Source organism: Manis pentadactyla, chromosome 16, assembly GCF_030020395.1.
Source record: "Manis pentadactyla isolate mManPen7 chromosome 16, mManPen7.hap1, whole genome shotgun sequence".
In the NCBI taxonomy this organism is placed as follows: Eukaryota; Metazoa; Chordata; class Mammalia; order Pholidota; family Manidae; genus Manis; species Manis pentadactyla.
In genome coordinates this window covers 36,447,075-36,707,703 of record NC_080034.1, presented here as the reverse complement: position 1 = coordinate 36,707,703, position 260,629 = coordinate 36,447,075, and the positions used below count along the sequence as shown (strand labels likewise).

At 38.9% G+C, this 260,629-nt stretch overlaps 3 protein-coding genes, 1 non-coding gene and 2 pseudogenes across 16 annotated transcripts; 3 read left to right on the top strand and 3 right to left on the bottom strand.

The window, feature by feature from the left end:
• The first annotated feature begins 4,114 nt into the window (after positions 1 to 4,114).
• Positions 4,115 to 9,844, top strand: LOC130681247 (BEN domain-containing protein 6-like; annotated as a pseudogene).
• A 20,600-nt stretch (positions 9,845 to 30,444) lies between these two features.
• LOC118928374 (U6 spliceosomal RNA) lies at positions 30,445 to 30,547 on the bottom strand. The gene has a single exon (XR_005031208.1). It is a non-coding gene; the product is annotated as a U6 spliceosomal RNA (small nuclear RNA).
• Positions 30,548 to 45,902: 15,355 nt separating this feature from the next.
• On the bottom strand, positions 45,903 to 138,897 carry LOC118928365 (dystonin-like). Of its 4 annotated transcripts, XM_057494055.1 has the most exons (26): positions 138,802 to 138,897; positions 110,358 to 110,506; positions 90,106 to 90,225; positions 89,810 to 89,917; positions 87,904 to 88,122; positions 84,681 to 84,884; positions 83,190 to 83,421; positions 82,098 to 82,324; positions 80,298 to 80,420; positions 80,073 to 80,174; positions 77,880 to 77,984; positions 76,324 to 76,533; positions 75,834 to 75,989; positions 72,807 to 73,019; positions 71,910 to 72,038; positions 64,952 to 65,122; positions 63,949 to 64,104; positions 63,543 to 63,749; positions 60,364 to 60,483; positions 57,668 to 57,837; positions 56,190 to 56,349; positions 53,610 to 53,804; positions 52,985 to 53,113; positions 49,774 to 49,917; positions 48,896 to 49,084; positions 45,903 to 47,466 (listed from the first exon to the last, which is right to left on the bottom strand). In XM_057494055.1, the coding sequence occupies exons 2-26, from the start codon at positions 110,358 to 110,360 to the stop codon at positions 47,314 to 47,316; spliced, it is 3,945 nt and encodes a 1,314-aa protein (XP_057350038.1). In that variant the 5' UTR covers positions 110,361 to 110,506; positions 138,802 to 138,897; the 3' UTR covers positions 45,903 to 47,313. The 4 variants fall into 4 exon arrangements, with proteins under 4 accessions (XP_057350038.1, XP_057350039.1, XP_057350041.1 ...); XM_057494056.1 differs by lacking the exon at positions 52,985 to 53,113; XM_057494058.1 differs by lacking the exon at positions 63,949 to 64,104 and having other exon boundaries at positions 45,904 to 47,466.
• Positions 129,281 to 131,130, top strand: LOC118928361 (nucleophosmin-like; annotated as a pseudogene).
• A 25,126-nt stretch (positions 138,898 to 164,023) lies between the features above and the next one.
• LOC118928360 (BEN domain-containing protein 6-like) lies at positions 164,024 to 171,622 on the top strand. Its single transcript, XM_036917446.2, has 2 exons — positions 164,024 to 166,050; positions 171,347 to 171,622. Exons 1-2 carry the CDS (start codon positions 165,931 to 165,933, stop codon positions 171,533 to 171,535), a joined length of 309 nt encoding a protein of 102 aa, XP_036773341.2. The 5' UTR covers positions 164,024 to 165,930; the 3' UTR covers positions 171,536 to 171,622.
• Positions 171,484 to 243,931, bottom strand: LOC118928364 (unconventional myosin-VI-like). Of its 10 annotated transcripts, XR_008994394.1 has the most exons (6): positions 215,798 to 216,088; positions 207,787 to 207,925; positions 200,356 to 200,425; positions 184,292 to 184,398; positions 173,079 to 173,195; positions 171,484 to 172,872 (listed from the first exon to the last, which is right to left on the bottom strand). XR_008994394.1 is itself a non-coding variant. In XM_036917451.2 (5 exons), exons 2-5 carry the CDS (start codon positions 207,901 to 207,903, stop codon positions 172,837 to 172,839), a joined length of 330 nt encoding a protein of 109 aa, XP_036773346.2. In that variant the 5' UTR covers positions 207,904 to 207,925; positions 215,798 to 216,085; the 3' UTR covers positions 171,484 to 172,836. The 10 variants fall into 10 exon arrangements, 3 of the variants coding, with proteins under 3 accessions (XP_036773346.2, XP_036773348.2, XP_036773349.2); XM_036917451.2 differs by lacking the exon at positions 173,079 to 173,195 and having other exon boundaries at positions 215,798 to 216,085; XM_036917453.2 differs by lacking the exon at positions 171,484 to 172,872 and having other exon boundaries at positions 172,879 to 173,195; positions 215,798 to 216,084.
• Positions 243,932 to 260,629: the final 16,698 nt, after the last annotated feature.

Genomic DNA, 260,629 nt, shown 5'->3' with positions numbered 1-260,629 from the left:
CACAAAACCTAAGTTCTTCTAATCACTTATACACACCCAAGACTCTGATTTGGAAACCAGGGTGATCTGACCCTACGCTCAGACACAGCCTCATTTGCCTCACTTTAACTAATACTAGTGTTGTAAGATCCTACCTTTTTTCTTTTTTTGGTATCATTTATCTACAGTTACATGAGGAACATTATGTTTACATCCTGCCTTTATTTTAGATATTGATATTTTGTTCATAATGGACTTTTGTATATATCAATTTTTATTTTTAAAAATACTATCTTGATTACTGAGTTTTTGCCACCCTTATAAGTTTTTTTACCATGGCAAGTGTCTTGCTCACCTCACCCTACTCCAAACCCGGGAAAGATCACTCTGAATCCATTCTGGCAAGAGTGGTGGCTGCTCCATAGTTTCTAGAGACCTCCACAGAAATGTCACTGGCCAGAACTGCATCATGTGGCCACCCTTGCAGGGAAAGCATGTATTCAGCTTTTTTATACTCTGTAATGGAGGCAGTCAAGAAAGAAAGGGATTGAGAATGGATATTGGGTTATCCAGCCAGTAATGTCTGTCATGGTAGTATATATTTCTTTGCTGTTCCCTTTTAATCTAATTTACTAATCTAAATGGAGAACTGACATATAGCAGTACCCTTATTAATTGACTTCTGGTTAATGGGAACACTAAACAAAGTCAATCCTTCATATTTTTATTCTATATTATCTCTGCCTTCATACAATTATAATTACAATATAACTCACCTAATCCAAGCTTCTCAGTTTTATAACAGATTTCTCTAAAAACTCTGGTAAAATACACCCTTGTAGTATACTAAGTTATTGTTCATCTCCATGGGACTTCAGTTACTTGGTTTGAATATTAGCATTTTTTTATCTTGTTCTTTTCCCAAGTTTCAGACCATTAGTCTTTTTCCCTTTTCTCTAAATACTGCTTCAAATTGTTTGTACCAAAGGAGTCACTTGCTTCTTCTCCATCAGGCTGATCTGCGATTGCTTCACCAGTTGAGTTCAGCCTTTCAGTAGACAATCCTCTCAAGGACAGACATCTTACCCCCTAGCAGAGAATGTCCCAACTATTGGGAGTAATGACATCAGTAGTCTCTGAATATTACTTCTGTAAGAGGATAGGAGCTGTGCTTGTTACCTACTAGCCCAGTGCTTCTCAAACTTCAGTGGGCATACAAATCTCCTGGGATTCAGTTAAACTAAAGATTCTCATTCAGAAGGTCCTTGCAGGGCTGAGCTTCTGCATTTCAAACAAGCTCCCAGGTGATCCTAATGCTGCTGATACATGTACCACAACCCGGGTAGCAGGAAGCTGAACATGTATCTTCTAAGTGAAAAATAAGAAGAGAAAAGTGCCCATGATCCAACAGTTCTAGGTCCCTACCAAAGCCAGGCTCAGGTGAGGCAAGTGGGGCCTCTAGGGCACAACACTGAAGGAGGCTCTCAAGCTCAGGTGCAGCCTCTGCACTTGCATGACCTGAGCGTGAGCAGCATCTCCTTACATGTGTGTCCAAGGCACCTCAGTAGCCCACCCTAGTCCCAACTCTGATCACTACCAAGTAAGATTTTGGTGAGTAGCCCCTGCACTACTTTCTAATACACATATAAACACATATGGAATCAAACTGTATGAAACTGTACCTGCAATATTACACATACAGTGTTGTACTGTTCTTATTTGTTTGTCAAACTCATCTCCCTTTCCCTACTTAATTTCTGCTCAGACTTCATGTCAGATCTTACTTTTTGACTCTATGTAAATTAGACTCAAAAGATCATATTTCCCAAGAAGATTTAATAAAGTAGGCAAAATAATCAACTTACAGACTTAATTGAAAAAGACCATGAAACAATGCTACATACTTTGTATGGTCCTAATTGTGTTTAAAAAAGAAAAGCGTGAACAGAGGCAGAGATACACAGATAGAAAAAGGATATATTCCAATAGGCTGTAAAACTTCCATTATTAGAGAAAACAGTAAATATTTTTGAAAGACCACTTTACATCAAATTCTCTTTTTCTTTTTTACATTCTAGCTTTGGCTTTTTTGCAGTTCCTCAGATTCAGAACTCATGTTTCCTATTTGTTTGATGACCACCTCATTCCCTCCAGCCATTTAATTCCTGTTCAGTCTTCAGCTTCCTCTAGACTAAATCTGCCTAAGACTTCTTATACCAACTACATGTTCCAGAGTTTTCCAAAGACACCCTCAGATTCAATAATTTGCTAGAGAAATTCACAACTCACTGAAATGTGTTATACTTATGGTTACATTTATTATATGGAAAGAGTACAAATTAGAACCAGCCAAAGTTGGAAGAGACACACAGGACAGAGTCTGGGCAGTTTCCAGACGTGAAGCTTCTATTGCCCTCAGGATGCATTACCATCCTAGCATCTACGTTTTACAATATGCACAGAGTATTGTCCACCAGGGAAGCTCACCTGAGCTCCAGTGTCCGAAGTTTTTATTGAGGTTCATTAATAGGCATAAATGATTGCCTATCTGGTTGAACTATCTCTAAGCCTTTCTGGCTTTGTGGCTGTGGCCAGCTTCTACCCTAAAACTATTGGGGGTGATCATCCCCACCCCGAGAAACTTCTTAAGTAAACTATCAGGTGTGGTGTAAAGGGCTCATCATGAAAAACAAAGACACTTATATCACTCAGGAAATCCAAGAGTTTAGAGGTTACTGCCCAGGAGAGGGGGTTGATGGGGAAGCCAGATCTTTGAACAGGCCATATTCTTCCTACATGGCATGGTTATAAAAATAATGTGCCCCCCACCCCCTCTCAGTTCCAAAGTGTTAGGATCACGTCTGGTTTTGCTCCCCGTCTTATCCCTGGCCCCTACTTAGTGGTTGGCAAATGTTGAGAGTGCATAATAGAGTCGTTTATAGCATGGAAGTGACAGAATCTGAATTTGAATCTTGGTTCTTCTTTTCACTAACTGTGTTGACCCTGGACACATTATTTAACCCTCCCAGTACCTAATTGTCCTCATCTGTAAATTGGGGGTAATAATAATACTTATCTCATAGAGTTGCAATGAGGTTTAAATGAATGAACATCATTAAAGTTCTCAGAACAATGCCTGGCACAGAGTAAAAACTAGGTAATGTTTAATATTAGTGAATGCTCAATAAATAATTGCTGATTGAATAACTCTCTGGCACATGAGAGGTGCTTAGTAAATATTAATTGAAAGAATATCAAACAAGATTTTCCTCTTTAGATTTGCCTATTTTTCTATTAATATAGTACCAGATGTATTGATTAGGACATGTCATCAATATGCCTGATTTTCAGCTCTCAAATCAAATTATTATTCTGAAGATTATAGCTCAATAATATGCTTAAGAAAAGTACAAAAAAAAAGAGTTTTTTCACTTCTCTAGCAGTACCCTCAACCATAGAGTGAGGAGTTGAATTAGATAGGATTCAAGGTGTCTTCCAATGCCAACACAATGTCATTTGTCCTTAGGAAACAAACTAGATATAAGAACTGAGAAGACCATTTTACATGGAAGCATGAAACCTTTGAATGTGTAAGCTCCTATTAAAAAAAGGAAAAAAGAGAACATTCAGTTGAATGCCAAAATTTATCTTTAATATGTGAAAACATACTTTTGAATTGTGGCAACTAGTTTTTATTAATTTGATGGAATTTGACTCCCTGGCAACACAGAAAGGTCATTGAAAATTTATTTTAATCTGTAAGAAATGCTTTACTTTATCTTGTCACTTAAGCTGGCCTAATGTGAGTGACTAGAAGGTGATTGATAATAGAATCAGTAATGTCTCCAAACAAAGAGATTAAACACCTTAAAATAATACTATTAGCAATTAGAATCAATTTTTCAAAATATGCAACTTAGTTACAAAGTAATGCATATACATTAAATATAATAATCACATGTTTTAAAAGTGATTCATTTTTATTAAGCAATTATCATGTTTAATAAGAAAAAGTAAATACATTCCAACCACTCTTCTTACCATGTTTATTTTCCAAAGCCAAATGTTAACAATTGGTTCCACCTATTTTTGATGCATATACACACAGTAAAAAATATAGATATATGCCCCTGGTATGAAAAGTATTTGTAAAGTAGTATTTTTTCTTGCCATTTTAGTGTTACCCCAGGCAGTCACCCAATTTGAGGAATTGGTTGGTATGGCAGAGACCTTGTTTAAGGGTGGAGGGACCATGTCCACATCTGCATCCACCCTTTGGAGAGCAACGAACAACTCCTCACCAGATTCATTTGCCTCAACGTGCAGCAATTCTAATTCTAATTCTAGTCCACCAGTTTCCTTGAAAGCTGAAGAAGAGCATCATACTGAGTAGAAACAGGTCAGTTGGACTACCTGCCCTTCTTTCTCTGGGATACAGTTAAATACGAAAAAGTAAAATAAGAGTACAGAATGAACATTGCTTTCTCAGATGACTCTAGGAAACTTTAGATCACAGCCGTAATGTCCTGATTGCATAAAACAATTTTTTACAATAAATCTAATATTTGTGAAATAAATATCCAGTATGGAAAACTAAAGTCAAATTGTGGACCATAATGAAGCTATTAAACTAGAAAATTCTTAAGCCAGCAACAGAAGGATAACTATGCGTTAAGGGTAATAAAATTATATCATTGAGGGAAGATAAATTTCAGCTTCTTCATACTAATGGAACACAGTTCTTTTTCTACTCTCCCAATTTCTCTCAATCAAGAAACAGAAGCTAAAAAGACAGAGTTTTGTTAGAATCAGGTATCAGCCTCAGAAAATATGCCTTCAATAGCATAATTAAATACTAACAACCTTACATTCAGACATATGAATCTTAGTGTATCAGTTTCCTTTTGCTGTTTCATAGATTACCACAAACTTAATGATGAATAATAACACAAATTTATCATCTCAGTTATGTAGGTTAGAAGTGTGGTTAAATCAAGGTGGTCATCATGTGCAGCCCTTTCTGGAGGCTTCGTAGAAGAAGGTGTCCTGCTCCTTCAGATTGTCATGGAATCCAGTTTCTTGTGTTGTAGAAACTGAGCTCCCCATTTTCTTGCTGACTGCAAACTGCAGACCATCCCCCTTCTAGAAGCAACCACATTCTTAGTGACCCACTTCCACCATCTTTATTTATTTATTTAATTATTGTTTTTTATTAAGGTATTATTGTTATACACTCTTATGAAGATTTCACATGAAAAAACAATGTGGTTACTACATTTACCCATATTATCAAGTCCCCACCCATACCCCAATGCAGTCACTGTCCATCAGTGCAGCAAGTTGCCAGAGATCCACTATGTCCCTTCTCTGTGATACACTGTTCTCCCCATGATACCCCACACCATGTGTACTAAACATAATACCCCTCAGTCCCCTTCTCCCTCCCTCCCCACCCACCCTCCCACACCCCTCCCCTTTGCTAACCACTAGTTCATTCTTGGAGTCTCTGAGTCTGCTGCTATTTTGTTCCTTCAGTTTTGCTTCACTGTTATACTCCACAAATGAGGGAAATCATTTGGCACTTGTCTTTCTCTGTCTGGCTTATTTCACTGAGCATAATGTCCTCCAGCTCCATCCATGTTGTTGTAAATGGTAGGATTTGTTTCTTTCTTATGGCTGAATAGCATTCCATTGTGTATATGTACCACCTCTTCTTTATCCATTCATCTACTGATGGACACTTAGGTTGCTTCCGTATCTTGGCTATTGTAAATAGTGCTGCAATAAACATAGGGGTGCATATGTCTTTTTGAATCTGAGAAGTTGTATTCTTTGGGTAAATTCCAAGGAGTGGGATTCCCAAGTCAAATGGTATTTCTATTTTTAGTTTTTTGAGGAACCTCCATATTGCTTTCCACAATAGTTGAACTAGCTTATATTCCCACCAGCAGTGTAGGAGGGTTCCCCTCTCTCCACAACCTTGCCAACATTTGTTGTTGTTTGTCTTTTGGATGGTAGCGACCCTTACTGGTGTGAGGTGATACCTCATTGTGGTTTTAATTTGCATTTCCCTGATGATTAGTGATGTGGAGCATCTTTTCATGTGTCTGTTGGCCATATGAATTTCTTCTTTGGAGAACTGTCTCTTCATATCCTCTGCCCATTTGTTAACTGGGTTATTTGCTTTTTGGGTGTTGAGGCATGTAAGTTCTTTATATATTTTAGATGTTAACCCCTTGTCGGATATGTCATTCACAAATATATTCTCCCATACTGTAGGATGCCTTTTTGTTCTGTTGATGGTGTCCTTTGCCGTACAGAAACTTTTTAGTTTGATGTATCCCATGAGTCACTTCCACCATCTTTAAAGCCAGCCATGGCAGGCAAAGTCCCTCTTACTTTTTGAATCTCTCCTCCTTCTTGTGTTTTTTTTCTGACCCGCTCTTCTGTCTCCCTCTTCTATGTTTAAGAGCTTGTGTGATTAGATTGGGCCTACCTGGATAATAATGGGATACTATTCTCCCCATCTCAAGGTACTTACCTTTAATCACATATACAAAGCTGTTTTTCCCATATAAGATAACATATTGATAGGTTCCAGGGCTTAGGATGAGGACATCTTCAGTGGGCCATTATTCTGCCTACCGCACTTAGTGGAAAGTGTTGAGGATGGGTTTAATCCTTAAAGTACCAAATCCAGACTACATGACAGGACTTTGCATGTACTATGAAACAAATATCTCATAAATATTGGGAATTATCTCGAAGTAACATTTAACTCTAACCCCTGAAACATAAAATATATGTTAAAAGTATAATATATCACCTTAAAGAACACTGATTTTGTTTTCTAGTATGTCTTAACTCAATTAGTAATATATTTCTCCAGATGTTACTTTCCTTTTCTTTTCCCATTTTCATTTTATTTTTTAATTTTTTAGTTCAAGATTGAAAAATGGCAGATTGCCTGTTGTAACAAGAGCAAGCCTCAGAAGTTTATAAATGATTTAATGCAAGTACTTTACACAAATGAATACATGGCCACACACAGCCTGACAGGGGCAAAATCGTCTACTTCAAGGGACAAAGCTGTAAAACCAGCTATGAATCAGAATGAAGTTCAAGAAATAATAAGTGATAATATGACTGTATTATATTGTCACATGAATTTGAAATTATTTTATCATTCAAACTTAAGTTATTATCTGATGGCTTTTTTTTTTCAAATCTATTTTTCTAAGGAAGAAAAATCTGAGGAGACTTTAAAACTCTTATTAAATATGGGAAACTTTATAGAAAAACTTTATATGAAAAGTGGTTATTAAAATAAAACTAAATTTTATATCCCTAAAAAGTTTGGGTTCATAAAATTTATGACCTTAGAAGAGTAAATTGTTAAAAATCTTTCAAACAAAATTTCAGGACAGTTTTTATCTTAGTTTCTCTTTCTTATCTTTGTTATATCCCTTATCTTTTATTCTAGAAATAGAGGTTAATTTGACTATCTTATTTACAGTTTTTAAGTTAAAGAAGCTGCTTAAATATAATAATGTGGATTATCAAATAATTTGGGGGGCATATATTCCAGCAAATCTGGGGACTCACTGAATCCAAGCTCTCTATATTTTCTAATAAATGCTATTTCTTTGTTGGAAAAGGCTCATTCCAAGTCTAGTTGTTTCAACTGATACTGGGAATGGATAAAAATTAATTCCTAACATTTTGGAGTAAGTGGACCTGGAGTTCAGAGCAAGCAGCCAGGTTAAAGCTGATGGTACCACAGGAAGACAAATATGTGTACTCTCAGTTTATGACATAGACCTTCACTCTCTTTTTTTGTTTTGAAAAATCTGAGTCTCACTCACATGGAACCACAACCCTAAACCTAATTCTAACTCTAACCGTAATTACATCGTAAACCTAAGCCTACACCTGACCCTAACCCTTAACCTCACCATCAGCTTCACCCACACCTAACTGTAAGCCTAACCCTAAACCTAATCCTAACCCTGACTTTGAGCTCTCAACCTAACTCTAATCATAGCCATACCTTCACCCTACACTTTACGCTAATCCTAACTCTAATCCTACCCAACCACTAACCCTTCACCCTAACCCCCACCTTCACCTGCACCTAACCTATCATCTACTTAAATATCTCATTGGTATTTGGGCTGCTTTTGCAAAATGGAGACGAAATTGTAATGCAGATTGCTTGATGGTGTATCTCAGGTCATACATTAAGATACAAAGGTCTCATAAAGTATTTTTGTGTGTTACTGTTCTTTTTCACAGGAGTCACAAAACAGTTGTTTCCCAATACAGATGATGTTTCAATTAGGAGAATGGTAGGACAAAAGCTAAACAACTGTACCAAGAAGCCAAATTTAAGCAAAAACCTGAACTCTCAGGATATTAAGTACATCTTTTTGGTAAGTCTTTTAAATCTTCACAAACCTTTCAATGTGGCAAGAAGATCTGAATAGGCTTTCCTGGGGGTGAAGGCAGGCACTGGGAAGGGCATTTACATCTGGGAACTGCTGAGTTCAGTTACAGATTCTCCTTTCCCAGAACCTCTCAGACATTTTGCTAACCTTTAATACATCCAGAGCATACCAGAAATCTCTAAGAAGAGGATATAATATGCAGTGTTTTCCAACTGTGTTTTACTGAGGAATTTTTTTCCTTCACAGAACATGTGCTTAATTGTGCATAGGGGTAGAAAGGAGGCAAAAGATTGACACGTGACGATTTGGAAAGTGCTTGCCAAAACAGGGGAGATGCAGACCTTTGGGAAATCTCGGAGGTACATCAGAGATTTGAAACTCTAAACAGTGCTTTGATCTGTGTTCAAACAACTGGCCAGGAGTACTGAGAGGTCTCCTCCACCCTCCTCCATTCTGCTTCATGAGAACTTTAAATCAAGTGTTATAGTTTCCATTTGTCTAAAAAGGATTTTTTCCAAGATGCTTGGATTATATAAAGAAAAGTAATTACTTGTTTCAGTGAGTCCTGATTTTTATACACTTTATAGTCAGGCCCTGTCCTAGGCAAAGCCATAAAGTGGAATTTTGTGTTTGCTTTAGCAACCCAATGTCCTGGCAGTTTCATTGTGCTCACCCTTCCTCTCCATTATTTGGATGGAAAATATGTACAAAATAATGCATGATTGTGTTATTTATATTTGGATAAATATGGTATACGGTAAATTTATGAGGGCAGGTTCACCTAACCTTTTCTACCTCTATCTTTGACTTCCCCTCTGCCTGTTCTCCGCCTAACCCTAGCCACTTTTAAGACCATTTTACTTGTCTTTCTTCTGACCGTGTTTTAAATGGGATGCGGAACTGCATGCAATGCAGTGATCCCCCTCCACCCGTTGCTGACCACCCCCATCCTCCCTGTATGTCCCTCACTATTTTTCAGTAGAACTAAGGCTAGCTCTGAGAAAGGTCAACAATATTCTTTCTTCCTTAAAAACAAAAACTAAAAAACTAAAAAACTTATATTAAAAGAAAACATTATAAGGGATTCTTTCCCATGGCACATACATACTGGTAGACTGACTTGAGGATTTATAAAAGATAAGGATATGTGTATTTATTTCTCCCCAAATGATTAAAAATTTCAGTAGCTTGTGAATTTCACACCCAGTTCTAAAATAATTGTTTAGATGAGCCTTCTCACTTTGACATGAGACTACCCAGTTTTCCTGCTATGTACTGTCCAAGTTCCCTTTCTAAATGCCGTGTAACCAGACCTCCAATCATAGGGATATCTTTTGGAGAACATTATTGTATTTCAGAGCTCTGCAAAGCATTTTATTTCTTATGTTTTTTTAATATCTCAGGCTGCCAAAGACTGACACAAAACTCATCTCTGACTATATCAGTCAGCACAGTGTGGAAAAAATTAAAGTTAAAAGGTTTTTCTATCAGTTTTGCTTGTACTTGCCAGGAATAGCACTGTTAGATTACATGGCTGTGTCATTAATTAAAATTGAAAAAGGGAACAAATCTGAGCCTGAGCCTTGCTTTCCTACTGAGTTGTTTGGAAAGGAAATGCATATATTTTTAATCAGAAGTAGAGATTAACACTAAAATGGAAAAAACAATTTTTTAATTGGCATTTATCTTTCACTGAGGTATAACTAAATTCGAATTATTTCAAAAGGACTGAGAAGGTATGTTGGGAACTGCAGGGTCACCTAAAACTCAATTTAGTCATGCTTGATGAATTAGTCAGATATAGCACCATCTGGTGGACCGCTGCTGTATTTTTCTCTTCTTGGTCATTTAACAGCAGTTTAATGACTATACTTACTCAGGTGAACCATACTTCCTCATCGCCCTGCCCCCAAAATGTTCTTTGGGAAAACAACTTTCTTTGCATTATTATTATTAGCATGGCAATATGTAGAAATTTGCCAAGTCTGCAAAACCGTGTAAACTTCTACCAATTCCTATACATCCAAGTCCAGCAACCCTGACCCATGGACCCTGTCGTAGACTATGCGCTCCACCCAGAACTGAGCTCAAGGTTGCCACTGGTGGCTTGGATCTGAAAGGGCAATCCTTTCCTGGTTAAGCCTCATTTCTATAAGGATAAGTGCTAAATTCTATCCATCCCCCTTTTCTGTCTCACTCCTGTGACTGTCCTCAAGTTGCCTGCAGCATGCACTTTGCCAAGTGCTTGATACTACCAATCTTTTTTACCTTTCTCCATTTTTTAGCTTCTTTCTTACAGGAGCTGAAGAAAATTTTTTTATAAGAATTACTGGACATTAGACTATCATCTCTATAATTTCCCACTAACTGGACAAACAACCTTCTGAAATTTCCAAAGCCACTTTAGTATATATTATTTCTACCCTGATATTCAGCAGGGATTCTGAGGCAGACCTTTTGGGGCAGAGGCAGCTGAAAGCCTGCAGGTTAATACAGCAGTGTGCAAAGAGGGTGGGAGGGATTTTGTCCCCCACCCCTCAACCAGGGAATATTTGAAAATACCTCAAGATATTTTTGGTGTCACAACTGGATGCTACTGCTAGCATCTAGTTGATAGAAGCCACCAATGCTGCTAGACATCCTGCAGAGGACGGCTCACCACAACAAAGAATGACCCAGCCCAGAATGTCAATTGTGCCAAGCTTGAGAAATCCCGGTCTAAAATGGTTTTCCTATAAACTAAATCCTTATGAGGTTAAGTGAATTGCCAAGGTTAGTGATCACTATCTATTAGAAAGCCAACACTGGCATATACTTCTTTGTATCTGTCATGGTTCTCCAGAAAAACAACCAACAGGGTGCATATACTAAGAAATTTATTTTAAGGAATTGGTATACACAGTTGTGAGGAACGGCAAGTCTGACATCTGCAGGGCAGGCCTGCAGACTGGAACACAGGGAAGAGTTGGTGATTCAGCCTTGAGTCCAAAGGCAGTCTGGAGGTAAAATTCCTCCTTCCTTAAAGGACCTCAGTCTTCTCTCTTAAGGCCCTCATCTAATTGGGTGAGACCCAGCCTCATTTGGAGGTAACCTGCTTTACTAAAAATCTACTGATTTACATGCTACTTTTATTTTTTAAAAAACCCACCTTCACAGCAACATCAGGCCTGCTGTTTGAACAAATAACAGGGAAACATGCCTAGTCATGTTGATACATAACATTAAATGTTTTAGGGTCAGAAACTCTGGTTTTGAACAGTGAGATATCACCTCATACCAGTTAGAATGGCCACTATTCAAAAGACAAGAAATAACAAGTGTTGACAAGGACGTGGAGAAAAGGGAAACACTCTTACACTGTTGGTGGGAATGTAAACTGGTGCAGCCACTGTGGAAAGCAGTATGGAGGTTCCTCAAAAAACTAAAGATAGAAATATCATTCAACCTAGTAATTCCACATCTAGGAATTTGCCCAAAGAAAACAAGATCCCTGATTCAAAAAGATATATGCACCCCTATGTTTACTGCCACATATTTACAATAGCCAAGATATGGAAGCAACCTAAGTGTCCATCAAAGATGTGTGGATAAAGAAGTGGTATATATATTCCATGGAATATTATTCAGCCATTCAAAAAAAAAAGGAAATCCTCAACAAAGGAGCCATGGGCATACAATGGGGAAATGACAGCCTCTTCAACAGCTGGTGTTGGCAACACTGGACAGCTACATATAAGAGAATGAAACTGCATCACTGTCTAACCCCATACACAAAAGTAAATTTGAAATGGATCAAAGACCTGAATGTAAGTCATGAAGCCATAAAACTCTTAGAAAAAAACATAGGCAAAAATCTCTTGGACATAAACACGAGCAACTTCTTCATGAACATATATTCCCGGGCAAGGAAAACAAAAGCAAAAATGAACAAGTGGGACTATATCAAGCTGAAAAGCTTCTGTACAGCAAAGGACACCATCAATAGAACAAAAAGGTATCCTACAGTATGGGAGAACATATTCATAAATGACAGATCCGATAAAGGGTTGACATCCAAAATATATAAAGAGCTCATGCACTCAACAAACAAAAAGCAAATAATCCAATTAAAAAATGGGCAGAGGAGCTGAAAAGACAGTTCTCCAAGGAAGAAATTCAGATGGCCAACAGATACAAGAAAAGATGCTCCACATCACTAGTCATCAGAGAAATGGAAATTAAAACCACAGTGAGATATCACCTAATACCAGTAAGGATCACCACAATCCAAAAGACAAACAACAACAAATGTTGGTGGGGTTGTGGAGAAAGGGGAACCCTCCTACACTGCTGGTGGGAATGAATGTAAATTAGTTCAACCATTGTGGAAAGCAGTATGGAGGTTCCTCAAAAAGCTCAAAATAGAAATACCATTTGACCCAGGAATCCCACTTCTAGGAATTTACCCTAAGAATACAGCAACTCAGTTTGAAAAGAACAGATGCACCCCTATGTTTGTCGCAGCACTATTTACAATAGCCAAGAAATGGAAGCAATCTAAGTGTCCATCAGTAGATGAATGGATAAAGAAGAGGTGGTACATATACACAATGGAATATTATTCAGGCATAAGAAGAAAACAGATCCTACCATTTGCAACAACATGGATGGAGCTAGAGGGTATTATGCTCAGTGAAATAAGCCAGGTGGAGAAAGACAAGTACCAAATGATTTCACTCATCTGTGGAGTATAAGAACAAAGAAAAAACTGAAGGAACAAAACAGCAGCAGACTCACAGAACCCAAGAATGGACTAACAGTTACCAAAGGGAAAGGGACTGGGAGGGTGGATGGGAAGGGAGGGATAAGGGGGGTGTGAAAGAAAGGGGTATTATGATTAGCATGTGTAATGTGGGGTGCGGGGGCACGGGGAGGGATATGCAACACAGAGAAGACAAGTAGTGACTCTATAGCATCTTACTATGCTGATGGACAGTGACTGTAATGGGGTTTGTCGGGGGGACTTGGTGAAGGGGGGAGTCTAGTAAACATAATGTTCCTCATGTAATTGTAGACTAATGATACCAAAATAAAAAAAATTTTTTAAAAAGGAGATCCTGCCATTTGCAGCATCATGGATGGACCTAAATGGTATTATGGTAAGTAAAATAAGCCAGGTGGAGAAAGAGAAATGCCCTATGACTTCACTTCTCTGTGGAATCTAAAAACAAAACAAAACAAAATGAGCAAAACAGCAGTAGACTCATAGACACTGAGAAGTGACTGGTGGTTACTGTGGGGGAGGCATTGGCGTGGATGGGTCGGAAGGGTGAGGGGGATAAAGGGGCACAAAAATTCTCAATCATAATATAAGTTGCCTACGGGAACAGCAGCACAGCAGGGAGAATATAGTCAGTGATTCTGTAACATCTTCCTATGTTGACAGATAGTAACTGTGCTATGGGGATGGATTTAATAGTATGGTAACTGTTGAACCAAACCACTGTGTTGTATACTTGAAACCAATATAAGATTGCATATCAATGATACTTCAATAAAAAAATATAACAAAAAAAAGGAAGCCTCATGTTGAAGTCTGCTCCACCTCTCAGTAAGTGTGTAGGTTTTGGAAAGTCACTTTACCTCTGTGAACTTTAATTTAAACAGGGGTAATAATACTATCTACCCCAGAGATGGATGAAAGGCTTATGGAATTTGAAGCTTGGTAGAATTTGGAGAACTCTCTTTAAGACAATTAATACAAAATTCTGAGTACACAATCAGTTACAATTTTGTATGGTAATTTAGAATAAATAAATCATGAAAATTACATAATGTTTTAAAGTTAACAAATTTCCCAAATATCACATAATGTAGGGGGAATTACAGAATATTTTTATTAACAGCTCTGTAATACTTTTATCCTACTTTTTTGGGATCCAGACATGATGTTTGCCTCTTCAACAGACAGTTTTGTAATAGCTTTTTTATAGAGAGAATAGAAAAATGACTTAGATTATACTGCACCATAGTTGATGGAAAATTGCTTTTTGAATTGAGTATATTTATAGTATTCCCAGAAGGCACTGCACTCTGGAATGGCCAGCAGAATCATAATATACATAGAAGAGATTACAAGGCACAAAAATATATCCCAGTCAATCCTTAACAAGATCTCAAAAATGCCCACTGCTATTTTATGGTTACAATCGGAGGAGAAAATATGACTGGGGGGCATTTAAACTGGAAAGAGACAGTGGTCTTAACTGATTATGGTTGAAATATCTAATTTTGGTAAGTATCAGGACTAGCTATAAAGAAGCTGCTCCACTTCAAAAAGCTGAAAAATGATCTGTTTTTTTTTTAAAGTACATTTTATTCTTATTTTTTATTTTGGGGGATTTGATGATAAAATTTTACTTTTTCATAATCTTTTTTGAATATAGTTTATATACTATATTATATTGGTTTCAGATGAACAACTTCATGATTCGTCAATTATATACATTATTAAATGCTTACCATAGTAAGTGTAGTTACCATCTGTCACCAAAGTTATTACAATATTATGAACTAAATTCCCTATGCTCTACTTCTATCCCTGTAACTAAATTATTTTGTAATTTGAAGTTTGTGCCTCTTTATCCCCTTTACCTATTTCATCTCATTGTGGTTTTAATTTGCATTTTCCTGATGATTAGCAATGTGGAACATCTTTTCATGTGCCTGCTGGCCATCTGAATTTCTTCTTTGGAGAAGTGTCTGTTCAGATTCTCTTCCCAGGTTATTTGTTTTTTGGGTGTTGAGGTGTGTGAGCTCTTTATATATTTTAGATGTTAAGCCCTTATCAGATAAGTCATTTATGAATCTATTCTCCCATGCTGTGGGATGCCTTTTTGTTTGGCTGATGGTGTCCTTTGCTGTACATAAGCTTGTAGTTTGATGTAGTCCCACTTGTTCATTTATTATTTTGTTTCTCTTGCCTGAGCAGATGTGTTCAGGAAAAAGTTGCTCATGTTTATATTCAAGAGATTTTTGCCTATGTTTTCTTCTATGTGTTATTTGGTTTCATGACTTACACTGAGTTCTTTTATCCATTTTGAGTTTACTTTTGTGTATGGAGTTAGACAATAATCCACTTTCATGCTCTTACATGTAGCTGTCCAGTTTTGCCAACACCAGTTGTTGAAGAGGCTGACTTTTCCCCATTGTATATCCATGGCTCCTTTACATATAATAATTGGCCATATATGTGTGAATTTATATCTGGGCTCTCTTTTATGTTCCTTTGATCTATGTGTCTGTTCTCGGGCCAGTACCAAATTGTTTTGATAACTGTGGCTTTGTAATATAGCTTGAAGTTAGGGAATGTAATCCCCCCAAGCTTTATTCTTCCTTCTCAGGACTGCTTTGGCTGCTCAGGGTCTTTTGTGGTTCTATCTGAATTTTAGAACTATTTGTTTTAGTTTGTTGAAGAATGCCCTTGATATTTTGATAGGAATTGCACTGAATCTGTAGATTGCATTAGGCAGGATGGCCATTTTGACTATATGAATTCTTATCCATGAGCGTGGGATGTATTTCCATTTATTGGTGTCTTCTTTAAATTCTCGCATGCATGTCTTGTAGTTTTCAGGGTATAGGTTTTTCATCTCCTTGGTTAGATTTATTCCTAGGTATATTATTCTTTTTGATGTAATTGTAAATGGAGTTGTTTTCCTGATTTCTCTTTCTGCTAATTCATTGTAAGTGTATAGGAATGCAACAGATTTCTGTGTATTAATTTTATATCCTGCAACTTTGCTGAATTCAGTTATTTGTTTTAACAGTTTTTTGGTGGAGTCTTTTGGGTTTTCTATGTATAATACCATGTCGTCTGCAAACAGTGACAGTTTAACTTCTTACTTACCTATCTGGATGCCTTTTATTTCTTTGTGTTGTATTGCCTTGTCTAGGACCTCCAGTACTATGTTGAATAAAAGTAGGGACAGTGGGCATCCTTGCCTTATTCCCAATATTAGGGGAAAAGCTTTCAGCTTTTCACTGTTAAGTATGATGTTGGCTGTGGGTTTGTTGTATATGGCCTTTATTATGTTGAGGTACTTACGCTCATACACATTTTGTTGAGTGTTTTTATTATGAATGGATGTTCAATTTTATCAAGTGCTTTTTCAGCATCTATTGAGATGAGTATGTGATTTTTGTCCTTCTTTTTGTTGATGTGGTGTATGATGTTGGTGAATTTTCAAATATTGCACCATCCTTCATCCCTGGAATAAATTCCACTTGATCATGATGGATGATCTTTTTATGTATTTTTGAATTTGGTTTGCTAATATACTGTTGAAGATTTTTCTGTCTATGTTCATCAGGGATAACAGTCTGTAATTTTCTTTTTTTGTGGTGCCTTTGCCTGGTTTTGGTATTAGAGTGATGCTGGCCTCATAGACTGAGTTTGGAAGTATTACATCCTCTTCTACTTTTTGGAAAACTTTAAGGAGAATGGGTATAAACTCTTTAAATGTTTGATAAAGTTCAGCACTGAAGCCATCTGGTCGAGGGGTTTTGTTCTTAGGTAGTTTTTTGGTTACCAGTTCAATTTAATTGCTAGTAATTGGTCTGTTCATATTTTCTGTTTCTTCCTGGGTCAGTTTTGGAGGTTTGTATTTTTCTACAAAGTTGTCCATTTCTTCTAGGCAATCCAATTTATTGACATAAAATTTTTCATAGTGTTCTCTAATAATTCTTTGTATTTCTGTGGTGTCTGTAGTGATTTTTCCTTTTCATTTCTGATTCTGTTTATATGTGCACACTCTTTTTCTCTTGATAATTCTGGCTAGGGGTTTATCTATTTTGCTTATTGTCTCAAAGAACAAGCTCCTGGTTTCATTGATTCTTTCTATTGTTTTATTCTTCTCAATTTTATTTATTTATGTTCTCATCTTTATTATGTCCCTCCTTCTATGGACTTTGGGCCTCATTTGTTCTTCTTTTTCTAGTTTCATTAAGGGTTTTCCAGCTCTTAATTATGATCTTAAATAGCTTCCTCTTCAAGAGCAACAGCCAACAAAGACGGGCAGACTCTTACTTCTTTGTAACATCATACTAACTGTGTGTTTCAGGTCTGGAAACCATCCAGACTTAGAATTCCAACTGTCCTTAGGATACTCTTCAGGGTAGAGTTTGGAGCAGCCTATCTCTTAAAACACAAGGAATTCATCGTTCTAAAATCTTTAGTTTCCACAGTGTTTTTTTCTTGGTAAATGTGAGTAAGTACAACAATTCCTTCACAGAAGAATATATATTTTTTCAAGGGGAAGTAGAATCTTCTCATTTCTTTTTGGTTAGGATAACAAAAAGGAAACACAGGCCAAAAGAGTGATATCTATTAAGGTAACGTAACATCTTCTCAAGTACTCACATGATAATAGTATTTAAATGAAAATGTTCTCAGCTTCTACCTTCCTGAGGCTCCTGCTGTCTATCAGGCAAATCCAAGTGCTCTTCCCACCCTTTAAACCTTTCCTCCAGAGCTTGCTGCCCCTCACCCCGCCCTTGTTCTTAGCCCACCTTCTCACTATGCCTTGTAATAAAGTTTGCTAACTCTTTACTTCCTGTCAAACACATTTTTCCCTTTTTGACTCGCACATGAAAAGGAAACACTAATGCCTTTTTTTTTGCCTATCCCTAAGGCTTTTATAATGATAGTTAATTAAATGTGGATTTCACTTGCTCAATCTGTTTCAGGAAATAGAAAAGTCAAGAAGAGCAAAGGATTTAAAGTCTCCCATGATGAGTCTTAATTAACTGGCCCATCAGAAATCATACTATTGTTTAGGCTACTAACTAGGCCATGGGATGATTTTATGCAAAGTGTAAACAGGGCATGTTAAAAACAACTTAGAGAAAAGATATCCATAAGAGATGAATTAGGAGAGGTCAGGTGACTCAAATCTGCAGGGGCTTGAGCCTTCTGCTACCACTGACACTCAGTTACACATGCACCTGCTTGCCCACTAACATCTGTGCACACAAACACAAGTGTACACATACACCCATGTGCTCACACAGACAGAGGTACACATACGCACATCTGCACACATCTGTGTGTAGACACACACACATACTTGCAAAGTCACACATGCACACTCACTCATCACGTACACATATACATACTAATACACACCTGTGCACATCCATGCACATGTACACACATGCTCATGTATGCACTCATATCTTATCTCCTGTGAAATTTTTAGCAATTTATTCCAGCAGCCATAGGAAACTAACACAGGCCCATATGCAAACATGTTCATAAAGCAAAATTTACATGGAATAATGCTCACTGTGTGGATGTTTTCTGATATTTTTAATTTTATTCCAGTTTATTTCATTTTTTTAACAAAGGAAATGCTGGCCATTTGATTGCATGTCCCACTAAGGGTTTCATTGCAATTCTGGTTTGAAAAACACTCCCATAGAGGGTATAGCAGAGGACTGCTCTGGTAGCCTTTAAGTACTGGTAAAGGAAAAAATTAGTTAAAATTTTAGTGAAATCATATGCTGATGGACAGTGTCTGTAATGGGGTATGTGGTGGGGACTTGATAATAGGGGGAATGTAGTAACCACAGTGTTGCTCGTGTGAAACCTGAGCATAGGATTGTATATCAATGATACCTTAACAATAAATAAATAAATGAATGAATGAATGAATAAATAGAATTTTAGTGAAATCATCAAAATGGTTGTTGCAACCAGGCTCAAGAGATGGATGAACTGTAAAATGACTTAGTATTTGCTGCCTTTGAAGACACTCTGCCTGTTGGAGCACCACACTTGCTTGCCAAGGGCCAGCAGAAACAAGAATCAAAAGATCTCAGGGTCTGTTTTGGGGTTCACTGTGATGCCCAAGCCAAGAGCTGAGTAAGCTTGGGGGCAAGCCTTCTGAGAACCGGTTAGCATCCTCCTGATCAGCCACCGCACACTTTCAAACCCTGAGGATGTCTGGAAACAGAATCCTTTGCTAACAGTGCTGGAGATAATGATGTGGTACAGATAAAGAGCATTATCAGTACTCAGTAGCAATCATTTGATAGCTCTGGTGTTTAAATCACAGCACCTGCGCCATTGTAAATTATACAAAATTATGGTTGGGATGAAAATCCTGACTATTCTTAATGGAATACTAGTTTCTGAAGTGACACAACTCTGACTCTTATAAGCTTGTAAAATTGGCAGGTCATGTTTATATTCTGCAAGTCTTGATCCCACCAACTTAAAATGGAGTTCACAAATTATCCCACAAAGGATTAGGAATGGATATATGTGAAGTGTCTGACAAAGTGCCTGGCATATAGTACAGTCCCAGACAGTGCAAATCATTTTTCATTAGTGTGTACTTATTCGTTCTTACTGGCTAACCAGTTTCTCAGTTCCTGAGGATAGGCATTGAGCATCACACTAACAGTTAAAAAGAGGCTCAGAGAATCATCAGCTTTCTCTCCACTTCTGGACTGTCATTCTTGATAGTGACACAGAGTTCCTGCCAACAATACACACTGGGAGCAGCAGCTGCAGGGTCTGGGAGAATCCCTGCAGCTTACACATATGCACTAGCAAGGCTTGTACTGCAGCTAACCTCCAGCACCAAAAATAAGTTAAGTAGGGTACATCTTTACCCAACAAGCACATGGGAAGATCTTCTCCCTCCTAAGGCTGTTTACTAACACCTGGCTCTCGATGTTTCTGTAGTCTCTGCCATCTAGAAAAGCCCATAGTAGATGCTCAATAAGTATATTTGACTAAATAAATGAATGAACAAAAAGATGAAGTGAGTTGATCACATATTCTAGATAGGGTTTCTCAACCTTGGCACTACTGATATTTTGGATGAAATAATCCTTTGTTATAGGGAACTCTCTATGCATTACCGGGTGCTGAGTAGTAGCCACTAGATGCCAGTAGCACCTCCCCAATTATGAGAATGAAAATGTCTCCAGACATTGCGAAATGTCCCCCGTGGGGGGTGGAAATTGTCCCCTAACTAGGAACAGAGGCCTTCAACTCTGGCTGCATATGAGAATAACTTAGGAAGACTTTTAAAAAATTCGATGCTTAGGCCACACCTCAAACCAACTAAATCAGACACTTGGGGTGGCATCTAGTCATTGGCATTTTCCTAAAGGCCCCAGGTAATTCGAATGTGCAGCCAAATGCTGAGAACCACCCCTCTAGCTGCTTGCTACTGAAACTCTGGTCCATGGACTAGCAGCCAGGCCTTAGGCCTGTCAGATAAGAAGAATCTCAGACCCCACCCCACACCTACTTCATTAGTTGGATTCTAGGCAGGAGACAGAAACCACACCAATTATTTCATATAAAGAACTGTCAACTAGGAGGCAGGATCCAGATGGTGGCGCAGGAAGACCTCCCCCCATGGACACACCAGAAGTACAACTGCATATAGAACAACCCTGAGAACAAACTGAAGACTAGCAGAAAAGATTTGACATAACCAAGGATGTAAAGAAAAAGCCACATCAAGATGGATAAGCTGGTGGAGATGCAGTCTAATCAGGATCCACACCCCTAGCACAGTGACCCACAAACAGGAGGAATATCACAACTGGAGCATCCCTCACAAGGCCCGCATCAGGCTTCCCAGCCTGGGGAACCTGCACCAAGAAGGCACGCCTCCACAACACTCGGCTTTGCAAACCAACAGGGCTTATGTCCAGGAGAGCTGGAGGGCAGCAGGAAGGCGAGACTCCGCTCTGAAAGGGCGCACACAGTCTCGCTCACCCAGAGTCCCAGCACAGAGACAGCAATGTGAAAAGCACTGGGCCATACAGGAAAGAAACTCACTGGCAAGTCTTAGGGAATATGCTGGAAAGGCAGAGATCTGTTGGGACATTCTCCAGGAAAAGAAGCACAGTGGGCGCCATTTTTTTTCACTCCCCTCCTACCTAGCTGGCCCCGCACTGGTGGGAACTACTGCTGACACCCTCCATCCTCAGCGCTAGAGCTTCCTGCCCAGCCGGGTGTCCTCCTGCGGGCTCGCCCCACCCAGTACACCTGCCCCCCCATACACACCCAGTGGGAGGGCCTCAGTGGGCACCAGAAAGAAATTAAATAAAGACTAAAAAGACAATGGAAAAGATCAATGGAACTGAGAGTTGAGTCTTTGAAAAGAAAAATAAAATTGATAAACCTTATGACAGACTCATATGGGAAAAAAGAGAAAGGGCCCAAATAAATAAAATAATAAATGAAAGAAGTTAGAATGGATAACTCAGAAATATAAAAAATCATAAGAGATTAGTACAGACAACTATGTGCCAACAAATGAGACAACCTAGAAGTGGATAAATTCCTAGAAATACGCAATCTTTCAAGACTGAATCGAGAAGAAATCCAATGCCTGAATGGACCCATCACTACTAATGAAATTGAATCAGTAATCAAAAAACTCCCAAGAAGCAAAAGCCCAAAACCAGATAAAATAGGCAAGATATAGAAGCAAACTAAGTGTTCATCAGTAGATGAACAGACAAAAAAAGTGTGGTCCATATATACAATAAATATTACTCAGCTACAGAAAAGAATGAAATCTTGTCGTTTGCAACAACATAGCTGATCTAGAGGATATTATGCTAAGTGAAGTAAGTCAAACAGAACAAATCCCATATGATTTCACTTATATGTGGAATCTGGAAAACAAAACAAAGGAAAGAAAACAAGCAAAACAAGCAAACTCATAAATACAGAGAGCCACTGGTGGTTGCTAGAAGTGGGAGGGTGGGGGTGGGCAAAGTAGGTGAAGGGAATTAAAAGGTATAAACTTCTACTTCCAAACTACATAAATTATGGGGATGTAATGTACAGCATAGGGAACAGTTAATAAAATTTTTAAACCTTTGTATGGTTGACAGACAGTAGTAGATTTATCATGGTGATCACTTCATAATGTATATAAATATGGAAGCCCTATGTTCTATACCTGAACCTAATAAGGATATTTAATGTCAACTACACGTTCATAAAAAATTTCTTTTAAATAAAGAATTGTTAAGTATAAAGTTTTAACTAGGTAATTAAAAGAGTAAAAATAAACTCTAATATATTAGGGTGATAGCAACTGCAGAAAGCTGCTACGGCCCATAGGTTTAGGGGAATAAAGGAAAGAGGTTGGAATCTCTGGGAAGGAAGTTGCCTGGCTAGTGCTGGGGTCTCTGAAGGGCATGATGAAGTTCATCCTGAGAGTGTTGGGAAAACTGGAAACTCAAAGTTGCTGCAACAGGAAGATATTGAGGCAGGATGCCCACAGGAGCAGTAGGCAGACAGAGCCCTTCTCCCTCCTCCGCTTTGCAGTCTCCCTCTAGCGCCTCCTACTGGGAATGCCTGGCATAGAGCCACCTGGCCAAGCACAAACGTGGCTTGGAGAGGCCAGCCCCAGCAACACAAAGCTGAGCTTGGAAGGGTGGGTTTGGAATTGACAGACATTAGCTTAATAATGGGCACATCTACTGGGTCAGAATCTGCATTTCAGCAAGAGCCCCAAAGGACTGCCACGCACATTATAGTGTGAGAAGTGAGTGCATCTTTAGAGGCTGTCACTTCTTTTATCAATCCTGACTTCTAAACAAGTTATCTCAAGTAAGTCAGTAGCCTGGCAGCAAACCCAGGCTTACAATAATCACAGTTCACTCCCTAACACCAGTGATACAAATCACTACTTTATTGTGGTTTATCATCTTACGTGTAAAGAGTATTTTCAATGGGAGGAAGAAATGAATTCAGTCTCTGTGTTCTCTTAAAAGCTAAGTATGTCCTGGTCTGTTTTTCCTCTTCTATTTCGAAATACTACAAACAAAAGCAAACTGCCATCCTTTTGTTTTTTCGTCCCTCCTTAAAGGGCTGAGCAAATTCAAAAACTTCCATTGTGCAGTTCACAGTAACAAAACAGGGACCCCTCAAGGAGCCTCTGGATCCTTTAACTCACCCAGGGACAGTGAGTCTGGGAATTCACTATTTCTTTCCCACACAGACACCGCAGCTCCTCTGAGAGAAAACTTTGCTAGGAAGAGTTTGCAGTGACCTCACTTTTCCAGGCATCTGGCAAATGTGCCCCATTCACCACAAGGGATACCTGGTGGGAGAGCATGGCAGCTAGGTGCCCACACATGCACACAGCGGAAGAAAGTACGTGGTCAGCAAACGTCCTTCAAAGCACCAATCAGCATGTTCCCAAAAGCATCACCTTGGCGCAGCCAGCACATTCCCAGGGCCGAGGTCTGTTTGCCAACGTGCCTGGTAAGCTTCTGCCACCCAGTGGATGTTCCTGACTCTTAAGCTGAGATGTAAAGCCTAGTATTTGGAATTTATTCAGAGCTTAAGTATAATCGTTCCTGAACACTTCCAATCCTTTTAACAAATGCATTAAAAATTCACATAAAATGGAATATATTCACACTTGCGGGTTGGTGTAAGCTATGTATGCATACATATTCAATTTTATATGAATGGAAATTTATTGTATGCTTTCATAAAGAGAACACAATTCATATGAAAGTGGGAATGAAAATGACCTTTTTCCAGTGTGAGGAGATTCTTCATAGTTTAAAGATACACTAAGCAGGTCACAGTTCCATACATGTGTACATTTTTAGTACCAAACATTACAAATTCTCTTTTAACTTTTTACATGAAGTCAAAAAAAAAATAAGTATTGTAAGAAGTGTCAACGATTTTGATTCAAAGGCTTACATTTGTGTTAAAGGCTTGCCAAAACAATATGAGTTTATAAGACTGTCTTGCTAATGTATAGGGTGATTTTCCTCACAAGTTTTACTGGTCATGGATTCTGAGATTTAAATTCTTTAAAACTATCCATGGCATATGACATATAGGAACTTGTTATTTGAGTGTGGATGAGTAATCTAATGGGTAAATATGCTGGTAAAAATATTATACAACATTATTCAGAGAAGAACCAAAGAAGTGTAACTCACAATAATCATACATTTACTGTGTAGACACTAGAAGACCAGGTGTCCTATATTTAAAGGAAAAAAGTCTCAGTGTTAAAAACCATCTTATAAATTCTTAACTTCTTAATAATATATATATTACTTTTTGATATTTAATGAAAAAAGCATGAGATTGTAGATAAAAACTCTTCTGAAATTTTCATTTCCTTAGGCAGCTCTGACTCACTTGCTAACAAACATGTTATAGAAATCCAGCTCTTGATTTAAAAAGAAATATCAGAGAAATCTAAGACTCATTATGAAAGTAAATAAGACACATGAAAGCCGATTATTTGGATTTTAAAATTTCATTAAAACAAGTGAAAAATTACATGACAATTTCCAAACAATTGGTTAATTATACAAAACGCATTCGGGCATGAGAAACTTTGATGGAAAGTGGAAAGGTTATTATTGTGCTAAGTTTCAACTGAACGTGAGCTGTGACAGCTGATGGGCACTGGCGCCTTTTGAAATTTATCCTGGTTCATTGCAGGGCATATGGTGAAAACTGTGTGTGGTGAGTCAAGCCCAATTAAAATAAAACCAGGAAATTAATTTGAAATGGCAATTTAGTTGAACCAGAACTGGACCCAAATTGTTTTGTTACTCTACCAATCATAATCACTCCAAACTCCTCTCTTGGCTTCACTAAACTGAATAAAGCTATCATTACAATTATATTTTGATATTGAATCACACAAGAAGGCAAGACTGAACTAAATAGCAATTCTCTGCTACCTTTGTGAGTTTACTGCAATGTGTGAGGGCTTAACTTTTTTTTGCCCTTTTAGCCAAAATTTAAAATCAATCAATAAAATATTGCATAGAACAAGACTTTTAAAGGGTCAAGAAACAAAACATTTCAGATACATGGTTTGCAGATATTTTCTCCCATTCCCTAGGCTGCCTTTTCAGGTTATTTGTTCTTTTTTGCTATAGAGTTGCAGGAGTTAGGCCTATGTTTTTGGATATTAAAAGAGTTGTTCAGTGATATAAAGGTTCAGCTAATGCTAGATGAATAAGTTCTAAGAGATCTGCTGTACAACATAGTGCCTACAATAGTTAATATAAAATATTGTACACTTCAAAAAGTTAAGAGGGGATCTTCTGTTAAGTATTCTTACTACCAAGAGAAAAATGGGACACAAGGAGACTCTGGAAGGTGTTGCATGTGTCTATCACCATAACCTTGGTGACGGTATAACGGGTGTTTGCTTATGTCCAAACTCATCAAATCGCCCACATTAAATATGTGCAGTTCTTTGTATATCAATTATGTCTTGATAAAGTTGTTTTATAAGAAAAGAAATAATACATACTATCCAAAGATCACATAAAGCATCTTCAAATGAAAAGTAATTTCCCATTCTTCCTTTTTTTGAGTTTACAGAAAATTGAGCAGGAATTAGTTTCCCATATTAACATCTTGCATTAGTGAGCTACATTTGTTACAGTTGATGAATTATTGACCTATCATTACTAATATAGTCCAAAATTTACTTTAGGGTTCATTTTTTGTGTTGTATATTCTATAAGTTTGGGAAAATGTATAATGAGTAACATGTATCCACTATTACAGTATCATACAGATGAGTTTCACTGCCCTAAAAATCCACTGTACTCTACCGGTTCATCCCTCCCTCTACCCTTTGAGTCCCTAGAAACTACAGATCTTTTTCTGTCTCCATATATTTTCCCTTTCTAGAATGTCATGTAGTTGTAATCATACATATGCGGCCTTTTAAGATGGGCTTCTTTTTATGTTATGCATTTAAGGTCCCTCTATGTCTTTTTGTAGTTTGATAGCTCATTTCTTTTTATCATTGAATAATATTCTATTGCCTGAATGTACCACAGTTCATTTATACCTTCACCTACTGAAGGGTATCTTCGTTGCTTCCAGGTTTGGGCAATTATGAAAAAAGCTACTCTAAATATCCATGTGCGGGTTTTAGTAGACATACATTTTCAGGTCCTTTGGGTAAATACCAAGGAACATGGTATCATGACAAAATGATCCCTTTTGAGTTAATTTTTGTGAAACTCTATCTTCTAGAATCTTCTTTTTTCACAGGATATCTGTTTATTCTGGGACCATTTGTTGAAAAGACTATCCTTTCTCCATTGAATTGTCTTTGTTCCTTTGTCAAAGATCAAAACTGTAGTTGCATGTGTCTCTCTATCTGGACTCTCTATTATACTCTATTTACCTATTTTTCCACCAATAGCACACTGTTTTGATTACTGTAGCTTTATTGTAAGTTTGGAAGTTCAGTCATGGCAGTCCTCCAACTTGGCTTTTCTCCTTCATATTTTACTGGCTATTCCAGGCCTTTGACCTTTTTATATAAACTTTAGAATCACGTTGTCAATATCTACCAAACAGCTTGCTGGGGTTTTGATTGGGCTTGCATTGGATCAACTTGGCAAAAACGGACAACTTAATACTGAATTTTCCTATCCATGTACATGGAATATCTCCCCATTTATTTAAACCTTCTTGATTTCATTCATCACAGTGTTGTAGTTTTCCTCAAATAGATCTTAGACATATCTTGCTTTACTATTTTTCTCTTCTTTCGTCCTTTTTTTTTTTTGTTGCTAATATAAACGGCATGTTTTCAGTTTCAAATTTCAATTGTTCATTGCTGGTATACAGGAAAGCAATTGCCTTTTGTATATTTACCTTGTGTCCTATAACCTTACTATAATTGCCTATTTGTTCCAGGAATTTTTATGTTGACTTTTGGGGAATATCTACATAGCCAATCATGTCATCTATGAATAAAGACAGTTTTATTTCTTCATTCCTAATTGGCATAACTTAGATTTCTCTTTCTTGTCTTATTGGATGAACAAGAACTTATACTTTGATGTTGAGTAAAAGTAGTGAGAGGAACATTTTTATCTTTTTTCCTGATCTTAGTGGGAAAGCATTTGTTTTTCACCATTAAGTATGAGGTTGAGAATGTTCTCTTCTTTTCCAAGTTTGCTGAGATCTTGTTTTGTTTTAATATAAACATTAGTATGTTTCCACATTAAACTAAATAAAATCTCTCTTGAAACACAGCTGGCAATAAGTTATCTTTTCTTGTCTAACCTAAAACTTCTAAAGTAACAATATATCCAACATATGTTATATTTTTAAATGAAGATAAGAAATGATCAACCCAAATAACTTCCAATGGGTGCAGTTAAGTAGTAATAGCACTTTCCAGTCTTCAGTGAAAACTATATTTAAGCAAAACAACCTTCCAATCCTCTTATTCAAAATCACATCTTTAACCCATTGTGCATATGAATGATTTTAAAATTTTGTTCATGAGCTTAGCCATGCCTGTAATTACTTCAATGCATCTAATAATATTTTTAAACTATTATTATGTTCCCTCTAATTTTCTTGATTCACTCATAGGTGCCATATGTAATAAAGAACCAAAGGAAATTTCATTATCTCTTTTACTGGCTCCAGACTGTTGACAGAGACACTGTACTCTGTGTGTCTCCTTGACACAGCATTTTGATTGTTTCTACATTATGGTAAACCAACATTTGGGAAGGAGTATACTGCACATGGATGGCCAGATTGGAAAACTTAATGCAAAATTCCCATAGTACTAACCACCAAGAAGAGTTTCTCTGGAACAAGAAACTACTTTACATTTTGCCCTCAGAAGAGTGTTCATAAGTGTCCACAGAATACTTGAAAAATGCTTTACCTCAGGCACTAAACATATAAAACAGATTACAGGAATGAAAATATGGCACATCTTATTATAGTAAAGATGGGTATCAAAAACAATCTGCTATCCTTAGGCCCTTGGTCACTGACAGCCATAGGAAGGCTCAACCTAGGTTATTACCATCTATGAGGTATCTGAGGCCCCCTTGACTATGTACCCACTTCTTGAATTTTCACAGTCAGCAGAACTCTTACTGTATACAGCCCATTGTTACATTAAACTGCCAATCTCCCACAGAGGTCCACTATGGAGCCCAGATATTTTTCTAATTCTTAAAGGGGGGAGGACATTAAAAACAGTCCAAAATGACAACATAGAAAATGACTGAACACAAGTCAACTTACAATGAACTTGACTTATGTAGAATGGATAAAACTGTGGACAAGTGAAACTACTTTCTGTCACTCTCTGCCCTTCAATGCCATCTTAGTAAATCTCTCTCAAAACCTGCAAATCTCAGAATTTTCTTCTATTTATTTCATTGTTTTGTTTATTCTTCTCATCTTTAATCAGCTGAAACTTGAGATTACTTTTCACTGACTTTAAAATTCGGTTATTAGCCAACTGGCCTTGTAAAGATGGGCAGGTCCCTGTTGGTGGACCAACATATGTATTTTTACTTTGCTTAAAATGCTCTGTCATATTGTGAAATAATTTCAAGCTGGGAAAAGAATAATCAAGAATAGTTAATATATTTACCCCGATTTGATTGTAATTTCTTTCTATTTGACTCCATAGGCAACAATTGTTATAACCCTAACCAAAGTATAACTTATTTTTTTATTTATGGCAATCTGAGAATTAAAGTTCTTAAAAAAATATGCTTGATTTATAACGATTATAAAATGAGATATTGGAAAGCAGAAATAAGTTATACACAGTGAAGTTATGGTTCTCAAAAGGTTGTAACATTGTAGACTGATGGCCTCTAAATACCATTTGTATGACTCAGAATTTGTCTTTTGAACAACTGAACATTATGTTACAGTTAGGGTTTAAAAGCTGAGAGCCTTCTGTCGTTTTATCCTGTGGTTAGGCCTCAATTCTTCACTGCTTATTCTTCAGGGGTGTGCATCTCCAGACCTGCAGAAGGGGCATCTAGAAGTTAGTGTAACCCTAAGAAGGAGTCAGAATATCTGGCTGTAACACTTAAGAGCGTGGGCAAATTTTTCAGTTATCCTGAGATTCATTTTCTATTATGGAAACTATATGGATACTAAAAGAAAAGAAATCTCTTGCACATGATAGTCACCAAGCAGATAAACAGACTGGAGTGATCCTCACTAAGTCTAAAGGCAAGGAAGGCTATAGCCACAGTTCAAAGAGGAGCCAGTGGTAAGTAGAACTAATGTAAGCCAACAGGCTTGGACAGCAGCACACAGCTTAGAGATATATTTGACTACTAGACTTAACAGAATTTGACTTTGACTGAATCAAGTGAAGTAGGGAGGAGCCAGGTATATTTCCAGGTTTCTGTCTTGGGCAACTGCAAACTTAGGGCATCTTTTAGCGGGAGAATGAGCATAGGACAAGGAGTGGATTTGACAGTGGCATGGCGAAAGCCTGGGAGTTAAGGGCAGCTGAGTTTGCTATGCCTTTAGGAAACCTATGTGTGCAATTAGAAGCTGGATATATGGTCTGAAGATGAAGGAGAAATTATCTGAAAACAATTATGGGGAGTGAAGACACACCATACCTTTAGCCCTGAATCTAGGAGGTAGGTGGGTGGGTGGTATAATTCAAGGCAGAACCAAGTTTTAATTAAGGAAAGGAAGGGAAGCAAATCTTTAGAGAAAAAGTTGAGGATTTGGGGCGAATGCTGTTAGTCAAACTCTTTTGCTCAGATCAGCTATAGATAAAGTTATTGCCTTCATTAATATCAACAAGAGACCAGAAGCCAACTCCTAACCCTCTCTTATTTTTTCTATTTATATTTGTTCTTTTGGAAATATCTGACATAGTTTTATAGTATTAGTTTATGCAAAAATATGGTATTCAATTTTTAAAGTGCAAACTATAACCTCTTTTTATAAATTAATAATTTCAAAGCTTGAAGGGACCTTAAAAATCATGTAACTCCTTGAAACAACTCCTATTTCAAAGTCATAATATTAATAAATAGATTTCTATACCATCATAGTTAACACGATCCAATGAATTCTTCATTTGTCACTTAAGGTAAAACCTCATTTTTTATATCTAGGAGGGGGGCACCAGCCTGGAAGGCAAAAACGTTGGCTTCTTGTGTCTAAACTGTCACTTTGTTTTTCATGCAATGCTTCAGCAATTTGCGTGTCATGCTTGTGCAGGGGCCAGGCCAATCTTCTCTGTATTCAAATTTAGTATATATACCACTGAAGCCAGAACTGAACTGGCACTTTTTAGTTTTATGACCTTTAGCAATTCATTTAATCCAGAGACTTCAGCGCTCAAACGTGAAGCTGAATAAAATCATGTCTATATTTTATTCAGCTAAAAATCTTTATGAGTCTATGAATGGAACAGACACAGAAACTTTCTGCTTTGAAACAGTGGCATACTGGTCATTTCAGCTTGATGAATTTTAGAATGCTAAATTTGGATTTGAAAAATTAGGAATTGATTTTACTTATTCCTCCAGATATTTAACTTGTATTTATGGATAAAGTACTGTGAGCTAGGCCCACTGAATGGAAAACTTAGCTCTGGTTCTTGGTGGTTAAAGGCAAAAGACAGAAAGTATTGGCAGAAAGACAGAGGCAAACATAGATTTTATATGATTTAAAAATAATAAAATCATCCCCCTCCTCCAGCCTAGCCAAGTCTAATAACGTACACTTTTGTTGTGATATTTTATATATATTGGAAGCTCATTTATAATCATTGTATACAGGCATATATGAAAATATGGTATTTTACTGCCCAAAAGAAATAGTTCTATTTTCATATTTTGTGAAACCACAGTTTATATGGCTTCTTATTTTCTGATCAGATTTTCATCTTCAACAATTTCTTACTTCTCAGTTCTAGTTTTGGCTTCACTTATTATTCTGATGAGAAATTTTCCCTCAGAATGCCCCCTAATCCTTTAAGTCTCTATGCTCCTTCTCAAACTGGATTATATAGTTCTTCTTTTAACATTATTTAGTATGTTCCTAAAATAAAAGGGAGTAGAGCCTAGGGTTGTTTTACTCATAGTTCTCCCGCAGTTAAGATTTCTCTTTCTTTCCCTAAAAAAAAAAAAAAAATGCACATATTGTTTTAACTCTACTTGCAATCTCATACATTTCCACTTTGTAAGCTATTTACTAATGTATGAATTGAAGCAATAGGAAAATTAAACAAGGCTCGCCAGCTTAGCATTTTCTATATTTAGTTGTTAGGTTTTTTTCCTTCAGTAGAAAAGTCCACATAAGGTACCAAAAAAAAGACAGTAAATGTCAGGAAGATTATGAAGCCGCCAAAATGTGCAGGAAGCCAACATGAATATGAGGAAATTCATTAACAAATCTGCCCAAATGTGTTTATAAATGATTAAATTTATTGATAAAATGATGTGATTCCGGAACTTGCTTGAAAATAATCAGGGCTGGGGTGGAGGTGGGCAGGGATGGCGAGTAGCTTACAGATTGAAACAAGGTAGGTCATGGGCTGATAGTTGTTCAAGCTGGGTGATGCGTACATGCGGTCTGTTATAAGATCCTTTCTACTGTTGTGTATATTTAAACTTTGTACAGTAAGATGTTACTGAATGCTTAATTTTTTAAATAACTAAACTGGACATTTTCTATCCTGGAATATCTTTTTTTTTTTAATTACTAGAGTAAACTACTCTACTCACTTAATTTAGCATTCAGATTCTCAGTCGCACTAGGCACGTGTCAAGTGCTCAGTAGCCACACACCGTTAGTGGGTGTGTATTGGACAGGGTAGAGACAGAACATTTCCTTCATTACAGAACATTCTATTGGGCATCCTGGCTTTAGATCCTGATGAGTGGCACTCATTTCTGTCATTCTCCTGGGATATGATATATTTTTGAATCGCTCGCTTGGCCAGGGTGGAGGCAGAGGGACGGGCAGATGCAGCAGCTTCCATCTGACCAATCGGCGATTAGTCGTGCTCAGCCTTGTGTTACCAACCCAGGACGTACATTAGAATGGACCGGGGAGTTTTAAAAAATACTGATACCAAGCCCCATCCAACTCAACTGAATTAGACTCTCTAGAAGAAGAGTTTGAGTATCAGTATTTTTAATGCCCTCCACATAACTCTTTAATAGGACCACTACTGATCAAAATTTTTATTTAAGTGTAAATATTCTGGTATTGTAAAGCTCTTTCTTTTTAATCTTATAAAAGTTACTTGGAGCCCATTTATAAATACATAACTGCAGGCAGAATAACGTGTGTGACTAGTTAGGGAACTCTTATGGCAAAAACCTTACCATCTAATGCCAAGTGGTGTGTCCAGAACAAATGAAGAAATACATATTCATTAATTTATGTATTTAATATTACTATTGTTTATGTTGTTAAAGAATACTTAGAATACACTATATAAACATGTATTTATAGTTATATATATGTTAAATTTCTTTCCTTTAACCAGAAATGTTTGACTATTTGGTCCATGAGCACACGTTAGGAGTAGATATTTAAAGTATGGGTTTTAGTCCCTGGCACAGATGGAGCAAATTAACAGAGACTTAACTCACAAAAGCCAAGAATTATAAACATCTATTAGTTTTACAATGACGTGACATGGGTTTAGCAATGAAATGCCAATGTGATTTTTTTAATATATTGAGGTATAATTGACATACTGTATCAGTTTCATATGTACCACATAATGATTTGACATTTATGTACATTGTGAAATGATGAGCCCAGTAAGTCTAGTTATTATCTGTTACCTTATAATGTTGATACAATATTATTGACTGTATTCCCAAGCAACGTATTTTAAAAACACCTTTTCCATAAGGAGAAAACTTCCCCAAATCCTAATGCTAGCCCATCAAACAGATAGTTTACAGAATACAATGACTCTTTTCCTAGCCAAGATGAACGCTCTAAGTTCATGAGTAAAAAGAATAAACCAAAGATTTTAATTCTTGGACTATCAAGTAGAAACTAGTTCCAGGATATGAGTTGTTATATTAGAACATTTATTTGAAAACAAGTGTTCTTGTTACAATGATGGGAGCGTCCAGAGCTGAGCCCCTTGGCAGGGAGTCCCTTGCGACCTGCAGTGCCACCCAACTTATTTTAATTCTTTCTCTAGTTCCTTAGCAGATAAACAATGAAAAGGGGAAAGAACACTGAGAGGCATGCCACTGATAACCTTTATAATGGAGGCTACAGATAAATTACGATCCATATTCTCATGAGTGGGTTAGACATTTTTGGCCAAGTAATTTTCCTTCAAATATTCTGTAGTATAGCTCTAGAAAGCTATAACGGAGTTTTTGTATAAGAGAGTTTTAGTCTATTTTTGAAAACAGCAGTTATTTAATGTGGTTATAGCTGTGAAAATATGTTTTATACAGATATATGAACATATTATATATGCATACATGTATATGTATTAATTATAAAGTATAATTAACAATTATAATTAAAATATACATATATGTCTGTGAAAACAAACAGTGGACCACAAGATACTGAAACTGAGGGCTTAGGTTTTTTAAAAAACTTGCCCTTGAAAAACTTTAGCTTAACAAGCACTTATTAGGACCCCTTATTAAGCATTGTGCTGAACCTTGACTCTATTTTGAGGAGCAAATAAGGAAGATAGACATATAACTACAAAGTAGTGGGTCCAACAGCAGAGGAACGTTCAGTGTTCTATGTTACCACAATGGAAGGGCACCTAGCCTAGTGTCATATCAGGAAGGCTTCTTGGAAGGGATGATGTCCTAACTATGCCTTTAAAGACTGAGTAATTATAAGCATTATTTTTATTGAATGAGAGTGAGGGCTGGAGTTTGGAGGAATGGTGAGTAGTGGACAGAGAAAAGAGCATAATGAACCGACAAGAGATTTTATGTGAACAGGGACTATAAAAAACCCAGCAAACCTGGAATATGACATATGCTGTAAAGATGACTGCAGATGAGGCTGGAAGGAAAGGCACAGTCTAGATTGCAAGGAGCATATGCACCTCGTTTCAGAGACTGAACTTCCCCCTTCACAACTGGTCACATTTGCACTAGATTATTCAGTCTAGCTGTAGTAGAGGGATTTAAGTGGGCAAATAATGAAAGCAGAGAGATGAGTTAAAAAGTTAATGCTAGCAAGCAACGAAGAGATTGTGAACTAGAGTAATAATAACAATAGGGAAGGAGAGAAAGGATGGAGTCCTTCTCTGGGGATTATTTTGGTAATAAAATAAGACAGAAATTGATGATTGATTCAATAAGGGAGAAGGGGGAGAAGAAAGTAAGACTGACTCCCAACTTTCTTGTTTGGGTCACTGGAAAGATGTTGGTATTTCTGAGTTAGGGAATGATGAGTTTGAGTAAGAACACCGAATGGATGAAAACTTCTAAGGAAGGAATAGTCCACAATGGCAAAACCATCAGAAAAGTCAGTAAGGAGGTTGAAGTCACAGCCTCCCGTACTAGCAAGACTGGCCACATGGCACATGTCTGTAACTTTTGTGACTACTAAAGGTGCTTGGTAGATCTCCACTTATTTCTTAGGGTTATTCCAGGTGGGGTGGTGAAGAAGGATGCAGCTTAGAGGCTGGTGGTAGAGAACTAACACGACCAAGGCACAGGGAGGAAGGATTTTGGGTCTCAGAATACACAGACCTTAGTTTGAGTTGTCATTCTGTCAACTCTAAGGGTGAGTAGCCCTTTGAGCCTTAGTTTCCAAAATTTGCAAAATTACATGAAATAATGATAGTAGGGTGCCAGCATGATCAGGTACTCACCGTGTCTTCACATGACAGAGAGAGAGCTCTCTCCCTCTTCCTCTTCGTATAAGGGGCAAGTCCCACCCTATGACCTCCCTTAACCTTAACTCTGTCTTTATAGGCTCATCTCCACACTGGGAATTAGGGCTTCAATATATGAATTGGGGGAGGACAAAATCAGTCCATAGCACAGCCATTCCAGTCTCTGATCAAAGGAAATGGATATGCCCCAACCAAAGCACCCTCATAACCTAGTCTTTGAGTAAGAAAGATCATCTGAAGTTAGAGACATGGATGGAGTCATTGCCTTATTCAGACCATTTTCTCCTCTCTTCTGCTTTGCCCAGAAATAATGTTCTGGAATCAGTAAAGAAGATGTTTTTTAATTGTATTATTTTCCTAAAAAAGAAGAGCATATGTTCTCCCTCTCCTTCAAACAACTGATGGATTAATTTTCCTTTTGGGTATCTCACCTTTTTTCTAGCTCACATCCTGGACCTTGGCCCTCTCCCACTGTGAACTATCTGCAGAATCTTGGCCAAGGTATTTTTATCATGGAGCTTGTTTTCTCAACTGTAAAAAGACTGGGTTGAATTTAATGTCTTAAACTTCACTCTATTCCCAATTATATAATTCTAACAATATTGAAAAGCTTTAAGGTTCTAAACCCTTGGCTTCCATAGTCTTCAACTCAGGATCTTCTATTAGAGTATGATGGGCCTAGTTTGTAACATTCCCGTGCTAAGAAATAGACAGATATTGTGATATTATGACTTTTACTCCATGCACTCTCTAAATTGAACAGAAGCAAAGTTTCCCTTACAACTTTGAATTCGTGCACAATGTCGCATTCTATACGAGGCAGTAGAGTAACTGTAAAGCCAAGAGGGAACCACAAGAGGGCAGTACAATAACATATTCGTAAACGTGAGGTAAATACTTGAAACTGAGAGCTAGCGGTTTATGGGGTGTTTCTGCAAACACAAACTATAGACATCAGGTTTATCTGGGGATGGAGTCTGGGATTCCAGACCCAGGATTCTCTGGCAGTTTTGGCCAAACGGAGCCCAAGTAGCAACCAGGCCTTTCTGAGTTTAACTGTTCCCTTTATGGATAGTTTCTGAAGGAATGTGGTTAGGAATGATAACTTTATTGTGTTTAGATCATCTCACCATTGTCATTCAATGTCATTCCCTTCATTTTGAGTAACGAATTTCTGCTTATGTTGTACAAGGATAAAACGTAATTGAAATCAATGCCAGCTAAAGTTGATGATCAGTGAGCACCAAGGGTTCAAGCTACTCACGTTCGCCCATTGTGGGCAAAATGTGGCCTTTATCTTCACTTTTTCCTTTTCAATGAATTTTTTTTAAATGGGAGTTGATGTTTGAAGTGTTCACTTTTTTCAACATTTCTACTGATTCTTTGATGCTAGTTCTCCAATATTGATATATTAATGGGAGTAATGGAAGTAAAGATCCCCCAGACCCCCCCAAAAAAGAGTAAGTTAAAAATATTAGTTCTGAAGGTATACTACTTCAAAACAAAAAATCAGGTTTCTCATTAACACTGTACCTTTACCATTGAATAGCTATATATGAATGGTCAAATGTGGTATGTTTTGTTTTTAAGGAATATTTTTATCATTTACCTTTAGAAATTCTATTAATGTTATATTCGAGTTCTTATGTACATTCTTACCAAAAGGTAGTATTCTGTGATTTTAGCACATTACAGAGTTCATTTTGATATTTGTTAAATTAATTATACTAGAAAAAAATGTTTTAAAACAGCTACTTATAAATTACCACTATAACTAAGCCATGTAATGTGCGAATAAAATTATTATGAGCAGAAGTTAACATTTAATAATGTTTATGGAGATGGGAGACCCTATATTTTTTATATCACTTTTAGTCTTTCTGCCTAGTTTTTCTGTGCCTAGTTTTTTGCTAATATTTTATGTATTATTTTACCAAGATATTACTAAAATCTATCTATAAAAATGTACTCTAGAAACACTTGTTTTACATAATAATCATATCTACCAAACTAATTTTTTACTCAGTAAAACACTATCATTAAGATATTTTCAGAAATTCTGAGGGGCAATGATTTCCAACCTGGAGTTCTATAAGCCAAACGATAATCAGTTGTGAGGGTAGGATTAAGACATTTTCAAACATGCAAACTCTCAAAACATTTATTTTCCATGCAAACTTTCTTGGGAAGTTATCAAAGAACATAAACGTTTTACTAAAACAAGAGCAGACTAAGATAAAGGAAAGCATAAATCTATCAAGCAGGTGATTGAATCAGAAGAGAAATGGAAGCAAATCCAAGAGTAAAGACCCAGAAATAGCCACAAGGACAGAAGATTCCAGGCACTATTCTCCAAGAAATGATAATAGTGACAGACAGCCTGATAAGTAAAGACATGGAGGAGGAGACAAGATGGTGGCGTGAGTAGAGCAGCAGAAATCTCCTCCCAAAAACATATATATTTTTGAAAATATAACAAATACAACTATTTCTAAAAGAGAGACCAGAAGATACAGGACAACAGCCAGGCTACATCTACACCTGCGAGAACCCAGTGCCTTTCGAAGAGGGTAAAATACAAGCCATGGCGCAGTGGGACCCAAGTGACGGGGAGGGAGAGGGAGCCCAGGACTGCTAAATACCCAGCCCTAGTCATCTGCACCGGGACCGCAGACACACAGTGCGTGGTGTGCTGGATACCAGGGAAACGGGACAGTAAAACCTGCGAGTGGGTCCCCACAGCCGGTGCCCCTGGGATAAAAGAAAAGCATGCTTTTCGAAAGTCTTAAAGGGACAGGGGCCTCACAGCTGGACAGAAGCGTCCTGGTGCACTCAGCCCAGCAGCTGGGAATCCTGGGGAACTCTGAGTGCCCTAATCCCATAGGCGGCAGCGCCACTTGGAGGCCCGTCATGGTGATAAACAGCCTCCCACCCATTCCTGCTCCAGTACAGTCCCGCCATAGCATAGCAGCAGCCTGAGGCCGGCCACGCCCACAGCAACCATGGAGCTTACTTCACAGTGGCCAGACAAGAATCAGAGACCCCCGCATGCATGCAACTTCCCAGCACAAGCTGCTAGGAGTCACCGTTCTCCCAGAAAAGGAAGGCCAGGAGCAAGGGAAAGGGTCTTGGTTCTTCCAGCTGACACACGTGCCAACTGCACATGACTACCTCTATCGCCATGAAAAGGCAGAAGAATTTGATACAGACCAGACTAACCCAGACATCCTCCCCTGAGAGCAAATCTGAGGAGATAGGACAAACCAGTCTTCCTGAAAAAGAATTCAAAATAAAGGCCATAACCATGCTGATGGACTTGCAGAGAAATATGCAAGAGCTAAAGGAGGGAGAATACAGAAATGAAACAATCTCTGGAAGGACTTAAAAGCAGAATGGACGAGATGCAAGAGGCGATTAATGGAATAGAAATCAGAGAACAGGAACGCAGAGAAGCTGATGTAGAGAGAGATAAAAGGATCTCCAGGAATGAAAGAATATTAAGAGAACTGTGTGACCAAATGAAACAGAACAATATCCACATTACAGGGGTACCAGAACAAGAAGTGAGAGAAAAAGGGATAGAAAGTGTATTTGAAGAAATAGTTGCTGAAAACTTCCCCAAACTGGGGGAGGAAATAGCCTCTCAGACAATGGAAGCACACAGAACTCCCAACACTAGGGACCCAAAGAGGACAACACCAAGACACATAATAATTAAAATGGCAAAGATCAAAGACAAGGACAGAGTATTAAAGGCAGCCAGAGAGAAAAAAAAGGTCACCTACAAAGGAAAACCCATCAGACTTCTCAACAGAAACCTTACAGGCCAGAAAAGAATGGCATGATATATTTAATGCAATGAAACAGAAGGGCCTTGAACCAAAGAGACTGCATCCAGCACGATTATCATTTAAATATGAAGGAGGGATTAAACAATTCCCAGACAAGCAAAAGTTGAGGGAATTTGCCTCCCACAAACCGCCTCTACAGGGCATCTTACAGGGACTGCTCTAGATGGGAGCACCCCTAAAAAAGAGCACAGAACAAAACACCCAACATATGAAGAAGGGAGGAGGAGTAATAAGAAGGGAGAGAAATAAAGAATCATCAGACCATGCTTATAATAGATCAAAAAGCGAGTTAAGTTAGGCAGTAAGATAGTAAAGAACCTAACCTTGAACCTTTGGTAACCACTAATCTAAAGCCTGCAATGGCAATAAGTACATACCTTTCAATAATCACCCTAAATGTAAATGGACTGAATGCACCAATCAAAAGACACAGAGTAATAGAATGGATAAAAAAGCAAGATCCATCCATATGCTGCTTACAAGAGACTCACCTCAAACCCAAAGACATGCACAGACTAAAAGTCAAGGGATGGAAAAAGATACTTCATGCAAACAGCAGGGAGAAAAAAACAGGTGTTACAGTACTAGTATCAGACAAAATAGACTTCAAAACAAAGAAAGTCACAAGAGATAAAGAAGGACATTACATAATGATTAAGGGCTCAGTCCAACAAGAGGATATAACCATTATAAACATACATGCACCCAATACAGGAGCACCAATATATGTGAAACAAATACTAACAGAATTAAAGGAGGAAATAGAATGCATTGCATTTATTTTAGGAGACTTCAACACATGACTCACTCCAAAGGACAGACCCGCCAGACAGAAAATAAGTACGGACACAGAGGCACTGAACAACACACTAGAACAGATGGACCTAATAGACATCTATAGAACTCTACACCCAAAAGCAACAGGATACACATTCTTCTCAAGTGCACATGGAACATTCTCCAGAATAGACCACATACTAGGACACAAAAAGAGCCTCAGTAAATTCCAAAAGATTGAAATTCTACCAACCAACTTTTCAGACCACAAAGGTATAAAACAAGAAATAAATTGTAAACAGAAAGCAAAGAGGCTCACAAACACATGGAGGCTTAACAACACACTCCTAAATAATCAATGGATCAACGACCAAATTAAAATAGAGATCAAGAACTATATGGAAACAACAACACAAAGCCCCAACTTCTGTGGGATGCAGCGAAAGCAGTTTTAAGAGGAAAGTATATAGCAATCCAGGCATATTTAAAGAAGGAAGAACAATCCCAAATGAATAGTCTAAAGACACAATTATTGAAATTGGAAAAATAAGAACAAATGAGGCCTAAAGTCAGCAGAAGGAGGGACATAATAAAGATCAGAGAAGAAATAAATAAAATTGAGAAGAATAAAACAATAGAAAAAAACCAATGAAACCAAGAGCTGGTTCTTTGAGAAAATAAACAAAATAGAAAAGCCCCTAGCCAGACTTATAAAAAGAAAAAGAGAATCTACACACATCAACAGAATCAGAAATGAGAAAGGCAAAATCACGATGGACCCCACAGAAATACAAAGAATTATTAGAGAATACTACAAAAAACTGTTTGCTAACAAGCTGGAAAACCTAGAAAAATGGACAACTTCCTAGAAAAATACAACCTTCCAAGACTGACCAAGGAAGAAACAGAAAATCTAAACAGACCAATTACCAGCAAAGAAACTGAATCGGTAATCAAAAAACTACCCAAGAGCAAAACTCCCGGGCCAGATGGATTTACCGTGGAACTTTATCAGACATACAGAGAAGACATAATACCCATTCTCCTTAAAGTTTTCCAAAAAACAGAAGAAGAGGGAATACTTCCAGACTCTTTCTATGAAGCCAGCATCACCCTAATACCAAAACCAGGCAAAGACCCCACCAAAAAAGAAAACTACAGACGGATATCCCTGATGAACACAGATGCAAAAATACTCAACAAAATATTATCAAACCGAATTCAAAAATACATCCAAAGGATCATACACCATGACCAAGTGGGATTCATCCCAGGGATGCAAGGATGGTACAACATTCGAAAATCCATCAACAACATCCACCACATCAACAAAAAGGACAAAAACCACATGATCATCTCCATAGATGCTGAAAAAGCATTTGACAAAATTCAACATCCATTCATGATAAAAACTCTCAGCAAAATGGGTAGAGAGGGCAAGTACCTCAACATAATAGAGGTCATATATGAAAAACCCACAGCCAACATCTTACTGAACAGTGAGAAGTTGAAAGCATATCCTCTAAGATCGGGAACAAGACAGGGATGCCCACTCTCCCCACTGTTATTCAACATAGTATGGGAGGTTCTAGCCATGGCAATTAGACAAAACAAAGAAACACAAGGAATCCAGATCGGTAAAGAAGAATTCAAACTGTCACTATTTGCAGATGATATGATACTTCACATAAAATACCCTAAAGACTCCACTCCAAAACTCCTAGAACTGATATCGGAATACAGTAAAGTTTCAGGATACAAAATTAATACACAGAAATCTGAGGCTTTCTTATACACTAACAATGAACTAATAGAAAGAGAAACCTGGAAAATAATTCCATTCACAATTGCATCAAAAAAAATAAGATACCTAAGAATAAACCTAACCAAGAAAGTGAAAGACCTATACCCCGAAAACTACAAGACATTCTTAAGAGAAATTATAGAGGACACTAACAAATGGAAATTCATCCCATGCTCTTGGCTAGGAAGAATTAATATTGTCAAAATGGCCATCCTGCCAAAAGCAATATACAGATTTAATGCAATCCTTATCAAATTACCAACAGCATTCTTCAATGAACTGGAACAAATAGTTCAAAAATTCATATGGAACCACCAAAGACCCCGAATAGCCAAAGCAATCCTGAGAAGGAAGAATAAAGTTGGGGGATCTTGCTCCCCAACTTCAAGCTCTACTACAAAGCCACAGTAATCAAGACAATTTTGTACCAGCACAAGAACAGAGTCACAAACCAGTGTAACAGAATAGAGTCTCCAGACATTAATCCAAACATATATGGTCAAATAAGAAATGATAAAGGAGCCATGGACATACAATGGGGAAATGACAGCCTCTTCAACAACTGGTGTTGGCAAAACTGGACAGCTACATGTAAGAGAATGAAACTGGATCATTGTTTAAGCCCATATACAAAAGTAAATTTGAAATGGATCAAAGACCTGAATGTAAGCCATGACACCATAAAACTCTTAGAAAAAAACATAGGCAAAAATCTCTTGGACATAAAGATGAGTGACTTCTTCATGAACATATCTCCCCGGGGAAGGGAAACAAAAGCAAAAATGAACAAGTGGGACTATATCAAGCTGAAAAGCTTCTGTACAGCAAAGGACACCATCAATAGAACAAAAAGGTACCCTACAGTATCAGAGAATATATTCATAAATGACAGATCCAATAAAGAGTTGACATCCAAAATATATAAAGAGCTCATGCACCTCAACAAACAAAAAGCAAACAATCCAATTAAAAAACGGGCAGAGGAACTGAACAGATAGTTCTCCAAAGAAGAAATTCAGATGGCCAACAGACACATGAAAAGATGCTCCACATCACTTGTCATCAGAGAAATGCAAATTAAAACCATAAAACCACAATGAGATATCACCTCACACCAGTAAGAATTGCCACCATCCAAAAGACAAACAACAACAAATGTTGGTGAGGTTGCAGAGAAAGGGGAACCCTCTTACACTGCTGGTGGGAATGCAAATTAGTTCAACCATTGTGGAAAGCAGTATGGAGGTTCCTCAAAAAACTAAAAATAGAAATAGCATTTGACCCAGGAATTCCACTTCTAGGAGTTTACCCTAAGAATGCAGCAGCCCAGTTTGAAAAAGACAGATGCACCCCTATGTTTATCTCAGCACTATTTACAATAGCCAAGAAATGGAAGCAACCTAAGTGTCCATCAGTAGATGAATGGATAAAGAAGAGGTGGTACATGTACACAATGGACTATTATTCAGCCATAATAAGAAAACAGATCCTACCATTTGCAACAACATGGATGGAGCTAGAGGGTATTATGCTCAGTGAAATAAGCCAGGTGGAGAGAGACAAGTACCAAATGATTTCACTCATATGTGGAGTATAAGAACAAAGAAAAACTGAATTAACAAAACAGCAGCAGAATCACAGGACCCAAGAATGGACTAATGGTTACCAAAGGGAATGGGACTGGGCAGGATGGGTGGGAAGGGAGGGATAAGGGCAGGGAAAAAGAAAGGGGGCATTACAATTAGCATGTATAATGTGGGTGCAGCATAGGAGGGATGTGCAACACAGAGAAGACAAGTAGTGAGTCTATAGCATCTTACTACACTGATGGACAGTGACTGTAATGGGTTTTTTGGGGAGGGACTTGATGAGGGGGGAGTCTAGTCACCATAACATTCTTCATGTAATTGTAGATTAATGATAATAAAATGAATAAATGAAAAAAGAACCACAATGAGATATCACCTCACACCAGTAAGGATCACCACCATCCCAAAGAAAAACAACAACAAATGTTGGCGAGGTTGTGGAGAAAGGGGAACCTTCCTACACTGCTGGTGGGTATGTAAATTAGTTCAACCATTGTGAAAAGCAGTATGGAGGTTCCTCAAAAAGCTCAAAATAGAAATACCATCTGACCGAGGAATTCCACTTCTAGGAATTTACCCTAAGAATGCAGCAGCCCAGTTTGAAAAAGACATATGCACCCCTATGTTTATTGCAGCACTATTTCCAATTGCCAAGAAACGGAAGCAATCTAAGTGTCCATCAGTAGATGAATGGATAAAGAAGAGGTGGTACATGTACACAATGGACTATTATTCAGCCATAAGAAGAAAACAGATCTGACCATTTGCAACAACATGGATGGAGCTAGAGGGTATTATGCTCAGTGAAATAAGCCAGGCGGAGAAAGACAAGTACCAAATGATTTCACTCATATGTGGAGTATAAGAACAAAAGGAAACTGAAGGAACAAAACAGCAGCAGAAGCACAGAACCCAAGAATGGACTAATAGTTACCAAAGGGAAAGGGACTGGGGAGGATGGGTCGGAAGGGAGGGAGAAGTGGGGGGGGAAGAAGAAAGGGGGCATTATGATTAGCATGTATAATGTGGGGGGGGGCACAGGGAGGGCTGTGCAACACAGGGAAGACAAGTAGTGATTTTACAACATCTTACTACGGTGATGAACTGTGACTAATGGAGTATGTGGGGGGGACTTGGTGAAGGAGGGAGTCTAGCAAACATAATGTTCCTCATGTAATTGTAGATTAATGATGCAAAAAAAAAGAATAAATACAGAAATGCTTTTATAACTGTATCATAACAATTTAACAATGAATTTTAATAGGTATTTTCCAGAATTAATATAGTTTGATAAGTTTAAATATCCTACAAAATATAAACAGACTCATAAACACAGGGAACAGACTGGTGGTTACCAATGAGAGGGAACAAAACATAGGTGTACAGGATAGAGTTACAAATTTCAATTTATTAAATAATTTAGTCACAGGGATGCAAGTACAGCACAGGCCATAGAGCTAATAATATTGCAATATATTTATAGTGACATAATAACTACACTTATGGTGAGGCTTTGGTACCATAAGCAATTGATGGATCATTTTGTTGCTCATCTGAAACCAGCATTATGTTTTTAATCATCTATGTTTCAACAAAAACATTTTAAGAAATAAAGGAAGAATAAAATGGCCGATAGTGTCTAAAGGTGAAGAAACTAGAAAAATAGATTCACATCAGTTCAGTGCTCATTCTCCTTAAAACAAACATTCCAACATGTGTCTAATTATTCAAGGAACTATGAGGTCATGAAACTTACAGAAAATTGAAGCTCTTGTTCATAGCCAACCTGTCCCCCACCAGCACAGACCCATAGGGTTACGCCACAACTCCTCCGATAGGCCGCAAGGTTTCACGCCTGGAGTGCCTCTGGCCAAACATCTCCCCAACCAGCACAGACCCTTAGGGGTCAGCCAGAGGCTCCTCCCATAGTCCCTCAAGGCTGCAGCCCTGCAGTGCCGCTGAGCTGATCCCTCCCCCACCAGCACAGACCCATAGGGGTCCACCAGGACCCCTCTCCCATAGTCCCCCAAGGCTTCAGCCCTGGAGTGCCACTGGCCCGACCCCTCCCCCGCCAGCTCAGACCATAGGGTCTGCCAGGCCCCCTCCCATCATCAAGGCTGCACCCTTGGAGTGCTGCGGTCCTGGAGCATCCCGTGCAGCACACACCCATAGGTGTACGCCACGACCCCTCTCCGATAGGCCCCAAGGCAGCACCCTTCTAGTGCCGCTATCCCTGGCCCTCCCCCGCCAGCACAGAAACAGAGTGGCCCTCCAGGAACCCTCCAATAGGCCCCAAGGCTGCACCCTTGGAGTGCCTCTGGCCGACCCCTTCCCTTCCAGCCCAGACCTTAGGGTCTGCCAGGACTCTCTCCGATATACCCACAAGGGACTGCAAGGCTACACCCCAGGAGTGCCGCTGGCCCAACTCCTCCTCTGCCAGCACAGACCTTAGGGTCTACCAGGACCCCCTCCTAGTCCCACAAGGCTGCAGCCCCATAGTGCCGGGATCTCAGCCCCTCCCCCACCAGTACACCTCCATGGGGGTAAGTCAGGGCACCTTCCATAGGCCCCAAGGCTGCACCCCTGGAGTGCCTTTATTGTTCCTAGCTGAGACTGAATCAACTTAATTACTGGGTTTTATAAGTAGAAAGATCCTATTTAGATGATGCATAATGTCAAGGTCAAAATCTGTTTCACTTATTAAGGATCACATACTCTTCATATATATTAGAGAAATATATCTTGACAGGGGTATTTAACTGGAAAGGATTCTCAAAAAATTTATGCTTAAAACATCTTCCAGCTTAAAATCTGTGCCATGTCAGTGACAATGAAGTGCCTTGTGATCCTCCTCTTTGTTAAGGCATGACAGAAGGAATCGCCCAGGACGGTGACACATATCTTAGAATCAGTTACACAAACCCAGCTGCTCCTCTTAGACAAACAGGCTGCAAGGAGGGCAGGCGAAAGCAGGAGACACGGACATTCACTGGAGTCCAGGCACCTTACAAAGTCCGAGCAAATACTGAAGGCTGTGCAGAATCCCAGCTTTCACCCAAGTCCGTTTTCCTCTGAGGTTGTGTATCGGGTATATAGTCCCACACCCAGATGTACTGCCTTCCTACAGTTTTTTCCCTCTTCTTTCTGACTGCTTTTCCACAATTTTCTGTAGCTTCACAGAACAATTCTCTCAATGCATTTTCCTCATTTAACCAAATGGTTAAGTGTGGTCAAGAAAAATTACTGGCTTAACATCACATAGGAAGTTAGTGTCCAAGCTGGGATTTGCCTAGAATTCTTACCTTTCATGGGGCTATAGAAAAGTATCAATAGCTAACATTTATTGAACATTTAAGTATATGCCAGGAAGGATGCTAAGTAGTTCATCCACATAAACACATTTAATCCTCACCACAGTCTTATGAAATTATTATTATTCCCTTTTACATATGACAAAACTGAGGCTCAGAGGGAGTTTAAGTAACTTGTCAGGGTTACTGTTCCCCTCTTGTAAGTGGTGGGGACAGCCAGGAGTCTGTCCCCGGAGCTGTTAACCCCTATGAAGGTTCCCGGTGCAATGGCATCACTACAACAGATATAAAAAATTTTTTTTTAAATTAAGGCACTATTCAGAAATACACAAAATTTTATGACCTAAATTGTGCTTTTTTTAAATCCCCAAGCTAGCTGTTATTGTTTTTCATGTCATTTTGTTGGGTCAAGGTAGCCTGAGAATTATGTAAATAAAAGCCTGAAGTCACACGAACATGGGCAAAATCCATCAGATAGCTGGTCACTAATGAACAGTTAGGTCATGGACTTCATCCAGGTCATGGTTATTTCTGTTACATTCCACTTTACAGTTATTTATATCACAGAAGCAAAATGAGACAACTCAAAGGGGATAATGATTCCTGTTCTTACTGCAAGTTTATCCAATTTACTCTAGCTAATCTAAAAGACATACTTCAAGCAAATACAGTTACATATAGAAACCTGGATATATCTGCTTCTTTATTTTTAAATAAGTTGCTACCATACTTGAGGCCATGCATTCTTTCAAGAAAACCTTTTATGATAGAGAGCTCATGTAGAATCACCAATTGCTCTAAAATTTCAAACGGTAATTCAAAATAAAACTGACTTTCTTGCTTAACCATATTTATTTTAAAGAAATTGACCACTGCCTTTTTCCTGCTTGTTCTTATCCAAGGCCAGAACATAGGACTGTAATGAAGAGGGATCGGCTGCTTTCCGCTTATAGGTCTTGGTAACTTTATCCACATCGGGTTGTTTTCTGGTCATTTCTTCCACGAAGGTCTGAAACGTCAATGCCAGTTAAACGTCAATTAATGCAAGTATACCAGAGAAAATCATCTTTAGAGATGAACTAAAAACAAAAGGATAAAAGGAGCATGCAATTATTTCCGAAAAAAGAATAAACCATTGGGTTTCATCTTTAGGGGAAAAAAATCTAAACCATCGTAACATAGAATTTACTCATTTCTGAAGAATAAAAAATGTTATACTTGATAACGACAGCATTACAAAAATTATTTTCTTTAGTCTGAAAACCATGCATGGGAGCAGCTGTATGAGTAACACAACTGGTCTCCACAGCAGCTTGGCTCAAGCTTCCAAGCTCTTGCCGAAGCAGCTTAAAGTGAGCATTTGCCTGTAAAGAAAGGAGTTAACTGGAGCGGTCCCTAGGACTTTTCTGCGGTGCCTTTCATCTACGTATTTAAGATACTTAATTATTGGCTTTGATATACAATGTCATAAAGCATCCACACTAAATGAAGATATATTCTAAACATTCTTTTCTTGTCAATAAATATGCTATGCCAGGAGGGTAAAAGTTATTCAGGATGAAGTTCATAGTTAAAAGGTTTGACTATCTTCCCATTTCTTCACTCATCTCCTAGGCTCATTGTTATTGCTGACAAGCCATCCCCATATCTGGACTATGCAGCAAAGGCATACACTCTGGGGAAAAGCGATGGGGAAAGGAGGGGTTAGATATCAGGGAAAGTGGAGTGACACATTTCTGGAATATTTGTCACACTGGAGACCACTGATCACACATGGCTTGAGACACTTCAGGGCCATTATAGACATTGATATTGTATACTTTTATTAAAATAAAATATCAAAGTTAACTGCTTATCCAACAAAGCTTTGTAAATGTATAACAAACAAACAAAGAAGCAGACAAACAAAATCACTGTTGGTGTGACACCTACCATCTCAGAGTTTAAAACAGGCAGGATACACAGGAGAAGTATCTTTTTTGAGGAAGAGGATGTGTTCCCTTGCAGATATGATTATTTGAGGTACTGTTGGTTATTTTGGGAGATGTTTAGCAGCACACAGTAAGAAATGCAAGCACGGAGCAATCAACAAAGGTGGGTAAGCAGAATGAAAGCAGCAGAGGGCTGAGGATGAAATGCAAGGAGGGCTGGTGTTCAGAAAGCAAGAGGTAGGGCAGGAGCCACCCTGAGATAGGACCACAGGAGGGTGACTTCACAGAGGCTAATAAGGGGAGAGCCGTGGGAGAGCTGAGACCATCAACGTTAAGTGATGGAGAAGTAGGACGTTTTAGGGAAGCGGTAGACTTAGAGACCCAGTTGGAAGACTTGATGAGTGTGCAAAAGGGGGTGCGGTTTACAAGCAGGAAGCACTTTCGAGAAGCATGGCAATGAAAGAAAGAAAATACCTGGGAGGACAGGGGTTAGGTTATTTCTTTTACCTGGTGCTCTGCAACGAAGGCTTTCACCTCTTCAGTTTCCTGCGGGATGACTTCCTTATCCTTATCACTCAGTGTGGTTTGGGCCCATTGCAGCTGTACCAGCAGAGCTTCCAACAGTTCCTGCGTAGTGAGGAGCCCAGCCAGGGCGCCAACTAACCTCTGCTGATACTGCTGGGTGCACACCACCACCTGTTGAGGAGACAGATATCGCGCTGCAGCCCCTCCATCAGAGTCAACAATTTCATTGATGGAAAAGAGACAAAATGTAAGAGTGAATTAGCCTCATCCTGGGCTGCATGCCTGCTACATGTGGTCTTCCTAGACCCCACCGAGACCCAGCCTGGGTTCTGTGCTTTCCCTCCATGATGTGTGCCCCCTTCAGAAGTTTAGAGATGCCCATCAATCACCTGGGCTGCCTTTTGCTGCCTCATTTAAGTTCAAACGGCATTCTATGAATGATCAAGTGTGCTTCCTCCATGTAGCAGAGTAAAAATAAAAACAGCTAAGATCTTACATACAGCATTAAACCACATCAGGTATGCAAGTCACTCCACAAGCATATACTACTCTGAAATACTGCTATTTAAGTACTGCATTATTCAACAGGTACAGTGCGGACATGGGACAAAAAGGGATTCGGTGAACCAAATGATCGCCTTGTTATTATTCAAGGACGTAGCTGTAAAATTCCTTTAACTTTGGAATGAAAAGTGGACTGGAGGGGCAGCCAATAGGCACAGGAAGGGTGCTTTACAGAACATGTGTCTGCGCAGAGGCTCATGTTCCCACAGCGGGAAGTGCTTCTTAATTTTGAAGTCTTCGTAACTCCCTATTCTCGAAGCTACTGCTGCTCTAAAGATGATCTGAGATACACGGACCTCCTCAAACCTGGCCCAGATGAGTGCTATCCAGTGCTTAAAGGTGGTGCTGCAGTCAGGGGGGCAGAGGGCCAGCAGAGCATTTCCCATGCTGGTAGCTTTATTTAGTTCTGCTTGTTTTTCTTCCAGTTTCTTCATGAATTCCTACAGCAGAAACAAAGACTTCAGTTAGCTGCTGGCCCTGGCTGAAAACACAACTCCAGTGACGTTCATTTGACTGTCAGAGTTAAACAAATAAACAAGAACTTCAACTGGTTTATTCCCAGCTGGAAAGAATCCACTAATTGGGACATTAAGAGAGGAGATGGGACAAACCTACGAAATAACTTACTTTCTAACATGGATTTCAAAATACAAATCAAGGATGATACCTCATGCTTCACAAAATACATTAGATAAAAACGCACTCTCTTAAACTTGGACATATTATGATCATATTAAAGGAGAATAGCATTGGGAGAAAGAGTAATACCAGAGATAGAAATAATATTTATTGCAAAAAAATTTCTAAGAAATAAGACAAGGAAGTTAGTATTTAAAATAGCATTAACTGTGTCAGGAATGATAGCAGTATGTACTAAACCAAAGTGCCAAGGAAGAGAGAAGGTTGGGCAAGGAACTTATACATGTTTGGGAGTGTTGGAGAAAGGGTCCAAATGTCCAGGCAGGGAAGAGCCAGGGAGAGGCTGGAGGCAGGGGGCCAGCCTGCGTGAGATATGTCCCTTTCAGAGGCCAGTAAGAGCCATATTCTGCCTCAGCAGGATGAATAAGATTCGAGAGGCTTCTTTCAAATCAACCTGTTTTACCCATGTCTCACATATATAACTGTACTTTCTACCATCAGAACTGTATCGACGGATGCATGGATTGCAGAACTCCGAACATGGGATAAAAAATGAAGACCTTTGCCCTAAAAATGGTGACCTAAAAGAAGGTTAAAAAAAACAAGCTCACACTGAATTTCAAGCATCCTGCCCGGACCCCCAGTGGGCTAAGAGGGACCCTGACTCACGAGGGTTACCAGATGCTGCACACAGCTGTCACTCGTGTGATGGGGGGCAGGGAATCACTGAAAATACAGGTGTTTACTATAGTGTCAGTGACCTTCAGTCTTTAACTTCTGTGAAGCAGCTCTGTCATGTAGCTCCTCCCGTGGTATTTTGCTATGTTAAATAATTTGTTTACATACATACCTACTATACATTAAGGTCCCCAAGATCACAGGTCTGTGTCTTATTCTTATTTCATATCTTAGTGATTGAATAAATACTTCTTTCACCTTTTAATTAGCATTTTTTGCTGCTGTGGAGTCAAGGTTCAATTAACAACAGGCTCCACTAACATGATCTACTTTTAAAAATATTTTTATTTTCCCCAATATGGGCCCCTTAAATAAAAGAAAAACAGCTTTATAAGGAAGAGAAAACCAGAAGTTAATAACAGCTGTGCTTTTCCAGAGGCCAGCGGATCAAATCACATACTCTTCACCATTCCTGCCCGGGGAGGGCCAGGGCAGTGCCGGGAAGGCTGCAGACGGGACCATCGCCTGCCCACCACGCGCTGGCTCTGCTCATCGGCTGAGCGCTGCTCCCGAGGTGTGTACTCATGGGGGAGAGCTTGCCATTTTTAAAAGATGGATTATACCGAGAAGCCTCTAGTCCTGGGGCTCAAAAAACTAAACATTCTGCATTGCTTCTAATGGTGAATGTGTAAACGAAAGCAAAGGAAATGAGAAAGAATAAATAACGTTAAATGTTACTACTAAGAATTTTAACTAAGAATTAGAATATCATTACTAAGAAGTATTACTATGGATAATGCAACATGTTATCACTAAGAAGCCCTTTATAAAATTACATGTTACTTTATGCTATTTAAAAATATTTAAAGATGATTTGTTGAAAACCACTACCCCTGCTCTGGATACCTGCCTCCTGATGTTTCTGGGGAGCTCCTGGTCCTGCTGTGAGGGTGGTGACCCCACGAGCAGGCTCCCTTCTGGGGTTGTCAGACCTGGAGCCTGGGCTTCAAGGGGCTATGCTGGGACCCAACCCAGGTATATTAGTAGAATTCAGTGCTGGCTAATGGTCAGCCTAGGGTAAAATAACATAAACTAGTTTTTCAAAATATTGAACTGAATCAAAAATTTATAATCAATTTGATGTAATTTCCCCACTTCTGCATTTAAACTTCAACTTTAAATGTCATTCTTTCAGATATTATATAAGCTCGCATTGCTTTTATTAATGACAAAGCAATATTTTATTGCTAAATGTGAGGTACCCCATCACTGAGAGAGCATAATAATTAAAGAAGTTTCCACAGATGATGTAACTTACACTATACTAAAATCAATGATGTATTTCCAATCTGACCTTGAAAGATGAGGTTATTCAGCAGTGATAAACAGATCTTTTAAAGTTAATAGGAAATGCTGACATCAGTACTAACACTAAGTGTTAGCATTGCAATTCCTGACTTTCAGAGTCAAAGTTTAAAAAAACATCTGTTGAGAGCTATCTGGACCATTCTCTTAAGGGTTTTTTTGCTAGTTCTATGCATTGCCGCAGGGAAGAGCATGACCTGAAAATTCAATGGCCAGATTTTCACTTGGTTAATTATTCAGTGGTATATCTACTTATATTCCTTAATTTGTAATTTATACTATGAGCTACTTGTCAGAAGAATTTAAGACGGCTCTTGATTAAAAACAGAATAAGCAGAGGCTTAAAAATAAAATTTGAAGACAGTTGTTAAATTACCTGCTTGTCTTGCTTACAAAGGTCAAAATTATTAACTCACAGTTCTAATGGTGTAATTTTATAAATGCCAAACTGCTCATTAAAGAAGCTTCATCTTTGAAATGCACATAAAAATGCAACAAAACTGACCAATTATGTCAGAAGTCAAATAACCCCCTATAAAAATCAATGTGCTTTCTTAGAGGAAATAGATTTTAGGATAGATTTTTAGAATAACGACCTTCTTTATAAAGAAAACAAAAAGACAGTTACACATACGTGTCTGGGCACATGGAGACTCATTTCTCAAAGCAAGGAGGACACTGATGAATTCTAATATGTACTGAATTTTAATTTATTTCTCAGGAAGGAAAATATTCAGGCAGTTGCTATTTGAAGTCATGAGTCTATTTTGCCTATTTTGTTTGATTTTTCTCATTGAGTTTTACTTAACATTCAACGTAACTCACTTTATGCTTATCAGTGAGAGTCCGAAGACCATCCTTATCCTCTGGGAGAACGTCATGCAAAAGGAGGGTCTCCTCTGCGTCTGACAGCCACTCCAGCAGGGGGTACACCACGTAGTTGAACTCCTCTGCCTAATGGTGGGCACACACACACACACACCCCAAACAAGAGCCCCAGATATGCTTGTTAATATAGCAGATGCTTCCTCTCAATGGGAAAAAAGTCTTACATTTAAACTGATTAAATTAATTGCACATTATTTCCATTAAAAAGATAAAGCTATACCGTGCTGCATTTTACAAACATAAGAAAAACATCTAATATAGCAAAAAGGCCTCTATGAAGAATAATTCCATTTTAACCATCTGATTTCAGATGAATGGCAGCCTGCTACACATCCCAGCTGAAAAATGGCCCAAGGTGACTCAAGCAGCGCTTTTACGTGAGGGTGAGAAAACTTCCCTCTCTGAGTAGTTTAGCGGGGTTGGGAGGAGGACCGAGGCAAGGATGCTGAGAACTTCCTTCTCCACCGCTGTCCGGCTTAAGAAGGGAGGCGCTTCACGGTTCTTCGGAGAGCCGCTCCGCCCCTTTCTCCCTACGCCCGGCTCTGTCCGACGTGACTTGTACCTGACGCAGAGCCGCCTCCAGCCGTGTTTGCTTTAATACAGAAAGCGCGCACACGGTGTCCCAGCGTGTGCCTAACTCCTGCATCTGGACCTTGACCCAGGAGGAGTCGTCTCGGCTGCCTTCTGTGACCTCTCCGGCCGAGCGCTCCAGGGCCTGCATGCTGCTGGCCCTCTTCTCCAGCTCTTTTTGGAAGACCTAAGAACATATTTTTATAAAAATTGATTTTTTAAATTAACCAAACCGCAGCAGTAAAACATGCTGTTTGAAATACACATGTGCCTAACAACATCACTTATAGATCTCCAAGACCCACACTTTAATGACCCATATTTTTCACAGAGGACAGGACCACTGCTCCCACTGGATAGAACACTGTAAAGAACAACTCCTGGGTGAGGCTATTCGATCTTGTGACACTCTCCTGAATAGCCTTATTGTTTTAAATGACACATTGGATTTGAACAGTGGTGGCCAACCTTCTTTACTTCAAGTCCACCAAAACAAAGGCATCGAATCCTTTTTCCTCATTCTTTAATAATGGTGTCCCAATTTCCTCTCAAACGTTAGTGTGCGTGCCAACTCTGTGCTGACTACAGCACTACTCATAATCAGTAAAGTATCTAAGAGACTAACAAATAACTCAGCAATCCTGGGGCATTTCACGGGGTCTTAGAGATAATCGTTTTAGAGGAATCCCACAGGGAGTTGGCAGATAGCCCGTTTTTCCTATAAGATGCCTTTGTCTTTCACAGCATCCTGAATACCAGCCCATAGCGCCAAATTTTAGAGACCTAAATTTTTATCTGTCACCTTGAAAGAAAAGCTTTTTTTCCTTCCCACTTAATTTTGATGAATTTCGATGTGCTATGAATTAAACTGACTTCTTTTGGCCACAGACTTAATCCAAGAAATGAATCCAGGGTACTTCATTTCTGATCCAAGAGTCTGTATATGCAACTAGATCTTCCAAATAACCAATCTTATAGGTAGACTAAAATTAACTCACTACTTCTCTAAAAAAAATCATCAAATGGATATCACCAAGCATATTGTATAATTTTGGCTATCTCCATGATTTTCTATTCTGATCATCAGACCATTCATAAAAGTGACCCCATCAAGAACAATCCAAACATAATGTGATGAATTCTTTGCTGATTTCACTCTAATGGTGTTAAACGAGATGTGCCTGTAGGTAACAGATACACATACACATATACGCAGACACACATGCACAGGAGATACGTTATCTATTCATTTCGTGATAGGACTAATTCAACAGCTCTGGTTTGACCTTCCAATGTACTTTGTATACTTAAAACTTCTTCTTTAGCCTTCCAATTGTATTACTATTGCTGAATGATTAGTACATTCTTGATGACTTTCAATATATTAAAAACCTGGCAAGTGCCTAGCGGGGTAAATATTTAGACAGTGAGATTATACAAATGGCATCTATGTAACAAGTAACATGACACTACTCTTTACTCACTGAATGAATGCCAGGGAATGGAAAAGTTTGTATTAATCATGCACAAAACATTTGTCTCAATATAAGCAAAGCTACATTATTTTTAAACTGTTTTATTTCTGTGGGACTGATCAATGTTCTTCACCTATTCTTTTATTTTCTGTTAATATGAAAATATAACACACTCTCTTTTATGGATATAATGAGAGAATAGAACCAGAAAAGGGGAAATAAATCTGCAAAAGGACCAAATACTTAAAAAGAACAGTAAGATAAAAACGGGAAAACCAGGGAAGTATAAAGAGAACATTTTTAAATGAAATACATTTTCTGAACTCAAAAAATGACAGGGAGAAATATAACATGAACTCAAGGACAGTGCTGTAAGATATTTGTAAATAAAGTCAACCCTGATACAACCATTTTATATTAGTGCCATGCCTCATATTCTTTTTAGGGTTCTTTAAGCTGTAATACAGCATTTCATCATCATATAGGATGTTACACTCAGTGTCACCCGGACATCTTGAATATTACCTTGGCTTGAACAACAGTTTAACATAACATACCTATCAGCAAATAGCAAGGAAACTAATTTTCTTTAAGTAATAATCAAATCCCTCTTAATGTATGTCATTGTCTCATAAATTGCTGTAGTTCAGTGGGCAAGGTTCACACAGTTTTTAAAAAAAGGAAAGTCATAGATCAAGTTACAAATTCATACACTTATGCAATGACCAAGTTCCAGGCCACTGAATGAACAATTTTAAATCATATCACATCATTATTTACGTGAATAATGAAAGATAATAAAACAGTCTTGGAACATGTTTTAATGTTAAAAGACAATGAACTCACTTTCTAAGTTCTAAAAGATTTTAAATGTGGTAATTATAAACAAAAGTATTTCACTGATCCTAAAGTAATTTTCCTGTATCACTTTTAAAATTGGTTTCCCAATTCTGCTCAAATGTACACATATTTCAATATGAAAGACTGTTGCATAGTATGATACATTGCCTCTAGACTTTAAAAGGCTAAGTGGTTACAGTTTCCTCTATACTCAGAATTATCAAACGAGATCAATAAAATGTCCCAGATAACAATACCTTGTGATTTTTGATCATATAAATCACTAAACTAACGTCCCCATGGACAGGCTGGTCTTCTGCCAGTTGGGGTTCAACTCTATACAACCAGTCACTGAGGGCCTGCAGGGCATCTGTGAATTGTCCAGAGGATAAGAGGGCTTCTTCCAACTTGTTTTGCCTGAAGAAAAAGGTAGATAAATCAATCTGGGCAACAAAAGCCACACTGTATATCCGAACACATAAAACTCATTCGTGAAGGCTGAGCAGGACTCAAGAGGAAAAACAACATCCTGGTATTCATGGCTGTTTCTTTGCTTTCCTTAGAAAATAACAAAACTTCTTTTCAAACTTTCTCTCTTATTCTTTAAATACATGGCACCTGTTCCAGGAAAATTCCCCCATCACAACTCTGGAAATCACTGACCCTTCAGTTTCTTCAAAAAATTGGACTTTTTAATTAAAATTTATTTTCAAATTTGTGTATTAAACTATCACACATTTCTGGGGTGTACAGTTCTATGAACTGTAGCATATGGACAGGTTCACACAGCCATCATCACAACCAAGACATAGAATAGTTGCATCATTTCCCAAATCTCCCTCCTGCTGTTTGTTTATAGGCACTGCCCGCCCCCATCTCTAAGCCCTGGCTTTCAGGGATCTGTTTGCCATCACCAGTTTTATCTTTTCAAGAATGCAGTGTAAATGAAAAACATTTATATGACATTGTTAAAAGACCAGAACCTTCTGAGAGTGTAAATTTTAAAGATTCTTAAAAACTAACAACTAAAAGAAACTCATTATGAAGTTCCCTACAACTGAGTATAATATTCTATTTAATCTTAATACTGACAAAAGTAATTAGACTAGGGATCAATGAGAAATGTGAAAACATTTCTAAGATATCTGAACTCTTCCACTACTATAGTAATTTCTTAAATACTTAACAATTTGGCAGTAAGTTTAGGGCCTTCACAGATGAAGTGTAATGAGAAAGGAGATTGGAAAAGGGGGGATAGAATGTGGAAGGGAACAGCGGGGTCAGAGCAGTAGGACGTCACATGCCACATTAAGCAGCCTGTGTTTTAGTTCACACCCAGTATTAAATGCTTAAAGGGTAATAAAGCAGGGGAATGACAAGATCCTACTTATAATTTTAAAAGACCACCCTGGCAGTTAATGTGTTAAGTGGATTAAGAAGGACAAAGCAGACCTGAGGAGACCAGTCAGAAGGCAGTTGCTCGAGTCAGGTGTGAGAAGACTGAGGCTTGGAGAAGGATATCAGTTCTGAGTGAACTGAGAAGTCAAAAATAAACAATAATGAACAGCAAAGCCTTCTCAGTGCAGGAACCGTGTAAGTGAGTTTATTACTGATGAGCAGAAGGTCCCAGGCAAAGGACATATTTAAGGTTCCAAAAATGTTCCCCCCAAGCACCACTATTGTGTGTTTGAAAGAGGTCTACAAAGTAACCAAACTGTCTTAAGGAGCATTGTACCTTTCCCCAGATTTCCCACAGATCGTATCCCATTTCTCTTTGAGATCACTCAGCATGTCATCCAGTTTCAGGTTGTCATCAGCCAGGGAGGTTTTCTCCTTCAGAGAACACCCAGTTCTGGTGGTGGTGTCATAGACAGAATGCTTGGCTCCCAGTGATTTCTGAAACTCCTACATATTTAACAAGAAAACAATGTGCGTTTCTACTTGGGACTAATAAATAAACAGGTAAGTGACATTAAAAGCAGCATTCTTTAATAAATGGACTCTAAACCTTACTGGAAGACACCAGCAAATAATCAAGTCAGAGTGTACTGCTATACTCCAGAACACAACAGGGGAGAAAAGAAACTTCAGATTGCAAAACAAAGGATTTATTTTTCTCAGAAGCCAGGTGTCTCTAAGAGCACCTACTTTTGTCAGAAAATATTTCCAAGTAAAACAAATCCTGCATCTTTTGTGGTTACAAACCAGAAACAGCATACTAGTTATGATAAAATGTAATTGCTAATAAACTACTGAACAACCCAAGGGTTTGGAGAGGAAAATGTAGTTAATACTCTGTGAGTCACTATAGGTCCAGTATGGACAGAGAGTGACTCAATAGTGCATACTTACTACAGGGCTTTTTTTGGCCAGATTTATTTTCACACATTTTGGATATTCACAACAATGTTACATGTAATTGTATCTGTGAGCCAGGAGGAGGGACACATAAGAACCATATCTGTGGATTCCTGTGTTTGGACCTATTGCTCTTTCTATTCACACCATTTGGGGAGCTGATACCCCTCTTCCTCATGGCTTTAATGCCCAACCAGAGCCTCAAAAAGATCCACAGATCATTTTTCCAGGATTGAACAGCTACGTTGTTAACATGGCATCTACACTTTGCTGCTTCTTAACATTGTTAACTATGTTTGTGTCTGTATGTACGTGCGTGGGGGGTGAATTCTCTTCCTTCTACCTAACTCAATTACAGGTTTTTCTGGAGCAGAGAGCTATTATCTCTGTAAGCCTCTCATTACCATGTTGTATATTGGGTGTGTTCATAAGTACGTAATAGAAAGAATGAGACAACCACTATTGAATATTTAATCTCAGGGAAGAGAAGAAGGAAAGGTCAACCTAACGGGCACTTTATGAGCTCATAAAATATCATGGAAACATGAATACAATGATTCTCAACTCTGGCAGCATCTACGAGTCATCCCAGAGAGTGAAATGTTATGTAAATGGGTAATTTTCCACAGTAACTTTGGTTATACTTACCTAATTAAGTTTTTATTGCCTTTAAAATTTAGACATTTTATGACTAAAATATTTTGTCTTGTAATAGGTGGCAGCTACATCTGCGAAACTTTAGCAATAAATACCGTTATAATATCACACTATTTCTGCAGTTTATCTTCTATAATTATTATGTTTTCATGTTATTTTAAAGAGAATGTTAGTTTCAGAATCATGGTATTGACAGATTTTCTTCACACATCAGACAGCTCATAACTGTAATAGCTGAATACAGGATAGATTAAAACTTTTTAAGGTCAGAAAGTACCCAAATGATGACTAGAAAAGACTTCTTTTAAAATTGGCTGTGTGTGTCTTGCACATTTCAGAGAAATGGTTGACTTGAGTAACAGGTCACACTAGATGGGGCTCTTCACATATTCTTATTTCTAGGATTCTCCAACTTAAATATGCAATATACATTCATAAGAATACATGACACCACCTCTTCAAGTTCAAGTTCAAATCTGGCATTTTATTTTGAGAAAGAGGCTCTCAGCTCTCCATCAGAGAGGAAGGAAGGTGCTGCTCGCTATCATTGTGCTGCCAGTATTGTGTGGGACAGCTCCAAGGCAGAGGGCACCAGCAGAACAAGCCATTCATGAGCCCTCATCTAGCCAAAGAATGGGCCCTCAAATGCTTCCTTCCATCCTCCTAGGATCATGACCCCTTGAGGTCAATTAGAACCAAAGATGGGAGCAACCGACCTTCATGAAGGTGATGGCCAGACTTTCCCAATGATGATGAACCTTACAACGCCCCAAGATTTTCCAGCCTTTGAAATATTATGTTTCAAGCGATGACTTACATGCAGAAGCCTAAAACTGTAAAAGCGTTTGCGGGAGCTACTCTCCCTTTGCATGCCATGTAATAGAAAGTATAAAATACAACATTTCCACATCTAGTCTGCACAAGGAAGCTACTGACCATGTGTCTTTGAGGGTCAGAGTGGAATTTCATATACTCGCATATACATACACACAACAAAATACCAATTTTCCCCACTGCATTGTTTGAAAGAATCTACATGGCAAAATATATATTAAATTTTACTATAGAATTATTTTCTACATGGCATTTGGTCTATGAAAGAAATTACTGGACAAGATAGTGGTGAAAACTTGGGATGCCCTACAAATCCTTTATATGCTTTGTATTGCGGAAGCTTCCAGTTTTACTGCTGAATGTTCTCTCTTACCAGTTGTTCACCCTGGAATCATAATGGAACAGCCAGAGCAAAGATACTGCTGCCACCTAGCCAGCGTGAAGGGCCACTGGATTACATGTAATGTCCACACGGACAGCCTTTTTTCTCCAGGGCCGAATAAATACACAGTTGTGTGACAATTTAAAAGTGATCTTGAGATATATAATGACACAAGAGGCTTTTCTTAATTGTAGACCCACCTTGAGCTGTGCGAGTTGTGTTTTTATTTCATCTGGATCGTTGGCGATTTCCAGTTCAGAATCCAAAGAGTTTTCTGACTCTTCCAGCCACTCCATAAGTTTACTCCAAGCTTCGTGGAACTGCAAAAGAGATTCATGTCTCTGTCCAGGAAACTTTCTGGTATACTTACTATGTTTAAAATCGAGTGTTTTTCAAATCGAAAATGAATATTTGTGGAAACGTTAAGTTAAGTCAAAACTTCCTCTGAAGAAGAAAATAATAATAGTTTCATCAGCAGATTATGCAATGTCTAGTTAATGCTTGGCTTTTGTGGCCATGCCCCAGGGTCACTTTGCTGTAATGCATTCAAACACATAAACTCCAACAAAAATAGGAATGAGCCCAGAAACAGTTAGGGAGCACTAGGGAGAACTTGCCCTCCTTTCCTTTTGCTTAATAATTAATGTAAACTCTCAGAGAATTTTATTTGTCCAGAGATGTCTCTTGAGCTTACTCCTAAGGTGTTTAATTCCTATGTTAAGAAAAAGGAACAAAAGGAAGAGAGGGAAGGATAAAGTTTATTAATTGGTTTTGAAAAGTAACAGGAATAAAAAGAGGCCATTTACAACTCTATTTAATACAAAGGTAGTCTGACATCTTTATTGCTGCCATCAAAATCCTCAAATGAATGCCTGTGCCTCACATATATATAGGTTTTATGATATGTAAGAGCACCCACAACCCTTGAATTCTAACCATATAATTCTTTTTGGTATCTTGAAATATTCTGGTGCTATGCATATTGGATTTCAACCAGTCTCTTTCTTGTTTATCACAGAGAACTAGTGTTCTCTGTGTACTCTTTTTGGATGCCAAATTGTGAAACTGGCTATAAATTTTTTCTCATGATAAACGTAAGTGAATGTACACATAACAAATCTATGTAATCAAAACCTGTTTTATATCAAAGCACATTAATGATGAAATAACAAAGGGCATTTAACAATAAGAACAATAAGAGCACACAACCACACAGCTGCAAAGGCCCACTAGAGATATCTCATCAAATCTGCTCTCCTTGTGCATCCCTCTCACAGCTCTAATCAATTTGATCATGAAAACCAAAGGCTGTAACAGGCACATAAACTACCAAAGTTGGAGAACAAGATCAACATCTGAGCCCAACACTGAGATATTAGGATAATAAGAAATAAATTAAAGAAACAGCTAGTCATGGTGTTTGGTCATCTTTCTGCAAATATATAGGCTATAACAATGGTAAGTTTAGTGATATAAATGCACAGGTTTTAAGGCTGGCCCTGCTTTCAAAACTACTTTTAAGCCAGGTAAAGCAGAAGAAATGCTACCCTTTGGCATCAAAAAATGTAGAAAATCCTTATAAAGTTAATTAGACAAAATGAGAAAATAAAATTGACTAACTGGAGAAAGAAGCAAGAGGGTGGGCCACTGACTACTGGCATCCAAGAGACTTTCATAAATTAGACATTCATAATTCAAGAAATGCCTACACTACAATAACACTGCTACATATGTGGACAGAAAATATCAGGTTCATCATTAATACTGTTTAAAAAATATTAGAGACTGACTTTATTCTAGAGACTCACTTATAACAAGGAACATATCACACATTCCACTCAGAAAAAGGATCTATGGCATGTAACCCTGTAAAAATGTGATTTGACATTTCTAAAGCCTTTAACAAATTTATGCTGATAGTTTTAAACAATGAAACATTTAACTCCTGTATATTCTGCATCACCCAACTGAGCTCCCCCAAAATAATGGGGTCCAAATCCAGTGATAGAAAATGCAACTGAATGGGGCAAGACAAGTCACTGCAAAATACAGCTGCAATATTATAATAAAGTTTCTAGTAGAAATCAAACAATATAAGCCAAGCAAGGTGGGTAGATCTGTCTCCTTCCTGGAGTACAGAGACACATAATTTTACCTCTTCTCTGTGTTAGTCTAGAAGGGAATATGAGTGACAGTGGAAGAGAGCAAGGAAAGTTCATGAGATCCGTGAGATTCTCTAGATTAAAAAAGATAAATAAAAAGGAAAAACACATCCCCAAAAGATTCCGACAATTAATTTAAAAGCGGGATGAAGCTGTATCAAAATATCACAGAAGAAATTAAGGCTTTCCAATAAGTGTACGGACTCAGAGAGGTGAGAAATAACAACCAACACAGACACAGAATAGGCCCTGTCACAAAACTGGCTCTCTCAGCTGATTGTGAAGAAAGTTTGGCTGAGGAACTAAATGAAAGATAGCAATATAATAATTATAAAGAATGATGTCTTATTCTGGCTACAGAGTGGAGGGAAAGGAGACAGAGAAAACCAACCAACCCAGTAACAAAAACGCTGGGCCTCTCTTGGGGCCTTAATGATAACAGTCCATCGAGGAAGTCAAGTAATAATCAATCAGTCCTTTAAAGATTAGTCCCTAGGGCCTGAAGTGGCTGCCAGATCAAAAAGCAATGTCTGTTGTAAATAGTGCAGCTAACACCCTCTAGCTCCATCCATGTTGTTGCAAATGGTAGGATCTGTTTTTTTCTTATGGCTGAGTAATATTCAGATGGAGCTAGAGGGTATTATGCTCAGTGAAATGAGCCTGGTGGAGAAATACAAGTCCCAAATGATTTCACTCATATGTGGAGTATAAGAGCAAAGGAAAACTGAAGGAACGAAACAGCAGCAAAATCACAGAACCCAAGAATGGACTAATAGTTACCAAAGGGAAAGGGACTGGGGAGGATGGGTGGGAAGGGGGGAACAAGGGCGGCAAAAAAGTAAGGGGGCATTACGATTAGCATGTATAATATGTGGGGGGGCACGGGGTGGGCTGTGCAACACAGACAAGTAGTGATTTTACAGCATCTAACTACGCTGATGGACAGTGACTGTGAAGGGGTATGTTAGGGGTACTTGGTGAAGGGGGGAGCCTAGTAATCATAATGTTCTTCATGTAATTGTAGATTAATGGTACCAAAAAAAAAAAAGCAATGTCATCACCCAAACAAGTCTTTTTAGGAAATAAACACCTTGGCTTTGCACATGCATGTTACACCTAATACAGTCTGCAGTAAAAGTACTTTAGTAACACAATATATATTTCAACAGCTAGAACTGATTTACTGCCAAGCTCAAGAAATTTTTACAAAGGTCTACCTGCTTGGCCATCTTCTTTGCATCATCCAAGGATCTTCCTCTTTCTACCAACCGTTGAACCATTTTTTCCCATCGACTTTGTACACTGATCAGTAGATTTTTAATTAGGACAACATCTTGTTTCTGACTGAAATACTTCAGGTGGGTTCCAGTTCTGTCCAGCTCTATTATCTGATCACGGTGAGAATTTACTTCACTGGCAAAGACCTTTCCCAAAAAAAGGGGTATAATTAGAAACAAAGGAAAGCTGATTTATCTTAAAAATGCTTCTGGTGTCATAAGCTCAAACTGTTTCAAAGGACAAAATAAAGTTTTCAAACTACCAAATTCATGCTTCTGACATTAACACAGTCTGTTGTCTAAAAAGTCTGAAATGAGAATGTTACTCATCTGAGTTACAACACACCTTGTGTTCGTCCATTTCAAATAAGACTGTGTCCAAGATAAGACTTGGCCGAGAAGCTACATTTAGGGTCTGTTCAGCCTGGGTCAGCCAGTTGATAAAGTCTTGGAGAGAACTGTGGAACTCCAATGCCAAGTTGAGGGCCTCTTCCAGTTTAGTCTGCAGAGACAGATTATTATGGTACTTGATGATATTCAAGGCTCTTTCCCTGCTCCCACCAGTTTAAGCACTCTCTGGCAGATGCGCTTCCCATCCACATCTTATTTATGCATGAATGCATGATCTGTATTATCCAAACAGTTCATGAATGTAGTGCACCTTCACTAAAATACTGGCAAACCAAGACCCTTTAATACAGCGAGAAGCATCTCACTGCAGCTAAAAAAACAATTTAATATACACTGAAATTAATTATGGTTTGGGGGCAATTAACTACAGAACACAACTATTAAACAGAATGTGTAGAAATAAAACTTGACATTCATATGATTAATTTTTGGTGCCAAAATACTATGAAGTATGTATTATGCTCTGTCAGTAAGGGCATATAATCTAGTACTTCTAGCCTATCCTTTTTCTTAGGGTATTAAACAGTAATATTTTTAATCTTACTTGTGGACTTATGTTAAGTGCTTGTCATATGAACAGTCATCTCCCTCTCTCCTACATACAGTCCTTTGCTTTATTAGTGTGATTAGATAGAATTACTGAACAGTCCAGAATTTCAATGGTTCATAAATTTAAAAATGTTACCTATTAAACTTGATCTGTGATATACCTTTATCTGTGTTTGAATAGATTCCTTTAACTCTGTTCTTCTATGTTAAGACAGAATACAATTTTCAACTGACCCCATGTAACCTCTACAAGTACAAAGAAAATCTAAGCATGGATCATTAAAACATGGATCAACAGACTGTTCACTAATGATGCTACTCAGAGATAAGGTAAAACCCATGAAATAAAACAACCAAAACATTAATTCTATTATATTAATTCCACATACTTTTCTTTCACCGAGTTTGGTTTCCACAGATTCCCATTTTTCTTTCAAGTTATTTATGTCTTGGTCAATATTTGTCTCTGCAGATTTGGGGCATCTTGCAAGCATCTGCTGATGTTTCTGCATCAGGTTACTATATGTCTCTTCCATAACATCAAAGGCAGCACAGATTTCCTAAACAGAGATATCCCCCCAAGTTATATCATTTTTAAGGGAATAAAATCTAAGAATCCTTTATCCAGTACATCAATCCCAAGCCTCTTATTATGTAGTCATCACCATCCAGCACAAAGAATAACCCTGATACATTCAAACTTTTCATTATTATTGAAACAACACCTAAACCTAGAGCTACATCCTGTCCACCAAGCAATCTCAGAAATGGCGCTATCAATGGCAATCCACTCCAGCACGCTAAGGTTTGTGAGAAGTATTTTTAATGTTACCAAGAAAGGTTTCACTGTACAGTAACCAGTCACTTCTGTCACCCTAGGCAAGAAATTTAACCTCCCCGAGCTTCAGTTTCTCTTCTGTGAAATGGTTTCTCTCCTGAGACTATGACATAATGACTGTAATATTTTTTGGTATAATTTAATTCCATACTCTGAAGATATACAGGGGATTGAAAGCAAAGACCCAATACAGTGAGACATTTAAGTTGATCATTCAGAATTTGGAATCACAAAAGCCAAAATGTGACACCATGAGTATTATTTTCCTTTATAACATTTTCAAAGCTTTTAACTGGGAGTTAAAAGCAGTACTTTTTCTACAAAGAATATTTTTAAAATTGCTATCAAATTCAGAATTGAAGATCAGTAAAATAACAGCTACATTTGTGTAAAAAATTAAGACCAGTTCTATTCTACTGATTCAATTATAACTGAGTTATAATTATTTTTAAATATTAAATATTTAAAAAACTCTGGTGGGTCAAATTATAGCTACCACAGAAAAACTGTTTATTCTATGCTTTATAATTTTTAAAATTAAGATATATTCATAAAATTCTTCATTTTCAAGTGCACATCAGTATTTTTTAGTATATTCATAAGAATGTGCAACCAAGAGGAGAACCAAGATGGCGGCATGAGTAGAACAGCAGAAATCTCCTCCCAAAACCATATATATTTTTGAAAATACAACAAATACAACTATTCCTAAAAGCGAGATCAGAAGACACAGGACAACAGCCAGACTACATCCACACCTGCGAGAACCCAGCGCCTCGTGAAGCAGGTAAGGTACAAGCCGTGGCCCGGTGGGACCTGAGCGCCCCTCACCCCAGCTCCCAGCAGGGGGAGAGGAGTCAGAGTGGAGACGGAGAGGGAGCCCGGGACTCTGGAATAGCCAGGCCTAGCCATCCACACCGGAGGGCAGACACAGTGTGTGAGGTGGTGGATACTAGGGAAACAGGACAGTAAGAGTGGGTCCCTGCAGCCGGCGCACCCAGGACAAAGATAAGTGAGTGCTTTTTGAAAGTTTTAAAGGGACTGAGAGTCCACAGCTGGATGGAACCATCCCGGGACGCTTAGCCCAGCAGCTGGGAATCCAAGGGAACTCCGGGTGCCCTAACCCCCCGAGTGGCAGTGCAGCTCGAAGGTCCCTCACAGCGATAAACAGCCTCCCGCCTGTTCCCCCACCAACGCGGCTCCACCATATTGGAGAAGCAGCCTGAGTGTGGCCATGCCCACAGCAACTGTGGAGCTCCACAGCAGCCGGGCAAGAATTAGAAACCCTGCCTGTATGCAGCTACCCAGCACAAGCTGCTAGGGGTTGCTGTTTTTCCAGGAGAGGAAGGCCACAAACCAGCAAGAAGGGACTTTCTCTTACCCAACACATGCACCAGCTCCCCACAAATACCTCTATTGCCATGAAAAGGCAGAAGAATTTGATACAGACCAAGATTACAGTGGCAAACCCTGAGAAAGAGATAGACCTAACCAATCTCCCTGAAAAAGAATTAAAAATAAAGCTCATAACCATGCTGATGGACCTGCAGAGAAAAATGCAAGAGCTAAGGGATGATGTCTGGAAGGAGATTACAGAAATGAAACAATCTCTGGAAGGATTTATAAGCAGAATGGATAAGATGCAAGAGGCTATTGCTGGAATAGAAACCAGACAACAGGAACGCATAGAAGCTGATGCAGAGAGAGATAAAAGGATCTTCAGGAATGAAACAATATTAAGAGAACTGTGTGACCAATCCAAAAGGAACAATATCCGCATTATAAGGGTACCAGAACAAGAAGAGAGAGAAAAAGGGATAGAAAGTGTCTTTGAAGAAATAATGGTTGAAAACTTCCCCAAATGGGGGGAAGAAATAATCAATCAGACCACGGAAGTGCACAGAACCCCCAACAGAAGGGACCCAAGGAGAACAACACCAAGACACATAATAATTAAAATGACAAAGATCAAGGACAAGGACAGAGTTTTAAAGGCAGCTAGAGAGAGGAAAAAGGTCACCTACAAAGGAAAACCCATCAGGCTATCATCAGACTTCTCAACAGAAACCTTACAGGCCAGAAGAGAATGGCATGACATATTTAATGCAATGAAACAGAAGGGTCTTGAACCAAGAATACTGTATCCAGCACGATTATCATTTAAATCTGAAGGACGGATTAAACAATTCCCAGACAAGCAAAAGTTGAGGGAATTTGCCTCCCACAAACCACCTCTACAGGGTATTTTAGAGGGACTTCTCTGGATGGGAACACTCCTAAGACTAAATAGATGGCACCAGAGAAAATAAAATCATAGCAAAGAAAGCAGACCAACCAAATACTAACTAAAGGCAAAAAATAAAATCAACTAACCACAAAAGCACTTAAAGGAAACACAAAAGAGCACAGAATAAAACAACCAACATATAAAGAAAAGAGGAGGAAGAATAAGAAGGGAGAAAAATAAAGAATCACCAGACAATGTTTAAAATAGCTCAATAAGCGAGTTAAGTTAGACAGCAAGATACTAAAGAAGCTAACCTTGAACCTTTGGTAACCACAAATCTAAAGCCTGCAATGGCAATAAGTACATATCTTTCAATAATCACCCTAAATGTAAATGGACTGAATGCACCAATCAAAAGACACAGAGTAATAGAATGGATAAAAAAGCAAGACCCATCTCTATGTTGCTTACAAGAGACTCACCTCAAACCCAAAGACATGCACAGACTAAAAGCCAAGGGATGGAAAAAGATATTTCATGCAAACAACAAAGAGAAAAAAACAGGTGTTGCAGTACTAGTATCAGACAAAATAGACTTCAAAATAAAGAAAGTAACAAAAGAAAAAGAAGGACATTACCTAATGATAAAGGGCTCAGTCCAATAAGAGGATATAACCATTATAAATATATATGCACCCAACACAGGGGCACCAACATATGTGAAACAAATACTAACAGAACTAAAGGAGGAAAGATAATGCAATGCATTCATTTTAGGAGACTTCAACTCACCACTCACTCCACAGGATAGATCCACTGGACAGAAAATAAGTAAGGACACAGAGGCACTGAACAACACACTAGAACAGATGGACCTAATAGACATCTACAGAACTCTACATCCAAAAGCCACTATTTACAATAGCCAAGAAATAGAAGCAACCTAAGTGTCTATCAGTAGATGAATGGATAAAGAAGATGTGGTACATATACACAATGGAATATTATTCAGCCATAAGAAGAAAACAAATCCTACCATTTGCAACAACATGGATGGAGCTAGAGGGTATAAATAAGCCAGGCAGAGAAAGACAAACACCAAATGATTTCACTCATCTATGGAGTGTAGGAACAAAGAAAGACTGAAGGAACAAAACAGCAGCAGAATCACAGAACCTAAGAATGGACTAACAGTTACCAAAGGGAAAGGGACTGGGGAGAATGGGAGGGAAGGGAGGGATAAGGGAGGGGAAAATGAAAGGGGGTATTATCATTAGCATCTATAATGTGGGGGTGGGGCATGGGGAGGGCTGTGCAACACAGAGAAGACAAATAGTGATTCTATAGCATCTTACCACACTGATGGACAGTACTGTAATGGGGTTTGTGGGGGGGACTTGGTGAAGGGGGGACCCTAGTAAACATAATGTTCTTCAAGTAAGTGTAGATTAATGACAAAAAAAAAATGAATGCACAACCATCATCACTTTTAATTCCAAATTTTTGTTGCCTCAAAACTTTGTGATTTCTTAAGACTTAAAAAAAAAACTTTCTCAACATACCTACAATACCACCTACAAAAAGCTTTTAATCCTAAAGCAAAACTTTTAAATATATCTCTTGAAACTGTAATATTCCAGTTTTTCTAGTTTCCTTCATTTCTTACACAACCAAAAAAAAATTACTAAAACAGTATTACAAAATATCAATAAAACTTTAGAATTCCTTGTATCATGACATTTCTATAATCTGGCATATTATGTCAGGTTCTAACAAACTTATTTTATATATCCTATTCAACCCAAATAAGCTGATATGCAATATTTTTCTAAAAGTAAAATATTCTAAAGATAAGCTCTTTGCATTCCAACTTTTTACATGAGATCTTCTAAGTTAACATTTTTTTTTTCACGTGTTTTAACTATCTCTTTATTTCCTTTAATATTTCTCACCTTTTCAGGCACTTAAGTAGTATCTATTGAGTACCTACTACAGGGTCCTATGGAAGGAGGTACAAAGACAGAGCTTACAGTTTTGCTGGAGGTTCATGATATATATACATGAATAGCCAGTGAGCAAAATGGTATCATTTACCTCTGTGTGTGTTTGTTTCCAAGTATCTAAACATATATAAATATAAGCAATACATAGGTAACTATTTGTGTATACTAAGTTGTATGGCACAGATAATTACAAAACAGGCAGATGCATATGGAAATTAAGTGAAGGGATAATAAGTCAAAGTGGTTGAAAGATGATTTAAATCTGGTTGTCAGGAAAGACTATATTGCTGAAAGATCTGGAGCTGAGTTTTTCTTCTTCTTTTGAAATAATTATAGACTCACAGGAAGTAGCAAAAATATTCAAAGAGATGCCAGGTACTCTTCCCCCAGCTTCCTCCAGGGGGAACATCGTATATAACTATAGTTCAGTATCAACACCAGCATATCGACATTGGGGCAATTTATAGAACTTTTCCAGATTTCACCAGTTTTTTTTTTTTTTTTTTTTTATTGAAGGGTAGTTGACAACAGTATTGCATTACATTAGTTTCAGGTGTACAACACAGTGATTCAACATTTATATACATGATAATTCTAAATACATGATAATTCTAGGTACCAGCTATCACCATACCAAGTTGTTACAATATTTTGACTATATTCCTTATGCTATACATTACATCCCGGTTACTTATTTATTTTACAATTGGAAGTGTGTTTATATATATATACATATATATATATTTTGTGAGGGCATCTCTCATATTTATTGATCAAATAGTTGTTAACCACAATAAATTTCTGTATAGGGGAGTCAATGCTCAATGCACAATCATTAATCCACCCCAAGCCTAATTTTCGTCAGTCTCCAATCTTCTGATAAGTTAACATTTTAAAAGTGTTTGTTATAAGATACTAATTCCAAGTATATTTGGTCGAGAAGTTATTAAACTTATATTTGATGAACTCTTAATAGCTATGCAGGTACTTCCACGAAAGTAAGCAAGTATCTGGGAGTCAGTCAGGTTTTATGGAAAAGAAAGAAAAGCACTGCTATTATTTTGTCGATTATTTTTTCAGCCAAAATGGGTCTTTTGTGTCACCAAAAAAACAACAGTTAACAAAAACAAAATCATACAAACAGTCCTTTTTCTAAAACAATGAATATCTATTAAAGGTTCCTAGAAAATTACACACTGGATAATAGGATTTACGAACTGCTTATGGCATTGTGAAATGAGTAAGATGGTATCTTTGTTATATTTCTTCACAACACCCATAAGATAGTTACTTTCTTTCCAAGTCACCAAATCCAAAATTGTTTCCAAATATGTACAGTTTTAATATGTACACTTCCACTAAAGAGTATAACTTTAATGAACAATGACCCATTTCTTTTGCCAAATCCCCAAGTACTTCCGTTTTTATTTCCTAAAATACTAATCATCAGCATTTGAATATTTAAAAAACTCTGGTGCAAATTCAAATTTAATGTAAAAGAGGATTCATTTTCAAAATTTGAAATGGACTGATTTCTATTAGAACTTTGAGCTGAATTACAATGGGAAATTAATAGGAAATGTCAATAAATCAAAGGTAGTCTAAATTTAATTTGTCAGTCCATACTTCCATGCAAAAAAACCACAGTCTCAAGTTCTATTAATTCTTTTTCCTTCTCCTCAAGAGTTGACAGTGGCACAGAATCTGGGTGGGAAGGGCCCACAGACACAGTGCTCCAGACTGATGGTTCAGACAGAAGCCTCCTCTCATCCCTTCCTAGTATAGCTATGAAGTTGGAGATATAGCCCTATCAACATTAAAACAAATAAACAAGTAACTTTGTTTTAACAGAACAAAGAACATATTTTCCAGCCTTCCATGAAACAAGGTAGGTATATCATGCTTATGACAATAATTTTTAAGTCAATTCTGATTACTTGTAGGATTTTTACTTTCACTCAAGGCACAACAGTTTATAATTTACACAATGTCATATTACTATTCATACAAGTTTATCATTTTATGGGGGAAAGTTTGCTTTTAGAAAAGGTTTGGACTTTTAAGCCCCCTTTTCATATATCGACGCAGTAACCTTTGAACTAAAGGTACCAGCTTGAAAAATTAATCAAAAAATGGTGTGTCTAGATAGAGATTTCTGCTGTAAAACTGTGTATATATTCTTTAAACCTTCTCCCAGGATTTCTTTTGATCACTAGGGCCCACACAAAACGGTCAGTTTCTTAGTCTGAGGCTAGAGCTGTAGGAACTAATATACTCACCATGTGGGCGTCAAGCTGCTCCCTGGCTGTTTCTGGCAAACCTCCCAGAGGCCTGGATGCTAACAGATGACGCTCTGTGTCATTCAGCCACTGTTGCAAACCCTCAATTTCACCGTGGAAGCTTTTGGCCTGGAGCGATTAAGAAATTCAAGTTTGGGCAACAAACACTGCCACTGCCAAGCATAAACAAGGTCTAACCAACACCAGCCTAAGCCCCTCTCCGCTCTCTTACGGGCAGCGGGAACCTCAGGGTCTGCCGTGCCTTTCTGCATCAGGACAGCTCGGCAGATAAGACTATTACACTAAGAGCTAGAGAGCTGAGGTCTCATCTGCTCCGCTTTTTATTTCACTTTCTTTTACTCCTCTCCTTGAAGTATAAAAATTAAACAAGTGTATGTAAATCAGTGAAAGAATTCCACACTGTTTTAGTCTTGAAGACTAAAGAGAGTTCCAGAATATACAGTAGGTCCCCCTGACCCACAGTTTCACCTCTGGAGGTTTCATTTACCCCCAGTCAACTGAGCAACCTGAAGCAGATGGGCCCCCTTCCAATGAATCACCAGAAGGTCAGTAGTATCCGAACACTGTCACAAAGCCTACATCATTCACCTCACTTCATCATGCGTTTTATCATCTCACATCATCACAACAAGAAGGGTGAATATTTTGAGAGAGAGAGACCACACTGACATAACTTTTATTATATATAGTATATGCTATGATTGTTCTATTTTCTGATAATACTTGTTAACCTCTTACAGTACCTAATATAAATTAAACTTTATCATTGGTATGTATGCATAGGGGGAAAAAAAGTATATATAGAGGTCAGTACTATCGGCGGCTTCAGGCATCCACAGGAACACATCCCCACTGTGGATAAGGGGGGCTACTTACTGTATTCTCATGCACCTGGCACAAGGCACCATCCAGCTGCTGCTTCCTTTGCTCTGTTTTTTCCCAAACATTTTGCCAGTGTTGATTCAAAACCTCCAGTTTGTTCTGAAGGTTGTTTGCTTCTTCACCTGCACTTGATTCAATAAGATCATTTACTGCTTTGTTAACAGCTTCCACAGTGGACTGATGGGCTAATACATCATTTTGAAGCACCTGAAAATATTAAGACAACACTCTGTTTGCTAGCTCTTGTTGAGTTAACATTGCTTTTAACACATTTGTTGTGTTTTCTGGTTATGAGACATTCTGAACCACAAACATCATACACACAGAATTTTAATACTAAAGCAGAATTTTGAAAAAACCTACTTCTTCCCCTTAACTTTGCAGCTTTCCTGGATATGGATTCCATCTACCAACATCCCCTGAAATGATTATGTAGAAACATTTGCTAGTTCTTATTAAAATTACCTTGCAGTTGAGGACATACATAAAATATATAAAGTATCCAGAGGTTGTAATGAAAAAGTTCTAAAAGCTGATTCAAGATCATTTTAAGTGGACTTACTTTTCATATCTTAAGTGAACAATTTAAAGGATATTTTTATTTCTGTATACCCATTTCCAAATGTAAAATCATTATATTTCTAAGACATAAAATGTCATATCTTATAATTAGCACTCTAAGAGGGAAAAGATATCATAGAATATTCTTTTATATTCTCTCCTTGGAAGCGTGTTAGAAGAAACTGCAAAGTTGACAGGAATCTTGGGAGTCCCTTAACACTTTATAAAGGGAAGGAGATTTACTGCCATCAATGATACTCAAGCCCAGCATTCCAAAGTTTAGCTGTTCTTTGCTAGAAAATACAAAATACTTACTACAGATCCCAATAAATAGTGCTTTCCTTTTCATACAGTGGAAATATAAGAATAGATTAATAATGCTTAAATGCACGAACATGGGGGCCAGAATGGTTAAGTGCAGAAAGCAATCCCAAAGGTAAAAAGAAAAAAATAAATTTCAAATACTGAAAAAGAATTACACTTTAGAGAACAAATATAGCTTAGTAGTAGTTCCCTTTCAAGAAGACTGTGGTTACATTTTTGGAAAACAGAGGAAACCTTCCTTCTAATATTAGTGAGAGCTGATGGTAATCCTTCCCTACACTCACTGACTCAGGGCTGGCCAGAGGAAAGAAAAAGCCCAGCATCCCTCGTCCTATGCAAGACGTCCCACATCTGCAGGGAAACGCAGACCAGGTGGGATTTTCAGGGAAGGGCGCTAACCACCTGTGATCCCCGTTTCTCTGTATTCACTCATTCTCTGCGGTCTCTGGGGAGGGAGTGTTTTCCAAAAGCTACACAAGGAACTGAGTAAGGAGTGATCATTATAAAAAGCATGTACTTTGATTTGTTAACAGTAGGAATCACCTTCAAAGGTAAGAATTAAATATTTGTGTGATCAAAATATAAAGTTATATAAAATTCCATTTTTTAAATGGTCAAATCTGGCCACATAAGACAGAGCCTAGGAGAAGCAAGCAAGAGAGCGATGGAAACATTCCCTCCCTTCCTCCAGCAATTGTACAGGCAATTTTAAGTCCTTTGAGTTTTCCTTAGAGAGACAGAAAGAGAAGAGAGGAGAGAGAGAAGGAGCCATTTCTAACTGCTCAAAGAGAGATGAACAAAAATGAAAAATTGCTATTCATCCCCTCCCCAAAATAACTGGGTCAGGGAACCTCATTTTTCCACTTCACTGAAGTCTACAAAGTCCCTGTCACTGTTCTATGTTACTTTTGAGACAACTGCCGTTTATGAAAACATAAATGCTATAAATGCACAATATGAGAATAAACCATTTTGTTTTTATGTAGTCTGACTAGTCATTAATTTTCTAGCAAAGGTATAATATAGACATTAAATAATGAAAAATACTCATGATGCAAAATAAGTTCTAATTGCTTAATCACATGTGGTTGGGCAAAGACAAAGGATATAGATGGAACAAGGTAAAAGAAAAAGAAAATTTAAATTAGGGTACAAGTGCTGTGGAATAAAAATATGAAAAATGGAAGACTAAAGCAGAAATAGCCAAAAACTGGCTATCATGATAATAAAGTGCCCCAAACCTACCTTTTCTCTTAAAATGTTAATTAATATATAAAATAATCAAAGATTGTCTATTTGATAAGCAAGGAAAACTTAAGGTTAGAATTTAGGCACTAACCTCAAATCAGATACCAATATTCATGTGAATGCTAACACTCTATGAAAGACTAACCTTTGATTCATTAAGCCTAGTGACTTAAAATATAGGGAATTTTCTATGAAAAATTATCAACCAAGTGTCACAAAGATGACAACGTCATAAAATTGTTTTATGTGCATCTTAAGATAAACATTTCAATTTATAAATTAGCCTTAAATCAACTGCAGGATATACAAAAACTTTTAATACAATGAATATTTTTTAAAACTAATTAAGAAAGAAAAGGACTAAGACACAAAAAGCCAATGAAAAGAGAGACAAAAGGACAAAGCCCAACAGAATGAGAGATGTACACAGAGAGAATTGTTGGACATGCCAAATCAGTCAGCAAGTGAGAGGACATAGAGACAAGGGGCACCAAAGCGAAAACACACACACACACAACCTGCACCGGGACATCAGAGCCTATGGCTTTAGGCTATAACTGCAATTTCTAAATTGAGTCTATGTTAATCCAGTAACAGGGAAAATCAGGGACTGGAACATTCAGTGTCTGTCATGCAGCCTTAAGAATTTAGCCAGAAATTTCCCCTCCTTTCTGTTTTTGATAATAGCCTTGAAGAGTAAGAAAAATAGTTTGATGACAGTCTCTTAAAAAGCATGTTTTAAGTAGCTTAACATTCAGTAACAAATGTCGAATATGAACTTGTGCTAAAATAATAAACTTGAAAAATGCATGAGAAACAGACATACAGGAAATTCTGAGGCTGCTAGAAAGACACAAAGAAGTGTAGCATGCAATTACAGCTACATACGTGGTGCTTGGCAAGTTCAATTTCGATGGCTTTAGGGTCTCCTTCAACAGGTTTCTGCTCACTTAGCAAGCCCTCAGTGTGAGTCAGCCAGGCCAACAGTTCGTCGAGAGCATGCTGCAACTGCCCCAGTGCTAACGGAGCACCCCCCAGCTTATGCTACAAAGAGAGTAGTAAGGAAGACATCCATTTATGAATGACATACACTTATAAAACAGGGCAAAAAAAATCAACTTTTTTTGGTCAGTGATGCATAATTCCATAAGCATGTCCAATGGAGTGTGATCATTGTATCCTCACATTGGGTGTTTAAATTCTTGGTGGTTAAAAACAGTTTGTGAGAAGTAGCAAGAGTGCCAGTAAAACAAGAGAATTTAGGGGCTTCAAAAGTTGATGCACAAAATCATTCATTTCATTTTTTAATAATCATTTTACGTGAACATGTAAAATTGCACTTTGATAATTTCTTAAAATAAAAAGTCTTGGTACTTACCTGTTGGTTGATAATTCTCTCATTCAGACTATCCCATATTGATTTCAGTTCCATTAATGGGTCTTGAACAGTATGTTTGTCACTCTCTTCTGCTTTCTTCAGCAGAAGCTCTGCTTGGTGGTTCAGTCTTTCCATTTCTTTCTGTTGTTGGTAGGCCTCTGACTTAAATTGCTCTTTTTTAAAAAGAGGGATATATAAGGACACTTTGTTCTAAATCAAAACGTTAAACAAAAGAAATTCTACAGGTTAGACCTTTATTCCTATTCATGCTTCCTGTGTGGGGGAGGGGAGGTTAACAGGAATAAGAATCTATCAATGTAGTAATTAAAAAATAACAACTCAGGTAAAGTGAACACTTGCTATCATCAGGTTATGCTTAATAAAGTTAAAAAGAACATGCTTTTGTCCTCAATTTAACCAAAGGACACAAAAATGAGATCAGTTACGTAACTTCCCTGAGGTTATTTGGCTTGGGAGTGGATAAACTGGAATATAATCTCAGACAACCTGATTTCAGAGACAGAGCTCTCCAAACCAGCTTGCTCTAGGAAAGCCACTGAGACACATGCAAATGTCCAAAATCAATTCTCCTGCATACCAACAATTATACATAAAGTATACCATGTATTTACTATATGACCAGATATGGTGAAAAAAAAAATCTCAATCTAATGATGGTAACAGCAAAATTCTCAAAAGAGAAAAAAAAATTTTTCTAGAATATTCTATATCACACTTAGGGATGAAAATGATACAACTTTAAAGCCCAATAATAACTCTGTATAAAATCGAGTAGCGTTTATTGAAAATGGTGTGATGTCTCCGTGGATAGGGACTTAAAATTAGGAAGGAAATAGCTGCTCCCACTTTGATAAATGATCATCAGCACAGAGGGATTCAAAGAGGAAGCCGTCCAGCCATTTTTGCAGCTGGAGATCAAGAACCACAAAAGCAAAAACTACAGAGGAGAGCAGATGGAAAACAACAAGCATTTATAAAACAAACATTATGGGAAATGAGATTACACCATGGATGCTTCTTTAGCCTGTTAGACTAAATGAATTACTCTGAACATAACGAAGAAAGGAAAAGTGTTGCTGTATGTGTACTGATGACAATGACACTACTGAATAGTTATAAAACGTCTTTACAGGATGATCAAATGGGAATAAATACACCCCCTCCCACAAAACTCAACCTGCTGTGAACATAAGGATATCAGAAAGTCTGTAATCAAGTCTTAGGAGTGTTGCCTCTGGGAACATAACATTTGGGGTGGCTTTTTAAAAAGTCACCTTTCTTCTTATTTGTATTTTTTTATTTTAATGAACAGCTATCAATTTAATAAGAAGAAACGAAAACCACTAGTATTTTATGCCCTTTATTTAATGAGCATATATACACTGCTTATTATATGCAGGCACTATATTAAACCAGTTTCATTATCAAGATATTTACACTTCAATTACACAAAATAAGTTTGTGTAAAAGAATCCTACGAAGCAAGAACTTAAAAATGCAGTCTTTGCTAAATTAGTTAGCTCCCCATCCCATACCTTTAGCTCTTCAATCTGCTCCTTGACAACGAAGTCAAGTTCTGTTCCAATTGGAGACATTGAAGCTAATTTAGCACCTGCAATATCCACCCAGTCGAATATTGCCTGAAAAACACATTAGTCCATCTGTTATTATAATAGTATGTCTGAAATTGCTACACCTCTAGTGTTACAGAAAAGTACACTTGTAAATCAACAAAAATATTATGGAATGGGACTATTTAATATAAGGTTAAGATGGTTCAACTGAAAAGGTAAAAGCAACAATATAACAGTTGAAATAGAACTATATATGAAATATATGGAATAGATGTAAGCCAATTCTGCATCCAAGTTTGCAAAGAATATTCTGTCTCTATAGAATCTTATAATATTAAGAACTTTCAAAACAAGTCCATTTGAATGAGTTTTATAAATGGAATCACATGGAATCGAATTCTCCATGCTCTTTCATGTCTGCCTAAAAGGAAGATTAGATTGTATAAATATACAGAGAAACCCATCCCATCTGTTTATTCAAGTAAGCAAGTATATTGTCTAGCACTTGAGCAAAATATACAGCCCAACAAAACCCAATGCATTATCTATATTAGCATTAAAATCCTGCACATATAACAATTAACATTATGGCCATTAGTCTGAATTACAACACAGATGACAGCATCTCCTGTTTTCCCTGTTCTTCTTAGGTAATATAATATTCTAAAAAGGAACAACTCATATTTCTTCCAGGAACTGAATGCACAAAAGTATTCTGCTCTTTAATGAAGCTGCCGCATCAGAACAGCAGGAGGAAATAACCTTGGAAAATATCTGAATTTCAAAGTTGTCATTAATAAAACCAAAAAACTTAAGCAGCAACCTGGGAAATTAAATTTACTTTACTTTACAATCAAATTTTGAAATCTCTTGAGCTTCTCACTACAGCTAGTCCTAACAGCTCTTTACTAAATCAGGGTAACAGTCATTCCCCCAGTTGATGCTACTACCCCGTGATGGACCTTGTTTTCCAGCAGTGGTAATGAAACTGTGTAAGTCATGGTGTCTATCCTGGGGCCTCCTCCGGTTACTGGCTCCTGAGGACAAATGGCTGTAAGTGTGGCTATACTATCTCCAGCCATGGCAGCGGCACAACTCAATGACTTACCAAAAGTATGTGAACATCATGATCTGGCCTCACAGAGTGACGGCTGGAACCTGACTAGTTTTGGCCACTGATACTTAACCAATAAATTATCACTTTGGTTTAAAAAAAGATGGGGGACACAGAAAGGGAAAGTTATAATCAGGTATTATTTGTAGTGACTTTTTCATACATTTCCAAAGTTCAAAACACTTCTCAGCTGACAGAGCCGTACTTGTGATATTTATTGAAATGGAGAGGCATAATAAAAAGGAAAAGGTGTTCTCATTTGAGCTTTAAAAATAATACTCGCTTGGTGTTATGGAAATACTTAGAAGGGCTTTTTCCATATGGTAGGAGGGATGAAAGATTAAAACTCTTTCCAGCCTGTTAGGAAATAAAATAAAAGTTTAGGAAGGTATGGAGATAAATATACCTGAGTTGATCTCAACTGACAAGAAAATTTTTAATTAAAAAAATAAAAACACCTAAAAAAATTGTTAATGAACTGAACAAAAACCCTTAAGGTAGATGAAAAACAAATATTAAAAGAAATTTTATATATATGGAAAAGAAAACACATTTTACATACCAGATTATGACCTAATAAAAGAGAAATCTATTTAAGTTCATTGAGAACACTAGCTTTGAATCAAATTTCTTTACTCCTGACTTTAGTTAAACTTGGTGGTATTTTTAGATAGTGTTTACTCCTTTCATCTAATTCCACTCAACTTTAGAACAGAACTCAGATTCAGTTCCATTTCACTGTCTGGTGCTGAGGCTTCATGAAAAATGCTGTGTGGGAACACTTACTTTTACTGAAATAAAAATTTCAAAGTAGATTTCACTCGATGTATGTCTAAAAACATGTTTAGATGTGTACAGAAATCTATACTGATCTCAAGTGTCAGAAATATCTCCCAAAAGACAAAACATGAACTGAAGTAGGCGAGCCAGTTGAATCCCCACTTGCAGCCCTGGGGTGGCATCAGCGGGCCCAGCGTGCGTCAGTCTGTGGAAATCCCTGAGGATCCCTCCTTCCAGCAGACACACAGCAAACCCCTCACCTGCAGGCCATCCTGGTACTGAACGGCAGCCTGCATCGCCTCCTCCAGTTTGTCCACCCGGTCTTTCCAAGCTTTATTGAGAGAATCCCACGCTGAATGTAACTGAAATTTAAATGTTAGAACTCTGTTAGGGTCATATGTTTTCAACTACTTCTATCAAATATGCTTTAGTTCACAACATTAAAAAAAATATTCTGTTAAGAGTAGAAAATATGCTAGTTGTACCTCATCTACACACTTCTTGACAACGGGTTTATCTGGTTCCCCACATGCAGCGATGAGTTCAGAACCCAGGTTGATGACTATATCCAGCTCTTCTTGCAGCCCATCTATTTCTTCCCTCTTGGACTAGAATGAGAAATGACAGCCTTAGAGCCTTAAGTAAAATCACAGTGTAACTGAAAAGATGCATGCAATGACATTAATGGTAGTTATTTCTAGGAAGAGGGATTATGATCAGTTTTTATTCTCATCTTGCTATTTTCTAGGTTTCTGCAGTATTTTCATCATGCAAAGACAACAGAAGAAATATTGTATAGAAAAAACCAGCATCCTTTGTAACAAATGTTAAATGTTAAATAATGTTTAAGAAATAATTCTATGTAACAAATGCTGGAATAAGTTCTTTTAAGTATAATAACAATGAAAAGCATAGAACCACATTTTGTTTTTCAAACCCAACAGTTTGGCAATCTATATTTAAATTGATATGATAATCTAAAAAAAGAAGAAAACAGAAAATACTAGTCCCCTCCCCCCCAGAAAACTCAAACACTTGGATACACAGAATAGATTGGTGGTTGCCAAAGGTGGGGGATTGGGAGATGGGAGGAATGAGTGAAGGGGTCAAAACATACAAGCTCCCAGTTATAACGTAAGTATGTCATAGGGATGTAATGTAAGCATGGTGACTGTAGTCAGTAATACTGTATTGCACATTTTTAAGTTGCTATCGGAGAGGGGATCTTAAAAAATAATACAACAAAATATGAGTAAAATATGGGTTCAAAGACTTCATGCAAATTAATGTATTTGTTAATAGAATTTGGGTAATCTAGGTCTGGAGTTACATTTTAGGTCATTTTCCCAGGGTTTGTAAACTATAAAAAAGTGATGACATCAATGCAAGAGTCCACCTTGCCTTCATCTTTTTGGTTAAATATATTTGTTCATTCAGGAAACATTTAGTAAGCATACACCAAGCCCTAAACTACACAATGGGGATACAATAAAAAATAGATAGGGCTATTCTGCTCTAGGGGCACAGAGCCCTTTAGGAAAGACAGAGGGATAGTCAGTGATGTCTCACTATGTGTGGCGTCCTTTGAGGAAGTGTTGTGGGAGCACAGAGAGACTAACTCTTCTAAGTATATAAAAAAAGATTTTATGTGAGGGTAATAATCCAACTGAACCTTGAAGCTGGAGTGAAATTTGCCAGAGGACTGGCATGAAGAGCATATCAGGGTGAGGAAATACATATGCTAGAAAGAGCACAGCAGATTTCGGGAAAGCCATTTTCTAATATAGAAGCAGTAAAAAAAAAAATGGCTTTGGAAACACAGGCCTAGGCTAGGCTGGGCTGTAAAAGGTGAGTACACAGTTCTAGGGAGTCAGTATTTCATTCAGGAGGCAGTGGATGCCTCCGAAGGGTTTTGAGCAGCAAGACAGAACAGACTTAGAGAATCCAATGGCAGCGAGGCTGCAGGCCTGACAAGGAAGGGGCTCTGCAGGGAGGGACTGCTTTTGGTCACTTCAGCAGCCACAAAAAGAGAGCGAGGGAGGGAGAGAGAGAGAACAAGGCCCTGGAATAAGGCAGAAGCAGTGGAGATGAAGAGAAACTTTAAAAATACACACTCTCTAAAGGGAAATTAGTGGGCATTACTTATCTCCTACGGTATCACTATGCATTCCCCTTTTGGAACAAATGTAAATCTTAATAGAGTACTTCTGAATATTTACCAATGGAATCCAGGTTTCATTATACTGTAACTTATTTTTTTACTTTAAATGGGACATTCTGCTTACCTCTGCTGCTTCTTGCTGTTGTTTTATCACTAGGGGATCAATGCCAGGATCCTCCAGATCCCGGATGAAAGCTTGTGCGTCTTTAGTGGTAACCACCAGCGACATGTGATCACACCAGAACTTCTCTGCTAAGTCCATTACATCCAGTAGTTTGGCTTCCCTTACCTCCACTAGCATGTGTATGTTCTCCCAAAAGAAAACCATTCTCTCAACCTTACACTGAACAGCTGTGGTACAAAACAATATCCAAAAGGCAATGTGTTAGCCCCATTTAAGCAATAAAGTAGAATATTTTAGTTCACACAGATTCAATTTGTTAAGTATCTAAAACTAGACCAAAGTTTGGTTGACGCCAGTCTAGTGGGCATGTGTGGGCCCAATGGCCTATTCCTCAGACAAATTCAAGTTCTGAGGGTGTCTGGCTCCTCTGAACTAAGGCGCTTCCTGACAAAAGTGGATGCTCAAAGACACGTGAGCTGAGTAGACCTCAGTTTACCATGTTTCCTAAGAAAGTGAAATAACCACTTAAGTATATTCTTTATGCTCTCCAAGAACAAAGATGTCCATTCAGTCCCAGGAATATAACAACATAGGATATGTATTTTGTACCTGTTTCTAGAGCTTTCTTTTCATGAATTCCCACTAATTCACATGGATGTTCTTTCTTTTGATCCCCAGCTCCTATTTTTAATATGGCTGGCTGTAGCCATGGTGGCCATTTCTGTGGCTACGGGATAGAGTACCCACAATGTAAGATAGTTTGTAGTCAGCAATGAGAGAAAAAAAGAAATAATAATCCCTAGGTTTGTTCTTAGCATTGTGCTTTAACCAACTGGCTTAAAAGTCCCAGAGAACACATGGCTTTTTTTGTGCCATTGCACTTTGCATTAAACTGATGGATTTCACTAACACAGGAAGACATTAACAATGGATTTATGTACATGTACCCTTCAATCCCCAAAACACCATATTTGTAATACTGTCTCAAAAATCTAGTATTTTGGCATGCAACTGGACTGCCGGTGAACAGCATGGGCATTTAGAGTTGCTTTAAAAATAAAGTTCAACTCTTCCTTATTCTGAAACCATTACCTTTGGCAGATACATCTTTGTCGGTGCCCCCAGAGCGAGCAATCATTTCCTCTCCCCTCTGTTTAAGAGTTTCATACAATGGTTGTAGGTTCTCCATGTCTACTGACACGTTCTTATTGTCACTGATCTGCTCCTTAATCTTCTCCACCTCAGCAGAGATAGAAGGCGGCTGCCTCAAAAGCTCCACCAGGCGTTCGAGGCTCTCCAGGACCTGGTCGATCTTGTCATGGAACTAGAAGTAAAATAAAGGAATCATTTATTGGGAAAAGATCTGTGATACCAAGTGTGAACATTTATATAGAAAAAAGCATCTATTTAACATCACAGTCAAGAACTAAATCTTAGCCCCTGTGTTAACACATTCATCCAGTTATATGCAGATGGTGTATGACATTTGAAAAAATCCTACCTCACATGCACCTCTCTTCATCCCATTCCTTTTATAGGCCAGACTATTTCTTGCAAACAATTGAATGTATTCATTAAAAAATGGTATATGCTAATATATAAAAGACCACCTGAGGGCAGTCTCTTACCTACTGCTTTTATCATAATTCAAATTAATTCGAATAATTAAGTTTAATAAGCTGGGTGTTTGGTTGGTCTATCAAAACTGATTGTTTTATTCACCTTTACTCCTTATTTTGGCATCCTGAGGACATTATATTATTAAATGTAAGATTCATGCAGTTTTGATTATCTTAAAGGATTATTAATTTAAATTTCCTGAACTGCAAAATGTTAAAAATTAAACAAAACTAAAACCTTCCCAACATTGCAACAGAAGTCTGTATTTAATTCATGTCCAAACATGTAGTCAGATTCATGAAATAATTTTAAAATTTTGTTTGCAAAAGTACTCTTGACAATGAGACAAAGTTATGAAAAGTGGTTCATTCAGACTCAACACTATCCTCAACATTAAAGGAATCATCACTCTGGAGTTATAGGAAATAGACCACATTAATGGTAGTGGATCTAATGATAAAAACCAAACTTTGAAAGTGGAAAATCTGTAGATAATTTCAAATTTAACTTCTTGAAAAAAGATGTTTTCAAAAAAGGAAAAAGTATCAATTTCTGACTGTATATGAATCTTTTCCTTCGTATTCAGCCTATCATTCAGTCTTTCTTCTTACTGGGACTATTTTACTAATAATGATAATAAAGTAACACTCTGTTTCATGTCTCCCTATGGCAAATACCGCATTCTACTCGAGATACACGCTTACTTAAGTATTTGGACAATGATGAAACTGTATGTTTCTTAAGTCATTGAAAATTACTTTTTATTGTACCTACAAGCAGGCAGCGAAATGTAAGGACTGGACTCAAGCAAATACCACCTCTGAGAGAGACAAAGACATCAATACTCAAAGTTAATGTAATGAAATAATCTTAGTTGAAATTTAATCAGGAGATCCAGGAAAGTTTTTTTCCATGCTCTGCTGTTCAGAAGAGCCCAGTCACATGTCTGGTGTAAACAATTACCTGAGTAGATTGAGAAATGGCTTCATCCAGGGCCACAGCTCGCTTTTTGACATCTTCTTTAATTTGACTGTAAAGGGTGTCAGCTGCCACATACTTCTCTTGGATGGAAAAGCCTTCCCTTGGGCTCAATTCCAGCAACTGTGGCCCAGTTTTGTTCATCTTATCTATATGAGGTTTGAGTTCGACTAACAGCTCTCGCAGTTGCTACAACAAACCAAACAGCTCCTCAGGATCACAGGGTCACACCTCCAGGTCACAGCTGTCTACATCCCCAATGCGTGCAGCTGGAAAGAAGCTCCAAACAAACACCCTCCCCATCACAAGGCATTTAGCACACGGCTCATATGAGTCTTTGCCGGTAAGCGATGCCCCTGACACAAAGATTAAACTACAGTCTGGTCATGTCAAAATCCCCAGAAGGGTATATATAAAAATGCTCATGGAGCAAAATCCCAGTTCATTATCCATTTCATGCCAAGATGGCACATTTTGATACAAGTTTTAGCCAAGGGTCATATTACATCAAAGGATTCTGAATTCTATAGGTTGTCCCCAACCTATAGAAACCAAGCTATAACTCTTGGTATCCCTTTCTGCACACTCACGACATACACAGAAATTACTTAAAAGAAAGGGAGGAGGAAGGAAGGAAGGGAGGAAGAAAAAGGAAAGCAGCTCAGTAGAAGATAGACACAATGCTGAAAGGACAAGAACTACAGATAATGCCTAAGTTAGGGGGATGTAAGCCCACCAAGGCATTGCATTATATATGTAAAGAAAAACAAAATGTGTACATATATTCATAATATATACATGAAGTTATTCTATGTACATACAGACATGAATGAATCGATTTGTATTTATTTTCAAAAGTTAAAGGCTGCAAGGTCATCAGTCTATCAAACGCATAACTATATACTGAGCATTATTTACAAGGTGCATTTAAGGAAAAATGTGACATATGAAAATTTTACATAATGCCTAATCAAAAGGTTCAATGAAATTTATAGTAATGAGTGGGTGTGGAATCCAAGTGGAGCCCCACTCTGTCTGGGGAGATGAATAAATCTGGAATATCCAGACTCCATGGAACCCAAAGCCTCCCATGGAGCAGTTTTTCAGGGTCAAATCCAAAACCGCTCCCAGGGGGAATATCCACTTCGCCTGCAGGTTTCTCTGAGGCCAGCCTCCAGACACCCCTGAGGAGCCTTCCATATGCACCACATTATTGCCTAGGCTCCGTCATCAGCAATTCCTTGTCCTCACTAGGAAGTACATCTCCAAGCTGTTTGCTATCCAGCCCCTACCAAACATTTCTCTGCGAGAAATTATATTCAGGAAAGACAGTCTAGGAAAAAAGCTATCAATCTTTTCCTGCAAGTGTTTTGATTTCTATCATTCTTCAAGAAGACTCGTGAGGACAGCCACTTACGTAGATGTGTCCAGTGAAATCAGCCACGAGAATTATTTTGAAAATTGTTAAGGTACTTGGTCTATTACTTCATTAACAATACCCAACATAATACACTATTCTTGAAATTTTTCTGAAGATGGTCTCAAAAGTCTTTTGGTAAAAGCTAAATAAACACAAATTCAATTAAAAAAGAGAAAAAAAGAAGGGGGAGGTCTAACCTAACATGCTGTACAGAAGAATCTGGGAGGGTCATGTCTGCGACCGAGCTCCTAGGCGGTCCAAGCTAAGATATTCTTAGTTTGTTTCATGTTATTAGGTCCTATCTTCACGATGCTTTAGAGAATGGAGGTGCTGAGATTAATTTCAGCTAATAAACAGTCCCTTGGAAAAGGAATGTGTTACACATGGTCTGGTTTCAATGTTCTATAAGACATGTTTGTCAAACAAGTTTACACTCAGAGCATTCACAAGACTCTCAAGTTGGATGAGAGATCTCTGCTGAGACTTGAGCTGCCTAGAGTTTAGGTGGCTCTCATCTGCATGGCACCACCAGGAGACACCTTAGCTTGGGAAGTAGTAAGGTAAGCCTTCTTTAGACCATGTCATGACAGACAGGAGAATATTTACTAGATGCCTGCGTGGTGTGTATGTGCAGGGATAAAGGGCCAGATGGACACCTTTTGCTTCATGTGTAACAAATGACTCTTGGCAACATACTGTCGTACAAGCCCAGTCACGCTGGAAATACTTAGTGTGACTTCAAGATATTTACTACTTGGTAACATCGCTACTGGAGCCATTTTTCATTCTTAGCTGGAATGAACTAGAAGATTGTCCCAAAAATAACTGAAGAGGATGCTGTGGAGCTGCAGAAGAAATGACATTCTAGAAGACTGCAAACATTCTGAACAATTTAGTTTGAACAATTTTTCTAATTCCGTTATACATAAAACCATAAATTTGTTTTGAGAGTTGAAAGATTATAAAAAAAAGGGAAAAACGGATCCAACTTCAACATTTTCAATAATGGTCTTTTCCATACTATTTATTATGCCAAAAGCAGAGCCACCCAAGCTCTGTTAAGCTTTGTTAACATTTAAGTAACGGCTGCAATGAAGGCTTCATACTGGTTCTGAATTTTATATATGTTTAAAACATGACATATTTGTAGATGTAAATATACTCTTAGGTTTACACATACACATTTATAGAAGCAGAGAACTTCAAAAGAGCTCCATGTATATAAGGTTAAAAAAAAAAGGGAAACAATTTGTCTTCATACTTCGGCATTATTCATTTTCATAGAGCAACACTTCACCACATTGAAATTTGGAGGTTATTAGTTATATTGTACAGTTTCTCACAAGCTCAATAGCCTTGTCTGTAGTGTGTCATTTCCATTTATTTCTACTCTGCACTTACATTCCAGTTATAAAACTTAGTCAATAGGTGTAAATTGAAAGCAATTCAACATGCATAAATTCAAAATACTTCAAAAGCTTATTTTTCTAACATTTTAAAATGGGAATTTTGGTTTTTGCACCCAATTTATACTGCATACTATTCTATAAAATCTGTGGTGTAATGAATAACATGCACAATGTGGTCCACCAGCCTGAGTCTTCTCACTGTAACCCTAGACAACAGGTAAGCAACTGTGAGGTAAGTACATGTTTGCAGACCAGAACACAATATTGCTGAAATGTCCTGACAATGTAAGGTGTCTGTCTAACTGCATTGAAAAGCACCATAAAAATCATGATTCTCCTTTAAAGGGGAATACAGCATTCTCTCTGACACTGAGCTTACCCTTTGTTCTTCCTGCTGCTGTCTTAGAGTTTCATATTCAAGAGCTGGGGCAGGAAGCTGATAGATGATTCTTTCTGTTTCTGTCAGCCATGACCAAAGTTCTTCATATGTTTCCCAGAACTGGTTAACCAGGGACTGTGCCCTTTCTAGCTGTAGGGACCTCTCTGAGTTCATCTGGCAGATGGTATCATAATTCTTCAATATCTTGTCCAGTTTTTTCTAGAAAATAAGATAGTGAAATGTGTTTAAGAGGCCAGGCTGACCAAGAAGCACATCAACTCCAGAATGTTTTATTCAGCACTATACACCAGGTGCAGAGGAGGCACTTAACAAATATACGTTAAATGAGCAAAGAAACAAAACCCATTTAGATTTAACCATTTCCATGTATGAAAGTTCATGTTGAAGTAAAGAAAGGCCCTTCAGGGTCATCTAATGTTACATATGGCAGGAGTTCCTTTCCTGTTAAGGCTGAATAATATTCCACTACATGCTGATGTTGTGTTCTTACTACAAAAAAACGTTTCTATTATATATATGTAAAAACCAGCTAAAATGTGAGAAACATCTTAAAAGTACAACTGGAGATCAGACTAGTAAATTATGATATATTCATACAAATAGATTTCTATGAAGTCATCAAAAATAATGGGATTTATGACACACAGAACTTCTCAAAAAATTAGTGAGTAAATCCAAACATAAACAGCCTCAGGTTTTCATGAATAAGACTTTGAGCTCTCCAAACACAGTAAATAAAATTCTCCAGCCATTCTTCCATCTTAGAAAACAAGTTTCACATGAGTCTAGAAACATTTACATTACTCTCTGGGAAAAAAAAAAGGACTACCTTTTGCAAATGAAACTGTAAAAGGAACTCCTACTCCGCAAAACTAATTAGCTCTATTAGAATCAAAGTAGAACATTATGCGACACACTTGTGCAGTGGTCACAGTGATCCAGATTATGGTACAAATTTGTATCATAAACTAACAGCAGACAGTAAATCACAACAGTAGCCCAAAAACCCTCAGAATGATGCAGAAATTATTTCATGATAATCTGCATTTTTCATGTCAGAACCTTTGCAGTAATAATAAAGTTAAAGATTAAATTATAAACAAGCACACTGCCATTGCAGAGTACAAATAAAAGAGAAACTATCATTATACAATGACATTCTATTATTTTATCTACGATACATATTAAAAGCAATGCATAATCTTTAAAATGGGATCTGAGGCACAGATATTTGTACAATTGTTTTGTCATGGGACATTTTCCTACCAGATGCATTAATACATATTAATTTCTTTAGTCTGCTCGGATATCTGAATATGAAGTGAATTAAACATTTATTACTTATGGCTGGGTTCTCATCCATTTAAAGGATCATTAAAACTACATAAGCTGGATGGTCCCTCTAATTATTCAGCTCATTTTTCCCCCTATAAAGCTTACTGTAACTTTACAGAGAATGGATTTCAGCATTAGAGGGTACCACACATGTTGGGTTTTGTTTCAGCTCAAGTGGCCCCAGTGTTGCTGAAGCATATAAACAGTTGATATATATAATATATCATTTGATATATTATCAAATATATTTATTTGATAATAATGGCAATAATACAGCTAACATTAACTGAATGCTTAATGTGCACCAACTATTCAAGGACTCAAACCTCTACAGTTTTTCTGTCCACTAAAAAAAGATTGTCCCTAGGGTGACTGCTGGAATATTCCTTGCACTCTTATTCTGTAAGCTTGAAAAATGCCTTTTTTTAAACCAAAGATTTAACGGTTTAAATGGCAGCTGTAGATAAAGGAAAGTGCTTTTCTAGGACTGAAAGCTCAATGCATGCTGTTTGTTCAAGATTCTCACTACCAGTCACAGAAAATATTTTACCTTCATTGATTGCTTTTCCTCTTCCCTGCATGTGGTCATGATTTTATGTCCAGATTTAACAAGTTCATCAATAATATCTTTGTGTCTCAAAATCTCCATGGTGAATGTCTGTGATTTAGCAAAATAAAGATGAAGAGAGAGTGTGAATGACTAAAATGAAAACAACTAGGCAAAGTAGCTATAAATACCCAATTACACCAGCAGGGTCTTGCAAAGTAAATCATGCCAACACATTTTTCTAGACTTGGAGCACACTAACAAATAATTTAGAAGCAATTGGAAATGCACTTTCTCACCTTTTGAACCTGCAGCTGAGCAGAGGTCTGGTCTTGCTCAAGCCTGATGTCACCCAAAGACATCAATTTCTCCTCTGTTTCTGTAATCCAGGATAACTCAGCATCAGCTGCTTGGTCAAACTAAACAAAAGATAAATAATTAGGTGAGCAACCTCCTGTAACTGCTACCAGAAAAAATACCTACGTATATTTCTTTTAAATATCTCCATTACACATGTGAGGAATCTGAGCTTCTCTCTTCATGGTTTCCTAAAATAATGCATAGTAATGACGGACGTTATACAGAAAGGAGGACTTTCCACAGAGAAACTAAACACAAGCTCTTAAAATGTGTGGGATGCATAACACAGCATTAATGATTTTTAGGACAGCTAACACTGTTGTCTTCTTTTTGGTCATTGTTAAGAATTTTCTCCTTAGGAGCACTATTCAAATGGAAGAACTATGAAAGTCAATAGTTGGGTACCACTTTTCAGTCATTTCATCCATCACTTTAACCCATGTGATATGGAGTAGCATTCTGCTGTCTAAGTACATGATTCCTAGCAAAAAGAAGGAAATATTACCATTTATTTATTATATTATGTGTATGTAAATGCATGTGTAAAATATATCTCTGCTTCTGTATCACTTTTTACATTTAATTTAATAACTGTAGAGAATATTTTCAAAGAGCATTCTTAAATATTTTGAGAAATTTGATTTTCCTGATCCTAGCAGTAATTCATAGCAGAAATTCATCAAGTAAAGAAAAACATACAGAAGCAAATTAAAGCCCAGAGTTAATACTGTTGGTATTTTAGTGAATTTTAGCATTTGAGAAAAGTCTGGGATAATACTGCAATAAACAGTTTCATATCCTTTTTCACTTATTATGAACATCCCATGTCATATTCTTTTAAATGTGATTTTTAAACAACACCATTGTGTTCTAGCATATCTGGGTATTTTCATTTAAGCTCCCTGCATTTTTTTGCTGTATAAACAACCTGAAATGAGTATCTCTGTATATAAATCTGTTGGCATCTCTAATTAGTTTCTCAGGCTGGATTCCCAGAAGGTGACTCCTAAGTCAGAGAGTATGAACGTTTTCAGCGCCTTGCATCAGATACACCCCAAAGCCTTCCTGTGCTAAGCAGTTACCATAAATGAATAAAGTGGGCACGTAACAATAGAAGCACCAATGGTACATGGTAATTAACAATGGCCTCAGAGGGAAGATTTAATGGGGAACAGATATTGTGAGGAGTCAAGTCCAGAGCTTCTAACTTTTCAAGAGAACCTTGAAATCTCAATGGAGGCAAGGGGGTTAACTATGTGAGGGGAGGACAGGTAGAGATAAGAAATGAGATTGAGAAACTATTCATACTTTTAAGACACTATGAAACATCACGCAGACTCATGGGAAGATAAAGTGAACATACTTTCTTCCCTGTTCCTCATAAGTACACCTAAAGGCGTTGGGCATTATATATAAAACGTAGGTAAGAGCTCTGGATGGGGAGAGAGCAGAGCAGAACTGCTGTGGACCTGGGCACCGGGGCAACAAACCGCACGGTGGTGAGGTCTCTGGGTTGTCTTCTCGCCCCACACACCACAGACTGCCCCCTGGACAGACAGGAAATCCAGAAACACCAAGCAGCACAGACAGAGCCCAGTTAAAGCTGCTGTCTGAGCCGAGAGACCAGGAGAAGGGCAGCCTGGCCAGACGGGAAACTTTGAGACAGTAACCAAACCCCACAGAAAATAGCTCTGGTCTCACCTGCATGGGCCAAGAGATGCTGAATGGGGAGCCTAGAATTCCACCCCCATGAGCCTCTAACGGGGTCACCCCTAAGGGTTGTGTCAGAGGCGGCCAAGTAGCAAGTTGGAACTTTCATTCCCACTGGCCAATGATAAGACCCCTGCACACAGTGTCAATCACACCATAATAAAAATTAAAAAATAAATAAATAACTAAATAAAATAAAAATGAAAACATGGGTAACTGTTCAACCACTGTGTTGCATATTTGAAATCAACATAAGATTGTATATCATGATACTTTCATAAAAATTAAAAAAAAATAGTGTTATAGGCCATTCTCTTCAAAACTATGAAAATAAAAAAGAGCTTCTAGGAAGCAAATCCATCAATACAAAAAATTGGAGTAACAGCAAAAATACTGAGCAGTATATACATCAGAAACAGGCAGCAAGAGGATACAGAAGCACCAGTCACCTGGGAAGTCCACTGGGGAGTAGAGAGGTCTAGAGTGAAGCTGAAGCTCCACTCAAAGCTAAGGAGGAAAGTGAGGAAGGCTGCCTGGGAAGCAGGAGCAGCAGTCTGGGATCGGCGTTTGGGGCAGCAGAGCTCAGCGCCTCTCGGCATGAGGTCCCAGCCACAGGCTCAGGCAGTCATGCGCAATGACACGCTCTATAAATAGAGCAACCAGCAAATCATAACCCAGGCTTCCTAACTACACACTGAAGGGCCCTATAGATGATTCTTTAAACGCTAACACAATCTAACACCCACCCTTCCCAGAGCCAGTGCTGGTCAGGAAAAGGGGAAGTACTTGCCTCACTTAGGGCCAACTCAGGAGGGCCTCTCTCCTCCAGAGTGTCCATAGGGCCACCAGCGGGGCCTCCGTTCCATGCGGATGCTTCACACTTACTCCTGCTCCCCTCACTCCCTTCCAGTGGAGCCTCAAGGGTGTGCTCCAATCCATCTGAACAACAGAATCTTAACATGGCCCTCAGTAGCCTAAGACCCATCTTCAACAGTCAATGACAGAGAAGAGCCAGTAGTAAAGAACTTCTACGAACAATGAGAAGGGAGGGGCGTTTATCAAGGGGGGTGGGGCTAAAGAAGGGGGCGGGGTTGGGGGGGGGAAGCAGTTAAAGGGGCACAAGAATCCTCAATCACTATATTAGTTGGTCACCGGGACAGTAGCACAGCACGGAGAACACAAAGATTCTATAACATCTTACTACATTAGTGATCATCACAGCACTATTTATAATAGCCAAGATACGGAAGCATCCTAAGTGTCCATCTGTAGATGAATGGATCAAAAAGATGTGGTACATATACACAATGGAATACTATTCGGCCATAAGAAAGAAACATATTCTACCATTTGCAACAACATGGATGGAGCTGGAGGACATAATGCTCAGTGAATTAAGCCAAGTGGAGAAAGACAAATGTCAAATGATTTCCCTCATTTGTGGAGTATAACAATGAGGAAGAACTGAAGGAACAAAATGGCAGCAGACTCAGAGACTCCATTAATGAACTAGTGGTTACCAAAGGGGAGGGGTGTGGGAGGGAGGGTGAGAAGGGAGGGAAGAGGGGATTGACAAGTATTACGTTCAGTACACATGGTGTGGGCTATCACTGGGAGAACAGTGTAGCAGAGATAAGGCACATGGGGAATCTGAGGCATCTTACTACACTGATGGACAGTGACTGCATTGGGGTATGGGTGGGGACTTGATAATATGGGTAAATGTAGTAACCACATTGTTTTTTCATGTGAAACATTCATAAGAGTGTATATCAATCATACCTCAATAAAAAAAAAAAACAAAGCAAGCAAACAAAAAAAGAATGCATGGCTGAATATGAGAACTAGAAACAGTAAACTTTAATTGAAATGATGGGAGAAAACTAAAACATCTGGAGAATCATAGCTAGATATTTTAAGGAAACTAGAATTCTGGATCTAGTCTACGTCTCTATGACTAGTATTAGGATTTAGTATAGATAAGGCTGCATTCTTGAAACAATAGTTTTCTCTAAATTCACCCTCATTTTTATTAGAAGTAACTAGATTAAGAAAATAATTAACACTTGGCTTCATTATTTGTATAAGTGCAGCAAGAAGAGCAATTGATTACATGAGATCCTTTAAATGTGCTTTGAAGGAACTTTTTATAAGAAGTTTCAGATTGGACTTTTAAAGGCCTCTCTAGGCCAGAAAGCCAAGCCAGACTCGCCTTCAGGTTTTGCCTGCAGTACCTGTAGATTTGGGTGAATTCTTCTCTTCCTGAGGTCCCCAAGCCATCTTGAGGTTCCTGCCCCTGCCAGGAAGTGACTTTCCTTACTCACCTGGTAAGGCTGCTGGGAACCCTGTAAGCAAGGTCAGTTCTTCCAAGGGGCTTTGTTGGCTCTATAAAGTCAACCTTAGTTCCTTAAAGCTGTTCATATCTGAGTTTATGCACGTGTCTCTCAGGTATGTCATTCCAGTCAAAGCCTTGGTAATATAACCTGTGTTTTTAATTGGTCCTCTTACAAGGAAAGCAGATTCTTATTGAACTTATGCAAATAAACATACTGCCATGAACTATGAAAATAGTCACTGAGAGTTTTTAAATTCTGGAGGAATTAGGTAGAGAGAAAGATAAATGTTTCAATTCTGTCTATAAAGATATTTTCATTTACTAAACTGTTGTCAGTTTAAGAGAAAAAGCTTAAAACATGTTATCAGCAACATTTGAAACATAAAACCACAAAATCATTTTCCTTAGTTTATTTAATCCTATGTAACCAATACCTGTTCTTCTGAAATCTAGCTCTTTACTAGTTTAGGAGTAATAAAACAGTTACTATAAGTGACAAAAGACTTACAAATGACAATGGTGAAAGATCTGATGGGAGCTTACTATAAGACAGCTGACATAAGAAATTTGGATATTTCTGTAACACAAAACATTCAGTAACAAAGTTTAGCATCATTCCCTTTGACAGTGCTTTCCAGGTACATATATACCAGATAAGTAAGCCAAATTAGCCAAACATTTTTCCCGATGAGGAGAAAAAATTCCTCTGACATGTTCCAGGGGCCCTCTAGAAAATATCAGAGTGAACTAGAGGTAAGAGCACCTTTTTGAATTTGATTTTGGGAAGTTGTCAGAAGAAAGTTTCTTTGGCACTTGCTTAAATAAAATTATAGGTTACCATGAAGCAATACTTATCCATTTAACTAGAATGACAACAAAATACTTCAAAGGCAGATACAGAAGGTTACACAGTTGTTAGCAAAGTTTACCTTTTAGTCCTTTTAATATAGAGATCTCATTTTCGTATATACTCAGACAATTCACTGAGACTTTAAGCATGAGAAACTGCTTTGATAAAACAATTAGAAACCTTTTGGCAAATTTTCAACATTAAGAGCACACTAGCAGTTTAAGAAAACTTTTCCTTTTCACCGAAAACAAAATTCTAATTGGCTGTTAATGTTGAAAAATTGCAAAAAGTTTTCTAATACTTCCACAGAGTTTCCATAATTTTTTTTTTTACATTTAGAGTTCTTCTTCTTTAAATAAACAGCTGTACTTTGGAACAATTACTTTCTTTTACCCTCAACAAAACAAATTTCCATTCCTTATACTTTCTCTTATTAAAACACACATCTTCATTTTTTTTCTCAAGATGGCGGCATGAGTAGGGCGGCAGAAATCTCCAGAAACCATATATATTTTGAAAATACAGCAAATACAACAGTGGGGGAATGACAGCCTCTTCAACAGCTGGAGTTAGCAAAACTGGACAGCTACATGTAAGAGAATGAAACTGGATCATTGTCTAACCCCACACACAAAAGTACACTCAAAGTGGATCAAAAACCTGAATGGAGGTCATGAAACCATAAAACTCTTAGAAAAAAACATAGGCAAAAATCTCTTGGACATAAACATGAGCAACTTCTTCATGAACATATCTCCCTGGGAAAGGGGAAAAAAAACAAAAATGAACAAGTGGGACTATATCAGCTGAAAAGCTTCTGTCCTGCCCTTGAACCTTTGGTAACCACAAATCCAAAGCCTGCAATGGCAGTAAGTCCATATCTGTCAATGATCACCCTAAATGTAAATGAACTGAATGCACCAACCAAAAGACACAGAGTTACAGAGTGGATAAAAAAGCAAGACCCATCTATATGCTGCTTACAAGAGGCTCACTTCAAACCCAAAGACATACACAGACCAAAAGTGAAGGGATGGAAAAAGATATTCCATGCAAACAGTAGGGAGAAAAAAATCAGGTGTTGCAGTACCTGTATCAGACAAAATACACTTTAAAACAAAGAAAGTAACAAGAGACAAAGAAGGACATGACATAATGATAAAGGAGTCAGTCCAACAAGAGGATATAACCATTATAAATATCTATTCCCTTATATTCATTGATGAAATTAATTATCCCCAAAATAAATGTTATTTTTCTCTAAGAATAGCTGGGACCCAGGAAAACTACTGTATTAAGTATTAATAATTTGATATTCCCTGATGCCTATGAATACCTAACTAATATAAGTAATCAATCGATTATGACACATATTTCTGAGTGTTCATTTCTATTGGATTTATACCCTAGACTGGAATATATTTAGAAGTTTCCCACCAAAAATTATTTTACTGGTGGACATAAAGACATACTGACATAAGCCTACCCATAACTACCTATACACTGCACTGCCAACTCGAAGTCTAAGAAAATATATCAATAATCTTACCTTTCCTTGTGGACTATTCATTTGTGAATTTATCTAAAACTCCCTTAAATCATCTGTACAATCTCCACAATGGAAGATTTTAGGTTAAAAGACTACCACCTGGAATAAGAGAAAAGTCTCTAAAATAGGAAAACATTCTCTAGTCTAATTCAGCATAAAGACCTTTATTCCTGCCCTACCATGTGCCAGGTAGCATCAGCTCATACACACTCACACTCTCCTGGGAATCACTCTTACATTCATTTTATTGATGCCATGGATAAAATAGGAAGTATTTTGTCAGAGCCAAGATTTGAATCTAATTTTCCCAATTATTTCTTTTTAGAATTTATATTTCCAGAATAGAGCTAACCTATTTATTTAGCCTTCTTATTTAAATTAAGCATCAAAACTTTACATTCTAAGTTATCCATATCAAGAACTACAGAAAATTTCTTTATAGTATACTTAAGCATTCATTATATTGGAATTTAATTTGATAGTTGGATACCTCTGAAATCTGTTTTTCTTGATTTAGCTATAAAACTTAGTGAAACTTTGAAACCTCTGACTTCAAAATCTGAATTTTTACATTGATATACTTGAAAATTATGCCACAAGTTCATTTGAAGAAAAATGGATATTAGAGTCTTATTTAAAAAGGAGCCTTATACTGTTTCTTGGACATTAAACAATACTCTGACTAAACAACATTTTGATTACTTGAATACAAATGAATCAGAAACATACGGATTGAATATTCCTTGACATATAAGTGGGTTTGAATAGAAAGGGAAAAAAAGTCATTGGCAAAATTCATCCAGACGATTGCCAAACCTAAAATGTCTGAAAACATAGGATTTTTTTTTTTTTTTAAGGTTGTAACATCTTCTGACATCAAGCGGCAGGATTTTTATTTTTATATCTTTTTAAGGTTTACATAATGTTACACATTTTCTTTGACCATGGATGGTACAAAGTTTTTTCCTTTCAGTTTTTGTATAATTCTGGCTCATTACAGACGTTATCGTTTTTTTGAACAGCTTTCTTGTAACATTTATTTTTTTATTTTTTATTTTTTTTAAATAATTATTTTTTATTAAAGGGTAGTTGACGCACAGTATTACATTACATTAGTTTCAAGTGTACAACACAGTGGTAGAACATTTATATACATAATTCTAGGTTCCAGCTATCACCCTACCAAGCTGTTACAATATATGTCCTTTTTTTTTTTTTTTTTTTTTTTTTGTGAGGGCATCTCTCATATTTATTGATCAAATGGTTGTTAACTACAATAAAATTCTGTATAGGGGAGTCAATGCTCAATGCACAATCATTAATCCACCCCAAGCCTAATTTTCGTCAGTCTCCAATCTTCTGAGGCATAACAAACAAGTTCTTACATGGAGAACAAATTCTTACATAATGAATAAGTTACATGGTGAACAGTACAAGGGCAGTCATCACAGAAACTTTCGGTTTTGCTCATGCATTATGAACTCTAAACAGTCAGTTCAAATATGAATACTCATTTGGTTTTTATACTTGATTTATATGTGGATACCACATTTCTCTCTTTATTATTATTATTTTTAATAAAATGCTGAAGTGGTAGGTAGATACAAGATAAAGGTAGAAAACATAGTTTAGTGTTGTAAGAGAGCAAATGTAGATGATCAGGTGTGTGCCTGTAGACTATGTGTTAATCCAAGCTAGACCAGGGCAATAAAACATCCACGTATGCAGAAGATTTCTCTCAGAACAGGGGGGGTGAGGTTCTAAGCCTCACCTCTGTTGATCCCCAATTTCTCACCTGATGGCCCCCCTGCGACTGTGCCTGTCTTAGGTTGTTCCTCCCTTGAGGAATCTTACCCGTCTCTGGCTAACCAGTCATCTTCCGGGGACATACAGGGAAATGTGAAGTTGGTAAGTGAGAGGGAAGCCTTATTGTTTGAAAAGGTTAGCTTTTTACTTCTTTGCATATTTATGCCCTGTGGCTTCTATGCCCAGCATTTGTCTTGAGGATTCTTTACCACTTGGAAGAATTATGATACTCAGTAAATTTGATATGAGGCACGAATTCTATTTAAGGGTTGTAATTAGAAAGGAAGAAGAAAAGCTATAGAAGTAGCAGGTGGAAGAAAACATGGGAAGATTGATTATTTCTTTGACATATCTTCTTGTAGAGTAACTTCAGCATGTATAGGTTTTAAGCTACTACTTAAATTGCGCACACACATTAACATAATAGGAGTATAGTTACATAACCAAAGCATATCTGTAATTACCAGCCATCTCCAGTGAAACCAAGAAAACCAGTTAGGCACCTTAGGCATTTGTGAAAACTTATCTATGATATGGTGGATATTGTCCAACGGAACTTGAACAGTCTGAGAGAAATCAGACAAATTAAAACAACCCATTCCTGGGGACTGTTCACATCCCATATGTTCTTTTAACAGTAAATAGTCTGTAGTTGTAAGACTTTGGAGCACTACAATTTGCACTTCTCCAAATTCTTGGTTGAGTTCCAACAGTATAGATCCAGTCAAATTTGTTGTTTTACTGTATGCACAGGCCAGCTTAGATATCTCCTTCCTCATTCCCATGGCAAGTCCAGGAACTGGTGGGATGAGTGCATCTACAGCTGTAGCAGTGCATGGATCTTTGTTGGGGTTTTTTGATGATCATCTTCTGGCATGAGTCTTCCAGAGAGTGCTGATGTTGGAAGTTCTTTTTCATATCGTATCTTAGTTCATTTTCGGGGTAGCCCAATTAGGCTTTGATCCTCTGTATAAACACAAATAGACCCTTTGCCTACACTTTTATAAGCCCTTTATACCCTTGTGTAGAACTCGTTGGAGGTTACCACACAGGAACTGCCCTTTTTTTTTCTTTTTTTGCTTTGTTTTTGGTATCACTAATCTACACTTACATGACAAATATTATGTTTACTAGGCTCTCCCTTATACCAGGTCTCCCCTATAAACCCCTTTACAGTCACTGTCCATCAGCATAGCAAAATGTTGTAGAATCACTACTTGCCTTCTCTGTGTTGTGCAGCCCTCCCTTTTCTCCTACCCCCCCATGCATGCTAATCTTAATACCCCTCTGCTTCTCCCCCCACTTTATCCCTCCCTACTCACCCATCCTCCCCACTCCCTCTCCCTTTGGTACCTGTTAGTCCATTCTTGAGTTCTGTGATTCTGCTGCTGTTTTGTTCCTTCAGTTTTTCCTTTGTTCTTATACTCCACAGATGAGTGAAATCATTTGGTATTTCTCTTTCTCCGCTTGGCTTGTTTCACTGAGCATAATACCCTCCAGCTCCATCCATGTTGCTGCAAATGATTGGATTTGCCCTTTTCTTATGGCTGAGTAGTATTCCATTGTGTATATGTACCACTTCTTCTTTATCCATTCATCTATCGATGGACATTTAGGTTGCGTCCAATTCTTGGCTATTGTAAATAGTGCTGCAATAAACATAGGGGTGCATCTGTCTTTCTCAAACTTGATTGCTGTGTTCTTAGGGTAAATTCCTAGGAGTGGAATTCCTGGGTCAAATGGTAAGTCTGTTTTGAGCATTTTGATGTACCTCCATACTGCTTTCCACAATGGTTGAACTAACTTACATTCCCACCAGCAGTGTAGGAGGGTTCCCCTTTCTCCACAGCCTCGCCAACATTTGTTGTTGTTTGTCTTTTGGATGGCAGCCATCCTTACTGGTGTGAGGTGATACCTCATTGTAGTTTTAATTTGCATTTCTCTGATAATTAGCGATGTGGAGCATCTTTTCATGTGTCTGTTGGCCATCTGTATTTCTTTTTTGGAGAACTGTCTGTTCAGTTCCTCTGCCCATTTTTTAATTGGGTTATTTGTTTTTTGTTTGTTGAGGCGTGTGAGCTCCTTATATATTCTGGACGTCAAGCCTTTATCGGATGTGTCATTTTCAAATATATTCTCCCATACTGTAGGGATCCTTCTTGTTCTATTGATGGTGTCTTTTGCTGTACAGAAGCTTTTCAGCTTAATATAGTCCCACTTGTTCATTTTTGCTGTTGGTTTCCTTGCCCGGGGAGATATGTTCAAGAAGAGGTCACTCATGTTTATGTCTAAGAGGTTTTTGCCTATGTTTTCTTCCAAGAGTTTAATGGTTTCATGGCTTACATTCAGGTCTTTGATCCATTTTGAGTTTACTTTTGTATATGGGGTTAGACAATGGTCCAGTTTCATTCTCCTACATGTAGCTGTCCAGTTTTGCCAGCACCACCTGTTGAAGAGACTGTCATTTCGCCATTGTATGTCCATGGCTCCTTTATCAAATATTAATTGACCATATATGTCTGGGTTAATGTCTGGATTCTCTAGTCTGTTCCATTGGTCTGTGGCTCTGCTCTTGTGCCAGTACCAAATTGTCTTGATTACTATGGCTTTATAGTAGAGCTTGAAGTTGGGGAGTGAGATCCCCCCTACTTTATTCTTCTTTCTCAGGATTGCTTTGGCTATTCGGGGTCTTTGGTGTTTCCATATGAATTTTAGAATTATTTGTTCCAGTTCATTGAAGAATGTTGCTGGTAGTTTCATAGGGACTGCATCAAATCTGTATATTGCTTTGGGCAGGATGGCCATTTTAACGATATTAATTCTTCCTAGCCACGAGCATGGGATGTGTTTCCATCTGTTAGTGTCCCGTTTAATTTCTCTTAAGAGTGACTTGTAGTTTTCAGAGTATAAGTCTTTCACTTCTTTGGTTAGGTTTATTCCTAGGTATTTTATTTTTTTGGATGCAATTGTGAATGGAGTTGTTTTCCTGATTTCTCTTTCTGTTGGTTCATTGTTAGTGTATAGGAAAGCCACAGATTTCTGTGTGTTGATTTTGTATCCTGCAACTTTGCTGTATTCCGATATCAGTTCTAATAGTTTTGGGGTGGAGTCTTTAGGGTTTTTTATGTACAGTATCATGTCATCTGCAAATAGTGACAGTTTAACTTCTTCTTTACCAATCTGGATTCCTTGTATTTCTTTGTTTTGTCTGATTGCCGTGGCTAGGACCTCCAGTACTATGTTAAATAACAGTGGGGAGAGTGGGCATCCCTGTCTAGTTCCCGATCTCAGCGGAAATGCTTTCAGCTTCTCGCTGTTCAATATAATGTTGGCTGTGGGTTTATCATAGATGGCCTTTATTATGTTGAGGTACTTGCCCTCTATTCCCATTTTGCTGAGAGTTTTTAACATGAATGGATGTTGAACTTTGTCAAATGCTTTTTCAGCATCTATGGAGATGATCATGTGGTTTTTGTCTTTCTTTTTGTTGATGTGGTGGATGATGTTGATGGACTTTCGAATGTTGTACCATCCTTGCATCCCTGGGATGAATCCCACTTGGTCATGGTGTATGATTCTTTTGATGTATTTTTGAATTCGGTTTGCTAATATTTTGTTGAGTATTTTTGCATCTACGTTCATCAGGGGTATTGGTCTGTAGCTTTCTTTTTTGGTGGGGTCTTTGCCTGGTTTTGGTATTAGGGTGATGTTAGCTTCATAGAATGAGTTTGGGAGTATCCCCTCCTCCTCTTTTTTTTGGAAAACTCTAAGGAGAATGGGTATTATGTCTTCCCTGTAGGTCTGATAAAATTCCGAGGTAAATCCATCTGGCCCGGGGGTTTTGTTCTTTGGTAGTTTTTTGATTACCGCTTCAATTTCGTTGCTGGTAATTGGTCTGTTTAGATTTTCTGTTTCTTCCTGGGTCAATCTTGGAAGGTTATATTTTTCTAGGAAGTTGTCCATTTCTCCTAGGTTTCCCAGCTTGTTAGCATATAGGTTTTCATAGTATTCTCCAATAATTCTTTGCATTTCCGTGGGGTCCGTCGTGATTTTTCCTTTCTCGTTTCTGATACTGTTGATTTGTGTTGACTCTCTTTTCTTCTTAATAAGTCTGGCTAGAGGCTTATCTATTTTGTTTTTTTCTCGAAGAACCAGCTCTTGGTTTCATTGATTTTTGCTATTGTTTTATACTTCTCGATTTTATTTATTTCTTCTCTGATCTTTATTATGTCCCTCCTTCTGCTGACCTTAGGCCTCATCTGTTCTTCTTTTTCCAATTTCGATAATTGTGACATTAGACCATTCATTTGGGATTGCTCTTCCTTTTTTAAATATGCTTGGATTGCTATATACTTTCCTCTTAAGACTGCTTTTGCTGTGTCCCACAGAAGTTGGGGCTTAGTGTTGTTGTTGTCATTTGTTTCCATATATTGCTGGATCTCCATTTTGATTTGGTCATTGATCCATTGATTATTTAGCAGCGTGTTGTTAAGCCTCCATGTGTTTGTGAGCCTCTTTGCTTTCTTTGTACAGTTTATTTCAAGTTTTATGCCTTTGTGGTCTGAAAAGTTGGTTGGTAGGATTTCAATCTTTTGGAATTTTCTGAGGCTCTTTTTGTGGCCTAGTATGTGGTCTATTCTGGAGAATGTTCCATGTGCACTTGAGAAGAATGTATATCCCGCTGCTTTTGGATGTGGAGTTCTATAGATGTCTATTAGGTCCATCTGCTCTACTGTGTTGTTCAGTGCTTCCGTGTCCTTACTTGTTTTCTGCCCAGTGGATCTATCCTTTGGGGTGAGTGGTGTGTTGAAGTCTCCTAGAATGAATGCATTGCAGTCTATATCCCCCTTTAGTTCTGTTAGTATTTTTTTCACATATGCTGGTGTTCCTGTGTTGGGTGCATATATATTTAGAATGGTTATATCCTCTTGTTTGACTGAGCCCTTTATCATTATGTAGTGTCCTTCTTTATCTCTTGTTACTTTCTTTGTTTTGAAGTCTATTTTGTCTGATATTAGTACTGCAACCCCTGCTTTCTTCTCACTGTTGTTTGCTTGAAATATGTTTTTCCATCCCTTGACTTTTAGTCTGTACATGTCTTTGGGTTTGAGGTGAGTTTCTTGTAAGCAGCATATAGATGGGTCTTGCTTTTTTATCCATTCTGTTACTCTGTGTCTTTTGATTGGTGCATTCAACCCATTAACATTTAGGGTGACTATTGAAAGATATGTACTTATTGCCATTGCAGGCTTTAAATTCGTGGTTACCAAAGGTTCAAGGTTAGCCTCTTTAGTATCTTACTGCCTAACTTAGCTCACTTATTGAGCTTTTATATACACTGTCTGGAGATTCTTTTCTTCTCTCCCTTCTTGATCCTCCTCCTCGATTCTTCATATGTTGGGTGTTTTGTGCTGTGCTCCTTCTAGGAGTGCTCCCATCTAGAGCAGTCCCTGTAAGATGTTCTGTAGAGGTGGTTTGTGGAAAGCAAATTCCCTCAGCTTTTGTTTGTCTGGGAATTGTTTAATCCCACCGTCATATTTGAATGACAGTCGTGCTGGATACAGTATCCTTGGTTCAAGGCCCTTCTGTTTCATTGTATTAAATATATCATGCCATTCTCTTCTGGCCTGTAGGGTTTCTGTTGAGAAATCTGACGTTAGCCTGATGGGTTTCCCTTTATAGGTGACCTTTTTCTCTCTAGCTGCCTTTAACACTCTTTCCTTGTCCTTGATCTTTGCCATTTTAATTATTATGTGTCTTGTTGTTGCCCTTCTTGGATCCTTTCTGTTGGGGGTTCTGTGTATTTCCGTGGTCTGTTCGATTATTTCCTCCCCCAGTGTGGGGAAGTTTTCAGCAATTATTTCTTCTAAGATACTTTCCATCCCTTTTCCTCTCTCTTCTTCTTCTGGGACCCCTATAATATGGATATTGTTCCTTTTGGATTGGTCACACAGTTCTCTTAATATTGTTTCATTCCTGGAGATCCTTTTGTCTCTCTCTATGTCAGCTTCTATGCGTTCCTGTTCTCTGATTTCAATTCCATCAATGGCCTCTTGCATTCTATCCATTCTGATTATAAATCCTTCCAGAGTTTGTTTCATTTCTGCGATCTCCTTTCTGGCATCTGTGATCTCCTTCCGGACTTCATCCCATTTCTCTTGCGTATTTCTCTGCATCTCTGTCAGCATGTTTATGATTCTTATTTTGAATTCTTTTTCAGGGAGACTGGTTAGGTCTGTCTCCTTCTCTGGTGTTGTCTCTGTGATCTTTGTCGGCCTGTAGCTTTGCCTTTTCATGGTGATAGGAATAGTCTGCAGAACTGGGACGAGTGACGGCTGGAAGGACTTCCTTTCTTGTTGGTTTGTGGCTCTCCTCTCCTGGGGGAACAGCGACCTCTAGTGGGTTGTGCTGCGCAGCTGCGCGCAGACAGGGTTTCTGCTTCCTGCCCGGCTGCTATGGAGTTAATCTCCGCTGTTGCTGTGGGCGTGGCCTGGCTCGGGCAGCTACTCCAAAATGGTGGAGTCGCGTTGGAGCAGGAGCTGCTGGGAGGCTATTTATCTCCGTAAGGGGCCTCCTTGCTCCCTGCAGCCCAGGGGTTAGGGTGCCCAGAGATCCCGGATTCCCTACCTCTGGATTAAGTGACCCGCCCTGCCCCTTTAAGACTTCCAAAAAGTACCTGCCAAAACAAAACAACGCCCACCAAAAAAAAAAAAAGAAAAAAATTTTTTAATTAAAAAAAAAAAAAAGTTTTTAATTAAAAAAAAAAATATTAATAAGGTGGTCGTTCGTTTTTCTTTATTCTCCGGTGCCAGCCTCAGGCCTCTGCTCACTGGTCTTTCTGCCCTGTTTCCCTACTATTTGGGGCACTATCCCTTTAAGACTTCCAAAAAGCGCTCGCCGAAACAAAACAGCAAAAAAGCAAAAAAAAAAATGGTCGCGCGCTTTTCTTATGTCCTCTGTCGCCCAGCCTCCAGTCCCTGCTCACTGTTCTTGCTGCCCTGTTTTCCTAGTATCGAGCGCCCTGCACTCTGGCCCGGATGGCTGGGGCTGGGTGTTCGGCAGTCCTGGGCTCCGTCTCCCTCCCGCTCTGCCTGCTCTTCTCCCGCCGGGAGCTGGGGGGAGGGGCGCTCGGCTCCCGCGGGGCCGGGGCTTGTATCTTACCCCCTTCGCAAGGCGCTGGGTTCTCTCAGGTGCGGATGTGGTCTGGATATTGTCCTGTGTCCTCTGGTCTTTATTCTAGGAAGGGTTGTCTTTGTTATATTTTCATAGATATATGTTGTTTTGGGAGGAGATTTCCGCTGCTCTACTCACGCCGCCATCTTCCGCCCCTCTCTCAAACATAGGATTTTTAAAGACATATTCTAATGAACCCAAAAAGACTCTGTGTTTTTCCATCTCTAAGTTATTCTATAAACCCAAATTTGAAGAAAGAATGAATTTACTTGGAAATTTTAAACTATATAAAGCATCAAACAGTGGAAAATTATAGTGTTTGATGAGGAAACCCCAAATCTCAAAAGCTAGATTAAATTGCTATCTGTAGAATAAACTCTGTGTGCACATGTGTATAAAGAATTATGATGACCATAGATTTGCTAACATTCTTAATTAAGACCTAATCAGTCAGATAATAAATGTATCTTTATAATTTAGGAACTGAAAATCTTATAATAAATTGAAAGTTGAACTAAGCCTACCCATTTGCTTTTACAAAAAGAGCACCCACCTTGTCACAGAGGTTTATTAACCACCCAGAGAAAGTGCCTGGGAACTTTGAAACTGGTTTTGCACAACGGGATACTACCACTTGTCTGGAATCTCTAGATTTGGCCACGAAGAAGCAGTAAGGTTTTTGTTTTATATTCTTACTTCTATGTTTGCTTTATTTTGCTGAAAACAAACACATGGAGCTCAGAGAAGTATCTATTCTGCATGAAAAAAGTCAACACAATATCCTTAAACTCTCCTGCCAAATCCATGGCAGTGTATTTGTCAAATTTCTAAAAAGGACATTTCATAAGCTGACATATTTTCCACAGGTCTTCTGAGAAATGCTACTTTTAATTTCCAAAATATATTTAGGCCTCTGTGCTATTTTTTCCTTGCAGAAGCAGGATAAACAAAATTAAATAATGTACATCCCTGACTTTCTCCTCACCTTAGGCCTGAAACGATTTTAACTACCATTCTGTGGTTTGTGGTACAAAAATCTGCTCCTGTGTTACACCAAAGTGGTTTGGTTAATAATCACCCAAAATTTATGGTTTGGAATGTCTTCATAAGAGTGACATGCTCCGTGACAGGTAGTCTGTAAGAGCTGTTTAAATCACAAACTCATTCAATGATCTCAAGACATAATTTTAATACCTACAATCTGCTTTATACCAAGCACCAAGGGTACAACTTCGTGAGTAAGAAATATGCATCCCATGACCTCATGAAGCTGATATTCGCTTAAACAGGAAATCACAGTGGTGTTACTGTGATTGACTCAAGTAGCAAGTCTAGTTCTTTTATGAGGTGTGGTCAAGCTACAAGAATACATTATACACAAATGAGATTTCATGTCCTGTCCATGATTTGTTTCAAACCACTTTCCTACTAACATTTTATACATGAATATTGTCCTAGCCAACTCTGGACTACTGACTTTCTCCAGAACATACCATGCCATGTTGCCATTCTGCGCATTGTTTCCTCACCCGGGAATGAGCTCTCTCCTGCTGTTCTCACCACTACTCCATATGCCCCCACAACTACCTCCCTCTTCATCTCTGTTTATTGGAATCTTACTCAGCCAACTTAGCTTAAAAGCTCTATGGCCCTGTTGGCTCTGTCCCATTTGGATTTAACCATCTCTCTTCTTGTCTTGATTATATGACTCATTTTAGCATTCAGGACACTTTATTTTTTCTAAAATTAGCTACATATGTCTGTCTCCCAGGCTATAGTCCCCTTTAACATGATGTCTTACATGTATAGTTACTCAATAATTTTATGTCAAATGAATAAATGGGTAATCAACAAATGAACTTGAAAGCAGACGTTCCTAAGTATAATCCTTTCATGACTTCCAATTCCTTTTGCTGATAAGTAAACATACTCAGAATCTATTACTGCAAAGAAAAGATGGCCTGACTGTTCTGTTTGAAGCAATATTACGCTATCATGAGAACATCAGTAGTAGTAATGAATGAAGCAACAATAAGCTGAAGCATCTGGTTATCCATAGTTATAGAGAAATGCCACATGTACATTCTCTGTAAGGTTGCAATTAATGAATCTAAGGTACTGGGAGGGTCACAGGTTTTCTCAAGGCCATATACGCTCTACCTCTGGTTAGAATGTGTTTTAAGTGTTTAAAACCCAAACCCCAGCTTACCTACCGCAATCATTTTAATATTTTCACATTGGACAATATTAAAAATATAAAGGAAAGCACCAAAAGTCTGTGTACCTCAACCTAACACTTAAATAAAGAATTTAGAAACCTCACCAAAAAAATGAAATGTTAGTTTCTTTTAGGCTCAAAAAGAAAATCCTGTAACTAACAATAATTTAAATTACCTACTTCTAAAATATAACAGAAATAAATCAACGAGAGAAGAAAAACTCAAAATATAGAGTAGTTCTTAGAACAGGATACCTTGAAAGCAAGATAGATGCTAAATTATATAAATAATACAGGAAACAGAACTAATACAAGTGAAGAATCAATAAAACAAGACAGAAATTTATGAATTTTCACACGGGATGGTGGAGGTTGGGGGCGATTAAAAGAAAACAGGCTGATCGTATTTCAAAGATCTCTTGAGCTGTTTAGTTAGACATTTCAAGCATTTCCCCAAGAAGACTGGGGAAAAGCACATACCACTAATTTAATTTTTCTTGTTTGGGCCACATACCAAGGAAGGAACAATTGGCTCACCCCCACAGCGCTGATTTCCCACTCACATTTCTGACCATAAATGTACAGTAGTTTAACATTGTAAGAATTCTTAGGAGATTATTTAAGTATGTGCTTTTCTAGGTTTACATTTACAGTGCTTGAACTCTGAAAATCCTTAATGATAATCTCAAAGCCATAATTGGAAAACAACCTATAATTCAAAATATTCGAATTGTGTATAGAAAAATGCAAAAGTCACCATTGTAATTAAAACCTATGGAAAAGTCTGGCTTGGGTTGGGCAATTTCTGAGACTTGTCTATGACACATTCACTTAAAACTTTCTTTTTCTAGATCAAGGTCTGAGGCACATGAAAACTTCACTAGACTAACACTGGAATATATTTCATTTGTGTCTGTCAGCCTCATTCCATATATATAATCATTGGGGTAACAACATTGGTTATGCTATCATTCTCAGGCTGTGAATCTGGTTGTAGGTAAAACAATGCCACCACAAAATCCTGTTGCTTACAGTAATGAACCCCGTGAAAGAGACCCAAGAGAGACCCAGTTTTTTTTTTAACTCTATAGTTTATTAAGCAAAGCTTTAATGTAATACGGCAAGGAGGGATGATGGGACAGACTCTAGGACTAATGCATCTGTTGCCTGATCCTGAAGAGCACTAACGGTGGTAAAATTTAAATATGGCACATTCTCTAATTAATCATTCCTTTAAAAACCACCATCAGTAGGCCTGGCCCTGGCATTTGCAGTGTATGGGACAAGAACACAGTGTAGGTCCTCTTGGTATACTTCTAAATATTTAAAAAGCACAAATCTAGCTAACAAATCATTGAATACATTGTATTCTATCCTCCTATCATGACAAATATAATTTAGATGACCTGGAAGCCCAGATTTGAATTTAAAAATTTTAGACTCCTCAAGTGACCCAAAAGACAACAAGGCTCTGAATAAAATGGCCTTGGCTTCCCCAGCCTCCTGACTGAATGTGCGAGGACCCCCCTCACCATGGTGTTTGTATATTCTGTTCCATTTGTCTGAAATGCCTGCCCCCAACTTCTTCCCCTAATCACATTTGCCTGATCTTTAAGACTCTAGCTCAAAGTCACTCACCGGTCCATACTCGTAAGTCCATTGGACACTTCTCAGTGCATAGTCACATGTGTGCAATAGTATTATTGCAATGACTACCCTGTGCCTTGCTCAGCTGCAACCCTCATGAAGCCATCCCTGTGTATGCCCCCTATTTATGCCCCCCCCCATTTTATCTCTAGTATATAGCCAAGTGCACAGCACAGAACTGCTCAACAACTATTTGTGACCATAAGAATAACTTCTGGAGCTTCTTATGAAAAAAAAGGAAGATTTCCTAAAGATCCCTCCCACAGGTTAGACCTATTGTCTCTGATCAAATACTACAATATATTAAGACCTATCTTGATATTATTTTCTGTGTTTTTTATGTCTCTTTTGTTCCATCCGTGCCCTCCTCCATTCCCTCTGTATATGAGGAACTTCTTTGTCTCCCTAACATGATTTTTTATGTCTACTTTTTTGTTATTTTTTAGTCTGGTGTTAAGGTATACCTTACATACATACAGTAATATCCATTTATTCAATGTAGAGTTCTAGAAGTTTTTACAAATTATGTAGTTGTGTAACCACCACACAATCAAGAATAGACCCACAGCACTCTTTATATAGCTTCCTTTTATTGTTGTCATAAAACAGTAGCTTTATTTGTTTGCATAGAGGTCTTCAATACTAGACTAAAAACTCCTTGAGAGTAGGAACATACCTACTTCTTTACTCTTCCATCCCCACAGTAGAGCCTGACAATCAATGTGTGTTGTATAGATTTGTTCATAAATCAATTAACTAGTTAATATGTTACAGTATATTATGGAGCATGCTACATCGCACATTGTAAGTATAAAACATGTATTGGCTTAATTGCACAAAAAGCTGTAACTGTCCATGTATCAAAACCAGGACCACAAAAAATATATGAAATGCAATGCTTACCATCTCCTGTTTCTGCACAGAGCTGTAAGCCCAAATTGTTCTGTGGATTAATTACCCAGTGATTGCTGGTCACAGTAACATCAAACACAAGCCAACCCACATCTAAAGCTTGGGCCTTTCTTGTGTCTAACAGGAACAGATCTGCATCTCTAAGGAGAAAAAGAAAACAAAAAAAAGTTAAAGATTTGAATGAAGATTATCGTTTCCTATTCTTCAGTGAAACCATTCCAAAAGCGCTCTTTAAAGTAACAGGAGTTAATTAAAGAGCAAGGGGAACAAGTGACTCAAGTGATGAGTACTAAGATACAGAACCTTTTATTGCTAGGCTCCCAATGCAAACCTGGTGCAGATTAGTAATATCTGAAAGTAATTTCCATATACTTTCAGTATATACTACATATGGTGAGCATATACTACAATGCAATGAAAACATTCATTTAGTTCCCATTTGGTTTTTAAGAACCCCTTATATTCAGTGTGATGGAAAGTCAATAAAATTATCCCTCTTTTTTCCAAACTTGGAAAACTCACCACACAAACAAAATCCAAGAAAATATAGAGTATCCTTAAAATTTTTAGATACTTGAGCTGGACAGCTACATGTAAGAGAATGAAACTGGATCATTGTCTAACCCCATACACAAAAGTAAATTCAAAATGGATCAAAGACTTGAATGTAAGTCATGAAACCTTAAAACTCTTAGAAAGAAACATAGGCAAAAATCTCTTAGACATAAACATGAGTGACCTCTTCTTGAACATATCTCCCCGGGCAAGGAAATCAAACGCAAAAATGAACAAATGGGACTATATCAAGCTGAAAAGCTTCTGTACAGAAAAGGACACCAGCAATAGAACAAAAAGGTATCCAATAATATGGGAGAATATATTCGTAAATGACAGATCCAATAAAGGGTTGACATCCAAAATATATAAAGAGCTCATGCATCTCAACAAACAAAAAGCAAATAGTCCAATTAAAAAATGGGCAGAGGAGCTGAATAGACAGTTCTCCAAAGAAGAAATTCAGATGGCCAACAGACACATGAAAAGATGCTCCACATCGCTTGTCATCAGAGAAATGCAAATTAAAACCACAATGAGATATCACCTCATACCAGAAAGGATCGCCATCATCAAAAAGACAATCAACAACAAATGTTGGCGAGGTTGTGGAGAAAGGGGAACCCTCCTACACTGCTGGTAGGAATGTAAATTAGTTCAACCACTGTGGAAAGCAGTATGGAGGTTCCTCAAAAAACTAAAAATAGAAATGCCATTTGACCCAGGAATTCCACTTCTAGGAATTTGCCCTAAGAATGCAGCACTCCAGTTTGAAAAAGACAGATGCACCCCTATGTTTATCGCTGCACTATTTACAATAGCCAAGATATGGAAGCAACCTAAGTGTCCATCGGTAGATGAAGGGATAAAGAAGAAGTGGTACATATACACAATGGAATATTACTCAGCCGTAAGAAAAAAACAGATCCTACCATTCGCAACAACATGGATGGAGCTAGAGGGTATTATGCTCAGTGAAATAAGCCAGGCAGAGAAAGACAAGTACCAAATGATTTCACTCATATGTGGATTATAAGAACAAAAGAAAACTGAAGGAACAAAACAGAAGCAGAAGCACAAAACCGAAGAATGGACTAATAGTTACCAAAGGGAAAGGGACTGGGGAGGATGGGTGGGAAGGGAGGGATAAGGGCGGGAAAAAAAGAAAGGGGGCCTTACAATTAGCATGTATAGTGTGGGGGGGGGCATGGGGAGGGCTGTGCAACACAAAGACAAGTGGTGATTTTACAGCATCTTACTATGTTGATGGACAGTGACTGTGAATGGGGATATTGGGGGGACTTGGTGAAGGGGGAGCCTAGTAAACATAATGTCCTTCATGTAATTGTAGATTAATGATACCAAAATAAAATTAAAATAATAATAATAATAATACATTTTTTAGATACTTGGTTAACATTTTTGTGACTGTGATCCCGGAATTATCTTAATCATATTATTAGCTTCTTATATAGAAGGAGGCAACCCTGTAGCTTGGGAAATACATGCTACCCTGCTTTCAAGCCTGCTTCCATTTGAAATAGGCTAAAATGTCCTAATGCACTCTGTTTATAATGCCATCCCTTGGCATAATACAAATAAACACTTGGAAAACAAGAAAGAACAAAGAAGTAAATTTTGAGAACATTTCAACTAGTTAAGTATTTTTAGGTAGCTTTTTAAAGTATATTTTCTATTATTTTTTAATTGTTCTATTTTTCCAGAATTTCCACCAAACTATCCATGTTCAACAACCCCCACCAAACTTCCAAGCATGTCTTGAAGAAAATGTTCTGATTTTAATGGATATATTTAGAAAAAGAACCAGCCAAAGGATTCAAGCAAGCCCTAAATATCTGATTTTCAGTGATGCAAACCATAGTTCATTGGAAGGTAAATATAGGCGAATAGCATGGTTTGAAAAATCCATACATTTGTAGTTCACCTCTGAAAAGTTATGAATGCTGTATAATTTTTTATAATTTCCTAAGCTCCACAATTTCCTTCTTGAGCAAAGGTATATTATTTCTGACTGATAACCACTCTTCTCTATTTTCTCCTCTCTCCTTTTATATAGGAAGCTCTTCAGCATTACCTACAGACAAAAGAATATGCTTTGGGAGAATTAAGCCAATTACTAATAAGCACAATGATAACAGTTCTGTAATTTTCACTAATACAGCAACTTTCATAACAGTATCTTAAAGATAAATCCCCATCCATTCCGCAGAAACTTAGATGTAATTTCTTTTGAAATTATAAAATTACTCTGTTAAAAAATGACACTTACACAAGGGAAATAGCAGAAATACTAAATATTTCTTATGAACAGAATAAAATAAAGCCATTAAAGTTGACCGCTCTTAACATTTTTAGCTGATTTTTTCACAGATACTCTTACAGCAGTATCTAATAGAAGATTCCAAATATTAAAGCATTTAAAAAGAGTGGAATTCCCACAGAAATACAAAGAATTATTAGCGAATACTATGAAAACCTATATGCGAACAAGCTGGGAAACCTAGGAGAAATGGAAAACTTCCTTGAAAAATACAACCTTCCAAGACTGACCCAGAAAGAAACAGAAAATCTAAACAGACCAATTACCACCAACGAAATTGAAGCGGTAATCAAAAAACTACCCAAGAACAAAACCCCCGGGCCAGATGAATTTACCTCGGAATTTTATCAGAAATACAGAGAAGATATAATACCCATTCTCCTTAAAGTTTCCCAAAAAATAGAGGAGGAGGGGATACTCCCAAACTCATTCTATGAAGCTAACATCACCCTAATACCAAAACCAGGCAAAGACCCCACCAAAAAAGAAAACTACAGACCAATATCCCTGATGAACGTAGATGCAAAAATACTCAACAAAATATTAGCAAACCGAATTCAAAAATACATCAAAAGGATCATACACCATGACCAAGTGGGATTCATCCCAGGGATGCAAGGATGGTACAACATTCGAAAATCCATCAACATCATCCATCACATCAACAAAAAGAAGGACAAAAATCACATGATCACCTCCATAGATGCTGAAAAAGCATTCGACATAATTCAAGATCCATTCATGGTAAAAACTCTCAACAAAATGAGCATAGAGGGCAAGTACCTCAACATAATAAAGGCCATATATGATAAACCCACAGCTAACATCATACTGAACAGCGGGAGGCTAAAAGCTTTTCCTCTGAGATGGGGAACAAGACAGGGATGCCCACCCTCTCCACTGTTATTCAACATAGTACTGGAGTTCCTAGCCATGGCAATTAGACAAAACAAAGAAATACAAGGAATCCAGATTGGTAAAGAAGAAGTCAAACTGTGACTATTTGCAGATGACATGATATTGCATATAAAAAACTCTAAAGACTCCACTGCAAAACTACTAGAACTAATATCGGAATTCAGCAAAGTTGCAAGATACAAAATTAACGCACAGAAATCTGTGGCTTTCCTATACACCAACAATGAACTAATAGAAAGAGAAATCAGGAAAACAATTCCATTCAGAATAGCATCAAAAAGAAAAAAATACCTAGGAACAAACCTAACCAAGGAAGTGAAAGACCTATACCCTGAAAACTATAAGACACTCTTAAGAGAAATTAAAGAGGACACTAATAAATGGAAACTCATCCCATGCTCCTGGCTAGGAAGAATTAATATCGTCAAAATGCCCATCCTGCCCAAAGCAATATACAGATTCGATGCAATCCCTATCAAATTACCAACAGCATTCTTCAATGAACTGGAACAAATAGTTCAAAAATTCATATGGAACCACCAAAGACCCCGAATAGCCAAAGCAATCCTGAGAAGGAAGAATAAAGTGGGGGGGATCTTGCTCCCCAACTTCAAGCTCTACTACAAAGCCACAGTAATCAAGACAATTTGGTACTGGCACAAGAACACAGCCACAGACCAGTGGAACAGAATAGAGACTCCAGACATTAACCCAAACATATATGGTCAATTAATATACAATAAAGGAGCCATGGACATACAATGGGGAAATGACAGCCTCTTCAATAGATGGTGCTGGCAAAACTGGACAGCTACATGTAAGAGAATGAAACTGGATTATTGTTTAACCCCATACACAAAAGTAAACTCCAAATGGATCAAAGACCTGAATGTAAGTCATGAAACCATAAAACTCTTAGAAAAAAACATAGGCAAAAATCTCATGGACATAAACATGAGTGACTTCTTCATGAACATATCTCCCCGGGCAAGGGAAACAAAAGCAAAAATGAACAAGTGGGACTATATCAAGCTAAAAATCTTCTGTACAGCAAAGGACACCATCAATAGAACAAAAAGGTATCCTACAGTATGGGATAATATATTCATAAATGACAGATCTGATAAAGGGCTGACATCCAAAATATATAAAGAGCTCATGCATCTCAACAAACAAAAAGCAAATAGTCCAATTAAAAAATGGGCAGAGGAGCTGAATAGACAGTTCTCCAAAGAAGAAATTCAGATGGCCAACAGACACATGAAAAGATGCTCCACATCGCTTGTCATCAGAGAAATGCAAATTAAAACCACAATGAGATATCACCTCATACCAGAAAGGATCGCCATCATCAAAAAGACAATCAACAACAAATGTTGGCGAGGTTGTGGAGAAAGGGGAACCCTCCTACACTGCTGGTAGGAATGTAAATTAGTTCAACCATTGTGGAAAGCAGTATGGAGGTTCCTCAGAATGCTCAAAATAGAAATACCATTTGACCCAGGAATTCCACTTCTAGGAATTTGCCCTAAGAATGCAGCACTCCAGGTTGAAAAAGACAGATGCACCCCTATGTTTATTGCTGCACTGTTTATAATAGCCAAGATATGGAAGCAACCTAAATGTCCCTCAGTAGATGAAGGGATAAAGAAGATGTGGTACATATACACAATGGAATATTATTCAGCCATAAGAAAAAAACAGATCCTACCATTCGCAACAACATGGATGGAGCTAGAGGGTATTATGCTCAGTGAAATAAGCCAGGCAGAGAAAGACAAGTACCAAATGATTTCACTCATATGTGGAGTATAAGAACAAAGGAAAACTGAAGGGACTAAACAGCAGCAGAATCACAGAACCCAAGAATGGACTAATAGTTACCAAAGGGAAAGGGACTGGGGAGGATGGGTGGGAAGGGAGGGACAAGGGCGGGGAAAAAGAAAGGGAAAAAAAATCATAGGGATAAAGGAAAATAGTACCAGCTGTGCTAAAGGATGTATTAATTTTCTTATCTCTGGTCATTATTTCACAATCTTTGTGTAAGTATATATATAATTCATATGTAGAACTCTATATAAGTTGTACACATTAAGAAAAAAAGAATGGACTATTGAGAAAATATGTAGAAAAATATGTTTGTAGCAGAAAGAAATCCATAATATAACTGCTATACATTTTGTACAGTTATAATAATGAAACTGAAATAAAATCTGCATTCTAGCAAAGGAAATAAAGTCCTTTTCCATAGGTGTACATAAGCTAACATTCCAAAATGGTCCTGTGTTACTTTCCTAAGGCTGCTGTAACAAAGGGCCACAGACTGGGTGGCTTAAACAACAGAAATTTATTGGCTCACAGTTCTGGAGATTGGAAGTCCAAGATCAAGGTGCTGGCAGGGTTGATCTTTGAAGGCTGTGAAAGAAGGATCTGTTCGAGGTCTCCTCCTTGGCTTGTAGATGGCCATCCTCTCCTTGTGTCTTCCTATCATCTTCCCTCTAAATCTGTGTCTGTGTCCAAATTTCTCCTTTTTATAAGGACACTAGTCATAATGACTTAAAGCTAATCCTAATGACCTCATTTCAATTTAATGATCCTTTTAAAGGCCCTATCTCCAAATAAGGTCTAGGTTTCAACATAGGAAATGGGGAAGAGAAGGGAATCACATCAACCCGTAATACTATTTAAAAATTTTTTTGAAAAGGCAGGAATGTTCTGTGTTCATTGAGATTATATTAACTGTCAACATTGAAATGTTTTCCAAAGCAAATTTATATTGATGAAAAGAATTCATAATTACTAAAATTTTTTTTCTCTTTCAGATAGAATTTGAACATTTGTCTTGACTATGACAGAGATCATCAGCATAGTATTTTCTTATACCACTAACTGAAATCATCATATAGTTGTTAAATCCAGAGCCATATTTAACAGATAAAGGATTTACAGCACACAGAATAACTGGATATGGAATACCTAGATATATTAAATATAGTTACTCAAAGGTGAGAAATAATGTGTGTAAACATGTACATTAATAATTCAGCACAAATACATTTGAGCTGATCTTTCATCATGATCAGGTTTGATCATGTCTAGTCATGGGAAATTGGTGGGCTTGAAGTTACTGATTTGGTTTTTATTTTACTGACAAAGGAAAAAGTTTTGCATATGTAATCTCGGAGTCCCAAAATACCAGAAGGATATGTACATCACTAAAAATCAAGCATCCACTGCCAAAACACCACAAAATTTAGTTATCATCAGTCTCACAATTCATCTGAGAATACAGTTTGGTGGAATGGAAAATTTGAGGTTATATATCTAAGTATATGACACTGGAAAAGCTAAAGCAACTTTTGTCATCTTTATATAAATACCAGTATATTTCAATGAAATAAACAAGAATCAGAGATCAGACAGAGCTTGAATGAGTTAGGAATTCCTCAGCCTCAGTTTCCCCATGTGTATAAAACATATCTTGTTAGTCACTCTCTTTATTTAAGCCTAGTCAGAGGTGGCACTGTGGAAGTAACATTTATCCATCTAGAACAGCCTAAAAACAGACAACAGCAAGACACATGTGGGTCCTGGTGCTTTTGATAACCATATTTCAAATGACAGCATCATACACAGATTTTAAAAATGCTAATTTTCAAACAACATAGATGGAAGATGATGTAACTTATAATATGGTTATCTGTGATTCGAAAAATGGCTATAGTGATAGACACGTTGTTAACCATACATGTGAAAAGTCTGAAGAAATTTTTCTTTCAAATTTTGAGAGTGAAAAAAGGATATGACTATATTAATGAATATTTTATATAACATTATTAAAATATGTATACATAATTATATCAGTAAGTTATTTTTTTGCTACTTAACTGCATTAAATATATATCTATGTCTATAAACAGATCCATTAAATAAATATTCCATTTTCCCCACTAATTTTTTTTTTATTCTTTATTTGGGTAAAGCAGATACCATTTCTATATGATCATATTATAATGACATGTTTTTCTTATAATCAGGCACACTATGCATGTAGGTTTGGATGTTTGAAACTTTAACTTTCTCTACTGTCTATATAGCTGAATAAGTGAAGTATTCTCACTATAAGGCTAAAATAAAAATTATGAACAAGAATTATGACAATCAGCTAGTCAGGGATTCTACTTCTGAAAGTGACCGAAATAAATCACAGAATACTAGAAGTAAGTGGGACACAAATTACTTAGCCAAATTATTGTTTTATTGAAGAGAAAATCTAAAAATAAATCAAATGATTTCCCATGGTTACCCAGCCAATTGGAGCACCAGAACCCAGGCTTCCATAGTCCATTTTTAGCACACTTTATCTGATCATGGAAACACCCTTTAATCTCAAAGCTTATGTTAACTGCTCTCCCTGTGCTCAAGTCACTGGGTTTTGTGTTGGAATACTAAAAGGTTGAACTGAACCAGCAGCCTTAAACAAGAGGGGAAGAAATGGAGCCAAGGAGTGACCTGAGACATTTCATAAGTCCATCCATCCATCCATCCATCCATCCATTCATTTATTCACTCTTTCAATTTTGGATTTATTGACTCCCTGTGATGGTTTTTCACTATATCAGCTTAATTAAACTGCAACTACCCTATAAGTCCAGGTAAGGGTTGGCTACAAAAAGAAATTTGGGTGGCCTTTGAAAAGCGGGAGTGAAGAAGTAGCCATATTTGTGTTTGGAAGACTTCTGTATGATCAAGTGTCATCGCAGCTTAGGCATACTGCTGGGATCTGCTGATTCACCTTGTTGGTGTGGGGCAGCAGCTGGGCCTGCAGCTCCTTCAGATCCCACTGAATTTCATTCAGTTCCTCTGAATCTAGGGCCAGGCATGTGGACACATCTGAGAGAAAGGATCTGGTAGCTGAGAAATCACCTGCATCCTTGAGGCTGGAGGCTTGAAGGTAGCTTCCAGTTTGTCCTTATGGGTCCAGATCATCCTTTAAGGTTCGACTTTATCCTTTCTCACCAGCTCACATCCACCTTTCCTGCCTGTCTGCCCAGAGGACCTTAGCTCAGTATCAGATGCAGAGCAACAGCCTTACACAAACTGTTCAACTACCTTCCATAATTGCATAAGGTCAAATCCCTACACTGAATCCTTACAGAGGGACTAGACAGCTATCTTATGTTTGGTTGACTACATTGGAGCACTTATATCTGGAAGGGCAGTACTTTTTTCTTAGTGGAACAGGCACTTTAGATATGAATTTTCCCTCTCTGCCCATGGGGTTTCTGCCAAAATCACTATCCAGGGAATTACAGAATGCCTTATTGACTGTCATGGCATTCCACCCGGCATTGCTTCTGATCAAAAAACTTGATGAACAGCAAGTGAAGTGCAGAATGGGCTCATTCTCATGGACTTCAACAATTTTACCATGTTTCCCATCACCTTGAAGCTGCTGGCTTGATAGGACAATGGAATAGCCTTTGAAGACTCAGTTATGCCACCAATTGGTTGTGAGTATCTTGTACAAATGGACTAATATCCTGGGGGAGCTTTATAGAATCTAAATAAGCAATCCATATAGGACTATTCTTTCATAGCCATCTCTCGCATGAGTCTAGAAATCAAGGCATGGAAAGAGGAGTAGCTTCTCTCCTCAATCTACTTGATCCAACTAGCAAAATTTTCGCTGCTGGGCCCAAGATATCAGGCTCTGTTTGGTTCCCAGTAATGAAATGCAGCCACTAGTAGCTATAGCAATGGTTCCATTAAATTAGAAGCTGAGATATCCATGCGGTCACACTGGGCTCTTCATACCAGGGAATCAACAAGCCAATAAAGTACTACTTTATTATGTGGTATGAATGATCTTAAATATCAAGAGGAAACCAGGTTGATACTACCACAATATGAGAAAGGAGGAGTATGTCTGAAATACGATCACACGGAACACCTCTTAGTGCTCCCATGTCATACGATAAAAGCCAATGGAAAACTACAGCTCAAATGCTGGCATCACTGCTAATGGCCCAGACACTTCAAGGATGAATGTTCGTTTTACCTCACCAGGAAAGGAACAATAACCACTGCGGTGCTTGCTGTAAACCAAGAGGATATGGATTACATAGCGGGGGAAGGGAGTTATAAATACCAATTACAACCATGTGACTGGTTGCAGAAATGAGGATTGTAATAGTTTTGAATATTACTTCCTTATTTTGATATTAATGTATTTGTATACATATTAATCAATTCTTTTTTCTTCCCCATCTACCTACCATCTAGGATAAGTAGTTTTGATAGTAGCTAAACTCGTATGTCAGTGTTGAAATTACAGGATCTCGAAGGGAGAATATGACTCAGCTAGAAATGGAATGAACAACATCCAAAGAGGGATAAAAAGGCAGAAGAATTACTTTACTATTTTACTTTTCGGAACATATGAACAGTTATAAAAAGTATGTGTTGGTGCCAAGTTGACAAGGGTGGACTATTGCAGCTTTATACTTTATGAAATTAGGTAAACTGGAACTAAAAATCCCAGAATTCTCTCCCCTGTTCAGTTCTCTGTTAAGATTAGCCATAGAAGAAATTTGTGCAGGAGCGGAAGTAAAGCAGTAAATAAATAAAAAAAGAGAAGAGCAATGGGCTTAAGGAAGAGAGAGGAATAGACAAATTAAAAATAGATCATGGTTCTGGTTACAATAAAGTAGAAGAATAAGCATGTCTCCCACTAAATACAACTATATAACTGAACAAAATGCACCAAGCAGCTATTTGAAGATTCTGGAGATCAGTACAGCTGACCCTTGAGAAACATGGGTTTGAATTGCATGGGTTCACTTATACCTGGATATTTTTCAAAACATATGTTGGGAAAATGTTTGGAGATTTGCAACAAATTGAAGAAATTCACAGAAAAACCATGCAGTCTGGAAATATTTTTCTTTTTTTTGCATTTTTTTAAATTTAATTTTATTTTTTTGTAGATAATTATTTTTTATTGAAGGGTAGTTGACACACAGTATTACATTAGTTTCAGGTGTACAACATAGTGATTCAACATTTATATACATGACAATTCTAGGTACCAGCTATCACCATACCAAGCTCTTAAAATATCTTGACTATATTCATTACATCCCGGTTACTTATTATTTTACCATTGGAAGTGTGTCCTTTTTTTTTTTTTTTTTTTTTTGTGAGGGCATCTCTCATATTGATTGATCAAATGGTTGTTAACAACAATAAAATTCTGTATAGGGGAGTCAATGCTCAATGCACAATCATTAATCTACCCCAAGCCTAATTTTTGTCAGTCTCCAATCTTCTGAGGCATAACAAACAAGTTCTTACATGGAGAACAAATTCTTACATAGTGAATAAGTTACATAGTGAACAGTACAAGGGCAGTCATCACAGAAACTTTTGGTTTGACTCATGCATTATGAACTATAAACAGTCAGTTCAAATATGAATACTCATTTGGTTTTTATACTTGATTTATATGTGGATACCACATTTCTCTCTTTATTATTATTATTTTTAATAAAATGCTGAAGTGGTAGGTAGATACAAGATAAAGGTAGAAAACATAGTTTAGTGTTGTAAGAGAGCAAATGAAGATGATCAGGTGTGTGCCTGTAGACTATGTGTTAATCCAAGCTAGACAAGGGCAATAAAACATCCACTTATGCAGAAGATTTCTCTCAGAACAGGGGGGTGAGGTTCTAAGCCTCACCTCTGTTGATCCCCAATTTCTCACCTGATGGCCCCCCTGTGACTGTGCCTGTCTTAGGTTGTTCCTCCCTTGAGGAATCTTACCCGTCTCTGGCTAACCAGTCATCTTCCAGGGCCATACAGGGAAATGTGAAGTTGGTAAGTGAGAGGGAAGCCTTATTGTTTGAAAAGGTTAGCTTTTTATTTCTTTGCATATTTATGCCCTGTGGCTTCTATGCCCAGCATTTGTCTTGAGGTATCTTTACCACTTGGAAGAATTATGATACTCAGTAAATTTGATATGGGGCACGAATTCTATTTAAGGGTTGTAATTAGGAAGGAAGAAGAAAAGCTATAGAAGTAGCAGGCGGAAGAAAACATGGGAAGATTGATTATTTCTTTGACATATCTTCTTGTAGAGTAACTTCAGCATGTATAGGTTTTAAGCTACTACTTAAATTGCGCACACACATTAACATAATAGGAGTATAGTTACATAACCAAAGCATACCTGTAATTACCAGCCATCTCCACTGAAACCAAGAAAACCAGTTAGGCACCTTAGGCATTTGTGAAAACTTATCTATGATATGGTGGATATTGTCCAACGGAACTTGAACAGTCTGAGAGAAATCAGACAAATTAAAACAACCCATTCCTGGGGAATGTTCACATCCCTTATGTTCTTTTAACAGTAAATAGTCTGTAGTTGTAAGATTTTGGAGCACTACAATTTGCACTTCTCCTAATTCTTGGTTGAGTTCCAACAGTATAGATCCAGTCAAATTTGTTGTTTTACTGTATGCACAGGCCAGCTTAGATATCTCCTTCCTCATTCCCATGGCAAGTCCAGGAGCTGGTGGGATGAGTGCATCTACAGCTGTAGCAGCGCGTGGATCTTTGTTGGGGTTTTTTGATGATCATCTTCTGGCATGAGTCTTCCAGAGAGTGCTGATGTTGGAAGTTCTTTTTCATATCGTATTTTGGTTCATTTTTGGGGTAGCACAATTAGGCTTTGATCCTCTGTATAAACACAAACAGACCCTTTGCCTACACTTTTATATGCCCTTTATACCCTTGTGTAGAACTCATTGGAGGTTACCACACAGGAACTGCCTTTTTTTTTTTTTTTGGTATCACTAATCCACACTTACATGACAAATATTATGTTTACTAGGCTCTCCCTTATACCAGGTCTCCTCTATAAACCCCTTTACAGTCACTGTCCATCAGCATAGCAAAATGTTGTAGAATCACTACTTGCCTTCTCTGTGTTGTGCAGCCCTCCCTTTTCTCCTACCCCCCCATGCATGCTAATCTTAATACCCCCCTGCTTCTCCCCCCACTTTATCCCTCCCTACCCACCCATCCTCCCCACTCCCTTTCCCTTTGGTACCTGTTAGTCCATTCTTGAGTTCTGTGATTCTGCTGCTGTTTTGTTCCTTCAGTTTTTCCTTTGTTCTTATATTCTACAGATAAGTGAAATCATTTGGTATTTCTCTTTCTCCGCTTGGCTTGTTTCACTGAGCATAATACCCTCCAGCTCCATCCATGTTGCTGCAAATGGTTGGATTTGCCCTTTTCTTATGGCTGAGTAGTATTCCATTGTGTATATGTACCACTTCTTCTTTATCCATTCATCTATCGATGGACATTTAGGTTGCTTCCAATTCTTGGCTATTGTAAATAGTGCTGCGATAAACATAGGGGTGCACTGATCTTTCTCATACTTGATTGCTGCATTCTTAGGGTAAATTCCAAGGAGTGGAATTCCTGGGTCAAATGGTAAGTCTGTTTTGAGCATTTTGATGTACCTCCATACTGCTTTCCACAATGGTTGAACTAACTTACATTCCCACCAGCAGTGTAGGAGGGTTCCCATTTCTCCACAGCCTCGCCAACATTTGTTGTTGTTTGTCTTTTGGATGGCAGCCATCCTTACTGGTGTGAGGTGATACCTCATTGTAGTTTTAATTTGCATTTCTCTGATAATTAGCGATGTGGAGCATCTTTTCATGTGTCTGTTGGCCATCTGTATTTCTATTTTGGAGAACTGTCTGTTCAGTTCCTCTGCCCATTTTTTAATTGGGTTATTTGTTTTTTGTTTGTTGAGGCGTGTGAGCTCTTTATATATTCTGGACGTCAAGCCTTTATTGGATGTGTCATTTTCAAATATATTCTCCCATACTGTAGGGTTCCTTTTTGTTCTATTGATGGTGTCTTTTGCTGTATAGAAGCTTTTCAGCTTAATATTGTCCCACTTATTCATTTTTGCTGTTGTTTTCCTTGCCTGGGGAGATATGTTCAAGAAGAGGTCACTCATGTTTATGTCTAAGAGGTTTTTGCCTATGTTTTCTTCCAAGAGTTTAATGGTTTCATGACTTACATTCAGGTCTTTGATCCATTTTGAGTTTACTTTTGTATATGGGGTTAGACAATGGTCCAGTTTCATTCTCCTACATGTAGCTGTCCAGTTTTGCCAGCACCATCTGTTGAAGAGACTGTCATTTCGCCATTGTATGTCCATGGCTCCTTTATCAAATATTAATTGACCATATATGTCTGGGTTAATGTCTGGATTCTCTAGTCTGTTCCATTGGTCTGTGGCTCTGCTCTTGTGCCAGTACCAAATTGTCTTGATTACTATGGCTTTATAGTAGAGCTTGAAGTTGGGGAGTGAGATCCCCCCTACTTTATTCTTCTTTCTCAGGATTGCTTTGGCTATTCGGGGTCTTTGGTGGTTCCATGTGAATTTTTGAATTATTTGTTCCAGTTCATTGAAGAATGTTGCTGGTAGTTTCATAGGGATTGCATCAAATCTGTATATTGCTTTGGGCAGAATGGCCATTTTGACGATATTAATTCTTCCGAGCCACGAGCATGGGATGAGTTTCGATCTGTTAGTGTCCCGTTTAATTTCTCTTAAGAGTGACTTGTAGTTTTCAGATTATAAGTCTTTCACTTCTTTGGTTAGGTTTATTCCTAGGTATTTTATTTTTTTTGATGCAATTGTGAATGGAGTTGTTTTCCTGATTTCTCTTTCTGTTGGTTCATTGTTAGTGTATAGGAAAGCCACAGATTTCTGTGTGTTGATTTTGTATCCTGCAACTTTGCTGTATTCCGATATCAGTTCTAGTAGTTTTGGGGTGGAGTCTTTAGGGTTTTTTATGTACAGTATCATGTCATCTGCAAATAGTGACAGTTTAACTTCTTCTTTACCAATCTGGATTCCTTGTATTTCCTTCTTTTGTCTGATTGCCGTGGCTAGGACCTCCAGTACTATGTTAAATAACAGTGGAGAGAGTGGGCATCCCTGTCTAGTTCCCGATCTCAGAGGAAATGCTTTCAGCTTCTCGCTGTTCAATATAATGTTGGCTGTGGGTTTATCATAGATGGCCTTTATTATGTTGAGGTACTTGCCCTCTATTCCCATTTTGCTGAGAGTTTTTTATCATGAATGAATGTTGAACTTTGTCAAATGCTTTTTCAGCATCTATGGAGATGATCATGTGGTTTTTGTCTTTCTTTTTGTTGATGTGGTGGATGATGTTGATGGACTTTCGAATGTTGTACCATCCTTGCATCCCTGGGATGAATCCCACTTGGTCATGGTTTATGATCCTTTTGATGTATTTTTGAATTCGGTTTGCTAATATTTTGTTGAGTATTTTTGCATCTACATTCATCAGGGATATTGGTCTGTAGTTTTCTTTTTTGGTGGTGTCTTTGCCTGGTTTTGGTATTAGGGTGATGTTGGCTTCATAGAATGAGTTTGGGAGTATCCCCTCCTCCTCTATTTTTTGGAAAACTCTAAGGAGAATGGGTATTATGTCTTCCCTGTAGGTCTGATAAAATTCCGAGGTAAATCCATCTGGCCCGGGGGTTTTGTTCTTTGGTAGTTTTTTGATTACCGCTTCAATTTCGTTGCTGGTAATTGGTCTGTTTAGATTTTCTGTTTCTTCCTGGGTCAATCTTGGAAGGTTGTATTTTTCTAGGAAGTTGTCCATTTCTCCTAGGTTTTCCAGCTTGTTAGCATATAGGTTTTCATAGTATTCTCTAATAATTCTTTGTATTTCTGTTGGGGTCCGTCGTGATTTTTCCTTTCTCGTTTCTGATACTGTTGATTTGTGTCGACTCTCTTTTCTTCTTAATAAGTCTGGCTAGAGGCTTATCTATTTTGTTTATTTTCTCGAAGAACCAGCTCTTGGTTTCATTTATTTTTTGCTGTTGTTTTATTCTTCTCAATTTTATTTATTTCTTCTCTGATCTTTATTATGTCCCTCCTTCTGCTGACCTTAGGCCTCATTTGTTCTTCGTTTTCCAATTTCGATAATTGTGACATTAGACCATTCATTTGGGATTGAACTTCCTTTCTTAAATATGCTTGGATTGCTATATACTTTCCTCTTAAGACTGCTTTTGCTGTGTCCCACAGAAGTTGGGGCTTAGTGTTGTTGTTGTCATTTGTTTCCATATATTGCTGGATCTCCATTTTGATTTGGTCATTGATCCATTGATTATTTAGGAGCATGTTGTTAAGCCTCCATGTGTTTGTGAGCCTCTTTGCTTTCTTTGTACAGTTTATTTCTAGTTTTATGCCTTTGTTGTCTGAAAAGTTGGTTGGTAGGATTTCAATCTTTTGGAATTTTCTGAGGCTCTTTTTGTGGCCTAGTATGTGGTCTATTCTGGAGAATGTTCCACGTGCACTTGAGAAGAATGTATATCCTGTTGCTTTTGGATGTAGAGTTCTATAGATGTCTATGGATATCCTGTTGCTTTTGGATGTAGAGTTCTATAGATGTCTATTAGGTCCATCTGCTCTACTGTGTTGTTCAGTGCTTCCGTGTCCTTACTTATTTTCTGCCCAGTGGATCTATCCTTTGGGGTGAGTGGTGTGTTGAAGTCTCCTAGAATGAATGCATTGCAGTCTATTTCCCCCTTCAGTTCTGTTAGTATTTGTTTCACATATGCTGGTGTTCCTGTGTTGGGTGCATATATATTTAGAATGGTTATATCCTCTTGTTGGACTGAGCCCTTTATCATTATGTAGTGTCCTTCTTTATCTCTTGTTACTTTCTTTGTTTTGAAGTCTATTTTGTCTGATATTAGTACTGCAACCCCTGCTTTCTTCTCGCTGTTGTTTGCTTGCAATATGTTTTTCCATCCCTTGACTTTTAGTCTGTGCATGTCTTTGGGTTTGAGGTGAGTTTCTTGTAAGCAGCATATAGATGGGTCTTGCTTTTTTATCCATTCTATTACTCTGTGTCTTTTGATTGGTGCATTCAGCCCATTAACATTTAGGGTGAGTATTGAAAGATATGTACTTATTGCCATTGCAGGCTTTAAATTCGTGGTTACCAAAGGTTCAAGGTTAGCCTCTTTAGTATCTTACTGCCTAACTTAGCTCACTTATTGAGCTGTTATATACACTGTCTGGAGATTCTTTTCTTCTCTCCCTTCTTGTTTCTCCTCCTCGATTCTTCATATGTTGGATGTTTTGTGCTGTGCTCTTTCTAGGAGTGCTCCCATCTAGAGCAGTCCCTGTAAGATGTTCTGTAGAGGTGGTTTGTGGGAAGCAAATTCCCTCAGCTTTTGTTTGTCTGGGAATTGTTTAATCCCACCATCATATTTGAATGATAGTCGTGCTGGATACAGTATCCTTGGTTCAAGGCCCTTCTGTTTCATTGTATTAAATATATCATGCCATTCTCTTCTGGCCTGTAGGGTTTCTGTCGAGAAGTCTGATGTTAGCCTGATGGGTTTTCCTTTATAGGTGACCTTTTTCTCTCTAGCTGCCTTTAAAACTCTTTCCTTGTCCTTGATCTTTGCCATTTTAATTATTATGTGTCTTGGTGTTGTCCTTCTTGGATCTTTTCTGTTGGGGGTTCTGTGTATTTCCGTGGTCTGTTCAATTATTTCCTCCCCCAGTTTGGGGAAGTTTTCAGCAATTATTTCTTCTAAGATACTTTCCATCTCTTTTCCTCTCTCTTCTTCTTCTGGAACCCCTATAATACGGATATTGTTCCTTTTGGATTGGTCACACAGTTCTCTTAATATTGTTTCATTCCTGGAGATCCTTTTATCTCTCTCTATGTCAGCTTCTATGCATTCCTGTTCTCTGGTTTCAATTCCATCAATGGCGTCTTACATCCTATCCATTCTGCTTATAAACCCTTCCAGAGTTTGTTTCATTTCTGTAATCTCCTTTCTGGCATCTGTGATCTCCCTCCGGACTTCGTCCCATTTCTCTTGAGTATTTCTCTGCATCTCTGTCAGCATGTTTATGATTCTTATTTTGAATTCTTTTTCAGGAAGACTGGTTAGGTCTGTCTCCTTCTCTGGTGTTGTCTCTGTGATCTTTGTCTGCCTGTAGCTTTGCCTTTTCATGGTGATAGGAATAGTCTGCAGAGCTGGGACGAGTGACGACTGGAAGAACTTCCCTTCTTGTTGGTTTATGGCCCTCCTCTCCTGGGAGAACAGCGACCTCTAGTGGCTTGTGCTGGGCAGCTGCACGCAGACAGGGTTTCTGCTTCCTGCCCGGCTGCTATGGAGTTAATCTCCGCTGTTGCTGTGGGCGTGGCCTGGTTCTGGCCTCTGCTCCAAAGTGGTGGAGTCGCGTTGGAGGGGGAGCGGCTGGGAGGCTATTTATCTCCATAAGGGGCCTCCCTGCTCCCTGCAGCCCAGGGGTTAGGGTGCCCAGAGATCCCCAGATTCCCTACCTCTGGATTAAGTGTCCCGCCCTGCCCCTTTAAGACTTCCAAAAAGCACCCGCCAAAACAAAACAATGACCACAAAAAAAAAATTTTTTTTTAATTAATAAAAAAAGAAAAAAAAAAGGTGGCTGCTCGTTTTTCTTTATTCTCCAGCGCCAGCCTCAGGCATCTGCTCACCCGTCTTGCTGCCCTGTTTCCCTAGTATTGGGGTCCCTATCCCTTTAAGACTTCCAAAAAGCGCTCGCCAAAACAAAACAGCAAAAAAAAAATATTGGTCGCTCGCTTTTCTTATGTCTTCTGGCGCCTGGCCTCCGGTGCCCGCTCACTGTTCTTGCTGCCCTGTTTTCCTAGTATCCAGGGCCCCCTGCGCACGCACTGTGTCTGCACTCTCGGCCGGATGGCTGGGGCTGGGTGTTCGGCAGTCCTGGGCTCCGTCTCCCTCCCGCTCTGCCTATTCTTCTCCTGCTGGGAGTTGGGGAATGGGCGCTCAGCTCCTGCCTGGCTGGGGCTTGTATCTTAACCCCTTCACAAGGCGCTGGGTTCTCTCAGGTGCAGATGTGGTCTGGATATTGTCCTGTGTCCTCTGGTCTTTATTCTAGGAAGGGTTGTCTTTGTTATATTTTCATAGATATATGTGGTTTTGGGAGGAGATTTCCGCTGCTCTACTCATGCCGCCATCAGAAAGGGAATTCTTAAGGCTCAGACAGAGTACAGAAATCCCCCATTACTTTCTCTGAGTCCCCTTAAGCCCCAGCCTTCCAGTAATCTCACAGGCAATGACATTAGGAGCCCCACTAGAACGGAAACTAAAATTCTTAGGAAGGAAACCTTCCTCTCTGATCCCAAGAGACTGGGTTAAATTCCCACGGCTTTATATTATCTTTCTCTCTTCCTGTCACTGCCTCTGGATGCAAGCATAGTCTCAGACCTATGCAACAGAACAAGATAATGAAAGGCCCTACTTTCTGCTAAACAAACAGAAACGGTATCTGAAAGTACGACCAACCATAGAGAAACTAAAGAGAGTAAAAGGGACTATTAGGCCAACAAATTAGACAATTTAGATGAACAAATTCCTAGAAAGACCCAAGTTACTAAACTACTCAATAAGAAATAGAAAATCTGAAGAGGCATAAAAAGTAAAGAAATTGATCATTTAAGTTTTATGTTGATAACTTCAAATATTTCCACAAAGAAAACACCACCTCAAATGGCTTCACTGATGAACTCTATCAACTATTTAATAGAATTAATAACAATAATTCACAAACCCAGAAAATAGAGAAAAATTCAAAATGGAACATAGACTACATGTAAGAGTCAGAACTGTAAAATTTTTAGAAATAACACAGCAGAAAAATTTCATGATACTGGCTGAGGCAAGGAGTTCTAAGATATTACACCAAAAGCATGATTTATAAAATAAAATAATTGATAAACTGGACTTAAAAATGTTAAGCTTTGGCACTTAAAAATATGCCATTATGTAAATGAAAAGACAAACCACAGACTGTAAGAAAACATTTGCAAATCCTATATCTGTTAAAGGATTTGTATCCAAAATACATAAAGAATTCTGATAACTCAGTAAGACGCAGAACTCAACTTGAATATGAGCAAAGATTATCCCTGGTATGATTCCATCCTGCATGCCTGTTCTCTGGAACCATAGTTATTCACATCCATCCACCATCTCTCCCACCTGTATGTCCCACACCCTACAGAGGACTCAATGGACATGGACATGAGGACCCTGAGGCCCCAGAGCTATCTTTCCGTTGTGAACTTAAAATTATCATTTTAAGGTATATAATGATGAAAATGAGCACCAGTTATCTTTAGGAATGATCAATTTAGGGGGCGGGTGCAAAGAGTGAACTGCACATTGTTGAAGCAGAGGCAGCGAATTATGAAGGCAGTTCAATCAAAGTAACACTGCAACTTTGAAAATATCTGTACCATCAGTGATTTCCCTTGAAGACTGCCACCTATGCTCAGGGCTTATTCCTATCAGGGGACAGCATTTAGTAGCTGTAGAGGAAGATGCAGAGTCAGAAGGGGAGGAGGAGTAGGGTGCGAAACTCCTAAGTATACCTGGAAAGAAAGCAATCTGCCCCTGGAAATAGTAGCAACATTCCACAGAAGAAAGTAAAACTTGCTGCTGATGAAGATGATGATGATGATGACAATGACTTTGATGAGGCGGAAGCTAAAGAAAAAGTTCCAGTAAAAAAATCGACACAAGATACTCCAGCCAGAAATGCACAAAAAATCAAACCAGAATAGAAAGACCCACACCAAGATAAAAAGGTCAAGAATCCCTCAAAAACAGGAAGACTCCTAAAACACAGAAAGGACCTTGTCTGTAGAAGACATTAGGGCAAAAATGAAAGCAAGTGCAGAAAAAAGTGTTTATCTTCTCAAGTGGAAGCCAACATCAACAATTATATGAAGAACTACTCCAGATGACTGATCAGAAGGTTACTCAAGATCTTCGCAGTGGAGGAAGTCTCTTTAAGAAAACAATTTAGACAGTTTGTTAAAATTTTCCATCTTGTTTCATTTCTGTTAAAGTTGACATCTGGTATCCTTTGTATAATACAGGGTGAGCACTTTCCCTTCCGTATCTGATAAATGTAGTCCATTGCCAAGAATGTGTTGTCCAAAATGCCTCTTTAATTTTTAAAAACGGAATTCTACCCTTTGCTTGGTTTTAAGTATGTATGGAATGTTATGATAGGACATAGTGGTGGTGTTCAAACAAATGGACATGGTGGGGAGACAAAAACATACATGTGAAATAACATCAGTATTTTAATAAAGCAGAAGTTAAAAACTGAAATGGCCAAGGATTTGAACATTTCACCAAAGACAAGCTAGAAGCTGCTAATAAGCACATGAAAATATGTTCAAAATCATTAGTAGTTAGGGAAATGCAAATTAAAACCTACTAGAATGGCTATCGTCAAAAGACAGACAATAACAAGTATTGCCAAGGATGTGGAGAACCTAGAGCCCTTATACATTGCTGGTAAGAATATTAAACTGTACTGCCACTTTTGAAAACAGTTTGACAATTTCTCTAAAGATAAACTTACCATGCAAGCTAGCAATTCTACTAGTAAATATCTGCCCAAGATAAAAGAAAACATATGTCCACATAAGTTTTTAAGTAAATATACATAGCAGCATTACGTAAAATAGATACAAACTGAGGGAAAATATCCAATGTCCAACAATTGGTGAAAGGGAAAAAAAGTGTATATATATATTCAAAATATACCAAAGTGTGGTATATTCATAGAATGGAATACTATTCAGCAACAAAAATGAACAAACTAAAGATACATGTTACAGCATGGATAAACCTCAAAAACTTTAAGCTACATTAAAAAAGTCAGATGCAGAAGACTACATATTATATGGTTCTACTTATATTCAATGTCCAGAAAAGGCAAATCTATTAACACTGAGAGTAGATTAATGGTTTTGTGGGCTAAGGGTGGAAATAGGGACTGACTGCAAATAGGCATGAGAAATCTTTCTAGGATGATGGAAAATATTCTAAAACTGGAAAATAATACATCAAAAAAAGTGTTGAAAAATTAAGTCAGCCCTGGAATTTCAGGTGGAAGTAATTTCCATATATATGAAAACCAAGATAATGGAAAACAAAACCGCTTAACATGAGTGCTTTAGAGAGAGTAGACAGAAGCAAACTAGAGATGAATCAAAAGATTATCTATGGTAGACTGCAAAGAGGCTGTCACAGTATTGTGAACTCCTCCATCAAGACTCTATTTCCCTCATTCCCTATAACTTGTTTTGGCCAAAACAATGTGTGAGCAGAGGCACTAATATGAATTCAGAGCCTAGATCTCAAGAGGCCTCACACACTTACTCTTTCTGCTTTGGGAACCCGAATCCAACCACATGTGAACCAACCTGGACTGGCCTTTTGAAGAGGAGATACCTGTTGGGAAACTGTGAGTTGGCCAGAAGCTGACCAAAGTCACAGGAGTAAGTTTCAACTGCGATGAGACAAGCCTAACTCAGACCAGAACAACTTCCCACCCAGGCACAGCCCAAATTGCCCATCTCCAAAACTGTGAGCTAAACAGTTAATGTTCTTAGTGGTCTGTTATAAATGGTAAGTTAACTGATACACTGACAGGAAGCAAAGGAGTGATAGATAACAGAATGAACCAAATGGCTGGGTTTTGTGAATGTCTCCAAGAAGGACAGGCCTTGCAGATGCAACAATAGAAAAACAATCCATAAGATTGACTCAGGTCTGGGAATTGTCAGTCACTGTAGCAGAGGAACTAACTGCACAAATAAGCAAGAGTAACAATGACGCTTCTCTACACAGCTGAGAAGAAAGGCAAGTGACATCAGAAAGTGCCCACAGGCTGAACCCTAGAGAAGATTTATGACCAGAGGTTACAATGAAAGTGAAGAAAAAAACTCATTAGGAGCTCATAATGAGGTACTGACAAGCAATTGCATGGACAATGAGAGGTTATTTCAGAATTCATGATCTGGGAGTTAGAGGAGTTCCAAGACATAAGGAAATGTACATAGGCTGGGTGGTTGGATGGCTGGATGGGTGGATGACTAAGGGGCTATAGATGGGTGTTAGTCCATTAGTTATCCACTAATGGATATAAAGTTGTACTGAATATTCTCTTACTCTTTTAATGTCTGTGGGTGCTAAACTTACAACTCTTCCATGTGTCTTACCAGTAATATTTGTTTTTTTCTTAATGATTCTAGCTAGATGTTTATAAACTTTCTTGGTCTTTCCAAAGAACCAGCTTTGGGTTTGTTAATTTTCTCTATTGTATGTTTTTTCTCTATTTCATCCATGTCTGCTCTTATATTTATTATTTTCTTCCTTTTACTTATTTTGTTTACTTTGCCTTTTTTTATCCCCTGGCTTCTTCATTTTGAAAATTTGTTTTGTTTTAGACTTTTCTAATATAGGCAATTAAAGCTTTGTATGCTTCCTCTGAGCACTACTACGGCAGCATCCCACAATTTTGAGATACTGTGTTTTCATTATCACTCAGTTCAAAATATTTTCTAATTTCCCACAGTTTCTTTTTTGATGCATGGGTCACTTAGAAGAATGTTATTTAATTTCCAAATACTTGAGGATTTCATGAAGCTATTATTGTTATTGATTTCTAGTTTGATTGAACTATGATCATAGAACATACTTTATATGATTTTAATCTTTTTAAATTTATTGTGACATGTTTTGTGGCCCAGAATATAGTCTGACTTTATGAATGAGTCATGTGAGGATGGTGCTCTATAAATACCAATTAGGTCAAGATAGCTGATGGTGGTAAGATCACCTACATCTTTACTGATTTTCTGTATGGATGTTCTATCGATTGCTGAGAGAAGTATGTTAAATCATCAACTATGATTACAAAATTGTCTATTTATCCCTGAAATTATGACAATGTTTACTCCACATATTTTGAGGCTCTGTTCTAGGTACATACACATTTATAGTTTTGTCTTTCTAAGCAATTAGCCTTCTTATCATTATGGAACATCCTTCTTTCTCTCTCAATACTATTTGCCTTGATATCTATTTTATCTGATATTAACACAGCAATTCTAATCGTAGGCTTATTGTTTGCAACACTTATGTTTTTCCATCTGTTCACTTTCAACCTAACTAAGTCTTTAAGTATAGCTCTTGTAAATAGCATGTAGTCAGGTCTTACTATTCATCTTATTATTCTGATAATCTCTGCCTCTGACCTGGAGTGTTTAGTTCATTCATATTTACTGTAATTATTGATATGGTTGAATTTAGGTCCAGCATCTTATTTTCAATCTGTCCCCTCTGCTTTTGGTTTCCTTTGTTCCTTCATTCCTTCCTTCTCTGGATCATTTGTATGTTTTTTAGAATTCAACTTGGATTTATCAATTGGCTTTATATTCTTTTTTATTGGTTGTTATGGAGATTAAAATATGCATCCCTAACTTTCCATTCTACTTAGAGTTAAAAATACCACTTCATATAAAATATAGAAACCTTGCAATTATACAGGGAGTCCATTGACTCCCCCATATTTCTCTATATTATAGTTGTCAAATCTCTATCTATATACATCATAAACCCTACAAGACAATGTTTTAATTTGTGCTTTAAACAATTATATGTACTTTAAAGAAATTAAGAGGCTATTTTGTATTTACCTTGATATGTAGTATTTCTGATGCACTTTATTCAGATTTACCACATTTCTCAAAACTAGTTGAACAAAGATTACCAAAAGACATAAACCATATAGCCCACACCTGCCATGAATGCATAAATTACACATTAAAATACCCCCAATTTTTTCTATTAAGATCGTGACAGTTAAAACAATATCACTTGGCACTAATGTGATTGTAAACAAAATTTAAATTCAGGCATTGGAATTGAGTGACCAAATGGGTGATACAGTAAACTGGCTACAAGATAATTCAAAATATACTTATATTGCTTTTTCAGATTATAAATTGAAATAAAAACATATATTAAAATTTTTGTTCAGAAATCTCACATCAAAGTATGAAAATCTCTTCAATAAGGAATAAAAATGCCAGGGAATATTTTCAACTCATTTTTAAAAGTACCTGAATCTGAGTATTTTTGAAGTAAACACAGGATGTTAAGGCATTACTGTGGGTAGGTCTGAAAGAAAAAAAGGAAAAGCATCTGTCTCTTTCCCTTTAAGTAGAAGAGGGACACAGGAATATTTGGAAAGTTACAGAATCCATAAGAACTGAGAATTAAGCTGACTTTAGATAATGTCAAATATTCATTCATTCAGCAATCATTTACTGAGCTCTGTTCTGTGCCAGACACTGAGCTAAGAGGTAGGGACTTAGACATCTTCAAGAGCACCACAGTCTTGAAGGAGACACAAACAAAAACTCAAATATTATTATGAGGAAAGAACTAATCAAGATTCCTGGAGGAGATGACCTATGAGCTGGGTTTTGAAAGAAAAGCAGGAGTTAGACCTTTGTGTCTGAGTATTTTTGTTTTTCTTGGGGGTAGGTGGGGAATAATAGGAAAGGACGAGAAAGAGAAGCTTTCTCAGGTGAAAATAACATTGTCAAAAACAATAATCCTAAAAGGTCATGGTCCATTTGGAGAATCACAAGAAATGTGGACAAATGGTTAGACTAGAACTATCACAAGGACATCAGGACAGGGACCCCTTTGATGTTATGTCAAGAAGGTTGAATTTCATTACATTGAGGGAAGTGGGAAGCCACTGAAGGATTTTAAGTAGGGGAGATACATGGCTTACCCAACCCTTTCTCTCTTGCCTACCTCTACTACAGAAGCTAGGAAAAAGTAAGAGCTCATCTCCCAAGCTTCCCTTGCTGTAAGAGGTGGCTTGGGAACATAGTTCTGACCAACTATGGTACACCTTCTTACCAGTGATCTAAGAAGTACCCTAACTGGAAAGACTTCTGACAAAGATTTTGATCCTGATGAATATCCTTCCGTGGCTGGCTCTTCCCCTTCCCCTCCTCCCATCCCTGAATTTGGGCATTTCGGAGCTGTGCCAGCCATCCTGCAACCATGAGGAAAAGGCCGGGATTGTCCCAGACATATCAGCAATGACATAGTGTGGATCAAGCAACACCTGCAGTATCTCAAAGACCTCTTGCTATGAGAGAATATAAATCCCTATTTATTAATAATCCATTTTTAGGTTGGGATTACTTGAATCTGAATGCCTCCCTGACTAATAAACATTTTAAGAATTAATTTGTATTTCAGAATGATCCTAATTAGTGTGTATGGATTGGGAGGCTTGCCTGGAGGTTTATTTCAAGACCTGAGCCAAGGCCCCCGCCATGGGGCTATAAGGAAGGCAGACTCCAGAGACAGTTAAGAGAATGCAGAAAGGGTTAGGAAGGGACCTGTCACATCTGGATTTCTCGTTTGAGCAACTGCAGAGGAGAGGTGTAAGGACAGCGCTACTCTCCAAACAGGGGCAGATATGGTGAGGGGTTAATGAGTTCAGTGTTCAGCTGGAGATGCCAATGGTATATCATATGAAAACAAGGAAAAGCAGTTGACTGTATCTGGAGGTCAAGAGTGAAGTGTGAATTTGAGATACAGATTTCAGGGCAACTATTATGTGGGGGTAAATGAAAACAGGAAGTATGGTGAGATCTTACAAGTAGAGTTTGAGTAGGGAGAGCAAAAATGAAGCCCAGCAAATCTATTAGAACAAAGGATTATTGGTTGCTTGTCGTTCAGGCGTGGAGGTGGGAGGGAATACAGAGTGACTGCTAACATGTATGGGGTCTGGGAAGGGGGAATCAATGTGTTTTAAATTAAATTGTGTGATGGCTGCACAACTGTGTGAATCTACTAAAAACCACTGAATTATACATTTTAAATGGGTGGACTATGCAAAACGTGAATTACATCTCAAAGACACTGTTTAAACAAGTAGGCCCATGGAAGTACTTTGGAATATAGGCAGGAAGAAGACCCAGTGCAGGAACAGAGGGAGCCATGGCCAGAAAAAGGAGAGAAATGAAGAGAGTATTGTTCAAAAACCTGGAAGAAAGAGTTTCAAGAAAGTATCAGGGATCAAATACAAAATAGGTCGATTAAGTTTAAGACCAAAGTATTTGATTTAACAATTCGGAAATCACTGATGAGTTACGTGTGAATGATTTTAAGTAGTAACAGCAGATGCCAGGTTATACTGAGTTGAGGAATAAAGGAGAGGTGAGGAATGGGAGGTGATAAATACCCTTTTTCAGGAAACTTTTCTTGCCAAGAGCAGAGCTGGTGATATAAGGAGGGTTGTATTGTGGTGATATAAGGAGGGTTGTATTGTTTTCAAAAGAAGCACATATGATGCTTATGTGTTAGGGAAAGGAGTCAGCAGAGAGGGAGCAACAGAAGATAGAAGAGGAGGGGATGACTCATGGAACATCCCCCAAGACATGCAAAGAATAGGAATTCACAACATAAGCATAAAACATTAGAACGGAGGATTTTCCACTGGACTGGGAGGGAAGCTTAAGAAGCCACTTAGTGTGCAGGGACAAGAAGTTTAAAGCTCTACCACTTGATGGCATTCATGTTCTCTGTGAGTTAGGAGTCAAAAGTTGCTGGTTGAGGGTGAAGGAGTAGGCTTGAGGATTTGAGGAGGACGTAAAATTTAGAATAGTTACTACGGGAGATGAATTTTCAAGGAAGACATTTAAAACAAGAACATGTATTTCAAATACTTTTAAAAACTGTAATACAGTTCACAGTTGATAAAAATGGCCTGTGCCTAATGAATTATCTGCAAAATTATTATACTCTGCACTAAGACTTGTAATGACCACACTGAACACATGAGCAGGTTGTCACAAATCCCTGGATATTTGGTGTCTGCAGTCAAAATATAACCAGTGAGACTCAAGCATTGGGCCTGCAAGCGTGCAGCTTCAGGGTGAGCAGAAAGGCCCACCAGTGGGCACTTTCCCCGGCTCCCTGAAGCATGACTCCTCATTCCTCCCGAGAGTGAAAAAGAAGTGATGAGGCTGTTCTGCTGTAGCTGTAGGGAAAAGAAATCAAAAGGTGATTTTTTTTTTTTTTTGCTTCTCTTGAGTAGGTGCCCTCTTAAGGTGTTCAAACAACATAATGTATGTCAAAGGCTTTTGCCAACTGTCAAGTAGTACACAAACATTTTTATCGTAGCTGCACCTATTTTTATCTCTAGTTCTATATTCCTTTAAGCAATTTCAAGAACCCTTTGTTGTGATCACAGAGTTGTTGGAGCCCCGAACTCTCCATGTTTTACTTTCCTACACCTAAGTCCAGCGATGGACGGGTGAAGGGAGGATGCCGCAGCCCTGGTCTGCACTGCAATAACCTGAGGGCTTTTGCAAACTGATACTAAGAATTTGCGTCCTTTCTTCCGCTCCTAGTGCCCTGCATCACCGTGCATCCCAATCCGCGAGGCTAGAGTAAAGGGGTAATGGCGAAAAGGGCAACGGGCGTTAAAAGCCTAAACGTACCTAGCCTGGGGAGTGGGCAATGCTGGGGGTGGGGCGGCCGCGTACAGGGGAGCGAGCCGGGCTACACTCTCCGAATCTGTTTAAATGTTCCCCCTGGCCCCGAGAGCTCTGTCGCGGCGCGTCTTACCTCGGCTCCTTGAACGACCCGAAAAGACAGATTTCATCAGATGCCTCCCTTTCTGGAACTTGCAGTGCCAGCAGCAGAAGACGACGATCGTGGCGATGGTGCCCAGCAGAAGCAACAAGAGGAAGAGGGCACATTGGATGCTGTAGGGTCTCAGCAGGACCAGGAAAGCCGCGGAGACCATGGTGCGGGCGAGGCGGGGGCGGCTCGACGGCGGGGCTGGAGGGCGGCGGCCCGGGCACCCGCACGGGTCGCACGACCCAGCGGCGAGCACGTGCGAGCGCGACTCGGCTTGTCAGGCCCCGCGCTCGCGACCCCGCGTGCAGCCCAATGGCTGCGCAGTCCTCGCCAGCCGCGCTGCGCCGGCGATCCAGGGCTGCGGAAGCGCCCTCCGTAACTCAGCAGACGGCGGCCTGGCGGAGACTGGGCGGCGGGGAGCCTCTCCCCTCCCTCCCCAGGCGCCCCGTCCCCTGTCCGTGTGCAGCCCCCCCGGCGCAACCCCGCCGGGGACTCGGCAGGTTGGGAGAAGCAGCGAAGCCGGGTGCACGTGGGTCGGGGCGGAGACGTGGCTCCCGGACTGCAGTCGCGGCAGCCCGAGCGGGGCGGGACTGGGCGCCGCGGCGGGGGCTCGGCTGATGACATCACGGCCGGGCTGCAGAAGCTCGGGCGCGCGGGCGCGCGGACATCGCTGCGTCGGTTCGGCGGCGGCCGCGGGCTGCGCCCGGGCCTGAGCACTCAGCGCCACCCCGCGGGGCCGCCCGCCAGTACGCGCGCCAGCGGGTGCACATGCAGGGCGCCTTTCCCCGGACACCTGGGCTTTCCCCCGCTGCAGCCTCTCTTGGCCGAATTGCTGGGAATCCCGGCGACAGGGGCCGCCACGGAGCCGGGGGGAAAACCGTAAGGAGGAGGCGGGAGCCTCCAGGCGGTGCTACCCACCTCCCGCCTCCCCGCGCCTTCCCCGAGGCTTGGGCTTTGGAGGATGCAGCTGGGTGAGCTATTGCTTGCGGGGGTGTTCCTCGCACGCTGAAGCGTGAACACCGGGCAGGGCCTTCCCTGGGAATTGGGGTTCTCCGGGACCGGGAGGCCCACCCCTCTCCAAGCCTCTCTAAGCTGGCAGCCTCACCCCTACCCCAAGTAGAACGCTTCGGGCTGCGGACACGAGCTGCTCCACACCCAAACTTGGCGCTGTTTCGCAGCCGAGACACGGGCACTTGAGGCCCTCTTGCAGCCTTGCGTTGACCGTAAACCTTGCCTCAGTTCCTGCATTTGAAGGGAGAGGCAATTTCAGATGTGGGGAACTGACAGACGAAGGGAGTTGGAGCTTGGCTTGTAAATATTTTGAAGAGAAATTTTTTTAGGGAGCCAGAGGAAATAATGATCTGCCACACTCAAAACACACACACTCCCTCTCACCCCCTGCCATTTTCTCATAACCAGCAAAAGTGTATTGTAGCTGACGGCCGGGATTTTACAGTGGTCACCGGTGCAATGCCAGCGCTTCAAGCACGGCGGGAGCGCGGCAGTGCCTCAGGGCGGACGGCCACCGCCACCTACCCGGGACGCCGCTGCGGCACCGATCTGCGGCCTCTGGCGGCCGTGGCAGGCCGGGTGCCGGACTGCGATCCGCCTCTACCGAGGCACTGCTGCCTTTCCCTGTGTGGGGCTGGTTTTCGCTGGTTTGGTTCTATTTATTCTCATAAAAGAGCTGCAGTTATTGCGACAAGGTCACACATTACTGCAGTTGTGGAGTTTCTAGTAACTGCTTAGGTGGACTCCTCGGAATATTTTATGAGACTGAAAAAATGGTGTCATAAAAAAGTAATTTGTAAAATTTTGTAAAGTCGTTTAAGAATCAATGACAATAAAGTTTTCTTTCTTGCTGGTAGGCTCTCAAAATGGGTGTTGTTTTCTGACTACAAAATCAAGTGCAGGGCTCTGCATAAAAGCTTAACCATTTGCACTGATGTTCTTCAGCCCTTTAGCATACTACCATCTGTAAGCATTAAAGAAAACCCAAAAGGCATTGCCTCATGCGTTTCTTAAATACCAGACTTATAAACATGGGAAACAATAGATTAGGTTTTCTTATGCACGACTTGTTTCCTAAAACAAACATTCAAGTTGTTGACATGTTGCATCTCGTTCAGTTTATTTTGGTTTAAAGATGGAAGTACCTTGCAGTTGCTAAGGTGGGAATGTTGACTGTCAGAGTGTAGGCTGCCCTGCAAGTCACAATAGGCTCATAGGTCCTTGGCGCTCAGGGGCTGACAGGTTGCGCTGCTCAGAGGTTTCCTGACCCTGCAGCCCACTGCGGGGAGAGGCTGTATTCCTGTTCATTGCGCTGGGGTTATTGAAGAGAATCCTGAAAACCTGCAATGTGTGGTGTATCAGGAAAGGTAGAATTCTTCAGCGCATTGATTCAATGTAGCCTGGTAACTGAAAACAACAGAACTGAATTAACCTTCTGCAAACACTGGAAGAAATAACTAATAGAATTTAGGAAGATAATCTTTATACTACTTCCAACTGACTAAAATTTGTTGAGTGAGCTGAAATGGCCTCAATAGCTTTGAAACATGCCTAAGACCACAAACACAGCATAGTAACCAATTTGCCCCAAACTCTGGATTTTTAACAAAAAAGCAACTAAATAGCAATTATGGTTCTCTGAACTATTACTCTATTACTTCAGCTCAGTTGTTATCATCCTGAGTCTTGCTGCAGCCATTTATAAGTTTCAAGTGCACACAAGAACGTCATTTATCTTTCTTGGCAGGCAAATGCTTAACTGCCATGCAGTAGGATTATACATATTTCTTTTTAGATGCACTAATTTCTGTTCTTTAGATAAGTTATCCCAAGGATACTAATAATAAGGAAACCAAATCATTGCAAGAATTTAGTATTAGGTTCCATTGTTCTTTTCTGTTGTTTTGGGGGTTTTTTTTTGTGTGTGTGTGAATTTATTGCTTCCTTCTCCAAATAATGACATTATTAATTGCTTCTTTGTTTTTATGTGACATTAATGCATTGTGGAAATTAATAAATATTAAATCAGCCAATCAATCCTTTTTAGATGTTAATTCAGTAGAATGTATGCCTTTTCCTTTCTGCTAGGTTTTCATTAAATAATTATAATTGACATTGTATCAAAGTCACAAAAACATTGAAAGTTTGGGGGTATGGATGGAGGAGGAAGGTCCATGGCCAAATCTTTCAAGAAATGAAAATCAAGATGGAAAAGTATATATAATTTTTTGACCTTTTGTGATCATGACTTAGCACTGTCACCCAAGAGAAGACAAATGAGTTGGGAAAAATAATGAAGAACCTTTGGTGTCAGGTATGTGGAAGATGACCCTCCTTCCCTTTGCGCTGTCAACTCAACTGAACACACATGAGGAACCAAAGGGAAAGTAAAATATTGACTTTATTCAGGGTAAGTTCAGATTGAAGAGAATGGCTTAGAGTCAAGGCCAAAATGGGATGTCACTCCTTTTCCCTGAATTCTCCATTCCCACCCAGTCACAGCTGAACAACTACAGGCCTTCCCAACACTAGGGCAACAAGGGACCCTTCCCCTGCTGTTTCTTACCTAAAGACCAGCGGCTAAAAAGAGCCTGACCATCTTCAACCCACAAGGCATGCAGCGTGAGTGAGTGAGCAAGAGACAGGGCCATACATGAGGAGGGACCTTTTGCACATCAGCCCTGCCCTGAGTGGCTAGCAGGCCCTCCCCAGTTTCCCTCATCACTGAGTCATTCATGTCCCAAAGAGAAGAGTGAGTAAGGGGCTTTAATAAAATGGCAGACACATCTCCTGGAAGTGTATAAATTAGCAAATTGTGGCACAAATTCCTAATTTATGGGTCACAAAGAAACCACTAGAAAAGAAGCCTCCACCCTAAGCTATATTGCATCCAATTGAAGGAAAGGGAGGGAATGAGAATGACTCAAGTTTTGAGCTAAGGTGCATGGACAGTTTTGAAGGAAATGATGACAAACTGAGTTTGAGACACATTGAGGTGGAGATGTCAGAAGGACATCCATGTGAAATTATCCAGGAAGCCCATGGAAAATGTGGGTAGAGCAGTCAGAACCAGGGACAGACTAGGAGCCATCAATCTAAATTACAGTTGAAGCCATGGATATGGATGAAATGACTGAGTAAGAGAAACTTCAGAAACAATTGGAATCAGAACTTTGGAGATGACTTCCATTTGTGGACTGGAGAAGGAGAACAGAAGGCAAGACAATGGAAGCCAAGTGGGAAGCCTTCCAGTTTGGTGGCTTTTAAGGACAGACACACAAATGAGGTTTAGGAAGATGAAGACTGAGGACTGGTGACTGGGCCACCTTTGGAAACCTTCCAGGGAGCTGATTCATTTTAGTGGGAGAGGCTAAAACCAGACACTAATGGATTGAAGACAGAGTAGGAGGGGAAACAGAGGAAAGAACTCTGTCCACAATCTTTAAAGATATTTAACTCTAAAAGTGATGAGCAGAAAGGCAGCTAAACCCTGAGCAAAGGCCAATAATGGTTGTTTCATCAATATACGTTCCTGAACAATTTTCTGAGGACCCTGGGAAAAGGAACCAGCCGTGGGAGAGAAAGTAAGAGTTGGAGAGAGGGGAGAAGAAGGAATTCTCCTGGGCATTCGTGGTTTAATTGTACTAACATGCCCTGAGTCCCCCAGACCGGTTCCTTCTGCTCTCGGTCTGCTTTTGACCCTGCAGAGTTAAAACTGACCCTGACTCGTTCTGATGGCTCCCTGCCCATAATCTTCTCCCCACCAGCCCTGGCTACTAATACTCGGAATAGAAGAATGATTTTCTGGGCAAAGAGAAGGAAAACCTTGGAATGTAGCCCAGGTTGTCTGTAAGCTTTTATAACAAACCCATATGGAAGTAAGTAAACTACCCAAGCCGTAATCACACAAGGACATTACCTTGAAATATTATCTCCTTAAAAACAAAAAGTTTAGTTAAGAATGGTGGTAGCAATAAATGAGTAGAAGTAAATCATACTGATTTGGGGCTGGTAACCTACTTGTTCCCAACTGAAGTTCTTTACTCACAGAATTAATTAGCATGGAAGGAATTGAAAGGAAACTAAGGAAATGTATGGCCTGTTTATTTCATGACAGTATAAGACCAGGCCGTGTGCCAACAATATACATGTTCTTGTATGGAAGGTAAGGAAACTATGTACTCTGGAGGAACCTACATCATCTAATGTAATCTTGGAGGTGATTTCTAACCACCAGAATCAGGGGAGCCATCATGTGGCTGGATCAGAACTGCCTTTTTAAAATTTGAGTTTTTGAAGGAAAAATACTTAGGTTCAATAATATCAAGTATTATTTTCAGCAAATTTTCCCTGGGAAAGGGCTTTATGCTCATTTTATCATAATAAAAACTTTTAAAATAACTTAAAGGCATCATTGGAAGAGAAAATACTTCAACTGGAATAATTCCAAATTGTTCTTGTAACAGTTAAGAAATTTTAGAGCCTGATTAGGATCTGTTGCCCTATGGGTTGTGGAATTCCTGATACTACTGTGGGGGGAAAAAATGTTCTTTCTTGTGAGCATTACAGACTTCCCAAAAAAAGTCTGCTGAGTTTGAAAGTTTAAATCATCAGTGTAATTGAATTCATCTACTCCATAATGCTTTGCAGACAGTTTTTGGAAAGTAATAATCTATTATCCACAAGCAAATAGAATTCATATATATAGTTTTCCACAGAGTGTGGGATTAGTCATGCAGCAAAATACTGAGTCATTTGGCTAGAAAATGTACTCATAGTTGTATGAACTGCCAGTGGAAAATTTGAGAGCTGTTCATAAACCAAATTATAAAGCTCTTAGAGTTATAAATCACTGGGCAGCATTGTTCATTATTATTCACATAGTGTAAAATGTTTCCACCATTTCTAAGAATGGGCAATTGACAAAGCAAGTTTGAAAGCTGAAGTTATTGCCTTCTAGATCCAAGGGAATAGTTGTTGTATAAGTTGAAAGCACTTCTACATTCTTAAACCAGAAAAAGGTAAAGTAGGAGGTTTATAGTTACATAGTGAAAATGTGATGAGATGAATAAAAACCTAACTAATGTTCATGAATTAAATTCCAGACTGTCTTAATAAAATCACAGCAACATTTAACAGTTAACATTCCTCCATTTTGTACAATAATTTCTTGTAGGACTCTTGCATGAAATATTTTGTGGTTATAGATTTGTATGCTAATGCATCAGCATGTAAATAGAAAGAATGCCACTAAAAGAACAGAGGTAGCAAGGGCACCAAGGAGAATAGAGAATTGTGATGAGTAACTGATTAGCAAAAGGTGTGTCAATAACACATAGTCTCAGAGGTTATTAAAATTATCCCACTGTCATGATATAACATAGATCTAGGAACAGAAAGAAAAGTACATCTCAAAATGTCTTTGTAGCCCCCAAACACTCTTTGGAGTAAAGCAGGCCAAAATGCAACTAAATCAGAATATAATAAAGTTTATATTTCAAAGAAGAAAGCCAAAAAACTAAAGCCTGTTTTGCTGGTCCTAACTCTGCTGTAGGTGTTCTTAACTTGGGATTTGTGAACAGGCTTTTAGGGACCTGAAATTATATGTACAAATATAGGTCTCTTTTGGGGGACTTGATCCACAGTTTTCATCAGGGTCTAAAGAAGTTATTACCAAAAAAAGAGAGAGAGAGAATCAATTAGAACTATACAAATCCATACAGACACCAAGGCTTCTGCAGTATCAAATTATTTTCTCAATCCACAACATTAATATCGTGTAGGTACCTCTCCTGAGACTGGGAAAGGGTCTCAAGCACTGTCAGTCTAGGATGAGCTGAGGAAACCGGACTCTAATCTGCATAGGAGTTCAAGGACATCTCCCAAATGCAGGTGAATGCTGCTCCACGAGGACTAGGCGGAGACCATGTGCTGTGAGTTTCCTTGTCCTTTTGCACCTTTAAACAATGGGACAGAGACAGTGAGCTCCCTAAGGTAACTGTCATTGGAGTGTCAGCTCTAACCCTGAGAAGGCAAGCCTTTGTTAAAGATCTGGGGCCATTTCCAGAGACTTCTGTCATGGGAAGAAGAGAAGACCTGGTGCCTGAGCTGCCTTCAGGCCAGTGAAGTGTCCCAGTACGTATCTCGATGTTTGAATTGATAAGCCCCTCTGAGCCAAAAACTGGTCCTAAAACTTAGTCTTGAGCTCAGAGGCTGCAAGGATCTCCATAGTCTTAAGGCTCAGAAGAGAGGCAGAAGGACTTACTCCTAGATAACCAGATAACCAGGTGAATATAGAAACCATTCTTCCTAAATCTCGCTCCAAGCCACAGCTTATGAGGTTTTTCACACCCAGTGCTCAGCTTTTCTACCCATTATCTCTAGCTTTCCACGCTTGCCATACTTGTGAACCTCAACTCCACTTCCTCCACCATTTTCTCAGGACACTAGGTCTTAACTTCCCATCACTGTGACCGTACTGTGTGACTCTCACTCCAGTGGGTAGGTCCAGTTTCCAGGGGTGTCCTGATCTCTCAGTCTGGCTGGTTCTCGTTCCTCCAAGTTCCCTTCTGAGCCTCTAGGCTCTGAAGGGTTTAATGGCACAACATTTATGCATTTCACACAGAGACAGACTTTGAACCAATGCCATTCCCTAAGTTTCTCAGAACCCCCAGGTCTAGCAGACACTATTATTTGTAGTTTTGTTTTGTGGCCATTTGTAATGAGGCAGGAGTCCATCTTGAGAAGATACTGTAGGACTGCAGTTAGTGTTCCAGACCCCCTGGTGATGTACCATCTGTGAGCTGTTGAAGTCTGGTCTTTGTGCCTGGATTAAGGGGCAGCAGTACCCTTGGTTGGTAATCATCCACTTCTCCCTCTCCCTCAAAGGCCATGGGACAACATGTCCTGGGCTTCCTCGTTACGGAACAGCTACCTCGGTGTGGACCAGCGTGTTGTTTTCAGTAATAGCTAATGCTTATTATCCACTTTCTGCTAAATGCTTTACATACATTTACTCATTTAATTCTCACAGAAGCTTCAGGTAGGTACCTCCCAGTTGGGATTTGCTGGACAGCTGCCTTCCTCTCTTCTGACTGTCCGTAGTCTATCCATACGCAGAGGAGTGAGGACCAACCCAACAGCTGATCAGCTGTTCCTGGCACACAAGAGACCTGGTCCTCTCCCTTAGCCTGTGAGGAATTTGTCTAGAGCATCTCCTCTAATCTTTCAATCTAATGAGACTCCTTTCATTAAAAAATTATAGATCCTTGGTGATGGTTACATCAGTGTATATACATATCAAAGTTCATCAAGCTGTATACTGAGATTCATGCATTTTGTTAGATGTAGCTCAAAATAAAATAAAATTTTATTAACAAAAAAATTATAGATCCATTCCTACCATTTCGTTGCCATGTCCGCATCAGTATCACTTGGGTAAATTTGACCCAGCACCTCCAGAAGTTGAACAAATGTAGGGGGCCAGGCAGAGTACCACTCTGGAAAAAGACCTCTATTACTACCAGGCTGTCCTTCATAAAAAGATAGCTTTAATAATTTTTTTCTTTATATTTTTTAAATTGAGACTAGTTTAATACAGCATCATAAGCATCCAGGTTACTTAATGATGTTTCTTGACATCCTGCTCCTCCCCACTGTGCTTCATCTAAGCTTGTATGAGGGGGATTTGGGTCTTTCTCCTTCAATTAGTAATAAAAATACTACTATTAAAAGCTAATATGTTATTAATATACTTAACATATCAACTCATGATGGGGCACTTCTAATTTTATCACAGATGGGGAACAGGCACAGAAATAGTACATGGGTACTAAGGACTGGATCTATGGCTATGGACCCAGTGTGATCCTAGAGCCTGTGGTTGTAACTGCTTCTATGATGCTGCTTCATCATCTAATATACTTGGAAGAGATTCAGACTGTAAGACTAATCAGGCTACCTGCATAGCAAGACTTTACCTCTACCAAAAGAAGAAAAGTATTTCACTAAGCTGTCTATTCTTTGGTAGAAGGACAAGTTTAGCCTTTCCCCTCTTTCTGTGAAAGGATGTACATTTGCCTGAGGTTCTCTCCCCTGCCTGCTGGCTGTTTGAGCAACTTCTCTACTATAGAATCATAGGCTCACAACATTGTCCCAAAATGTCACCACTGCTGAGTCCCATGTTCCTCTCTGAACTTTGAGCTTGGTTTCCATACTTTGCATTCACTGCACGCATCTATGCTTCCTTCCTTCCATATAGCTTTCTAGGCTTCAGCTGGATTAAATAGGTTCATTCTGTCTCCTTAGGCTTCCTTCTTTGATCACTACTTGCATGCCCATCCTTAACTAACTTCCTGGTTCTCACTTGCCCTGCAGGTGCCCTCACCCAAGCTTGGCAACGCAGGTACAGAGAGAAGATGGCCTTTTACATTCCCTTTCATTCTTATTATTCTATGAATTTACTGACAGGAAAATACTGTAGCTCATAAATATATGAATGTATTTTTCTAATGACCTATACATAGGAGGTAAAGAAGCATCTTGATAAGAATGTGAAATGTAGCTTATTGTTGCTTTTTAAAATTTTTAATGTTGCTTCAACATGGTATGAAATAATAGTAGAGCAAGAAAATTAGAGGAGGAGGGGCAGAAGAGAGGAGGAGGGGCGGAAGATGGCAGCGTGAGTAGAGCAGCGGAAATCTCCTCCCAAAACAACATATATCTATGAAAATATAACAAAGACAACCCTTCCTAGAATAAAGACCAGAGGACACAGGACAATATCCAGACCACATCCGCACCTGAGAGAACCCAGCGCCTCGCGAAGGGGGTAAGATACAAGCCCGGCCCGGCGGGACCCGAGCGCCCCTCCCCCCAGCTCCCGGCGGGAGAAGAGCAGGCAGAGCGGGAGGGAGACGGAGCCCAGGACTGCCGAACACACAGCCCCAGCCATCCGGGCCAGAGTGCAGGGCGCTCGATACTAGGAAAACAGGGCAGCAAGAACAGTGAGCAGGCACTGGAGGCTGGGCGACAGAGGACATAAGAAAAGCGCGCGACCATTTTTTTTTTGCTTTTTTGCTGTTTTGTTTTGGCGAGCGCTTTTTGGAAGTCTTAAAGGGATAGGGACCCCAATACTAGGGAAACAGGGCAGAAAGACCGGTGAGCAGAGGCCTGAGGCTGGCACCGGAGAATAAAGACAAACGAACGACCACCCTTTTTTTTTTTTTTTAATTAAAAACTTTTTTTTTTTTAATTAAAAAATTTCTTTTTTCTTTTTTTTTTTTTTTTTGTGGGCGTTATTTTGTTCTGGCGGGTGCTTTTTGGAAGTCTTAAAGGGGCAGGGCGGGTCACTTAATCCAGAGGTAGGGAATCCGGGATCTCTGGGCACCCTAACCCCTGGGCTGCAGGGAGCAGGGAGGCCCCTTACGGAGATAAATAGCCTCCCAGCAGCTCCTGCTCCAACGCGACTCCACCATTTTGGAGCAGCTGCCCGAGCCAGGCCACGCCCACAGCAACAGCGGAGATTAACTCCATAGCAGCCGGGCAGGAAGCAGAAACCCTGTCTGCGCGCAGCTGCGCAGCACAAGCCACTAGAGGTCGCTGTTCTCCCAGGAGAGGAGGGCCACAAACCAACAAGAAAGGAAGTCCTTCCAGCCGTCACTCGTCCCAGCTCTGCAGACTATTCCTATCACCATGAAAAGGCAAAGCTACAGGCCGACAAAGATCACAGAGACAACACCAGAGAAGGAGACAGACCTAACCAGTCTCCCTGAAAAAGAATTCAAAATAAGAATCATAAACATGCTGACAGAGATGCAGAGAAATACGCAAGAGAAATGGGATGAAGTCCGGAAGGAGATCACAGATGCCAGAAAGGAGATCGCAGAAATGAAACAAACTATGGAAGGGTTTATAAGCAGAATGGATAGAATGCAAGAGGCCATTGATGGAATTGAAATCAGAGAACAGGAACGCATAGAAGCTGACATAGAGAGAGACAAAAGGATCTCCAGGAATGAAACAATATTAAGAGAACTGTGTGACCAATCCAAAAGGAACAATATCCGTATTATAGGGGTCCCAGAAGAAGAAGAGAGAGGAAAAGAGATGGAAAGTATCTTAGAAGAAATAATTGGTGAAAACTTCCCCACACTGGGGGAGGAAGTAATCGAACAGACCACGGAAATACACAGAACCCCCAACAGAAAGGATCCAAGAAGGGCAACACCAAGACACATAATAATTAAAATGGCAAAGATCAAGGACAAGGAAAGAGTGTTAAAGGCAGCTAGAGAGAAAAAGGTCACCTATAAAGGGAAACCCATCAGGCTAACGTCAGATTTCTCAACAGAAACCCTACAGGCCAGAAGAGAATGGCATGATATATTTAATACAATGAAACAGAAGGGCCTTGAACCAAGGATACTGTATCCAGCACGACTATCATTCAAATATGACGGTGGGATTAAACAATTCCCAGACAAACAAAAGCTGAGGGAATTTGCTTTCCACAAACCACCTCTACAGAACATCTTACAGGGACTGCTCTAGATGGGAGCACTCCTAGAAAGAGCACAGCACAAAACACCCAACATATGAAGAATCGAGGAGGAGGAACAAGAAGGGAGAGAAGAAAAGAATCTCCAGACAGTGTATATAAAAGCTCAATAAGTGAGCTAAGTTAGGCAGTAAGATACTAAAGAGGCTAACCTTGAACCTTTGGTAACCACGAATTTAAAGCCTGCAATGGCAATAAGTACATATCTTTCAATAGTCACCCTAAATGTTAATGGGTTGAATGCACCAATCAAAAGACACAGAGTAACAGAATGGATAAAAAAGCAAGACCCATCTATATGCTGCTTACAAGAAACTCACCTCAAACCCAAAGACATGTACAGACTAAAAGTCAAGGGATGGAAAAACATATTTCAAGCAAACAACAGTGAGAAGAAAGCAGGGGTTGCAGTACTAATATCAGACAAAATAGACTTCAAAACAAAGAAAGTAACAAGAGATAAAGAAGGACACTACATAATGATAAAGGGCTCAGTCAAACAAGAGGATATAACCATTCTAAATATATATGCACCCAACACAGGAGCACCAGCATATGTGAAACAAATACTAACAGAACTAAAGGGGGATATAGACTGCAATGCATTCATTCTAGGAGACTTCAACACACCACTCACCCCAAAGGATAGATCCACTGAGCAGAAGATAAGTAAGGACACGGAAGCACTGAACAACACAGTAGAGCAGATGTACCTAATAGACATCTATAGAACTCTACATCCAAAAGCAGCGGGATATACATTCTTCTCAAGTGCACATGGAACATTCTCCAGAATAGACCACATACTAGGCCACAAAAAGAGCCTCAGAAAATTCCAAAAGATTGAAATCATACCAACCAACTTTTCAGACCACAAACGCATAAAACTAGAAATAAACTGTACAAAGAAAGCAAAGAGGCTCACAAACACATGGAGGCTTAACAACACGCTCCTAAATAATCAATGGATCAATGACCAAATCAAAATGGAGATCCAGCAATATATGGAAACAAATGACAACAACAACACTAAGCCCCAACTTCTGTGGGACACAGCAAAAGCAGTCTTAAGAGGAAAGTATATAGCAATCCAAGCATATTTAAAAAAGGAAGAGCAATCCCAAATGAATGGTCTAATGTCACAATTATCGAAATTGGAAAAAGAAGAACAGATGAGGCCTAAGGTCAGCAGAAGGAGGGACATAATAAAGATCAGAGAAGAAATAAATAAAATTGAGAATAAAACAATAGCAAAAATCAATGAAACCAAGAGCTGGTTCTTCGAGAAAATAAACAAAATAGATAAGCCTCTAGCCAGACTTATTAAGAAGAAAAGAGAGTCAACACAAATCAACAGTATCAGAAACGAGAAAGGAAAAATCACGACGGACCCCACGGAAATGCAAAGAATTATTGGAGAATACTATGAAAACCTATATGCTAACAAGCTGGGAAACCTAGGAGAAATGGAAAACTTCCTAGAAAAATACAACCTTCCAAGATTGACCCAGGAAGAAACAGAAAATCTAAACAGACCAATTACCAGCAACGAAATTGAAGCGGTAATCAAAAAACTACCAAAGAACAAAACCCCCGGGCCAGATGGATTTACCTCGGAATTTTATCAGACATACAGGGAAGACATAATACCCATTCTCCTTAAAGTTTTCCAAAAAATAGAGGAGGAGGGGATACTCCCAAACTCACTCTATGAAGCTAACATCACCCTAATACCAAAACCAGGCAAAGACACCACCAAAAAAGAAAACTACAGACCAATATCCCTGATGAATGTAGATGCAAAAATACTCAACAAAATATTAGCAAACCGAATTCAAAAATACATCAAAAGGATCATACACCATGACCAACTGGGATTCATCCCAGGGATGCAAGGATGGTACAACATTCGAAAGTCCATCAACATCATCCACCACATCAACAAAAAGAAAGACAAAAACCACATGATCATCTCCATAGATGCTGAAAAAGCATTTGACAAAGTTCAACATCCATTCATGTTAAAAACTCTCAGCAAAATGGGAATAGAGGGCAAGTACCACAACATAATAAAGGCCATCTATGATAAACCCACAGCCAACATTATATTGAACAGCGAGAAGCTGAAAGCATTTCCGCTGAGATCGGGAACTAGACAGGGATGCCCACTCTCCCCACTGTTATTTAACATAGTACTGGAGGTCCTAGCCACGGCAATCAGACAAAACAAAGAAATACAAGGAATCCAGATTGGTAAAGAAGAAGTTAAACTGTCACTATTTGCAGATGACATGATACTGTACATAAAAAACCCTAAAGACTCCACCCCAAAACTACTAGAACTGATATCGGAATACAGCAAAGTTGCAGGATACAAAATCAACACACAGAAATCTGTGGCTTTCCTATATACTAACAATGAACCAACAGAAAGAGAAATCAGGAAAACAACTCCATTCACAATTGCATCCAAAAAAATAAAATACCTAGGAATAAACCTAACCAAAGAAGTGAAAGACTTATACTCTGAAAACTACAAGTCACTCTTAAGAGAAATTAAAGGGGACACTAACAGATGGAAACTCATCCCATGCTCATGGCTAGGAAGAATTAATATCGTTAAAATGGCCATCCTGCCCAAAGCAATATACAGATTTGATGCAATCCCTATGAAACTACCAGCAACATTCTTCAATGAACTGGAACAAATAATTCAAAAATTCATATGGAAACACCAAAGACCCCGAATAGCCAAAGCAATCCTGAGAAAGAAGAATAAAGTAGGGGGGATCTCACTCCCCAACTTCAAGCTCTACTATAAAGCCATAGTAATCAAGACAATTTGGTACTGGCACAAGAGCAGAGCCACAGACCAATGGAACAGACTAGAGAATCCAGACATTAACCCAGACATATATGGTCAATTAATATTTGATAAAGGAGTCATGGACATACAATGGCGAAATGACAGTCTCTTCAACAGGTGGTGCTGGCAAAACTGGACAGCTACATGTAGGAGAATGAAACTGGACCATTGTCTAACCCCATATACAAAAGTAAACTCAAAATGGATCAAAGACCTGAATGTAAGCCATGATACCATTAAACTCTTGGAAGAAAACATAGGCAAAAACCTCTTAGACATAAACATGAGTGACCTCTTCTTGAACATATCTCCCCGGGCAAGGAAAACAACAGCAAAAGTGAGTAAGTGGGACTATATTAAGCTGAAAAGCTTCTGTACAGCAAAAGACACCATCAATAGAACAAGAAGGATCCCTACAGTATGGGAGAATATATATTTGAAAATGACACATCCGATAAAGGCTTGACGTCCAGAATATATAAGGAGCTCACATGCCTCAACAAACAAAAAACAAATAACCCAATTAAAAAATGGGCAGAGGAACTGAACAGACAGTTCTCCAAAAAAGAAATACAGATGGCCAACAGACACATGAAAAGATGCTCCACATCGCTAATTATCAGAGAAATGCAAATTAAAACTACAATGAGGTATCACCTCACACCAGTAAGGATGGCTGCCATCCAAAAGACAAACAACAACAAATGTTGGCGAGGCTGTGGAGAAAGGGGAACCCTCCTACACTGCTGGTGGGAATGTAAGTTAGTTCAACCATTGTGGAAAGCAGTATGGAGGTACATCAAAATGCTCAAAACAGACTTACCATTTGACCCAGGAATTCCACTCCTAGGAATTTACCCTAAGAACACAGCAATCAAGTTTGAGAAAGACAGATGCACCCCTATGTTTATCGCAGCACTATTTACAATAGCCAAGAATTGGAAGCAACCTAAATGTCCATCGATAGATGAATGGATAAAGATGAAGTGGTACATATACACAATGGAATACTACTCAGCCATAAGAAAAGGGCAAATCCAATCATTTGCAGCAACATGGATGGAGCTGGAGGGTATTATGCTCAGTGAAACAAGCCAAGCGGAGAAAGAGAAATACCAAATGATTTCACTCATCTGTGGAGTATAAGAACAAAGGAAAAACTGAAGGAACAAAACAGCAGCAGAATCACAGAACTCAAGAATGGACTAACAGGTACCAAAGGGAAAGGGACTGGGGAGGATGGGTGGGTAGGGAGGGATAAGGGGGGGAGAAGTAGGGGGGTATTAAGATTAACATGCATGGGGGTGTGGGAGAAAGGGGAGGGCTGTACAACACAGAGAAGGCAAGTAGTGATTCTACAACATTTTGCTATGCTGATGGACAGTGACTGTAAAGGGGTTTATAGGGGAGACCTGGTATAGGGGAGAGCCTAGTAAACATAATATTCGTCATGTAAGTGTAGATTAGTGATACCAAAAACAAAGCAAAAAAAAAAAAAAGGGCAGTTCCTGTGTGGTAACCTCCAACGAGTTCTAACAAGGGTATAAAGGGCATATAAAAGTGTAGGCAAAGGGTCTGTTTGTGTTTATACAGAGGATCAAAGCCTAATTGGGCTACCCCAAAAATGAACTAAGATACGATATGAAAAAGAACTTCCAACATCTGCACTCTCTGGAAGACTCATGCCAGAAGATGATCATCAAAAAACCCCAACAAAGATCCACGCACTGCTACAGCTGTAGATGCACTCATCCCCCCAGTTCCTGGACTTGCCATGGGAATGAGGAAGGAGATATCTAAGCTGGCCTGTGCATACAGTAAAACAACAAATTTGACTGGATCTATACTGTTGGAACTCAACCAAGAATTTGGAGAAGTGCAAATTGTAGCGCTCCAAAGTCTTACAACTACAGACTATTTACTGTTAAAAGAACATAAGGGATGTGACCATTCCCCAGGAATGGGTTGTTTTAATTTGTCTGAGTTCTCTCAGACTGTTCAAGTTCAGTTGGACAATATCCACCATATCATAGATAAGTTTTCACAAATGCCTAAGGTGCCTAACTGGTTTTCTTGGTTTCACTGGAGATGGCTGGTAATTACAGATATGCTTTGGTTATGTAACTATACTCCTATTATGTTAATGTGTGTGCGCAATTTAAGTAGTAGCCTAAAACCTATACATGCTGAAGTTACTCTACAAGAAGATATGTCAAAGAAATAATCAATCTTCCCATGTTTTCTTCTGCCTGCTACTTCTATAGCTTTTCTTCTTCCTTCCTAATTACAACCCTTAAATAGAATTCGTGCCTCATATCAAATTTACCGAGTATCATAATTCTTCCAAGTGGTAAAGATACCTCAAGACAAATGCTGGGCATAGAAGCCACAGGGCATAAATATGCAAAGAACTAAAAAGCTAACCTTTTCAAACAATAAGGCTTCCCTCTCACTTACCAACTTCACATTTCCCTGTATGTCCCCGGAAGATGACTGGTTAGCCAGAGACGGGTAAGATTCCTCAAGGGAGGAACAACCTAAGACAGGCACAGTCACAGGGGGGCCATCAGGTGAGAAATTGGGGATCAACAGAGGTGAGGCTTAGAACCTCACCCCCCCTGTTCTGAGAGAAATCTTCTGCATACGTGGATGTTTTATTGCCCTGGTCTAGCTTGGATTAACACATAGTCTACAGGCACACACCTGATCATCTACATTTGCTCTCTTACAACACTAAACTATGTTTTCTACCTTTATCTTGTATCTACCTACCACTTCAGCATTTTATTAAAAATAATAATAATAAAGAGAGAAATGTGGTATCCACATATAAATCAAGTATAAAAACCAAATGAGTATTCATATTTGAACTGACTGTTTAGAGTTCATAATGCATGAGCAAAACCGAAAGTTTCTGTGATGACTGCCCTTGTACTGTTCACCATGTAACTTATTCATTATGTAAGAATTTGTTCTCCATGTAAGAACTTGTTTGTTATGCCTCAGAAGATTGGAGACTGACGAAAATTAGGCTTGGGGTGGATTAATGATTGTGTATTGAGCATTGACTCCCCTATACAGAATTTTATTGTCGTTAACAACCATTTGATCAATAAATATGAGAGATGCCCTCACAAAAAAAAAAAAAAAAAAAAGGACAGACTTCCAATGGTAAAATAAATAAGTAACCGGGATGTAATGTATAGCATAAGGAATATAGTCAAGATATTGTAACAGCTTGGTAGGGTGATAGCTGGAGCCTAGAATTATGTATATAAATGTTCTACCACTGTGTTGTACACTTGAAACTAATGTAATGTAATACTGTGCGTCAACTACCCTTCAATAAAAAATAATTATTTAAAAAAAAAAAAAAAAAAAGAAAATTATTGGTAGTAGGTGAGGAGGCAAGCTACGTAAGATGATTTATTAGGTAAATTATCTGCAGTGCGTGACTCAGTACATTATGTTTAGACCTAAACTTCTGAAACTATAAAAGTACAAAATTAATAGAGATATTGGTAGATGGTAACCACTTTATATTAATATGTCATATTAATATAGGGTATAATGGGGCAGATATTTCAAAGAGAAATTAGCTTGTCCTTGCATGTTATAGTTGATAAGATAAATTATTGGAAAGTTGATTCATTCCTCATTTTTATTTATACACACTGATTCTTGCATCAGAATTATCACATTTTGTGAATTTTAAAAATTGGCCTGAACTTACGAATGTTATACAATATGATTACTTAGAGCAAAAAGCATAATGATCTCACCTTGCCCTCAACTTTCAAAATGAATAGAATGTTCTACATTAATCGAGAAAATGTGAAGTGGAAGATGATTTACATGATGTATAGTTATCTTAAAAATAGAACTTTAATTGATTCTTACTCTTCTTTAGGCTTAACTCTGCATCTGTGTTTCTGACAAATGGGGAAAAGGCACATAAATATCAAGAGCTGGGGGTGGGGGGAACAAGTAGTAACAGAACAGTAGCCAAGGAGAAAATATTCACAAAAACTGCTATTTCTGAGAAATGATTCTGGCTGCCCTTGAACCGTAGGAAAACTTGCCGAGTCCCTCTGAGTTTTGCATATACTTTTCTCGTGCAAACTTTCAGACAGCTCCACACATGACATAGACAATAGGGGACATTGTGGAGCAGATGAAGATTATCTCCCACTGTTCCCAGCCTCTGCTTTCTGTGCTGTTACCTCTCTGCTGTAGAAGTCTTCTTCCTGAACACATCTAAATGAAAGTAAGCCAGTCACACTGCCTAATTACAGTGAAGACAGAGGCTGAGTCATTTAGCACCTGGCTTTCTTGCCAGCTCAGGAGCACCATAAAGAGTGTAGTAAGATGATGAAGATAACGTGTGGCTGGTCTCTTAGTCCATTCAGGCTACTATAACAAAACACCTGAGACTGAATACCCTACAAACAACAGAAATTTACTTCTTACGGTTCTGGAGGCTAAAAGTCCACGGTCAGGGTGGCAACATGATTGGATTGTGGTGAAGGCCCTTTTCTGGGCTGCAGACTGCCCACTTCTCTTTGTCCTCACATGGCCAAAGGGGCTAAGGATCTCTCTGAAGCCTGTTCTTTGAGAGCACTAACCCCATCCATGAGGTCCGTCCCATCATTATCTAATTACCTCCCCAAGGATCCCCCACCTAATACCCGCACTTTTGATGGTCAGGATTTCAGCATATGATTTTGGGGGAGGGGAGAACCCATTCCAATTTCCAGGTACAGGGAAGCTGGGGGGAATAGTGCTCTATCTCAGGGCTAGTCAAAATGGAAATGCTACCAGCCCTAGACTCAAATGGAGAGGAAAGGAAGTGGGTATTTTCAACCTGAAAGGAGAGGGTCATATAGATAAGGCTACTGTGAAAATCTGAGGCAACCCTACAGGAGAGGAAGGAGGAGGATAAATTCTCTTAACTCACTGTCCTCCCTCTCTCTGATCTGCTTGTACACTGCATTGGCTGAACCCAATGGGAAGAGGGCAAGGGAGCCCAAATAGCCAACCTGCAGGCTTAGGGAGCAGAGTAGAGATGGCTGAAGAAGGGATCTGGAGGGGCAAAGGGAAGATCTGCAGCCCTCGGTCTGAGCAGGACTACAGAAATAAGAAACTCTGGGTGAGCAAGTCGACTTTAGTCTTTGTACGAAATGAGACCATAACTAAAGTTTTATTGGAACACACTCATACTTGTGTGTTTACATACTGCTTATGGCTACTTTTGGGCTCTGAGGGCAGAGTTGAGTAGCTCTGACAGAGACTATATGAGACAATCTCCTCACTTTGTACTGCTGCTCATTGCACCACAAATCACAGTAATTCAGTTATAATAACTTGGCAGTGTTGTAGTGTTATGCATATTGTAATGCTATGGCATTTTATTTATTTTTTACTACCAGTGCATGCCAATTATGTCAAAACAAGAAAAAAGGAAAGAAAACTGGACTTCGAGATTTTAAAGCAGAGACTGTTATCAAATTAGATGGCAAAGCATTGTGTTTATTATAGTGACACTATAGCCGTGTTAAAAGCACATGATATCTGTCAACATTACTAAACTAAGCACTCATCACAATATTCCCAACTCAGGACAGCAACAGTCAGAAAATCTAGAAAGTTTGAAATGAAATATCTCATCACAGCAGAATTTCTACACAAAAATAAAAAATGAAGATGAGTCTGCAACCAAAATAAATTTCCCAGTGGTTCATATGTTAGCCAAGCAAGGAAAGCCATTTACCAATAGTGGGTTAATTAAAGAAAGCTTGATTGAAGTAGCTGAGGACATGTGCCCAGAAAAACATAAACTTACTTAAGACTATTAGCCTTTCAGCAAAAACAGTTCCCTAAAGAATCAAGGACATTGGGAGCAACATAATAATCAATTAAAAAACAAGGCAAATGAGTTTGAGTTTTTCTTGGCTCTTGATGAGTCAACAGATGTTATTGATACTGCTCGGTTGTTCTTGTTTATTTGGGAAATAATTGCTGAGTTTAGAGTGACTGACAAATTCGACTCTCTAAGTAGTCTGTGAAAAAACTACGGGAGACAATACTTTCACAGAAGTTGAGAAAATAATTCAGATCAACCTGAGGTGGAATGTACTAAGATGTGTTATAATTTATGGTGGTAAAAATGTGTGTGGAGCAGGAAAAGTATTAGTTGGGCAAATTTACAAAGCCTGTGAAAATACAATGTTTTTAAAGCCTATAGTTATTAATTTGACTATTTGTCAACAGGTACTTTGCAGAAAATATTTGGAACAGTTATATATGATTTATTGTTTTTTCCCAGCTGTGCCTTTCATTAACTATGTAATCATGGGGAAGTTAAATTAGCCTCCTAAGGTTGTTACATATATATGGTTTTAAAAATACCTTTATTGAAATATTAGTCGCACACCATGCAATTCGCCATTTGAAGTATACAATTCAATGTGTGTGCACTTTTCTTTTTTGTATATTCACAGGGCTGTGTAACAATTACTAACATTTTTTTAGTAAAATTCAATTTTTAAAAACATTTTTCTCCCTTCTACAAGAAACACTTTATCCATTCATCCCCCACTCTCACTCCTCCACCAATCTCTCATCCCTAAGAAACCACTAATGTATTTTGTCTCTATAAACTTGACCATTCCTGACATTTCATATAAATGGTTATCATGCAATGTGTAGTCTTTTGTGACTGGTGTCTTCCACTCAGCATAATGTTTCCAAGGCTCATTTATGTGTTAACATGCATCAGCATTTAATTTCTTCTTATTGCTGAGTAACATTTCATTGACAGAATACACTACACTTTATCTCTTCATAAGTTGATAGACATTTGGGTTTTTCTACTTTTTAACTATCATGAAAAATATTACTATGAACATTTGTGTATAAGTTTTTGTGCAGATGCATGTTTTTATTTCTCTTGCATAAATTGATGTAGGAGTAGAATTGATATGTCATTTGGTGACTTAATGTTTAATTTTTTAGGGAACTGCCAAACTGCCGAACCATTTTACAATCCTACCAGCAATGTATAAGGGTTCAAATATCTGCACATATTTACCGAGACCTGTTACTTTCTATTTTTTTATTATAGACATCTTTGTGGACATCAAGTGTCCTCTCATCATAGTTCTATGTGCATTTCTGTAATGATTAATGATATTGAGCAACTATTCATGTGCTTATCATCTATTTGTATATCTTCTTTAGACTAATGTCTGCTTAAATCCTTTGCTTATTTTAAAAATTGGATTATTGTCCTTTTTATTATTTCATTGTGAGAGTTCTTTATATATCCTATATACAAGTCCTTTATGAGACCTGTTTTCAAATATTTTCCATTGTGTGGTTGTCTTTTTACCTCCTTGATGATCTCATTTGTGAAAATAATGTTTTTGTTTTCATATCTATAAAATCATTGCCTAACCCAAGATCACCAAATTTACTCCCTTGTTTTCTTCTAAGAGTTTATAGTTTTACTTCTTACATTTAGGTCTATGATCTAAATGTACATTTTTTCTTGTTAATTTGTGTGTATTGTGTAAATAGGATTCATTCTTTTGCATATTCATTCTTTTGGATTGGCCAGCACTATTTGTTGCAAAGACTCTTCCTTGCTCATTTAATTCTCAGCATCCTTGTAAAAAGTCAATTGATCATAGATGCATATTCCTGGACTTTCACTTCTATTTCAATGACTTATATGTCTATCCTGATATCAGCACATTGTCTTAATTACTGTAGCTTTGTGTTAAAATTTGAAGTTGGGACGTGTGAGTCGTCCACATTTCTTCTTTTTTCAAGATGATCTTGGCCACTCTAAATCCCTTGTATTTCCATATAAATTTTAAGGTCACTTTGGTAACTTCTGAAAATATTATGTAGAAATGAAACAATAAAATAGTGTCTATGGTAAACTTCATTTTTGTGGACTTGACCTCATCAGTTCTATACATTTTTTCAAAAAATAGAAGTCAAGTATTCTAACTTGTCCTGCTATACAGCATTTCAATAACTTAGCAGTAGTGAAGTTTTGCTGCAAATGTTTGAGCTCAGAGCCAAGACTGAAATTTTTGTGAATGAGAACTGCCTTCAAGTGCTCTTATGGAACACTGAATGACTAATAGAAATTAGCTTTCACTGCACATTTGATAATGTTTCTTAATGAATTCATTAATAAATTACAAGACAAAAAGTACTTATATGCAAAACTTATACTGAGATAAAGGCATTTCAGCAAGTAATGTGTGACTCATAAGTGAATGTCAAGTTGCATTATACACTTCCACCACTGTCATAAGTTGAAACAAATGAGATGTTCATCCCCACATAGATTTGCGCTAGATATATTTTTCTTTTTTCTTTTTTGGATATATTTTCTTATTGACATATAGCTGATAAACAATATTAACTTCACTTCAAGTATACAAAAGAGTGATTGAGCAGTTATATACATTATTAAATCCTCACCCCAACCAGTGTAATTACTGTCAACATAAAAAGATATCATAGAAGTACTGACCATATTCTCTATGCTGGAATTTTATCCCTGTGACTATTTTATATTATGACTGAGATTCTGTCCCTCTTTATCCCTTTCACCCATTTCATCCACCCACCCCAAGCCCTCCACAATGGTATCAGCCTCTTCTCAATGTCTATGAGTCTATTGCTGTTTTGTTTGTTTAGTTTTTAGATGCCACATATAAAATGAAATCATATGGTATTTTTCTTTCTCCACCTGGCTCATTTCACTGATCATAATACCCTCCAGCTCCATCCATGTTGTTGTAAATGGCAGGATTTCTTTCTTTTTTGTGGCTGAACATTCCATTGTGTATATGTTCCACCTCTTTATCCAGTCATCCACTGATGGACACTTTGGCTGTTTCCATATCTTGACTATTGTAAATAATATGGCAATAAACATAGGAGTGCATATGTCTTTTCAAATCAGGGATTTTGTTTTCTATAGGTAAATTCTTAGGTGAGGAGTTAATGAGTCTAATGGTATTTCCATTTTTAGTTTTTGAAGAATCTCCATACTTCTTTCCATAGTGGCTGCACCAATTTATATTCCCATCAACAGTGTAAGAGGGTTACCTTTTCTCCACATCTCTGCCAATACTTGTTATTTCTTGTCTTTTCAATAGTGACCATTCAGACTGGTGTGAGGTGACACCTCACTGTAGTTTTTTTTTTTATTAAGGCATTATTGATATACACTCTTAGGAAGGTTTTACATGATTAAAGAATGTGATTACTACATTCACCCATGTTATTGTGAACCCCCATGCCCCATTGCAGTCACTGCCCAACAGTATAGTAAGATGCCACAGAGTCACTATTTGCCTTCTCTGTGCGACCCTGCCTTCCCCATGATCCCCCCAACACCATGTGTGCCAATCATAATACCCCTTAATCCCCTTCTCCCTCCCTCCCTACCTGCCCTCTCCCAGCCCTCCCCTTTGGTAACCCTTAGTCCCTTCTTGGAGTCTGTGAGTCTACTGCTGTTTTGTTCCTTCCATTTTGCTTTGTTGTTATATTCCACAAATGAGGGAAATCATTTGGTACTTGTCTTTCTCTCCTTGGCTTATTTCACTGAGCGAAATATCCTCCAGCTCCATCCATGTTGTTGCAAATAGTAGGATTTGTTCTTTTCTTATGGCTGAATAGTATTCCATTGTGTATATGTATCACATGTTCTTAATCCATTCATCTACTGATGGACACTTAGGTTGCTTCCATATCTTGGCTATTGTAAATAATGCTGCAATAAACATAAGAGTGCATATGTCTTTTTGAATCTGAGAAATTATATTCTTTGGGTAAATTCCTAGGAGTAGAATTCCCTGGTCAAATGGCATTTCTATTTTTAGTTTTTTAAGGAACCTCCATATTGCTTCCCACAATGGTTGAACTAGTTTACATTCCCACCAGCAGTGTAGGAGGGTTCCCCTTTCTCCATATCCTCACCAGCATTTGTTGTTCTTCTCACTGTGGTTTTGGTTTGTATTTTCCTAATGAATATCAATGTGGAGCACCTTTTCATGTGCCTGTTGGCCATCTGTATTTCTTCTTTGGAAAAATGTCTGTTCAGTTCCTCTGCCATTTTTTAATTGGATTATTTGTATTTTGGGTTTTGAGGAGTTTACGAGTTCTTTATATATTTTGGATGTTAACCCCTTATCAGAAAAATCATTTATGAATATATTCTCCCATACTGTAAGCTGCCTTTTTGTTTTCTTGATGGTGTCCTTTCCCATATAGAGGCTTTTTAGTTTGATGTAATTACACTTGTTTATTTTTGCTTTTGTTTTCCTAGCCCAGGGAGGTGTATCCAGAATAAAATTACTAATGTTTATGTTCAAGAGATTTTTGCCTATGTTTTCCTCTAAAAGTTTTACGGTTTCATGTCTTATATTTAGGTCTTTAATCCATTTCATCTTTACTTTGTGTATGGTGTTAGACCGTATGCACTGGATATATTTTTGAAGTTCAAATTACAGTTCCAACATTGTCTTTCAGACTTCAATGCAAATACAAAGGAAATTTCCATATTTCTAAGTACATTTAACCATGCAACTGAGGAGCTTCTACAAAAGCTTAATTGGAAGTAATTAATCTGCAATGTGATAGTACAATATCAAAGAGTTTAATAGAAGGCTACAAGAGTCTACTAAGGGAGAATATGTCCAGTTAAAATTATGATCTAGTGTTGGGAGACATGGACTTCCCTGGTTATGGCTGTAGAGTATTGTGAGCATACTTAATAAAACCACGGAACATACACTTAAAATGGTGAATCTTGTATTATACGAATTTTATCTCAGTTAAGAAAATTACAAGCTTATGTATTAATATCAGCATATGGCTGTACATCAGTGTGAAACACATTTCCAAAGATGAATATGTAAAATCTCATCTAGGTCAGCATTAACTAATGAGCAATTGCAATTGCTTTTGATGGTAGGGAACACTTTAAACCCAAACTAAACAAGAGGTTAGTTTTTTTTTTAAACTCCATTCTCTTTAGTAGACCTGTCTTACAAAAAGTTATTCTCAATTATTGTTTGTATATTTTCAATTTTATGAATAAAAATTATGTAAAAATTAATATTCTCTCTTGCTAGATAAGTACCTACATAGTATCCTCAACTGTGTTTCTCTCCCTGCAAACCCTAAAATATTTCCTATGTGACCCTTTACAGAAAATGTTTGTTGACCTTGCTCTGGGTAAATAAATTAATGATATTTGCTAGGAGTAGAATTTTTATTTATGGAATGCTCTCAATTGTATATGTCTGATTTAGGATTGCTTATGGCAAGCCTGGAATCTTTGGATTTATAACTCCCTAGAAAATGTCATGCAAGCGATACAACTCTGAGGTATTAAATGGAGCTGTGTCACAACTTAAACATTCCCCCCTGTGTGAAGTGACCCTCAAACCTCAGAGGTCTCACCTATTATTCCAGACCACAGAGGACCTATAAGGTGTAAGAAGGAAGGACCTACAAAGCCTGCAGGACGCCCTACACCTCTCCCTACTTTGCCTGTGCCTCCTGGCTGCTTGTATCTTTGAAATTATTAATGAAGTTTGATATTAACTAAATCTCTGATTTCTATGAGTCAGATATGACAATCCAGAGCCATGTGTCATACAAGCAATTTCAGCAACACCATCCCAAATATTATTTTATGAGTGGATTAGAGAATATGAACCTCTCTTAAAATAGGTAAAAGAACCATGTTTTCTAAAAGAAATACTTCGTGTAATTTAGTAAGGACATATGTTACATTCTGCTTAACAGTCCACATATTTCTTTATACTCAGTCCTTTCTGTAAAGTTTTATATTATTTATAATTAAAAGTCTTTTCATGAAAAAAACATTATGCAAGTAATAAGGATGCTAAAACCATAGCAAAGGTAAATTTCAACCCTATTTTACCTAAGAATTATCATCTGCTTTATCAATTTTGAAAACTGATTATCCCTTAAAAGTTTTATGAAATGTATTGTTGCCTTGGAGACAGTTTTACCCATTCTTTGTGGTGCAATTCTTAAATTTACTTCCATCTCAAAACATGAGAGTTTTCAGAGAAAAACAAAACAAACTTTTAAGTAATTCTTATTGACCTCCCTTTGGAATATTTTGATCCCAATTAGATCTGCTATTATTAATGTATTTTTTCCTAAAGATACATAACTTCAGTACTCTGAAGTAGTTTGCATTAATTTATAATGTTCCCACCTTTTTCTTCAGACTCCTTATAACTGATTGACAAGAAAAACTTGTAAAAATGGAAAAAGTTTACACTATTGAACTGTAAATGACAGTTCACTGCATGTCACATCATGGAAACTTGATATCTTCATGGTGGTGGAATTGAAAGACTGAAATCAAATGAAAATGTGTACTAAAGTGGTTAGTGGGAGAAAGTATGATAAGACACATTTACTAAAAGTGGTTAAGTTTATTTGAGTGGCTAGTGCTATTATGAAACTTATGTTTGTATTATGTACATACTTTTTATTTTTGCTTTTAAGGAAAAACATTAACTTTTGGGCTATGTCCAGAATAGCATCAGCTACATGGTTATTCCCTCATCCTACAATTTCAGAAAACCTTTGATAACTAATTGAGAAAATGCAGAAGATCTTGCAAACAGATGAAATTACCAATACCCAAGCTCTTAGAAAAGGAAAGGGGAAAAGAACAGACACAATGGATTCAGAGAATGCAAACAGTGACATGGACAAAAGACAGGTTAGTGTTCTGTTTTGTGATAAAATTTTGTGATCTAGCTCTTGCATAATTCCATGATTACTTTCCTAATTTATTAGTACTTTCTCTTCTTCTATTAACTTATTCTTCTCTTTAATTCTTTATTCAGCTGAGGGAATAAAAGTTCATGTTCATGTTCTCTTTTCAATGTTGAACAAGTTGAGTTAGAAAGATACTCAAAGACATTTTACCTGCTTCTGTTTAAGTATGACCAATGATGCCATTGTTCAAACTTTCCTTGATATTCTGAGAAATTAAAGATCTGACAGCAAACTGTCAGAAAATGTTTTCCCTCAAAAAAAAAAAAAAAACACTGGAGAAATTGGAATACCTCTTCTCTAAGATTTACTGCTTGCTTTTTTAAAAAAATTATTCCACTTGGTGACCCATCATCATCACTGTTTTGGGCAGGGGCCTTTTCCTATTTTTTTTTAAATGTATTTATTCCTTTTAATCTGAATTTCCCATCCCATTCTTCTATGCTTTGGACAAGTTGTCAATATGTTTTTTCTGTATCTTTTTACTTGTGTGTCTTTGTAATACATGTATTGTTTTATGTGCATATATTCTAATTTTTAAAATACACACTATGTATTCACGTGGCTTAAAATATTTTTTAGTCTTCTGGGGATGGTGTCTAGAGACATTCAGAATGGTGCATATGACATACCATCATTGGCTGTCCGGTAATACAGCCACTAACAAAACTAGGCTGTCCTCACCCTAATAGAATTACTTACCTTTATACCCAGAAGGTTGGGAAGGCACCAAAATCCGCACGTGGCATGTGCCTGGGCCAACTTCGAGCAATTTGTGCTGTGACCTAAAGTTCTTATGACATTGTCTAAAATAAAAATAACATGTCAGCAGGGTCTATGGTGGTTCCATGTGTGCTAAATGTGTCTGCGATAGGACAAGAGAGCTTTTCTGAAAGAGGAGCAGAAAATTGTGACAGTATTTAAGGCACAAGTACAGAGTCGGAAATCTAAAATAAAGCTTTCTTGAATAATCAAAAAATAAAAAAACTATACATATATATTTTTTTAAGTAAGTGATGAAAACTCTCCTTCACATCCCCGGCTCCCATTTACCCTTCCCACCTCCCACCCCCCAAATACAGGTAACCACATTTACTGCTTTCTTGTTTATCCTGCCAGGTCTTTCTTTATTCAAATTAAGCAAATATTCTTATCCCCTCTTTTGCACAAAATATAACTGACAAGATATGCTGCTTTCTGCTTTGCTTTTCTACTTAATATATTCTGGAGATCTTTCCACTAGTATATGAAGAAATTTCTTTTATTAGAGCTCCATATTATTCCACTATGTCTATGTACCATTATTTATTTAACCAGTCCCCCATGATGTGTGTGGCTTGTTTCCACTCTTTTCCTTTTTACAAATCATGCTGCACTGTACAACCTTATGGATACATCATTTAGTAGGACACTGGGATCATAGTACACACCTTAATCTACTTCTGGTTTTTTTAATCAGCACTGTTTTTAACATCTATCTTGCTATTATACATCTAATTCATTGTGTATAACTATTGCATAGCACCATATTTTATTTATCCTTTCTTCCAAAGATGAAGACCTAGATTGCCTCTAGTATCTTGTTACTGGAAACAATGACAAAATAAATACCTTCATACATGTCCCTTAAAGAAACAGTATGAGAATTTCTCTGGAATAAAGAAACTCTTTTCCCTTTCATATTGAAGGACAGTTTATGGCTTATAAGTTCATTTCTAGTTCATTTAACTAATACTATTAGATTGCTTTCCACATCAGTCTATGTGCCCAGGAACAGTGCATAAGGGGTTCCTGTATTTGTACTTCCCTACCAACACTTGGTGTTTATATCCATATTCCATATTTTTGACAATTGATGGGAGAAAATGACATCCTGTTTCAATTTTCTGGTGCAGGTGTGGGAGGCCCAGTAGTTCCTTGAGGGGCAAAATAGTCACATGACCTTGCAGGCCAGAATTGTGATTTCTTTAGTGATGTAATTTCCTCAAAAACTTAATAGCTTTCCAAACTATTTCTGTTTGGTTCCATTGTAAGTATCTACAGCCAAAATCTTGTTTGGTCATAAAAAAGCCTGAAAACTCTCCTCTTTTATTATGACAAGGCGGTCATATGTGCTCAGCCTCTTTCCTCTGTGACCTGCGGCAGTTTTCTAACGGTCCTATGAAACAAAATCTTGAAGATAACACACCAAATCTGATCCTTACCATTGGGATGGATCTCAGTATCTGGCAGAGAACACCTGAAGAGAAACTCTTGAGAAAGCCTTGAGATCACAGTACTACATCCTACCATTTAGATGGAGAAGTCACTGGCTTTTTCAAACCTTGAAGATTTAACATTACTCGATTCAGTCAATTTAGATTGCAAGCTGCATTCCAAATGCAGATGGAAGGAGACAGCCTCTCATCTCTGCCAGCTGGCTAGCCCTGAGAAGAAGTCGCTGATATGCTCCAGCATTTTTCTTTTTCCACGCTCAGTAAGCACATGGTCTGCCTTCCAAGGTGTTCAAGGTGACAGTTTCACCAAATATGTCACCAAGGTCTAACAAGAGTCAGGGGCTTTCCAGCATGTTGTACCTATGCCCTTTTTGCCCCAAACCTGCCCCAAACCTGACCTCTAAGTAATTCAAACATGTCACGTCCCAACATCTGCATAGTGATGACAGATGTTGCAAAGGCTGTAACAAAGACCCAGATATAACATTGGTTCATACAAGATAGAAGCTTAGTTCCCTTTCACACAACAGCGAGAGCAGTGTAGGGTTGCTATGGCAGTTCCACAATATTGAGGTGCCCCGTACCTTGTTGATCTACCTACCTCCAGGAGAAGACATGAGCGTTCCCGGGAAGGTCATGATCCAGTAGTGGTACAATACACATTGCTTCTTCTACTCAGATTCTATTGGTGGAAACTTAGTCCCACTGAGCTGCATGGGACTCTGGGAAATGTAATCTTCAGCTGGCAGCTACCTTCCCAGCTAAAACCTATCACTGTGAAAGAATGGGAGAACAAATACCTGGAGAAAGCTAACAGTCTCTGCTACTGTCCATTTTTCTATTGTGTTCTTATCTTTTCCTGTTGGATTTCTTAGTCTGTTCCCTTCTGATGGGTTTCCTGTTGATTTGACAAATTCCTCATTTATTGTAGAAATTAGTCTCCTGTGGTTGTAGATTTTGCAAATATCTTTTCCTAATCTGATATTTGTCTATTAACTTTTATCTCTTCCATTGATGCTTACAAATGGATTAGCTTTTGCTTGGTCTCATTTCTTTCTTTCTTGTAGGAACTTGCTAAAAGTAGCAAGAACCTGACCACACATTCTGATTTTTTTCTAATTACACTCCACAAACTATGGTCACAATAGGCATCCTTCAGTTTTTAAAAAAAACTTCCTTTCTATTTTATCAAATCCATCATGTTTTTCTTTAGGATTTATATATCTGAGTATATTAGTTACCCATATATGATAATAGTAATTTTCATTACCATTATATATATTATATATATGTCACATACACACATATATAATAATGAAATATATACTAATACACATTTTTGTGTATAAAATAAGGAGTGAGGTTGAATGTATGCATTACAAACATACAAAAATGTAATTGTATTTTCTATAACTGATCTCATGTGGCTCTCAATTCTCCATCCCTTGCTTGAAAAGAACGTAAAAAAAAGTTTGAACTTGTCCATTCGCAGGGAATTACAGTTAGTGTTCTATTAAAAGTCCCTATGATCTACCAGTATAATTTCAGTCATTTCAGGATTTAAACCTCAATAGATCCTAGATTCTTACCCTCCCCCCAGCTTTCTATTTCTTTTCATGGAAAGTGACTCAAGTTCCCAGTAGTCTTGCCTGTCGTCCCAGCATCTGGGGAGGGTAGCTGGCCTTCTGCTGACGTTCAAACTTCCCTGCCTGGCTTCTAGGTGTCCAACAGTGTTACTGCTGAGACACAGCCAGTAGTCCTAGGTGCTTTGGGAGTTCCATTGGCCCTGGCTGCTGAAGTTTGCCATCTGGCATCCACTGCCATCTTCTACAAGGATCCAGCACCCTGTGGCCTCCCTGTCTATATACTAAATGATTTCTGTTTCCAGTTTCCTTGGCATTTACCTGTTTCCTGACCAGGACAAAGGGACCATTTGGATTCCCTCGCTGCTTTGCATGAGCTCTGGGAAGTCTGGATGCTGTCTCGGTCCATTCATCTAGACACCAATTTTGGTGATTTCTGATCCATGACCCAGCAGGGCACCATATTGTCCTGAGGTTATGCCAAACATGCCTCTTTAGGTTTATAGTTTTTTTAATGCACTGACAAGAGAGGAGAGTCCTGCTGCTCTGGGATTGCCCCTCATTTATCTGGATGTTTCTATGTGTATCCCTACCCCTGTGGTCCATCTCTCTACCCACCAAGGACTGGGGCAGGAGGCACAAAGACCCTTGAATCTGACTTCCTGCCATTCCAGTTCCTTATCCCAAGGCTCCTCCACCTACACCAGCCACCCTTTCCCTTCCTGTGCAGCAGGGAAAAAAAACTTTCTTTTTGTCTTGCCTTTATCTCTTCTACTCCAAAGCTTATTTTTAATAACTTGATACTGCAGGCTTCTAGGTAAGTCTTTATAAATTCCATTCTATGCTCCAATTTTCCAGATTAGTAATTTAAGAGAATTCTTTTCTGTCTCAATACAGCCTGGGTTTTACAACCCAAATGCTGAAGTTTTCAGACTATCGTCCTGCGTTGACCTTAATGGCTATTTTTAAAACTAAAAGGTAAACACGAATGCTGTGTTCTAAGTGAATGTTCTGTCTCCTTTTATCTGATGCAATAAACCCCCAAAACGGCCTCATGACATAGTCTCAGCAGAGAAGCTATGAATGAGGAGTTAGGGGAGAAATGGAGGATAGGCATGAGTTACAAAGGTTCATATGGTGGTCTGGCTGATTGCTATTTTTCACAGAAGTTAGGCAGAAAATCAGATTCCTGATTTCTGTTTTGCAAGAGACGTGTGCATGAAACTTTGATGTCTTCCCTTATTCTGAGCTTCCCCGGATAGCGGAAGACAAAGCTGAGGCTGGATCACCAGTTGGGGCCCAGCTCCTCTCCCGGACCAGGACGTGCCTGGGACAGCCGGAATCTGTAGGTCTGATTAAGCGCCTGCTGTGCACAAAACATGGAATAAACCGTTATGAAGTACTTTGAAACCTCTTTTGTTATGACTTCCTTGTATTCTAGAGAGATCCATATTCAGGAAATGCCTTTTTGCTGGGTGAGAGCTCCAGTGAGGATGAAGAGCCTTTAGCAGAATTGTCAAAGGAGGAATTGTGCACAAAAATAAAATTTCTGAAACAAAAACTCACAAACACCCAGAAAGAAAACAGCCCACTCCGAAAGTCCTTGGTCATGCTTCAAGGTAAACTTTGAGAGCATTGACATTTTTAGATGAAAGGGAAAATACACTATGAGTAAGCAGTGTTGATAATCAGCTGTCAAGAATGAAAAAGAAAATCAGTACCTTAGAGAAAAAATTAAAAATCACATCTTAAAATCTATGATTACACACAGTACAGGAGCACTCTATTGAAGCTTCTAGTTCATTGCTTAGAAAATTTTAGATCATTGCTACAAAATGCCAAATGTTGTATTCATTTAATAATGTTCAACAAATATTTATTGCGGATTTTATATAGGCCACTCACTGTGTGAGGTTTCAGAGAGAAAAGACCAGTAAGACAGAACAAACGTGTTAAGGTGCTCATGATATACTTACCTCATTCCCCTCTACCAGGGAAAGCACTAGAAATGGAGCCTATGGTGATCCATTGGACAATGACTAGAATTAAAGATTCCGTATGTTAAGTTTTAGTTTGGGGTTTGAGAGGAATGCTTTGGGAAAATAATCATGTTCCGTTGAAGGCTTATAAAAGAGAAAGATCGGGCTAAGCAAATTAAAAATCATTTGGCATAATGCCTTTTGGTGGAATCATATCTTGTGTTTAAGTGTTTATTTTTCAAAAATCATGTTTTCCGTTTGTAGTTAAGCACCATGCCCTCTTTTGTACAGCTGAATAGTTGGCAATTCTATCCTATGTTGGACACATTCTGTTGTAAAACAGTAAAAACACAGAACACTTTGAAAATACACCGCTCTGGCTGCCGTGTACAGAATGAGAGTACAAGAGGAACAAGAAAGAAAGTGCAGAAGAACCACTTACAAAAGAAATTGCAGTCACCCAGACTAACGTGATGGCAGCTTTGCCTGGGGCGATGCCTATGGAAAGAAAGACGGTGGTGCCACTATATTTTTAGAGTCAGAAATGACAGAAGACAGAACAAAGTGATGGGCTAGGTCGACAGAGTAATGGCTCATGTGCTTTCCTGAGAATATTTACTAAACTTAAGGTTTCCTGGTTTTAAATAGAAACAGCCACATAGTGAATGAAAGTAATATGTTTTTCCATCAACAAGCCATTATCTCTCTTTCAACTTTATTTTTATAACTTACTGATAGTTTTTCCTGGTGAGATTTTCAAGTAGAGAATTCTCATTTTTATTTAGTCTCTTCCAGAATTTAGAGTAAAATGAAAAGCTAGTTTATAGAATTAGCATAAACTGCTAGTTAAAAGTATTGATGTTGGAGTTACTGCCCTTGGTTTGAGTCACAGCCCTGCCTGCCAGCCGTACAGCTCCGGCCTTAGCACTTCACTGCGCTCTCAGCCCCAGCTTCAACTGCCTCGCAGCGTCCTGTCAGGACCTTGTTGCTGTGAGGATTAAAGGACATCGTTGGAAGAAATGCTTTACCCAGTGCCTCCTACATGATGGTGCTCAGTAATTGTCGTTATTGTTATTGTCTCTCTTTTTATTGACATCAGAACTTGACACATAAACCCCCAAAAAATTATTAGACCAATCTCTGTTATAAATTTAGATGAGAAAACTCTAAATGAAAGAGAGGCAAATCACATACTGTGACCAGTTTCTTCTCTCTCCAGCGCTCACCGGCTGCCGTTCAGTTTCTCCTCCATGCTGACTTCCCGCATCTCCTCCCATATCCTCACTCGCAGTTGATGACTTTGCTTCTTCACTGTGAAATGGGGGATATGCTGGGACTGTCATCTCCTTGCATCCATGCTTATACCCTCCACTTTCTCTTCCGCTCTTACGACCCATCTTCCTACCCAAAGGCAGAATCTCCATCTAGGCATCAGATCCCATCCTCTTTCGCCTAATCCAGTGCAAAGCTCCAGAGATTCTCCCCACTCTCCTGCAAGATGGAATTTTCCTTCTCTAATGAATCGTTTTCATTAGCATCAGACATCCTATTATTCCTACCATTAAAAAAAAAAGTATTTCCGGCCATTTCCTTCTGCACCTTCCACACTATTTCTCTTCTTCGCTTTATAGGAAAACTCCTTAAATAACTTGACTGTACACACTGTGTTCGATTTTTCCCCTTTTAATGTCTCTGGATCCCACTTTAATTACAGCCTTATCATTCCACTGTAACTTCCCTTCTTATGATCCCCAATAACCTTCATATATTAGTTTGCTAGTGACAAAGCACCACATACTAGGTAGCTTAAACAACAGAAATGCTCTTCTAGTTCTAGAGACTAGATTCCAGAGTCACGGTGTCAGCTGGGCCATGCGTGGTCCCTCAAAGGCACTGGGGATGGCCTCTCTCCTAGCATCTGCTTGTGCCTTGGGTCGAGGCAGCATGATACCAACTTTACATGGTGTCTTCCCAGTACGCTTGTCTGTGTCCAAATTTCTCCCTTTTTAAAAGGATCCCAGCAGACTGCATTAGTGTCTACCCAAATGACCTCATTTTAACTTGATTACCTCTGTGAAGACCCCATTTCTAATAAGGTCACATTCTGAGGTACTGGGGTTAGGACTATAACATATCTTTTTGGGAGAACAGAATTCAACCTATAATATTCTGTATTACTAACCTCAATGGTCATTCCTCGATGGTCATCTTAAATGCCCTGTTACCAGCATTTAACACATTTGGCTGTCTCCCCTTCCTTGAAAAAGGTTCTTCATGTGGCTTCTAGAGCGCCACATTCACCAGTTTTCTTCCTGTGCTGATGATCTTTCCTTCTTAGACTAGTTGGCGATTCATTTGATCATCTTACCCTCTAAATATTTGATGATACCCTAGCATGAGTCCCTGGACTTCTTTCCTTTCTATCTGCATTCACTCCATAGCTGATCATATCCAATGGTTTGGTGTTAAAATCCATCAATAAGCTATGATTCTCATATTTACATTCCCAGCCTGGACTTCTCCCTTTAACTCCAGACTCATTGTCCAGCTGTGTACTTGACATGTCAAGGAGGCATCTCAGACTAACATGTCCCAAACCATATTCTTGACCTTTTCCCTCAGCCTGTTTCTCTCTTTCCTCCTCATCTTGGTTAATGCAAACTTCATTGTTCCAGTCTCTCATACCAAAAACCATGACGTTATCTTGTATTTCCTTATTTCCTTCATACCCTGCACTCAGTCTGTTGGCAAATCCTACTGACTTTACCTTCAAAATATTTTTGTAATACAATCGTTTTTACCACCTTCACTACTGCCACTCTGGTCCAAGCCACTGTCTCTCTCACCTAGATTATTAAGGCAGCAGCTTCCTAACTGGTGCCACTATTTCTGCTCTTGCTCCTTGTAGTCTGTTCTCACCACAGCAGCCAGAATGATCCTGTTAAACGGAAGTCAGTTAGTGTCACTCATCTTTTCAAACCCTTCTGTGCATTTCCACCTCACTCTGGATAAAACTAAAGTCATTTTTATGATCTTTGAGTCCTTACATGATCTGGCCACCTCCCTTCCACGTATCCCTGTGGCCTGATTTTCTACTTCTTCCCCCTCCTTTGTGATCCAGTCACACCAGACCACTTGCTTCCCCTTTGAAGATATCAGACATGATCTTACTTCAGTGCCTTTGTACAACCGTTACCTAAGTCCGGAATGTTCTTCCCCCAACTATCCAAATGTTCTACACCCTCATTTACTTCGTCTTCACTCTAAATTCATCTTTTTCCTGACCTCCTCTATATATCTAAAACTTCAACCTCTCTTCCACCGATGTTTTTTTCTTTTTAACTCACCTCCCCTGCTTTGTTTCCTCTTTGGTACTTAAAATTCTGTTTAATCTATTATGTATTTAATATCCTCTGCCCCTTCCATACTCACACACTAGAATGTACTCCTAGAAACCAGGTAGTAAAGTTGTCTATTGGCTGGACTTCCAGCTACAGAAAAGTCGGGCACTGCCAACTGCCACTGCAGTATTCATACACGTATTTATTCACTCAGTAACTATAAGGTCCTATTCTATGTCAGGCACTGTTCTAAATACCTAGGAAAATCCAGTGATGAAACAGACAAACACCCTTGCTCTCATGGAGCTTGCATTCTAGGGGGACAAGATGATCAAAATCCATGAAAAATGTTTTGATTAAATTATATAATATGTTAGCTGGTGATTAGTGCTATGGAAAAAGTAGTAGGATTGAGATTTGATGAAAGGGAGTGTTTTACATTTTAAATAACACGGTCATGGTAGGTCTCCTTGTGAAACTACAGTTAGAAACTAGGAAGATACCAGAAAATTGAGATTTCATGTATAATCCAAATAAGAAAGGGGTCTAAGAAAAGAGCACAGTGTTTATCTTTTGCTCAATAATGTTCCTAATAACTCCTTGAACTAAGAATCAGGGCTTTTTTGCTGTTTGTAAAGCCTACTAAGTAAAATGACAGAATATATATGCCATTGTAGACATTCACAATAGTAAATGTGTGGGTGCAATAAGTGTATGTGTTAAGCATTTGAAACATATCTTATAGACGACAACTGACCAGCATAATAAGTTATAAAAGGAAAAAAGTGATATATCTACTGTATAGAGGATATTAAATTGTCATTATTTATACAGAATTAATGTATACCTAGGAAAAACAAAGCATCAATTGAAAACCCTTATAACTAATGCGATTTTATTAAGGAATCAAAAATCAATTAGGTTTTGCCCAGGTTCATTTAAATATGACACAAAGCTTAAGTTAAATATGTGTGAATTTCCCTCCTATCATGAAATCCCACCAAAAATAACTTGAAATGCATAAAAGCCCAAGGACAAAGGAAACTCAAGAGAAGACCACAGCAGATAAAAGATACAATAAAGTTTCAGAAGCTGAAAAGTAGATGGATGAGTGGTGACTGACTAAATCTGGAGAAATATGAAATCTCAGTGACTGTGATGGACATGGTTAGGGAATAGAGGTAGAGAAATTAAAAAGAGGCTGAATCACACCACAGAATTACAAAAGGCTGAGGAATTGTATCTGTGTAAGGGATTATGGTAGTGCAGGCAGTGTGAAAACTAGGAATCACTGAAAAACCTACATAAATACCCTTTTGGACCACAAAGTCACACATTCTTCCCATGTAACCTGCACCTACCACTCTTTACCACAGCAGAAGATGGAGTTTTTCTCTCAGGAGAGGTTGGACTAGAGCTATGAACTCAGGACACTGGACACAGCTGAGGGAAGGTGTGTGATTACTTGAAGAAATCCTCTAACATAGAATACAGAGATCAAAACAACGAGAAAAATAAGGTCAAAGGAAATAGAGACAATGTAGGGAACAGAAGAAAGTTTCATGAAACAAGAATAGGGTAGTTTAAGAAAGGAATATTCAAAGAACCAGGGAGGGAAATCTGGAAATTTAATAAAATGGAAGTTAAAGTTAAGGAAATCTTGTAAATATTGGAGCAAGAAGACAAAGAAAAGAAAAATAGAGAAGATTAAGAAAAATATAGTCCAAGAGGCTGAATATCCAAAGAAAAGAGATCCAGAGAGAGAGGAGAAATTATTTTAGAAATTAATAATACAAACTTCTAGAACCCGAAAACACAAATTTCTAGATTAAAATATACCACCAAAAGCAAAAAGAATTGTCCAAGGCATAACACTGAGAAATTTTGTAATCCCAGAAGTAAAGAGAATATCCAGAAGTTTTCAGAGAGAAGAGCATATCACATGCTAAAGACTGGAAACCAAAGTGACCCTGGACTTTTCACCAGCAACATGAAAAGCTCCAAGGTAATTAAGGAATGCCTTCGAAATTCTGAAGGGAAATTATTTAAACCTATGCTTCTATACCCAGTGAAATTATCAACCAAATGTGAGAGTAGAATAGTATTTTCATACTTACACAGTAATGTACTTTCCATGCTTTTTTTTTGAAAAGCTAATGGAGAATGTGCTCCTCCGTAATAGGAGAGTAAATTTAGAAAGAGAAATATATGGTATCCAGAAAATAGATGGTCTAATTCATGAGAGACAAGGAAAAACCACAAAATGAGAGTGAAGGAAAGCTCCAGGATAACACATCTACAGTGGCCTAGAATCAGCTAGTCTAGTTCTGGAGGGTTCTGAAGGGTTCCAGGAGAGAGATCTTCAAGAAAAATATGCAGGTGATAAATGACATGATGTGTTCAAACATACTCAAAGGAGATTTTACACTTCTTTTAGACAGTTTAGAGATGCCTAAGTAAAAGAAGCAGTAAATATAATAATAATAATAATAATTAGCAAACTTTAAAAATTAGATAATTATTAATTCTAGGAAAAAATCATGTTTTAAAGAAAAGGAATGGTGAATAATACTTACATCACTACAACAATGGAAGCACAATATTTAGTGAACTAACAACCATTACCACTCTCCTGGGATGATGGAAAAGGAGAGGAGTGTGTATCTATTTGCATATAAATATTTCATGTGTATGTTTCTGTGTAGCTCAAGGAGGAGTTGAAAGAGAGCTACACTGTCATATTACATAGTTGAAAGTCAATAAATAATTATATGGATCTGAAAAAAACAAGAAATAGTTTATAAATGCATATTATTTACCAGAAGAAATAGGTAAATGGAATGGAAGTGGTGGCCTCTAGGAGTGTAGTCAACAGTGGTGAGTGATACGGCAGAAGACTATTGTTTTTCATTATAGGCTTTATCTTATTCAAAAAATAATAAATGTCTGGTACATAATAGGTGTCCAAAATCTAGTAGCTGCCTTCTTAAGAAAATCAGTAATTTCCATATAGATCAGTAATTGCCTATCATATTCTTAAAAGAAAGAAAGAAAATACACTCACAATTACATAAATAACTATAAAATATCTACTCACTGACCTAACAAGAATTGTGTGGGATCTATGAAAAAAATTAAAACTCCTCAGAGAAATATACAATCCTAAATAAATGGAGAGACATACGTTCGTAAATGAAAAGAAAAGATGCCATTCATTCCCAATCAGTAATAGTCTGAATGGAATCCCAGTCAAAATAGCAATAATCCTTTTATTTTGTGGGCTTGTTTTTTTTTTTTTTTTTTGGTAGTTGAAAATAATTATTCCAAGTTAACCTGAAAGAAGAAATAGGCAAAATCAATTAAGAACTCTCTGAAAAAAAAATGAGGGCATAACCTATCAATATTAAATCATACAACGTTTCAATAATTAAAAACAACTTGCTGGTGCAAGAGTCAGCAAATCAAGGAACAGACTGCATATCCTCAAAACAGAACCTTGTACATGATAAAAAAAAACCTTCTTGGAGCACTATGGCATAGAGGTAAAGAGTACGGATTTAGAAAGGCCAACAACCTGGGTTCAAACCCTGGTTCTGCCACTTACTAGCTGTGTAACCTTGTACAAGTTGTCAACCACTCTGTGCCTCTGTTTCCCCATCTCAAAGTGGAAAGAACAAAAGGACTTAGGTGACACATGAAGCATTCAGAACTGAGCCTGCCGATAGCAAGTCCTATATAGGTATTTGCTATAATGGTGCTCAAGTCATCAGAGCCAGCTTCACAAGTGTGTGACCTGTGCGGTCATTCAGGGCCCTGCTCTTAGAAAGGACATACTGGTTAAAGGCTCTGCTGTCACCATATTAAAACTTTTAAGAAGTTTTGAACAAGGAGTCCTATCTTTTCATTTTGCAAAGGGCTTGGCACTTTATATAGCCAGTCCTGCAAGTCAATTAAGAAAACGGCGAATTATTCAACAAATAGCACTAGGAAAATGAGTATTTCAGTGTTGGAGGAGTGGGCGCAGGTCCAAGTTAGTTTCTCTTTCTATACCATGTGGCACACTAAAAAAGCATCATTATACAGTATAAATAAAAGCTCTGTGTTCTGAATTTGAATGGGACGTACTGGTTAAACATATGATGAATTTTATCTTTAAAAATTAGTAATATACAGAATAGTGCATTTTTCCCAAAGCAGAGACTAATGTTCCTGGATTTAAAAAGAATGTTAAAAATAAAGTACCACACATATTGAAAATAATAATAATAATAATAATATATTTTTCTAATACTGTTCACTGAATTGGCCTAGAAAGAAGGAGCCAACAGCAAAGAGCACTCCTAGTACCCAGATGTGGTCTTGTAATATCATTTCTCAGTGAAAGGAGTTAGGGTTCCTTGGAGAAATGACTGATTCCAGAACTTGCACAGGAAATGTACAAGATGAGTTCATTGTTACATCATAGAAATTGTGATATTCTTACATCCTCAGTCTCTGGCAATTTAATCTCAACCAGTTCTTTTAATAAACCTTTTCCTCTAAAATGTGCATAGCTGCTTTCTCTGAGTGGAAGAATTATGACTGGTTATTATTTTCTTCTTTATACTTTTCTGTACATTCCCGCATAACTATTTAGTTTTTATTTGTATCAAAGTAATACATGTTTGAAAAAGACCAAACAATCTACTAGACTTAAAATGATAAACAGCAGTTCCTTGTCCCACCCACTCCCACAGGATTCACACAACAGACGCAGCTGGTTTCAACACTTTCAGTTGTTTCTTCTAAATAACATTGCTATTTCTTAAATTTTCAGTTTTATATTACTTTTTAATTTTTTCAATGAAGACAAGGATTTAACTCACTTATGCCACAACTTCCACCTAACTTCTCCCACCACCCCATTCTCTTTAAATCAATATTCGATATTTACAACTGAGCCAAGGAGGGCAGAATAATTACCTTGTTTTCTTATACCACTTTTTGTTTTCCCTGGAGTTAACAATTGCCTCAATTTTTTCCCTTATGCAGTGTTGCTTCAAAACATCTTATTTATCTGCAAGCTCTCTGCCAAAACTGGAAAACTTTTCTCAGATTATGGTCAAATTTACACTTAGTCTATCTCCATTTTTTTCTCTAGGATCCTCTTTCCTGGAGCCCTCTGTATTAGGGTTCTCCAGAGAAACAGAAGCAATAGTATAGAGAAAAAAAGAGTTTTAAGGAACTGCCTCACATGATTGTGGGGGCTGGCAAGTCCTAGATCTGTAGGGCAGGCTCACAGGCTGGCAACTCAGGAGAGAGTTGATGTTGCAGTCTTGAGTCTGAAATGCACAGGATCGGCAAGCAAGCTGGAAACTCAGGCAGGATTCCTATGTTGTCATCTTGAGGATGACACCTTCTTCCTTGGGACACCTTAGCCTTTGTCTGTAAGGTCTTTAACTGATCAGATGAGACCTACCCACATTATGGAGGGTAATCTACTTAACTAAAAGTCAAGTGAGTGTAAATGTTAATCATATCTAAAATACATCTTCAGAGGTAACATCCAGACTAGTGTTTGACCAAACTGGGCACCATAGACTAGCCACGTTGACACATAAAATTAACAATAACACCTTCCATTCTCCTAGTAACCTCTCTCCTCCTGTGGTTTGGTTTGGTTTTCAGTGCCCCTCTCCCACTTAATTTCATGGCCTTCCCTTTAAGTATCAACTATAGAGTTCAGTAAATACTTCCCAGGTGAATTAAGACAACTCATCATGGAAATGTGCTTAGGGAGACAAAGGAGATGCCACTGGGGACCTCCTCCACTCCCATTCAGATGCCTTCTCATCTCCATTGCTTTCCCACTGTTCTGAGAAAGCAGGAAGGATAGTGCTGAGCTCAGACAGCATATATTGTGTGGTAACTGCCAATAACCACACCTGCCCTGGAGAAGAAAATGTATTGCAGCTTCAGTCCTTCAGGGAAGCATTAGTATCATTAACTGGACCTGCAACAGCTGTCTTGTCATTTTTATCCCAATGCTTAGGCTACAAACCTGAAAACCTCAAAATAGAGAAAGCACTAAATACAAAAGTAACTTTTTATGTTGTTTTTTGGTTTCAGATATGCCAACGCACAGTACGCTGATAGCTTTGATCATATGATTTTGCCTGTTTAGACATTTTTATTTTCTTTAAACTGAATGCTTAATGATGGGGCCAAAAAAAATCGAGAAGTCTTAAGAAATACAGATTTTAAATTAATTTTTTCCATATGACTGTGTTGTGTGTGTGTGTGATGATGAATCGATGTTTCTTGGGGGAACTGGGGTGAAAAATCTCAAAACTAATGAAGGATGTGAAGTGTGGCAGGTTCATACCTAGATAATGCATAAACTTTTCCCACCTACCTATTTGGGAATGAAAATATCAACAGGGAGGAAATTATAAAAGGCTTACAGAATATGAAGAGAAAGAGGACTATAATGCTGAACAGAAAGAGTGACAAAAACAAGTTCCTCAAAGGAAAAATAAATCTGGAAGCCAGAAGTGAAAGTGGTATGATGTCCACTGACCTCATTGTGCTTAGGAACCTTCCTGTAATATGAGGGAGTTGCTGAGGCTCGCACTTTTGAAAGTTTTCGTTCAACTGGTGGGGTGGAGAGCTGCATGAATCACAAGATTCTCAGGCTCCCTTTAGGAATGTGGTAAGTCTTCCCATGTTTCCAGAGGCCCTAGGACTGTCCCAACTGCAAACTGGTAGCTGATCTCATCAATTTCCTAAAAATGGAGGCATGTAAATCCCATTTATTCCAAATAGACGTAATAGGATGCACCAGAGTGATCCATATCCGTAAATTTGGAAAATGTTTCGATTAAGTAAAATAATGTGAGTTTCTTTACTGCAGAACTTTTCAAGACCTTTAATAGCATTGTAACTCTCTATCAGGAACATTTATTATACAGGATTGCCCATATTTATGACTATGTTTCATGGAGTACTGATTAACATTTCCCTAAACTAGTGCTCTGAGAAACACAGATCTAGACAGTCACCATCAGAAAGAGGGACTTGCTAGCTCTTGCATAGCTTCACATCAGTGAGCAAAGAGACCCAACAGCCCATTACCATCTCCTGGCTTTGAAAAATGGTCTTTTAAATTCCTTTAGTTCTAAATTGCTGACAAGTGCTTTGGAATCCAATATCAGAGCTAAAAGGAAACTAGAGATCACTTCCTCTAATCCCTACAATTTACAGATGTGAAACTGCCCTAAAGAGAGGAATTAGGTTGCCCAAAGTCATAGGTGAATTAAAATGCAAAGCATGGTTAGAATCACTGATCTTTCCTGTCCACTTATCTTTCTCTTGCCCTGTGGCACCTCTCCTTATGACTGAATCCATAGACTAGCAATGAGCTGTTAACTGCACAATTTTGATAAATCTGCCTATAATCAAAAATGAGACCTAAGCCCAGCTGATGGCCCATGTTATCTCAAACAAATCTCAATATGACAAAATAATTCAGGTTGTCACCAACATTTGAAGCAACAGAGTTGACATGTGGTTTCAACACGAGATTCTCCATTTCTCTCTGAGCCCATAGCCTCAGTGTCTTCCTTGAAAACTGGAGTGTTAGTCATATGCCATGGTCCATCTCTCTTTATAACGTTTTTAAATAGGTTTGTATTGCTCAAAAATAGATCAAGGTTTATGAAAGGTTCAAAGTGAAAATCTCATTCCTGCCTCTGTCTCCAACCCTCTGACTTCTCACCTTTCCTCTCCACAGGAAGCCATTGATATTAGTGTTTTATGTATCCTTCCAGAGTTTTTTATGCAAACATGGATATAGATGATTACTTTTCTCATTTATTTACACAAAATGCCATGACCTCTTTATTAGGTAAGTATTTTCCCCTTTAGGCTTTAGTTTCCTCATTTATAAAGAAAGGGGATTGTAACAACTCCAAGATCCTGTCTCTCTGACATCTCAGATGCTAGGAATGCATTAAGCCCCCTGCTACTTACTCTGCCTCTCTTGACAATGTTTGGCCTTTGGAAAGTCACACTTGCATGGCTGGTTTTGTCAGTGACCTCAAATTTAGAACACTCAGGGTGTGGCTTGCATACTCTGGTATTTCATGCTTTAAGAAAATCCAGTACACAAATGTCAACATTTCCAAAGCAAATTAGGGAGTGACTGTTTGTATTACAAATGAACCTTGCAAAATGATTCATCAAAGGCATCTTTTATGTATTTACATATATTTATTTATTAAATAAGTAATACTTATATTTGGTACAAAATTCAAGAGTATACAATGAAAATGTTCCACCTTGATTCCTGGTCACCAAGCTCTCCTCCCTACAGACCACCTTTGTTCTTGTTTATCCTTCCATTTTCTTTGCTTATGCAAACATATCCATGTATATCCTTTTCTGAAAACAGCACTTCCAAATGCACTGTTTTGCACCTTGTACTTTTCACTGGAAAAAAAGATATATTGGAAATCCTCCCATGTCAGGACAAAGAGAACTGCCTTGTTCTTTTTTTTAAGGGTTAAGTAATTTTTCAATGATGGCTATGCTAAAATGAATTAATCTAAGAAGGGGCTCTTTTTACTACTGAATTCCATTATTCCACTGAAAATCTAATTTAATCCCTGAGTCCTGTTTTCAGTTGCACTCTGTTGTAGAGAATAAGATCCTCTCAGCGAGCTTCCTTTTGGGCACAGTGCACAATCAGGGCAGGCATCGGCACCTACAGAGGGACTTGTGCCAAACAGAAACTCACAAGTGTTTTCACCTCCTAAAGCTTAAGGTTGAATCTCAGATACTTCAAGATCCTCAAAGCTTAATCTTCCTAATTTTTAGAATAACCTTTTCTCCTTTCTCTCTCCCACCTCGCTCCCTTCTCATTACTGGAACAATCTAACACAGCATTTTTTTTAAACACCAACCGTTTGAAAGTGCCTCCTTTTCCAGGACTCTGACTAACTCCCTAGTGACTACTAGCAGTCCTTGCCTGGCGTGGGCCCCAGCTCTGCCCTTGGAACAATAAAACTCCTCTGTAGTTATACTCACTGTAGGAATACGAAGAACTTTGACCAGAGGCAGGAGATGACGAGATATTGATCTCCCAGCCCTCTGTGTAGCCAAAGGAGCCCAGGCAGCCTTGCCATCTTTTATTGCTGGGGATGTAAAAATATTATCATTTTTTAATGTATGACAGTGAGAGAGGTTGAGAAGCCCTGTCGAGCACCATGAGAGGATATATTGTCCTTAGCACTGAGTTCAGCACATTAGTTAATATGATTGATTGGTAGGTTGAATGGTGTAATCAGGCCTTGTAATCAATAAATAGTAGGTATTATGATGATCATCATCATCATATTTTTTCATTGTTTTCTCTGTGCCCCAACCGCAAAAAAAAAAAGAAAACGACGACATGACACCCACAGGTATTTTATAACCTTAATGCTAATCCTAGTTAAAGTATTCCCTTCCTTTAGTTCTGTGACATGACATTCTCTTGCTTTTCTTCCTACCGTCTGAGCCTCTTTTGCTGATTCTTCCTTGGGCCTTTAAATGGAGTTTTCCCAAGTTTGTCTCTTTGTCCTCTTCTCTCTCCCTAAGGCATGTCCGGAACTCCTGGGATTCCAGAGACAAATTATGTTCTGCTGAACTCCAAACTGATGTTTTCAAACCATGTCCTTTCTCTGAGCTCCAGGCCCAATCATACAACTGCCTCCCTGTCATGGCTCTTGAATTGACTGAGATGACGCATCTGCCACCTAGAGGAATGAAAGCTCAAAACAGAAACAAAGGTACTGAAATACACAGTTTTTCCACTCTGCTAATAGACAGTTTTTCCACTCTGCTAGCGACTTCAGATCTTTTCTACCTTCTTCGATTCTTTGATTCCATAAACCCTTCCCACCCACCAATTCACCCCAATTAGCAGATCCTATCCCTTCCCACATCACAGAAGCCATCAGCTCCATCCCCCAACCTGCAGACATCTCCACTCTCAGCCTTTTCTCCTCCTGTCTAGGCCAGTTTCTTGGCTTGTGACACTTCCTAGTTCCTCGGGGGTCCTTTGCTCCTGAGTGCCCACACTCTCCATTCTCTCTTCCCCACTCTACTTGCTACTTCCAAGCAACATTTATGCATATCCAAAGGCTCCCCAATTTAAAAGCCTCTTCCTTTGACCCCAGGCCCTGCTCCAACTGCTGCCCTTCACCATTCCTTCACAGCCAAATGCCATAAAAGAGCTGTCTCTGTTTACTACATTTACTTCTACACCTCCCACATCTCAACCTTCTGAAATTTTGCTTTCTTCCCACCATCTGGTGAAACTATTCTTGACAAAATCAACACCAGTGTCTTCCCTATTCTTTCATCCAATGGTCCTCCTGTTGCTTGACCTCTGCAGCATTTGCTGCTATTGGCCAGTCCCTTCTCCTTGTCTCCTTGTTGTTTTTCTCATGACAGTATTTCATAAGTGGTTCTGTGTGGCTGACAGGGTAATTGGCAGTCCAGGGACTGTATTTTCTTTCTACCTTCACAAACAACCTAGTTATCTCTAACTCACCCTTCAAGTCTCAGCCCAGGGCGCCCTTCCCTGTCCCCAAAGACCGGTCTGCACGGCTTCCTGAACTTTGCCTGAATAGTAATTATCACAGATTACAATTAGATATGTTAGAGTCATTCTACACACCCAGGTTTTCCCTGGAGTTGTATCTAGTTTCCAGGGACTTCTGTGGTAGCAAGATACAGGGGAAGATAGCTTTCTGCTCCTGAACATAAGCTGTTACACTGGCCCAGCTGAAATGTACCAAGAGCTCACAGGCCTCATGAATTCCACTTTATAGGGATCTGCACACTCCTCTCATTCTCCTCAGACATTTAAAGTTTTCCCGTTTTTCCAGACTTCGTCCAAAGTGATCACTGGAAATTATTAAGGCAGCAGTCTTGAGGGGTGGCCTAATAGTGACCACACACAGCCTCTTGGTATAAAATTTCTCCTAATAATCAGTGAAGACACCAGAACAGGTATCAGGGATTCTTCTTGTCCCCATTCCTAACTTCCACCCCAGAAAGCCTGGTTCAGTTATGGCAGCACAGCACAGGGCCTGTGTATTACCCACTTCTGAGGTCTCCAGCCACCTTCACTTCTGTCTGGGGACCCTGAGCTCACCTAGAGGCAAAGCAGACTCTCACGAACTGTGAGTGTTCTCTTTGCACGTGAGTCTTTTCTGTTTCTCACAGTGTCGGGGCTCCAAAGCCAGGAAAAGACTCCTTCCTTTTTCAGCTGGGTCCACCCCTCCCTGAGCAGAGACAACAAAGATTTAGTTCACCCAGTGAGGGAAAAGGCCATGGAGAAAAGAAAATCCGGGGGACAAAAGCCATCAGTTAATATTCATAGTAGCCTCCTGGCACGGTACTGTGGATATTGAGAATCCAGGCACATGCGTATTTGGAGACAATAGATTACTCCAGAACTGCTGATGTCCTCAGCAGAGAAAGAGGTATGGCAGAAGGAAAACAATCATTTTGCCGGAGAGGAGGAAAAAAAGGGCTATATCGTCTTCAGCATTACACAGAGGAATTTCTGGGGGGAAATGTGAGGATCTTGTGATTGTTGAATTGCAAAAGGTATGAGTCATTTGTAAATATTAAGAAAAATAAAACAAGTACTTCTGCCTAAATATAGCTAGCAAGAAATAATCACCCACGTAGCTCCCCTTAATTACCCAGTTAATCTAATTACCTCATACCATCTTTTGGCCTTTCTCTTCCCACACAGCCCCACTTATTGCTGATTGCCTAAATGAAACAACACAGTCACCCCAAACAGAAAACCCACTGACAACCAATAGAAGCTACACATTTGAAAGAGACATACCCTTGTATTTTCATGTAATTCTGTGTTAACATACTTCTTTCTTTTTTTAGAATCTCAAACCCTGGGAGGAAAATGGCAGAGACAAGTGGAAGGCAAAATGACCTTTCCTGAAAATACTGGTTCCCCAGGGGGCACGAGGCTGACTCCAGAGGCCTCTTGCTTTCTGGTGGCTGCCCGGGACACAGCAGACAACAAGCACAAAGCATCTGCCTGCAGGTGACTGAAGCTTGACACTGACAGGACCGAGTCTGTCCAGCTGCCTTCTCTCTCAACACCAAAATGCCAAAATGCACTTTGAAATCTGCCCACCTTTAGCTGACTGAGAAAGACTTAAAATGGTTAAATGGCTTTTCTTCTTGACATCGGCATGGTGGGAATTTGGCCCTTGGGGAGCGGTAAAGATGACTTTTTCCCGTGATGCTCTCTCAACCTGCTTTTGTTGTTGGACGCTCTGTTTTCTTATTCTCACTTAGACTTCTCTTTGTCTTGAGAGACAGCTTTGGAGAAACCAAAATAATTGGACTCCAGGGAGAACTGAGGTTGTAGAGCTGCGGCTTACATGAACTGAAAGAATAATTTTTTGCCACATCATGTTTTCATTCAAAATCCGACTTAAAAAAGGCACTTCTTACGGAAGTCCTGTTTTTGTTTTTGTTCTTTTATCGTCGTCATTATTATTATTACTTACAATCAGTTATTAGGTACCTACTCAGTGAATGTTGTACTAGGCCCTTTGGTCCTTCAGCTAGGTTCTTTGAATTTGATCTTCTGGCATCCATGAGAAACAGGCATTGATTGTTATCCCTATTCCAGAGGTGAGAAAGCTGAGAGTCAGAAACAAAAGGATTAATGAAAGGCAGACAGGCAGATTGAACGGGAAGCCAATGAAGCCAAGGAAGCTGAAGCCACAAGGCCCTGTCCTACAAGGACACCTTTCAAGGCCCTGCACCTAACTCTGTATCCATAAGCTTTTATTCTTCTCCTCAAGGAGGAGCTTTCAAACTTACAGAACCTTCAGTCCCCACAAAATCTGGATCTGTCCCTGGTGGGGAGCCAGTATTTGAACCCAGGATTGTTTGACTTGGAAGTTTATCCTCTTCGCACAGAACTATGTCCTTCATGAAATACAAGAGTCAAAAAATACAGCTGATACTCCCTAAATCTGCTGTAACCTTGAACACTCCAGTAAACTTAACAGAGCACTCTGTCCCAATCCTACTTGGATCACTCCTTTGAGAAGCAGAAATGTGTATCAGCAGGTGCTCATTTATCACCATGGGCTGGGGGAATGAGGGAGGCCCTGTGAGGGGGTGGTTTGAAGGATACGCTTAGAGCTGGCTCCCAGGTTAGAATCCTGGTTCTCCCACTTCATCCTTAGCTCTGTGTGTTTAGGCAAGTTATTTCACCTCTCTGTGCCGGAATTTCCACTTCTGAAAGATGGATACAGTAACGGTTTCTACTTCTTAAAGAGTTTGTGCATGTCTGTGTGTATTAAGTGAATTAAAAGGGTTTTCAAACTGCAGGTCAAGACCCATTAGTGGGTCATGAGATCCATTTAATGGGTTAACTAGCATTAAAAAAAATAGATTTGGAATACAATCTAACAGAAGATATCAGAATGCATTGCACACAGTCAGGGTAGGTAATTGTTTTCTGAAAGCTTCTGTTTCCATTGTGTATAATATGAAAGTATGTATATATGAGTATGCTTCATTGCTCTGTAAAATTTCTTCCTATGAGTCACTGTCCAAAAGGTTTAAAAACCTCTGAATGAATACAAAGTAATCAGAAGTATGAGGGACACCTTGCTGATGACTCAGAATTGTTAGTTACCACAGTGCTGGACCCTGTGGAGTAGCCATAGGTGTGCTTAATGTAGTCCAAATGCCTTATTTGTGTTTGTCATCACGTATAATCCTAATATTCTTTTTTAAATGTTTTATTATTTAAAAATCATGCATGTGCAGGGTAGAAAGTTAGAAAATGCCAGTATGCAAAAATACAAAAATATTACCATCCCACTACCAGAGATTACTTGTTAACATCTTAGTGAATATCAATCTGGATCTTTTTCTATACTCATACTTTCAAACTCAGATAAAATCAGATCTTTCACATTATTTTATAAACTTTTTTCGTCAACCAACAATCTCTTCTTTTTTCACACTTGTAAACTTTGATTTTATCTATGTCCAGATCATATGCAAATTTCCTCCAAAATATCCTTCTTAGCAAATTTCTCGAAACCAGTATTGGTTCAGAAAGGACTGTTCACTGATCTGGTGCTTATGGCCCTTAGTGTCTTCTAATACTTTTGCCATGACACTGACTTTCAGAGAAACTAGGCCAACTATCCTGCAGAATGTTCCACTTTCTGATTTGTCTGTCTACTTCCTTGTGCCAGTGTTTATCCTGTACCCTGCATTTACTGTAAATTAAAAGTTACATCTAGGAGTGTGAGAGACTCAATTTAAACATTTGGATAGACTACAGTTTAAGGAGTGTTATGTGTTCATACTACATCATCAGAAGACAATGTCTAGACCCATTACTGATGCTAAGGTTCAACTAGTCTTAGGGAAAAGACTGTCTGATTTTTGCAATATATAGTTATACCCACCCCACTCCCAATTTGAGACTAAATGTGAACCAGTGTGGTTGGCACTATTTGTGTGTTCAGTTCACTAGTTTTAAGAGCTTTATTTAAGTATAATTGACATACAATAATAAATGGCACATTTTTAAAGGTTACTGTGTCAATTTTCTATTGCTATTGTAACAAATTATCATAAACTTAGTGGCTTAAAACCACACAAAATTTATTATCTTACAGTTTTATAGGTTAGAAATTCAACATGGGCTCACTGGGATTAAATCAAGGCATTAGCAGGGCTGTATTCCTATGTGGAAGCTTTAGGGGAGAATCCATTTCTTTATTTTTTCCAGCTCCTGGGGCTGCCCACATTCCTTGCCTCATGGTCCCCCTTTGCCTATCTTAAAGCCAACATCATAGCATTTCTTTGTCCATTCTTCCTAGTAATCTCTTTCTGACTCTCTCTCCCACTTTTAAGGACCCTTGTGATTATATAGGGCCCACCGAGATAACCCAGGACAACCTCCCCATTTTAAGGTCATCTAATTTGCAGCCTTAATTCCATCTGTTACCTTAATCCCATTTTGCCATGTAACATACATGTTTACAGCTCTAGGAATTAGGATATGGACATATTTGGGGGACCACTATTCTGCCTACCACAATTGCAATGTGATCCTCAAAGATTTATGACCATCTCACATGCCAAATACATTCACTCCATTCCAAGGTTCCCCCAAATCACAACCCATTAGAGCATCAAGTCTAAAACCTTATCTAAATCTCATTGAAATCATCTCAATTAAAGATGGGTATGGTTCCAGATATAATCCATCTGGGGGCAAAATTCTTCTCTATCTGTGGACCTATGAAACTGGAAAATAAGCTTTCTTCTCCAAAAAGACATAGTGGGTCTGGCATAACATAACAGTTATACATATTCCTATTCAAAAAGCAAAAAAGGAACCACTGGTCCCAAGAAATTTCAAAATCCAGCTAGGTAAACTCCATTAGGTTTTAAGGCCTGGGAACAGTCCTCTATGTCTCTCAGCTCTGTTCTCTGGGTTTGAGGCTCTGTCCTCTGAATAATACTTCCTTTTTCATGAAAGATACCCATGTTTATAGCTGAGGAGTTTTATCAGCCTGCTTCCTGTCTGTAGAATTTTGGAGGTCCAACAGACTTCCTTCATTTAATCTTTTCTGTTCCTTTCAGTCCAAGCTGTGAATGTTTCTTGTAGTACAAAATTCTCAAGAGCCCTGTGTGTCCCCAGTGCATGTGACAGGGATTCACTCCAGTAAACAAGAGGCTCCTCTACTTCTCTTTCCTAGTAAACCCGTCTTTACATTTTCTTTTGTTGAGATGGCTGAGGGGACCTACTGAGTGGCACTCTTAATATCTTCAAAATTCAGGCTGTTACAAAGAAAGCTGCTATGGACATGTATACGTCTTTGTATGGACATATGCTTTCATTTATTTTAGGTAAATATCTAGGAGAGAAATGGCTGAATCATATGGTGGGTACATGTTTAACTTTTTAAGAAGTTGCCAAGCCATTTTCCTAAAGCGGTTGTACATTTTACATTCCCACCAGCATTGTATGAGAGTTCAATTCTGCCATATCCTTACCAATATTTAGTATGGTCAGACTGTTTAATTTTAGCCATTCTATATAAGCAGGTCACCTAATAGTTTTAACACCAGTTAAATATTGAATCAATTTCATTAGAACTTACAAAATTTTATATTCTAATATAATTTCTACATTAATTAGCAGGCATTCTTCAGTAAAATGGAGCTTTCTCTTATCAACTAAGATTATGTAGTTAAGCCCAAATATAGTTCCCACTAGAAGGAGGTTAAATGCTTACATTTTTCCCTTTAATTGACAACAAAGTTGTTTTAATCCTCACACGTTTTTGATTCAAGTAGGTCATTCTTGTTTTCCCATTCTGCAATTTGAACAGTATGACAGTGAGATTCAAAAGAGCTTGAAGAAGTAGCTCAAGGTCTAAATTTCAGCCAACAATCAAGAATCCTGACAAGAATTTGCTTCTAAAATTACAGGCCTCAGTTGCCAAGGTACTTTGAAGATAGTGTGCCTGTACTGGGCGCCTGCTTCCTGGTAACCTGGTCTGGGCCTATTGAGAAACATCTCCTCTCCCCCTCATTAACTCCCTCATTTGCAGCAAGGTCATTACCTAGTGTCTCACAGGCTGTAGGGCTGCTCTCCCCAGCTCTGGTGTGAGGCAGAAGTTGAACAGTGTGGCCCAGCCCTGAAATACATTCCTTTGCCATGAAAGCCCACTTCATTGACTTCTGAGCAGACTGCTTTTCTTTCAGAAATTAGAACTAATTAAAGGTGACGTCCTGGGTTCTTTCCAAACAAAGATAGGGCGGAAAGCAGCAAAGTGGCAGAAAAGTCAGGAATCTGAAAGTGAGTTTAGAGGCGGAATCAGTAAGACATACAGAAGCTAAATGGTAGACAGGACAAATGTTCAGCTGGAAGGCTCTGGAACAGAGGTAGCAGTTGTTAAAATAGTCAGTTACCTCTGTGTTTGTTGGTAAATAGCTCCTGTTCTGAGAACTCACGCCCCCACCCCAGTGCCTATCTTCTATACCTACCTACTCTGAGTCCCAGTCTCTTCTCTGGCCACCCTCTCATGCATGACTCTTGATTAGCTAGGGTCCAGGCTGAACTATGGTTGAATATTTTGAATAACTCCCCTGGGTGTGGTTACAAACTGGATTGGAATTCTAACTGCTGTGCTCTGGCATCTATATTCTAACTTGAACATGAACATGGTGATTTCAGTGGTTCCAACAATTGTTGAGACAGCCTAGATGCTGCCTACCTTTGGGTCATGTGCTTTTGGGTACTGATGGTTCTGATGCCACATGTACTTCATACTAGTAGCATCAAAAGTTTGAAAAACCCAGGCTAGGGCATTCCAGGAGAAGGAGACTGAATGCAGGCACAAGGCTTGTTTCTATAAAAGAAAGACAGATGACTAGGTGGTAGGCAGAGGCAGGTATGAAGGCCAAGAGGCTCATGGTCAGTCAAGAGTGACCTGGAAGCAGTGAGACTCAGATGTGGGGCACAGGATGGAAAGATAGTAAATTGACTGAAGTATGTTGGGGACATAAGAAAGAAGCATGTGTTCAGGCATGCCTTGAAGATATTGCAGGTTCGGGGCCAGACCACCTCAATAAAGCAAATGTCGCAATAAAGCAAGTCAGCTGAACTTTTGGGTTTCCCAGTGCATGCAAAAGCTATGTTTATACTACACTGTGGTCTACTAAGGGTGCAATAGCATTACATCTAAATAACTGTATATGCCTTAATTTAAAAATACTTTGTTGCTAAAAAATGCTGACCATCCTCTGAGCTTTCAGCAAATCATGCAGTAACATTATGTCTAAAAAAACAATGTACATACCTTAAGTAAAAAGTACTTTATTGCTAAAAAATGTTAACTAACCATCAGCTGAGCTTTCAGGGAGTCATAATCACTGATCATAGATCACCATAACAATTATAATAATAATGAAAACATTTGAGATATTGTGAGAATTATCAAAATGTGACCCAGAGACACAAAGCAAGCAAATACTATTGGAAAAAAATGACACCAGTAGGCTTGTCTGACACAGGGTTGCCACAAACCTTCAACTTGTTAAAAACATGTCTGCCAAGTGCAAGGACACAAGGTATACTGTATTTGGAGGTATGGTTCAAACATGATGGTATAAGCACCTGGCCAAAGATAAAGCAAAGAACCTAGGTCCCAAGAGCAGATGAAGTCGCTCATGGAGAGAGACACAGAGAAAGGCGGAAGAGTCCAGGAAGGAACCTGGGGGCTCCCTGCACTAGCAGGCGGTAGAGGAAGGAGCAGTCTGAAGGGCACTGAGAGTCAGGACCCAGAGAGTTGGGAACTTGCAAAACTGGGAGGGAGAGGACAAAGATGCCAGAGGAAGGGTATCAATAGGCTCAAATGCAATAGGTTGGGTAGGATAAGGACTCCAGACACCTGGGGTCTCAGAAGCTGGATGGAGGTGTGATTAGTATGGTGACTGCCAGGGTCAAACCTGGCTCTGGTACTTCTGAGCTCTGGGACTTTGGGCAAGTGACTTAACCTCTTGTGCCTCAGTTTTTCATCCATAAAATGGAGATAATAAAAACATCTACCTCAGAGAGTTTCAAGGATTAAATAAGAGAGGGAGAGAGAGAAGAGAGACTCTCTGAACCCAGTTTAAAAGGTTGTTTAGTGCTCCACATAAGCATATGCTAAATTATGACCACGATGTCACCAGCTACAGCTACTTTAAAATATTTTATACTTTCTGGGCCTGAGTTCCTTGGCTATGAACTAGAGATGAGTGTGTAAACTCTAGAAACTCAGGAAAGAAAGACAGTGAAGTAAAGACAAATCTCTTTCAAAACACAGAATTAAACACACACTAAAAATTGATATTTGGACACCTCCATTCTGCCCTCTTTAGTTGCTTTTTGTAGTGGCTTTTGAGGCCCAACTTATACCCCTGTATTTGTCATTTCAAGAGCATAAGCCAGGATCAGTAAAAGAAAGATTTCTCAACCCCCTCTCTGCACAAGCAATCCTTGCATTCTGGCCTGGGTCCCTCTCCAGACCTTTTTGTGGGTCTGAAAACCAAATAAGGTAATACCCTGAGGCAGGCACTGAAGTTCAGGCGCTGTGGAGAAAGAGGGTGGAACTGAAATCAGAAAAGAAGTCTCAGGAATGTGGGGGCCAGGACAGTGCGGAAGGACATGTGTTCTTGTAACATGTTGTTCCTCAGGGTTCCTGGAGGAACATAGGCCCAGTGAAATAAGCCAGGTGGAGAAAGACAAGTACCAGATGATTTCCCTCATTTATGGAGTATAACAAAGCAAAACTTAAAGAACAAACAGCAGCAGACTCACAGACTCCAAGAACAGACTAGCGGTTCTCAAGGAGAAGGGGGTGGAGAGGGAGAGAGAAGGGGATTGCGGGGCATCATGATTAGCCCACATAATGTAGGGGGTCACAGGGAAGGCAGTGTAGCATGGAGAAGACAAGTAGTGACTCTGTAGCATCTTACTATGCTGATGGACAGTGACTGCAATGGGGTTGGGGGGTGACTTGATAATATGGGTGAATGTTGAAACCACAATGTTGTTCATGTGAAACCTTCATAAGACTGTGTATCAATGATACTTTAATTAAAAAAAAAAGAATAGCCACATATCAACCTATATGTACTCTTTATTTAGTTGACTTTGAAAAAAAAATCAAGGAGGAAGTAAAGACGTTACACTGTGTATAACCAAGAGATAGCAAGTGAACTCTCCTAGAAAAGACTAGATCAGCTCCATTTCCCAGCTGTCACTATTTGGACAGATGGCAAAGACTAAAGAATTAGGTAAGTACAATTAGGCAAACTGATAGTGATATAAAAGATTAAAACTGTAATTTGATCTAGGAAGTGTCAAAGAAACCATGTGTTTTCTTTGTTCAAAAATAATGAAGAGTCCCATCTTTATAGCCAGAGAACTAGAGCGGGGTGGTGGTTTATGTCCAGTCAACAAAGACATCTACGACTAGGTCATATTAGAAGAAAACCTCACACATGCCCAGTGAATAATTATAATTAAAACATACTAGTTAATATCTATCTGAATGATTTGGGGCAACCTTATTCACATTAAAAGCATTGTGTTTCACTTACTAATATTCTGGATTTTTAGGGTGAAGAATCTATTTGGGGTTTCCTTAAATACTGCAACTATTTAGGCTCTATGATCAGCATGTCAGTGCCCCTGACATTTCTTCAGGTACATCTTCTTGTCATCCAAGTTTTTGAATTCAATGTATACTCCTTATAAGCTGCCTTATGTTCTCTGCAGAACAATGTGGAAAAGTGAATTAATTAAACAGATCTGCAAACATGTCAAAAGTAAGAAATCAAAACCCAAAACAATTAATTTTTTTAAACAACCAAACTGAACATTTTTAAGTCTGGAAGATATTAGATGATGTTATGAATTCATTACTTCATTCCACAAATATTTATAAGTGCCTACAATATACCATGCATGTTCTAAGCCTGTCAGAGCAGTAAATCAAAGAACAATCCTCATGAAGCTTACATGCTTTTCAACAGGCTCAGATCAAGTATGATTTCCTGTTAGAAAATTTCAAGCTTAAAAAAACAAACAGTAGCATATAAAATAATTATCCCCAAAATCATAAACCACAGGTAAAATACTTACATAAATTGTCTTTATTGTATCGAACTTTGATATTATGGAGGAGTGTGGCTTCATTTAAATACATTAGTTAACCTGAGACATAAAATTTGTAAATCATTATATCTTTGAAGAAAAAAGTAAATAAAACAGTATTATCTTAATCTGAATCACCCTGATTATGTATCTGAGTGTATACTATATTCTGACATAGTCTGTCCCACTCTCCCTGCCCTCCAACCCTGGGCCCCCCCTTCCTGCATCTCCACCTCATGACAGAGCAGACAAGCCATCCTCTCCCCAACCACCTTGTTTCCACTGCCGGCACCACCAGTCATCAGGACTGCAAACCTCGGTCAGTCCTAGGGGCATCTATCTTCTCTCCCCCTGCTTGCTCTAAACCAGTTTCCAAGTCTTTATACCATGTCATAAAGCATACCAGAGTACCAGGTGTGAGGTAGGCACGCAAAATTAGCCTTACCTGAATCTCTGAATGTCTCTCCTTTCTTTCCATTTCTACTGTCCCATCCCAGTTAGATTTCTTTATCCGTTTTGTAATTCTAATAGCCTCATAATTGTCTATTGCCTCAGCCTCTCTCCTCTCTAATCCAGACTGCTTGGCACATCGATCTAACTGAACTAGGGCCTTAATTAAATCTTTCTCCTCCTCAAAAAACATCAGTGGGTCTCCCATCAACTACCAAAATCCATATTCAAGTCTCATGTTAAGCCTGCATTCAACTGACATTTTCATATAATTTTCCACAACTCCCTTTACTAGGGTCTCACTTGCAGGCAGACTACACTATTTACCAAACCCAAATACCATTCATGCACTGGGCTCTTCCTCTACATCTCTAGGTCCCAAAATCCACCTGTCCTTTCAAGTCAGTTCAAAGCCTGTCTCACAGATGATCCTTCCCCATTAAGACCAACAGCACCACCACAGCTGCCTTCCGTGTACTTTCTTTAGGGCACTTAGCGCAGACTGCCAGCACTGCAGTAGTCATTCTGTACTGGTCTAGTTTTGGCGAGCTAACCCAGGCCCCCGAGGGCAGGACTCTGCCTGACTCATTTGCTGGCTGGTTGACCCCTCGCTGAGGCTGCATATATGCCCACAACTCAACACCCAGGCAACTGAGAACAAGAGCCTCCTGCTGGCCCTCTCTCCGTGAAGACCGCCCACGCTTCCGTCCTTGCGGAACGCGGCCGTTCCAGTCCCAGGCACACATGCCTCACTTTCTGCAACGCCACCTAGGGCACAGTGGACAGAGTAAAAAGTGGGTGGGGCCTCTAACAGCTGAACAGCAGCTTTCTTTTCAATCGAGGGAAGATGTGGAGAAGGCAGGCAGCGCAGGCGCATTTGGCTTGGGTCTTGACCACCTATCCTACCCTTGTCCCAGCAGCCTGGTCTGCATGCTGCCTTGTCTCAATCAAAGCACGACGCTGAACCCCTCCCCGGTCTCTCACCTTCCTCTGAACTGGCTGGTATAGGATAGTCTCTCTGCTTCCTTTAAGTAAGAGTTCCTAATCCCACAATGCAGTTCGCCTGGAGAGCTGATCAACGAATGCTGAACCCGACATGTGAGTGACTGTTTGCTCTCATTTCTTCACCACCTTCCACACTCAGCGCCAGCCCTCGCAGGAATATCTGCTAATTAAACTAAATAAATCCCTAACTGGTGAAGAATCTGCTGATGACAGTAAGAATCTGGACAAAAGGGTCTTCCTCTTAAGTCATATTACTCAGACTATTCCATTTCATGAAGACTTGCAAAGGGGGGACAGAGGAAAATATTTTCCACCCTCAGTTTGCCAGAATGGGAAGTGGTTAAGTCCCAACTGCCTATGCATCCCCTAAAGGCACGGCCTAGGGCTGTCACCAGGGCCTCAGAAATGACCTCCTGCCCCACCGAGTGCCCTCCTGCTCTCCCCTCCTGGCAGCCAGCTACTTGGCATGGCCACTTACATGTGATCCCTTATGTGAGCTGTTAGCCTTTATTGCCTGATTATTCATAGACATAACTACATTCAATATTAAAATTTTAGAAACAAGATGTGTAATAAGACAATAAATACATTTGTTTCTTCATGAACTTTCTAAGAAGCATTTTGGCTTAATAAATATACACCAAGCATACCAAAGTGTCTAATGAAGAGCGAGTATGATGTAATTATTAAATCTAGGGCTCTGACTAGGGGGGTCACCTGATTATTTAAGACCCTGCTGCTCATTACAGTTCAGTTCACTAAGAGGAAGAAAAAAGGAGCCGACCCACAGCTAGAGCACAGCAGAAGCCAGTCAGCGCTACAGTCACAGCCGCACCAGTCACCCCGTCCCTGGAAAAGAGACTGCACAGGAGCTTCAGGGATGCTCTCCAATATTACAGTCTATATTATTTCCACTTTCTAATGCTAATAACTCATGAAGAATACTGTATGTCATGTAACTAATAACAGCTTTAAACTCAACACACAAAAAATGATATTACATTAATTACTGACTTCGCATTCCCTGAATTGTTTTCTTCTGGCATTAAGACCCAGAAGTCAAGTGTGAAGATAAAATTAACATACTAATCTCCACCTAGAAAGCCCAGAGCTGAAAGCAGACATAAATCTTGCTCTATTATCAGGGCATTATCAGAAGACACCCCGTATCTGTTTCAAAGCACCTTTACCACACAGCTCCGAACGCTCCACACACACCAGGCTTGTAACCGTCACGCTGGACCAGGATGCGAGAAGAGGAAAGTATTTTAGAAACATCCCCGTGAGACCCTAGAAACAATGCTGTGCCACCTGGCAGAGGACAGAGATTCTGCGGCAAACCTCAGACCAAAGCGATAAGAAATGATGGCACTTCTTCAGCTGGAAAGCCCCTGTTCTGAACTCAATGACCAGAGCGGCATTAACGGTGCGGCTTCAGAAAAGGACCTAAAGCAGGGCTGCGCTACTGTGTGCTGAGGGCTGCCAGCGCCCACCCAGGGACACTGCTGCGCCTGGTGTCATCAGAGGAAAACACCTTGGAGCGGCAGCAAGGGCACACTGAGACCAGGAAGACTGAAGGGCTAGCCAAGTGTACCAAGACGAAACCACAGGGAGAATGTTTTAAAATATTAATTTAAGAAATGGACTCAAAACCATTTTTCATGTTTGGCTACCTGTGGATATAAAGATGAAAAAATTCACATATTCTAAATGTGAAAAGGATTAATTCCTACTTCTGAATACCCTACAAGTTTTAGTGGAGAAGAATTCTCTCACTTTGAATATGGCAGAATCTCATTCCTTTTTATTGATATCTGACTGCTCTTCATAAAAATATTATCCCATCAGACAAATTCCCCAGCAATTTTGGAAAAAAAAGAGGAAGCTCCACATTTTCCTTCAATCTCTTACACTAATAGTAAGAGCTACCATTTCCTGAGGGATGGTTAGAAGTCAGGTGCTACCCCAAGCATTTTAAATAAGCCATCACTAAGCATACAACATACACACTATTACTCCCATTTTACAGATGAGAAGCTTGAAGAGGAGAGAGAAGTCGCCCACAGGCGCACGGCTTCCTGGGAGCACAGTGAGAATCTGAGCCCCAGCCCCCCATTACTCCCCTGTCCCACACTGCCCCATTCACACATGCACCGGGGGACCTCACAGGCTCGCTCAAATGGGAGCTCCAGAGAAGACCAATAAGGATGTAATATATTCCTCTCTCTTACTTTTTTTCTTTAAATGAAGTTTTTAGTGTCAGATACCTTGAATGAAAGCCATGACTAGACACGATTCTTAAATACTGCCAAATAAAAAATGAAATATGTTTACTGCTTAATCTTGAAAATATAAGAATAAACATGGCCTGTTCACTGGATTAAGTTCTTTTTGGCATCGAACATGCCAAAACAGTTATAAGTCAAATTAATGTTGTGCTTTAATGTTCCAAAATCAATTTTTCATTTAGTACTTACTACACAGTATTTTTTTTGATGCTTGTTTCCCTCAGTGACATTAAATGGGTCCTTCTTGACTCAACTCCCAAATTACTGAACCATATACACTACTTTAAAAATCATCCGATTCTAGGTGAGGTTCAAAATAACCTTCAAAACTGTTAACAAGCGATTTTTAGCTCAGGCAGCAGAGTAAATTATTACCATCCCCCACATTTACACAACTAAGGGACACAAAAAGGACATTCAAGGGACTGTTTGGCCAAAGTGCAAATGCCAGGCGATAACTAATTTAGGACTTCTGGGCCCCTGCATTCATGTGAGCCTTCACGTCAAAAGGCTATGTTCTTCTGAACCAGCAGGGTGTGCCTAGTACTATAACCGCTAACTTAGTTTTTGGAGCAGCAGCTTCCTTTTCTGTGCTGAGAACTGGTTTTTAACTTGATACTTACAGTTATCTTCCACATCTTTCTTACTGTCCTCTTCTGCAGGGAACACTTGGTTTATGAGAGCCAAGAACGTCTAACAAACAGAACAAGAGCTCATCAATCTGGCAGTTTATAAATAGTAAGGAAAATAAAAGAGCTTAATTGGTCACACACAATGTAATAATAGCAACAATATGCTCTTCATTAAAATACAATACAAAATCCTACTATTTAACAAGTAGGGTTAAACTTTACTCAAGTAATTACCCAGTATTACCATGAACATGAAATCAATAATATACATCAGTAACAAAATCCTATGTTCCAACACCTAGAGTGGGACTAAGCAATAAGTATATTAATATTAAACTTACATAGGCATACTATACTTAACAAATTTTTTAAAATAAAATTTTTAATGTTTGTATATAGTTTTGTTTTTAAAAAGGAAAATAATCACTTAGCTGTACCAACAGAAAAGACTATTACTTAATTAATTCTATAGTTTGAGTAAAACAGATTCTACACAAATTTCTGTACAGAATGTGTCAGAAATATAAACAGTATCCAAAACTATTTGGTCTGTAAAATTATAGGTACCCATGAATAAGTCTGTATTTACTGTATCACTTGAATGCTACGGTAAAACTCTAGAATTAAGATAGCATCTTGTAAGATAGAAGAAATGATCTCAAATTACATCTAAAGAGAATGAAACTTTACCCATGCCATTCTAACAGTTATATTTTAATTTACACTTCTCAAACCATTACAGTTACTCCTGTGGTCAGAGCTTCCACCAATATCAAATAAAAGTCCAAGGAAAAACTGCTCAATTATTTTAAGATAATATCTGTACATCTACATATGCCAGAGTATCAAAAAAAGGGCTGCTGCTGTTGTTCGCAGAGAAAAAGAAAGGCTGCTGGGACCACTGCAACTCAAAGTCATACCCAAGGCAGAAAACTGTTAGGGCCTCAAACTCTGAAAGCTAATTATTTAGAACCCAGTACACATGTTCTTTATATTACAGATATGGAAGAGTATAGAGGCTAGATCACAAAATCAGAACAAATCCATAATGTACATTAATTGTATTAGTGGTAATACAAAACAATCCACAATTTTTAACTCTGCGGGGAAGTGCGTTCAGAAGTAACTGCTGACATTCTATACCTATAACGCTCAGGTTCACAGCTGTGGCAACAAGGGTCAGGACCCCCGGATTCCAGGTGTTGGTTCTATCCTCTTAGAAGCCATGTGAAATAAAAGAGGCCCCAGGAGGTCAGAAACTGGGGAAGAGGTGGAGCACAGAGTTCCTAGGATGCGAAGGTTAGAGGCAGGACTGAAAGGCCAGCTGTGAGCCCTAAAAAGTAGTTTCTTTCCCTCCTTTTTCTTCCCTCTAATTATCACCAGTCTCCATCTTCTTCTCCCCTTCACCATCTACTCAGCAAGAAAGGAAATTTGTTACATTAGGGTGACTGTCTTCTTTCAAAGACAGGAGGCTTTTTCTCCTGTTGCGAGCAGCTCACGTACCAGCACGCTGATCACCAGCAGGAAACTTCGACCACCCACCAGACACAGTCAGCAAGCTCCAGAGACAAAGGGACAAGGAGGCACCCTCTGCACTCGAGAGGGCTGCACCCGATGGGGCGAGGGCGCAAGCCACTGCCCCCAGCAAAGCATTCCAGGAGACAATTCATGCCACTCTGTGGATAGAATGAGAGTTCCTGTGGCCAGGATTCTTACCTGGCCCTGGTTGACTAGCTCACTGCACACCTGTGGGCAATACAAAGAGCTCTGCCCAGTGCTCTGGGTGCGACACGAGCAAGAGAGGACTGCAAGAGAACACAGCAGAGGCTGGAGTGATGGCAGCACCGAGGACAGAGGCCCAGAGGACAGCTGTGCGGACAGAGGGGCCCAGAGGCAGAGACTGGCTTGCTGCATGCAGACTCGCAGTGAGTGAATGGGACTTTAGTGACTGACCTGCCACCTGGAAATAAAGTTGGGTATAACCCTCTCACCCCGAGAACGTTTTGCTGTCATATTCTTTGGTCACATTGAATCCATAGTGAACTTGCCCGGGGCTGAAACCCATTGGCAAGACACACTCCTTGAAGGAAAGGGTAGCCAATGGTAAATTCTGTCGCATGGGAGGAGGACAGAGAGATTGGACATCTGGAAATGTTCAATAAAGGAGGTCTCAATCAGAGTCTGGAGATGAACAAGCATCTGCTAAGCAAAGGGCCAAGGAGAGTGGCATTCTGCAGCAAGGCAGCCCAGGGACAATGACGCCAAGCACCCTGCCGCAGAAGGTAAGACCAAAGACAGGGAAAGGGAAGTGTGGGCCCATGCGGGCTGCACATACAGGGCTTTACCCTGAAGGCCAGACTGCTGCAGTTATGAGGCAAGTAATCAGTTGAGAGGCTCAACACAGCACCATTAACAAAACAGAAGATACTAGGAAATATCAACAGGCATCACATGTGGGAAGTATATTTCATCTGAGAAACTCTTTCATTTATGAACATATGTTCACACACTTACACATACCTAATGCAACATTAAGTCTATTTCTTACTATGGGTCACAGTCCAAACACTTGAAAAGCCATTGTTATCATCAAAGACATGTTCCTCACTAGGGCTGATCACCCTCCTGTATTTCTCAACTTGACCATCACTTGTGTACTTATTTCCTTAATTTTCAAAAGGTGATGATCTCTAGACCATGAATTACCCAGGCAAAGGACTGCTTCTCCTACAGGTCTGTTTAATCACAGGGCTGTCGTGACCCTGTACGAGGTGCTAAGAGCCATCGGAGAGCGGGGCGTGTGGGCAGGTCAGAACCAGCGCCGGGAGTCTGCTGGCCCTCAGAGAATTTCTGCAAAAAGAAGCTTCGACTTTAGCTGATAAAATTACCTACAGACCCACACGTTTTTATGATTTCACGATTTGAATTTTAAGTGCTTTTATTGGTTCTATGTGTGTAACTCAATAATAATAATTGGAAGTACATGAAATATTTAAAATATGAGAAAGCATGCACCCATAAATCAAGTTTCTTCTAGGCTTGAACTGAAGTATTTTGTCACCAGCAGATATAACAGAATATGCCTAAGAAATATACTTTGTTTCACTTTGCCTTCTGATTTATAGTGCTTATAAAATATAACAAATATAAACTAACAAAGACTCTGAAGGACAACGAAAGGCTCACCAGGCCTGTCACCCCACAATCCGCTCCTCTGGCAAAGTCATTCTTCAAAGTTAAAGGAACTTGAGAAACAGCAGACACACAGTGGCCGCTCTGGCCCGCCGCTTCCCTCCCGAAGCAGGAGCGGGACTCCCTGGGAAAGGAGCCCCAGCACCAGGAGGAAGGCTTTTGTCACCAGGGACAGGGAACCGGGCCAAGAGAAATCTGCACAAACCAGTCTGGTCCTACTAACCGCCATCTTCCCAACCACTTCTCCGCAGTGGACTGCCCCAGGCCAAGCCCTCTGTCCTTTTAATTCTTCACAAATTTACTGTTTCCTTATTTAAAAGGGGTAAAAGCTTTCTGCTCTGGTCACTTCAGCTCTCCATTGCCTTGTGAAGACCCAAAAGTATAGGGAAAAGTTGTTCCTCCCCTGTAACTACAAATATATAAAAATAATGGACCTTATTTTTAAGTTTCATTTTTTTTTTAAATGCACTGCATTGTAAGGACAAACAGGTACTTGTTAATCAAAGGAAGACCTCCAGGGATGCAAGGATGGTACAACATTCGAAAATCCATCAACATTATCCACCACATCAACAAAAAGAAGGACAAAAACCACATGATCATCTCCATAGATGCTGAAAAAGCATTCAACAAAATTCAACATCCATTCATGACAAAAACTCTCAACAAAATGCATATAGAGGGCAAGTACCTCAACATAATAACAGCCATATATGACAAACCCACAGCCAACATCATACTTAACAGTAAAAAGCTGAAAACTTTTCCTCTAAGATCAGGAGCAAGACAAGGATGCCCACTTTCCCAGCTTTTATTCAACATAGTACTGGAGGTCCTACCTATGGCAATCAGACAAAACAAAGAAATACAAGGCATCCAGATTGGTAAAGAAGAAGTCAAACTGTCACTATTTGCAGATGACATGATATTGTACATAAAAGCACTAAAGACTCCACTCCAAAACTACTAGAACTAATATCTGAATTCAGCAAAGTTGCAGGACACAAAGTTAATACACAGAAATCTGTTGCATTCCTATACACTAACAAGGAACTAGTAGAAAGAAAAATCAGGAAAACAATTCCATTCACAGTTGCATCAAAAAGAATAAAATACCTAGGAATAAACCTAACCAAGAAAGTGAAAGACCTATAACCTGAAAACTACAAGACACTCTTGAGAGAAATCAAAGAAGATACCAATAAATGGAAATACATCCCATGCTCGTGGGTAGGAAGAATTAATATTGTCATAATAGCCATCCTGCCTAAAGCAATCTACAGATTCAATGCAATCCCTATCAAAATACCAACAGAATTCTTCAATGAACTAGAATAAATAGTTCTAAAAATCATATGGAAGTACAAAAGACCCCAAATAGCCAAAGCAATCCTGAGAAGGAAGAATAAAGCAGGGGATCTTGCTTCCCATCTTCAAGCTCTACTATAAAGCCACAGTATACAAGACAATTTGGTACTGGCACAAGAACAGACCCATAGATCAATGGAACAGAATAGAGAGCCCAGATATAAACCCACATATATATGGCCAATTATTATACAATAAAGGAGCCATGGAACATACAATAGAGAAATGACAGCCTCTTCAATAACTGGTGTTGGCAAACCTGGACAGCTACATGCAAGAGAATGAAACTGGATTATTGTCTAACCCCATACACAAAAGTAAACTCCAAATGGATCAAAGACCTGAATGTAAGTCATGAAACCATAAAACTCTTAGAAGAAAACACAGGCAAAAATCTCTTGAATATAAACATAAGCAACATTTTCCTGAACACATCTCCTTGAGCAAGGGAAACAAAAGCAAAAATGAACAAATGGAACTACATCAAACTAAAAAGCTATACAGCAAAGGACACCATCAGCAGAACAAAAAGGCATTCTACAGTATGGGAGAATATATTTGTAAATGACATATCTGACAAGGGGTTAACATCCAAAATATATAAAGAGCTCACACGCCTCAATACCCAAAAAGCATATAATCTGATTAAAACATGGGCAGAGGATCTGAACAGACAATTCTCTGAAGAAGAAATTCAGATGGCCAACAGGCACATGAAAAGATGTTCCACATCACTATCAGGGAAATGCAAATTAAAACCACAATGAGATATCACCTCACACAGTTAGGATGGCCAACACAGAAAAGACTAGGAACAAGAAATGACAGCGAGGATGCGGAGAAAGGGGAACCCTCCTACACTGCTGGTGGGTATGTAAATTAGTTCAACCATTGTGGAAAGAATATGGAGGTTTCTCAAAAAACTAAAAACAGAAATACCATTTTGTGGAGGCCTGGAAGCAGTATCACCCCAGAAGTGTGTCACCAGAAGCAGAAGCAACAGTACCGGATATGAGATCAGCCCGGAAGTGACATAATTGTGAGCCTGTCTATATAAGCTGTGCTCAGAAATCAAACTGCGTCACTTGCCTGCCACCAACAGTCAGTGAACCTCCTGATCTCAACTTTGGTTTCCGTGTCTTTCTTATATCTTTCTCTGTGTTTCCCTTAATCTCCTCATCCACTCCTCTCAGGTTCACCTGGTTTGTGGAGCTGGTCTCCACACCATTTGACCCAGGAATTCCACTCCTAGGAATTTACTTAAAGAAAACAAGATCCCAGATTCAAAAAGACATATGCACCCCTATGTTTATCACAGCACTATTTATAATAGCCAAGAAATGGAAGCAACCTAAGTGTTCATCAGTAGATGAATGGATAAAGAAGATGTGGTACATATACACAATGGAATATTATTCAGCCATAAGAAGAAAACAAATCCTACAATTTGCAACAACATGGATGGAGCTAGAGGGTATTATGCTCGGTGAAATAAGCCAGGCAGAGAAAGACAAGTACCAAATGATTTCACTCATCTGTGGAGTATAAGAACAAAGCAAAAACTTAAGGAACTAAACAGCAGCAGACTCACAGAACCCAAGAATGGACTAGTGGTTATCAAAGGAAAAGGGGTTGGGGATGGTGGGGGGGAAGGGAGGGATAAGGACATTAAGGGGCATTCTGATTAGCACATATAATATGGGAGGAGTACAGGGAAGGGAGTACAGCACAGAGAAGACACGTAGTGACTCTATAGCATCTTACTATGCTGATGGACAGTGACTATAATGGAGTATGTGGTGGGGACTTCATAATAGGGGGAATCTAGTAACCACAACATTGCTCCTGTGAAACGTGAGCATAAGATTGTATAGCAAGATACCTTAAAAATATAAATAAATTAAATTAAATTAAAGGAAGACCTAGAAACACTTTGTTCTTTCTTTCCTAAGGGCATCCTCAGTCAGTCCCCTCTAACATGGCACATAATACATTATGCATTTAGGCTTCTGGGTTGTTTACAGTAACAGCAGTTTTCTCTGCAAAAAGACCTCATGGGAGAGCCACCTTTTCTTTCTAAGGCTCCCACAGGATGGCAGTCCTACGGCATTAACCTTTTTTCAGCAGAATATAAATTATTCATGAACATTTACAGAGTCTGAAGTAAACAGAAATGACATCAACAAATTTGATTTAGTGGCAAGACCTGTTTAACAGGAATATTTATTAAACTGAAAATTGTGAATTTCTCCCACAATAACAGAGCCTCAGTCCCCACGAAGAGTGAAAGAGACCCAGGCAGCTTTTTCCCCAAACTCCCTTTTTTAATGCCGCCTAGACTGTCTAAGCGTAAAAGGAAACAGCATGGGTACAAAATTAAAGTTTGCTTGTTTTAAAAACTATTATAATAGAGGGTATGTTTAAGACTAAAGTACCTTTACTAAATAGAAATATATTTACTCCAATTACATTTAATAAATTTAATAAAAAGCTAAGAAAACAGACATCTACAAGCTGAAACAAAAAGGAAAATTTGATGACATAATCCGTTTCCTATTTTCGCTGAATACATGTTAAATACATCACAGATATACTCATAACTTTAGTAATATGGAATAAAAATGTTTATATTTTATCATATAGCTATTTCTTAAGAATGTGATCATGAAAGGCTCAACTTCTTTTGATTTTATCACACATCAGTTTTTTCCTTAGGGTATTTAAGACTCAGTAGAAAACTAAGATTCACTCACTCCCCAGAAAACTGCTTTCCCCTCTACTGTGTCAGGAATATCTACTTCATTAAGAAGGGAGACACCTACAGAGAGAAATTAAATTTTGAAACCTTTCTGGGAAACTCACCTTGCCTTTTTGGTTCAGGGGTTCAATTGTTAAGCTGTCAGGGCCAATATCCACAATACTGCCAATCTGAAATCCATCTGTAGGGTGTGGTGCCCAGACGGGCTTCCCGTCCTCCATTTTTGAAGAGAGCTAGTATCTCCTGTTTCAAAGGAACAAATAAACCAACATGATTAACTCTGGAAATAAAAAAAACAACATATATTTTAGAAGTTAACATGTAAATCACAATCGACAGAAACACATGTCTATACCTGCCACAGGTAACCCCACCCCTGCCATCCTGCTGCACCCTGTCCCTGCTTTATCCACCCTCAGAGAAGGACCCAGGGGAGGCTGCCCCGCCCTCAGGACACACCTGCTCACCACCCTCTTCCTCCAATTGTCCTGCAGTGGAGTCCTTCACTTTGAGCGGTAGAGAAACACAAAGAGCCGGTTTCTACCTGTTGTACCAGTGTCATTTATGACGCCCTCTCCTTTACCACCTAACTATTCTGGATTGCACAATAAATTAAATAGTCATCCCAGGAATACAGTTTATTGTGTGGCGTCAGCTAAGAGTTGAACAGTAAGTCACTTTAGAGTGGAAGGAATAAAAATGAGAGATGTGAGAGATTACCGCCTCTGGGAAACTCCCCCTGACAATCTGAGACCACAGGGACGCCTCACCCTGTGCTCCCCACATGCTCCCCCACAGAACCACTAGGCATGCAGTCTTGTTGTTTTCTTTATTTCATTGAGGTAAAACTTATATACTGTGAACGGTACAGTTCCTAAGTGTATGAGTTGATGACTTGCACAAACAGATATACCCCCGTAACAAACATTCAATGTATGTCATTATCAATATACAGAACATTTCCATCACCCTAGAAAGTTCCCTCAGGCCTCCTTCGGTCAATCCCTATCCCCTACAGGGGTCCCCTGTTCTGGCTATTGTCATCATAGATTAGTTCTTACCTGTTCTGGGACTCTACACAAATAAAGTCATAGAGTATGTATGCTTTGTGTCTGGCTTCCTTCATTCAACAAAATGTTTTGATATTCGACTGTGTCACTGGGACGCCAGCCCACTGAGTGACTGCAGCACGGTCGTGCACCTGTTGTCCTGTTGATGGACGTTTGGATTGTTTCTGGTTTCTGCCTATTGTGAATGCTCATCTAATTTTTCAAGTGTCCCTATAAAGCTTCTTTGATGCTTGGTACTCTCAGATCTGACATTTACAATTCTGTCTTTTGAGACTATCCCAAAGGGTCTATGAAATATTTAATTTTAAATAAGTAAAATATGTAACTTTACACATATTTACATAAAATATGTAATTTCAGTGGGCTTAGATTCTATGACATTAACGTGTAACAAGAAAGCAGCTAGTGAGTGATCCCAGATGCTTCTGCATCTCAGTGGGAACTTACTTTTCATTACTTATCTAAACTTAAAGAGGAGTCGATGCATGTGCAGTAACTTGCTGCGTATGTGACACTCTCAAATCGGGGTCTCCCCATGTGGAACCTCTCAGGTCTAGTCTCTCATGGAAGTCAAGGGTATTTGGTATATAATTCAATCAAAAAGCTGCTAACCACTGGATATTTGCACTGTTTGAGGACTGATGTCCTCCATGCCACAGCTACACAGTGCGATCTGCTTTCCACGTGCAGCAAATGCTATCAAGTTTAAATATAACTCTGAGTTAGGAAAAATGAGGATTCTCCACAGAAGGGAATCAGGGGCACTGCTTCAGACTTACAGCACCACCCATACGTACACACTTACCCCATATGATCACATCCAGTCTCAGTGCTTTACATGCTGTCTATATGTGGGCGATGCCCTAACTGATTTCCCCAGCCCAGAATGCTGCTAAATTCCCAGATGCCTACTTGACTACCGGACACCTCCTGGTGCATTTCTCTAACACGTAATACTGTTATTGTTACACTGTTACTTGTGCCACCACCCTACATGTAACACCGTTGTTACACTATTTACCTGTATGTATCACCACCCCACATGTAACAGTTATTGTTACACTATTACCTGTGCCACCACCCTTCATGTGACACTGTTACTGTTACACTATCACCTGTGCCACCGCCCTCCACCTGTTCTTCCCACAATAAAGGCGGCCACAGCACTCAGACCTAATCAAACCTACAGTTGTGCTCAGTTCTGGCTCCTTCCAAATCCTCATCACCCCCCAAATCCTGTCAGATTTACTGCCAACAGATAGCTCAAATCCACCCACTTCCGCATCTCCTATGCCGTCCTAGCCGAAACCAACACGGCTTCCCACCAGGACTTCTGTAACTCTTTGCTGCCTCTTGCCCATCTGTACAGGTCACCAAAAATCTGACTGACAGGTAAATCCGATCCCATCATTCCCGCTCCATCGGGGCATGGACTTAGGACTGTGTTCCCACGGCCCAGCACAGAGCAGGCAATTTGTATTTACTAAGTGAATGAATGAATGTTCATACAGTTGGGAAGAGGAAAAGGAGATGGGAGACCAGGAAGAGCTGAAAGGTCTTAAAACCTTGAAACTAAGCTTCACCACTATCTGACCAGCTCTCAAGCAAGTTAGTCTCTCTGATCATAATCTTGGTCGTTACCTATACATGGTAAGACCACTTACCTTACAGAATTGCTATGAGGATTAAGTGATGTAAAACAGAGATCACCATTCTAAAGGCACCCAGCAGATTCTCTCCGTCCCTCCCCCCTGCGTGCCTAGCAGCCCGGCAGTGGGCACACAACGAGCAATGTGAGCACGCCAAGACAGCAGCCATCCTGGAGCAGAAGCCAATGGCTGGCCGCTGACCCCGCACTCCGCCGGCGCCTGGAAACAGATGGACTGCTCCTGCTAAGGCCGCCCGGTCCACAGCACCTGGTCATGACAGTGCAAGCGCACCATACCCCCCCACTGCAGCAGTCCGGAACAAAGCCTTCTTTTCGTTTTAGCAAGTGTCAGAATTATTTTCCTTTGATAACATTACAGCAGAAATAAAATATTCATGGGGGTTATAGAAAATAAAGTTGTGGCAATTTTTCAGAAAGCCAAGAAAAAAGAAAGTAGGGGGAAAAAAACTAGAAGGAAAAAAGATATAAAAATGAGAGGAGTAAAAAGATTCAGCATCAAAACACCAGGAAAAACAGACATCTGACCCCCCCTGAAAAAAACAGAAGGAAGAAAGCTTTGAAATATTCAAAGAAAATCTGCCAGAACTGAAAGACATGATTTCCCAGAGTCTGGCCAAAATGCCCATTAAGTCCTCAACACAGTAACTGGAAAAAGACATGCACACAAAGATACATGGTCAGATTTCAGAAGAGCACAAATACAGAGAAGATGCTACACGCTTCCAGAGAAAGAAGAGAAAAGAGGAAGGGAAAAACAGTTACAGCCCAGAGGTCAGGAACCCAAACGGCTCTGGCCAGAAGGAGCAAACAGCAGAGGACTCGGAGACACTGGGAAGGGACTGGCAGGCACCGGGCCAGAGGGTGGGCAGGAGGGGATGAAGGGGCACAGCAACTCACAGTGACAGTGTGAGCTGGTCAGGGGGACAGCAGTGCAGCACGGGGCACAGCCAGTGACTCCGGAGCAGCGTCCTCTGCTGACCGACAGTAGCCGCACTAGCCGGCACAAGGGGTTAATAATGTGGGGAAACGGTGAACCACTGGGTTGTATATTTGAAAGCAACATCAGATGTATATCAACAGTGCTTTAAAAAAAAAGAGCAAGAAAACGCGCAGGCAGCACAGGAAGTGGGGAGCCGACAGAGTGGCGCCTGTGACATTCTGAAGGAAAAGGATGCCCCCTCCTCAACCCCGGACTCCGCGCTCAGGTGACCTCCAGCCGGAGAGCAGCACGACCGAGTGACCCCCGGCCACCGACCCCGGCCCTGACTCTTGTCTGGACCTCTTATTCTAACTCTGAGCTGATGATACACTTGGGCCTAGAGAAGCTGTGGACCTCACTTCCTCCCCCACTAAATAACTATTATCTTCTACCTATTGCAAAACTCACTAGAATCTAAAACCTGCTTTTTCATGAAGGTTCACTTAACTGTTTTTGTAATCCTAAATATTTATAACATAAATTATCCTTCATTAATCATTTAAGTCTGATTTATTCATCCCACAAGAGAAGACAAGGTTCTTCTAGACATGTTACTATTTGTTGCCAGAAAATCATTCAGAAAACACATGCAATCAACATTCACACTTACTGAGACTGTTTGCATACAAAGAGTACTGTACTTAAAAAGACTATAAATGAAATATTTAAAAGACAGTCATAATTCCCAAGGCTAAGGCTCTAGAAACTTCAAACACATTAAAGGCTGACCACATGTGCATCACAGGAATACAAAGGGGAAAACTACAAGAATTACTGGGGTTAGTGAAGCAAATTTAAAATCTTTGAAATTCCTCAAGTTATTCAGGAAAAGAGACAATGCTCTATAACACCCCATCACCAACTGAAAATTAGCTCGTTCTTAGTACTTGACAAGTGGTATTTTTAAAGAGAGGGCGAGGAGCGCGTGGGCAGGAAGCTGTGTGTGAGTGGACGCACCAGAGGCCAGAGTGACAGGCACGGGCAAACCCACATGCATCCTTCTCCGCGACTCCTGAAGGTCCAACAAGGACCACGGACCCCGAGCAGAATGGGCAGATCCACACACCACAACCCACGAGCCGTCACCTGCCTCACCAGAACCTTCCAAGGCTACACCCTATGGGCTGCAGCTGTGACACAGGACAGCGGCTTACAGCTTATTAACTAGGCTGTTAGAAAGTGAGCGCTAGCTGAAGGTAATTTAAAGTTTGGCTGAAAAAACTGGAATAAGATACCAAAAAGGAAAAAAGAGGCATTGTACAGGGTAAGCAGGACGCTTACAAGACTGCCTTCCACAGTCATTTGTTCTGGTAATTTCTATTTAGCCACCTATATGTGCTACGTACTGGGAGGTGCTGGGGATACATCAGTGAGCAAAAAGGGACATGAGCTGGCCTCATAAAGCTTTGCAATAGGACAACAGCCATCTGGAATAGCACAGTGAACAAAACTGGCATAAATCCCTGCCCCACAGAATCTTAAACTCTACTTGGGGTAAGAGGATAGCACAGATGTATCAAATTTGCCTACTCTTCCACCTGGCCAGATCCTCGCCTTGCTGATAAAAAGAATGTTACATGTACCTTGGCACACAAGTGTAAACTGGCAACCTCTCCCCCCTATACCAGGGTTCCGAGGCTGTCAGCTTCCCTGGTACACAGGTACTGTGAGAGAGCCGGGCCCCAGGCAGCTGCCAGCCAGGGCTGGTGTGCTGTGTGTGCCCAGAACAATCTTTCAATGAGCATTTCAGGCCCATAGGAACTCAAACATCCAGCACAGCTCCCTCAGAAAACTACTTCTGCAAAGACCTTCCTAGAAACATTCAAGTTAATCTTGTTCAGCTAGTTGTACAAAGTATGGGGATTATTTAATTGCTGTAACACTGTATTAGGCATTCATTAAACATTAGTATTGAAACATATCAAATATATTGGTTTTATCAGCAATAAAAATTCATTAATGGGGAGGAGAAAATACCTACCACTAAGTACAAACTCTTGACGAAGAGATAAAATAAAACATCTCAAGATAACAGTTAACAATAGCTACAGAAAACAATAGCTAAATATTGATTACCTCAATTAAATTAAAAAGTAATTTTGATATTCATTCATTTATTTTTTGAATTAATATATATTTAGTACCTACTATGTGCTAGCTACTGTTTTAAGCTTAGATACTGATGAGAAAAAACACAGCTCTAGGTTCAGTCTAAGACACTAAAAACATGTCTAGGCCGACTTGGACACTCTTCCCGGTTCCCCTTGGTAGCAGGTCTAATTAACCACCGCCATAGTCCTGGTGACTGGCCACTTTTACAAAGGTTATGTTGTACTTGCAAATACAACCTCAGAAAGCCCAATGTAACAACTGATGTTTTAAAGCTAGGACCAGTACCACCTGATCTTAGAAATAGCCTCAGAACACCAAGACTAACTTCAACTTAACTGGTATAGCTAAGATTAACTTGCTAACCAAAAAGGAGAGTAAGAAAATAAAAGCAAGTATTTTATTAACAAGTATATTGTATGATTACTAAATATTAAGAATACTTTATAAGAAAATTTGAAAACTGATACTATCAGGCAAATTACTTCAAATATATAATCTGGATTATGAGAATTGGTTATCATTTTCTTACAGATCTTCAGAGAAGAAATCAAACTGTATTTCAGATTTCCAATTACTATCACAAAACATAGACATAATTTAAATAAAATTAAATTTAAATAAAAATAAATTTAAATAAAATAAAAATTAGACATAATTTAAATAATACATGTGTATAATCTATATGAAAATAAACTGGCCAAAATGCACACCATTCTAGAATAAACTCTGTATTCTTGAAAGTAACTAAGCATCCCAGTTTATTTCAGAAGCTCAAATTTCTTTTACAGATCTTAAAATACCAAGACATTATAATAGTAAAATAATTTATCCAAGGTGATTTAAATTTTCCATATACTCTAACTAATCTTTTTTATTGTCCAATGATCACATCCAGAACTTACCTTGTTTTGTAACTAGTGCTAGATTTAAAAGTTACTTCTTAAAAGTTTGTTGGTCTTTCACAAAAGCAGTTTGTAAAAGAGTGAAGACTTTAATTCATTTTCTCCACCAAAGGCAATGCTGATCTCACAATAAGTGCTTAATGAGAAGAATTATCAAATTTCAAGAAACCAAGTTGGTCTTCAAACCAAAGAAAGATTTTTCTCCAGGAGGATCCTGCCTATATAAAATGGTACTGTCATGTGAACAGACAATGGAACAGAATGGAGAGCCCAATATAAACCCACACATATATGGTCAATTAATATATGATAAAGGAGCCATGAATATACAGTGGGAAAAAGATAGCCTCTTTACCAACTGGTGTTGGGAAAACTGGACAGCTACATGTAAGAGAATGAAACTGGATTACTGTCTAACTCTATACACAAAAGTAAACTCAAATGGATTAAAGACATAAATGTAAAACATGAAACCATAAAACTTAGAAGAAAACACAGGCAAAAATCTCTTGAACATCAGCATGAGCAATTTTTTCCTGGACACATCTCCTCAGGCAAGGGAAACAAAATAAAAAATGAACAAGTAAGACTACATCAAACTGAAAATCTTCTGTACAGCAAAGAACAAAAAGGCAACCTACAGTATGGAAGAATATATTTGTAAATGACTTATCTGATAAGGAGTTAACATCCAAAATATATAAAGAACTCGTATACCTCAACACCAAGAAAAAACAAATAACCTGATTAAAAAATGGGTAGAAGACCTGAGCAGACATCTCTCCAAAGGAGAAATACAAATGGCCAACAGGCACATCAAAAGATGCTCCACATTACTAATCATCAAGGAAATGCAAATCAAAACCACACTGAGATATCTATCACCTCACACCAGTTAAAATGTCCACTATCCAAAAGACAAGAAGTAACAAGTGTTGGCAAGGATGTGGAGAAAAGGGAACCCTCCTACACTGTTGGTGGTGCAGCCACTGTGGAAAGCAGTATGGAGGTTACTCAAAAAACTAAAAATAGAAATACCATACACACAGTAATTCCACTCCTAGGAATTTACCCAAAGAAAACAAAATCCCTGATTCAAACAGATATATGCCCCCCTATGTTTATTGCCACATTTTTTACAATAGCCAAGATATGGAGGCAACCTAAGTGTCCATCAATACACATATGGATAAAGAAGAGGTGGTACATATATACAGTGGAATATTATTCAGCCATAAAAAAAGAAATTTGCAACATGAATGGATCTAGAGGGTATTATGTTAAGCAAAATAAGCCAGGCAGAAAAAGACAAATACCATATGATATCACTTATTTATGGACTATAAAAACAAAACAAAATGAACAAAATAGCAGTAGACTCACAGACACTGAAAAGTGACTAGTGGTTACCAAGGGGGAGGGGTTGGGGAGGTGGCCTCAAATCTCCCATCTCAGACATGAAGCTTTGCCTCCTCCGGTTTCTCGTCTGCACGGGTAGTTTATATCAGTCACTAGATGTGGAAAAAGACCAAGTTGTGTAACACCACAGTGTCCTGACTTATTTTTTAATGGCATAAGAAATAAACATAAGTTTAAAAGATACATAAAGGCTTTATGAAAACCCTCTCATTACTTCTTTCATGAACATTGAAATGTTTATTATTTCTTACTTGTAAAGTATTAACTTGGATTTGGACTTAAGCTCTTTTTTTTTTTTTTTTAATATTTTTAATGGTTATATCCTGTTGTTGGACTGACCCCTTTATCATTATGCAATGTCCTTCTTTGTTTCTTGTTACTTTCTTTGTTTTGAAATTGATTTTGTCTATTATAAGTACTACTACTTCTACTACTTTTTTCTCCCTATTATTTGCATGAAATACATTTTGCCATCCCTTCACTTTTAGTCTGTGTATGTCTTTGGGTTTGAAGTGAGTCTCTTGTAGGCAGCACATAGATGGGTCTTCTTTCCTTATCCATTCTGTCACTCTATGTCTTTTGATTGGTGCATTCACATTCACATTTAAGGTGATTGTTGATAGATATGTACTTATTGCCATTTTATTAATTGTTTTCTGACTGTTTTTTATAGCTCCTCTATGTTACTTTCTTCCTCTCTTATACTCTTCTCTTTTTATTGATGGTTCTCTTTATTGTTGTATTTGGATTTCTCTCTTAAAAAATTTGTGTTTTTTTGGTATGTGTATTTACTGTAGGCTTTAGTTTTGTGGTTACCAAAGGTTCAAGGATAGCTTCCTTACTTTATAATAGTCTAAAATTGTTGATTACTCAATTTTAAACACAAACTTTGAAATAGAGTTTCTTCCTCCTATAAATATTTTATTATATGTCATAATCTGCACTTTTAGTGTATCCCTGGACTGATTTTGTGAGTAATTTGCCTGTTTTGTTTTGTTTTAAATTTGGTACTTGCTTGGTATTGGTTGGTCTACGACCTTTACTGTGGGCTAATAAGCCATTTAGCCATAGGACCATTTCTGTCTACAGTAGTCCCTTTAACATATCATGTAAGGCTGGCTTAGTGTTAGCAAATTCCTTCAACTTTTGTTTATCTAGAAATTGTTTAATGCCTGCTCCAAATTTAAAGGATAATCTTGCTGGGTAGAGGATTCTTGGTTGAGGATCCTTCTTTTTCAGTAAATTAAATATATCATGCCACTCCCTTCTGGCCTGTAGGGTTTCTGTTGAGAAGTCTGCTGATAGCCTGATGGGATTTCCTTTATAATTAACATTTTTTCTCTCTGGCTGCTTTCAACACTCCTTTTCCTTGATCTTTGCCATTTTAATTATTAAATGTCTTTGTGTTGTCTTCCTGGGGTTCCCTTTCTTAGGGAACCTCTGTGCTTCCATGACATGAGTGTCTATTTCCTTTCCCAGATTAGGGAAGTTTTCAACAATAATTTCCTTGAAGAGATTTCTATCCCTTTGTCTTTCTTTTCTTCTGGTATCCCTATTGTCTGAATGTTGTTTCATTTGGATTTGTCACATAGCTCTCATCATTCTTTCATTCCTAGAAATCGGTTTTTTTCTGTTTCTCAGCTTATTTGTTTTCCTGTTCTCTAATTTCATTTCATTTACCGACTCCTCTACTTGCTCTAATCTACTCTTAAATCCCTCCATTGTATATTTCACCTCAGATGCTGTGTTCTTCAGCTCTGAGTGGCTCTTTTTCAGATCTTCTATCTCTTTGTTGAAGACCTCCCTGAGATCTTGAATACTTTTCTTATAAATCCATAAGCATGTTTATGAGTTTTTATTCTGAATTTTTTTATCAAGAAGATTGGTGATCTCTGTTTTGTTTAGCCCTCTTTCTGGGGTTCTGTCTTCTAGGTTTGTTTGGATCATAATTCTCTGCTTACTCATTTTGTCAAGGTTTCTGTTTTTCTTACTTTGTATTAGATGTCTCAGCTATGCTTTCTGGCCTATAGAGTAATAGCTTTATGAAGAATGCATGGTATGGTGCCAAGAGTTCAATATTCTTCACTCTCTAGTGCCTGGTTCTATTTTGTGGGCGCCCCAGCTCTTGGTGTGTTGTGAGCTTGGACTTAAGCTCTTTAATGGGTATATTATAAGAAAGTACAAACTAGCCCATGGTTGCGTGGTCTGTGCTGAAAGGTAAACATGATGATAGGCAGGATTTATTTTGTCTTCCTGTTGATGCTACATTCAAACGACTAACTGGGAGAGAATCAAAAGGCCTAGAACTTTCACTGGAATCTTTCATTTTATTGACTTAGTCACAAAATATCTTTATGCAGTTTCTTTCCTGACATATCAGTAACAATATGAAATAAGAATGTTCGATATTCTACAAAAGGAGAAATGAACTCTTTGAATCTTTTCAAATTTAATTTAATTACTTCCAACCCTACTCCACAACATACTTGGATAATATCTATGTGTAAAAACCCAAATTTTCTCACTTTTTAAAAATAATCAAATACTCCTCAGGTTCCCACCACACTTCCTTACCAACCTGCACCTGTGCCCATACCTCCCGCCTCCCCTTCCGCTGCCCACCAGACCCCACCCTCTCCGGCCACGCAAAGACTCCCATCTCCCTTGTCCCTGCCAGGCTGGCCACCCCCGTCTGAGCTCCCCTATTTCCTCCCTTCTCACCCTCTCTGGATCCCACTCCTGGCGGACTTGCGCCCCAGCCTGCAGACCACCTAGGCCCCTGCCCGCTCACCCGTCTGCCACCCGTGCGCAGCCTCCCCTGAGGCCACGGCCGCCTCAGGGTGCCCCCCTCTCTGGGTTCCTGCCTGTAGAGCCTCAACCCCTTTTTTGGTCTCCTTTGCCTGAATCCTCATCTTTTCAACATGAGAAATTCTGAGGACCAGGTCTTCTCTACCTACTCTCACCTCCTTGCTCACCTCACCTGCTCTGAGGCTTTAAACATGGGCCACATGCTAACAGCGCCCCCACTTCTATCTCCAGCTGCCTCCTCTCCTGACCCCAGGTGAGCAGAGCTCAGGGCGCCCTCAGCGTCACCTCCTCGGAGACCCGTCGCCACCTCAAACCTCACACACCCTACAAGGGCACCCTGTCTCCCCTTTCAGCCCTAGGCCTCTCATCGAATGACGTCACCCTTACTCCTGCACATGCTGGAACCTTCCAAGTCATCCCCAGTGCCCCTCCTACTCTCCCGTTTCTCAGCCAACCTTTCTTCGGCCAATCCCACTGGCTTTACATTCAGATGATATCCATGATCTGACCATGTCTCACCAGTACAGCCAGTCCCACCTTGCCTCTTGCCAGGACAACTGGTTCCTTCAAACTTCTTTCCTTGCCTATGAAGTCAGTTTTCAGCACGGCTGTCAATCTGATCCTTTTCTGACCAAGTCCTCCTGTATTTCTGCTCCACACTCTCCAAGTGCCTTCCCATCTCACTCACATAAAAGCCTACCTCTTACAGTGGCCCACAAGGCTCTCTACAAATTGTGCCCCTTGCCCAAAACCTGACGTTGTCCCCACCTCTTCTCCCTCTCACTGTACTTGATGCATGACGGTTTCCCTGCAGTTCCCTGAACACACCAGGCATGCATGCGTTTTAGGACGCTGGCATTTACTGATTCGATTCCTCTGCCTGAAAGACACATATGCTTTGCTCTACAGTCATCTTCTCAGGGAGGCTTCCTTGACTTTATTTAAAATAGCAGCCCCACCCAAAGCCGGAACACCCCAACACTCCGTCCTACTTTGTTTTTCCTATAGTACTTAATTAACATCTGACACATATATCTTACTTATTTAGGATATAAGCTTCTTCAGTCCAGGGGCTTTGTTGTACTCACTGACATGAATCTAGAAACCCAGTCATGAGTCTTAAAAAAAAAAAAAAGCAAGTGAAATAGAATCAACAAATCTTTTTCACAAAATGAGTCTTCAAGCAAGTGTCCTGGGATTAATAAATGGATAGAGCCTTATAGTCAACCTATTACTGTTTAATAATATTGTATGATAATATTTTCCAACCTCTCTAGGTAACAGTAATTTCACTAGCTTGGAAGGGCAAACCAAAAACTACTTATTTTCAGGAACAATTTTTCTTTCTCAATTACCAGCCACCAGCAAAGGAGGCACCACCAGAACGCTAAAGTGTTGCATCTCTGATAAGCCCATTTCAAAACAGCTGCCAGAGCAAACACTGAGTGACTTGCTTGATTTCAGTTCTTCTCACTTTCACAACTGGGGGAACTGTGACTGTAAATATAAGAACTATTCAAAGTAGCAACAGAATGAGACCCTATACTTTAAAAGTGTCTTCCTGCAGAGTGTAATCTCTTCAGAACGTAAGTCACACATTCCTAGGGTGACACACATTTGGGAGAGTGGAATCTAAAGGAGATTCTGAATCCTGAAGTAGCATGATCACAAAGTCATTCTGAGAACATTTACTGAATTCCTATTATATGCCAGACACAGCACCAGAAAAAAAAAAATCAGCATTTTTCACCCCACACAAAAAAGGCACATTTTTTTTTCTTAAAATACAGACAGAAACACATATAGAATAAGATCCTAAAGCTTCCTAAAATTACAACGTTATCTCCCATTACCATTAAAAAAACAAACTAATTACTTTGGGGGGTGCTAAGTGCTCAGCTAAAGTGCTGAGATCCCAGGTGTCCAGACGTCTCAGGAAGCCAGTGCCCCACCCCACCCCTAAGCACTGTGGAGTGAGTAGAGTTAGTCTGCGTTATCTTCCCATTTCTCATCCCTTCCCGTCTAAGAACACTACTCAGGCCCGGACAGCAGGCAAAAGCCAGGACAAGGGCTGTCCTAACTCCCAGAGATGAAGATTCAAACCTTACCTTTCAGTAAGTAAATGGGGAAAAACAAGGCAAATGCTTTCTTGCCTTATAAAGATATGTGCTTTTGCTTGCCTTATGAACTTCCTGGAGCTAATACTTTTTAAAGTATTAATTTGAAAATCTCAAACACTGGTGGCATCCACTGTGTTCACATTGCTTTTTCCTGATCTGTCATCCTTGTCCCTCTCTCCCCTATAGGCACTGTGTTTCCCCAACCAAGGTGTACCACGCAAGCAAGGGACCAAAGTAAAATACTCTTTTCTGGGAACATCAAAACGAGATCACTGTGATTCCCTGACTGAAATCATCCCAGGGGGACTTATTTAGGCTTCAGCGAGGGACCAGTTTAAGCTGATCGTGAAGGTCCAAGGATTTAAACAAATAGAGAATTAGGGGCCGGAGAGAGTGGGGGCAGTTATTCTAGCAAATGAAATAGCAAAAGCAAAAATTCAAAACTGTGAAACTGGAGGGTATATTCAGAAGGAGGAGAAGTACAAAGAAGTTTGATGGAAGACAAAGGCTGAAAGGTGGACCCCTGACAAAGTGCAAAGAGCCTTAGTTCCAGTTCTCTGTTCTCCAGGCAGTGGTGCCGTCTAACTGATGCTCACATTAGAAAGGTCACTGTGTTCTGATAGATGAGACTGTCAGAATCCAATAGGGTGAGGAAAAAATATCAAAAAATAGGACAGGATCAAAGAGAAGGACTAAATGGGACAGACATACAATGGCAGCAGGTGACAGTGAGCACCCGAGCCAAATACCTGAACAGGCCTCATAACTAACTGGGTGTTTCAGACAAAATTAAAAGAAAAATTAATATTACATGAGAAATTTAATCCCTTATTACAAAGATTGTTCACTGGCCATTAGTTTTGCAAGACGTTGTCTCCTAACTCCCCTAAATAGCAAATTCAGTATAGCCATCATCTTAGAAAGCTACTAGGTGTTTTCTGACTGTCACAACCTGTTGGGCTATAAATATCCAAATCAGATGTATTTATTGCTTTCTATCCATTGTACACAAACACATTGGATAAATAAAATTACTGAGTTGGAGTAACATAACAGATTCTCAAAACATGGATAAAAATACAGTTTTGCCAAACAGTTCGCAAGATTTAGGTGAAAGATTGTTTTAAGGTAGATTTTGATAAAAAGTAGATTCATAAGTAGCCAAGTAAATCAAATGGGGATTTCTCTGAGTGCAGAAATCTGCCTGGACTCTTGATTTCTTAGAGTAAGGCTTCAGACCAGCATAATTTATGGATTACTATGATCCTTTATAAAAAGTGTTTTATGAAATCACAGCTTTTGTCAGGGCCTTTAAAAATTAATCAAATAGTTCTCACACACAACAATTGCTCTACAGTATAACACAGTGACGTCTTACGCTTTACACATCTTCCCAGCTCAGAAAGCAGGACAACATTCCAAAGGAATGTTATTTACAAGGGCTTCAGTTTCCCCAAAGAGAGTTACGAGCAAGCAAACTGTTGTGTTTTGTTCTTTAAGTTGCTCTCACGGTAAACAAGCTCTCCTCTGCCCTGCAGGCCCTCTGCCTTCCTGCCTAACCACCAACACAGTTGTGAGAGGGTCTGTTTTAAAAGCTACTGCTTTCTGCCAACCGAAAAATCCAATCTTGAGATTTTACAGCATCAACTTTGTAAAGTCTCTAGTTATTAAGGTCAACTGAGTCCAAAAACTTTAAGTCAGAGTAGTTCAAGTACTCAGTTACTACTTTTATAATCTCATTCATCTTCTGGACTTAATTACACAGCAATTATTCAATAATTAAAATTCAACTCAGCTACCATTTAGTCTCAGCTCACAAGATTCACCACCCTAGAACAGAATCCATTAGAACTACTGAGTACTTTTCATGAAGGAAAATTTCTTCCCATTCATGGTTTCAGTCTGCTTTTTTCCTTCATCTTAGCAGTTCACACTGAAGCAAAATTTAGCACAATCTTCCCATAAGTCCCATTCAATACTGATAGTACTTCATGAAGATTAACTTAAAAAATTTTTTATTATAAAGAGCAGGCATTTTTAAAAAGCCAAATACAAATACACAGCTTAAAAAGTTTTACGTGGCCAACAGGGTCCACCGCCCCCCCACCCCCCGGGCTCTCCCTCCTTGCTCGGTTGCTCTCCAGGGCTGCTTTCCCAGCTGTTGTCCTGGACTTCCCTTTACTGCTCTCTCCCAGCTTTGTACTGGAGTCCCTTCGTGCCCAAAAAGGTCTTTATTGTACCTTCATACTTAAATGATAGACTGAACACACACCCAGATGAATACCAGGTTGGAAGTCAGTTCTCTTCAGGAATTTAAAGGTTTAACTAGTATTTTTAGCATCCAGAACTGCTGCGTCTTTCAGTTTCCTGATTATTTTATACTCCTCTTTGTATTTCTCCTTCCCAGTGGAAGTCTAAAGGATCCTTCCTTAATGGGGGCCCCAAACTTCATGACGCATGACTAAGTCTGTGCCATGCCACACAATGTGAAAACACATGCAGTCTGCACACACAAGTCATACGAAGCTAAGGAAGGTTCTGATATTGTTTCTACTATTTCTTTTAAAACGTCTTCTGCTCACCACTGCACAGCTCACAAAGGGCTAGCTGTGGCAAGCTGCCACCTGAGGCGGACTGAGATAAGCTGCTGTTGGCAGACAGGCAGAAAGGCAGCCCCGCCCACAACGATCCTGGAAGTGCCACTGCTTTGCTCCCAAAGGGCCAGCTGAGGCGAGCTGCCCTCCAGGTGGGCTGAGACAGACCACTGCTGGCGGAAATGCAGAACGGCGGCCCTGCCCATACCGATCAACAACAACTGGGGCTCCACCACAATGGGCAGCCAGGCACTGGAGAGGACAGTCTTGAGCTTCTAGGCACCACAGGCTTTTTCATAAAGCCTTACTCTCTAAATCAGGAAACAAACATATTCATCTAACACAAAGGAAGAGACAAAGAAATGCTGACAAAATAAGGAGGCAGAGGAATATGTTCCAGACAAGAGTACAGGATAAGACACGAGAAAGAGAGCTAAATGAAACAGAGACCACCAATCTTCTTGATAAAGATTTCAAAACAACTTTTGCTCACTGACCTGTGGAAAAGTATTGACGATCTCAGGAAGGACTTCAACAAAGAGACAGAAAAGTAGAAAAAGAGCCACTCAGAGCTGAAGAATACCATAACCGAAATGAAATGTACAGTGAAGGGAATGAATAACAGATTGCTGCAATTAGAGGAGATAATCAAGGAGATGGAATTTAGAGAACAGGAACACAATGAAGCTGAGGAACAGAGAGAAAAAAGAATTTCTAGAAAAGAAAGGATGCTAAGAGAGCTGTGTGACAACTCCAAATAAAACAGTATTCCCATAATAGGAGTCCCAGACAGAGAAGAGAGACAAAGGAGTAGAAAGTCTCTTTGAAGAAATAATTGCTGAAAACTTCCCTATCTGGGGAAGGAAATAGACACCTGAGTCCTGGAAGCACAAAGAGCCCCTAACAAAAGGAACCCCAGGAAGACAACCCCAAGACATATAATAGTTAAAATGGCAAAGATTAAGGATAAAGAGAAAGTACAGAAAGCAGCTAAAAAGACATTAAAAATTTCTTAAAAAGGAAACCCCATCAGCCTATCAGAAGACTTTTCAGCAGAAACTTTACAAACCAGAATGGAGTGACATGAAATATTTAATGTGCTGAAACAGAAGGACCTCCAACCAATAATCCTCTATGCAGCAAGGTTATCATTCCAGATTGAAGGAGAAGTTAAAGGTTTCCCAGATAAACGAAGGCTGAAGTAATTTCTAACCACTAAACAGGCCTTACAGGATATGTTAAAGGGACTTCTGTAGATGGAAATGTTCTTAAGCCTTAAGTTTTCACCATTGAAAATAAACCCACAGTAAAGGTAGTAGAACAAATACTTACCAAGCATGTATGAAGTTAAAAAAAAAAAACAGTAAAACCAACTACACACAAAATCAGTCAAGGGATATAACAAAAGTGCAGATTATGACATCTAATACATAAAGTAAGGAGGAGGAAGAAGAAAAGATAAGCAGTTTTAGATTGTGTTTGAAACAAGTAATTCATCAACTAATATAGGCTATTAGTCAGGAAGCTATCCTTGAACCTTTGCTAACCACAAACTAAAGCCTGTAATAGATACACAAAAGATTTTAAACAAAACAAAACAAAACAAAAACACTGCACTAAAGATAACCATCAAATAACAAGAGCATAAGAGAAGAAGGAAAGAACTACAAAAACATCCATAAAACAATGACTAAGGTGGCAATAAGTTCATATCTATCAATAATCACCTTAAATGGAAAAGGGCTGAATGCACCAATCAAAAGACACAGGGTAGCAGAATGGATAAAGAGACAAGACCATCTATATGCTGCATACTCATATCAGACTCATATCAGACCTAAAGACATACATAGACTGAAAGTGAGATGGAATAATAGGGAGAAAAAAGCACAAGTAGCATTACTTACATCAGATAAAATAGACTTCAAAACAAAGTAACTAGACAAAGAAGGACATTACATAATGATAAAGGGATGAGTTCTACAAGAGGACATAACAACTTTAAGTATCTATTCACTCAACATAGGATCACTTAAATATATAAAATACTAATGGAGAGAGGGGCGGAAGATGGCGGCGTGAGTAGAGCAGCGGAAATCTCCTCCCAAAACAACATATATCTATGAAAACATAACAAAGACAACCCTTCCTAGAATAAAGACCAGAGGACACAGGACAATATCCAGACCACATCCGCACCTGAGAGAACCCAGCGCATGGCAAAGGGGGTGAGATACAAGCCCCGGCCCCGCGGGAGCCGAGCGCCCCTCCCCCCAGCTCCCGGCGGGAGAAGAGCAGGCAGAACGGGAGGGAGACGGAGCCCAGGACTGCCGAACACCCAGCCCCCGCCATCCGGGCCAGAGTGCAGGGCCCTCGATACTGCGAAAACAGGGCAGCAAGAACAGTGAGCGGGCACTGGAGGCCGGGTGTTGAAGGACATAAGAAAAGTGCGCGACCATTTTTTTTTTTTTTTTTTGCTTTTTTGGTGTTTTGTTTTGGCGAGCGCTTTTTGGAAGTCTTAAAGGGATAGGGACCCCAATTCTAGGGAAACAGGGCAGAAAGACCGGTGAGCAGAGGCCTGAGGCTGGCACCGGAGAATAAAGAAAAACGAACGACCACCTTTTTTTTTTTAATTTAAAAATTTTTTTTTTTTTTTTTTTTTTTGGTGGTCGTTGTTTTGTTTTGGCGGGTGCTTTTTGGAAGTCTTAAAGGGGCAGGGCGGGTCACTTAATCCAGAGGTAGGGAATCCGGGGATCTCTGGGCACCCTAACCCCTGGGCTGCAGGGAGCAGGGAGGCCCCTTACGGAGATAAATAGCCTCCCAGCAGCTCCTGCTCCAACGCGACTCCACCATTTTGGAGTAGCTGCCCGAGCTAGGCCACGCCCACAGCAACAGCGGAGATTAACTCCATAGCAACCGGGCAGGAAACAGAAACCCTCTCTGCGCGCAGCTGCGCAGCACAAGCCACTAGAGGCCGCTGTTCTCCCAGGAGAGGAGGGCCACAAACCAACAAGAAAGGAAGTTCTTCCAGCCGTCACTCGTCCCAGCTCTACAGACTATTCCTATCACCATGAAAAGGCAAAGCTACAGGCAGACAAAGATCACAGAGACAACACCAGAGAAGGAGACAGACCTAACCAGTCTTCCTGAAAAAGAATTCAAAATAAGAATCATAAACATGCTGACAGAGATGCAGAGAAATATGCAAGAGAAATGGGATGAAGTCCGGAAGGAGATCACAGATGCCAGAAAGGAGATCGCAGAAATGAAACAAACTCTGGAAGGGTTTATAAGCAGAATGGATAGAATGCAAGAGGCCATTGATGGAATTGAAACCAGAGAACAGGAACGCATAGAAGCTGACATAGAGAGAGACAAAAGGATCTCCAGGAATGAAACAATATTAAGAGAACTGTGTGACCAATCCAAAAGGAACAATATCCGTATTTTAGGGGTCCCAGAAGAAGAAGAGAGAGGAAAAGAGATGGAAAGTATCTTAGAAGAAATAATTGGTGAAAACTTCCCCACACTGGGGGAGGAAGTAATCGAACAGACCACGGAAATACACAGAACCCCCAACAGAAAGGATCCAAGAAGGGCAACACCAAGACACATAATAATTAAAATGGCAAAGATCAAGGACAAGGAAAGAGTGTTAAAGGCAGCTAGAGAGAAAAAGGTCACCTATAAAGGGAAACCCATCAGGCTAACGTCAGATTTCTCAACAGAAACCCTAAAGGCCAGAAGAGAATGGCATGATATATTTAATACAATGAAACAGAAGGGCCTTGAACCAAGGATACTGTATCCAGCACGACTATCATTCAAATATGACGGTGGGATTAAACAATTCCCAGACAAACAAAAGCTGAGGGAATTTGCTTTCCACAAACCACCTCTACAGAACATCTTACAGGGACTGCTCTAGATGGGAGCACTCCTAGAAAGAGCACAGCACAAAACACCCAACATATGAAGAATCGAGGAGGAGGAATAAGAAGGGAGAGAAGAAAAGAATCTCCAGACAGTGTATATAACAGCTCAATAAGTGAGCTAAGTTAGGTAGTAAGATACTAAAGAGGCTAACCTTGAACCTTTGGTAACCACGAATTTAAAGCCCGCAATGGCAGTAAGTACATATCTTTCAATAGTCACCCTAAATGTTAATGGGTTGAATGCACCAATCAAAAGACACAGAGTAACAGAATGGATAAAAAAGCAAGACCCATCTATATGCTGCTTACAAGAAACTCACCTCAAACCCAAAGACATGTACAGACTAAAAGTCAAGGGATGGAAAAACATATTTCAAGCAAACAACAGTGAGAAGAAAGCAGGGGTTGCAGTACTAATATCAGACAAAATAGACTTCAAAACAAAGAAAGTAACAAGAGATAAAGAAGGACACTACATAATGATAAAGGGCTCAGTCAAACAAGAGGATATAACCATTCTAAATATATATGCACCCAACACAGGAGCACCAGCATATGTGAAACAAATACTAACAGAACTAAAGGGGGATATAGACTGCAATGCATTCATTCTAGGAGACTTCAACACACCACTCACCCCAAAGGATAGATCCACTGGGCAGAAAATAAGTAAGGACACAGAGGCACTGAACAACACACTAGAACAGATGGACCTAATAGACATCTACAGAACTCTATATCCAAAAGCAACAGGATACACATTCTTCTCAAGTGCACATGGAACATTCTCCAGAATAGACCACATACTAGGCCACAAAAAGAGCCTCAGAAAATTCCAAAAGATTGAAATCCTACCAACCAACTTTTCAGACCACAAAGGCATAAAACTAGAAATAAACTGTACAAAGAAAGCAAAGAGGCTCACAAACACATGGAGGCTTAACAACACGCTCCTAAATAATCAATGGATCAATGACCAAATCAAAATGGAGATCCAGCAATATATGGAAACAAATGACAACAACAACACTAAGCCCCAACTTCTGTGGGACACAGCAAAAGCAGTCTTAAGAGGAAAGTATATAGCAATCCAAGCATATTTAAAAAAGGAAGAGCAATCCCAAATGAATGGTCTAATGTCACAATTATCGAAATTGGAAAAAGAAGAACAGATGAGGCCTAAGGTCAGCAGAAGGAGGGACATAATAAAGATCAGAGAAGAAATAAACAAAATTGAGAAGAATAACACAATAGCAAAAATCAATGAAACCAAGAGCTGGTTCTTCGAGAAAATAAACAAAATAGATAAGCCTCTAGCCAGACTTATTAAGAAGAAAAGAGAGTCAACACAAATCAACAGTATCAGAAACGAGAAAGGAAAAATCACGACGGACCCCACGGAAATGCAAAGAATTATTGGAGAATACTATGAAAACCTATATGCTAACAAGCTGGGAAACCTAGGAGAAATGGACAACTTCCTAGAAAAATACAACCTTCCAAGATTGACCCAGGAAGAAACAGAAAATCTAAACAGACCAATTACCAGCAACGAAATTGAAGCGGTAATCAAAAAACTACCAAAGAACAAAACCCCCGGGCCAGATGGATTTACCTCGGAATTTTATCAGACATACAGGGAAGACATAATACCCATTCTCCTTAAAGTTTTCCAAAAAATAGAGGAGGAGGGGATACTCCCAAACTCATTCTATGAAGCTAACATCACCCTAATACCAAAACCAGGCAAAGACACCACCAAAAAAGAAAACTACAGACCAATATCCCTGATGAACGTAGATGCAAAAATACTCAACAAAATATTAGCAAACCGAATTCAAAAATACATCAAAAGGATCATACACCATGACCAAGTGGGATTCATCCCAGGGATGCAAGGATGGTACAACGTTCGAAAGTCCATCAACATCATCCACCACATCAACAAAAAGAAAGACAAAAACCACATGATCATCTCCATAGATGCTGAAAAAGCATTTGACAAAGTTCAACATCCATTCATGTTAAAAACTCTCAGCAAAATGGGAATAGAGGGCAAGTACCTCAACATAATAAAGACCATCTATGATAAACTCACAGCCAACATTATATTGAACAGCGAGAAGCTGAAAGCATTTCCTCTGAGATCGGGAACTAGACAGGGATGCCCACTCTCCCCACTGTTATTTAACATAGTACTGGAGGTCCTAGCCACGGAAATCAGACAAAATAAAGAAATACAAGGAATCCAGATTGGTAAAGAAGAAGTTAAACTGTCACTATTTGCAGATGACATGATACTGTACATAAAAAACCCTAAAGACTCCACCCCAAAACTACTAGAACTGATATCGGAATACAGCAAAGTTGCAGGATACAAAATCAACACACAGAAATCTGTGGCTTTCCTATACACTAACAATGAACCAACAGAAAGAGAAATCAGGAAAACAACTCCATTCACAATTGCATCAAAAAAAATAAAATACCTAGGAATAAACCTAACCAAAGAAGTGAAAGACCTATACTCTGAAAACTACAAGTCACTCTTAAGAGAAATTAAAGGGGACACTAACAGATGGAAACTCATCCCATGCTCGTGGCTAGGAAGAATTAATATCGTCAAAATGGCCATCCTGCCCAAAGCAATATACAGATTTGATGCAATCCCTATGAAACTACCAGCAACATTCTTCAATGAACTGGAACAAATAATTCAAAAATTCATATGGAACCACCAAAGACCCCGAATAACCAAAGCAATCCTGAGAAAGAAGAATAAAGTAGGGGGGATCTCACTCCCCAACTTCAAGCTCTACTATAAAGCCATAGTAATCAAGACAATTTGGTACTGGCACAAGAACAGAGCCACAGACCAATGGAACAGACTAGAGAATCCAGACATTAACCCAGACATATATGGTCAATTAATATTTGATAAAGGAGTCATGGACATACAATGGCAAAATGACAGTCTCTTCAACAGGTGGTGCTGGCAAAACTGGACAGCTACATGTAGGAGAATGAAACTGGACCATTGTCTAACCCCATATACAAAAGTAAACTCAAAATGGATCAAAGACCTGAATGTAAGCCATGAAACCATTAAACTCTTGGAAGAAAACATAGGCAAAAACCTCTTAGACATAAACATGAGTGACGTCTTCTTGAACATATCTCCCCGGGCAAGGAAAACAACAGCAAAAATGAGTAAGTGGGACTATATTAAGCTGAAAAGCTTCTGTACAGCAAAAGACACCATCAATAGAACAGAAAGGATCCCTACAGTATGGGAGAATATATTTGAAAATGACACATCCGATAAAGGCTTGACATCCGGAATATATAAAGAGCTCACACGCCTCAACAAACAAAAAACAAATAACCCAATTAAAAAATGGGCAGAGGAACTGAACAGACGGTTCTCCAAAAAAGAAATACAGATGGCCAACAGACACATGAAAAGATGCTCCACATCGCTAATTATCAGAGAAATGCAAATTAAAACTACAATGAGGTATCACCTCACACCAGTAAGGATGGCTGCCATCCAAAAGACAAACAACAACAAATGTTGGCGAGGCTGTGGAGAAAGGGGAACCCTCCTACACTGCTGGTGGGAATGTAAACTTGTTCAACCATTGTGGAAAGCAGTATGGAGGTACATCAAAATGCTCAAAACAGACTTACCATTTGACCCAGGAATTGCACTCCTAGGAATTTACCCTAAGAATGCAGCAATCAAGTATGAGAAAGATCAGTGCACCCCTATGTTTATCGCAGCACTATTTACAATAGCCAAGAATTGGAAGCAACCTAAATGTCCATCGATAGATGAATGGATAAAGAAGATGTGGTACATATACACAATGGAATACTACTCAGCCATAAGAAAAGGGCAAATCCAACCATTTGCAGCAACATGGATGGAGCTGGAGGGTATTTTGCTCAGTGAAACAAGCCAAGCAGAGAAAGAGAAATACCAAATGATTTCACTCATCTGTGGAATATAAGAACAAAGGAAAAACTGAAGGAACAAAACAGCAGCAGAATCACAGAACTCAAGAATGGACTAACAGGTACCAAAGGGAAAGGGACTGGGGAGGATGGGTGGGTAGGGAGGGATAAGGGGGGGAGAAGTAGGGGGGTATTAAGATTAGCATCCATAGCGGGGTGGGAGAAAGGGGAGGGCTGTACAACACAGAGAAGACAAGTAGTGATTCTACAACAGGTTGCTACGCTGATGGACAGTGACTGTAAAGGAGTATATAGGGGGGACCTGGTATAGGGGAGAGCCTAGTAAACATAATATTTGTCATGTAAGTGTAGATTAATGATTAAAAAAAAAAAAATGCAGTTCCTATGTGGTGACCTCTAATGAGTTCTACACAATGATATAAAGGACATATAAAAGTGTAGGCAAAGGGTCTGTTTGTGTTTATACAGAGGATCAAAGCCTAATTTGGCTACCCCGAAAATGAACTAAGAAACGATATGAAAGAGAACTTCCAACATCAGCACTCTCGGGAAGACTCATGCCAGAAGATGATCATCAAAAAACCCCAACAAAGATCCACGCACTGCTACAGCTGTAGATGCACTCATCCCACCAGCTCCTGGACTTGCCATGGGAATGAAGGAGATATCTAAGCTGGCCTGTGCATACAGTAAAACAACAAATTTGACTGGATCTATACTGTTGGAACTCAACCAAGAATTTGGAGAAGTGCAAATTGTAGCGCTCCAAAATCTTACAACTACAGACTATTTACTGTTAAAAGAACATATGGGATGTGAACAGTGCCCAGGAATGGGTTGTTTTAATTTGTCTGATTTTTCTCAAACTATTCAAATTCAGTTAGATAATAACCATCATATCATTGATAAGTTTTCACAAATGCCTAGGGTGCCTAACTGGTTTTCTTGGTTTCACTGGAGATGGCTGGTAATTACAGGTATGCTTTGGTTATGTAACTATACTCCTATTATGTTAATGTGTGTGCGCAATTTAAATAGTAGCTTAAAATATATACATGCTGAAGTTACTCTACAAGAAGATATGTCAAAGAAATAATCAATCTTCCCATGTTTTCTCCCGCCTGCTACTTCTATAGCTTTTCTTCTTCCTTCCTAATTACAACGAATTCTTAAATAGAATTCGTGCCTCATATCAAATTTACCGAGTATCATAACTCCTCCAAGTGGTAAAGATACCTCAAGACAAATGCTGGGCATAGAAGCCACAGGGCATAAATATGCAAAGAAATAAAAAGCTAACCATTTCAAACAATAAGGCTTCTCTCTCACTTACCAACTTAACATTTCCCTGTATGGCCCCGGAAGATGACTGGTTAGCCAGAGACGGGTAAGATTCCTCAAGGGAGGAACAACCTAAGACAGGCACAGTCGCAGGGGGGTCATCAGGTGAGAAATTGGGGATCAACAGAGGTGAGGCTTAGAACCTCACCCCCCCCTATTCTGAGAGAAATCTTCTGCATACGTGGATGTTTTATTGCCCTGGTCTAGCTTGGATTAACACATAGTCTACCGGCACACACCTGATCATCTACATGTGCTCTCTTACAACACTAAACTATGTTTTCTACCTTTATCTTGTATCTACCTACCACTTCAGCATTTTATTAAAAATAATAATAATAAAGAGAGAAATGTGGTATCCACATATAAATCAAGTATAAAAACCAAATCAGTATTCATATTTGAACTGACTGTTTAGAGTTCATAATGCATGAACAAAACCGAAAGTTTCTGTGATGACTGCCCTTGTACTGTTCACTATGTAACTTATTCATTATGTAAGAATTTGTTCTCCATGCAAGAACTTGTTTGTTATGCCTCAGAAGATTGGAGACTGACGAAAATTAGGCTTGGGGTGGATTAATGATTGTGCATTGAGCATTGACTCCCCTATACAGAATTTTATTGTCGTTAACAACCATTTGATCAATAAATATGAGAGATGCCCTCACAAAAAAAAAAAAAAAAAATACTAATGGACCTAAAGGGGAAAACAGACAGCAACATAATCATATTAGGGGACCTTAGCATATCCCTTACATCAATGTACAGAGCAACCTAGGCAGAAAATAAATAAGTAAACAGAGGCACTGAACAATACATTAGATCAGATGCACTTAGCACATATCTATAGAACACTCCACCCAAAAGCAGCAGGATACACATTTTTCTCAAGTGCATATGGAGGTTCTCCAGAGTAGATCACATACCAGTCCACAAAAAGAGCCTCAATAAATTTAAAAAGATTGAAACTGTATCAGGCAACTTCTCAGACCACAGTGGTATGAAACTAGAAATAAATTACACAAAGAAAACAAAAAAAGAACACATGAAAACATGGAGGCTATATAGCATGCTTCTAAATAATCAATGGATCAATGAACAAATCAAAGTAGAAATCAAGCAATACATAGAGACAAATGAAAACAAAAAATACAACAGCCAAAATTTTTAGGCTGCTTCAAAAGCAGTTCTAAGAGGGAAGTACATAGCAATACAGACTTACCTCAAGAAACAAGTACAATCCCAAATAAAGTCTAAACTCACATTAAAGAAACTAGAAAAAGAACAAATGCAACCCAAAGTTAGTATGAGAGACATAATAAAGATCAGAGCAGAAATAAATAAAATAGAGAAAAATAAAACAACAGAAAAAAATCAAAGAAGCCAATAGAAGGTTCTTTGAGAAGATAAACAAAATAGATGAACCCCTAGCCATACTTATCAAGAAGAGAGAACACAAAATCAGAAATGAAAAAGGAATAGTCACAACTGATACACAAAAATACAAAGATTAGAAAATTCTATGAAAAACTGTATGCCAATAAATTGGACAACCTAGAAAAATAGAAAAATTCCTCGAAAAATTCACCTTTCAAGACTGACCCATGAAGAAACAGAAAATCTGAACAGACGAATTACCACCAATGAAATTGAACTGGTAATCAAAAAACTCCCAACAATCAAAATGCAGTACCAGACGGCTTCACAGCTGAATTCTACCAAACATTTAAAGAAGAGCTAATACCCATCCTTTGCAAAGTATTCCAAAAAGTAGAATCTCATTCTCTGAGGCCAATGTCATTCTAATACCAAAACCAAAGATGCTACATAAAAAGAAAATTATAAACCAATATCCCTGATGTACATAGATGCAAAAATCCTCAACAAAATATTATCAACCCAAATTCAAAAATACATCAAAAGGATCATCTATTACAATCAAATGGGATTTATTCCAGGGATGCAAGGATGGTACAATGTTTGTAAATCAATCAATGTGATACACATTAACAAAAAAAAAGGATAAAAACCATATGATCATCTCAGTCAATGCTGAAAAGCATCTGACAAAATTCAACATCCATTCATGATAAAAACTCTCAACAAAATGGATATAAAGCAAATGTACCTTCATATAACAAAGGTCATATATGACAAACCCACAGTTAACATAATACTCCATGGTGAAAAGCTGAAAGCTTACCTCTAGGATCAGGAAGAAGACAAGGATATCCATGCTCACCACTTTAATTCAGCACAGAACTGGAGGTCCTAGACACAGCAACCAGACAAGAAAAAGAGATGGAAGGCATCCAAATGGCAAGGAAGAAGTAAAACTGTTACTATTTGCAGATGACATGACACTATACATAGAAAACCCTAAAGACTCCACCAAAAACTATTATAACGAATAAGTGGATTCAGCAAAGTTGCAGGATACAAAACTAATGCACAGAAATCTGTTGCATTTCTATACACTAACAACAAACTAGCAGAAAGACAAATCAGGAAAACGATTTCATTTTCAAATGCATCAAAGAGAAGAAAATACCTAGAAATAAATCCAACCAAGGAGGTGAAAGACCTATACTCTGAAAACTATGAGACATTCATGAGAGAAATTACAGAAGCCACAAATAATGGAAATCTATCCCCAGCTCCTGGACAAGAAGAATATTGTCAAAACGGCCATTCTACCCTAAGAATTTATAGATTCAATGCAATCCCCATCAAAATAACAGCATCATTTTTCAATGAACTAGAACAAATGGTTCTAAAATTCATATGGAACCACAAAAGACCCCGAATAGCCAAAGCCATACTGAGAAAGAAGAACAAAGCTAGGGGTATTATGCTCCTTGAATTCCAACTACACTACACAAAGCTACAGCAATCAAAACAGTATGGTACTGGCACAAGAACAGACCCATAGATCAATGGAACAGAATGGAGACCCCAGATATAAACTCATGCATATACGGTCAATTAATATATACTGAAGGAGCCATGAACATACAATGGGGGGGAAAGATAGTCTCTTCAATAACTGGTGTTGGGAAAACTGGACAAGCTACATGCAAGAGAATGAAACTGGATTCCAGCCTAACTCTATACACAAAAGTAAACTCAAAATGGACCAAAGATCTGAATGTAAGACATAAAATCATAAAACTCTTAGAAGAAAACAGGAAAAAAATCTCTTGAACATAAGAGCAATATTTTTGTAGATGCATCTCCTTGGGCAAGGGAAACAAAATTAAAAATGAGTAAGTGGGACTACATCAAACTAAAAAGCTGTATAGCAAAGGACACAATCAGCAGAACAAAAAGGCAACCTACAGTATGGGAGAATATATTTGTAAACAATTCATCTGATGACAGGTGTGGGGTAAATTGCAGAGTTTCCAGAATATCCCACCTAGCCTTAGTTCATTTACATATCAATAGGGAGGGCCTAGCGTTTAACACTGCAAGGCCTCCTGTTGATCTGGGGCAAGGTGTGGAGAGGTAGAGACCCATTCTCTCCTCCCCTCCATTCCTGGTATGTTATTGGTCTGGAATCTGCCAGTCAGCAAGGACCCACCAACAGATTTCCTCCTGGAAGGGGTGGGCAGAAAGTAGAGAGTACACTGCAAGGGCATAGTGCAAGCAGAGGCTGGAGGAATGGATGATGCCAGGCCTACCTAGCAAATTCAAGCAAGCTATGAGCAATAAAAAAAAAAAGGTTTCTCCTAACCTATCCTTTCCCTTGACTTATTTTGGTTTCACAAGTTTCATAGGGCCCAGAACACCCTCCCCACCCCCAAGAGCTACAAAGGGTTAACATCCAAAATATATAGAGCTCATATGCTTCAACACCCAAATAACAAAAAACCTGATTTAAAAAATGGGTGGAGAATCTGAGCAGACATCTATCCAAAGAAGAAATATAAATGACCAACAGGCACATCAAAAGATGCTCCACATGACTAATCATCAAGGAAATGCAAATCAAAACCATACTGATATATCACCTCATAGCAGTTGGAATGGCCACTATCCAAAAGACAAGAAATAACAAGTGTTGGCGAGGACGTGGAGAAAGGGGAATCCTTCTACACTGTTGGTAGGAATGTAAATTGGTGCAGCCACTGTGGAGAGCAGTATGGAGATTCCTCAAAAAACTAAAAATAGAAATACCATATGAACCAGCAATTCCACACATCTAGGACTTTACCCAAAGAAAACAAAATCCCTGATTCAAAAAGATATATGCACCTCTATGTTCATCACTGTATTATTTACAATAGCCAAGATATGGAGGCAACCTAAATATCCATTAATAGATGAATGGCTAAAGCGGTGGTACACATATACAATGGAATATTATTCAGCCATAAAAAAAAGAAATCCTGCCATTTGCAACAACATGGATGAACCTAGAGGGTATTATACTAAGTGAAATAAGCCAGTGGAGAAGACAAATACCATATGATTTCACAAACAATTTATTGTAATAGCCAATGTTAAAGATGTTACAATGGAAATTACATCTTTAAGCACTGTGAAAATTGTAAACTGGTACGTTTTGAAAAGCAACATACTATATGTATATATCAAGAGTCTCAAAACCATTTATACTTTTTTTGATCTAGTACTGTTATTTTCTTGGCATGCTCTATACTTAAGAAAATAATCAGAACCTATAAACATATTGTCTTAAGTGGTACTTAAAAAAAGAGGAAGGAAAAAAGAGAAGAAAACAAACAACAAAAGAGAGGAAAAAACTCAGAAATAAGCTAAATGTTTAATAATAAAAGGCAATTAAGTAAATCATAGTGCTGTGTAATTTGCATCTGAGTGGTTATTCAATAAGCACTGCTGTGAGATGCCAGGACGTGGGGTGATCATAAGGGGGCAACACCTAAAACTGTTCTTATGAGGATTAAATAGAATACCATATATCTCAACAATTCTAATACCCTTTTTTCATGTGCTAACATGTTTAAGACTAAGATGCATTTAGCAATCAAGGGTGTGCATCACTTCACTAGCAGCATTTTCTTCTTTTTCAATAGTTCATAAAATAACTGTGCACCTTAAAATTCACGGTATTAGAAGACAGTTTAGATTCAGTGAAACCTAGCAATGGATTGAAGAGCCCAGCACAAATCTGAACAGTATAATGTACTTTGAGATTGGTGACTTGAAGCTAGTCATGTAGGCAGTGAGCCTGCACCTCCCCTCAGTTTATCACTGTACCTACTTGTAACACAGTGACTCTGTTTTTAGCTAATATGTACACTGCATATGAAGACATATCACATTGCCTGAATCTTTTCCTTTGTTTAGTAACATGGAAAATGCTGATTTCTTCAGGAACTGCTTGCCCCCACCTCCTTCCTCAGGCCCACTACCAGTGCCCCAAGTACCCCAGACGGACCCCTTGTCTGCACCTTTGCTCAAATAGCTTCTTCTGACAAAACCATTCCAGAACCAAGTTCGGCATCACCTTTCCAAGGACCCTCCTGCCTCAGTCCCTTCCCACCACTCTTTCATCTCCGTCCCCACTTTACCCCACCCGTGCTCCTCCACAGGAGCAGGACAGAAGGTCACGACAGGTACTCACATTCCTCCCACGAGCTGAAGTGTCCTGAGGACAGGGGTCACTCTGCTTCACAGGTGGCCAGGAACTGAGAGGCAATGAAATCGACTACAAAGGGGAACGAGGGAACTTTCTGGGAAAACAGAATTATTCTAAATTTCAAACTGTACTCCGGAAAAAGATAATTTTATTGCATGTAAACAACACCTCTATATATTTGATTTCAAAAAAAATCAGTCATTGGAATTCACATTAACAGTACAAAATTTTTAAAAAATGCAACAGCCAACTGTGATTTTTTTAAATAAAAAGACCCTCAGAAAACTAGGAAGAAAAGGTAAATTCCTTAATTTGATCTCAACATGTATGTGGGAAAAGTCATACTTATCAGTAAAGCACAGAAAGCTCCTCCTTTAAAAACTGAAACTGTAAGGATGCCTGGCACCCTACTCATAATCAACATCTTACTTGTGCTCTTAGTAGGTACAGTAAAGCAAGAAAAAGCAGCAAAAGATTTGAGGTTTGAGAAAGAAGCAATAAAACATCTTACTTGAAGCCCTGATCGCATACACAGAAAGTATTTTTTAAACTTAAAGACAAATTATAGTAACAATAAGCACATTTGTAGAATATGAAATTAATGTACAGAAATGAATTAATTTCTATATACCAACAGTAGTTAAAAATTTTTTTAATTTTGAAGCTATCACTTAGTGTCAAACAATATCTACCTATCAAATAGGAATAAATGAAATTTAAAAATATATGCATCCCCCTCAAAGATCCTTCATTACAAAGCAGAAAACAGTCCCTGTACATGTGTCAGACACCACCCAAACCAAACGAGGCACGTTCTGCTTTGCACACATACCATTCCTGTGGTACTTCTGCCAAAAACATATAACCTAATTCTCCTCAGAAGGAAATACCAGGCAAACCCAAACTGAAAGGCTTTATACAAAATAACTAGCTGGGATTATTCAAAAATTTCAAGGTCATGAAATACAAAGGAAGATGAGGAACTGTTCCAGATGACAGGAGACTAAAGCACATGACCACTGAATACAACACAGGATCTGGGATTCACTTCTGCTGGGAATGACATACTTGGGACAAATTCACGAACTCTGAGTATGGTCTGAAGATTTTAAATAACATATTGGCAACTGTTACTCATGATCATGTGGGAGAATTATTTCATTAGAGAAATACAAACTGAATTGTTCAGGGCTGAAAGCAGGTTTAAATCTGCAACCTACCCTCAAAAAATACTAAGTGCAAGGTATGTGTGCGTGTGTGCAAGTGCATATATAGAGAGAAGGATATAAATGTGGTGAGGTGTTCATTTAAGGGTTCCAGCTGAAGGGTCTCTGGGTGTTTGTAAAGTACTGTTTCTGCAACTTTTCTGAAAGGGAAACTAGAGCAAAGGAAAAGCTAAAAAGGAAAATATGCCAACCTATGACTGAGAAAACTATACATTAAGATAAATCAACAAAGACCTGAATAAATTAAACAATACTTTATAATCCCAGATGAGAAGATGCAATACTGTAGATGTCAATTCTCTCCAAAGTGATCTCTAGTTTCAATGCAATCCCAATTAAAATTCAAACAGACTTTTTTTTAGTACTCTACAATCTGATTCTACAACTTACACAGAAATCTAAGGGCCAAGAAAGGCCAAGACATTACTCAAGAACTAGATGGGAAGGTAAGATTTATTATAAGCTACAGTAAAACAGTAATGGCATATAACGGGGTAATGGTGCAGGAGTAGATCAAACAGACCAATGAAATACAATAAAGATTCACACATGTGTAAGTATACATTAATATTTTATTTACAACAGAAACAGCAATACAGAATAAAATGGCAGTGCAAGGGAAAGATGAGCTTTTCAATAAATGCTACCAGGAAAACTGGATATACTTGAGACTTAACTCACATCATACACAAAAATTATTCACATATGGGTTATAGATCCACATGAGAAAAGCAAACAATGCAGCTTCTAGAAGTTCATTCAGGAAATGAGTTTTTCATGACCTCAGAACAGGGGAGAACTTAAAACAGGGAAAAAATTAACCACAAAGGAAAATAGGCATGAATCTGACAAACTTAAGAATTTGTATTCTTACTTACTACATTACACTCCTTTCTCCCAAAGAAGGCATTTGGCAGAACTGTCAGTTTTTCTTATTTATATGTTGGTATGACTTTCATCTTCAATGTGAGAAGCATTGTTCCTCTGGGCTTCCAGCCATTATTTTGCTGGGAAAGATCACATATGAACCAAGATAGCTCCCACCTTCCACGGAACTCATTCCTCTGCCTCCCCAGCAGCAGAAAGGACTGTCTACTGCGCTCTCTCGCCCTCCTGCGATCTGTAATAGTCTGGCATACAGCTGGCGCTCAACGAGACAGGTATTGGGTAGATGATTATATAAATGCAAATTTAACTTACTTGAGAAAAACGTTATGCATATAACAAATCCACATTTGGAGGACAAACTAAATACTAATACTTAATGAGTTACAACATGACTCCAGACATCACTACATGTCCACCACCCTCTACCAGGTCCAAGGATCAACAAATCAAACAACAAATGGCTTTTAGTTTTTCTACAAAGGATCATAACAACAACGCCACGCCTCCACCTCGCAAGGTGGTGCTTCATTCCTCCACTCCATCCCCTTCTTTTTCTTTGCCTCTTTAAACTGGAAACTCCCCTTCAGCTGGGCTGTCAGACTGCCCTATAGCTACGCTCTGCCGGTTTTCTCCTGCCTGACTTTTACACTCCTATTCGGGCTTTCAACCTCGCCTCCATTCCCTGTACCTTAAGTTAGTTATTTCAATTTCCCTCCCAACCCCCAGCCCTCAGTCACCCCATTCACGATCTCCTAATGCACTCATGTAAGCGTGTGTCCACCACGGTCCTGGCGAGGGTAGACTCGCCAACAGGAACTCTGCTCCGCCTTCGCCCCTCCGCCCCTCGCAGCACAGCAGCCATCTGACTCCTCTGTAAACACAGCCGCCTTTTTTGCTCTCCTTCACTTCGAAGAGTCACAGATACAAGAAAAGTTCACGTAACTGCGCTTCCATCTAGATGATAAATTTCCAACTCTTTCAAAACCGCTAGCAAACACCAAATGATAATAAACATGACCAGAGATTGGTGGATCCTAGACATAAGTAGAGGAGCTTTGCTGATATTGTCAAAATAATTGATTTTATCGACCTCTTGACTGCCCAAGGCCTTGTCTATTTCTGGGATGTGGCAGTACTACTGAGGCAAGGAGAATATTTAAAATGGCAGTAACACATGAGACATCAAATGCCATCTCAAGGGTGGAAACTACCCCCTCTGTAAAGTATTTCATTATTAAAACTCAGAGCTCCATCCGGTGAGCTGTCACCAAACTACAGGAAGACACAAAGGGAGGAACACAGAAACCCGGCTAACAAGGCTGTTTCAATGTCCTGATTTCACAAGTGGGGTTACCGGTTCAGTGAACCCAATCATACGTACTCCACGCAGTAATTCTCATTCAAAACCAAAACAAGACCTTACGCCTGCAGGCTGTTTCCCAAAGGACACAGAAAGGAAGGCTCTGGGAGAAAACCAGAGGCATTTTGGGGAAAGAGACTTTTACCTACCTGATAATATCAAAGACAATAGCGTGTCCTTTTGTGAAAAGCTAAATCTGCAGCAAGTAGATTTCAGATAGGTTCACAAAGACGGGCAGCTGGTCAGACAAACAGGGATCTGTTCTGAGCCTAAGAGATGGTGGGCACAGAAATAACCACTGTGGGGCAAGGCAGCACAGGCAGATGGAAAACAGGCTGGAAAGGGAAACGGGGAAGAGCAGAAGGGACGCGGGTCTAAGGACGGGATATCAATGCAAGGATGAAAAGTGTAACGGCCAGAGCGAGAGGCCGGCTGAGAAACGGCAGCTCTCTTAGCACAGTGACTAACGTAGCCACAGGCGAAGGGGGTGGGAGGACATGCGTGAGAACCGTGGCGAGTGACCAGATCACGCCTTTTTCTTTCTAACCACTCCAGAGAAGATTCTTAAAAAACAAGATTCTCTGAAAGCAGCAACAATAAGTTACCATCACCTGAATACAAAGTCAAAGGAGGGACAGAAACCAAGATAAATACACACAGAAAGCAATTTTAAATTGAGATGAAGTAAGGTAATTAATGAATATTAACGGCATTTCAACTATCACTGATTTCCAACAAGCCACCCAGCACAGATTCCGATTCCCGATGCAAAGGACACGTATTTATGGGAGCCCCCCAGTGGTGAGCGCCACCCACCCCCCAGCCTGCGCCCGCCCTCTCCCACTCACGTCGGTGGTGAGGCTGCTCAGAACCACTGATCCCTCTGCACAGGAGCACGGCTCCCCTCACCTGGGCTCCTAGCGTCCTTGGAGGGTCAGGTGACACCTCACGCCTCCCATCTCCAAGGGACACTGGAAGGAACAGCAATCCTGGCACCCTGGAAGCTGGGTTGTCACCCGGCACAGATCAGTGGAGCAGCCCCATCGCAGATACAGGCCGCGGGCAGCTCCTCTTCTCCCTGGGCTGGATGCCTCCTTCCCCCAAGCTTAGCATGTATTCTGGGCCCAAGCACACTGAACCCAAGGCACCATTTCACACACACAATTTGCACTCTCCTGCCAGAAAAGCCTCTCCCCTATTCTTCACATACTGCATTTCTACTCACTCAAAGTTTAAACAAATCTTTCCCACCTTAAGTCTTCCACAAAGCCCTTCTCAGAATTGGGTGTTCCTCCCTCGGTACCTGCTTTTAACTTTCTCAAACATTAGTTTCTGTTGCTTTGTTTATTTGGTACTTTGTTGTTAGATTTTAATCTCACCTGAGAGCTTAAGTCCAAGAACCCTGTCCTACTTACCGTTATGGTACAGTACCAGCACTTGACACGTGTGGGTAAATTATAATATTTCCAGAATATCTTGCCTGGCTTGAATGCATCTGCACATCAACAGGCATTCCTCAGGGGTGGAGACCTGTAGTTCATCTCCATGTGAATGGGTAATTACCTGGGCGAAGGAGGGTTTATCTGAACCTGAGAGGTTAGGGGGTGGGCTTGCTTGCTTCTGCCCAAGCAGGAAAGATACGGCCCTGGACTGCAGTTTGTAAACAATAAATGGGTTTTAAACTTTATTTCTCTCTTTACTGATTTTGGTTTTAGAGGTATTTTGCTCCGGGATTTTCTTTCCCTGGAGTTACAACATGGTATACCATATATAGGGAATTATTAAATATTTCTTGATGAACAGATGCGAAATGAATGCCCCCTTCAACCCAAATGGCTAAACAAGGCTGTATATCAGGTTAGAAACGAAGATGTGTAGCATTATTGGTTCATCTCTACAGAAATTCAAATTCAGCACATTACTTACCTCATCTCTGTAAAGAACAAAAAAGACTCATAATGTGCTTAGGTAGAATTTTATCATCACATATTAAACAGTCTATTTTAACAACAATTTTTGCCACTACCCAAAATGTTAATGCACACAGTATCTTGTTCCTAAATGAAACAGGACACATTGCTATAAAGTATCACAAATGAAAGGCAACTTTGTGAATTATAACATTTAAATATTCTGTTTTAAAATGCATGTCTTTTAAAAGCAATTTTAAATAAGAGTTTAATTAACAAAGTTAAATGGCTCTAGGAATAATGAGGGGAAGGAAGTATTACTTTGTATTCCAGTTCACTTTTAAAGCATCTTTCCCCCACTCCAGGAAATAAGTGAAGGGAAAGATTAAATTTTTTAAAGCCATTCCTATTATCTACACTAACCCCATAAGATACCTAAATGCCATAAAACAATTAAAACACTCATTCGCTGCACAATTTTTAAGACTATAAGATACAGAAGAAAATACACTGTATCGTACATTTGTAAGGTGCTTCAGACCTTAATCATTATAAGTAAATTACAATCAAAATGGAAATACTAAAGCATTAACAAAAGTTGAAATTCATTTCGGAGAAAACTATTCATGAACTTAGCTGGGTACTTTCTGACCACTTCCTCTGTTTCAGTCTGCTTATCATGAAGGCCACTGGTGCTCGTACAATCACGTAAATAAACTGAGCACTGCAAATGCTACTCTTACATGTGCTATTTGAATTCTACATAATCCATTACTTGACAATTTCCTATACCTTGAAATTTATTATTTGTCCATTCCTCTAAGTCAGAAGGTACTATGGTGTCTCAGATCCATATATTATTAAGCAAACTGTTTTGTTAAGTTTGGGAGTGTTTCCCAAGGTCTTAGACTTAAAACATCTAATTCTGGAAACTGAAAAGCTAAGAATACTGTTTTCGCTTGCATCACAACTCATCACATGTAAATAAAACTAAAAGGAATTGAGGAGAGAGTCAAGAGCTTCTTCATATAAAACCCCGAATTCAACTTCGTTTTCTCTTTAACTTTTAAACACAGTCTTCAAACGTCCAGCCATACAACGGTAAAGAATTATGCCAGAAAACTGTATTTTATCCATCTTTATCATTAAATTCTGATATCTCCCCTTAAGATAGATATTACTTTAATTAAAACAATAGTGAGATACTTTTTTCTCCCATCACAGAGACAAAAATTAAAAACCATTTAATAACTTGTTCTGCCATTGAGACTATAAACTCACAGATCTCCTGAAGCAGCGCATCTTAGTGTACACCAAGAATATTTATTGTTGACTGTCAGAAAAAATACAAACAACCTAAATGCCTATAAAGAAAGAAAATGGTTTAATAAACCACTGTGGTATCTGGACTACAGAAAGCCACATAGCAACTAGAAACAGTAACACAGGTCTTTACCTTTCGAGGTGAACATCTAAGGCCTTCAGTTACATGAAGAAGTGAAGGTGCCAAACATTTTGTACAGCACAAGATCTCCTATGTCAAAAAGCACACAAAAAACTATACATTTCTACAAGCCTAAAACTGTAAATAACAGTGAACAACAGAGAAGGATACACCAAAGATGGTGACAGTGCCTAGTCTCTGGAGAGAGAACCAGGGGGTAGGCAGTCCAGGGCACTGCCAGTCATATCTGTGTTGTTTGGACTTGTTGGCCAAAGAATGCATTCACTCATTAGTTGAATAATTTTAAGTGAATACAATGTAAAAGACATTATTCAAAAAATCATAGGGGTTAATGATAAATATTAAGCATTAAAAAAAACTTCCCTAATCACAATCCAAAAGACAAGTTTTTCTTTCTCAGAGGTAAGAAAAAGGAAAACAATTAAACATTACAATTTTAAAATAACTTTCCAATGCTCCAAAATAAATTCTAGATAAATTACAGTTAATTAGGAAGATAAAACATCTTGAATAAAATAGAGCATATTCATCTGATTTGGCAATAATAGTTTTTAAAAACAAAGAATCAATAAAGATATTAGTACTTATTAGTTCTAGGTGGTGGCATTATAAATGATTTTTATTTTTTCCTTTACACATTTCATATTTTTCACACTTTCCAAAGGACGGCTATTGGTTTTATATTATATCAGAAAAAAGGTGTTACCTTCAAAGTAACTTTCATTCAAAAATATAATACATTCTATGAAAATTCAAAGTGATGCTCCAAGTGCATATATGTATACGAGTGTAACAGTCTTTCTCGGCAGTCAGACTTATTACACTCTGAAGTCAGAAAAAACAGTACACAGAACTAAAGATGGAAGTTAAAATAAGAGAATGTGCACAAATTACTAAATTTGGCTTTCTAAGTTTTGAAAAGAATTGATTTTACACTAATAGTTATGCAAAGAAGCCGAGCTTAAGTTTCTTCACATGTAGAAATAATCTCTGCCATGGGTCCTGTGCCACACACAACCTAAGTTACTAAAGAAAAGGTTCTCAAAGAAAGTGCCAGCTATAGTTCCATCTCCCCCTAAAAATCCTTTCTTATCATTCCCATGAGTTTTGTGTTTTTTAAGCAATATTCCAGGTGCCTGGGCTCATTCAGCCTGTGACTATTCCAATCTCACCAACCCTAAAAGATTTTATGTTGATAAGATGACCTAGACTTTGTATGTGGAAAAAGATGTAGACAATGTATTCACAGTTCAAATTCGTGATGAAAGTTACTCACCAAATATACATTCACTGAGCCTCAACTGTAACAAAGTACTAGGCTCTGAACACTCAAAAGTAAAGCCGAGCGCTTTCTGGAAGAGAAAGATGAGGAGCCTGTGCTGAACAGCAACACTCAGTGCTGACACAAAGCATTCGCACACAGGGAGGCTGGGAGGTGGGGGCAGGCAGGGAGCCGGAGGGCACAGGACCAGGACCGAGGAGCACAACGAAATCTGGAGGGGATGATACACCACACATTAGAGGAAAACAAAGCACGACGCCAATATGCTCTGTATCAGGACTTGAAGGGCCTTGCGAATGTCACTGATTCCTGGCACTATGAGTGCTGGTCAACTCTGTTAAAAGCCACTTTGCTTCCTTCTTAAGAGCGACTATGAATTTCTGATACACAAATGTTAACAGTAAACTCTGACTAGACATCAGAATCGTTAACCATTAACAAAGTAACATTAAACAACACCGAATTAAGTCAAGCTTTGAATAGCTAAACTGGGAAAGGAGAGGGGCCGGTCACGGGTCGCCGTGGCCTGTACCTGGCCATCCGCCCAGACCGTCCGCAGATCCCCAGCACAGCTCTAGGGGCAGCAGGCGTCCAGCCGGCGCAGCTATCCCCACACTGCCTGCAGACGCGCCCGGGTGGGCCTGCAACCTGAGGAGATGTATTTCCAAGCTGGACAGTTGCCAACACGTCTCATTCGAAATATCCGGGGGACAAGGGCCACCACAGCTCCCCTGGCAGGAGCAAAGGCAGCAGGGCCTGCTGTAGGGACCCCGGCCCCCAAGGGACCCACACGCCTTCTTCCAAGCCTGCTGACAGCCCTACAAGAATCTGCTCAGCCCCATCACTATGCGGACTCTAACCTTACCACTGGTCACCAAGCAACCGCAGATTCCAGGCCCCAAGAGGATCATATTTACTGAGAACGCGCCTCTGTCCACTGGGACACAAGCAGGGGCTGCACAAACAGCACCTTCTTAAAATGTAAAGGTGGGGATCAAAGCATCACCTCACATACATTACAATAAAATAACCTCATCTAAATCACCCCCATTTGCAAGCACCACCTCACAAATGTCAGGGAACAGCAGGGATTCAAAGCTAATGGGAAAACTTGGGTTTCCTTGATTTTCTTCACAAAAGAAAATCTCTAAGAAATACACCATACAATTCTAACTATTACTTAAGAAGCTATTTTTTAAAAGGTAGAAGACAGTTCTCACATGAAAAGTAAAAATACCCAGGTTGTTTCAACATATTTAGTATTTGAAGATCTCCAAAATCACATGAAACACTAAATTACATTCATTCTCTAATAGTGGCCAGAAAGATCCAATAGAATATAAAAGTATATCAGCAACTTAGTGGTAGAAAGACACATGAATATATAAAAAGAACATGTCAAAAACAGAAGATGAGTATATTCCAACTACTGGATTATGGGATGGAAATCTACCAATTCTTTAAATTTGTATAGGGCTATCATTAATATAAATTCATTAATCCTGTTTGGTGCAAAAAATTGAACTATCATGCTTTTAAATAGTATTCTTAGAAAAATAAATACATAATTCACGACCATTATAAAAGTTTTAAAAAAAACTTTATATTACCTGTTATATACAACACCTCCATGAAAACATACTCCTCTGGACTGTGAATGGACACCATCAGTCACTGAGTGGAGCTACACAGCAAAGGGCTTCGGCAGCATCTAAGGATCACTTTTCTTAAGGCAGCAGCAATAGTCAGAGAATTAAACAGTCATAAATTCCAGTGTAGAAATGAAATTTCCCCAATCACCTTACAGAGATGAAAAAGCATTTAATTTGCAAGGCCTTCAAAAGAAGGTGGGAGTGGGGGGAGTTATTTTAATTTTATTTTTGTAAAGAATATACAGGCGTACACGTACACACACAAAAAATACTAAACTATTATCTACAACAATGCCAACAATAGTGATTTTCTGTACACAGTAGAAATAGCAAAGATCCTGATTCACTTCATTTTGGTCATGCAGATTTTCCACACGACCAAATGATGAGTTCACTTTGTAGGGATCGAGGTGGGGGGCCCACAAGAGGATTGGTTAGTCCACAGAAGTATTCCACAACCACCCTAATGTTCTGCCAGCACCTTGCCCTGTCCCTTCTCACATCTTTCCCCGTCACATGCTCTGACAACCCGCAGAACTTCTCTGAAGTGCAGCCAATAAGCAGTCATTTAAAGTCTAAGGTTTGCTAAACAAAACCTTTATGATGGCGGGGCTGTGTCTGCACTGATCACAAATGCATCTCTACAACTTGGCAGTGTCTCTACAGAGTGGGCAGGTAAATGGTTTTAAATTAACAAAGAAACAAACTCTAAATACCTCAGGATGCAGCTCAAGATCAAGCTTTCCTCTGCTTTCACTAAAAAATGTTAACTGATACATGACCACTATCTTCTGTATTTGAAAACATGTCTGAATCACCTCATGAATATTCTTTTTTCAATTTAATTAATTGCAGTTCCCTAAAATTTTCTCCAGCTATGTGGTCCTTATTCTGAACACTTGTTTCTCCACGATGGTTCAGTTGTGAAGCTTAGTATCAAGCCAAACATTCTAATTCTTATTTACTGTTTATTATAATAAGGAATGGAGGAATACTCATAATTTTATATAAAACTGGGCAAAATTCAGGCAAATTGAATCAAGTGTTTAAATATCCTTCATATGTAAACAGCCTCCCCTCCCAGAATACGGAATTTCAAGTTGCTCAGACTTTGTTTCATTCTCACTACTGTCACGAGCATTGTGTCTGTACTAACTGTATTATTCCACTACTTACAGATTCTGTCATAATTATGACAGTCTGCTTTTAAGTGACTATCAAAAATACATATAAACTTATAGTCACTTATCTAACTGACATAATTTAAATGTTTTCTGAAAAGTCAAATAAATATACTTAAAATTCAAATCTTTGAACAGGGTGGCTAGACAATTTGCCTTGATAATCAGTATATTTACTAAAATTACACAATCAAAACAGAGTTTATACACTATCTGCACACTTTTGCACTAATAAAGGCCTCAATACCACCTCCATCCCATAAAACATGTGGTGACCGTCTACGTGACAGAAAAACAAATGCAGTGCAGTGCACAGCCTTTCAGCACTCTGCCTCCGCGGCTGGAAACCCGTCTCGGACTCCGTCCACACGTGCACGGCCCGACTCTCCTCAGAGCTGGTCCCCTCCGTGCGCACAGCACACCTGCTACTGGCCCTTCCAGAACCCGGGGGTCCCAACATTCTCTGAGCTGGCTTTAGTCACGAGGTCCTCACCACTACCTTCTACCAGTAAGATTAATACAATAATGATTCCTCATGTAAAATGTCTCCTTTAGATTAAAATCTACAATGGTCAAAAGGGAGACTTTTACAATTGGACTATAAAGAAAGTTTACCTAACATGCACTATTTATGCTAAAAGAAAGAACTTCACAGGCATGAAAACTGCAGTAGAGGAAATTCAGTCAGTACTATGTGTTAACTGTGAGGTGCAGACGGGGTGACCACACTTAGGGAGAGCTAAGTCACAGTGCACCGACTGCCAATCGCTACGCTGTACACCCGAAATGGATCAAACTACTGTACATCAGCCAGGCTTTAATTAAAACGAGTTTTAGTCTAAATACTAAAAAGAATTATTGTACTAATATCAGTCAAGTATGTAAATACTAAGGATTAAAAATGTGCTTATGTAGGGGTATCTGTGTGTTCACACACACGAGCAAATGGCCTGCATCCCCAGAAGGGGAAACATACACTGACCGCAGTCAGACACGGAGGAGGCAGGAGATACACACTTCATCTTCCGTGATCTTCAGGACAAAGTAAACAGTGAGTGGCCTGTTTTGAGCAGTTTAAATATGATCTGCCAGGAAACACATACTAGACTCAACAGAATTTAGCTTCTACTTCCAATTTTGTAATGAGGAACAAGTATACCATTTTAATAACTTTTAAGTCTCCATCATAGAATGTGCTTTATTTTTTAACTCCCCCATGAGACACTGAGCATTTTAATAATTAATGTACAAAAAGTAAATTTTAAAAAACATTTTGGTCACCAAGAGTTTCCTCGGTATCTGACAGAAGTTTTATTTACACACTTTTAGTATAGAAAAAGAAAAACAAACTACACATCACAATCACCTGGGCACTTTTGCAGTAGTGCTGACAACTGGGTCTCACACGCCAAGAGCTGAGGCTCAACTGCTCCAGGCTGTGGCCTGGGCACTGGATTTTGAGACCAACCCTAGAATTTATTCTTTCATTTCTAACCGTAACAAATGGAAATTCAATCACTCTCCTATTGAAACAGCAATTATTTGCAAAGTCACCCCAAATTCTCATTTATACTGCAGAGAGGATAAGGGAAAGATTTCATATCGTCTGATACAATTTGGGGGAATTTCTAATGTTCCAGTTGCAACTTTGATTAGCTAATTATTTCCCCTTAAATTTTATTTGTAAAGAAATACATTTAGCATCTGGTGTCCAAATATAAAATACTGCTGCTTTGATGAGCAACAAGTACAGGTAAACATACCTTGAGTTGAAGCATTATTCATTTTTTTCCTTTTCCATTCATTCATCAATTTCTTGAAGATATAGACACACTTTAGCTGGGGCCTTAAAATTCACAAACAAAACTTTTACAAGGAAAAGCATTGCGAACTTATACATGTGTCTTGTGAGTTTACATTTCTATGTATTTCTTGGGCAAAGCCACCTACACTATCTTTGTTAACACTAAGATTATATATTGTTATCATCAAGGTTTATGACAAAAAAAGTGTCAATTTCACATAAAAAATCAGGCAAGATAACTCAACTAAAAGACATGCAACTTTCAATTTCACAAATAACAGTCCTTGGAAAATGTGCATAAAAACTAAAGGTATAAAAGGGAGTAGTTTAGAAGTTCAAATACTAAATGGGGACAACAGATACTTAACTCTGTACTATTAATATGAGGAAAAGTATTGCTGGCCATGTTTTCAAACAGATGTCTTTTTACAGAATCTCTATGTATCTTTATAGCAATGTCTCTATGACAGAATAATTAACAAACTATTGGTAATAACTTGCTCTTAGCTTTTGTTCATTCTCAGACTCACAATCCCCTTGGTGGTAAAAAAAAAAAAAAATCTGGTCCAAGATAGACCAGATTACTGGTATCTCAATATTCCAAACCACAGGTAAAAAAGTTATTCATGCATTCTGCATCAGATATGGCTGTAAAAATGCTGGCAGGCAAAATGTTTGGGGAGGCAAATATAACCTCTGTAGTAAATTTGTTAAAAAATGCGACGAACTGCCATTAATCTGTTTGAGCAGAATCTATGAATAGTGTTATTTAGAAAAAGAACTACATACTATTTATAACTATTATAGTTCCTCATTTACATCACTATAACTGTTTTTGTAAATTCACTAGTTCTTTGTTTTCTACTCAGAATTTCAAAGCTTCCATGTCTCACCTGAGGACTGTCAAGAATGGATTGAAGACAACTCAGTAAAACTGCTGGGGCCGAAACAGATGTCAGTCCAAACTGACAGGGCTTTTGTGGGAAAAGGTACAGGAGCTTTCTACTTCTTATTCCAAATCCGAATGCCATTAATGATAGAAGGCAAATAAACAGCGAACTTAGAGCAGACAGGTGAGCCCAGAAACTGATCCAGTATATGTACACATATATTCAAAATATTTTTGCCCTGTTTTAATATTTACTGAGTTTTCCAGAAAAGTCATACCACATAAACTAAAAGAAGACAAGTCTGTGTTTTATTTGGAACAATACCAAAAGGCATTTATCATTTCAGAAAAAATCCTGTTTAAAAGCAGCACTAATATGGCCCACCTGTATGTCAGTCTAATTTGCCTCAACCTGCATTCATGCTTTTCTACACATGCATGTTAACATCTGATAACTTTACTCTGTCTTATAGTTAGGAGTACCTAAGCCTTCACATACTGAAATACATATCATAATATATAAGTAAGTAATATAAGTAGACTTGTATTTAAATATAAATAGGACAGTAATTATTTAATCACTGTACTAAAGACATATAATTTAATAATTACTTGCTATTATGGTAAGTCACTGTATTTTTAATTCTGTATGTGCATATGTACATTATGTTCATATATATGCACACACATGCGCAGATCATACTATTATTTCACTTCAGTATCATAAATGGGGTATTGCAAAATAATTGTTTTGACAAGTGGGCAGCTCATCTGACAGAATTAGTGTAACAGTGAAAGAGAATGGGAATATGAAACCAGACACCTGACATTTTAAAGGAGGAATGAGGAGCAGAGGGAAAGTATATGGAAAGGTAGAAAGTTCTCTGGGAGAGAGTGCTGTACCAAAGGAGAAAGGCGTCTAACAAGAAGGGGTGTCAACACCACCAAGCTGCTCAGCGGAGGCTGGTAAACAATTAAATATAAACCAATGGATTTGAAAATGTGAAGGTCACTGGGGACCTCTGAACCAGTATAGCTGAGGCAGGAAGGATACTATAATGAGTAAGAAAGTGAAGAAAAAGTAGAAACAGCTATACTCTACAAGGAGATATGTCAAAGAAAGAATCAATCTTCCCATGTTTTCTTCCGTCTGCTACTTCTATAGCTTTTCTTCTTCCTTCCTAATTACAACCCTTAAGTAGAATTCGTGCCTCATATCTAAATTACTGAGTATCATAATTCTTCCAAGTGGTAAAGATACCTCAAGACAAATGCTGGGCATAGAAGCCACAGGGCATAAATCTGCAAAGAAGTAAAAAGCTAACCTTTTCAAACAATATCGCTTCTCTCTCACTTACCAACTTTACATTTCCCTGTCTGGCCCCGGAAGATGACTGGTTAGCCAGAGACAGGTAAGATTCCTCAAGGGAGGAACAACCTAAGACAGGCACAGTCGCAGGGGGGCCATCAGGTGAGAAATTGGGGATCAACAGAGGTGAGGCTTAGAACCTCAACCCCCCTGTTTTGAGAGAAATCTTCTGCATCCGTGGATGTTTTGTTGCCCATGTCTAGCTTGGATTAATACTTAGTCTATAGGCACACACCTGATCATCTACATTTGCCCTCTTACAGCACTAAACTATGTTTTCTACCTTTATCTTGCATCTACCTACCACTTCAGCATTTTATTAAAAATAATAATAATAATAATAAGGGAGAAATGTGGGATCCACATATAAATCAAGTATAAAAATCAAACGAATATTCATATTTGACCTGATTGTTTATAGTTCATAATGCGTGAGCAAAACCGAAAGTTTCTGTGATGACTGACCTTGCACTGTTCACCATGGAAGAACTTATTCACTATGTAAGAACTTGTTCACCATGGAAGAACTTGTTCGTTATGCTTCAGAAGATTGGAGACTGTTGAGAATTAGGCTTGGGGTTGATTAATGATTGTGCATTGAGTCCCCTATACAGAATTTTATTGTTGTTAACAACCATTTGATCAATAAATATGAGATGCCCTCTCAAAAAAAAAAAAAAAGTAGAAACAGCTAATAGAGTCTTCTCTTTCAAAAAGTTTAGAGTAAGGGAAAGAGAAATGAGGCAAAAAAAAAAAAACCCAAGATGAAATAGGACCAAAAGGAGGAGGTTTTCATTTTTGTTCATTAGGTGAGAAAAGTCTTCTGAGAGATTAACTCGAGCTTGTTTCAGGCATCAAGTCCTGACTCCACTCTACATGCCCAATGACAAATTTTAAGAAACACTGTCCTAAAACTGAAAAGTTAACAGATGATGAAATTACATGATATCTGGGATTTGATTGAAAACAATGCAGGAGGAGGAGGAATAATTACAGATAAAGAAGAGGGTGAAGTGAGATTTGCCACGAGTTACTGTTGAATCTGAGTGATAGGCACACAGTCATTCATATGCTCTTCTTTTTTGAAAATGCTTAAAATTTTCCACAATAAAATGATTTTAAAATACTCCCTAAAAGATGCTCAATTATTTTTCATTTTTACATATAATCATATGCTGTTCTCTTACATGTCAAACTCATGATATTCTTTTCTACCAGGGTATATTTTGAGCTTTTTCTTGGCAATGCTTATACACTAATTACTGAATTATCTCAATTTCTCACTTAATCTTCCATCCAATCAAAGCAAGCAATTTCATCATCAACTAGATGAAAAAAATGGTGAGAAAAAGAAATGAAAGCTGATCCTAGAGAGTTCTGGGTCACAGAGTTTAAAAATCTATCCCCTAAGGCATTCTATTTGATAGTATCCATTTTATAGCATTAAAAAAATCCTTATTTTCTAGTCACAGCTTTATATGAAACGTGTCTGAAATTACCTCTGAATTCCTAAACTGCACAATATTGAAGGGAAGATCAACTCTGAATTAAGAGCCATGTGAGTCACTTTCTCAGCTCTGCCACCAACCTAGCTGGGCATCCCTGCACCGAGCCAGTGCCCCTCTAGCTCTCTGGGCTCCTCCCGGCTGGCCTGCAGCAGCCCTGACGACACTCCAGCTCAGGCCTGCTGTTCCAGACCAGCGGTTCTGCACTCGTGGTCAACGGGTCCCCAGAGAGCCCTGAGGCCCTTTCAGAGAGTAACAATGCCAAGATTACTTTCATAATATACTAAGACCCTTGCCTGTTCATGGTGATGACATCTCCCCAACTATGCAGAACCAGAGATGGGTAAAACTGCCACTGCGAGAGTCAGCATCGCGGCCCCAGACTGTGGCCACTGGAACCCACAGCAAAGAGAATGCTCTTTCACTTAGAATTCCTTAGATGAAGTGCTAAACTGTAGCAATTACATCTTGATCCTCATATATACAAATCTTTGAACATTCTATATGTCAGGTACAGGAGTTGTGCGTGAAGCACTTCCCCTGTAAAACGAAGCATGATGGTTGCCCCAAGGGAAATGTAAATGTTTGAGTTGTAATCTTCTTCAGGAACTGACCTTTTCTTTTAATGAAACACGATGTTTACTAGAAAGAACAAACAATAAGTTTTGGTTATTTCAAACCTGGATCTTGTTTTTTTGAGTGAATCCCATCACTTCAAGGGAAACAACGGACAATTATTTGTTTATGCTAAAATTCAAGCACAAAGTAGAATCAGGAAAACCTTGCATCTGCTACCTTGAGCATAACAGCTTATGCTGTTTAAGTTTAAATACTTAAAAGACTTTTCTGATGAGATCAAAACATGATTTTTTTGACATTACATAAATTTGGAAGATCTGTACAACGCAATGAAACCCTAGGTTCCAGCTGACTAATATATCATGTTCATAAAATCACACATGGGCAAAAGATCCTTTCAAAGTGCCAAACGGACTAAGGGGCTGTAATGGAACAGAGGACAGAAGTTCACTGATACGGCTTAAGAGGCCACATTGCAGCTTTAAGAAATTACCACTGAGTAGCTGAGTTTTGGTGAAGGATCAAGGTAGAATATGCACAATTATCTGAAAAAGCTAAATTAATGCTTCCTTTCCCAGTGCTGTACCTGTGTGAGGCCAGATTTTCTTCATATACAGTTCACCCAAAATAACCTAGTATAACAAACCATGATAACCCAGTTCTCTTCTATTAACTTGGACACTGGATAGAATTATAAAAATATAAGAGTGTCACTCTTTTCACTAATGTTTGTTTCAGAAAATAGTTATTTTTCATAAAATATGTAATTTCTGTTAACATGCATTTATTAATACTGCTATTCTTAAATTGTTTAAATTTTAAATTTCTAAATATTAATTTCTAATTCAAAAGATACCAATAGACAACAAAACAGAAAAGTAAAATCTTTACAAAGCCCTCAATAACTAAGTACAAAGGAGTCCTAAGACCTCACATCCTTACCAAATCTTTTGCTAGGCCATTCACACTCTCTAGTCATTCACAGTCTAGTGAGAGTTGGGGAGAATGAGAAAAGGTGCGCATATGTCACATGAATATTATATACAGGGGCAATTTCAAATAGTAAATCTGAGAAAGCTACTAATTTAATTCAAGCAGGTCCTTAAAGAGGGGTAAGATTAGCTAAAGCAAAGTGCATTCCAGACAAAGGTCTGTTTACACAAGACTAGGAAGAGGGAAAGAGTGAGGGCCCTGCAGGCAAGAGGTCACTGGTGGGCCACGGGTGGGCTGCAGCACCGCACAGCGGCATAAGTGTGACGGGTGCTGAGGTGGAAAAGTGGGCGGAGGGACAGGCCACAAAAGCTTCTGGCCCCAGGATAGAGGCTTGGACTCTGAAGTGTGCAAAGGAAGGGTTCACAGGGACTCTTGCTGAGCAAGGGAACACTAGAGCAGACGTCTGCTTTGACATGACTCTGAGGGCAATGCACGGATGTAATCAGTGCCCAGCTGAGGAAAGGGGCCACACACAGGCAGCTGTGCACGGAGGTCTGGGTCGGGGCGGGGAGGGCAAGAAGTGGAGGAGCACCATCCAGAAGCAGACAAGAGTCTGGAATCTGACAGAGGATGACAAGCAAAGAGGGAAAAAGGGAGTGCCAGTCCTGGACTGAACAACTAGGGAATAAGGGCCACCATAATGGAAAGAGAAGATGCAAATTTCTGAAAACAGGTGGATTTGACGAGAATATGTGAAATTTCAAAATGTCTGTAGCACACAAGTTTGGAAATGCTGGTCAGGATGATGTGGAAAGAAATCTGGAACTGACATAACTATAACAGTAAGAACAGAGTGGGAGAGCAAAGTGCTAAGTACAGGATTTCACAGGGCATAGAGATAGTTAAGACATGGGCAGAGAAAATTAAGCAGTAAAAACAACAGAGAGCATGACCTGAGAAGTTAACAAGGGAAAAACCCAAGGAGGATCAGTTGGGCAGTAGCTAGGGAGGCTGGAAAGGAATGAGGATCTGAATGAGGACACTGGGTCTGTTAATCAGCGGGTTACAGGGTACTCCCTGTTGGGTGTTTAGGAACAGAACACAGATTACAATGAATATGGGTTCACAGCCTCATTAGCATAGTATAAGTAAAGGAAGTATTTTACCCAAGACTACATGAAAGTATGTTTTCCAAATAATAGTTTGTCTGCTTTTCAACCATGACTATTTTTTAATAAAACTCTCTCTCTAAATTTAACTGTTATTTTCAGAGAATTTATTCCAATTACATAAGCACTGATTTTAACATTTAAACAGCAGAACACTAGCATTTAACTAATAAGTTTTATGACACAGAATTTACTATTTGCTATATATTGAACCTCAGCCTATAGCTTAAAAGAGTATTATCCAGAGTGTAGATAAGTCTTCTAATACACGTTTCAGTGCAAAACCAACAAAAAGCATTTAAGAAAACAAACCCAACATCCAATCCCTTTTTATTAGTCATATCAAGTACAATATGAGATCAAACTTTATTTAGGTATAGTTATATGAAATGTGTATTTAGCTGGACCTATATTTATGCAAAGGTAGTATGTGAAAGATGAATATCTATAGGTATAATCTAGAAAACAATCATTTGTTTTACTGAAAAAAATTGTTCCTTTTACAAAAGAAATCCTTATTGGGATCCTCTAAATTTAATTTACACAAAACTTTACAGGCATACCTTTGTTTAAAAGCAAATCCGTGAAGTATGAATTCAAGTGGGTAGTTGTTAAGGCGTTTAAAACTCAAAGACAGTTGAGACTTTGTCCCAAGGGCCCTGCTCTCTCACCGTGCAGTGGGAATCCAAGGGTGAGGACAGGAGAGATCACCGCGGGGGGCGGGGGCTGCCTTGGCCTTCAAATCCGGCAGCAGCTGCCATGAGGGTCATGATGGTACCATGCCACATGCAGATCTGGAAAGAACCAATCAATCCAGAAAGGGCTAACCCAGAAGCCTGAGTGGGGCAAGGCTCTGCATGCAGACGCCTGAACCCATCCCTCAGCTCTGCCCCTTTCAACTGCATCACCTCGGCAAGTCGCTGGGACCTTACCTGTCTCAGCCATAAGGTGGGCTAAGAAGAGCCACCTCACAGGATAACATGAGAATTAAATGAGAAGGTGGCTGTAAAACACTCAAAGTGGTGGCATATCATAGGCCCTCAAGAATCATTAGAATCATACTGTTATAGAGTCATTCATTTGGCTCATTTAACCCATCACTGTAATACTGCACCCTCTCAAACTGTGACATAAACTTTCCACTATTCAGTTATGTCGACCTACTTGAGTTGTCTGTATGCCCTGAAAATACAAATCTATGTCAAGGTTTCATGCCAAACAGGATCCTAGAGAACAGGACCAAAGTCTCTGAGGTTCTGGGCCAGTTCCAGAAGCACGCCTGGAAAAATAAGGAAAAGCCCATTTTCTGACATGCTAACATCCCTGTGTGCAGCCATCCCCATTTCTGCTCATGGCTCATTAAAATCACCAAATTAAACAATGGTTTATAAATTCCTAATGTATGCTGCAATCCAGTTCAAAAAAGCCAACTGCTCAGCAGACTATATCTCTAGAAATACCAAATTCTGATTAAAATAGGTATCTTTCCTTTGTTTTCTAAAACACCTGTAGTAAAATCTGGTCATGTATTCAAACTCATTCAAATCCCTTCCTCCTCTACCCTCCCCCCACACCGGATAGAAAGGCTCCCCAGACTAACATGAGCCCCCTCAGTCACCCAGCCAGCACACAGCCTGCTCTCCACCTGCACTCATCTTGCTGGTGACTCAGGCCGTGGTTCTGCTTCAAACCTCAAGCATAAATAAATCATCCTATCTTCCCATCTTCAAACCAACGACCATGGGCTGAGAAAGCAAAGACACACACACCCTTACACTTTGTTCTTCCCTAAAATACCAAAAGGATGACAGACAGTAATGACCACAAACCAAAACACAGCTGTTTCATCTAATTTTAGAAAAAAAAATAACAAGCAACCAGAGAAAAGTTCTCTCTGGAATAACTCAATTCTCAAATCAGGGAAATTCAGAGCCTAACATGGAAAAACCAACAGCCTCATTTCTCCCCTTCAGGATACTAATTCCATTAGTGTCAAATCAAAATAAACAATATGTTTTTATAAGATCCCAGAAAATTATGAAATCTCTCCTTAAAAAAAAAAAAAACTCAAGAGAAAACATCTACACACACCTTTTCCGAACACAGGTGCTATTTGCTTTACTCCCAACCTGTTTCTTTTTCTCATTCTTTTAAAGACAAGCTAGAAATCTACTGGTTTAAAAAAAAAATTATAACATTTACAACCAGAAGTATCCTTTATGGATATTGTTACAGTTATCTCAGCCAGGTATTTATTATTTGATTAATTTGCTAGCACAAGACAACACTTTCTTTTCTGGGAGCTGCAAACATGACCCAGTCTAGTTGCTGCTTCATCTCAGTAAAATCTTGTACTTCTTTTTCCCTGGGAACTGCAAGAGAAGACAGGAAGTACGGACTGTAACGCTATGGTTTTGAGGGGGGTACTGCTCATACGCTGGGGACTCTTCATACCACCTCCTTACGGAGAAAGCCTTCCCTTTAGCAATCCTCAGTAATCTGTCCAAACTAAAAAGCATGCATGCATTTAGACTTTTAGCCAGAATTCAGATTAACGAGATAAAACTGGCATTAGCAGAAGACAGCTGAATAACAGCAAACGTAATAGCTTTATACAGAAATTTAATGTATCTTTAAAAGGCCCTGGGAAAGAACAATCGTTTCTTAATAGTCTTTTACTTCCATGAACTGCTACTACAATCCAGCCTGTTTCTGGTGTTTCTGCTACCAGCAGTCCAAGTGAATAGGAAGTATAAATTCCACAAAGCAAAGGACTTTTCTTGCCCAAAATTTTTAAATGTACTCATTTTTTTTTAATGAAAAACATTTATTCTATCAAACCAAGACTATTTAATGAAGGAAATTTCAGAAAACCTCACTAATAACAATGTATTAATGAAAGTGTTAGGCTGGAGAAAGGAAAAACAAGGACATGCAAACAGAACAGAGAGATGCCATAGGGGGAGAACAGACCAGACCCCAAAGTCCGTGCCATATATGGAAAGGGGACAGCTCTTCCTGAATTCCATCCTGATGTGCCAAGACCTGGATGTCAGCCTCCTCCCTCTTGGAAGGAAAGAAGTTTCTAGCTGACTATTATGTCACCTTTGGCCAATCATACCTCTCAACACCCCCCTAAGATAGTTTGCCCACTCCTCCCCCTCCTAATCCCTTATAAGCGC

Coding starts and splice junctions, on each gene's coding strand:
- LOC118928360 (XM_036917446.2), top strand. CDS start 165,931: ATGCAGAAGATCTTGCAAACAGATGAAATTACCAATACCCAAGCTCTT. Junction 166,051..171,346: donor GTGACATGGACAAAAGACAG/GTTAGTGTTCTG, acceptor CTTGTATTCTAG/AGAGATCCATATTCAGGAAA.
- LOC118928365 (XM_057494055.1), bottom strand. Junction 82,325..83,189: donor CAAAGATGTATCTGCCAAAG/GTAATGGTTTCA, acceptor TTTGTACCACAG/CTGTTCAGTGTAAGGTTGAG. Junction 53,805..56,189: donor ATATGATCAAAAATCACAAG/GTATTGTTATCT, acceptor ATATGTTCTTAG/GTCTTCCAAAAAGAGCTGGA.
- LOC118928364 (XM_036917451.2), bottom strand. CDS start 207,903: ATGGAGGACGGGAAGCCCGTCTGGGCACCACACCCTACAGATGGATTT. Junction 200,426..207,786: donor CCCTGAACCAAAAAGGCAAG/GTGAGTTTCCCA, acceptor TCTGTTTGTTAG/ACGTTCTTGGCTCTCATAAA. Junction 172,873..184,291: donor AAGTTCTTCGTATTCCTACA/GTGAGTATAACT, acceptor TAATCCTCACAG/CAACAAGGTCCTGACAGGAC.